Source organism: Bos grunniens, chromosome 4 (assembly GCF_055505025.1).
Source record: "Bos grunniens cultivar Pamir isolate PY7600 chromosome 4, Bosgru_T2T1.0, whole genome shotgun sequence".
NCBI classification, from domain to species: Eukaryota; Metazoa; Chordata; class Mammalia; order Artiodactyla; family Bovidae; genus Bos; species Bos grunniens.
The window spans coordinates 20,397,929-20,661,649 of NC_141168.1; the positions used below are offsets into that span (position 1 = coordinate 20,397,929).

The window sequence follows — 263,721 nt, forward strand, 5'->3', positions numbered from 1 at the left end:
GAAGAGTTCCTTGAGGGCAGGAATTGTTTTATGCCACTCTTTTTTTTTTTTTAATCTCCTTGAAAGAAAAGTTATGAGCAACCTAGACAGCATATTATTAAAAAGCAGAGACATTAATTTGCCACCAAAGTCCATCTAGTCAATGCTATGGTTTTTCCAGTGGTCATGTATGGATGTGAGAGTTGGACCATAAAGAAAGCTGAGTGCATAAGAATCGATGTTTTTGAACTGCGGTGTTGGAGAAGACTCTTGAGAGTCCCTTGGACTGCAAGGAGATCCAACCAGTCCATCCTAAAGGAAATCAGTCCTCAATATTCATTGGAAGGACTAATGCTGAAGCTTAAACTCCAATACTTCGGCCACCTGATGCGAAGAACTGACTCATTTTAAAAAAACACTTATGCTGGAAAAGATTGAAGGCAGGAGGAGAAGGGGACGACAGAGGATGAGATGGCTGGATGGCATCACCGACTCAATGGACATTTTGAGTTTGAATAAGCTCCCGGAGTTGGTGATGGACAGGGAGGCCTGGCGTGCTGCAGTCCATGGAGTCGCAAAGAGTCCGACGCGACTGAGCAACTGAACTGAAGCTTTTTTTTTAAAGTATATTCTCTGTGCCCAGCAGAGCCTGACATGTAGTAGGAGCCCAAGGATGCTCGATAGTGGAGGAAGGAAAGGAAAGATCAAGGAAGGGAAGGAAGGAGGGAAGAAGGGAAAAGAAAAGGGAAGGAATTCAATTTCTATTGAACACTTAGAAAGTGAGCAGGGTGCGCTCCGACATTATGAGTTGTTTCTTTAAGTTTTTCCCATTCATGCTGCGCAGTTCCTCCACTAGCGCTATGGCCCTTCTCGACCTCCAGACCCAGTCGTCTGGTCTCCTAGACACGCCCACTACTCCCCGACTCGCGTTCGCCCGGCGGCTCAGTCACTGCGTCTGCGCACGCGGAGCGCTCCGCCGCGCGCCTTCGGGGCGGGGTCCCGAGCAGGGCGTTCCGCCGCGGGGAAGAGGAAGAGGAAGTTGGGGGACGGTCCTAGCCGGGAGTGAACCGGAAGTGCAAGCGCTGCTGCTTCTCCTCGGCCAGGCGGAACCTGCTCTGCTGGGCCCGGTGGCCGCAAAAAAAAAAAAAAAAAAACAACACTTTTCTTTCTCCCGCCCTAACGGTCGCCGCGGCCAACTGCCTCGCCCGCCTGGCCGCCTACCCCGCCTTCTCTTCTGTGCGGCTACCGCGCGGCCCTGTGTCCCTCTCGCCCGGCGGTATCCGCTTGCCGCTGCCACCGCCTCCTCGTCTTGCTGTCCGGCCAGCTGGCCCGCCCCGCTGCAGTGATGTGCGACAAGGAATTCATGTGGGCCCTGAAAAACGGAGACCTAGATGAGGTGAAAGACTATGTGGCCAAGGTACGTGGGGGAATGAGTGGAGTCGGCGAGAGCACGGAGGTGGGATGGAGAGGAGGCTGAGGAAGCGGGGGCGACCTCCTGGGTGGAGGTGGCGCGGAGAGAGTGGGAGGCTGGGAGCGTCTAAAGCCGAAAACTGGGTCCACAGAAAACGGTCGCGTTCTGGGTCAGATAACTGCCGTGGTGACACAGGGTCTTGCCTTCCTGGCTTCTCGGGGGAGGGGAGAGTGGGTGACCAGCTCTTCTAGAGTCGCTTATGAGCACTGAGGACTTGAGTTTGGCCCTGTTCGACGCCAGCATTACTTCCAATCTTTCTTTGGATGAGGTAATTCTCCATCTTGGACCTGCCCACTACTGAACGAAGTAACAAGTGATTAGAATCAGGGTAACGTTTTCTATTTAACTTTGGGCATGTTATGAATTTTTAAAGTATTCCTTGACCGTGGAAAAAAAAAGAGTACCGAAAATAGCAGTAGTTAAAATTCTGAAACTTGGTGTCACTTCACTGTGAACTCTTAACTTTGGGTGTGGCCTCTTTCCTCTCCCCCGCTGCAAAGAATAACTTAATTTGCTTCCAGTGGTCAAGTTGTCAGTTAGCATCTGGGAGTGTTTAAGATACTTGAGTTTTCAAACCAGCGGGTTAACTTCAGTTATTCCATCTTTCTCCTAGATTCCATCAGAAGTGCTTACATGTGTAATAAAAAGTAATGTAGTTTAGTCACAGTACATTTAGGGGGAAAATCATGATGAAGAAAGCTAATCTCAAACCTAAACCCAAGTGTGAATCCACGTTGTGATGGAGTGGTAAACTTAAAATTCCAGTGGCCTGCCTTTGGACCCTGAAATGACGCCTTTGTAATTATGAGAGAACTTATATGTGATTCTAATATGGTGATGATCTAAAAAATCTTCCAAAACAAAATAGGACTTTATTACATAAATATGGAGCACATGTTGTTTCTAAAATGTATAACTTTGTGACATGATCATGGAGGGCATCTTGCTCAACGTCTAAAAGCTTGAGAATCTGATCCAGCTTCTAGTTCTTCAAAGGCTGTGACCACTGGTATATGATGCTGTGTTTCTGCTTCACAGTGGAGTGTTAGAAGCAAGTAAGCAAAAGCAGAGTTTCTTAAAGCTTACAGGATTGTGCGGGGCAAGCTACTGTTAGTTTTTACTCTATTTAATACCATTGCAATCTAGACATTCCGCATGCAGATTATCTTCTTAGTCCTTTGAGATGGATTTTTAGGATACTGTTAACTGCCTTCAGCTAGTGGGAGTCTGAAACCAGTCTTTTTTGGATCTTTCAATGTAAGGTTAAAGGAAAGAAGTTACTGGGAACTTTTCATGGTATGATTCCAGTGGTGAGACACTGCATGCAGTACTCTGGAAGTGAGTGGGCTTTTGTTTTTCTGCTAATGGTGGCACCTAGTTTATTTTATGTTCTTGAGATTTGAAAAGTTAAGGACTGAGCTTGCAGCTACAAAAATAACATGCTTTACATAGTGTCTTCCTGTTACATTATCCTTGTGCATCTTGTGAAGTAAATCTTTCTATTGGTCCCATTTTACAGATAAGATTACTGAGATACAGGGTGCATATGGAGGGGGGGGGGGAAATCTAGTTACAGAGATAACAAAAGGAAGGCAGAACTAAACTGCTGACTCCCAGACTTAGACTCCTTCACTGCTCCACAGTCTCACAATCTAAACTGTAATTGTGAAAGTTTATGATACCAAGATCTCTAGCAGGACATTTCCAGGGTCCACGTCCAGGCAGATTATGCACAGTTTTCAGTCTCACAAAAACATTTGTGTAAAAATAAGTGCTAGTAACAATGGATTGATTTGTTTTCGGTTTTTAAATTAGGTCATTCTATTCTGTTTAATTTTGATTTTTCCCTAATACTACCATACTGCCTACACTCATTAACAAAAAAGATGTGCATAAGAGGGAAATAGACATCAAAAGAAAGTATTAAGAACTGATTTATGCAAAAAAAGTAATTCTTTGAACAGATCATGGAGCTTTTTCTTTTCTTAGTTTTTATCGAGTAAAAACTAAGAGACTGTTGAGTCTCTTAAAATACCTTTTGCTTTGTTAATGAAAAATGATAAAAAACAAAACAGCCAAAAACTAGCCCTCCATTTTTCACTGACTGAGCTCTCCTATTGTGCCTTTTTATATTTCAAGTCCTCCTAACATGGTTTCTTCTGCCCAGCCTCCATCTTCCCTGCTTATTCATAGATTCACCTTTTTCATCTGGTGGGCAGTCATTATTATTTTCTAAGTTTTTGTTGTGTACAAAGAAAGTACATAAAGAAACATGTCTTGTTATGTAGTTTTCCTTCTAAGGGGTGAGAATCTTTAAAATAGTCTCCTGAGTACACCTGTGAAGATCTCTCACATTGTTAACATATAAGAATGGACCTGTAGGTGAAGCAGTTTAGTATTTTTCCTTAAAATTAATGTTTTAAAAAGCAATAATTGTACTTTTCTACTGACTTCTGTACAGAAGTCTGGAGTATGGATAGGCATAAATTGTTGGCTTGGGGGGAATTCTTGAATTCTGAAAAATAAATTCAAAGTTCCAAAACCATTGAAAATTATATGTTCCTAAATGAAAAAAGCAACATATAAAGAAAAACAGATTATTCCATGTTACATGCTTATCTGATTCATCATTAAAACAGTATCTGAAGCAGTTTGGTTTCTTGACTATAAGAAACTAAATATAAAGACTATATTAATTCTTCCATTTTTATTGGGCACCATTCAGGCCCCCAACACTTTGCTAATCTTGGCATGATAGTGATGCTCAGAAAACTTAAACATTAATGTTCAGCTGACCTCTGGAAAAAGCATTCATACTGATAAGGTAGCATGTAGATTAAAAGTAACATCTCACATATGACAATTTGTTCAATTGGAAAACAAGCGAAAGACACAAAGTAGGATATTCATCAGCAATGGTGGTAGTAGTCACCGTCTTCAGTCTGTGTGATTCATCTGAATGCCTTATTTTTGCCTTCCATTTCTGCCTTTATGTTAATTTCTCCCATTGGAGTTAATTCGGCTTTCATTTGAGCTCCAGACATAGTAAATAACTGCATTCAGATAAATCCTGAATGTTTCTATTTTTCTTGTCCACCTTCTAATGACTTCATGACCCACCCATTTGCCCAAACTAGAAATTGGGGAATTTCCCCAACTTTTTGAGTGGTATCAAGACTACCTTATTTCTTAGTTCCTTTCTCTTAACATCACTACTTTAAATTAATTGCTGCTTAACCACCTGGACTATATTTTCCTTGACTGTAGTTTCTCTCTCGTCCCTGGTCAGCTGGAACATCTCAGCTGGAGGAATCTCTGTGTAATAGGAATCTGAGCGTCTTTTTCAGCCAACCTCCTTCATTACCCTTATACTTTTGTGATTCCCCATTACTTATTTTTAAAAGGGCCAACTCCTCCTTGGTTTGGCATCCCAGATCATGAAGATCTGGCCTATGCTGGCCTTTTTAAACTCTCTTCTCTACATGTGCTCTGTTCCAGACCTCACCAAGCTCTTTCTTACTTGTGTATTTTCTTCACCTGTGATCTTTCATCCTTCTTGACCAAGTCAGCTCACCGCAGTCCCTAAGTCCTACCTGGTGAGCTGTTTATCCTCTTAGCTTAACTATCACCTCCTCCAGAAAGGCATTTTGACTTCACATGGGGTGCTGCTGCTTCTACTGTTTCACTTACCAAATTGCTATGATTTTGTTTGTGTGTCTGTCTTTAATTAAAGGCTGTGAGCCTCTCGAGGATAGATACATATATCCTTTTTCATCTTTGTATCTCCAGTATGGTGCCAAGGAATCTCACACATTAAAAGCATATGTTCCAAATAAATCCTTTATATTCTTAAGTTCACTGTAGTTTTAACATCCTGCATTAGTTATGTAATAATAATTATCATTGACAGGATGACTTATTTTGGCAGGTACTGGAAAGTACTCTGTAAGAGTTTTACCTCAATTTTTATTTGCCTTTTACCAAAGCATTTCAGTATAGGTAATTGCATTCCCATTTTAAAGATGAGGAAATTGAAGCTAAAGAGAAGTTAAGTAATTTAACAAGATCACAAAATAAGTAGCATACCTGGGATTTAAACACAGAGCTGTCTCTACAGCCCATATATTTTTCACCGGATCGGTCTGCCATGAAATGGTTATCTGGCTTCTTAGCTCACAGTAACTTACTTAGCGTGAGCACCTTAAGAAGATGAGAAACGGGCTTGCAAGAGGCAAGCACTGCTGCTGCTGCTAAGTCGCTTCAGTAGTGTCCGACTCTGTGCGACCCCATAGACGGCAGCCCACCAGGCTCCGCCGTCCCTGGGATTCTCCAGGCAAGAACACTGGAGTGGGAAGAGGCAAGCACAAGTTACTTGATTGTGAATAAGGCGATGGCACCCCACTCCAGTACTCTTGCCTGGAAAATCCCATGGACGGAGGAGCCTGGTAGGCTGCAGTCCATGGGGTCGCTAGAGTCGGACACGACTGAGCGACTTCACTTTCACTTTTCACTTTCATGCATTGGAGGAGGAAATGGCAACCCACTCCAGTGTTCTTGCCTGGAGAATCCCAGGGATGGCGGAGCCTGGTGGGCTGCTGTCTATGGGGTCGCACAGAGTCGGACATGACTGAAACGACTTAGCAGCAGCAGCAAGGATATAGTAAAATGGCTATAGTTTTTTTAAATTTTAACTGTTTACTTTTAAAATTGTTACATTTGGAAATAATTAGCATGGAGACTTCTCTGTAAACTTTAAGTCTTGTCAGGTGCTATCTTTCTCAAAGTGTTCCTAAAGAAACTGATCGATGGCTTGTGGAAACGTGTGTGCATGCACGTGCGCACGTTCAGTTGTGTCCGACTTTGCGACCCCATGGACTGTAGCCCGCCAGGCTCCTCTATCCATGGAATTTTCCAGACAAGAATACTGGAGTAGGTTGCCATTTCCTGCTCCAGGGGATTTTCCTGACCAGGGATCTAACCTGCGTCTCTTGGATTTCCCGCATTGGCAGGCGGATTCTTTACTGCTGTGTCACCTGTGAAGCCCTCATAGTCATACGTAATCTTATCATTTGTATTAATAATTATCCTATAGAAAAGTTAAGTTGTGTCTGTTTGCTTTAAGAAGAAGCAAAAGTTAACTGAGGCATTGCGATTTCTATTCAGAATGGTTTAAACAAATGGCACTTTTTTCAAAAAGTATGTTCTTAAAACTTTATTTGAATACTGTGAAGCCACGTAGAAGTGTAACTGCTTTTATTTATCACATCAACCCATGAACATAGTTAATTTGTTAACCTAATATTAGAGATTTTAGAGATGAAGAAACAAAGCCAAAGGTTAAACAACTTGCCCAAAGTCCTAGAGTTCTTGAGTAACAAAGCTGAGATTTTAAGTCAGTCTCTCTGACGTCAGAGCTCTTATTACTTAAGCATAACATTGACTTTAATTTTTCAATACTGGTAGATACCTCAGGGATGCTATATTATTGAGTATAAGTATTAAAAATAATCACAGCAAGATGGTAATTATCCATTGAGACTACTTAGAGGTGAGCTTTGTGTTTAGTTTTGAGACTCCAGCTCTCAGGTGAACGCTTGTGAGTTGTATGGATAAGTAGTTACCTTAGAATCTCCAGCAGGTCTGATATATGTACTCTTGTTTACGTGTGCTTCTGTTTCACTTGCTGTGAAACACTAGACATCAGGTCTCTCTCTAACTTCTCTTTCTCTGTGGTTTTCTTTCCCACTCCAGCCCCTTTCTAGTTACACCTGCCTTTGACATTCTGATAGGTTGAAAAGCAACAATTGTTCATCTTGTGAAAGAAAAGGATCTCTTGAACCTGAGGAAAAGTATCAGCTCTAATCTTAAGAAATTGCATGACTTATTGGGATCACTTTTCACTTTCCTAATAAAATAGGCAATTGAAAAGAGGTCCTGATTCAAACTATCTTGCATATATCAGTTTTACATAATTTCCTCTTTTTTGTTTCTTTTTTACATTACCAGTTTCTTTCTTATAAAAATTTGTCACTGTGTTTAGGCCCTTTCTGCAGCAGGGCTTGTGACCCAGTCAGAAAGCCAGTAGGTCAGCTTGTGTAAAAAGGTGCCCTCAGTAGATACAGAATAGTTTAGATACTTTTCTCTGTTTCTTACTTTGAACTTAAAATGAGAAGATCTTTTTTACATTGCAGGAGGAGTGTTTACTCATATGTACATCAGCTATTTGTCATGTTTTGCTTTGAGATTCTAAACATAAAAAACTAGGGCAAACAAGTAAAAGTGTAATAAAGATGATTTAAATTTTAAAGTAACATACTTATTATTTAAGGGATAAAGCTGTATTGATAGAATCATCAGTTCAGTTGCTCAGTCATGTCTGACTCTTTGCGACCCCATGGACTGCAGCACACCAGGCCTTCCTGTTAATAAAATTCGACAAAGTACCCCTTGCCCATTATCCCTACTAGTGTTTTTTTATTTAAAATACAGATTTTATTAGGTTTTTTTAAGACAGAAAAGTATAAAAAAAGACAAAATTTGGTCTGTAATTCTGCTCTCTAGATAATTACTGTTACCTTTAACAAGTGAAATTAACTCAGGTACAGACTAGAAAGGAGAAGGCAATGGCACCCCATTCCAGTACTTTTGCCTAGAAAATCCCATGGACGGAAGAGCCTGGTAGGCTGCAGTCCATGGGGTCGCTAGGAGTCGGACACGACTGAGCGACTTCCCTTTCACTTTTCACTTTCATGCATTGGAGAAGGAAATGGCAACCCACTCCAGTGTTCTTGCCTGGAGAATCCCAGGGACGGGGGAGCCTGGTGGGCTGCCGTCTATGGGGTCACACAGAGTCGGACACGACTGAAGTGACTTGGCAGCAGCACAGACTAGAAAATACAGCACCTGTGGCTCTCTGTGCCAGTACCTCTGAACAGAGTTAGCCATTCTTAACACGGTCACGTAAGTAATTCCAGAAAAACATTGGAAAACCCACTTACTCATCCATTTCCCCACTTTAAAAAATTATGTACACTTCTGCACTTTCCTTTTTTTTAATTCCTTAATAGTTTATCTTAGGTTCCACATTACATTTATTCATCCCTCCTTTTTAAATGGTGCATATTATTCCATTTTATGTATATACCATAATTTAACTAATTGCTCCATAATAAACATCTTTTTTCTGGCTCACATTATTGTGATTACCTTTATATATATATAGATATGTTTATGTGTATACACACCTTGACAGTTTCTGAGGCCATAGCTCTATGACCCTCCTGATGAGTTTTATCAACTTAGACACAAGTCAGCAGCACAAGACCATCCCTAATGACGTTGCGTTTTTTGCTCTCTGAATAGGTGATTTGCATTTCTTTAATGAGGAAATGAAACATCAGAACTTTTAGCATTTGTATTCATTTCCTCAGATTTCTTGTTTATACCTTTCATTTTTCTAGTAGGTAATTGGTCTGGTTTTTTAAATTGATTTGTATGAGCCCTTTATAAATTAATTTTTTATCATACATTTTGCAAGTCTTTTTCCCGGTTTGTCTCTTGGCTTTATCTTTTTTTGTTGTTTTCAGTTCAGTTCAGTCGCTCAGTCATGTCCGACTCTTTGCGACCCCATCAATCACAGCACACCAGGCCTCCCTATCCATCACCAACTCCCAGAGTTCACTCAGACTCATGTCCATCGAGTCAGTGATGCCATCCAGCCATCTCATCCCCTTCTCCTCCTCCCCTCAATCCCTTCTAGCATCAGGGTCTTTTCCAATGAGTCAACTCTTTGCATGAAGTGGCCAAAGTACTGGAGTTTCAGCTTCAGCATCAGTCCTTCCAGTGAACACCCAGGACTGATGCTGTTGTTTTACAGCAGTCTTTACTTTTTATGTGATTGAATTTGTCACTTTTTCCCCTTTTGTGACTTGGATTTTGTGTACTATTTGAAGAGACTGTTTCTTCTCTATCAGATTATGAGTAAAGTTGGTCTTTTTTTTTTTTTCCAGAACTTCTGGTTTTCTTTTTCTTTTTTTTTTTTTCTGTTTTAGGCATTTGATCATTTTGTTAATTATTTTGTGGGAAGGTATGAAATAGTAATATAGTTTATTTTTTTAGACAGTTTCCACATTTATTGTAATTCCTCTTTGCCTGCTGATCTGAACTATTTTCTTTGTCCTAAAGAAAATTCCAATATGTTTCTTGCTCTTTTTCAATCCATACTAAGCAATTTTAATGGTAGCTTCATAATATGTTTTAGTATGGGATAGAGCCACTTTCTCTCTTATATTCCCTTTAGAATTTCTGCAATAGAGTTTCTTTAAGAATTCTTCCTTTTTTTCTGTCATTTTAAGGAAACTGAGCATTTTGGGAACCAACCTTACCTTTAACCCATATGTCTTCATAAACATTGCATTTTCTTTTTCCTGGAATGCTTGCAGCATGTGATCTGAAGACATGCTGCTTTAGATTTTAATTCTTTATGAAATATCTCAGAGTGGGAAGGTATGATACAGTATGGCAGTATTCTGTATCAAAGTATTTGGAACAGCAGAGTTCTGTTTAGGTAATCAAATCACAGCTGAATTGATAATTAAGAATTACTTTATGGTACTATATCCAGGCCACCTTGTAATGAGAAATGTGAGTGAAAGTAGTTTTTATGCAACTGACTTATTTTTTTAGTCTGCAAAACACTAATACGGGTGTAGAGGACCTGTGGTCAATGAAATCAACGAGAGAAGAAACAAAAATGTAAGCTGACCTGAGAGAATGAAGAGACAGAGTCACATTACCTTCAAGTTCCCCAGACCTGTACAATAACTACTGTATGTAAATATAACCTTGAGCTTCAGGAGAAGTTTAAAAGATTTGATCTACTTTTATCTCTTATTTAAAAGTCAGAGACAAGTGTGGTATATTTTGGAAAGATTTCTGTTTGACCATATAAAATAATGAGTATTTTGATACTTGGGTCTAAATTATTAGCCATCTGAAAAATTTAGATATCAGAAAAAGATAGATAATGTTTTTCCCATTGTATAATAAATGCTGTAATAGCAAAGTCCTTGTCCTGAGGGAATTTGGAATATTGTTATTGGTTTAACATGATTGAGTGTATTGACTTTGGAATTAAATCCTCCAGTTCTGGCTAGCTTATTAACCTGATCACTTTCAATGAGTTAGTTAACTGCTTAGAGTTTGAATTTCCTGAATTGGAGAAAATGGGGATAATGATACCTACTTAATATAATGTAAACTGTATACTATTTTCCCTGGAATATAGTGAGTGCCGATAAATGTTAACCATTGTTATTAATAACAACCCAACATTTGTTTAGAAGTAAAACTACTTAAAGATCATCTAGTCTACCTTCCTCATTTTGTAAATGAGGAAAAATTAGATATGAAAGGATTTGACTCAGATTATACTGCTAATTAGGATTAGGACTTCAGTTCACTTTTTCTGACTTGAACAGGTGCCTTTTCACTGCATTGCACTGTTTTCTAATGAAGTGCTTTATATAGCTATTACCACTGTCGTACTCTTTTTTTGTTCCACTCTATTTGCTTGGTAAATTTCTGCTTATTTTTGAAGTTTCTGTTTTGCATAACATTTCCTGTGTTATTAATCTCTCTTTTAAGCCAGTGTAGTATGCTGATAATATAGAGCTTTCTTGTTGTATTATGTTTTAGTGTAGAGTTGCTTAAACTTAAGACTTACAGGCTTTTGGCTTGACTAACAAGTCATTGGATTTGAGTTTGAAAAACTGTGTGTGGCTTAAGAAACTCTTTCTGTGGAATATATCTCTTAAGTTTTGAATGTTCCAAGAGTTTTGTCTTAATGAATGGTTAAAAAAGCACAGGTGCCAGGTATAGGAGTGTATCACTTGTTATTATTTAAGTATTTGACTAAAGCTTTTCAAACTGAGAACACAGAGACTCCTCAAAATATTTCTGCAAGTCTCGATTTAATTTACAGTGTTTGTAGACAGGCATTTGTTTTCTTGGGGGTGGACCTCGCAGCCTTTGAGCCCCTTCCTTTTTTTGAAGAGTTCCCTGCTATATATATGGCTTCCCTAGTGGCTCAGAGGGTAAAGCAGTCTGCCTGCAATGTGGGAGACCTGGGTTCAGTCCCTGAGTCGGGAAGATCTCCTGGAGAAAGAAACGGCAACCCACTCCAGTATTCTTGCCTGGAATCCCATGGACAGAGGAGCCTGGTGTAGACCACAGTCCACGGGGTCACAGAGTCAGACACAACTGAGCGACTTCACTTTCTTTTCTGCTATTTATATATAGTATGAATCTTGGTCAAATGCAAGGCCCAGCTCCCACTGCACAAGCAGAAAAGGACAAATAAATTGCTTTCTTTTGCCCAAAGTTTAGGAAATGGGCCATAACCCAAACATGGCTAATTGGGTGCTTTTATCTGGAGCCGATACTCAGGCACAGGAAAAGATGAAGTGTCTGCAATAAAGCATCCAGTTTCCAAAAGGAGAAGTAATGTCTGTTGTGGCATCTTTTCTCTACCCAGGTGGTTCATGTCACAAATTTTGATTTTGATTTCTTGCCTTTAAGCTTCCTCACTTGATTCCTGCCCATTTACTGAGTGTGGTTCTTCAAATGTCTCAGCAATTCTGAGAGCTGCTTTTAATATCTGTACGTTTCTGTTCATCACTGTAAATTGGTTTCTGTTGCTTGCAGTTAAGAACCCCATATTAATTTTTACCTGCCTGTCTGCCCTGTTGTGCTATATAGTTTTTGAAGTTAGACCTTATCTTTGTATTTCCAGTATTTATCACATTATCTCTTACCCACCTGTAGTTTAGTTAAATTTGAGTTGAAGTATCTCCAACAGTTGACCCTTCCTTCATTTTTTCCAAAGCTTTTTTTTTTTTTTACCATATTCCTCTTTAAAACATATGTTCGTAGTATAAATAATATTTCTTCATTTCCTCACTTAAAGCTCAGTTTCAAACTACTCTGTTCACCTTTTCCTTATTACTGTAATAGTTGTGAAAAACAATAGTAATGATAGCAGGTATAAAACTAACTTCCACTTATAACCTCTTAATGACAATCATTTTAGAATTTCAGTTAAGTATTTTCAAATTCTTAATTTTGTTACAGCATTATTTACAATAGACAAGATACGGAAGCAGCCTAAGCATCCATCAGTAGATGAATGAAGCATGTGCCATGTGTATATATGATGGAATATTACTCAGCCATAAAAAGAGAATGAAATAATATCATTTGCAGCAACATAGATTGACCTAGAGATTATCATATTAAGTGAAGTAAGTCAGAGAAAGACAAATACTGTATAGTTTCACTTATATGTGGAATCTAAAAAGCAAAATAAGTGAACAGAACATAACAAAACAGATGCATAGATAAGAGAACAAATAGGTGGTGGCCAGATGGGAGGAGAGTGGGAGAGTTGAGTGAAATAGGAGATGAAGAGTTATAATCTTCCAGTTACAAAATAAATGTGTCACAGGAATGAAATGTACAGTGTAGTGAATATAGTTAATATGGTAATAACTTTCTATGGTGACAGATGGTAACTATACTTATCATGGAGATTATTTTGAAATGTTTAGAAGTGTGATATCACTATGTTGTGCACCTGGAACTAATGTAGTGTTGTATGTAGGTCATTTATATTTCAGTTAAAAAATAAGATTACATATGTGATAAAAGCTTTTAGTAACAGCATTTGAAAATATTACCAAGAAAAACACTCAAATATGTAAATAAGTCTTAAATGTGTTTCCGTGTTCAGTTCAGTCGCTCAGTCGTATCTGACTCTTTTCGACCCCATGGACTTCAGCACACCAGGCCTCCCTGTCCATCACCAACTCCTGGAGTTTACTCAAACTCATGTCCATTGACTCGGTGACGCCATCCAACCATCTCATTCTCTTTCGTCTCCTTCTGCTCCCACCTTCAGTCTTTCCCAGCATCAGAGTCTTTTCAAATGAGTCAGTTCTTTGCATCAGGTGGCTAAAGCGTTGGAGTTTCAGCTTCAGCATCAGTCCTTCCCGTGACTCTTCAGGACTGATTTCCTTTATGATGCACTGATTGGATCTCCTTGCAGTCCAAGGGACTCTCAGGAGTCTTCTCCAGCACCACAGTTCAAAAGCATCAATTCTTCGGTGCTCAGCTTTCTTTATGATCCAACTCTCACATCCATACATGACTACTGGAAAAACCATACCCTTGACTACACCAACCTTTGTTGGCAAAGTAATATCTCTGGTTTTTAATATGCTGTCTAGGTTGGTCATAACTTCTTCCAAGGAACAAGTGTCTTTTAATTTCATGACTGCAGTCACCATCTGCAGTGGTTTTGGAGCCCCCCAAAATAAAGTCTGACACTGTTTCCACCGTTCCCCATCTATTTCCCATGAAGTGATCGGACCAGATGCCATGATCTTAGTTTTCTGAATGTTGAGTTTTAAGCCAACTTTTTCACTCTCCTCTTTTATTTTTATCAAGAGGCTCTTTAGTTCCTCTTCACTTTCTGCCATAAGGGTGGTGTCATCTACATATCTGAGGTTATTGATATTTCTCCCGGCAATCTTGATTCCAGCTTGTGCTTCATCTAGCCCAGCGTTTCTCATGATGTACTCTTCATATAAGTTAAATAAGCAGGGTGACATTATACAGCCTTGACATATTCCTTTCCCTATTTGGAACCAATCTGTTGTTCCATGTCCAGTTCTAACTGTTGCATCCTGACCTGCATACAGGTTTCTCAAGAGGCAAGTCAGGTGGTCTGGTATTCCCATCTCTTGAAGAATTTTCCACAGTTTATTGTGATCCACACAGTCAAAGGCTTTGGCATAGTCAGTAAAGCAGAAATAGATGTTTTTCTGGAACTCTCTTGCTTTTTCGATGATCTAGTGGATGTTGGCAATTTGATCTCTGGTTCCTCTGCCTTTTCTAAATCCAGCTTGAACATCTGCAAGTTCACGTATTGCTGAAGCCTGGCTTGGAGAACTTGGAGCATTGCTTTACTAGCGTTGTGAGATGAGTGTAATTGTGCAGTAGTTTGAGCATTCTTTGGCATTGCCTTTCTTTGGGATTGGAATGAAAACTGACCTTTTCCAGTCCTGTGGTCACTGCTGAGTTTTCCAAATTTGCTGGCATATTGAGTGCAGCACTTTCACAGCATCATCTTTTAGAATTTAAAATAGCTCCAGTGGAATTCCATCACATCCACTAGCTTTGTTCATAGTGATGCTTTCTAAGGCCCACTTGACTTAACGTTCTAGGATGTCTGTCTCTAGGTGAGTGAGCACACCATCATGATTATCTGGGTCATGAAGATCGTTTTTGTACAGTTCTCCTGTGTATTCTTGCCACCTCTTCTTAATGTCTTCTGCTTCTATTAGGTCCATACCATTTCTGTCCTTTATCGAGCCCATCTTTACATGAAATGTTTCCTTGGTATCTCTGATTTTCTTGAAGAGATCTCTAGTCTTTCCCAGTCTATTGTTTTCCTCTATTTCCCTGCACTGATTACTGAGGAAGGCTTTCTTATCTCTGCTTGATATTCTTTAGAACTCTGCATTTAAATGGGTATATCTTTCGTTTTCTCCTTTGATTTTCACTTCTCTTCTTTTCACAACTATATGTAAGGCCTCCTCAGACAGCCATTTTGGTTTTTTGCATTTCTTTTCCATGGGGATGGTCTTGATCCCTGTCTCCTGTACAGTGTCACAAACCTCAGTCCATAGTTCATCAGGCACTCTATCAGATCTAGTCCCTTCAATCTTTTTCTCACTTCCACTGTATAATAGTAAGGGATTTGATTTAGGTCATACCTGAATGGTCTAGTGGTTTTCCCCACTCTTAAATTTAAGTCTGAATTTGGCAATAAGGAGTTCATGATCTGAGCCACAGTCAGCTCCCAGTCTTGTTTTTGCTGACTGTATAGAGCTTCTCCATTTTTGGCTGCAAAGAATATAATCAATCTGAAATCGGTTTTGGCCATCTGGTGATGTCCATGTGTAGAGTCTTCTCTTGTGTTGTTGGAAGAGGGTGTTGCTACGACCAGTGTGTTCTCTTGGCAAAACTCTATTAGCCTTTGCCCTGCAATATTCTGTACTCCAAGGGCAAATTCGCCTGTTACCCAAGGTGTTTCTTGACTTCCAACTTTTGCATTCCAGTCCCTTATAATGAAAAGGACATCTTTTTTGGGTGTTAGTTCTAGAAGGTCTTGTGGTGTTCTTAGAACAGCTTGTTTAGCATTACTGGTCGGGGCATAGACTTTGTATTACCGTGATATTGAATGGTTTGCCTTGGAAACAAACAGAGATCATTCTGTTGTTTTTGAGATTTCATCCAAGTGCTGCATTTTGGACTCTGTACTGTGATGGCTACTCCATTTCTTCAAAGAGATTCTTGTGCACAGTAGTAGATATAATGGTCATCTGAGTTAAATTCACCCATTCCAGTCCATTTTAGTTCACTGAGTCCTAAAATGTTGACGTTCACTCTTGCCATCTCCTGTTTGACCACTTCCAATTTGCCTTGGTTCGTGGACCTAACATTCCAGGTTCCTATGCAATATTGCTCTTTACAGCATCGGACCTTGCTTCTATCACCAGTCACATCCACAACTGGGTGTTGTTTTTGCTTTGGCTCCATCTCTTCATTCTTTCTGTAGTTAGTTCTCCACTGATCTCCAACAGCATATTGGGCACCTACCAACCTGGGGAGTTCATCTTTCAGTGTCCTATCTTTTTGCCTTTTCATACTGTTCATGGGGTTCTCAAGGCAAGAATACTGAAGTGGTTTGCCATTCCCTTCTCCAGTGGACATTTTGTCAGAACTCTCCACCATGACCTGTCCATCTTAGGTGGCCCTACAGGGCATGGCTCATAGTTTCCCTGAGTTAGACAGGGCTGTGGTCCATGTGATTAGATTGGGCCATTTTCTGTGATTGCGGTTTTAAGTCTGTCTGCCCTCTGGTGGAGAAGGATTAAGAGGCTTATGGAAGCTTCCTGATGGGAGAGACTGATTGAGGGGGAAACTATTCTTGTTCTGATGGGCGTGGCCATGCTCAGTAAATCTTTAATCCAGTTTTCTGTTGATGGGAGGGGCTCTGATCCCTCCCTGCTATTTACCTGGGGCCAAACTATGGTTGTTCCAACAACACAAGAGAAGACTCTATGCATGGACATCACCAGATGGTCAACACTGAAATCAGATTGATTATATTCTTTGCAGCCAAAGGTGGAGAAGCTCTATACAGTCAACAAAACAAGACCAGGAGCTGACTGTGGCTCAGATCATGAACTCCTTAGTGCCAAATTCAGACTGAAATTGAAGAAAGTAGGGAAAATCACTGGACCATTCAGGTATGACCTAAATCAAATCCCTTATGATTATACAGTGGAAGTGAGAAATAGATTTAAGGGACTAGATCTGATAGACAGAGTGCCTGATGAACTATGGACTGAGGTTCGTGACATTGTACAGGAAACAGGGATCAAGACCATCCCCATGGAAAAGAAATGCAAAAAAGCAAAATGGCTGTCTGGGGAGGCCTTACAAATAGCTGTGAAAGGAAGAGAAGCAAAAAGCAAAGAAAAGGAAAGATATAAGCATCTGAATGCAGAGTTCCAGACAATAGCAAGGAGAGATAAGAAAGCCTTCTTCAGCAATCAATGCAAAGAAATAGAGGAGAACAACAGAATGGGAAAGACTAGAGATCTCTTCAAGAAAATCAGAGATACCAAGGAAACATTTCATGTAAAGATGGGCTCGATAAAGGACAGAAATGGTATGGACATAACAGAAGCAGAAGATATTAAGAGGTGGCAAGGATACACAGAAGAACTGTACAAAAAATATCTTCACGACCCAGATAATCACGATGGTGTGGTCACTCACCTAGAGCCAGGCATCCTGGAATGTGAAGTCAAGTGGGCCTTGGAAAGCATCACTATGAACAAAGCTAGTGGAGGTGATGGCATTCCAGTTGAGCTATTTCAAATCCTGAAAGATGATTCTGTGAAAGTGCTGCCATCAATATGCCAGCAAATTTGGAAAACTCAGCAGTGGCCACAGGACTGGAAAAGGTCAGTTTTCACACGCTAGTAAAGTAATGCTCAAAATTCTCCAAGCCAGGCTTCAGCAATACATGAACTGTGAACTTCCAAAAGTTCAAGCTGGTTTTAGAAAAGGCAGAGGAACCAGAGACCAAATTGCCGACATCTGCTGGATCATCGAAAAAGCAAGAGACTTCCATAAAAACATGTATTTCTGCTTTATTGACTATGCCAAAGCCTTTGACTGTGTGGATCACAATAAACTGTGGAAAATTCTTCAAGAGATGGGAATACCAGACCACCTGACCTGGCTCTTGAGAAATTTGTATGCAGGTCAGGAAGCAACAGTTAGAACTGGACATGAAACAACAGATTGGTTCCAAATAGGAAAAGGAGTACGTCAAGGCTGTATATTGTCACCCTGCTTATTTAACTTATATTCAGAGTCCATCATGAGAAACGCTTGGCTGGAAGAAGCACAAGCTGGAATCAAGATTGCTGGGAGAAATATCAATAACCTCAGATATGCAGATGACACCACCCTTATGGCAGAAAGTGAAGAAGAACTAAAGAGCCGCCTGATGAAAGTGAAAGAGGAGAGTGGAAAAGTTGGCTTAAAGCTCAACATTCAGAAAACGAAGATCATGGCATCTGGTCCCATCACTTCATGGGAAATAGATGGGGAAACAGTAGAAACAGTGTCAGACTTTATTTTGGGGAGCTCCAAAATCACTGCAGATGGTGACTGCAGCCATGAAATTAAAAGATGCTTACTCCTTGGAAGAAAAGTTATGACCAACCTAGATAGCATATTGAAAAGCAGGGACATTACTTTGCCAACAAAGGTCCGTCTAGTCAAGGCTATAGTTTTTCCAGTGGTCATGTATGGATGTGAGAGTTGGACTGTGAAGAAAGCTGAGCACCGAAGAATTGATGCTTTTGAACTGTGGTGTTGGAGAAGACTCTTGCGAGTCCCTTGGACTGCAAGGAGATCCAACCAGTCCATTCTGAAGGAGATCAGCCCTGGGATTTCTTTGAAAGGAATGATGCTAAAGCTGAAACTCCAGTACTTTGGCCACCTGATGAGAAGAGTTGACTCATCGGAAAAGACTCTGATGCTGGGAGGGATTGGGGGCAGGAGTAGAAGGGGACGACAGAGGATGAGATGGCTGGATGGCATCACTGACTCTATGGACGTGAGTCTGAGTGAACTCTGGGAGTTGGTGATGGACAGGGAGGCCTGGTGTGCTGCGATTCATGGGGTTGCAAAGAGTCGGACACGACTGAGCAACTGAACTGAACTGAAACTATGGTGAAGGAATGAAGATAACGGAGACCTCCTTCAGAAGGTCCCATGCATGTACTCCTGCACTCAGTGCCCCCAAGCCTGCAGCAGGCCACCACAACCCACACCTCTGCAGAGACTCCTAGACACTCCCCGACAAGTCTGGGTCAGTCTTTTGTGGGGTCCCTGCTCTTTTCTCCTGCGTCCTGGTGCACACAGGGTTCTGTTTGTGCCCTCCAAGAGCCTATTTCTCAGACCTGTGTAAGTTCTGGAAGCTCTGTGGTGGGGTTAATGATGACCTTCTCCAAGAGGGCTTATGCCATTACCAGGTCTGCTGCACCCAGAGCCCCTGGCCCTGTGGCAGTCCACTGCTGACCTGTACCTCTACAGGAGACACTCAAACACAGTTCTGTCTCAGTCTCTTGGGGTTCCCTGGGTCCTGGTGCGCACAAGGTTTGTTTGAGCCCTCTGAGCGTCTCTGGCGGGAATGGGGTTTGATTCTAAATGTGAATCCGTCCCTCCTACCATCTTGCTGGGGCTTCTCCTTTGCCCTTGAGCGTGGGATATCTCACAGCCGCTCCAGCGCCTGCCGTCTTACTGGGGTTTCTCTGACCTTGGACATGGGGTGTATCTCCTCACAGCCACTGCTCCTGACCTTGGATGTGGGGTATCTCCATTTTATTTACTATGTATTTATTAATAATTGATTTAAATTGTCATTTAATCCCAGTATAACTTGTTTTAAAGAAATTAGTAAAAAAAATTAAAAAAAAATTTAAAAACCATACAGTCTCAGTAAAAGTAAAGATAGTTTTTATGCTCATTTCCTTGTGAAAAATAAAAACCATTTCTCTTTCATTGGTATTAGTGGACAAGAATTAAAATCTATACTTAATTCCATACATACATACTAAGTAGTACATACTACTACTACTCTTATACATACTACTACTTATAAGTAGTAGTACTTACATACTACTTACAATATAAAAGCATGTGGACCATCAAACCAATAAAGTTGAACGCTTTCTAGCCACAGACTAAGTCCTTAGAAAACACCTTTAGTGTTATTTTTAAAACCCCCTGAAGAAGAGTAATTATTCTTCTGCTCTTGTTTCCAGTAGACCTAGGTTTGACTCCTGGTCCGCCTGTTTACTTTGACCAGACTATTTAGTTTCATCAGACCTCAGCTTTCCCATCTGAAAACAGGAATTATAATAGTACCCAATTCATATGTTTTAACCGTAAATTTTATGCAAAAATTTTACCCAATTTTTAAAGGAGATAGTTAAGGTAAAATTTAACAAAGCAATGCCTAACATACTGTAACTGTATAGTAAATGTATGCTGTTTTTGTTGTTTTTAGACCCTTTTCTTAGTGTCTCTTTTGGCTTAGGTTTTGTAAGCCTTACAGTCTCTTATCACAGCTTTTCATCTCTGCTATTGTTCAAAAGCAGCTATTGATGATATGTAAACAAATGAGCGTGTCCAATAAAATCTTATTTACAAAAATAGGCAGCAGACTAGATTTGGCACATGGGACATAGTTTCTTCACTCCTGTGTAACACTCAAGTTCCAAAAACTAGGTTGTCCAATAAACTAAATTTCATTTTTTCCCCTTGAGTTTTTGAGAACTAAAATAATTAAAATATATGATCAAATATAAAACTTATTTTGGGGATCAGCCTTTCCAAAAAAATTATCTTTATGGTTTAGATACTGAACTATAAGGAAAAGCAAGTCATGGAAAGCCATGTGTAGATTGGGATAAGGGAAGAGAGGCTGAATTAAATTCTCTAAAAGTATTGAGCTTTTATCATAAATTTGAACTTTAGGCAAGAGACCTAAAATTACTCTGAAAATTAGGAATCGTTACTTATAAACATGCAAACATGCTGATTTAAATCATAAAACTGAAAGGTAATTTTACAAAGTCTTTTTGGCTATCAAAGGTCATCCATCCTCAAAAATGTGCCAGAATTCTTCTTTCCAGCATTAGTGCCAGTCACATGACCTGGCTTGATTTCCAACTCTAGAAGTGAAAAAGAAGGCTAGTTAGCACAGTTCTCACTGGTTCATTCAGCCAGTATCATTTGAGACCTGCAATGTTGGCCAGTGTATTCAGTAACTCTTTTGAGGATGCGTTTTCTTGGGTAGGTTCTGATAAGAGGGTGTATGAAAGGGAAAGTCACTCAGTTGTGTCCGACTCTTTACGACCCGGTGGACTGTTTAGTCCATGGAATTATCCAGGTCAGAATACTGGAGTGGGTAGCTGTTCCCTTCTCCAGGGGATGTTCCTGACCCAGGAGTCGAACCGGGGTCTCCTATATTGCAGGTGGATTCTTTACCCGCTGAGCTACCAGGAAAGAACAAAAAGGGTGTTTAGGACCAACAACAAATAAGGTAGATAGTTATGTAGGTTGAGTTATTTCCCTGTTTAATACATGATCTATGAATAAAACTTAGCAACTGTAAAAACGCTTTAAGAAAACATACAACTGTATAAAAAGAATAAACAGCCTTAAAAGCCAAGAAGTTATGTTTGGTTGCAATATAGAGGAGAATGAATGCTATAGAACATCAGATTCAGAATGGAAGATAGTGAGAATATATGCCTTCTCTTTGAGTACTTAGGCCAGTCCCAGATAATTAATGAACATACAGATGTGTATGAAATTTAATCCTTCCATCTACCATGTAGGTCTTGTCTCCATTTTATGGTTAGGAAAATGGAAAGTAAGTAAATTGCCTGCAGTTCTACAACTGATAAGTGGAAGGATTGGATTTGGTCTGACTCATTCCAGCAGAGTATTCTTTCTGCATCATTTGCATTGAAATATTTCAGAACCACATTTGAAATACATAGGTGGAAAAAATTGAACATTGAGTGTTACAGTAAATAAAGCATTGTAACCAGCTTTTGCTGGTTAGGGAAGAACGCATAAGTTTGAACTGATTGATAGAGATACAAGTTTTCAGAAAAAAGACCCCAGATTGGAAATAAGAGGGTCCTTGTATTTCTGTTTAAAATTAATAAGCCCAAATGAGGAACAAGATAGATGATGCTGGCTAAAATGATTAACTGAACTTTGTTTTTTTCTTTTTTTAGTCTGTAAGCTTCTGGGCAAAATAACATTAATTCCTAAGGGGTTAAGTGAAATAAGCAATTCTGTCAGGATTAAAAGATGCAAAGAAATATATTTAAGCTGTCATTCACATATGATGGTGACAAAAAGAAAACAATCTTAAGAAAGTATATACCCCCTCTTCTCACTCAACAAATTTCTACAGAGACCATGCCTGAAATTTTAGAGAGAGAATTTTTCTTTTTCCTCTCTTGCCCCCCTCCTTTCTGTCTTTTCTCCATCTCTCTTCTTATCATAGGATTATTTACAGATATTGTCTTTTAAGAAGGTAGACCTTTAGAGCAGAACACAGGGTCTTTCCCTGGCTCCATAAGAGTTTGGGAATATATTCCAATTAGAGAGCCATGAATTAGTTTATTGAAAATGAAGCTACTTTTTAATCATACTAATCTTTTTTCCAGATTCAGTTACTGCTATAATATTTTGGATGGACTTTATTAATTGTGGTAGTTTTTATTTTTATAGAAATACGTATTTTGTTAAGAATTTTATACCACCAATTCGGTTCAGTTGCTTAGTTGTGTCCGACTCTTTGCGACCCCATGAACCACAGCACACCAGGCCTCCCTGTCCATCACCAACTGCCGGAGTTCACCCAAACCCATGTCCATTGAGTTGGTGATGCCATCCAACTATTTCATCCTCTCTTGTCCCCTTATCCTCCTGCCCTCAGTCTTTCCCAGCATCAGGGTCTTTTCAAATGAGTTAGCTCTTCTCATCAGGTGGCCAAAGTATTGGAGTTTTAGGTTCAACATCAGTCCTTCCAATGAACACCCAGGACCGATCTTTAGGATGGACTGGTTGGATCTCCTTGCAGTCCAAGGGGCTCTCAAGAGTCTTCTCCAACACCACAGTTCAAAAGCATCAATTCTTTGATGCTCAGCGTTCTTTATAGTCCAACTCTCACATCCATACATGACTACTGGAAAAACCATAGTCACCAGTAAAAAAGATTCTAATACTTCACATTTTCAGTTATGCTATCCAACCATCTCATCCTCTGTCACCCCCTTCTCCTCCTGCCCTCAGTCTTTCCCAGCATCAGGGTCTTTTCCAGTGAGTCGGCTCTTTGCATCAGGTGGCCAAAGTATTGGGGCTTGAGCATCAGTCCTTCCAGTGACTATTCGGGGTTGATTTCCTTTAGGCTTGACTGGTTTGATCTCCTTGCAGTCCAAGGGACTCACAAGAGTGTTCTCCAGCACCGCAATTTGAAAGCGTATTTTATATTTATTTTAGACTAGGGAAATGATTTTAAAGCAAATTCGAGTGATTTTTCTTACTCGAGTTCAAAATGAGTTGTAAAGCTGCAGAGATAACACCCAACATCAACAACTCATTTGGCTTAGGAACTGCTAATGAATGTACAGTGCAGTGGTGGTTCAAGGAGACGAGCCTTGAAGATGAGGAAACGCAGTGATGGGCCATCAGAAGTTGACAACAACCAGTTGAGAGGATCATTGAAGCTGATCCTCTTACGGCTACAGGAGAAGTTGCAGAAGAATTCAGCATTGACCCCTGTGCAATCATTCAGCATTTGAAGCAAATTGGAAAGGTAAAAAAGCTCAATAAGTTGGTGCTTCATGAGCTGACCGCAAAAAAAAAAAGTCGTCGTTTTGAAGTGTCATCTTCTCTTATTCCGTGCAAGAAGAACGAAACATATTGATCAGATTGTGACCTGCAACCAAAAGTGGATTTTATACAACTGGCAACTCACTGGTTGGAGTGAGAAGCTCCAAAGCACTTCACAAAACCAAATTTGCACCAAAGTAGGTCTTCATCACTGGTGGTCTGCTGCCCATCTGATCCACTACAGCTTTCTGAATCCCAGTGAAACCATTACATTTGAGAAGTCTGCTCAGCAAATTGATGAGATGTATTGAAAACTGAAACACCTGCAGCCGGCATTGGTCAACAGAAAGGGCCCAGTTCTCCACGACAGCACCCGATGACTGCATGTTGCACAACCAACGTTTCAAAAGTTGAATGAATTGGACTACAAGGTTTTGCCTCATCCATTATATTCACCTGACCTCTCGCCACTAACTATTACTTCTTCAAGTATCTCGACAACTTTTTTGCAGGGAAAATTTTTCGACAACCAGCAGGAGGCAGAAAATGCTTTACAAGAGTTCGTTGAAGTCCAAAGCACGGATTTTTATGCTCCAGAAATAAACAGACTTACTTCTCATTGGCAAAAATGTGTTGATTGTAATGGTTCCTATTTTGACTAACAAAGATGCGTTTGAGCCTGCTGCTGCTAAGTCACTTCAGTTGTGTCCAACTCTGTGCGACCCCATAGACGGCAGCCCACCAGGCTCCCCTGTCCCTGGGATTCTCCAGGCAAGAACACTGGAGTGGGTTGCCATTTCCTTCTCCAGTGCATGAAAGTGAAAAGTGAAAGTGAAGTCACTCAGTTGTGTCCGACTCTTTTCGACCCCATGGACTGTATAGTCCCTGGAATTCTCCAGGCCAGAATACTGAAGTGGGTAGCCGTTCCTTTCTCCAGGGGATCTTCCCAACCCAGGGATCGAACCCAGGTCGCCTGCATTGCAGGCGGATTCTTTACCAGTTGAGCCACAAGGGAAGTCCAAAACTGAACTACTCTTTTCACCAGCTTAATAGAAACTACCCAACTGTAACCTATTGCTTTTAAACCTTTTCTTCTTTCAAAGAAGAAAAGTGTGCTTTTAATAAGTAAATCAGTTATATAAAACTAATTTAAATGCCTGAAGTAGCATTTTGAAAAGAAAAGAAAATTTGAAGATTCTGTATCGGTATATAGATGGTATGGGAACATATGGTAAAGATTTGAGGCCTTAAATTATTGCAGGATTCCACTTTAAAGTGTTTGTTGTTTTTTTTTTTTGGTTGGAAAGATAGATGCTTAACACTTTAACTGATTAAAAATACTTGAAAAGACTCACACATTTGCACTTAACATGTTTTCTGGCACACATTTTATTGATATCTCTTTGCCTTCTCTTAGTTCCATGTAATGCTAATAAGTAAATTAATGAACATAAAGCCTGTAATTTGAATATATACTTTCAGAACCTTGAATAGTCCTAGGTTAAGAATCCCAGAGATGGAGATACATAATTATTTGCAAAACTGTGTTAAAAACACAGGACTTATTTTGTAGTTCTCTGATTCTTAAACAAGGAATATGTGTTTTGTTTTTTACTGTGAACAGTTTTGTTTTTTCTTTTTGGCCAGATTCTCAGCCATTGCTGCCATTGCACTGTGTCCACTACAAGTGAACTACAAGTGGTAGTACCTCTACGAGTATTAGTAATTTTGTCAGTGAAAATAACCCTCAATTGGGAACATGTCTGAGGTGACTGATCCATTGGATTTTAGAAGGTGATCACTTTCATCAGGATCAGCCTAGTATGGATTTGTAGCTAGTAACAAAAAACTATTGTTTAAAACACATTCAAAATGTTTTATGAAACTGTCTTCATATATTACATTTATTAAACAGGTGTTCACTAAATAAATGATTATTTGTTACGGGTGTCATTGTTCATTATTTTGAAATGAATTCATATTTATAATATTGAGAGTTCAATGCATTTGGTGTGCAAGAACTCTATTGTTAACTTTGTAAAAAACTATGTAGAGTAAGGGCAAGTTTATTTTATTTTATACTTCTCAGACTTTCTACCTTTTTGTTGTGCCATCTGTTTTTCTTGTATCATAAAGTTCCATATAAAGTATTTAAAGTACTGATATTATACATTTGAATTCATGGCTATGTTGTAATTTATAACTCTGGTACTGTTTTACCCACTAATGTCACCAGTGCAGTAATACATGATTTTTCTTGCAAAGTAATACCCTTAAGTGGGGACTTTTAACCTTGAGTGGCAGGGGAGGGAGGAGGACAGGAGATTCATAGGAAAGGAGAATTGATTGCATCCATCTAGTTCTCAAAAGGATCTGTCATCATGACAATACTAAACACTCAGCCTACAGACTTCTGAATTCTAAGTGGGGAAATGTAGGGTTAACTGTAACTGAATTATTGGGGACATTGACTCAACTATATAGGATTTAAATTTAATAGTTTTACTGCATTCTACAATCAGTCAGGTGTCTAGTATTTACATGCTGTACTGCAAAATGGTCACACCTGTGCCTCAGGATACTGATTTTTTATGACAGTACAGTATGTACTTATGCTTTAGAACTCAGTAATGTGTACGTATCTTATAGATCAAAAGAAGATAGTTTCTTTTTACCTGAAGAAAGACCTAAAAAAGAAATCATTCAGGTGAACCGCATGCTGTGTAGTAGAGGCCTGTAAGAAGTACTAGATCTATGGTAAATATCTCCAACCAAACTACACTTTTGAGATGCATTTTAAAAATTTTACCTTTAAGGATAGGAAATCTAAAACTATTAAAAATACATTATTATTCCATATTAAGTCATTTAGAAGAGTGAGGAAAGCAAAGATGGAGACAGACTGGAGGAAATTTAGTGAAAGGAAGTGAAGTGAGTGAAGTTGCTCAGTTGTCTCCAACTCTCTGCGACCCCATGGACGGTAGCCTACCAGGCTCCGCCGTCCGTGGGATTTTCCAGGCAAGAATACTGGAGTGGGCTGCCATTTGTTTCTCCAGTGAAAGGAAGAGTGAGCTCTAAAAAAAACAGAAATACTAGGTAAACTAGACTCTTGTTGATTTACTCTGTATTTGGATTGTGGGTGTTAGAACAATTCTGATCATAAAGCTCCTTGAACTTGCCTTTTCTTCACCAGTGTACCTAAACTGTTGCCCTTTGTTTGCCTAACTCATAGCTGCATTTACAATGAAATAGTAACAGCAGTCCAACAGGAGAAATTTTTCTCTCTGGACCATATGTGATTAGAATAGTAAACCAAACCAGAGGCCTAATTTTTTAATTGAAATATAGTTGATTTAAAATGTGTTAGTTTCAGGTATACAGCTGAGTGATTCAGTCTTATATATATTTATTATTGCTCAGTCACTCAGTTGTGTCTGACTCTTTGCAACCCCATGGACTACAGCACGCCAGGCTTCCCTGTCCTTCACCATCTCCTGGAGCTTGCTCAAACTCACGTCCATTGAGTCAATGATGCCATTCAACCATCTCGTCCTTTTTCTTTTCCATTATAGGTTATTATGAGATATTGAATATAGTTCCCTATGCTATACAGTAAATCCTGTTGTTTTATGTATGGTAGAGAAAGTCAGTGTTAGTTGCTCAGTCGTGTCTGACTCTGTGATCTCGTGGCCTGTGGCCTGCCAGGCTTCTCCATCATGGAATTCTCTAGGTAGGAATACTGGAGTGGGTAGCCATTCCCTTCTCCAGGTATCTTCCCAGCCCAGGGATTGAACCCAGGTCTCTCTCATTGCAGGCAGATTCTTTACTGTCTAAACCACCAGGGAAGCCCATGTATGGTAGTACGTACCTGTATTCTGTATTGTGATTATTGTTATTTCATAGCACAGGGCAAAACTTAGGTCTCTAGTCATAGAAAACAAACCAAAAAGGGGAGAGAAGGGGGTAAGGGATAAACTAAGAGTATGGGATTAACAGGTACCTGGACTGGAGGTTGTGGTCCCTGTTTAATGTGAGGTTGTTTAGTGCTTACGTTTTTGTGTCAGAAAATTTTGTTTCAAAAAAACCATTAAAGATTGTTTTTGCAGATGAGATGAATGAGACTTGGAGAAATTCAAGTAACTTGCCTAGGATAACCAAGCTAATAAACGGCAGAGCCAGAACTTGTTTTTGGACCCATTCGATTCTGGAAACCACTCTAATTCCATTACAGGAACATGAGTATTATTATTTTTATTTAAGATTAAGAGGGGAGAGGAGGAATGGAGTTTGAACTTTTGTTTGACTTAGCACAAACCTGTTGACTCATTGGAAAAGCCTGATGCTGGGAGGGATTGGGGGCAAGAGGAGAAGGGGACAACAGAGGATGAGATGGCTGGATGGCATCACTGACTCGATAGACATGAGTCTCAGTGAACTCCGGGAGTTGGTGATGGACAGGGAGGCCTGGTGTGCTGCGATTCATGGGGTCGCAAAGAGTCGGACACGACTGAGTGACTGATCTGATCTGATCTGATTGTCAAAAGAGAAACTGAGAACTTCAGTGACCATAGTCCAGCTCATGCTGAGTAGGTTACAGCCATGACTTGACCTGATGAACTTTGCCTTTTTTGTTCATGTCTGTATTTCTATCACTGAAGATAATGTATAAGCTCATAATGAGAGCTCATAAATATTTGTTGAATGACTGACTAAATAAATGACGGGTAGCTAATAATAAGCTCTTTAAAGTTTCAAGGTCTTAGGGAAGATCTAGAGCTGTGTATACCAGGGTAAGAGGAGTGTGTGTAGAAAGAGCTTGCAGCTCTTCTTTATCCAGAAGGCAGAATGGAGATCAGATTAAGGAATATCAGATCGAGGTGAAAGTCATTGGCAAAATGTGGAGCCTAAATAACAGGGAAAGAGGAGCATCCACAGTATGAATAGGAGAAAGAGCATTAGCAGAGTTCAGAATTGGCAAACTGGCAGATAGGGTGTCTGGATGGGTTGGGATGGGGTGGGGGTGGCATCCTTACAGGATTTGATTCTTGTCAACCAGTTGATTACAAGGTGGGTGGGTTGGGGCAGGGTGGTTCTGAGTTCTTTGATACTTTAACTATTTTTACTCTTCTAAGGTGAAAGTAAACAAAGGACAGGAGATCAAATAAAGATGCCAGACTGCTTTGACTTAATCACATAAAAAAAGTGGTTCAGCATTTCAGGCTTCGTAATTAGATAATAATTTAACTTAAGTCATTGTTTTGGCATAGAATGTTGCTCTTTTTTTTTTCCCCCTAATTTGTATTTCAAGAGAAAACAGTCAAATTGCTACACAGTACCACCAAAGCCAGATATTAGTTTGCAAGTTTTATTTAAAGTGAAATATTAATTCAGCAGCTACTTTGGCCCCAAATATCAATACTTGTATTTTTAAATTATTATTCATCAGTTAGTGCTGTAATTGCTATATGTTGTTCTTAATTGATTTCTTGTTTCTGTTTGCTGCTGTTGCTGCTAAGTCGCTTCAGTCGTGCGACCCCATAGACAGCAGCCCACCAGGCTCCCCTGTCCCTGGGATTCTCCAGGCAAGAACACTGGAGTGGGTTGCCATTTCCTTCTCCAGTGCATGAAAGTGAAAAGTGAAAGTGAAGTCACTCAGTCATGTCCGACTCTTGGCGACCCCACGGACTGCAGCCTACCAGGCTCCTCTGCCCATGGGATTTTCCAGACAAGAGTACTGGAGTGGGGTGCCATTGGCTTCTCTGTGTTTCTGTTTAGAATACTTATTTTTATGAGGATATATTTTGAACAGTGTCAGGTTTGGGAATAATTATTTTAAAGGAAATATTGATGGAATGTATTATTTTTTATGTATGTATAGACATATTTATAAATATATATAAATACTGGGGTTTTTTCTCAAGTATTAAGAACTCTATTTAATGAACTGTTATTAACACTAATTTTCCCAAAACTGGAAGGATAGATCTTTGAAGTCAGATGTTTTTGAGGTTAATTTTCAATTTTCTTAGGAAGGAATATGGATTGAATGATGTTTCTAATCAGACTTTGTTAACGGATTTTTAAATTTGTAAAGATTGTTATTACCTTTCAGTTAATATGAAAAGTTATCACAGTATACTTAAAATTTTGTCAGATTTCCCTAGTGATCCAGCGGTTAAGACTCCATGCGTCCACTGCAGAGTTCACGTGTTAGAGCTCTCGTCAGGGAGGCTCCACATACTGCCCAGTGCAGACCCCTCCCCCCACCAAGATTTAAAAAATGCTTTTAGTTGTTTCAAGACTTAAGCAGAATTAGAAATGTTTCCGAAATCAAATGTGAAATAAAAGAACTGTGACTTCAAATTCATACTTTTGATTTAACCAACCATCTCACAAAAACTCCCTTGGTTTTTTCACAGTCAATTTTGGTTCTGACTATAAGTGATATTCTGTAATACAATTAATATTTTTACCTTTATTTTCAAAAGAGTCTGTAATTCTAGTATTGTGTTCCTTTTTACTCCGTCAGTAATTTAGAATGTTGTGTTTGTTCTTTGTTTTTTGTGTTATTTTTATTCTTTGTTCCCTCAGTTTTTGTTCTGCTTTGTATTTGTGCTAAAGCTTTTGGTATTAATTTTTAGTTTTATTGCATTGTGATTAGGGAATAGGTTCTGTAAGCTTCTGAACTTGGGAATGTATTGAAGTTTTCTTTGGTCTGTGAATTTTAATACTCCATGGAAATAGAAGGTGGTGTTTCCCTAGAGTCCATAGTTTAATATATACTCATGCAGTCTCATTAATTATTAATCAGGCCCTGCTATATTCTTACCTACCAGAGACTCAGATTATTATGATAGACCCTCACTACAGTGCTGTTTTTTTAAATGTATACTTCTTTTTGTTGATTCTTTCATCTTTCTTTAACAGGAGATTGATAGATTTTTTTGAAGTATAGTTGCTGTACAGTGTTATGTAAGTTACAGATATACAATGTAGTGAATCACGGGTTAAAGGTTATGCGCTATAGCTACTGTAAAATATTGGCTCTGTTCCCTAGTTGTGCAGTGTCTTCTGGACGCTTGCTTTATGCCTAATGGTTTGTATCTCTTACTTCCTTACGCTTCCTATACCACGCCTCTCCTGTTTCCTCTCCCCACTAGTAACCATTAGCATGTTCTCTATGTCTGTGAGTCTGCTTCTTTTTTGTTATATTTGCTAATTTGTTGTATTTTTAGATTCTCCATGTAAGTGGTATCATGTAGTATTTGTCTTTCTGTCTGACTTATTTCACTTTATTATAATGCCCTCTAAGTCTGTCCATGTTATTGCAAATGGCAAAATTTCAGTATCTTTAATGGCTGAGTTAATATTCTATTACATACATACACACACACACACACACACGTACATACATACATATATATGAAAGTTGTTCAGTTGTGCCTGACTCTGCAACCCCATGGACTGTAAGCCTGCCAGTCTCCTCTGTCCATGGAATTCTCCAGGCAAGGATACTGGAATGGATAGCTGTTCCCTTCTCCAGGCACCTTCCTGGATCTTACTTCCTTATCCTAGAAGATCTCCAGGGAATCCTCCCAACCCAGGGATCAAACCCAGGTCTCCCGCGTTGCTAGCAGTCTGAGCCACCAGGGAAGATACATACATAAATCGCTTTTTAATCTTTTTTATCCATTCATCTGTCAGTGGACATTTAGGTTGTTTCTATGTCTTGGCAATTGTGAATAGTGCTGCTATATACATGTGTCTTTACAAGTCAGTGTATCTGGTTTTTTGGATACATACCCAGAAGTGGAATTTCTGGGTCATATGGTAGTTTTATTTTTAGTGAGAAACCTCCATACTGTTCTCCATAGTGATTGCACCAATTTACATTCCCACCAACGATGTCCGAGGGTTCCCCTTACTCCACATCCTCGTCCGCATTGGTTGGTTGTGTTCTTTTTGATGATAGCCTTTCTGACAAGTGTGAGGTGCTATCTCATTGTGGTTTTTGATTTGCATTTCCCTGGTGATTAGTGATGCTGAGCATCTTTTCATATTCCTGTTGGCATCCTTATTTCCTCTTTGGAAAAATGTCTGTTCAGTTCTGCCCATTTTTTAATTTTTTTTTTAATGTTGAGTTGTGTGCACTGCTATTTTTGTTAGTTGTTTTATTGATACTTTTCAGATAAAAATTCATGACTACCTTCTACATTTTAAAAAATGTAAAATAAACATCTTTTTCCCATTTACTTTCCTTTGTCTTTAATTCTACTTTGTTGTATATTAATATTAGTCTTAGTTTTTTAGATATATGTGCTGATATGTTTTTGCCCATTCTTTTATATTCTTTCTCATATTACTTTGTTTTTAGTTGTGTTTCTAAAATCAGCTTCTATTGGGTTTTTTGTTTGCTTTTCTTTCTTTTGTAATTTAACAAAATCCAAGATTGATTCTTTTTATCTTCAGTAGAGTAACCTATTCACATTTAAAATTTCTGCTTTTTAGACTTTGTTTTCACTTTGTTTATATTTGCTTTCATTTTTTAGGTGTAGGAATTTACTTCTTTTTCTTCCATGACTTGAAAGTCTACTTAAGTCTACTAAAACTTTAATTTCATCAGAAAAAAAATGCTTAGGTCTAGATTTTGCTAAGCAGCAGCCTTTAGTTTTTCAAAAGAAAAATGTCTATCTTGCTTTGACTAAAAGTAATATGTGCTCATTTTTTAAAATATAATATTACTGAAATACAGAGGTATGAATTTTCTCATAATCTTCTTCTTAAAGATAACTACTAATAAATTTGTTGTATGTATTCTCTGAAATTTTATGATTATATATAATCATCATCTTCTAAGTTTTGAAATAAAGGGGATCATACATCCTTTACTGATTAAATAGCATGGTCATCTCACATTTCAGCAATGTGGAACTTAGATGAGTTACCTTGTCTGTGCCTCAGTTTTCTTGTACAAGAAGAGGAGTACTAACTTCCTAAAGCTTTTGTGCTGATGAAGTGAATTAGGGATTAATACCCAGAAAGTACTTACAATAGTGCCTGGCATGTTGTAAGCTTTCAAGGAGTATGTGCTATTCTCATTTTCATTTTGAATGATTCTGCATAGTATTTCAGGGAGAATATGCTGTATTTATCTAAAAATCTCCCATGTACAGCATTTAGCTCAGTGTGTCACTTAATAAGACCTTGTATCTGACAAAATCTAATAGGCTTTTTATTTTCTACCCATTACTACTTTATATAAATGTGTGATTATTTATACTTGTTACATGGTATATCTTCTCTCTCAAGATTTATTTTTTAATCATATTTGCCTAAATAAAGGCTCACTTAACTTTACTTTTCATTATTCTTTTATGCCAAACTCCCCATTTTTGTGTTCTAATTTTGAATTCCTCTCTTTTGTTTCACTGGATCAGCAGTTCTCAAAGTATTATAGATCTCCTGGGGCCCCAGAGACCTTTCCAAGAGATTCATGAGGTCAAAACTCTTTTCATAATAGTATTAAGACTTTTATTTTCTCTTTTGATTGTGATACTTTTACTGATGGTGCAAAAACAAAAGTAAGTATACCTGCTGTGTGAATCAAGGCAGTGGCATCAAAATGTGTAACTGCCAGTTGTTGTGAACTTTGCCCACACACATGTGTAGTTGAAAAACAGGCCCTTGTTGAAGTACTACTAAAAATTTATTTCTATTAAATGTTTGTTAAAATTTTATATATTTATTTTTTGGCTGAGCTGGGTCTTTGTTGTGTGTGTGGGCTTTCTGTAGTTGCAGCGAGTGGAGGCTACTCTAGTTGCCGTGTTGAGGCTTCACACTGCAGTGGCTTCTCCCTTGTGGAGCGTGGGCTCTAGGTTGTGTTTGCCCAGTAGTTGCAGCGTGTGGGCTCAGTAGTTGTGGCACGTTGGCTTAGTTGCCCTTCAGCATGTGGAATCTGCCTAGACCAGGGATCAAACCCATGTCTCCTGCATTGGTGGGCAAATTCCCAACCCCTGGACTACCAGGGAAGCCAGGCTTTTATTAAATCTTGATTGTGGAGCGCACATCTTTACTATTCTGTGTGAAGATGTCCTACATTTGTTGGACTTGCAACTTAAACTAGCTGCTTTTATATGAAACTTTTAAATATATATATATATTTTATTGAAATAGTGGCTCAGACAGGAAAGAATCTGCCTACGACACAGGAGATTGAACCCAGGGTTCAATCCTGGGGTCGGGAAGATGCCCTGGAGAAGGGAATGGCAACCCACTCCAGTATTCTTGCCTGGAAAGTCCCATGGACAGAGGAGCATGGTGAGCTACAGTCTATGGGGTTACAGAGAGTTGGACACGACTGAGCGACTAATATACACACACACACAGAGTTGACTTACAGTGTTTCAAGTACACAGCAAGATGATTCCGTCGTACATATACACATTATTTTTGAAATTATTTTTCATTTTAGGTTATTGCAAGGTATTGACTGTAGTTCCCTGTGCTATGCAGTAAGTTTTTCCTGCTTGTTGCATATCTGTTTTTTGTTTTAATTAGAAATCTAGCATTCTGTTCATGCTTAGTCAAACAAGTGGAATCAAAATGTCATAAATTTTTTAGTTAGGGAAAAACTCATGTTTTCTAAAATATATATGCTGTTTATATATATAAGTATATAAAAGCTTTTTCCCCTATGCTTGATAAAGGCTTGAGAAAGAACATAAAAAAAAAAAGATGGAAAAATAAGTGAAATGAAATGGGAGCACTGAATATGAAATAGAAAAAGTGAAACAAACTAGATAAAAGTAAAAGATCATCAGATAGTCCAGTTGTTTTTAAACATGGCTGGCTCACTAGAAACATATCTGGAACTTTGGAGGGAAAAAAAGCAATACTTGGGCATTTGTATTTTTCAGAAACTTACAAGATTTTAAAAAGTGATTAAAGGTTTTCCTATTCAATAGTAGTTTTGGTGATACAGAATTCTGTTATTTTTCTGTTGATCAATCATGATTACAGTGGTGGTAAGTGAGTAATAGTTATATAATCACAGTAGTAAAAGATGTTCATCTGTTTTCACAATCAGTAGCCAGACAAAAAATAAAAGATAATTACAGTTGCAAGCCATAATGAGAACATGATTAACCTAACAGTATAAAATAAATGCATACATTTGTGGAGGTGAGGAGTCAAGGAGAGTGATGTGGTAAGTGAAAGAGCATAAATGCATGTTTTCATACAGCCTGTCTTTGTCTTTTGGTTGATGCATTTAAGCCATTTACATTTAAGGTAATTTACAACATATATATGGCTTCCCTGATGGCTCAGATGGTAAAGAATCCACCTGCAATGCAGTAGACCTGGGTTTGATCTTTTGGTTGGGAAGATCCCCTGGAGGAGGGCATGGCAGCCCACTCCAGTATTCTTGCCTGGAGAATGCCCGTGGACAGAAGATCCTGGTAGGCTACAGTCCATGGGGTTGCAAAGAATCAGACATGACTGAGTAACTAAGCACAGCATATTATCCTGTTACCATTTTCTTAATTGTTTAGGGTTTATTGTCTGTCCATCTTTTTCTTCTTTTGTTTCCTGCCTAGAGAAGTTCCTTTAGCACTTGTTGTAAAGCGAGTTTGGTGGGGCTGAATTCTCGTTTGCTTCCTTGGAAAGCTTTTGATTTCTCCATCAAATCTGAATGAGAGTCTTGCTGGGTAGAGTATTCTTATTTGTAGGTTGTTCCTTTTTATCACTTTAAATATATCGTGCCATTCCCTTCTGGCTTGTAGCTTTTCTGTTGAGAAATCAGCTGCTAACCTGATGGGAGTTTCCTTGTTTGATGTTTTTCCCTTATTGGTTTTAATATTTTATCTCTGTCTTTAATTTTTGTCAGTTTGATTACTGTGTGTCTTGGTGTGTTCCTTCTTGGGTTTATCCTGCCTGGGACTCTGTGCTTCCTGGGCTTGGTTGACTATTGCCTTTCCCATGTTAGGGAAGTTTTCAGCTATTAACCTCTTCAAATATTTTCTCAGGTCCTTTTTCTCTCTCTTCTCTTTCTGGGACCCCTATAATGCAAATGTTGGTGAATTTAATGTTGTCCCAGAGGTCTCTTGGGCTTCCCTTGTGGCTCAGCTGGTAAAGAATCCACCTGCAATGCGGGAGACCTGGGTTCAATTCCTGGGTTGGGAGAAGGGAAAGGTTACCCTCTCCAGTATTCTGGCCTAGAGAATTCCGTGGACTGTGTAGTCCATGGGGTCACAAAGAGTCAGACATGACTGAATGACTTTCACTAAAGAGGTCTCTTAGGCAGTCTTTTTTTTTTTTTTTCATTCTTTTTTCTGTATTCTGTTCTGAATCGGTGCTTTCCACCATTCTGTTCTCTCGATCATTTATCCATTCTTCACCTCAGGTATTCTGCTGTTGATTCATTCTGGTGTATTATTCATCTCTGTCTGTTCTTTAGTTCTTGTAGGTCTTTGGTAAACACTTCTTGCATCTTCTCGATTGTTTTCCCGATATCCTGTATCATCTTCACTATCATTATTCTGAATTCTTTCTGCAGGGTTGCCTGTCTCCACTTAATTTTGTTGTTTTTTCTGGGGTTTTATCTTGTCCCTTCATCTGGGGTGTAACTTTCTGCTTTTTCATCCTGATTAACTTTTTGTACTGTGGTTTTCATTTTAGCCACTGTGAAACTGTGATTCTTCTTGCTTCTGTCTGCTCTCTAACGGAGGAGGCTAAGATGCTTGTGTAAGCTTCCTGATGGGAGGGACTGGTCATGGGAAAAACCAGGTCTTGTTCTGGTGGGCAGGGCCTTGCTCAGTTATGCTTTAATCCAGTTTTCTGCTCATGGGTGGGGTTCCCCACCCCACCCCAGTTTGTTGTTTGGCCTGAGGTGACCCAGCCCTGATAGCTCTATGATAGGATTAATGGCAGCCTCCAAGAGGGCTTATGCCAAGGGGGACCTTCCAGGACTGCTGCTGCCAGTGCTCTTGTCTCTGTGGTGAGCTCCCGCTGAGCCCTGCCTCCGCGGGAGACCCTCCGACACTAGCAGGTAGTTTTGGTTCAGTCTCACGTGCGGTCACTGCTCCTTTCCTCTGGGTCTTGGTGAGTGCAAGGTTTTGTGTGTACCCTCCAAGACTCGAGTCTCTTTTTTCCCCCCAGTCCTGTGGAAGTCCTGTAATCAAATCCCACTGGCCTTCACTGTCAGATTCCCTGGGGATTCCCAATCCCTTTGTTGCTTCCCCAGGCTGGGAAGCCTGACTCAACCTTCACAACAGTGGAAGAGCTTCTTTGGTATTATGTTTTCTAGTTTGTGGGTCACCCACCCAGCGGGTATGGGATTTGATTTTATTGTGTTTGCACCCTCCTACCATCTCACTGCGGCGGCTTCTTTGTCTTCAGACATAGGGTATTTTTTTTGGTGGGATTTAGTGTCTTCCTGTTGGTTGTTCAACAGCTAGTTGTGATTTTGGCCCTCTCACAGGAGGAGATAAGCACACGTCCTTCTAGTCCACCATCTTGAACTGGAAGCCCACATCAGTTTTTTTTTTGTTTGGTTGGTTGTTTTGTTTCGTTTTTAACCAACTGATTACATTATGAGTTCAGTTATTCAGATTTGGATATTTGGCAGATACTGTCTTGAGGATGAATTTAATGAGACTCAATTCAAGGAAAACAGGTGATAATTTTTATTGCCAATGACAAAATTCAGATTTTCAGAGAAAACTAAAATTTTGGAACATTTACCTCTGCCGTTCTGAGCTTGACAACTTCCCAGTACTTAAAGACTTTTTCAGTGAGATCTGAGATGATATCAATGAATGTGATGTTTTGCTGTTGTATAAAGAAAGTTGTCAACATCAGGAAGATTTGCATAACTAAATATAAACCAATATATTCTAATATATGGGTAATCCAGTATATTCTAAATGGCCAGTTCAGGAGATTACAGAATCATGCTGCATGGATATTTGTTATAATGTCAAGAAGAATATCCATAATCAACTAAAAAGACTTAAAATTTTTTTTACTTGTTGAAACTGCATATCTTCAGGAGGCCAAATTTTTCTTCATATATTTCAGCCAAAAGAGTATGTCAAAATAAATTGAATGTGGAAGCAGATATGAGAATCAGCTGTCCTCTATTGAAGCAAGCATTTAAAAAATTTACAAAAATAAGATACAGTATCACCCTTCTCAATTTTGGGGTGGGGGAAATATGGTTATTTTTATTAAAATTGCATTTACATTAGCATGTAATGTCATTATTTCTATATGAATTCATCAACATTTAAAAAGCTTTCTAATTTCACATTCAGTAAATACCTACAGATATAATCCCCCTTAAAAAAAAAAAGTTGTTTGGGATCTTGGAACTAAAATGTTGGCAAATACTGCACTAGAAGTCTTAAGATTTTCCTCACCTTTTTCTCCCACTCAGGGGAGCACAGGTGATATATTTTCTGATTTGCTGATTCCCAAGACTGCCTTTACACATGAATATTGATTTGCATAACGTATTCTTTCCAAACTGGAGATCAGAGATTCTCAACCTTCTGCCTACCCTCCAGCACCTCACACATCTCCCATTAGTATTAGTGTCAGTAACTCCTCAGGGGATTGTATCTCGTATCCAAGCCTCCCTTGGGTACCTTTATTGTAGATTGTTCCTCCCTCTTTAAAACTCTGTGTTGTGGAGAGGTCAAAATAAAATCGGGCTAATTTAATTTTCTTTTGTATTAATGTATTTTTCTTTTTTACACGTTTTGTTTTTGCTTTATTCTTATAAAAAATTGAAAAGCTGTATTGATGGAGAGGATATGTTCAGTTTTGTTTGTAATATAATTAGCTTTTATGGTCAGCAGACTCAGGTCTTTCTTGAGCTCAAAAAAACTTACTTTTATGACTGTTTCTGTTCCCTTTGTTCTGTTTCTGTGTTTATAGGTTTGAACTTTTGACATACCAATTATCCTTTTTTTTTTAGTTAATTTTATTTCTTTATCACCTTTATATTCTGGAAGATAAGCTTGTTCCCAATACTTTATTTAATTTTTCTTGAGTAGTGCTGCCCAGTTCTACTGACTTTGGTGCAGATTTTAATTTTGCTATTACAGTTTTCATTTTCTTGCTACATTTTACTTTCTTAGCCAACTTGCTTTTCCAATCAGCTGGCATCTCAGTTTGTTCACTGTGTATGTTTGCCGGTTTTCTTCTTAAAATACCTGTTTCAAAGAAACCATGTCTTTTGGATTCCATTTTGGTCACACTATAAGTGCTTGCTAAAATTAAATTTCTTGAGATTCAACGTGATATTCCTTTTCTTTTGCTAAATGATTAATTTTTATGCATTCCCATATTGTTTTTCTTCTGTTACTTATCTTTTAAAGTGGGAAAGCTGTCCAGTTTCAGGGTACGTGAACAAATAGGATGTGGTGATTGCTTCTGCCTCGTGTGCTAGAATTCTAGTTGGAGGTGACTTTGTTGGCCTGATATGAGATCTTTTATGCTTTATATTGATATTGCCTGCTTCTAATAAACTTCAGAAAAAATTCTTCAGACATGAATGTGCCTTAGGTCTGTGACTCTGTCTCTGCATAAGATGATCCTTTGTGAGTAGAGAAATAGTAGATCACTTTTTCTCTCTCTCATGGGAGCGGGCTCTGCAGCTAAGAATGAATATGCAAGTAGTTTTCTGAACTTTTTTTTGGATTATCCTTTCCTGCTTGTTTTCCCAGAAGTTAGGACAGGCATATCAGAAAATGTTTCCCTCAGAATATGTTACTTATACTGGAGTTCAGTTTACTTTCAAGTCTGTGGACATAATTCAGATAATGTCAGAACTTGTAAACATTTATATTAGCACTGGGGTTTAATGTGTCCTTTTGGGGTTTAACTTTAATCTCTTCATTATGTCAAAATCATAAAATTACTTTCAAGGTATGAAATATTCTCTTCTCTTTTTTGCAGTTCTTGACTGTTAGATAAAGGAAATCTCAAGCATTTCATTGAAACTGTGGATAATAAAATGTTATGCTTGGGGCCATATGGGAAAGGATGATTAGAAAAGAGTGTGACAAACTAGATCTAAGATAGTTTGAATGGTAGTACGCAAATACAATACCTATCTCTTTATGCAGCAAATTGAAGGAAGCTTTCCTGACACTGGTGGGGCTCATTCCCTAGTCTTTTTCTTATTTAATTTTTAAATAAATGTCTTTAGGTGACCATAATGAGGATAGGGGAGATACAACTGGAGGGAGGGGAAGATGAGGACTAACAAAACTCTTTTAATAAAATCTAGAAAGAACTTGGGAGCCTGGAAAAAGAAGGTGACTTTTTTAAGATGCAGTTTAATAGCAGTTTATGTAATGGCCCTCCATGTATACTCAGAAAGTAACTGAAATTCAAGATGACAGCAAATCATATAGAAAAAAAATTTCATTTTAGTACCATGGCTACTAAGCAGTAATCTAATGAAAGGGGGAACTCCTTGTTCCATGTGTCCCCAAAGAACAGGATCAAAACCAGTAAGCAGTGAAATTTACAGCATTTAAAGCAGGGGTAGACTGACTTGTAAGGTCTTGTCTTTCATTAGAGAGATTCATGTGTATGCTGGGCATACACAAGCAAGGATTCAGATGCAATATGAGCGGTTGAATTAGATGACAGAGTCCTTTCCAACAGTGAGATGTGGCTTTCAGACACTCTTACCAGTGGTTTTTAAATACCTCTTTATATTTGTTTTGTATATGTTTTGGTAAGCAAAAGGTTACATAGTGTAACAAACATGGTATAAATGAATATGCTAATTCTTTAAATTGGACTCTTACATACAAGTCACCCATAGACATGGTAGGTAGGCAGTATAAGGCATTGTCCTTTAATGGTGTTATCATCGAAATGGCATACACCTAATGAAATAAAGGTAAATGTAGTAAAAGACATATAAATAAGAACTAGAAGAATTAAACGGAGGAAATTGTTTATCAAGAGTATCAAGGGTGGAAGGCGGGGAAAGTATCAGGTAAAAGTTTCATAGAGAAAATAGATCTTCAGGGGCAGTGGAATTTCAGTAGACCAAGAAGAGCAACAAAGTGAAGTTTCCCAGATACGTTGGGAGCAGTGTGTCTGAGAATAAAAAAGTCCAGAATGGTAAGTTGGTGTTTAAGATGACTTGAGTATCGTGGCAAAGATTTTCTGTTTAACAAAAGGGAGCAGGTGAAATGTTTTTGCATGAGGAAGAGGTGTGACCAGTGTTCTTGTGTTACTCTTCAGGAACATTGATTTACGTTTTTTAAATTGTTGAAAGTGGGAAAATTGATTGGAAAACTATTCAAATGAGAACTATTGAGACCTCTGATAATATTATCAGTTAACATTTATTGAGTGCTTCCTATACCAGATATATTACCTTATTTCAGTGAAGCCTTGCGGCAACAGGGGCTTCTCTGGTAGCTCAGCTGGTAAAGAATCTGCCTGCAGTGCAGGAGACCCCAGTTCAATTCCTGGGTCAGGAAGATCCACTGGAGAAGGGATAGGCTACCCACTCCAGTATTCTTGGGCTTCCCTGGTGGCTCAGATGGTAAAGAATCTGCCTGCAATGCAGGAGACCTGGGTTTGATCCTTTGGTTGGGAAGATCCCCTGGAGAAGGAAAAGGCTACCCACTCCAGTATTCTTATCCATGGACTATATAGTCCATGGGGTCGCAAAGAGTTGGACACGACTGAGTGACTTTCAGTTCAGTTCACAGCAACAGTATATTATAGGTGCTTTCCAAATGAGCACCTGGATTTCCTGTTGGCCTATGAAAATTCCATATAGCATAATATATTATTTAATTTCTCCAGATACCACTCTCTTACATACGTATACATCTGCACTCTCCAAATCAGTAGACACCTTGTTGAATACTGTTATTCCTTAATTTAGCATTTTAGAATACGCTGTTATAATTAGCAGTCAAAACAAATTTTTATTAAAGATTTAAAAGAACCATGTTGAGAATTATGCTACAAATGAAAAAGTATAAGATGTGGTGTCTGACCCCTAAGGCCATTGAATTAACAATACAAGATATAAATAGATGAAAAGTTAAATTGCAGTAAAAGATGAATTGCCAACAAAGTTGTCGAACATTAAGTTCATTAAGGTTCCTCTGTATTTTGTGGTAATTAACTAAATGGCATTCATTTATTTGCATGCTAGCTTCCCAAGAAGGTAGCAAATTCTTTTAATCAGAGTTCAGCCTTCCTATTTTATCCCAAGCAAGTAGCACAGTGCCTAACTTATAGTAGGCGTAGTAAATGTTGAATTAGATGGATTGCAAGTAGTATGTCTTTTTCAAAGACCATATTGCATCTTTTTAAAAACCATTGCCTACTTTTGTTAGCAAAACAACTCTAAGAATAGGTTTGAAAAGAAGTTTTTTACTTTGAAATGTAGATGTATTTTTAACATGATTCGTGTTGTTGTATTAAACCTTCCTGTTTGATCCAGTTTGTGTGGAAAGTTAAATGTACCTATGTAGCAGCCATTTTCTGCTTCCAGTCTCTTAAGCTACTACTTTGTTTTGTGGCCAGAAGTATAGAAACACCTGTTTTCCCTGGTCTCAAATATAAGGGGGGAACAGTTGTAGACTTAAGAGGCCATCTGCTCCAGCTGCAGAGTTTTCCACGGTCTTCCAAGCTTCTTGCTTCCTCATTGTGAGCAGTAGCAGAGGTAACTTAGCACTAAGGGTTTCTGTCTGGTGGTCTTCCCACTGTTTAAATACTACTTCCCATCATAAAGTAGAAAAGTTAAAGGAAAGGGTTCCTAACTTCTCAGGGATCATGGTACCCTTTGAGAATCTGATGAAAAGTGACCTGGGCTCTTTACCTAGAAAATGTATACACACAAAAGAATTTGTAAGCTTTTTGAAAGTCTCTTCACTGATTGTCAAGTAGAATATATCATATATAGAAACAAAATAGCTTCAAAACAGATTTCTTGGTACAGGAAAAATATAGTAAAAAGTATAATTTTAATGTAACAAAAATCTGTTGTATATTTAACAACCAACAGGCTTCACATTGCAATGACGGAAAGGAGAGTAAAATGATACTGGATAAAGTATTCTTGCTAAAAAGGGAAAAGTGAAGCTAAACCAGCCTGGATGTGTTGACAAATTATATTTGTCAGCCTGCTTTACCTGAACTGTATGTGGTAAACAGAAGCTGTGTGCAGTTATTTGTCACCTGCCTGGTTATTTACACACCCATCATGGTGAGAATTTATTGCTGTCCAACTCTATGACACATGATATGATTCTATTACATGATGTTATTGCATGATGTCTTTAAAAACATAAAAACTATCACTGAAGAAGTAATCAAGGTGTATACTATTACTGGACTATAAAGCTAACCAGTTTTTATCAACTGAATTATATATGATAATCAGAATTCATAACCAAGATCTCAAAAATTAGTTTTAAACATCTGCTGCTGCTAAGTCGCTTCAGTCGTGTCCGACTCAGTGCGACCCCACAGACGGCAGCCCACCAGGCTCCCACATCCCTGGGATTCTCCAGGCAAGAACACTGGAGTGGGTTGCCATTTCCTTCTCCAATGCGTGAAAGTGAAAAGTGAAAGTGAAGTCGCTCAGCTGTGTCTGACTCTTAGCGACCCCATGGACTGCAGCCTACCAGGCTCCTCCATGGGATTTTCCAGGCAAGAGTACTGGAGTGGGGTGCCATTGCCTTCTCCAAACGTCTCCTAGAAGTGGACAAATCAGAAGAGGAAACAACAAAGAAATAGAGAGCAGAAGGAAAACTACTATAACGTGGTGTCCCTAAAGCCAGGGGAAGAGAGGGTGCTTTAAGCGGGGAGAAGTGATCCACTTTGTCATGTTGGGACCTCAGTTAAGGTGAGGGCTAAGAGATAACCTTTGCATTTCACAACATGGAGGTCTTTGACGTCAGCAAAAATGGCTATAGTATAATAATGAGGGTGGAAGCCAGATTAGAACAGGAAGTAAGAAACCAGAGATAGCAGATATTCACAATTGTTTTGGCAAGTTTAGCTATGAAAAGGAGGAGAAAGAATAGTAACTAAAAGGTGGATGTCAAGCCTAAGGATAGACTTTATGTTGCTGTTGCTTTTTTAATGGAGTTGTGAGTGGCATATTCTGATGAAAGGGAGCAAGTAGAGCAGGAGAGGTTGAAAACACAGGCAAGAAAAGGGATAACAAAGGAATGAGTTTTTTTGTAAGACAACAAAAAAGGGTGATACCAAAACTTACGTGAGGGATTACCTTTAGATAGGAAAGGATTTGTCAGTTGCAGGAAAATAGAAGTTCAGGAGGGAATTCATGTCTGAAGACCATTTTCTGTTTGGAGAAGAATACAAGGTTATCTGAGAATAAAAAGGAAGGAGGAGGCTTACAAAAAGTGGAAGAGGTTTAAAATAGTCTCTGTGCAAGGTGTAAAAGCAAGAAAAACAGGAACGTGGTAAGATTGCCATGTAATGCTAAGGGACCTGTTGAAATTGTGCATCTCTCACTTCTATCCCCAGAATCTGGGAGACAAAATTAGGGTTAGATTTTTCTCCGTAGCTGGTAACGTTTCATGAAGTTAGAATGAAGGTGAAGAATATTTCTGACATCCTCTCTTCTGATCGCTGATGCCTGCCAAGAGTGAGGAGAAAGGAACTAGATAGAGCACTGCCTACCTTCCCTATTTCACCACCACTACTGAGGTTAACACTCTCCAGCTGCTGGGGAGCTGGTTAAATTGTCATTCCAATCCCTCTGTCAGTAAACATAGCACTGGTCTCACGTTACTGCTGCTATTACTGGGTAAGTAATGCATTATCAGTAGTTGCTTGAAGTAGAAGATCGTGTGTATGACTTACTTCCAAGTCTGTCACTTGAGCAATTTCACATTCATTCAGTATAAAAGCTTCTATTATGTAAAATTTACTATGTATCAGAAACTATCTAGGCATTAGAGCTACAAAACTAACTAATAGTGACATGATGTGTGGCCTGCTTTCATAGAGGATACAGATAGAGGCAGGTTGAGTTGAATGTGAAGCAGGGAAATACATACAAGCTGCTTTGCGCACCCCTGTGAAGGTCATATTACTCAAAGATGACTTTAGAGGAAGTTTGATTAAAGCTTGATTCTAAAGGATTAGTAGGAATTAACTGGGTAAAAGACAGTGGAAAGGAATGGGGTTGGCATAATGGGGCTGAAAGTTGAGGTGCTGAGTAAGATTTTTTTTTTCCAGCAGTGCAGACAATTGTTTTGATACCTGAAGCCCACCCAGCTAGTAGGGGCCATACTGATCTACACTTATTCCACCTTAAAACTTTTCTTCGATCTAGTTTCTTGAGTTATAGAATACAGAGGTCAGGAGCTTTTCATTTAGCATTAACAATGAAATAACTTGACCCCAAGTAGCTTTTCCTTTTAAGTCTCCCATGAAGGTACTGTTAGTCATTACTGCCCCTCTTCTACATCAAATTTTAGTTAGCATCAAGAATAGAGCCACAGAGACTTGATTTAGGAAAATCTATGTTATTGAGGTATAATTTAAATGCAAGAAATTGCAGATATTTAAAGAGTGCAACTGGATAAGTTTTGACATGTATACAATCATGAAACCATCACCACAGTCATAATAATGAATTTGGTGGATTCCATCACCCTCAGGTGCCCTTTCGTAGTCCCTCCCTTCCATAGTACCCCAGTAAGCAACTACTATTCTGCTTTTTTATTAGTATATATTAGTTTCCGTATTTTATATCTTTATGCCAGTACCATACTTTATTGATTACTGCAGTTTTCAATAATTTTTGAAGTCAGATATTGTTAGCTCTCCAGTTTGTTTTTTCTTTTCAAAGTTGTTTTGGCTGTTCTAGATTGTTTTTCCACATGAAATTTAGGGTCAGTTTGTCAAAGTTTTTTTTTTTTAAAGCCTGCTAGGATTTTAATTGGTATTGCGTTGAATCTGTATATCAATCTGTGGAAAATTAACATCTTTGCAATATTCAGTCTCCCCACCCATGAATGTGCTTATCTCTCCATTTATTTATTTAGATCCTCTCTTAATTCCTCTCAACAGTGTTTGGTGATTTTAAGTATATAGGTATTGTATTTTTTGTTAAGACTTATTACCAGATATTTTATAAATTTGTATGCTATTGTAGATAATACTGGTTTTAGTTTTTATTTGTAATTATTAACTGCTGGTGCTATATTAAAATGCAGTTGAGTCAGTATATTGATCTTTTGTTCTTTAACATTGCTAAAATTACTTATTCTAGTAGCTTTTTGGTAGATTCCATTGGACTTTGCTCTACATAGCTATCATCATCTGTAAACAAAGACAGTTCCACTTCTTCCTTTTCAGAATGGGTGAGGTTGGTTTGTTCCCTGGTTGCAGTGCTCAGAACCTCTAGGACAGTGTAGAATATAGGTGATAGAAAAAAGATGTCTTGTCCCGGTTTTAGGAGAAAAGCATTCATTCAATCTGTCACCAGTTAAGTATGATGTTAATTGTACTCTCTCTGTAGAGGCCCTTCATTAGTCCAGAGAAATGTCCTTCTTTTCCTAGTTTGCTGAGCTTTTATCAGTAAAGGATGTTGGATTTTGTCAGATGCTTTTTGAGATGATTGTACGGTTTTTCTTTTTTCAGTTTGTTAAAATGGTGAATTATGTGGACTGTCTTTAAATACTCAACCAACCTTGTATTCCTGGGATAAATACTACTTAATCATGGCCTCTTGTACTTTTATACATTATTTGATTGAATTTGCTAACATTGTTTAGAGTTTGTGTTCATGAGGGACATTATCCTGTGCTGTTCCTGACTTGTAATGTCTTTGTCTCAGAATCAGAGTATGTTGGCCTCAAAGAACACATTTTGGCCTTCCTATTATTTTGGAAGAGTGTGCAGAATTATTATTATTCATTTTTTCTTAAGTGTTTGGTAAAACTTACCAGTGTAGCCATCTGTGACCTGGGAGTTTCTTTGGGGGAAGATGGTCTGTAAAATCTGATATTAGCATTTTCTGTGCTTTTTTCCCCCCTAATCATTCTAGCTAGAGATCTATCAATGGTATTGATCTCAAAGAAATAGCTTTTGATTTCTATTATTTTTCTGTTTTCCATTTCATTGGTTTCTGCTCACTTTGAATTTATTTTTTTTTAATAGACTTTATTTTTTAGAGCATTTTCAGGTTTGCAGCAGGGTACAGAGATTTCCATATGTCTTTTTCCCATGCATTTTCTTACGGTAGAAGGACAAAGATGGTTAATTCGAGACCTTTCTACTTTCCCAATATAGGTATTTAGTACTATAAATTCCTCAAAGGCCTACAGAAGAAGATGCTTTCTTTCCTGTCAGTCACACTAAGCCTTTCCAGTATTGTCATTTTTGTCTGCTAAAATAAGAATTGTAAAGGCAGCATCTGCAGGGATAAAGGGAGTTTAAACTCACAACTGTTCCTTTTCATATGCCTTTTGCACATTTATACCAAGTTGAGAAGGACGGTATCACATATTTTAATTCAGGAACACTACTTTTGACAAAGCTGTCTTACTGACTACTGCAGTTATTTCTTTACTTTGTTCCACTGAAAAGGCCTATCTAGTTAATCCTCTCCAGTTAATAATTAGCATGAATAATGGAAAGGAAGTGAAAGGAAAACTAGTTTTATCTAAATCATTTTAAGCAATACTTCTTTGCCTCAAACAAAGCCTCACATTTCTGCAGTTGTGAATATAGATTAAGCTGGTACTCCAGGTTGGCCTTACTTTTAAATTTGTTTCTGAATATAAAGTATAATAAGTCATATCTTTATATTTCAGCCATTATTCTGAACCTTCATTAACCTAATTTTGGATAGTCTTTTAGAACTAGTGTGAATCAATCCACAGCAATAATACTTAACCTTTATTAAACATACTACCTTGTCTAGTACTGTGTTAGATACTTTGCATGGATTATTTCATTTGATGATACACTAAAATCCAGTGAGGTGTGTTTATAGTCCCATTTTATAGATGGGAGTAAAAATGGGAAGAAAACAAAGATTTCGAAAGTAGTCTTAAGGTCCTACAACTCTGGTAGAATTGGAGCTCTTCCCCAGTCTCCAGTGATATTAAGTATGTTATACACCTTCTTTCTGCTGCTGCTAAGTCACTTCAGTCGTGTCCGGACTCTGTGTGACCCCATAGACGGCAGCCCACCAGGCTCCCCCATCCCTGGGATTCTCCAGGCAAGAACACTGGAGTGGGTTGCCATTTCCTTCTCCAGTGCATGAAAGTGAAGTCGCTCAGTCGTGTCCGACTCTTGGTGACCCCATGGACTGCAGCCTACCAGGTTCCTCCGCCCATGGGATTTTCCAGGCAAGAGTACTGGAGTGGGGTGCCATTGCCTTCTCCCACACCTTCTTTCTACTAATGTGTTAATTTACTGTATAAGGAGCCTTGTTGTTGTTCAGTCGCTCACTTGTGTCAGATTTTGTGACCCCATGGACTGCATCATGCCAGGCTTCCCTGTCCTTCACCATCTCCCAGAGTTTGTTCAGACTCATGTCCCTTGAGTCAGCGATGCCATCCAACCATCTCATCCTCTGTCATCCCCTTCTCCTGCCTTCAATCTTTTCGAGCATCAGGGTCTTTTCCAATGAGTCGGCTCTTCGCATCAGGTGGCCAAAGTATTGTAGCTTCACCTTCAGCATCACAGTCCTTCCAGTGAATATTCAGGGTTGACTTCTTTTAAGGTTGACTGGTTGGATCTCCTTGCAGTCCAAGGGACTCTAAAGAGTCTTCTATAGCACCACAGTTTGAAGGCATCAGTTCTTCGACACTCAGCCTTTTTTATTATCCAGCTCTCACATCCCTACGTGACTACTGGAAAAACTATACAGAACTTTGTAGGCAAAGTAATGTTTCTGCTTTTTAATACACTGTCTAGGTTTGTCATTGTCTTCCAAGGAGCAAGTGTCTTTTAATTTTGTGGTTGCAGTCACCAACCGCAGTGATTTTGGAGCCCAAGAAAATAAAATCTGTCACTGCCATTGTTTCCCCACCTTAATCTTTAGTTCCTCTTCGCATTCTGCCATAAGGGTGGTATCATCTGCATATCTAAGGTTATTGATATTTCTCCCAGCAATCTTGATTTTAGCTTGTGCCTCACCCAGCTCAGCGTTTTCCATGATGTACTCTGCCTGTAAGTTAAATAAACAGGGTGACAGTATTCAGTCTTGACATACTCCTTTCCCAATTTGGAAACAGTTTGTTCGTTGTTCCATGTCTGGTTCTAACTGTTGCTTCTTGACCTGCATACAGGTTTCACAGGAGGCAGGTCAGGTGGTCTGGTATTCCCATCTCTTTCAGAATTTTCCACAGTTTATTGTGATCCACACAGTCAAAGGCTTTGGCATAGTCAATAAAGCAGAAATAGATGTTTTTCTGGAACTCTCTTGCTTTTTCGATGATCTAGTGGATGTTGGCAATTTGAACTCTGGTTCCTCTGGCTTTTCTAAATCCAGCTTGAACATCTGGAAGTTCATGGTTCACGTACTGTTGAAGCCCGCCTTGGAGAATTTTGAGCATTACTTTACTAGCATGTGAGATGAGTGCAACTGTGTGGTAGTTTGAGCATTCTTTGGCATTGCCTTTCTTTGGGATTGGAATGAAAACTGACCTTTTCCAGTCCTGTGGCCACTGCTGAGTTTTCCAAATTTGTTGGCATATTGAGTGTGGCACTTTCACAGCATCATCATTTAGGATTTGAAATAGCTCAACTGGAATTCCATCACCTCCACTAGCTTTGTTCATAGAAAAATGCTTTCTAAGGCCCACTTGACTTTGTCTTTTAGGATGTCTGGCTGTAAGTGATCATACCCTCGTGATTATCTGGGTCGTGAAGATCTTTTTTGTACAGTTCTTCTGTGTGTTCTTGCCACCTCTTCTTAATATCTTCTGCTTCTGTGAGGCCCATTCATTTCTGTCCTTTATTGTGCCCACCTTTGCGTGAAATATTCCCTTGGTATGTCTGATTTTATTGAAGAGATCTCTAGGCTTTCCCATTCTATTGTTTTCTTCTGTTGCTTTGCATTGTTCACTTAAGAAGTCTTTCTCTCTCCTTACTATTCTTTGGCACTCTGCATTCAGATGACTTGAATAAACAATCCATTAGAAGTTACTGCTGTGAATTACTCATATCCTCTTAACTGAAAAAGGTTGTTTTATCATCGAGGAATTAAAAAGGAGGAAAATTATTTTTTATTAAATTCTTGACATAGAGACAATATATTTAAAACATACATCTGGCCTGGAACTCAGAAACACTGTGTGTAATTTAGTTTCCTGACTTAATGCTATGAGGCCTCCACTGATTGTTGTGATAGGCAGGTGGTTTTACCTCTTGGAATGCTTTCTTTTTTTTTTAAAGTACCAGCCCTTGAGAAATAAGATGATAACGCTAATTTTCTGGAGGATGTAAAACCCAGGGGTAAACTTTTTCCTTAAGGGAAAAAAATACCTCTGTATATTTAGTGATTTCAAATTGTTTGAATTTAATGATTTTATTGTTTGTAAAATAGATGCTTTATCTATATAATGACCCTTAACCTTAAAATGAAAATACTGAGTAATGGATTTGACTCAGTATTTAAATAAATATTTATTTACATAGGTAGCTTATAATAATAGCTAATCCTATATCTGTTAATTTTAGCTATACCACCTTATTTTCAGTGCTTTGCATGGATCAGTTACTTTAATTCTCACAACTCCATTAAATGTATGTTTAATCATGTGATTATTAGATTACTATCTGCCTCCCACACTGGGTGGTAAGCTCTGTGGAATCAGAAACCATCTCGGATTTTGTTTACCATTGTTCACTCTGTTCACAGAGCTGACCATACAACAGAGCTTAAATTTGAATGAATGAATGAAATGAATTCTTAATAGCTAATACTGATTACCTTTTGATAGTGATGTCTGCCTCCATCAAAGTAGTGATGCTTTCTCTGAAGTATTAAAATACATGTTATATGATCTGTGTAAAATCTTTATTTAAACTCAACATTTTTTCTTTGCTGGTCACATCTTGACATCATGGTGATTAAAATTCCTTAGAAATAGAGCACAATCATATATTTCATTACATTTAGCTTTTTTTTTTTTTTAATTGTTTTCAGCTTGACTAATGGTTTGAATTGCAGTCATACTGTGTGCTAACCATTGTGCAGAATTTAATTTCAAGTTCTTGGTTGCTTGTTTCACTTTGCAGGTAATGTAATTCTTTGACGAAACCCTTGTAGCTTTAAGAAAGTAAAGCTACCAGGTGCTTCATTTCCCTTCTTCAGTCTACCATCCTTACGAATACTGTTTTCATTTGGCTTCTAAGGGAGAAGATGTCAACCGGACACTAGAAGGTGGAAGAAAGCCTCTTCATTATGCAGCAGATTGTGGACAGCTTGAAATCCTGGAATTTCTGCTGCTGAAAGGAGCAGATATTAATGTATGTAAAGAACATTGTCATTCTAGAAAAAAAATTCCTGTTGCATGCTATTGGGTAGTTGTTTTCAGTAGATTTGTAAAATAGTTACTGGTGGAAATCTCATGTGAAAGTAAGAATATAGTCTGAAATTTTGCTGAATTTCTGTAGCTTAGAAATACATGGTTGTGATTTTTTTTTTAATAAGCAGAACAAGTTTATTTTTTTAAACTGATAAAACTTGGGGGTGGGGGACACAGGATAGATAGATTCATGCTTCCTTTTCATGTTCTAAAGCAGTCTGAGAGTTAGCACTATCTGTAGGTAGCAAATGGCTATCACCCAGTGGAGGATAGGCCCTGTAGTCATACGGAAAATCTAAAAGTGGATTTTTGGACAAGTCAGGCAGCAGTTATCTCTTGATTCTTGCCTTTTGTAGCCTCTGCATTTCAGAGTTTCAGAAAAATGTTTAAGTAACCATAAAGAGCAAGTGAGATGAACTTTTCACATCTCAGGGGCTGCCATGTCACCTGGCCCAATTTTGGGCATCTGTTACCTCTTCATACTGGCGAGCCTACAGTAGTGGGGGGTTGAGGCTCAGAGAGGTTAAGTAACTAGTCACACAGTTAAGTGCCAGAGTCCAGATTTGAGCTGGGGTCAAAGTCCTCCTCCCTCTGTTTCACCAGCTTCTAAGGAGAAACTGCTTGTGGGCCTAGGCCTCTGTCAGCTCTGTAAGAGGCTAAAAATGGGAGAACATTGATTTTCAGTTATTTATAAGCATTCCCTAATGATCTAGAGAGAAGGAAGAAATGAAAAATGGATAAAGTGATCTATATCTCATTCTTTCATAGGCTCCAGATAAACATCATATCACACCTCTTCTGTCTGCCGTCTATGAAGGTCATGTTTCCTGCGTGAAATTGCTTCTGTCAAAGGTGAGGTCAATTGCTGGTTTTTATTGTTTTATAACTGTTCAAGCTAAGTAATTGGTTATTAATTTACTTAAATTTTATGTGGCATCAGGAACAGAAAAATTAGAGGTAACAGCCAAAATTGAAGACTAGAGCAATGTTGCTTGAAAGAGCTGATCCACACGCTGTTACCAGTTCTTACTGGGTAAAGAGCCTGAGCTAGAAAATAAGTCAACACAGTCTCCTTCATCAAGAATATCCTGCAATTTTCTTTTTAAAAGTTAGCTGAACTAGACATTGTACTTAATACAGAAAATGTTGTCCTGTGCTAGTAACAGTTTGCAGACTGCTGCCAGATTCACATACCACACTTTTATAACCTTGCCTTTGAAATTTGTAAACTTCTTTGTCTGTAGTGATCTTTCTGAGCAAGATTATTGAGGATTGCTGTAAGGGGCTCTCCAAGTCATTTGGTTTCTTGATATGATTGAGATCATGGTACATTTGGAGTTTTCCAGTGTTTTGTCTTTGATTACAAGCTCTCAAATGAAGGTCAGAGTCCAGCCTTAAAAATTAACCAGTCAGTTGCAACCATTCTAACTGTATTAGATGGAAACTGCAAATGTTGGAAGACAAGAAATCATCGTAAAATAAGGCACTCAACGTTAATCCCAAAATTATCTTTTCATGGCCATATTCTGGAAAATGTTAATAATGTTTAATTTGGAATTTTCAAATAAGTCCTGCTAAAAGAAGCAAGAAAGAATTAGAAATAAAATGAGTAAATATATATGAAGCATTTTGCACAGTACCTGACACATCATAATAGTCAATAAATGGTAGCTTTTATTATGTTTAAGACTAAAGAGGATTATATGCTTCATAGATTCAGTTTCAGTAGGATTTGGAGAACATTGGGAAAGAAAGTAGTACTTTTGTCCCAACACTTTATTGACAACTTTTCAAAGGTACTATCTGAAAGCAGTTAACCCAGGTCCTTTAAAATTAGGGGGTTTTACCCATACCTTCAGCACAAATACCGGATTTCTTGAAACGTGTGGTGGTGGAACACATTCTTCTTTACCACTGTAATGGATCCAGCATCTTTGGTGGGATGTGGTCATGAAGATTTCCAGCCACTGTATCTTTCTCCTGTCTTCCCGTCCCCCACACTCATGTAAAGATTAAAAAGAACCTTTGAGAACTATGGATAATTTCAGCCTTGGGGGAATGTTTTTGTATTATGTTAAAAACTGGTTGTCGGAGGCTACAAATATTAATTTACAATTCATGAAAGATTTAATTGTAATATTTTATTGGTTAGGACTCTATTGAAAGTAACTAAACCCAGCTTAGACAGGCTCAAGCAGTAAGAGAGATCATGTTGACTCACACAGTTCTAGGTTGAGGCACAGCTTGTCTGTGGGTTTAAGCCACATGACCAGCATCTGATTTCTTTGTCTCTATCTCAGCTTTCTTCCTCAGGGTTGGCTTAATTGGCCCACCTCAATATATCTTCTGAGTGTAGAGCAAAAGAAGCAGCAATACTATATTATATTTGAGAGATGCTCACTCCAGTACTCTTGCCTGGAAAATCCCACGGACAGAGGAGCCTGGAAGCCTGCAGTCCATGGGGTCGTTGAGGGTCGGACACGACTGAGTGACTTCACTTTCACTTTTCACTTTCATGCACTGGAGAAGGAAATGGCAACCCACTCCAATGTTCTTGCCTGGAGAATCCCAGGGACGGGGAAGCCTGGTGGGCTGCCGTCTATGGGGTCGCACAGAGTTGGACACGACTGAAGTGACTTAGCAATAGAGCTTAAAAGTTCTCAGAGGAAAAATTTTAAGCTATGTGAGGTGATTTTTATTTAAACTTATTGGGGTAACCATTTCACAGTACATACACATATCATTTTGTTGTATACCTTAAATTGTAATTATAGTATCAGTTATATCTTAATTACAAATTAATAAGTCAGAATAAAAACAAGAAATGAATGACTCCTCCTCCTCCTTTCTCCCTCTTTCTGTGACCTTTTGTACCTAGCCAAGGCTTTTTGTTCTCTGAAAATAAAAACCTCCAGGGATCCTTTTTTAGCTTAGGGCTCTGGTCATTTACCAAATGAGGTACCCCTAAGCCAGCTCCTTCTTTGTAGCCAGATCTCAAACTGTAGATCAGAAATGTATTTGTTTCTGATAAGCCTTTCTTTCGACCTCAGTTCAGTTCAGTCGTGTCCGACTCTGCGACCCCATGAATTGCAGCACACCAGGCCTCCCTGTAATTCCCGAGGTTCACTCAGACTCACGTCCATTGAGTCAGTATGCCATCCAGCCATCTCATCCTGTGTCATCCCCTTCTCCTCCTGCCCCCAATCCCTCCCAGCATCAGAGTCAACTCTCAGCATGAGGTGCCAAAGTACTGGAGTTTCAGTTTTAGCATCATTCCTTCCAATGAACACCCAGGGCTGATCTCCTTCAGAATGGACTGGTTGGATCTCCTTGCAGTCCGAGGGACTCTCAAGAGTCTTCTCCAACACCACAATTCAAAAGCATCAATTCTTCGGTGCTCAGCTTTCTTCACAGTCCAACTCTCACATCCATACACGACCACTGGAAAAACCATAGCCTTGACTAGACGGACCTTTGTTGGCAAAGTAATATCTCTGCTTTTCAATATACTGTCTAGGTTGGTCATAACTTTCCTTCCAAGGAGTAAGCATCTTTTAATTTCATGGCTGCAGTCACCATCTGCGGTGATTTTGGAGCCCCAAAAAATAAAGTCTGACACTGTTTCCACTGTTTGCCCATCTACTTGCCATGAAGTGATGGGACCAGATGCCATGATCTTCGTTTTCTGAATGTTGAGCTTTAAGCCAACTTTTCCACTCTCCTCTTTCACTTTCATCAAGAAGCTTTTTAGTTCCTCTTCACTTTCTGCCATAAGGGTAGTGTCATCTGCATATCTGGGGTTATTAATATTTCTCCCAGCAATCTTGATTCCAGCTTGTGCTTCTTCCAGCCCAGCGTTTCTCATGATGTACCCTGCATAGAAGTTGAATAAGCAGGGTGACAATACACAGCCTTGACGTACTCCTTTTCCTATTTGGAACCAGTCTGTTGTCCATGTCCAGTTCTAACTGTTGCTTCCTGACCTGCATACAGATTTCTCAAGAGGCAGGTCAGGTGGTCTGATATTCCCATCTCTTGAAGAATTTTCCACAGTTTATTGTGATCCACACAGTCAAAGGCTTTGGCATAGTCAATAAAGCAGAAATAGATGTTTTTCTGGAACTCTCTTGCTTTTTCCATGATCCAGCAGATGTTGGCAATTTGATCTCTGGTTCCTCTGCCTTTTCTAAAACCAGCTATCTGGAAGTTCATGGTTCAGGTATTGCTGAAGCCTGGCTTGGAGAATTTTGAGCATTACTTTACTAGCATGTGAGATGAGTACAATTGTGCAGTAGTTTGACCATTCTTTGGCATTGCCTTTCTTTGGGATTGGAATGAAAACTGACCTTTTCCAGTCCTGTGGCCACTGCTGAGTTTTCCAAATTTGCTGGCATATTGAGTGCAGCACTTTCACAGCATCATCTTTCAGGATTTGAAATAGCTCAACTGGAATTCCATCACCTCCACTAGCTTTGTTCGTAGTGATGCCTTCTAAGGCCCACTTGACTTCACATTCCAGGATGTCTGGCTCTAGGTGAGTGATCACACCATTGTGATTATCTGGGTCATGAAGATCTTTTCTGTACAGTTCTTCTGTGTATTCTTGCCATCTCTTCTTAATATGTTCTGCTTCTGTTAGGTCCATACCATTTCTGTCCTTTATCGAGCTCATTTTTGCGTGAAATGTTTCCTTGGTATCTCTAATTTTTCTTGAAGAGATCTCTAGTCTTTCCCATTCTGTTGTTTTCCTCTATTTCTTTGCATTGATCGCTGAGGAAGGCTTTCTGATCTCTCCTTGCTATTCTTTGGAATTCTGCATTCAGATGCTTTTATCTTTCCTTTGCTCCCTTGCTTTTCGCTTCTCTTCTCTTCACAGCTATTTGTAAGGCCTCCCCAGACAGCCATTTTGCTTTTTTGCATTTCTTTTCCACAGGGATGGTCTTGATCCCTGTCTCCTGTACAATGTCACGAACCTCCGTCCATAGTTCATCAGACACTGTCTATCAGATCTAGTCCATAAATCTATTTTTCACTTGCACTGTATAATCATCAGGGTTTTGATTTAGGTCAAACCTGAATGGTCTAATGGTTTTCCTCACTTTCTTCATTTTAAGTCTGAATTTGGCAATAAAGAGTTCATGATCTGAGCCACAGTCAGCTCCTGGTCTTGTTTTTGCTCACTATATAGAGCTTCTCCATCTTTGGCTGCAAAGAATATAATCAGTCTGATTTCAGTGTTGACCATCTGGTGAGGTCCATGTGTAGAGTCTTCTTTTGTGTTGTTGGAAGACAGTGTCATGACCAGTGTGTTCTCTTGGCAAAACTCTTATTAGCCTTTGCCCTGCTTCATTCTGTACTCCAAGGCCAAATTTGCCTGTTACTCCAGGTGTTTCTTGACTTCCTACTTTTGCATTCCAGTCTCCTATAATGAAAAGGACATCTTTTTTGGGTGTTAGTTCTAAAAGGTCATGTAGGTCTTCATAAAACCATTCAATCTCAGCTTCTTTCCACCTAGGACAAACAAAACAAGAAGTGATTACTCTTCAGATAGCGAGAGCACAGACCATTGTTCCATATTTCTTATTCCCAAAACACTATGCTGTAGGTCATTAAGACCTTAAATCTTCTACTTAAATAAGTTCCTGAAAAGCTGGCTTGATTTGAATATATGATAAGCCATTATATGTTATCCCAGAAGGGTCTTCATAGATATATACTATATTGCTGAATTATCAGTTATAAGTTGAGTTTCCTGACTTTAAAGTAGTTTTTAATTTTATTTGTGCCTGTAATTTTGTCCTTTGATTATATCTGAGCCTTATTTTTGTAGCTAAATAAGTGACATTCAGAGGTGGCTATATTGATGGCAAACCAATTGTAACCATGTAGAGCTGTTATTTTAGATGAAAGAAAGATTTTCTTTTTATCTTTTTGAAAGCAACACATTACCTTTTTAAAGCAATGTAATACAATGTAGTATTGTTTTTTTTTTTTTTTCAAAATTAATTACATTGATTTTATTTTTGCATAAGCTTCTTAATGGATACCCAGTAGTTAACAAAATTTTTAAAGGAGGAAATTGTGCTCTTTCAAAAATCCTTAATTAACTAAAATAAGGCTATTCCATGGTCTAGTGCATTTATTTAAAGTCCACTCAGAGTTTATATTATGTAATCTGGTTTGTCCTGCTTTTTATCAAAGTTAGAATCCTTATCAATTACTATGAATTCATTTGAAAGTACATAGTTTAGAAGTTTTCCAGATTTGTTGACAGCTCTAATATACAACTTGAACAACAAAGGTTTGTATTGAACCAGCACACTTACATGCGGATTTTTTTCAGTAGTAAATGCTGAACATACTGCACGATGCATGGTTGGGTGAATCCACAAATGCGGAGGAACCACAGATACAAAGAGCCAACTATAAGTTACAAATGGATTCTCAGCTACACAACTGTATTATTCCACTGGTACATCATTAGCATAAGGGAAAAGCCAAAATAATATTTTAAAACTCAATATGATCACAAGTAATGATAAAAACAAAAATTACAAAAACAAAAGAGTTGCTAGAATGTATAAAATCAAACCACATGATTTGATTTTATATTTAAATCAAGCTATGCCATTTACTGGACAATTTTAATTTTAATGCAGTGGAAGATGAAGTTATGACACAAGTGGGAATTTAAGATATTTAATTCTTTATTATCCATATAGCAAAAAAGGAAGCTAACATCTATGGAAAATATAACTTTTGTTCATGTAATCTCCAAATACATAAGGTGACAATAAAGGAAGTTAAACAACTTCCTAAAGTCTAACAGAAAGTAATGGAATCAAGATTTTTTCCAAGATATGACTCCACACATGTTCTTTCTCCTTGAGAGTTCATTTTCAGACTTATCATTATGGACAATTATGAGAAATGATTATATTTTTGCAGGTAAAAGCTGTTGGCCTTATTTTTTATTGTTACACTCATGATTGAAAAAAAATGTAGAAATCAACACTTGTGAGCCTTTCACTTCAAGACTGAGGTCTGAACATATGCCAGGGTATCCCCCTTTAGTCCTCTGATAATAGAAAAGAGGTTTTTTAAAATAAATGAATTGACATCTGCTTTAAACCATAAGATGGGATTCATGAGACAATAAATTATCCTTGAGAGACAGAAAGCAGGTGATATAAAGCTGAAGAAGGCATTCCCAAATATAAGCAAGAGAGGACTGTTGCAAGTTAGGAGTCGATCCAAGGCAGCTTGAAGCCCACAAGTGGTCAGCACCCAAGGAATAAGCAAGAAGTTACTATGTGAATAAAAACAAATATTGAAATATAAAATGATCATGAATGTTTAAAAGTATAAGCTAAAACTGTAGAACTACTAAATAATACTAAATAAGATTCAAGGAAAATGAACAAAACTCCTGGTACTCACCAGATCCAGAGTACATGAGAAACAGTGGTTTGGTGAAAGGAGACAGATGAAACAGATTAAAAATTCAGGCTCCAGAAGCATCCTGGGGAATAGAGTAGTCTTAGGGAGTAAGAAGCCCGAGTGAGGGTATGAAACAGAAGTGGCAGCTGACCCGCAGTCACTAAAACGATAACTTCGACCTAATGTTATGAAAGCAAAAACAGACCATGTAAGCACCTGTCATTTTAAATTGTAATTATCTCACAGTTGAATAAGTTTTTTTTTTTTTTTTTGCCTGAAAAAAAAACAGGAAACTTTTGGAATAAAAGATATTTAAAAGATGTATAAAAATACTACTGACTTCCTGACTAAAATCTCAAATGCCTGAATAATAGTAATGTTGCAGGCACACATTATGTAGAAGAGAGTTAATCACAGAATGATACTCTCGAACTATGTTATGGCTGATGGATATTCGTAAGTCTGAAATTCATTTATTTTTCACAGTTATGTATAATTTGGCAGCATCTTAATTTCTATGTGGTTTAAAAAACAGTTCTCTGAGAAGTAATTGTTTGCCTGTAACATTAATACACTTGATCAGGCTAGACATTTCCTCTTAATATTAACATTTTCTCTAATGTAGTATAGTATTTAATATATATCAGATTTCTACATTTATACTTACTAAAATTCTTTATAATTTATGTAATTCTTTTGATAATAAAAGATTTTAAGACATCTCCTTGTTTCCTTAATTCTAAGGAAAACTGTCTCTAAATAATCCACTCTAGGGTATTGTGGGGAAAAGGGAAATACTTAACATCAAAGTAAACATTTATGTTTACTGTCATTTAGAATTCAGACAGACAAGTATTCATTACTCTTGTGTATGTTTATACTCTGTCCCTTATATGCGATATACTACTATTAAAAATGACCACTCAACCTCCTAGTAAATAAGAATTCTTTTAAACAAATAAAAGGCACCCTAGCATGAGAGAATCACAAATCTTATAATATTTAATGAGTTTTTAAAATATAATTACTGTTTTATTCTTACAGAATCAAACTGGCAATATACTTATTATTATAAGTTCATTTGTTGGTAGAGACATTTAGCATACTAAGCTATATCTGAGAGAGAAAAGTCCAAAATAAACTTGGCTTTTTTGTTTTCTGTTATTTCTCTGCTTTACACTGTGTCACAGAATGTACCTCCTTAGGATGTCTCCTGTAACCTTTCAGGAGAAATATGTAACCACTGATGTTTGTGCAACTTTGATGCACAGCTGATTCAGACCACTCTATGTTCATTGTGTGGATAAATGAGTGAAAAACAGATTTACTCAATGGCCTTCCTTTTATAAAAAGGAAGTTAAAATGATTAACATCTTATGTACAACTGCTGTAGAGAATAAAAAGTACTAAAACTGCTAATATTAGAAAAGCATCTTACCTGATAATACTGAAGATTTTGCTCAATATGTTTTCTATTCTATGCTGTACTTGAAAAAACTCAAGCAGCCAGTTGATAATAAAATTTGCATATCCCTCTCAAATACCAGCATTGTCAAAAGAGGTGTCTGTGGTACATTTTCTGTTGCTTGAATTGAGAATCAAGATACAAGGGCTTAGAAGTCCACCCCTTTTCAGCTTAAACAAGTAGATGTATGGTAGGTAGAAACATTTTTTTACTCAAATTACTCACTGTTCCACTCCTGGTAAAATCTAAACAGTTTTGCATATTCTCAAAGCACACATACTATTGATTATTGCTTTAACCCCCAAAGTTCTTTTCCATGTAACATGGGCAAGTTTAGTTTTAAAAAATTTTTAGTTCTAGTGACCTACAAAGAACTGAGCAATACCTTTTCTGAATTGCCTTATTTTAAGAAACTGCATGAGGAAAGAACTAGCAGGCTTGATATAGCTAGAAAAGTGCCCCCAGATGCTGGAGAAACCAGTTGTTATACTGTTTTGATACACCTTACAAATCTCATCCACAAGTATGTCCTTTGTAAGCTTTTTTTTTTTTTTTTTTTTACCTATTTAGCTCTTTCAGACTGGAGTGCGTTGTTATTTTAGATAGTTTCTGTTAGTGACATAAAGTGTGTCCTGTGATGTCACACGCCTCCAAGTTTGGCTTTCAGTTCTTAATAACTTTGTGGCTTTAAATAAATTCCTTATCGTCTCAGCCTGAATGTTCTCTTCTGAGACATGGGGCTAGTACTTACCACATAGAGTTGATGAGAAGGTAAATGAATTAGCTCCTAGTTAAAATAGTACTTATACCTAAGAAATGTCATTTAAGTGCTTTACATATATTGATTCATTTAATCATCACAGTAATCCCATGAAGTGGGTACGATTTTTAATCCCCCATTTTACAGATGGGGAAACCGAGGCACCAAGCATTGGGAAGCTTTCCCAGGATTGCACAGCTCATTAGGAGGAGAATGAGGATTCAAGCTCCACTACTTTGACACCAGAGCTGTAACATAAGAACAAATCCAAGACCATTATATATGCAGCTGAAAATGAGCTGTGGTCACGGTCTCCAAATGAGAAGTACAGCGAAACATAGAATGTGTCTCATTGCTCCGGGGGTGGAGAAGGGGCTTCATTTGTTAGCTTTTGTTATGTAAATAGGTTGGGGTGGCTACTTTTCTCTTGAAGAGTTAATCGAGGTTATAAGAATCAGTTTTTTATTTTTTTCAAACTAAAAGGTTAAAATAGCAACACAGCCTACCACATAAATTAGAAGTCCTCGCAAGTATAGTCGTTCATATTGTCGTTCATTGTCATGCCATTTCCTGTTGCTTGTTTAGCACATTGTTTAGAGAGGCAGACGGGGTGCATGGCCCTGAAGTTAGCAAAGACAGATTTAATACCTGGTCCTATGACTTCCCCGGGTTTGATTCCTGGGTTGGGAAGATCCCCTGGATAAGGAAATGGCAACCCACTCCAGTATTCTTGCCTGGAGAATCCCATGGACAGGGGAGCCTGACAGGCTACAGTCCACAGGATTGTCTGAGTCGAACATGACTTAGCGACTAAACCACCACCTGTGACTTCACACCCAGTAAAGCACAGTTAGCAGATAATTAAAGACTGTGACAAATACTCTTAAGAGAAGTGGAGTTCAACTGTAACAAAACTCCTGCTACAGAGATTTAAACAAGAAAGTGGCTTCCCCTTTTTGTGGCTGAATAATATTTCACTGTTTAACTCATTTTTAAGAGAGATTAACAGAATTTTTGATGAAGGACTTTGTGCAGAGATCATGTAAGCCTTACCATTTTATGTAAAGCAAATAAAACATCGGCAAAGAGGTTAAGGAACTTGCCTAAAGTCACACAGCTACTTTGGGGTAGAATTGGGATTCACAGGTTCAGTATGTCCTTGATCCAGACCACCTGCTTGATTTTTTTTTTTTTTTTTTTGAAGTGTAGCTGTACAATGTTGTATAAGTTACAAGTGTACAGTATATTTTTTTAAATTGAAGTATAGTTGATTTACAATATTGTGTTTCAGGTGTACAGAAAAATGATGTGATTATACATATATATGTGTATATCTGTTCTTTTTAAATTCTTTTCCATTATAGGTTATTATAAGATACTGAATATAAACCCTTGTTTATATATGGTAGTGTGCATCTATTACAGTTTATCCCTCCCCTACCCTTCCACTTTCTATGTCTGTGAATCTGTTTTTGTTTTATATATAAGTTCATTTGTACTGTTTTTCAGATTCCACATGTAAGTGATGCCATATAATGTTTGTCTTTGACTTGCTATATTTAGGATAATCTCTAGGTCCATCCAGTGATTCACAATTTTTTTAAGGTTATATTCCATTTATAGTTATTATAAAATATTGGCTATATTTTATATCCTTTCCATTTGTGACAACATAGAGGGACCTTGAAAGCATTATGCTGAATGAAGTAAGTCAGAGAAAAACACCATATGATCTTACTTAACGTGGAATCTAAAACAAAACTCACAAATACAGAGAACACATGATGTTGATGGTTGCCAGAAAGGTACAGGCTTACAATTATCAGATAAATAAGTCCTGGGGATGTAACATAAAACATGGTAACCATAGTTAACAATACTGTATTATACATCTGAAAGTTATTAAGAGAGTAAATTGTATACTTCTCATCCTAAGGAAAAAACTTTGTACCTCTGTGTAGTGATAGATGTTGACTAGTCTTATTGTGGTATCATTTTGCAGTATATCCATATATCAGATCATCTAGTGTCATGTTCTATGTCAGTTACATCTCAAAGAAAAAGTGGCCTGAAGGTATGACAGTCCAAGGCTGAATGACTGGCTCCCCTTGTCCTTAGCATCTCACACTCTCTTCTCCCCTGTCTCCCCTAGTCCTTACTATCTAAAAACAACTAAGGATTCTCTTGTCCCTGGGGCTTTATGGAGAAAGAAAGCTGTCCACAGGAGAGGCTAGCTCTGTGCCAGAGGGCAGCTTACAGCTTTAAGCGAGTCTGGGGATTCAGTTTCTTCTCTGTAGGGGAGGAAAGTACAGAAAAAAAGGGGACTGTACTAGACTTTAGATAAGCCAGGCTACAGTGTCAGCCTTGAAGTGTGGTCAGCAACATGCCCTTGCATACAGGAGGAGAGAAGCCAAGCCAAGTCACTGTCTGGAAAATTCCAGAAGGGCTTCACAGAGAATAGCAGTTGAATAAGAGTTAGTTGAGTGGTTAAAGGGAGAGGACAAAGAATTGCTTTGTTCCTTTACATTTTAAGAGTCTTGTGGGACATTTAATACCAGATATATTCATTCAGGCATTCATTTTGTATTTGATTCTGACCCGCTTTCTTTCCAAAAGTGAGTTGAATATATCAAACCATGGTTGCTAAGTTGTTATATAGTGGTTATATTCTATCAGTTCAGTTCAGTCGCTCAGTCGTGTCCGACTCTTTGCAACCCCATTAATCACAGCACGGCAGGCCTCCCTGTCTATCACCAACTCCCGGAGTTTACTCAAACTCACGTCCATTGAGTCAGTGATGCCATCCAGCCATCTTATCCTCTGTCGTCCCCTTCTCCTGCCCCCAGTCCCTCCCAGCATCAGAGTCTTTTCCAGTGAGTCAACTTTTCGCATGAGGTGGCCAAAGTACTGGAGTTTCAGCTTTAGCATCATTCCTTCCAAAGAACACCCAGGGCTGATCTCCTTCAGAATGGACTGGTTGGATCTCCTTGCAGTCCAAGGGACTCTCAAGAGTCTTCTCCAACACCACAGTTCAAAAGCATCAATTCTTCGGTGCTCAGCTTTCTTCACAGTCCAACTCTCACATCCATACATGACTACTGGAAAAACCATAGCCTTGACTACATGGACGTTTGTTAACAAAGTAATGTCTCTGCTTTTTAATATGCTCTCTAGGTTGGTCATAACTTTCCTTCCAAGGAGTAAGCATCTTTTAATTTCATGGCTGCAGTCACCATCTGCAGTGACTTGGAGTCCAAAAAAAAAAAAAGTCTGACACTGTTTCCACTGTTTCCCCATCTATTTCCCATGAAGTGATGGGACCAGATGCTATGATCTTCGTTTTCTGAATGTTGAGCTGTAAGCCAACTTTTCCACTCTCCTCTTTCGCTTTCATCAAGAGGCTTTTTAATTCTTCTTCACTTTCTGCCATAAGGGTGGTGTCATCTGCATATCTGAGGTTATTGATATTTCTCCCGGCAATCTTGATTCCAGCTTGTGCTTGCTTCTTCCAGCCCAGTGTTTCTCATGATGTACTCTTCATATAAGTTAAATAAGCAGGGTGACAATATACAGCCTTGACGTACTCCTTTTCCTATTTGGAACCAGTCTGTTGTTCCGTGTCCAGTTCTAACTGTTGCTTCCTGACCTGCATATAGGTTTCTCAAGAGGCAGGTCAGGTGGTCTGGTATTCCCCATCTCTTGAAGAATTTTCCACAGTTTATTGTGATCCACACAGTCAAAGGCTTTGGCATAGTCAATAAAGCAGAAATAGATGTTTTTCTGGAACTCTCTTACTTTTTTGATGATCCAGCGGATGTTGGCAATTTGATCTCTGATTCCTCTGCCTCTTCTAAAACCAGCTTGAACATCTGGAAGTTCACGGTTCACGTATTGCTGAAACCTGGCTTGGAGAATTTTGATTGTATTCTATGATCTGTGGTTATAGTCTAAGGTTGTAAAACAGTGTCTGCTGCTGCTAAGTCACTTCAGTCGTGTCCAACTCTGTGCAACGCAACATACAGAGAAACATCCACCAGTGTTGTGTGTGTATTTGTATCTAAATGCTCATTTTTTAATTAATTTGATAAATTTTTCATTGAAACACAGCTGCTTAGTATTCTAACAGTTAATCAGCATAATTATAATTATCTTTGCCACAAAAGTCTTTTGTCAATATAATATCAGATAACCTCAGTACAAGTTTAAGAATTTCAGTCTTAAAATGTTACTAATCCAGTTTTTTGGCCTATTTGTCCAGATTAAGAACTGGTAGTATAAAGCAGAATTGTAAGAAGTAGATAAAGATATGCTCTTGTTGATTCATGCCAGCATACCTTATCTTTTGGCTACATTGTAAACTATTCTATTGAAGGGCAGAGATAGTATGACTTTAATTTTTTAAAAAACATTTCCTATAGTCTGTGACTTACTGTCAAATAACACCATTTGCAGCAACATGGACATACCTAGACAATGTCATACTGAGTGAAATTTTAAGTCAGGCAGAGGAGGTGAAATAGCATATGATGTCAGTTGTATGTGGAATCTAAAACGAAATGATACAAATGAACTTAACGTACAAAACAGACTCACAGACTTTGAGGACGATCTTATGGTTGCCAGGGCTGGGGCAGTGGAGGGGAGGATGGGGAGAGGGTAGGTTTGGGATGGACATGTATACACTGCTATAATTAAAATGGATAACCAACAAGGACCTACTGAATAGCACAGGGAACTCTGCTCAGTGTTACCCGGCAGCCTGAATGGGAGGCGAGCTTGAGAGAGAATGGATACATGTATATGTATGGCTGAGTCCCTTCCCTGTTCACCTGAACTATCACAGCATTGTTAATCGGCTACACACCAATACAAAATACAGAGTTTAAAAAATAATGCATGATTATCTAAAGCTATAACTACACACCAATACAAAATACAGAGTTTAAAAAATAATGCATGATTATCTAAAGCTATAACTTTTGAAAAAAATTAAGAAATTTCTTGTGAGACCTTAAGGCTTTTTTACTCCCTAGAATGACAAATGACCTCTCTTTCTGCTGAGGCCACTTAACTTGGCCGTAGCATCCTTTTCGTCCTCCAGGAAACTTGATCATGACTTGAATCATGCTGTAAATGTAAGATGAACCTAGTCCTGATCTAGTCTGTTATTACATATAGTAATAGTCTATATCAATTAATTTTAAAAGCATTTACTTTTTATAGTATTTTATTGCCTGTTAGACACTGTGCAAGGCTTTGTGAACTTAGCAACTGTTAAGCTTAGTACTGGTGTCAACATATTTGGTAAAATGTAAAACAAGGGCATTAAAGTGTTTTGATCGCTGTGGCAGGAGTTTATATGTAACCCAGCAGGGATCTAAAGGAAGGAGAGGTCACATGTCCTGGGAGTCAGAGGCCTAGTGTGATATAAATAAGAATGTCATTACAACTTCAGGGACCACAAATGTAGCTTCAAAAAGCAGTTGACACTTGAGTCCTCGAAACTTAGTGTCCAGGAATCGAATAGAGAACTGCATTACCTTTCAAAGCAGAAGCATCAGTGTGAGAAAAGTCACAGAGGCAAGAGAGACCTGACGTGTTAATGCATTAGAGTAAGGGAGATTGTTCAGCACAGCTGCAGCATGGGATTTAACAAGAAATTTAGCAAGAGGTGGGTAGTGAGCAGATTATACCTTATGTATCACATGATTTATCTTGTTTTCTTCTGTGAGGATGCCATTAAAGGCGTTTATGTAGGTGAGTATTACGATCAGACTTGAATTTTACAAAGATCACCCAAACAGATGTATGGAGTCTGAGTTGGAGTAGCAGGAGAATTGAAAAAAGAAACTATTGCATTAGAATTTACATATGAAAATACTGAACTGAGATAGTAGCAAGGACAGGTGGGAAATTTTAAGAACATTATTGTCTAAAGACTTAGTGACTGATTACATGTGAAGTAAGCAAAAAAAAAAAAAAAATGCATAGTATCTCCACATTTAACATGATAGAGAATGTTCCAGATAAAGAAATAAGTTGGTAAAAAAACATTATGGATTCACTTTAGGAAAGGCTCCATTTATAGTATTTCTGGGACTAAAGTAGGTAAGTCTCAGTGTGTGTGAGTGGTGGGGAAAGCTTTAAAGATCAGGGTAGACGTTCAAAATGAATACATAAGTCAGAAGTTAAATCATAACGTGGATGAGATCTGGCAAAAGCATACTGAGCAAGTGGTGAAGATGCCTGCCAAAAATCAGAACCATGGAGAATCCAGCATTTAAATAAAGTTGAGAGAAAGTAAAGGGGAGGAGGGTGGAGTGGAAGGAGTAAGAAGGAGAGGCAGGCTAGACAGAATTTAGAGATAATATTCCAGAGTATTTTCAGGACAGCATAGGTTAGGGTGCAAATTGCCTTTCATGTCCAGTGTTTACTCTTCTTTTAAAAAGAGAACCTTCATGTTTTAACTTGGTGCATAGTGGCGGCCTAGCTAGTACTTGCATCTCAGTTTGTCTTGCAGTGGCTGGGGCTTTGTGTCTAAGTTTGGCCTGATGGGGTGTGCACAGATGTGTGCCATTTCTAGATCACCTAACATATGAGGCCACTTGCTACGGACTTCACGCCCACATCTAGCAGGCTGGAAGCAGATGTGGAGGTGAGCACACTAAGCATTACTGTTCTATGAGAGAGAAATAAGTTAACTTAGTTTAATTCATTGTGCTTTAGCCTCTGTTATAGCAGTTTAGCCAAACAGATAGGATAAAAAGTTGTTATTTGTAAATGAATGAATAGGACTGAGGAAGAACTCAGCTGTGGATCTCCTGACTCTGTCATTTGAGAGGAGTGCACAGGGTTTTGATACTGGAACAGTAGAAACAAAACTAATCATAGTAGTCTGCCAGGTGCCACAGTGAGCAGTGTTTACCCAGAAGTAATTTTTAATTAAATTTAATTGGAGGCTAATTACTGTACAATACTGTGGTGGCTTTTGCCATACATTGACATGAATCAGCCACAGGTGTACATGTATCCCCCATGTCAAACCCACCCCCGTCCGCATCCCATCCCTCTGGGTTGTCCCAGCGCCCTGGCTTTGAGTGCCCTGTTTCATGCATTAACCTTGGACTGGTCATCTGTTTCACATATGGTAATATACATGTTTCAATGCTGTTCTTTCAAATCATCCCACCCTCGCCTTCTCCCACAGAGTCCAAAAGTCTGTTCTTTATATCTGTGTCTCTTTTGCTGTCTCACATGTAGGGTTGCCGTTACCATCTTTCTAAATTCCATGTGTGTGTTAATATACTGTATTGGTGTTTTTCTTTCTGACTTTACTCTGTATAATAGGCCCCAGTTTCATCCACCTCATTAGAACTGATTCAGATGTGTTCTTTTTAATAGCTGAGTAATATTCCGTTGTGTATATGTACTGCAACTTTCTTATTCATTTGTCTGCCAGTGGACATCTAGGTTGCTTCCGTGTCCTAGCTATTGTAAACAGTGCTGCGATGAACATTAGGGTACATGTGTCTCTTTAAGTTCTGGTTTCCTCAGTGTGTATGCCCAGGAGTGGGATTGCTGGGTCATATGGCAGTTCTATTTCCAGTTTTTAAAGGAATCTCCACACTCTTCTCCATAATGGCTGTACTAGTTTGCATTCCCACCAACAATGTAAGAGAGTTCCCTTTTCTCCACACCCTCTCCAGCATTTATTGTTTGTAGACTTTTTGATGGCAGCCATTCTGACCGGCGTGAGATGGTACCTCATAGTGGTTTTGATTTGCATTTCTCTGATAATGAGTGATGTTGAGCATCTTTTCATGTGTTTGTTAGCCATCTGTATGTCTTCTTTGGAGAAATGTCTGTTTAGTTCTTTGGCTCATTTTTTGATTGGATCATTTATTTTTCTGGTATTGAGCTGCATGAGCTGCTTGTGTATTTTTGAGATAATTCTTTGCTTTCAGTTTTTCGCCATTGAAGATAATGTTTGCTGTGGGTTTATCATATATGGCTTTTATTATGTTGAGGTATTTTCCTTCTGTGCCTGCTTTCTGGAGAATTTTTATCATAAATGGGTGTTGAATTTTGTCAAAGGCTTTCTCTGCATCTGTTGAGATAATCATATGGGTTTTTATCTTTCAGTTTGTTAATGTGGTGTATCACATTGATTGATTTGCAAATATTGAATCCTTGCATCCCTGGAATAAAGCCCACTTGGTCATTATGTATGATCTTTTTAGTATGTTGTTGGATTCTGTTTACTAGAATGTTGTTGAGGATTTTTACATCTATGTTCATCAGTGATATTGGCCTGTAGTTTTCTTTTTTCGTGTGGCATCTTTGTCTACCCAGCAGTAATTTAAGCATTGTTTTTATATATTAACTGTAAATTTCTCTCAGTATTCAGGACCAGATAGCTTTACTAGTGAGTTCTACCAAACATTTAAAGAAGAGTTAATATCAGTCCTTCTCAAACTCTTCCCAAAAACATCAGTACAGATGGGACCGCTTCCAGTCTCATTTTACAAGGCCAGCATTTCCTCATCCAAAACCAGACAAGGATGCCACAAGAAAATTGCAGGCCAGTATCCCTGATGAACATAGATACAGAAATCCTCAACAAAATGTCAGCAAACCAAACTCAGCAATACATTAAAAGTTTCATACTCCATGATCAGATTATTCCAGGGACACAAGGACAATTCAGAATCTGCAAATCAATCATTGTGATATAATGCAATAACAAGGATAAAAATCATATGATTATTTCAGTAGATGCAGAAAAAGCATGGACATAATTTAACATTCATTCATAATGAAAACACTCAATAAATCAGATAGAGAGGGAATATACCACAGCATAACAAAGGCTGTATTATGACCACAACCTGTATATCATACTCAACTGCGAAAAACACAGCTTTTCCTCTAAGATAATGAACTAGATGAGGATGCCCACTCACACCACTTATTTAACATAGTACTGGAAATCCCTAGCCAGAGCGGTTAGAGAAGAAAAGAAATAAAAGGTATCCAGTTTGAAAGGGAAGAAGTAAAATGTTCTCTTTTTGCCAATGACACAACATATATTATAGAAAACCCTAAAGACTCCACTAAAATAACTTAGAACTATTCACCTAATTCAGTTAAGTATCAGGATACAAAACCAATATCCAAAAATCTGTTGTGTTTCTATATACTAATTACAAATTATAAGAGAATTTAAGTTCCACTTAAAATAATTGCATCAAAAAGAATGAAATACCTAGGAGTAAATTTAACCGAGAAGGCAGAAGACTCATTCGTATGCTGAAAACTACATTGATGAAATATATTGAAGAAGACACAAATAAATGGAAAGATACTTTGTGCTCATGCATTGGCAGAATTAATATTGTTAAAATGTCCATATTGCCCAAAGAAGCTTTAATGCTGTTCCTATCAGAATTCCAATGGCAATTTTAATAGATTAAACAGTGCTAAAATTTGTATGGAACCACAGCAGATCCTGAATACTCAAAGCAATCTTGAGAAAAAATAACAAAGCTAGCGGTGTCACACTTCCTGATTTCAAACTGTATTACAAATATGTAGGAAGCAAAATTGCTCCCCAGGTGGCCCAGTGGTAATAAATCTCCCTGCTGATGCAGAAGACACAGATGTGAGTTCAATCCCTGAGTTGCGAAGAGTAGGAAATGGCAACCCACTCCAGTGTTCTTGCCTGGGAAATTTCACGGACAGAGGAGCCTGGTGGGCTATGTCCATGGGGTCACAAAGAGTCGGACATGACTGAGCATACATGCACAAGAAGCAAAACAGTACAGTACTGACATAAAACCAGGTACATAGATCAGTGGAACAGAAAATAGAGAACCCCAAAATAAACCCGTGTGTGTGTGTGTGTGTATACACACATGAAATTAAAAGACGCTTGCTCCTTGGAAGAAAAGTTGTGACCAACCTAGACAGCATATTAAAAAGCAGAGACATTACTTTGCCAGCAAAGGTCCATCTAGTCAAAGCTGTGGTTTTTCCAGTAGTCATGTGTGGATTTGAGAGTTGGACTATAAAGAAAGCTGAGCACTGAAGAATTGATACTTTTGAATGTGGTGTTGGAGAAGACTTTTGAGAGTCCCTTGGACTGCACAGAGGTCCAACCAGTCCATCCTAAAGGAAATCAGTCCTGAATATTCATTGGAAGGACCGATGCTCAAGCTGAAGCTCCAATACTTTGGCCACCTGATGCAAAGAACCGACTCATTGGAAAAGACCCTGCTGGAAAAGATTGAAGGCAGGAGGAGAAGGGGATGACAGAGGATGAGATGGTTGGATGGCATCACCCACTCAGTGGACATGAGTTTGAGTAAACTCTGGGAGTTGGTGATGGACAGAGAAGCCTGGTGTGCTGCAGTCCATGGGGTCACAAAGAGTCGGACATGACTGAACGACTGAACTGATACACACACAGTCAACGAATTTACCGTTAAGCAGCTAAGAGTATACAATAGGGAAAGGACAGTGTGGTCCATTAATGATATTGAAAAGTGGACAGGTATATGCAAAAGAATGAAACTGGACCACTATCTTACAACTACACACAAAAATTAACTCAAAATGGATTAAAGACTTTAAAATAAGACCTGAAACCATGGAACTTCAAGGAAAAAAAACATGGATGATAAGCTCCTTGCCATTCATTTTGGTGATAAGTTTTTGAATTTGGCACCAAAAACAAAACCATCAACAAGATGAAAGGGCAACCTATCGAATGGGAGAGAATTATTTGCAAATCATATATATGATAAGGGGTTAATAACCAAAACAGAATATTCACATAACAGGAAAAAAACTCAGTTAAAAAAATCTTATTTTAAAATGGATAGAGGATCTGAATAGACATTTTTTACAAAAGATATTCAGATGGCCAGCAGGTACATTAAAAGGTTCCTCAACATTAGTAATCATCAGGGAAATATAAATCAAAACCACAATGAATTGTCACCTCACGCCTATTAGAATGGCTGTTATCACGGATATAAGAAACAGTAAGTGTTGGCAGGGATGTGAAAAAAAGGGAACCCTTGTGCACTATTGGCTGGAGAAGGCAATGGCACCCCACTCCAGTACTCTTGCCTGGAAAATCCCATGGATGGAGGAGCCTGGTGGGCTGCAGTCCATGGGGTCGCTAGGAATCAGACACGACTGAGCAACTTCACTTTCACTTTTCACTTTCATGCATTGGAGAAGGAAATGGCAACCTACTCCAGTGTTCTTGCCTGGAGAATCCCAGGGACGGGGGAGCATGGTGGGCTGCTGTCTATGGAGTCGCACTGAGTCGGACACGACTGAAGCGACTTAGCAGTAGCAGCAGTGCACTATTTGCAGGGTGTAAGTTGGTGCAGCCTCTGTGGAAAACAGTATGGAGGGGCCTCAGGAATTAAAAATAGGACTACTATATGATCCAGCAGTTCTACTTCTGGGTGTTTATCTGAAGGAAACAGAAATCCTAACTCAAAAAGATATCTGTACCTTGTGTTCACTGCAGCATTATTTACTGTGACCAAGACTTGAAAATAACCTGTGTGAATAAAGAAAATGTGATATATGCGCGTGTGTATATATACACATACACACTGCAATGGAATATTATTCAGCTATTTAAAAAAAGAAAATCCTGCCATTTGTAACAACAGAGAGGCCTTGAGGGCATTGTGCTAAGTGAGATATATTGGACAAAAACAAATACTGTATTATCTCATTCATATGAATCTCAAAACTCATTTGGGGGCAAGGATTGGGTGAAGGTAGAGAAAGTATCTTACAGAGCAGAGATACTGTCAGAATTGATGAAACAAGAAGCACAGGTTTAAATAAACACATCACACATTTACAGAGAAACAAAACTGCTGTTTTTAAGTGTAAGAAATCGGGAGGGTCTGGGGTAGAAGGTGGTAGTGTGCTAGAGCCGCATCTGCGTGGTGGGGAATCAGAAGGTAATATCTAAAGTTAATAACTCCAGTGGCATGAGTGTATTAGAGCCATGGAACGATCCCTGGAACTAATAACAGTTGATTGAAAATGGTTTCCTCGAGGAAGGGTTGAGGCCAGATATTTCTTAAGTTCTCCAGTCAGCTACCAAAAAATCATTTTCTTTTAATATCTTTTTCCACATTGACAGAACTGCTCTATCATTTTTAGAAGAACTGGTTTGAGTTCATTAAATTTATCCCTAACATTTATTTTTGATGCTATCATAAATGGAATTGTTTTCTTGGTTTTATTTGGAAATTTTGGATATTAAGCCTTTTAATAATACAAAATGTCCCTCTTTGTCTCTGGTAATACTTCTTTATCTTAAAGTTTTTTTGTGTGGTGTAAGAGTCACTCTGTTTCTCTTATGCTTACTCATTTATTTTTAAAAGCGATACATGCACATACATATTTAGGACATAGTAGATAGAAACACTAGAATGTTAATGTTGTATCTGGCTTATAGAATAATGAGTATTATGGGGGCTTTTTTGGTGTGTCTTCTGAGTTCTGTGATTAGTTTGTGTTATAATTAGGAAAAAAGAGATGGCATATATAAAATTTTAGATACTTTTATCAGCTAGATTTTTGGGGTTGCAAATAGCAGAATTTGACTCTCACAAGTAGAAGATAATTGGACTAATCATAGAATCAGTTGGCAAGTTGGAGTACTGGGCTGAGAAGAGGCCAGAACTATGCCAGCTGTGTGACTTTAGATAGGAGAGACTTCTCTGCTGCCTTTTCTGGGTGACGCCACAGAAATAAGTGAGCTCTGACTTCTTGTTGCCTTTCTTTTGCTCTCTTCAGTCAAGATTCAAAATCCGGAAGTGAGTGTCCTGCTCTGATGGTTGGCAAGAAAAGTACCTGGCACCTTAAGTTATAGTTTGAGGAGTCCACACAATAGGGACAAATGATTCCCTAGAATGAAATTAGGATGCTGTTATCAAAAGAAGGGAAGTGAACTCTGGCAGCTAAAAAGCAACAGATGTTCACTGTGATATTTGACTTTTTGTTAATGCAGAATTACAGTTTACAGTGCTAGTCATAAAAACAGTTACCAATAAGAATAATTGTTTTGTTAAAAATAGAACCACCATATGATCCACTTCTGGCCTTATAAGCCAGACGAAACTATAATTCTAAAAAAGAGACATGCACCCCTCTGTTCACTGTTTACAGTAGCCAAGACATGGAAACAGCCGAAATGTCCACCAACAGATGAATAAAGATGTGGTGCATATATTACGGTGGAATACTCCTCAGTCATAAAAAGGAATGAAAGTACGCCATTTGCAGCAACATGGATGGGCCTAAAGATTGTCATACTAAGTGAAGTAAATCAAAAAGAGAAAGACAAATACCATATGATATCACTTATATGTAGGGTCTAAAGTATGACACAGATGAACCTGTCTGTGAAACAGAAACAGGGACACAGAACAGACTGGTGGTTGCAAAGGGATAGTGATGTGGAAGAGGGATGGATTGGGAGTTTGGGATTAGCAGATGCAAACTGGCATATATAGAATGGTGAACAATACGGTCCTACGTAAACCATAATGGAAAAGAATATGAAAAAAAATGTATATACGTATAACTGAGTCACTTTACTGTGCAATAGTAATTAACACAACAGTGTCTTTCAGCTAGACTTCGGTAAAAAAAATTTTTAAGAATTTGTTTTGAATACAACTGACCCAATTATTGTCACTTAACCTGTGTTGGCATGCTCGCCACTGAAGTTCTCACTTGCAGATTTCTCTGTCACTTGACTGTAAGTTCCGTGTATCTCATAGTGCAGTTAAAATCACTTAGAAAAGGAGAAAGCAAACCTTTATATTCGTAATGGGGAGGACTTTGTGATAATTTAACACTTGCTAGAATTTCTGTCATCTCCTTCCTGGCTCACCTAATCAGCTTGTACTTACTCATCAAGACCCAGCTCAAGCATTACCTCATCCAGAAAGACTCTTGCACACTCCTACCTCATCCCATTCTAGTTTATGGGCCACTCACCACTGTGCATAGTGCTCTTTTTGTTCTCATCCCATTGTATCATAATTGTTCATTTGTTTGTCTCTCACACGAGCCAGACTGGCAGAGTGTATCTTGTTTTTCCTTTGATTCTCCAGCCCCTACGCCTAGGAAGTCCCATCGAGAGAGGAGTCTGATTGGCTACCATCCCTGAGGTCACAAGAGTCGGACACGACTTAGTGACTGAATCACCACAAGCCCCTTACACAGTGTCTATACATCAGTCAGTCAGTAAATATTTGTTGAATGATTGAATGGGTTTCCCAGAGAAAGGGGGCAGGGCATTCCCTATGGAACCCAGCAATGTAAAGGTATGGAATGGTTTAGGAATGGTGAGACATTCTAGAGGATTAGCACATTGAACGATGAATGGGAGGAGAGACTGGTGAATTTGACTGACTTTGATTTCTACATGACGGTGTACTCCAAGTTTAGACAGTTCTGTAGGCCTCAGGAAGAGGAGAGACTTGGCGATGGAGGAGGACAGGACACTAGAGGTTATTTGATGAATACATCCTGGTTGGGCTGGAGCTCTCAGAGCACCCTCAGATGGTGGAGTGTTGCTGGCACGGGGAGTTAGAGAGTTCAGACACAGTTTGGGAGCAAATTCACCTCCCGTGCACCAGGCACTTGTTTAAATACTGGGGACACAGTAGTGGATAATATGAATAAGATTTCTACTTCCCATTGAGTTTTTATTCTAATAAGGGAAGATGGATAAGAACAACAGACACTAACCAAAGCATATGTACACATTCTCAAAACTGCAGTGCCATGTTGGAAGTAAAATGTCCAGAACAGCACTCTCCTCCTGAAGCACAAGGGAGCAAACTGGAGAGACTCTCTCTGGAGTGTAGCAGGGACCCTCCCTTCCTGGCTTACATTCCAGTCCTTTACTGCTCAGTTTTTGGAAGTATAATGACCAGTGTCATACATGTTCTTTAGGAATTTATCTAAAAGATTTGTAAGTTCTAGATTTTAAAAATATGTGTGTAATATTTATACACTCTCCAAAAAATGTTGCAAAGAAGAAAGTGTTGTCACAGTAATGCTTTTTTTAGCAAAAGTGTTCTCTCCCCACCCTCATTATATACTACACACAGGGATCTTCCTGTTTAAAACTTAATTAGTTAGGTATTATAAGTAATACCTAACCAGAAGGCCATGGCACCCCACTCCGGTACTATTGCCTAGAAAATGCCATGGATGGAGGAGCCTGGTAGGCTGCAGTCCATGGGGTCGCTAAGAGTTGGACATGACTGAGTGACTTCACTTTTCACTTTCATGCATTGGAGAAGGAAATGGCAACCCACTCCAGTATTCTTGCCTAGAGAATCCCATGGACGGAGAAGCCCGGTAGGCTGCAGTCCATGGGGTCGCACAGAGTCGGACACGACTGAAGCGACTTAGTAGTAGTAGTAGTAATTATAAATAAAAACCAGTCATTGCCTATGTTATTGGCAAGTTGTGTTTGTAGTTTGTATATTTCTAGTGCAATATAGTGAAAAATAATCTGATATTTTTACAGCTTAATCTGTATCCTTGACAACTGTTTGGGGGTTTTCCTTCAGTGGAACAGATTCCAGGAGCAAAGAAGTTTTGCATGTGCCAACTAATCTAGCCTTTCATTCTCTTCTCTTGGTTGTAGGCTTGTTTAATGATAAAGGCTCTTTCCTTTGTTTTCCAGGGTGCCGATAAGACTGTGAAAGGTCCTGATGGACTGACTGCCTTTGAAGCCACTGACAACCAGGCAATCAAAGCCCTTCTTCAGTGATGGACGGATGGGCTAACAGCTCTGGAAGAATGACTCTCCTGTGGCCTCACACTGCTGCCTGTCTGTCTGTTACTCTCTATCTGCCAGCTTCTTCAGCTAAAATACTTTTAGAGGGGTGAGGGGAGAGAGAAATTCATAACAAATCAGACTACCAGGAACAAAATAAACAATGTTTGGGAGGAGAGGGAAAAAACAAGATCAGGCTTTTACTAGGATTCCTGATCAGGTCAGCCTCTTTTCCATTTCCAGTTTAAAAAAAAAAAACTGATACCCATGGGAGAGCAAAGACAAAACATACCGTTAATATTTGACCTTTTCAGCTCCCTGGCTAATTTATTAGATTGTGTTGAGGGTCTGATTATACCAAGGCCAACTATATATTTGGTAGCCCTATCTGTGTGAGCAGTAGTGGCTGCTGTGACGAAACTTAGGGTGCTGAGACAAGCAATTAGCTCTAGCCTTCTGCCTTAAGATGCACTCTAGTGGGGATTTCCCAGCGTAGTTACGAGCGCTGCCTGAGGTTGGTGACCAAATCTCCCCTGGTGACTTCCAGCTTTACATGAGAGCTCGGTTAAGGCGAGGGGGCGCACACTCCTCCGCTGCTGGACGGCTGGACTTTGGGTTTCCTCTCCCCCTTCACATGGATTTCATGTCTCTTTAGGTAAAACTGACTAGTTTTATTTATAAAATCTCAAATTTTGGAAGTCTAAAGGAGAAATCATTCCAGTCTGCTTTTTTTTTTCCCTTCCTCTAGATTCAGACATAGAACATTGAAACACTTTCCAACTCTCGCTGGTAGTAAAAGGGGATTTAAACATAGAATCATAGCCATAAGCCTGTTAGATACAGAGAGAACAGTTGTCTTAGTACCTATGGGTTTTCTTCATTTGCTGTTTGAATAGATTGGCCTCACTTCTGTTCGAAGAATCAAGGAACGTTCTTTTGGAATGCCTCTCTCAGACCCACCTTGGATGCTGATTACTTACTGCACCAAAGCTCTCACTGGGGTGAGATTTACTGTTCGGACCAGTTTAACCCCATCTCTTAAAAATACGCATGTCACCAGGTTGCCCAGAGCTGTTGATAGGCTTCTGCTGAATGTATGCCAGCCCACCTGCCTAATATATTTTTGTTTCTTTTCTCTTTTATGCACTGCATAAAATGGGACACCTTCAAATTATATTCTGTATTTTTAAAAATACAGTGCCCTAAAATGGTGTTCTGACCTGCAGAAAATAGACACATTTTCTAATGTTTATTTTTGAGCAGTACAGCTGATTAAAACATACATATACCCTTAAATTTGCTGTCCTGCATATAAAATAAGATTCATTTGACTTGCCATCCATATATGCTTACTAAAAATACTAGCATTTTTCCTTAGCCATGTCATGCAATAATTGAATGTACCTCAAATTTTTAAAAGTGGGGGGAGGGTGGGTTAGGGACTTGTATTCAGATTGTGGTTAATAAAGAATTAATGACAATTTTTTAAGGCCATGTAGCATCCTACAACAGGGTTAAACTAGTACCAAGAATAGTCAGCCTGGCCAATAACAAATCTTACCAGTTGCTGATTGGTTGGTTGATGTGTGGGTTTGTTTGTGTGTATTTTTCCCTGGTGAACCCTTTTTTTATCCTGTGGCTTTTTCACTTAAAACTAGCCTAACCCTGGAATTTTCCTGCGTCCAAGAAAACAATCACAGAATACTGGTTTAAATACTTTGATACCTGTGGCTAATTCTGCTGTCTTGATGCAGGCTATTAGAGTTGGATTAGAAGTCAGTAATTAGTGCTTTATGCCATCACTGAACTGAAACACAGTGATCCTCGCTGAAGATGGAGGGCACTCTGTCAGCGTGTACTGTCAGCGTACAAGGTGTTCTGGTATCTTTGTTTTCGCTTCTTGGCATACTGCTGTTTAAAAGGCTCGACTTTTACTCTCTACACAGTTTTCACCTTTACTTTCCGAGTGTTTTCTGTAGTGGGCTACTGTAGAGAGTGTGCTGTTCTATCATTCCTAAATCTGGTCTGCTTCCTCCAGTCACTGGTCCAGAGACCATGTGATTCTTTGTACAGTTTATCCTGGTGTTCCCTGTAATGCAGTAGAGGCTACTTTGCCTTCCCTCTTCTTTCTCAGCCATTTTGTAAACCCCGTAATTATGAAGCGGTTGCTTGAGAAAATAACAGATAAACATAGAATAGACTGACCAAGATGGTTTAGAGTTTGTTTTTTTTTTTAACTAGGTTATTTATAATGTATTTCTGAACCACTTGGCAGAGAAATTTACAACACTTAATGTTCATATTTTGAGTAAAGAAAGCTAAAACCTTGTCTGCTTTTTTGGTACTACATGCATTAGTAAAAGGTTAAGTTTTGTTCTCCACTGCAGTAATATTTAACATCTCAGAAAAAAATCTTGCATGTTCTGTAGTTTTGTATTAAGTCAGTCTTTTCATATGCACTATTTCAAGTGAAAACAGGTGGTTTGCCTGTCTACATTAGTATCCTAACAGGTTCCCCCTGGCAGCTTCAGACTGGCGTCTGTAGACTTACAGTTCAGCTAACGGCACCGGAATCGACCCAGTAGTTCTCTGCATAGCTAACCTTCTAAACCCAGTGGGGCCTGAAGGAGAAGTAGGTGGATGCCATGGGTGGAAGCTGCCAGCAAGCAGGCCCTTCATTCATTGATTTCCTTCCCCCAGATAATGGATTTCAAGTCTATATGTACCTATTTGATTTTTTTCCCCTAAAACTTCAACTGAGCTGCTGTTTTCTTCCATGCAATATTGTATACTCGATTGTGTATAGAAGAAGCTGGTGAAGTGCCCTCCTACATAAGCAATTGCAGTGTTTGCATGCAAAATTCTAAAAAATTTAAATTGTCCTGATTCTATTTTGTAAATGGAGAAACAATCATATCTTTCTAAGCAGTAATGGAGGAAGACTAGTGCTTTGTGCATTTTGATATATTTGAGTTCATTTTTTCCACAGTGTAATACATTTGACACAGTTGGGGTTCTCATTATCCTAGTTCATGTACATCAGAATGCTAAATAATACTGTGTTTAAGTTTTGTGTTGCAAGAACAAATGGAATAAACTTGAATTGTGCTACAGCCAACGTGTCAGGGTTTTTCATTTTTCTCTTCCCTTGGTTACTTTGGGTTATTATCACCTTCCTCCTCTGGTCTTCTTTATAACTGTATTGGTACTTTGCCTTAAACTTTAATCTGAATTTTCCCCCATTTATTCCACTTCTAGAAAGAAAATAAGACTAGGAAAGATTTAATTGAAATAAACTGTACTACTCATCTTATTGAGAGGTTCTGCTCATCTGTGTCAGTTTCCGAGTACACACTGTTTCTAATAAATGAGGAGGAGTTTCTATGAGCAGGCTGTAACTGGGAAACTTTGAAGCGTCAGGATCTTAATAGGTGTTAGAATAGCATCAAGCTAAACCTCTTTAATCCTTTCATACACTTATTTAAGCTATCACAGAACTTTCACAATATATCAGACTGTTAGATTTTGTCCTCTCCTAGACTAGCAACTGTAACCTGGGAACGTGATAGAAATGCCCCCCCCCACCCCCCCACCTGGGCCCAGCAGTCTGTTACAGTGAGCCCTCCAGGTGAATCTAATACACATGAGTTTGTACAAGACAATAAAGAGAAAAACAATAAGCCTGTAAACAAGGTGTCATCAAGGGTGGCTAAACTTCAGTTATGTTCCGGGTAAAAAGAGTAAGATAGAACAGCGGTTCCAGAGATGTAATGCTGGTAAGAATGGTGTGTATTCACGTAGTTGTGGCCAGCTCTGCGGCTTTATGCATGATAGCCATGGGGATTCTCCAGACAATACTGGAGTAGGTTGCCATGCCCACCTCTGGGGGATCTTCCCAACCCAGGGACTGCACCCAGGTCTCCTGCATTACACACAGATTTTACCATCTGAGCCACCAGGGAAGCCTATCCCTTCTCCAGGGGATCTTCCCGACCTAGGAATTGAACTAGGATCTCCTGCACTGCAGGCTGATTCTTTACCAGCTGAACTATGACCCTTCATTATTAGGATTTTTCCCTGAAGGATGTCCCATCAATTGCTGTGGACAGTATTTCCATGGTCTCCAGCAGCAACTCATGGTTACAGTCCTCATAGCTGAATTGCTGAGGCTTGAACCTTGTCCAAGCTCTTTCTTTGAATTCCTGAGTGAGGGGAACATGCAAGTAATTTGGGGAGATATGTCATAAATATCATGCTTATGTCACAGGTCACGGGGATTCCTCTAGTCCAGCCGTGTCCCTGCTGGCTTCTGCCTGGCAGTCTCCTACATACAGCAGGAGAGCCCTCTGGGAGACAAGATGGCTTTTCAACTCTGCTGTCCTATGGAGGCATCAGTGCTTTGGAAATGGATTCTCTACTGCAGTGGGTGTACCACCAACTCAGAAACAGCCACCCTTGTGCCAACAAACCATCTCCTGTTTTAGATCCACCGTCTTTCCCCAGACACTTAAGGAGATCATCACACATCAGCCATAGGATATTTTTCTAGAGTCAGACACGACTGAAGCAACTTAGCACACCCAGTAGAATTTATCAGCAGTTTTAGGAACACCAGATACATAGCAGACATTCACTGTATTTGATCTGAACCACTAACGTCAAATTATACAGTCAAATGCAAGATAAACTTTGTTTTAGTAAATCCTAGCTAAAGGATTACTGGCTACTGGGATCGTGGGGCTACACCTAGGTGTCATTGTACTCAAATATTGGCCAAGCAGCCTCAAAAGTACCACTGAACTTACAGACCCAAATCAATTATACGCTGAAGAAATGCTGGCCATGGGGTCAAATGCAGTTCACTGAGCTATTTATAGCCCATACTAAAACACAGCTGTAAATAGAGTAGCAACACAAAGGATGGTCTGGCCACCCTAGCAACTTCTATGCATTCAGCAGCTGCAGCAGAGCAGCCTTATTCACATCATTTGGATAGAACGATGGGTCACAGGTCTGGCAGTGTTGACAGGCCACAGCATCTTATCACACAAAGAAAAATAATGCATAGACAATTCTTAGCCACTGGATGCTGATTTTGAAGACACTACTAGATAACTCTCTTAAAAAGAAGCTGTGTTTGTCTAAGTTTTTCTTTAACAAATCTAAGGCTGTATCCGATATCTGTGTATCTTCCTGATATCTAATAATGTCCTATATGTTTATGCACACCCACCAAGTCTAGCCATGTACCACTGTTGGTGAATTGTGAGTCCAATTTCAGTAGGCTTGAAAGTACTCGATCTAATTTATATTAATTTTACTAGTAAAATTTTAATAATATTTATTGTATTTCAGCTAAGAGTTGTGCTGAGAACTTTTTACCTTGGTGGTGGTTTAGTTGCTCAGTCGTGGCCACTGTTTGCGACCCCATGGACTGTTACCCCTGCAGGCTCCTCTGTCCATGGGATTTCCCAGGCAAGAATACTAGAGTGAGTTGCCCTTTTCTTCTCCAGGGGATCTTCCCAGCCCAGGGATTGAACCTGGGTCTCCTGCATTGTGGGCGGACTCTTTACTGACTGAGCCAGCAAGGAAACCACCTTTTTATATTATCTTATTCAATTTTCATAATAATCATATGTTTAAAATATCATAAGCAAAAGAGAATATAAGATTAAATATAACTTGCTCACAGCCAATAGTTCTGTTTGATTTTAGAGCCCACACTCCTTCAAATTAAATGAAGAGGAAAAACTATTCTCTTCCAAAACCAGAGCTTATACCTGCTCCCTTGCAGAAAGTTCAAGGAAGCCCAGCAGCCCTGGTACCTCTTTTTCTTAATAATAGATCTCCAGAACTTATTTTGCATAACAGAAACTTCATGGGAGAGGGAAGGGCTGGGAGTTCCGGATTAGCAGGGGCAAGCTCTCATATATATGATGGGTAAACAACAGGTCTTGCTGTGTAGCATTGGGAAATATGTTCCATGTCCTGTGATAAACCATAATCGAAAAGAGTGTGAAAAAAAGAATGTCTACATCAAACCAGGCAATCCTAAAGGAAATCAACTTTGAGTATTCATTGCAAGGACTGACGCTGAAGTTCCAATGCTTTGACCACCCAATGTGAAGAGCCAACTCATTGGAAAAGACCCTGATGCTGGGAAAGATCGAGGGCAGGAGGAAAAGGGGGCAAAAGAGGATGAGATGGTTGGATGGCATCATTGACTCAATGGACATGAGTCTGAGCAAGTTCCGGGAGATACTGAAAGACAGGGAAGCCTGGCGTGCTGTTCAGTCCATAGGGTCACAGAGTCTGAGATGACTGTATAACTCAGTCACTTTGCTGTACAGTAAAGGCTGGCACAACACTAAATCAACTATACTTCAGTAAAAAGATAAAATTGTAAAAAGCAGATCTGCATAACTTACTTATTTTGCACAACATAAACTTTGTAACCTTTAGCCAACACCTCCCCACTTTCCCCTCCCCTAGCGGTTGGCAGTCTCCATTCTGTCTCTTCTTCCGTGAATTTGAATACTTTTGATACCACACACAACTAGTTCCTGACTTATTTCACTTAGTGTAACACCCTCAAAGTCCATCTACGTTGCTGCAAATGGCAGAATTTCCTTTTTCCAGGGCTAAATAATATTACACCTATATCACATTTCCTTTGTCCATTTGTATAGCAACAGATATTTAAGTTGTTTCCATGTCTTGGCTATCATGAATAATGCTGCAAGGAATGTGGGAGTGCATTCAACTATCAACTATCTCTTCAAGATCTTGGTTTTACTTTCATTGGCTATATACCCAGGAATGGAATCACTGAATCAAATGGTAATTCTATTTTTAATATTTTAAGGAACCTCAATATTGTTTTCCATAATAGTTGCATGAATTTACGCTCTCACAAACAATAAGGGTTCCCTTTTCTCCATATCCTTGCCAACATTTGTCCTTTGTGAGGTTTTGTTTTGATAACAGCCATCCCAACTGATATTAAGGTGATATCTCATTGTGGTTTTGATTTGCAGTTCCTTGATTAGGGGTGACTTCCCTGGTGGCTCAGACGGTAAAGCGTCTATCTACAATGTGGGAGACTTGGGTTTGATCCCTGGGTTGGGAAGTTCCCTGGAGAAGGAAATGGCAACCCACTCCAGTCTAGAAAATCCCATGGACAGAGGAGCCTGGTGTCCTGATTAGGGATGCTTCCCAGGTGGCTTAGTTGTAAAGAATGTGCCTGCCAATGCAAGAGACTCAAGAGACACAGGTTCAATCCCTGGGTCAGGAGGATCCCCTGGAGTAGGCAATGGCAATTCACTCCAGTATTCTTCCATAGGAAATCTCATGAACAGAGAAGCTTTGCAGGCTACAATCTATGGGGTCACAAAGGAGTTGGATACAACTTAGCGACTAAACAACAAAAATGATGATTAGTGACCTTGAGCTCTTTTTCATATATATGGTGACCATTTGTATGTCTTCTTTGGAAAAAATGTCTATTCAGACATTCTGAAGTTAAAATTTAAAATTTAAATCAAATTTTTAAATCAAATTATTTGGGAATTTGCCTATTTTTAAAATCAAATTATTTGGGTTTTTCTTTTTTTTTTTTTTTTGCTATTGAGTTATAGAAAGAAAGTGAAGTCACTCAGTCATATCCTACTCTTTGCGACCCCATGGACTGTAGCCTGCCAGGCTCCTCCATCCATGGCGTTTTCCAGGCAAGAGTACTGGAGTAGGTTGCCATTTCCTTCTCCAGGGAACCTTCCTGACCCAGGGATTGAACCCGGGTCTACCCACATTAAAGGCAGACGCTTTACTGTCTGAGCCACCAGGGAAGATCCCATTGAATTATATAGTTCCTTATATATTTGAATATTAACCCCTTATCAGCTATATGGTCTGCAAATATTTTCTCCTATTACATAGGTTGACCTTTCATTTTGTTGATGGTTTCTTTTGCTGTGCAGAAGCTTTTTAGTTTGATGTAGTCCCACTTAATCTTGTTTTGCTTTTGTTGCCTGTGCTTTTGATACTATATCAAAGAAACCATTTCAGAAACCAATGTTAGAAGCTCTTTCCCTATATTTTCTAGGAGTCTTATTGCATTGGGGCTTTAAGTCTTTAATCCATTTTGAGTTGAGTTTTGTATATAGTGTGAGATGGGAATTCAATTTTATTCTTTTACACATGGATATCTAGTTTTCCCAACACTATTTATTGAAGACTGTCTTTTCCACATTGAGTCTTCTTGGCTCCTCTGTCAAATATTAGTTGAGCATATGAATATGCCAGAGTTTATTTCTAATTTCTTTTATTCTGTTCCACAGTCTGTCTAAATGTCTGTTTTTATGCCAGTACTATACTGTTTTGATTATGGTAACTTCGCAACATGTTTTAAAAATCAGGGAGCTTTGTTCTTCTTGCTCAAAACTGCTTTGGCTATTAAGGGTCTTTTATGGTTCCAAATGAATTTTAAGATTGTTTTGCTCTTCCTGTAAAAATGTATTTTGGATTTTAATAAGAATTACATTAAATCCATAGATCACTTTGGTAAATATGGACATTTCAACAATATTAATTTTTCCAGTCTGTGAATGTGGGACATCTTTCCATCTGTATTTCTTTTATCAGTGATTTGTAGTTTTTAGTGTACAACCTTTCACCACTTTGGTTGTTAAATTTATTCCTAAATATCCTATTCTTTTTTACACTATTGCAAATGGAATTGTTTTCTTAATTTCCTCTTTGTTTTTGGCTACACTTCACAGCTTGTAGGATCCTATTTCTCTGACCCAGGATTGAACCTGGGCCTTCAGCAGTAAGAGCACAGATTCCTAACCACTGGACCACATTAGAATTCCATTTTCTTTTTTGGATAGTTGTTTGTATATAGAAATGTGACTCATTTTTGTAGATTGATTTTTGTATCCTCTGACTTTACTGAACTTGCCTATTATTTCTAATAAAGTTAAAATTAAGTTTTTGAAACTAAACACTATGAACCTGGAAATCCTATCATGTACCCATGCTTATCAAAAATTACTATTTAAGGGAATTAGAATTTTACGACATTTTGATGTTTGTTTCACATTTTAACTGAGCATCTATTATGGTCTGGGCATTATGCTAACTATTTCCTATGAACTAACTCATTTACACTTAATAAAACTATAAGGTAGAACTATTTTCAAATGAGAAAACTAAAGCTCAGAGAAGTCAGGTAACTTGTATATACTCAACTGCCATATACTAGTGGTAGGCTGTGCTTTCTACATAAATTGCCTCTCCAACTCTCACTGAACCAACTTATGACATTTTATTCAGTAAATACACATTTTCCAAGTTCTTAAACATTTTATGATTCTATAAGAAAACATTTTATGAGTTTGTTTATGATGTTAAGCAATTAGATGAAAAGTATCAGGTAACATGCCTTGATCAATCACTTCTCATGACAAAATCAAATTCTGCAGAGATGACATTTAATTTTTCATTTGAAAAATAGCACTACTTGAATGTACTGTTTTTCTGGCATCTAGAATTAATATATAGATCAAGACTCAGCACACTGTGTCCCACAGACCTAACCTGCCCCACCACCTGTTTTTTTATAAATACAGTTTTTTATTGGAACACAGTTTTACATCCATTCACTTACTTTTTTTTTTTTTTTTTTGATTTATGGCCTCTTGCACACTTCAAAAGGAGAGGTGAGTAGTTGTAACAGAGACTTGATAGCTCACAAGGAAGGAAAGCCTAAAATATTTACTCTCTGGCCCTTCACAAAAAAAGCTTGCCAACTCCTGATATACTTGTTTAGTTCAGATAAGTTAAAGAAAACTCTGTAGGATTGACCAGGACCTAGTTAGAGAGTGATCAGCAAGTCATTGGAGAATGTAATGTGTTAAATGAAACAAATTATTAATAAAAGCCAAGCCTATAAATGGGCTTCGCTGATAGCTCAGTTGGTAAAGAACCCGTGTGCAATGCAGGAGACCCTGGTTCAATTCCTGGGTCAGGAAGATCCACTGGAGAAGGGATAGGCTACCCACTCCAGTATTCTTGGGCTTCCCTTGTGACTCAGCTGGTAAAGAATCCTCCTGCAATGTGGGAGACCTGGGTTCAATCCTTGGGTTGGGAAGATCCCCTGGAGAAGGGAAAGGCTACCCACTCCAGTATTCTTGCCTGGAGAATTCCATGTATAGTCCATGGAGTCACAAAGAGTCGGACATGACTGAGCAACTTTCACTTTACTTCAAGCCTATAAATAATGCACCTCTCTTCATACCTAGAGTAGATTATTACAGTAATGGTCTCCAGTGAGTCATGTCTGGGTATGTAGGATTTGGGGCAACCCTTTCCCACACTGACACTCGGGCTTGGCCATGTGACATATTGGGGCCAGATGGGACATCGAACATGAAACCAGGAGAAGAACACAGGTGTTGCCTTGCTGGGGCTTGCCTCCTTAGAGCTTAGCAATCTCAGCATGGAAAGTAACCCAGAGTTATACCTCAGGAGAGACCACATGAGGAGCTGAGGTATCCTAGTCCACAGATGAGTGAGACAGATGAGTGAGACAGATGAGTGAGACCATCTTGGACTATCCCACCCCATTTGGGCCCCCAGAGGACTGTAGCCATGAGTGACCTCAGGTGAGATCAGAAGAAACACCAACTGGACCTAGCTCAAACTGCAGAATTAAAAACAAATATATATGGTTGTTTTAAGCCACTAGGGTTTTGGGTTTTTTTGTTTTCTTATGCAGCAAGAGACAATGACACCCCACCCTAGATGGAGGAATCTGCTGATGAAACATCAGGAGCATCACCTGGAGGCAAGAAGATATGTCTCATTAAAAGGAAAGCATCATCCTTTTAATCATGACCAGATCACGACCTCCTTATTGCAAAATTCAGATTTAAATTGAAGGAAATAGGGAAAACCACTAGGTCATTCAGGTATGACCTAAATCAAATCCCTTATGATTATACAGTGGAGGGGATAAATAGATTCAAGGGACTAGATCAGATAGACTGAGTGCCTGAAGAACTATGGATGGAGGTTTTAATATTGTACCAGAGGCAATGACCAAAACCATCCACAAGAAAAAGAAATACGAGAAGGCAAAAAGCTTGTCTGAGGAGGCCTTACAAATAGCTGAGAAAAGGAGAGAAGCAAAGGCAAAGGAGAAAGGAAAAGATGCACCCATCTGAATGCAGAGTTCCAAAGAACAGCAAGGAGAGAGAAGGTATTCTTCAGTGAACAATGCAAAGAAATAGAGGAAAACAATAGAATGGGAAAGACTAGAGATCACTTTAAGAAAATTAGAGATACCAAGGGAATATTTCATTAAAGGATAGACACAATAAAGGACAGAAATTGTATGGACCTAACAGAATCAGAAAAGGTTAAGAAGAGATGGCAAGAATACTCAGAAGAACTATGCAAAAAAGTTCTTAATGATCTGGATAACCATGATGGTGTGGTCACTCACCTAGAGCCAGATATCCTGGAGTGTGAAGTCAAGTGGGCCTTAGGAAGCATTACTATAAACAAAGATAGTGGAGGTAATGGAATTCCAGTTGAGCTATTTCAAATCCTAAAAGATGATGCTGTGAAATTGCTGTACTCAAATATGCCAGCAAATTTGGAAAACTCAGCAGTGGCCACAGGACTAGAAAAGGTTGATTTTCATTCCAATCCCAAAGAAGGGAAATACCAAAAAATGTTCCAACTATTACACAATTGCACTCATTTCACATGCTGGCAAGGTAATTCTCAAATTCGTTCAAGGTAGGCTTCAACAGTATGTGAACCAAAAACTTAAGAGATACACGGGCTGGATTTAGAAGAGGCAGAGGAATCAGAGATCAAACTGCCAATATCTGTTGGATCATAGGGTTTCAGAGGTGGCACTAGTGATAAAGAGCCTGCCTGCCAACATAGGAGACATAAGAGACAAGTGTTCAATCGGGAAGATCCTCTGGAGGGGGGCATGGCAACCCACTCCAGTAGTCCTGCCTGGAGAATCCCAAGGACAGAGGAGCCTGGGGGGCTACAGTCCATGGGTCACAGAGTCAACACAACTGAAGTGACTTAGTACACACAGTACACACACTGGATCATAGAAAGAGCAAGAAAGCTCCAGAAAAACCTACTTCTGCTTCACTGACTACACCTTTGACTATGTGGATCACAACAAACTGTGGAAAATTCTTGAAGAGATGGGAATACTAAACCAACTTACCTGCCTCCTGAGAAATCTGTAGGTAGGTCAAAATGCAACAGTTAGAACCAGACATGGAACAATGGACTGGTTCAAAATTGGGAAAGGAGTACATCAAGGCTGAATACTGTCACCCTGCTTATTTAACTTACATGCAGAGTACATCATGCAAAACGCTGGGCTGGATGAAGCCCAAGCTGGAATCAAGACTGCTAGGAGAAATATCAATAACCTCAGATACGCAGATGACACCACCCTAATGGCAAAAAGCAAAGAGGAACTAAAGATACTCTTGATGAAGGTGAAAGAGGAGAGTGAAAAAGCTGGCTTAAAACTCAACATTCAAAAAACAAAGGTCATGCCATCCAATCCCATCACTTTGTGGCAAATAGATGGAAAAACAATGAAAACAGTGACAGACTTTATTTTCTTGGGCTCTAAATCACTGCAGATGGTGACTGCAGCCATGAAATTAAAAGACACTTGCTCCTTGGAAGAAAAACTATGACAAACCTAGACAGCATATTAAAAAGCAGAGACATCACCTTGCTGACAAACGTACATCTAGTCAAAACTATGGTTTTTCCAGTAGTCATGTACAGATGTGAGAGTTGGACTATAAGGAAGACTGAGCACCAAAGAACTGATGTTTTCGAACTGTGGTGCTCGAGGAGACACTTGACAGTCCCTTGGAAAGCAGAGATCAAACCAGTCAATCCTAAAGGAAATTAACCATGAATATTTATTGGAAGGACTGATGCTGAAGCTGAAGCTCCAGTACTTTGACCACCTGATGTGAAGAGCTGACTCACTGGAAAAAAACCCTGATGCTGGGAATGACTGAGGGCAGGAGGAGAAGGGGGCAACAGAGGATGAGATGGTTGGATGGCATCACAGACTCAATGTACATGAGTTTGAGCAAACTCCAGGGGATACTGAAGGACAGAGAAGCCTGGTGTGCTACAGTCCATGGGGTCACAGAGTCAGACAAGACTGAGTGAACAACAACCATTAAGGGTCCAGCATTTCCTTTTCTTTCAACTCTTGAAGAAAAGAAAAAATAGACTAAAAGCAAAATACTTTGGTTTTCTGTCTAAAAAAGGTTGATGCTGCTGCTGCTAAGTTGCTTCAGTCGTGTCCGACTCTGTGCAAACCCACAGACGGCAGCCCACCAGGCTCCCCATCCCTGGAATTCTCAAGGCAAGAACATTGGAGTGGGTTGCCATTTCTTTCTCCAATGCACGAAAGTGAAAAGTGAAAGTGAAGTCGCTCAGTCGTGCTGGACTCTTAGCTACCCCATGGATTGCAGCTTACCAGACTCCTCCGTCCATGGGATTTTCCAGGCAAAAGAGTACTGGAGTGGGGTGCCATTGCCTTCTCTAAGAAAGGTTAGGTGCTATAAATAATAAACTCTTTATTTCTGAAGGTTTCTGAAGAATCCTCTTTATCCCTTTCTATCTGCCCAGACAGAAAGTGTCTCTCACATTCTTGTAGGTTTTTCTTTTTTGCCTCTTGGAGGAGTTAAAAGCTAGTGAGGATTCGCTGGTACGAGTCAAAATATCCATGCCAAACTAGTGGCGTTATGGTAAAATACTATAATAGCTTAAGTAGTATGGGGAGGGGGGATGGAAAAAGGGGACAGCACCGAATAAAGAAGAGCCACCAGGGTTAAGCTTCCCTCCTGCCATTCCCACACTAACTGCCAAGTGAGCCTACGCTGACCATCCCTCTGTGTCGGGTGGCACTGACGCAGGCTAAGACGTGGGAGGAAGGTGGTGGGTGGCAACAGCGTTGAGACCAGACAAGACATTGAGCAGACCCTGCGGAGGATCGCCTGGCACCCGGCAAACGACCCTGCCTCCAGGGCAGGCCGGGCAGTGACGTCCCAAGGCCATTTCTCTGCACTGTGCATGCTCACTGGTCAAGAGCAGCAGCAGCAGGGCCCCACCCAGCCTAACCAGACTGTCCTAATGGGACCATGCGGGAGCCAGCAGCTCAGAGCTGTCAATTCAGTTCTGTCGCTCAGTCGTGTCTGACTTCTCGACCCCACGGACAGCAGCACGCCAGGCCTCCCTGTCCATCAGGGAAGAGCTCTCTGCAGGGAGCCGCTAATGCTTCCTCGTCCAGGGAGAGGTCAACCAGTGCTTGGCTTGCTTTACCAAACAGGAGTGAGGTCCCAGGCTTTGTCGCCCCGAGGAGGATGTGCCTTCTAGATACCTACTCCTCACACTCAGCACAAAACACTAGAGAGTGGCTTGCCATCTTTTTCTTACTCTCCCTTTTCTTTTTGAATGCACCATTACATCAGTCCTGAGTTCGTCTCATTTCAGTAGCTGTGAGTTTAAATCTTGGTTTCACGTCTTTATTAGCAATTCTTTTCATGATGATGAGAATCAATACAAACCCCAATTAAAACCTGGACATCTGCCACCCAGTTGCCACAGGCAACGGAGCCCTTTACTCAGGAGGTATGGCCGAGGTTTGACGATGTGGAAGACAGAAGGGAATTCTCCCTGAGGATAGCCGAGCCGGAAACATTTATTTTGATTGTGTGACCCAGTGGATTCTGTTTTAAAAGTTTAAACTCCCTCATTTAAAAGAGAGATGTGTGTTTTAAAAGGAGGTCTTATAAAGAACAGACTTGTGGGGGCGAGGCAGGAGGGGTGAAGGGGAGGGATGGAATGGGAGGCTGGGGTTAGCAGACGTAGGCTATTATATATGGAATGGATAAATCACAAGGCCTACTGAAGTAGCCCCCAGCCTTTTCGGCACAAGGGACCAGTTCCATGGAAGACAATTTTTCCCCGGACCTGGGGGGCTGGGGGGGTGGGGTGGGGACAGGGATGGTTTGGGGATGATTCAAGCACATTAGAGCATCACGTGCTTTATTATTATTACATCAGCTCCACCTCAGATCTCAGGCATTAGATCCTGATGGCTGGGGACCCCTGTATAGCACAGAAAATGATATTCAGTATCCTATGATAAACCACAATGGAAAAGAATATTTTTTTAAAGGAATGTACATATAGATATAACTGAATCACTTTGCTGTACAGAAATTGACATTGTAAATCAACTATGCCAAATAAATAAATAAATATTAGGGAGTTTAAAAAAATCTACCACCTCTGGCTCAGAATGTTTTCATTTAGTTCAATTTCCTTTTTTTCTGAGATAGTCATTATCTTTTTTTTTTTTTAACTATCTTATTATAATATAGAGTCAAGCACACCACTTAATGTGCCTTCCAAACTGTGGAGCGTTGAACAAAAAGAAAATATCTTTATGACAATGTTTCTCCTGCCACAGTTATTTGAGTTATTCTGCCTTGTACTTCCCGAAATATTTTAGGAAAGAATTATGTTCAATGCCTTGCCATGCCTGTGTGTGTGCTAAGCTGCTTCAGTCGTGTCTGACTCTTTGCCACCCCATGGACTGTAGCCCGCCAGGCTCCCATGTTCATGGGATTCTTCAGGCAAGAATACTGGAGAGGGTTGCCATAAGTTCCTCCAGGGGATTTTCCCAACCCAGGGATCGGACCCTCATCTCTTGTGTCTCCTGCATTGGCAGGTGGGTTCTTTACCACCATGTCATGAGTTAACTTGACAATCTTTTTTGCCAAAAATCACATCCACACTTTTAGCCCTACTCTTTCTCTTTGAGGTTGTTGTCTCCTTGTTAAGAAGGAAAAAAATAGGGGCTTCCCTGGTGGCTCAGTGGTAAAGAATCCGCCTGTCAGTGTAGGAGACAGGGGTTTGTTCCCTGGTCCACGAAGATCCCACATGCCTCAGAGCAACTACTGGGCATGAGCTTTAAAGCCCGGGAGCTGCAGACACTGAAGCCTGTGCACCCTAGAGCCCGTGCTCCGCAGAGAAGCCAGCACAGTGAGAAGCTGGTGATCGTTTACAGTGAAAAATGTCGGATTCGTGATCTCCGAAGATTTAGCTTCGGGACCAGGGACCAGGCTAAATTAGCATGAAAAGACATAGAGAAAGCTTCTGACATAGACAATCGCAGGGGGAGAGTCCCCAGCCCCCGCCCCATCCCCACCCCCCTACCCCCCCACAGCTAGTCTTAGCAAAGCCTTCTATACTTTTATCAGACTCACTCCCACAACAGACATCTTAAGATAACAGGATTAGTAAGATGGTTTTTGTTAAGGAGAAACATATCCTCAAGCAAGATACATTGTTAAATTGGCTAAGACAAAGCAATGTAGAAAAAAATGTTTGTCCTTTTCTCCTCAAGAGCCCTGGACCCCTTTCTCCTTCTCGGGGACTGCCTAGGAATTAACTCTCTCACCAGCATACTGCAACCAGAGAGTAGCCCCTGCTGACTGCACCTAGAGAAAAGCCCACGCAGCATGGAAGACTCAACACAAGCAAAAATAAATCAATTAAACTTTTCAAAAAGAAGAAGGAAAAAGTATATGCTTCCATAAGCTTATGGGCTAACATGTGAAAGGGGAGGACATGGAAGCCGATTCCAGGTGGAGGAACATGGGGCTGCCCGAGGCTGACCTCAAGCAGAAGTCTGCAGACGAGCACTACCTTTGTTCATGCTGTGTTCTGTCCTTTCGTGCACACAGTGACACTTAACATGCAGATGAACTTGCATCCTAGACGAACCTGTCCAGGTGGTCACACCTGGCTGATTCCCAGGAGCTCAGACACAGTCCTGACACCAAGGACAAACCAGGTTCCTCATGTCCAAAAGTAAATCCATCCAACCAAATTTGAATTAAGAGGTCCTCATTGCCCAATCCTGCTTCCTCCCTTAAGGATGCTTAATGGGTCTAATTAAGTTTCATTAGGACCACCCAGGCCTCCAGGGAATAAAGTAAACAGCTGACGAGCAGTACTGGTCAGCCAGGTTTAAACTGGATGACTAATGGAGGCAAACACGTGGGTAATCAGGCAAGAAGAAAGCGCTGAGCACCCTGCTGATTCTGCAGCACAAGATGGTCACGAAATGATTCAAGGTGTTTAAAGACGGTGTATTTTGAGAAAACAGTTGTGCCAGGTTTCAGGAAATCTGAAGACATCCTGTTTCCAGTCACAACAGGGAGGGTTCCAGGACTGTGGGGGCATGAACAAGCACATCCTGGAGATAAGTTTCAAGCCAACTTGATAGAGTCCTTCTGCATCCTAACTCCTAAAGCACTTTTAATCTCGTCTCATCCTCAAGGAGACACCCCACAAAAAGCCTATCACACCATCAACCCAGGAAACCAGGGCTCATTTGTTATGACAGGAGTCCCCACCCTGCTGGAGAGAAAAGTTGTACAGGACTAAAAGTTCCTTGCACAGATGTTTAATATCAACCCAAGAGACAGCAACCCCAAAGCCAGTTCAGGGATACAGACAATAACTTAAGAGCTCCAGGAGCCACCCCCCTCCACCAAAAAGACTCCCAGATTTATATCTTTCTTGAAATCTCACCCAAGCTTTGGGCCTGGACCTCCAACTACCTTCAACATCCACAACTAAACCTATGATCCTCACTGCCACCCACTCACAAAAAGAAAATATTTTAATCCTGCTAGGAATATTTATGAAAATCCATTAATTGAATATATACCACAATATCATTTTTAAAATCATAATGATCCAAAACTTCATCAAAATTGCTTGATTATACACCCTCAGTTTCAGCTTCTCTCGTAGTCATTTCTTCCTTAAAAACCCTCCATGGTCAGAGTCTTCCCTAGTGGGTCCAGTGACTAAGATCTGAACTCCCAATGCAGGGGACCTAGGATTGATTCCTGGTCAGGGAACTAGATCCTACTTGCCATAACTAAAGATCCTGGGTGCCACAGCTAACACCTGGCACAGCCAAGGAAATAAATAAGTAAAAATAAATACTAAAAAAAAAAAACTTGGCCAAGCTTAACACTCCATTCACACTCGTGCAGGTTGGATACTGTCACAACCCCCAGCAGAAAGGCCCTCTCACTCCAATCAATCAACACACTCCATTTAGGCTAACCTTATCATTATCTTACTCTTCACCGATTCACCCCCGTTGTGAGTTGAATTGTGTCTCCCCAAAAGGTAGAAGTTGAAGTCCTGACCTCCGTACCTCCTAAGGTGAATTTCTCTGGCAATAGGGTTACAGGTGTAATTAAGATGAGGTCATACTGGAGTAGGTGGTCCCTTCGTCCAGCGTAACTGGTGTTCCTACAAGAGGTTTAGCTATGAGAGGAAGATGCCACGTGAAGACACAGGCAGAGACTGGACTGAGACAGCCGCAAGCCACAGAAGTTAGGAAGGGACCAAGAAGGATGCTACCCAGACCCAGAGTCTCAGAGGGAGTAGAGCCCTGCTGACAGCCTTGATTCCTAACCAGAACCATGAGACAAAAAATTTCTGTTGTGTTAAGTAATCCAGTTTGGGCTACTCTGTGATGGCAACCCTAGGAAACAAATACAAGCCCTGTTCCCTTCTAAAACCTTCATTGATTCCTATTCCTTCATTATATCAAGTTCTATTCATTGGCCTGGCTCCTGAGGCCCTTTCCCACGTCGCTCTCCCTGAACAAATATATCTCCCACCATGTCTTCAGCACTTTTTCTAAACTTCAATCTACACTGACCTCTCCCTTCTTCAAAGTCTTGCTGCCTATCGTCCCACTAAAATATCCTTTCACTCTACCAGGTATATTTATTTTTGCCTTTCCTATCAATTCATAAGCACCTTGAGAAATGGACTATGATTTTTTTTTAATCTCCCCAAGTACTGTTGCTGTTGAGTCGCTAAGTTGTGTCTGACTCTTTTATGACCCAACGGACTGTAGCTCGTCAGGCTCTTCTGTCCACAGGATTTCCCAGGCAAGAACACTGGAGTGCATGGCCATTTCCTTCTCCAAGGGATCTTCCCAACCCAGGGATTGAACCTGCATCTCCTGCATTGGCAGACAGATTCTTTACCACTGCACCACCAGGGAAGCCCCCCAGAGGATCAGATACTCTATAAGTACTCATAGATTAATTAATCTAGTAGCCTTTACACATGCTTTGCCCTTGACCTGAAATACCCAAGTAGGCTGTGAGCTACATGCCAGGGACCATTGTTTTAATCTTTGTGTCCCCAAAGTCTCACACCATATCTGGCATTTCATAAACTTTCAATAAATATTTTTACTTAATTCATTTAAAAAACCCTGTCTCCAGGTATATCTGTTTTGGGAGTCATATCTGCCTGCTTTTAAAGAAATGACTAATGAGATTCCACTTCTCCCATGGCCTCATATGGAGTCATTAGTTGGGCCCCTGCCTGGAGCTTCAGGGAGCCTTATTAGTCCCCTGCGACCCATCCAAAAGGGGAGTCTTCCTCCCCGTTATCAGGCTTCCTGTTTAACAATACATGACAGGGTTTGTTCTTCTACCCCATTGTTACCTGTGTTTCCAAAAGCCCTTTGAAAGCATAAATAAATGATTGTTGACTGATCTCCTTTCCCCGGGATTTTGCCAATGCTGAGAATCCTGAAAGCTTTCCAAGGCGTGATTTGTCACTGAAAATGCCAAGTGGGGGAGTTGTTGTCCTCTCTACTCATAGGGGTGCTTGATAATTCAAAGTCCCTGTTTCTTCCCACAGAGTCGGGCAGACTAATGTGCTGTCACAAATTCTCCAGTGATAGAGCTGTGCAGGGGGCTTTCCAAACAGCGTAAGCCTCTGCAAGGTCAGGGAGACCTCTGCTGGGCGAGGAAGTCATCCAGACTTCCAAGATGCTGCATCCAGAAAGCCTGCAGGGGCCACCCTGTGACTCTGAGGGTCAGAGTCAGGGAAGGGCCCAGAGGAAGAATACAGCTGTTCCAACGCTGTCAGCCTACCAATGCCCCTCCCCTGCCACCTTTCTACCCACTTTCTCTAAAGCATATGAATTAGCCTCCCTAACAGACAGTATATTAAAAGGCAGAGACATTACTTTGCCAACAAAGTCTGTCTAGTCAAGGCTATGGTTTTTCATGTATGGATGTGAGAGTTGGACTATAAGAAAAGCTGAGGGCTGAAGAATTGATGCTTTTGAACTGTGGTGTTGGAGAAGACTCTTGAGAGTCCCTTGGACTGCAAGGAGATCCAATCAGTCCATCCTAAAGGAGATCAGTCCTGAATATTCATTGGAAGGACTGATGATGAAGCTGAAACTCCAATACTTTGGCCACCTGATGCAAAGAGCTGACTCATTGGAAAAGACCCTGATGCAGGGAAAGATTGAGGGCAGGAGAAGGGGACAATAGAGGATGAGATGGTTGGATGGCATCACCGACTCAATGGACATAAGTTTGGGTAAACTCCGGGAGTTGGTGATGGACAGGGAGGCCTGGTGTGCTACAGTCCATGGGGTTGCAAAGAGTCAGACACGACTGAGTGACTGAACTGAACTGAACAGACAGCTAAATATTTTCTTGGTCATGACTCTCAGAATACAAAACCTCTGACCATCCACTGGATATTTACAAGGTTAGATCAGGGGAGGAGAGGTGTAGTGTGGAAGGTTGAAGAAGCCAAAGAAGAAAGAGGGGAATTTCCAGTTTCCAGGTCTATATGTAAGGAGTTTAAAGTCACCACTCCCCCTTGAGAAATGGAATGTGTGTGCTTGCTCACTAAGTCCTTGCAATCCTATGGGCTGTAGCCCACCAGGCTCCTCTGTCAAAGGGGATTCTCCAGGCAAGAATACTGGAGTGGGTAGCCACGCGCTCCTCTAGACAAATGGAGTATGCCTGCCGTATCAGTAAACAGAGGATGTCACCATCATCAGCAATTGCTGCCCTCCAAAATGAGCCAGTGAGCTCTGAGGAAACTCAGGATGTGAAAACAGGATACTGGCTCCATTTACTGAGGTGCCTATCAAAGGAATGGTTTCAGTGAGCCCAGACTCTTGCCTCTTCCCATATATAGAAAAGCACTAAATTCCTTAACTTGGGAGATCTGGTTTTCTTTAATTAACAACAATCTTTCGATGTTCAAACTACCTGCCCTTTGTTGCGAAACTTTTATCTAACCTGGCTCATCCCCTTGCCTCCTCCGAGCAGTTCTCTCAGGGTTACTTGAGATGCTGTCTCCCAGGCTTGAAGTCCTAAAAATTCCTGGTCAAATAAAACATAACTCCCAATTTATAAGGTTGTGAATATTTTTTGAAAAGACAATCCTGGCCACCTGATGTGAAGAGGTGACTCATTTGAAAAGACCCTGATGCTGGGAAAGATTGAAGGCAGGAGGAGAAGGGGACAACAGAGGATGAGATGGTTGGATGGTATCAGTGACTCAATGGACATGGGTTTGGGTGGACTCCGGGAGTTGGTGATGGACAGGGAGGCCTGGTGTGCTGCGGTTCATGGGGTCGCAAAGAGTCAGACACGACTGAGCTGAATTGAACTGAGCAACAAGTAGAAAGCTGAACAGACTGAAAAATCAACAATACTTCTTGAATCTTGCTGGAAAGCGGAGAACACAGGGCAAACCACTGCCCTTAGGTTAGAGAGACAGGAGAATATAGGAGTCACAACTTACCTGAGCAGAGACTTGGGAGAAGAAACAGCAGCAACCAGGGCTCAGCTAGGAAACGTGTATTGTTGGAGGCTCAGTGTGGACAACTCTAATGGTTAAAAAACTACAGAGTGACCAAGTCATGGCCAGCCAGCAACACACTGAGATTTCCCTCTTGGAGAGGGGCAGCAAAGGAAACATTTTTAAGTTGACCACAGCTGCTGATCATCTCAGTGAGGCCTGCTCTCAGGTGAAACCAGTTAACCAGAGCCTGACCCACTGGTATATTATTATCAGAATCTAACTGACCTGGGGAAGGGGGATACCCAGCTCCAACTGGCTCTCCATGGGAGAAAAGATATACCCAGCCCCAGCTGACTCTAGCCTTCATCCCACCTCAGAAGGGAGCAGAAAACTGAGAAAAACTCATGAAGTTCACAATCCAGAGGCACATGCTCCCCAAAACATGGAGACCTACTTATGGGACAGAGAACGCCTCCTCTCCCCGTACCCATCACCACCACATTGCTGTCATTGTTTAGTCGTTAAGTTGCGTCCAAGTCTTTCGAGACCCCATGGACTGTAGCCTGCCAGGCTCCTCTGGCCGTGGGATTTCCCAAGCAAGAATACTGGAGTGGGTTGCTATTTCCTTCTCCAGGGGATCTTCCCGACCCAGGGATCGAACCCACATCTGCGTTGGCAGGTGGATTCTTTACCGCTGAGCCACCAGGAAAGATAAGCCTATTACCAGGACTTCCTTTCACCTGGTGTATCATGCTCAGCTAGCAAGAAAACATTACAAGGCATACCAAAAGGTAAAAACACAATTTGAAGAGACAGGATAAACCACAGAATCAGATATGCAGGGGTGTTGGAATTATCAGGCCAGGAATTTAAAACAACTCTAATTATTACACTAAAGGACCTTCATAGATCAAGCAGACAGCATTCAAGAACAGATGGGCAATGTAAGCAGAGAGATGGAAATCCTAAGGAAGAACCAAAAAGAGATAGGAGAGAGAAAAAAACCTCTGTAACAGAAATGCAGAATGCCTTTGATGGGCTCATTAGTACATTGGACACAGCTGAGAAGAGAATCTGAGCTCGAGCCTGCTATCAACAGAATTCTCAAACCAGAAAGCAAGAGAATAAAGACTGGAAAAAAAAAAAAACAGAATATCCAAGGGTATGGGACATTTATAAGGGTATGATATACACATAATGGGAATATCGGAAGGAGAAAGGAACAGAAGACATATTTGAAACAATAATGACTGAGAATTTCCCCAAATTATTAAACACCAATAGTAGTATCAAAATTAATATCAGACATCAAACCACTGATCCAGGAAGCTCAGAGAACAGACACCAAGCAGGATAAATGCAAATAATAGCAACAACAACAAAGGCTACACCTGTGTGTGTGTGTGCACACACTGTGTGTGTGCTTAGTTGCTCAGTGGTGTCTGACTCTTTGTGACCCCACGGATTATAAGCTTGCCAGGCTTCTCTGTCCATGGGATTCTCCAGGCAAGAATACTAGAGTGGGTTTCCATGCCCATCAAATTGAAGAAAATCAAAGATAAAGAAAAAATTCTGAAAGGAGCCTTTTTTTTTCTTTGCTTTGCTCAATGGCTTCAGTCGTGTCCACTTTTTGTGACCCTATAGACTGTAGCCCACCAGGTTTCTCTGTCCATGGAATTTTCTAAGCAAGAATACTGGAGTGGGTTGCCATGCCCTCCTCCAGGGGATCTTCCCTAGGATCGAAACCATGTCTCCTGCATTACAGGAGGATTCTTTACCCACTGAGCCACCTGTGAAACCCAAAAGAAGCTAGAGGGTGGGGAGCAGGGTGTAGAATAGCTTCTCTATAGAGGAACAAGATACCCTGGAGAATACTCCAGTATTCTTGCCTGGAGAATCCTATGGACAGAGGAGCCTGGTGGGCTATACATTCCAGGGGGTCGCAAAAGAGTCGGACACGACTTAGCAACTAAAACAACAACATAGAGGAAAGAGATAAGTTTTAAGGGTTATCAAAGGATTCCCGAGATATTTTTGCCAGTTCTCAGCAACTTTCTGACCCCAAATACTCAAAATACTTAGCACATTCCCAAAATAGAGTTTAGGAATGTGAAAAGGTGGGATAAAGCATGGATGTGGCTTTCCAGAAATGCGTGAGTAAGCTGCAATGACTGAAGGAGAACACCCACTTCCTCTTCAATATCCATCTTATGCCCCTGGTGTCCTCGGGAGTGGGCACTCCTGGGCCTCCTTCACAAGGAACCTGCTTTTACCTAGCGTAGATTATCACATCATCCTGTAACCCAGGAATGTTTGCATTTTAACCGAGGACTGAAGAACTTTCCAGATGCAACAGTTCATTCCTAAGGTAGCTGTAATATGGCAGGATGGCTTATTTTCAGTCACACAGGTTTCCAGAAGACTAAGAATTCTAGGCACTATGGCAGATGGAAACAAAGACAAACATTTTTATAAGGAAAAAAATCTCTCTTTATCATTGGCACCCCAGTAGCAGACATACACCCAGCACCAGATCTTGGTTCCAAAATACAGTTCTCCAATGAAAGGAACCAGGGCTCCTTGAAGAAGTAGCTGATTCTAGGTCTGGGCAAGAACAACATGAGATGATCTTGGAGCGTCTTGTGGTACCAGAAAGAAAGAATGTGCTCAGAAAGGATGAAAGAGCATAGAAACCACCATGAACGTGTTCCCAATGGCCAAGGCTAGAACATTCTGAACAATAAAATAATGATATTTAATTGTAATCCACAGACTAAAGTAAACATACATGAGTTTATCCTCAAATTTTAAAATAATTGAATAAGTAAATTGGCAATGAGGTATAGATCTTTCTTACAAAAAATTCCAATTAAGAAAAGTGGAAGGAAAGAAGGAAATATAAAACCACCATTTGTAATAATTATTGCAGGCAAAAAAATCACCACTGCATGCTTAAAATTAGTGGCAGAAACTTAAGAAAAAAAATTGCATATATTAATTTCAAAAGGAAACACAGTAACTTTAGAGTGGAAACATTCTTCAGACACACCTTAATCCAGTGATCGAGGAAAAAACACTACTAATAAAATGTATTACGATCATGTCACCCTGGCATCAAGTTAAGGACTCACCCCTCTGACCTCTTTTATAAACTTAGTTATCTCCTAAAGGCCTTGTCTCCAAACAGTTACAGTGAGTGTGGCTTCAACATGAATTTGAAGGGGAAACAATTCCGACCAAAGCATTTCCCAAAAATATATAGCAATCTATCCATGAAAAAGCATCCCAAGTTGTCTATGGGACAACTGATTAGTACTCTTCAAACACTTCAAGGTCAGGAAAGACAAAGAAAAACTGAAGACCTGCCACAGGTTGAAGGATTCGAGGCCCTTTCAGTGCAGCATGGCATCTGGGATTGAATCCTATAACAGAACAAAGACAATAATGGGGGAACAGGTTCAACCTGAATAAAGTTGATAGTTATGTTGTTTGTTTTGTAATTATGTAATTAATGTTCATGTCGTGCTTTTAATCATGGTCCTATGGCTGGATAAGAAAGTGTGTCTGAAATGTTTTGGGCTATCTTTGCAACTGTTCTCTAAGTCTAATATTATTTCAAAATAAAAATCTTCTCTGGGACTTTCCCAGGAATTCCATGGTTAAGACTCTGTGCTTCCAATGCATGGGGTGTGGGTTCAATCCCTGGTCAGGGAACTAATATCTCCCCTGCAGTTTGGTGCAGCAAAAAAAAAAAAAAAAATTTAATCTTGAAAATTTTTCTTTTTCTCTAAATGTCCTTTATATCCCATTCTTTGCAATAGGGGTGAGAATAGAGAACTAAATCATCGACCATGTTTTCTCTGGGGGTGGCAGAGGGGACCATGCTGCAGAAGGACTCCCTGCACAGTTCCTCCACCCCACAGGAAGAGAGGGAGCCAGGAGCTGGACAGTTTCAAAAACGGAAGACAGATTTTAAAAGCTAATTTCATGGAGACTCATGTGGAACACAGAATCTGCAATAAGGGAGATGAGCGTTGGCCTACTTCCAGGTGCCTGGCACAGAGACAGACCAGGCGCCTTCATTTGAAGACTGTCAGCTGTTTGTGTCCACAAAAGAGAGAGGACTCGGCTTCCACGTGAGCAGCCCAGGGCCACCCTCCCCTCCAGCTAGTCAATTCTGTGGCTCCGAGGGCTTCGAGCCTGATTATTGTGGGGATTAGCACCTGACAGTCTGGGAGGCCTAGATAATTCTGCTTATTTAGGGCAATCCCCCATAAAGTGGAAGGCCAACACCCTCCCCCACCACCCAGCCATCTTCCAACTCTGTGGTTTTAAGTGTTTCTGTTGATGCTGTTCTTCATTTTACAAAAGCTCCCTTTCGAGTACCTCCCCTGATGAAGGCATAAATAAGTCCCGAAGACAGAAAATACCTCTTGAACAAGAACGAAGCACTAAGACATAGTAGGCTCTCAATACAAAATTTGCTGGATGGACTAGAGAGCCCTCAGTGGGCAACACCCAGAAAGATGATCTATTGAAACTGCGGTGTTTCTGGCCCTTAATCTCTGATACACAGTTATGAGCCAGACTATAATGTAAATTGCGGAGCCGAGGAGTAGCTGCAAACATTTCTAAAGATGCAATCCTTAATGGAGTGACTCCTTTGTACAAGATGCACCATGAACTCTAGATTCAAAGTAAAAACAGTAATAATAATAACAGCTTATATTGAATGTTTACTGGGTGCCATGTACATAAACCTCCCAAGAACCCTATGAAGCAAGAACTATTATAGCTCCTGGTTGGCAGATGGCTAGTAACTGGTACAGCCTAGAGGCAACCCAGGTACTTGGAATGGAGCCCATGCTTTCAATTTTTTTTTTTTAATTTTATTTTATTTTTAAACTTTACAAATTGTATTAGTTTTGCCAAATATCAAAATGAATCCGCCACAGGTATACATGTGTTCCCCATCCTGAACCCTCTTCCCTCCTCCCTCCCCATACCATCCGGCTGGGTCGTCCCAGTGCACTAGCCCCAAGCATCCAGTATCGTGCATCGAACCTGGACAGGCAACTTGTTTCATACATGATATTATACATGTTTCAAAGCCATTCTCCCAAATCTTCCCACCCTCTCCCTCTGCAACAGAGTCCATAAGACTGTTCTATACATCAGTGTCTCTTTCGCTGTCTCGTACACAGGGTTATTGTTAGCATCTTTCTAAATTCCATATATATGCGTTAGTATACTGTATTGGTGTTTTTCTTTCTGGCTTACTTCACTCTGTATAATAGGCTCCAGTTTCATCCACCTCATTAGAACTGATTCAAATGTATTCTTCTTAATGGCTGAGTAATACTCCATTGTGTATATGTACCACCGCTTTCTTATCCATTCATCTGCTGATGGGCATCTAGGTTGCTCCCATGTCCTGGCTATTATAAACAGTGCTGCGATGAACACTGGGGTACACGTGTCTCTTTCCCTTCTGGTTTCCTCAGTGTGTATGCCCAGCAGTGGGATTGCTGGATCATAAGGCAGTTCTATTTCCAGTTTTTTAAGGAATCTCCACACTGTTCTCCATTGTGGCTGTACTAGTTTGCATTCCCACCAACAGTGTAAGAGGGTTCCCTTTTCTCCACACCCTCTCCAGCATTTATTGCTTGTAGACTTTTGGATCGCAGCCATTCTGACTGGTGTGAAATGGTACCTCATAGTGGTTTTGATTTGCATTTCTCTGATAATGAGTGATGTTGAGCATCTTTTCATGTGTTTGTTAGCCATCTGTATGTCTTCTTTGGAGAAATGTCTATTTAGTTCTTTGGCCCATTTTTTGATTGGGTCATTTATTTTTCTGGAGTTGAGCTATAGGAGTTGCTTGTATATTTTGGAGATTAGTTGTTTGTCCGTTGCTTCATTTGCTATTATTTTCTCCCATTCTGAAGGCTGCCTTTTCACCTTGCTAATAGTTTCCTTTGATGTGCAGAAGCTTTTAAGTTTAATTAGGTCCCATTTGTTTATTTTTGCTTTTATTTCCAATATTCTGGGAGGTGGGTCATAGAGGATCCTGCTGTGATGTATGTCAGAGAGTGTTTTGCCTATGTTCTCCTCTAGGAGTTTTATAGTTTCTGGTCTTACGTTTAGATCTTTAATCCATTTTGAGTTTATTTTTGTGTATGGTGTTAGAAAGTGTTCTAGTTTCATTCTTTTACAAGTGGTTGACCAGATTTCCCAGCACCACTTGTTAAAGAGATTGTCTTTAATCCATTGTATATTCTTGCCTCCTTTGTCAAAGATAAGGTGTCCATATGTGTGTGGATTTATCTCTGGGTTTTCTATTTTGTTCCATTGATCTATATTTCTGTCTTTGTGCCAGTACCGTACTGTCTTGATAACTGTGGCTTTGTAGTAGACCCTGAAGTCAGGTAGGTTGGTTCCTCCAGTTCCCTTCTTCTTTCTCAAGATAGCTTTGGCTATTGGAGGTTTTTTGTATTTCCATACAAATTGTGAAATTATTTGTTCTAGCTCTGTGAAGAATACCGTTGGTAGCTTGATAGGGATTGCATTGAATCTATAAATTGCTTTGGGTAGTATACTCATTTTCACTATATTGATTCTTCCAATCCATGAACATGGTATATTTCTCCATCTATTAGTGTCCTCTTTGATTTCTTTCACCAGTGTTTTATAGTTTTCTATGTATAGGTCTTTAGTTTCTCTAGGTAGATATATTCCTAAATATTTTATTCTTTCCGTTGCAATGGTGAATGGAATTGTTTCCTTAATTTCTCTTTCTGTTTTCTCATTATTAGTGTATACGAATGCAAGGGATTTCTGTGTGTTGATTTTATATCCTGCAACTTTACTATAATCATTGATTAGTTCTAGTAATTTTCTGGTGGAGTCTTTAGGGTTTTCTATGTAGAGGATCATGTCATCTGCAAATAGTGAGAGTTTTACTTCTTCATTTCCAATTTGGATTCCTTTTATTTCTTTTTCTGCTCTGATTGCTGTGGCCAAAACTTCCAAAACTATGTTGAATAGTAATGGTGAAAGTGGGCACCCGTGTCTTGTTCCTGACTTTAGAGGGAATGCTTTCAATTTTTCACCATTGAGGATAATGTTTGCTGTGGGTTTGTCATATATAGCTTTTATTATGTTGAGGTATGTTCCTTCTATTCCTGCTTTCTGGAGAGTTTTTATCATAAATGGATGTTGAATTTTGTCAAAGGCTTTCTCTGCATCTATTGAGATAATCATATGGTTTTTATTTTTCAATTTGTTAATGTGGTGTATTACATTGATTGATTTGCGGATATTGAAGAATCCTTGCATCCCTGGGATAAAGCCCACTTGGTCATGGTGTATGATCTTTTTAATGTGTTGTTGGATTCTAATTGCTAGAATTTTGCTAAGGATTTTTGCATCTATGTTCATCAGTGATATTGGCCTGTAGTTTTCTTTTTTTGTGGGATCTTTGTCAGGTTTTGGTATTAGGGTGATGGTGGCCTCATAGAATGAGTTTGGAAGTTTACCTTCCTCTGCAATTTTCTGGAAGAGTTTGAGTAGGATAGGTGTTAGCTCTTCTCTAAATTTTTGGTAGAATTCAGCTGTGAAGCCGTCTGGACCTGGGCTTTTGTTTGCTGGAAGATTTTTGATTACAGTTTCAATTTCCGTGCTGTGATGGGTCTGTTAAGATTTTCTATTTCTTTCTGGTCCAGTTTTGGAAGTTGTACTTTTCTAAGAATTTGTCCATTTCTTCGACGTTGTCCATTTTATTGGCGTATAATTGCTGATAGTAGTCTCTTATGATCCTTTGTATTTCTGTGTTGTCTGTTGTGATCTCTCCATTTTCATTTCTAATTTTATGGATTTGATTTTTCTCCCTTTGTTTCTTGATGAGTCTGGCTAGTGGTTTGTCAATTTTATTTATCCTTTCAAAGAACCAGCTTTTGGCTTTGTTGATTTTTGCTATGGTCTCTTTTGTTTCTTTTGCATTTATTTCTGCCCTAATTTTTAAGATTTCTTTCCTTCTACTAACCCTGGGGTTCTTCATTTCTTCCTTTTCTAGTTGCTTTAGGTGTAGAGTTAGGTTATTTATTTGACTTTTTTCTTGTTTCTTGAGGTGTGCCTGTATTGCTATGAACTTTCCCCTTAGGACTGCTTTTACAGTGTCCCACAGGTTTTGGGTTGTTGTGTTTTCATTTTCATTTGTTTCTATGCAAATTTTGATTTCTTTTTTGATTTCTTCTGTGATTTGTTGGTTATTCAGCAGCGTGTTGTTCAGGCTCCATATGTTGGAATTTTTAATAGTTTTTCTCCTTTAATTGAGATCTAATCTTACTGCATTGTGGTCAGAAAAGATGCTTGGAATGATTTCTATTTTTTTGAATTTACCAAGGCTAGATTTATGGCCCAGGATGTGATCTATCCTGGAGGAGGTTCCGTGTGCGCCTGAGAAAAAGGTGAAATTCATTGTTTGGGGATGAAATGTCCTATAGATATCAATTAGGTCCAACTGGTCTATTGTATCGTTTAACGTTTGTGTTTCCTTGTTAATTTTCTGTTTAGTTGATCTATCCATAGGTGTGAGTGGGGTATTAAAGTCTCCCACTATTATTGTGTGATTGTTAATTTCTCCTTTCATACTTGTTAGCATTTGTCTTACATACTGTGGTGCTCCTGTGTTGGGTGCATATATATTTATAATTGTTATATCTTCTTCTTGGATTGATCCTTTCATCATTATGTAGTGACCATCTTTGTCTCTTTTCACAGCCTTTGTTTTAAAGTCTACTTTATCTGATATAAGTATTGCTACTCCTGCTTTCTTTTGGTCCCTATTTGCATGGAAAATCTTTTTCCAGCCCTTCACTTTCAGTCTGTATGTGTCCCCTGTTTTGAGGTGGGTCTCTTGTAGACAACATATGTAGGGGTCTTGTTTTTGTATCCATTTAGCCAGTCTTTGTCTTTTGGTTGGGGCATTCAACCCATTTACGTTTAAGGTAATTACTGATAAGTATGATCCCGTTGCCATTTACTTTATTGTTTTGGGTTCGAATTTATACACCGTTTTTGTGTTTCCTGTCTAGAGAATATCCTTTAGTATTTGTTGGAGAGCTGGTTTGGTGGTGCAGAATTCTCTCAGCTTTTGCTTGTCTGAAGAGCTTTTAATTTCTCCTTCATACTTGAATGAGATCCTTGCTGGGTACAATAATCTGGGCTGTAGGTTATTTTCTTTCATCATTTTAAGTATGTCTTGCCATTCCCTCCTGACTTGAAGAGTTTCTATTGAAAGATCAGCTGTTATCCTTATGGGAATTCCCTTGTGTGTTATTTGTTGTTTTTCCCTTGCTGCTTTTAATATTTGTTCTTTGTGTTTGATCTTTGTTAGTTTGATTAATATGTGTCTTGGGGTGTTTCGCCTTAGGTTTATCCTGTTTGGGATTCTCTGGGTTTCTTGGAATTGGGTGATTATTTCCTTCCCCTAAAATGGGGGGGAAGTTTTCAACTATTATCGCAAGTATTTTCTCATGGTCTTTCTTTTTGTCTTCTTCTTCTGGGACCCCTATGATTCGAATGTTGTAGCGTTTAATATTGTCCTGGAGGTCTCTGAGATTGTCCTCATTTAATTCGTTTTTCTTTTATCCTCTCTGATTCATTTATTTCTGCCATTCTGTCTTCTAATTCACTAATCCTATCTTCTGCCTCTGTTATTCTACTATTTGTTGCCTCCAGAGTGTTTTTAATTTCATTTATTGCATTATTCATTATATATTGACTCTTTTTTATTTCTTCTAGGTCCTTGTTAAACCTTTCTTGCATCTTCTCAATCCTTGTCTCCAGGTTATTTATCTGTGATTCCATTTTGATTTCAAGATTTTGGATCAATTTCACTATCATTATTTGGAATTCTTTATCAGGTAGATTCCCTAACTCTTCCTCTTTTGTTTGGTTTGGTGGGCATTTATCCTGTTCCTTTATCTGCTGGGTATTCCTCTGTCTCTTCATCTTGTTTAAATTGCTGATTTTGGGGGGGTCCTTTCTGTATTCTGGCAGTTTGTGGAGTTCTCTTTATTGTGGCATTTCCTCGCTGTGTGTGGGTTTGTACAGGTGGCTTGTCAAGGTTTCCTGGTTAGGGAAGCTTGTGTTGGTGTTCTGGTGGGTGGAGCTGGATTTCTTCTCTCTGGAGTGCAATGAAGTGTCCAGTAATGAGTTATGAGATGTCTATGGTTTTGGGGTGACTTTGGGCAGCCTGTATCTTGAAGCTCAGGGCTGTGTTCCTTTGTTGCTGGAGAATTTGCTTGGTATGTCTTGCCCTGGAACTTGTTGGCCCTTGTGTGGTGCTTGGTTTCAGTGTAGGTATGGAGGCGTTTGATGAGCTCCTGTCAACTAATGTTCCTTGGAGTCAGGAGTTCCCTGGAGTCAGGGTTTGGATTTAAGCCTCCTGCTTCCAGTTATTGGTCTTATTTTTACAGTAGTTTCAAAACTTCTCCTTCTATACAGCACTATTGATAAAACATCTACATTAAAGATGAAAAGTTTCTCTACCGTGAGGGTCACCCAGAGAGGTTCACAGTGTTACATGGAGAAGAGAAGAGGGAGGAGGGAGTTAGAGGTGACCCGAATGAGATGAGGTGGAATCAATAGTGGAGAGAGTGGGCTAGCCAATAATCACTTCCTTATGTGCACTCCACAACTGGACTGCTCAGAGATGTTCACGGAGTTATACAGAGAAGAGAAGAGGGAGGAAGGAGACAGAGGTGGCCAGAAGGATAAAAGGGGGGAATGAAAAGGAGGGAGACATATCCAGCCAGTAATCAGTTCCCTAATTGTTTTCCACTGTCTGGAACACACAGAAATTCACAGAGTTGGGTAGAGTAGAGAGGGGTTAGGGAGGAGACACAGGCGACCTGGTGGAGAAAAAGGAGAGTCCAAAGGGAGAGAGAGCAATTAAGCCAGTAATCTCATTCCCTAGTGAAAAATGGGTACTGAAGATTGGGTTCTTAAAGGTACAAAATTGGTAACAAATACATAAAAGCAAAAATTAAAAATCTAGAGTAGAGTTTGGAATTTCAAAAATACAGTGTTAAAAAAAAAAGAAGGAAAAGAAAGAGAGAAAAAACGAACAAACAAAAACAAGGTCGTGAAAATTATAAAGAAAATATAGGTACAAAATTGATAACTAATACCAAAAAGCAAAAGTTAAAAATCTAGAGTAGAGTTTGGAATTTCAAAAATACAATGTTAAAAAAAAGAAGAAAAAGAAAGAGAGAAAACAAACAAACAAAAACAAACAATGTCGCAAAAATTATAAAGAAAATACAGGTACAAAATTGATACCAAATACCAAAAAGCATAAATTAAAAATCTAGAGTAGAGTTAGGAATTTCAGATATACAATGTTATATAAAAGAAGAAGAGAAAGAAACAGAGAGAAAAAAAAGTCACAGAAATTATTAAAAAACTATATGTACAAAATTGATAACAAATACCAAAAAGCTAAAATTAAAAATCTAGAGTAGAGTTTGGAATTTCAAAAATACAATGTTAAAGAAAAGAAGAAAAAAAAATAACAAGGTCAAAAAATAATAAAAAAATATATATGTGAAGTTTGCTGAAGAAAAAAAAATAGGATTTTTTTTTTTTTTGCAAAGTAATAGGTTATAAAAGTGAAAATTAAAGGAATAATAGAGGACTTAAAATTTTTTTAAAAAATTAAAAAACAAAGAAAGAAAGAATGATCGTAAAAACAGTAAAAATATATTGAGGACTTTCTCTGGTTTTGTTGTGAGTATTGTGGGTTCAGCTCATTTTTGGCTAGATCCTTGGTCCGACTTTTATTTCTCAAGATCTATAGGCCCCTTCCTATGTAGTAGGTAGTAACCACAGGGTTTTAATCTATTGCCTGTAGCTTCCAAGGCGGTTCCCTCTGTTATAGCTTCTTCTGTTTGCTGGACTCTTCAGTGTCTGGTTTCCGCCCTGACACAAAAGGGACGGTGGAGGACACTTTTTTTTTTTTTTTTTTTTCTTTTTAGGCTCACTTGTTCAATCGCGCTGTGGGGAGGGAGGGAGGGATGCTGCAAACAAGTAACACTGGCGTGTGCTCGCAGTGCCTCAGCCACACTGGGTCTGCCCCTGCTCACGGCGCGTGTAGCCTCCCTGCCCACACTGCTCAGGCTCTAGGTTGTTCCGCCAGGAACCATCTGTGGCCAGCCCTGGGCTGCCTGCACCTCCCAGGTCCAAGCCACTCAGGTTCAGGCACTTGGGTAGTCCTCAGAGGCGCAGACTCGGTTGGACCTGCGTTTTGTGCCCTTCCCAGGTCCAAGCAGCTCAAGTGATGAGGTGTTTAACGAGTGCGATTACTGCGACTTATCGCCTCCCCGCCACTCGGTTATCTAGGTGTACAACCGGCGCACCTTCTCAGGCAGATGTTGACCGTCCAGACCCCCAAGAAGTTTTAGTTAGCAAAGAAGCCCGCTTACAGTTTTATAGATAATGTCTCTCTGGGGCTGCGATTGCCCCCTTCCGGCTCTGGCTGCATGTCACCGGAGGGGGAAGGTCTGCAGCCGGCTATCTCTGTTCAGTCCTTTGTTCTGTGCTCAGGCCTGCCGGTGTCTTAGGTTAGGGCTGGCTTTTCGCATGATAGATATCCCACAGTCTGGTTTGCTAGCCCAGATTATTTCGCTCAGATAGCACTCAGGGTATTCAGGCCAGGTCCTTACTCTAAGTGATGCAGCCCGCGCCGCGCCTCCCTGCCCAGCCCCCGCTTGCTAATGGCGTGTGCAGGCTTCTGTGCTGCTTCTCCGCTGGGGGAGTTACCTTGGGCTCGCAATCTGCGAGTTTTAATTGTTTATTTATTTTTTCTCCCTGTTATGTTGCCCTCTGTGCTTCCAAAGCTCGGCACAGATTCGGCAGCGAGAAAGTTTCCTGATGTTTGGAAACTTCTCTCTTTTTAAGACTCCCTTCCCGGGACAGAACTCCGTCCCTCCCTCTTTTGTCTCTTTTTTTTGTCTTTTATGTTTTTTCCTACCTCCTTTTGAAGACTTGGGTTGCTTTTCTGGGTGCCTGATGTCCTCTGCCGGCATTCAGAAATTGTTTTGTGGAATTTACTCGGCTTTTAAATGCTCTTTTGATGAATTTGTCAGGGAGAAAGTGTTCTCCCCGTCCTACTCCTCCGCCATCTTGGCTCCTCCGCCCATGCTTTCAATTCCTATGCTGCCATTTTTCACATTTCTCAGTTCTGGTCCAATTTGAATGAGGAACTCTGGGCAAGTATTTAAAATTCTGTGGGGCCCCAATGATCTGCTTATAAGAAAGTGGGTAATAATTCCATCTTGCCTACATCAAAGGATCTACTACACAAGATAATATTTACTAAAGTTGACCATATAGTAGGTCACAAAGAAGTTCCCTAAAATTTCAGGGACTCTATAGAGCGACCATATCTTCAGCCATAAAACCATCATTTACAGTTTTGGCCATCTTTGGCAATTAAACCCAATTAAACCCAAAATCAGACCCCCAAAAGATAGTTGAAACTTATTTTAAACCTGTGTGTGTGTTAAGTCGCTGCAGTAGTGTACGACTTTTTGTGGCCCTATGGTCTGTAGCCTGCCAGGCTCGTTTGTCCATGCGATTTTCCAGGCAAGAATACTAGAATGGGTTGACATGCCTTCTTCCAGGGGAATCTTCCTGACCCAGGGATTGAACACATGTCTCTTATGTCTCCCGCACTGGCAAGTGGGTTCTTACCACTAACACCACCTGGGAAGCCCAATTTTAAATCTGCGTGCACTCATAAATAAGTCATGGGTTTAAAAAAGTTGTCTCATTAAAACAAGCTGATTATATATTTATCTACAAAATCTAATTCCTAAGCTGCAGTGGGGAAAAATTGAGAAGCAGCCTATTTTAGACTTCAGGACTCCCAAAAGATCTAGACATTACAGGAACCAGGAAGCTCTGAAATCGAGGATGGGGGAAGGTCTGAAAACATGAGGACTGACTGGAAATCGGCTTAGGAAGCACGTGGCCCTCAGGGTGCCTTCCACTCTGCACAGCCAGTGACCGTCTCTCCCATCTCCTCCTGCCCAGACAACCCAGGGGAACAGCAACGTGCATTTTCTGGAGACAGTAAATTGCAGGTCTCTGGCCCAGGGAACACCAGGCATGGTTGACAGTTTTGATACTGAAATACAGTGCAGTGGCATTAGATTTTGACATTCAGTCAAGACTTACACTGAATACCGACACCCTCTCATCTCAGCCTCAGCTGCTTTCCCTCATTCTCGCCCAGAATGCCAGCAGCCAGGTTTGTAGGCTTTAGGCAAGACCTTGAAAGAGGCTTCACTGGGGAATCTCAATCTAAGGTTCTGAAATACAGGTTCCCCCAGGAATTGGCCTGGCCAGAACTCCTGACAGTCAATAAGCTCCAGTGAGCTCAGGGCTGCCAATCATCTTTTATTTTTCTCATGGTGGTAAATCACATTTTATATAAAATGTGCCATTGTAACCATTTGTGAGTTTACACTGCAGTGGCATTAAGTACATTTGCAGTGTTGTGCAATTACCCCCACTATCTATTTCCACAATTTTCATCACTCCAAACAGAAGTTCTGTGCTCATTAAGCAATAATTCCCACTCGTTCCTCCCCCTCAGCCCCTAGTAACCTCTACTCTACTTTCTGTCTTGATGAATTTGCCTATTCTCAAAATTTCATATAAGTGTAATCATACAATATTATATGTCCTTTTGTTTCTGGCTCATTTCCCTCGGTATGTTTTCAAGTTACATTCATGTTGTAGCATGTATCAGAATTTCATTCCTTTGATGGCTGAATAATGTTCCATTGCATGTACATACCCCACTTTGTAATTCCATTAATGTGTGAATGGGCACTTAGGCTGTTTCCACTTTTTGGCTATTATGAATAGTAATACTACAATGAACACTGGCATACAAGCATCTGAGACCATCTTTTCAATTCTTTTGGGTATTCTAATCTTTTTTTTTGGGGGGGGGGGTGCTGCGTAGCATGTGGAATCTTAGCTTCCAAACCAGAGATTGAACCTGTGCCCCCTGCATTGGAAATACAGAGTCTTAACCATTGGACCACCAGAGAAGTCCCTCCAGTCAATTTTTAATGCCTCATGAGGTGACTACCAAGGATCACCAGACATTTGAGGGAAGAATTTATAATGAAAAACAAAACATAAACAGGAAAAAAAGAAACCTGGAGGAAACAAAGACTATCTAGAGAAAAGAAATCAAAGCAAAAACGTATGAATATCCTAAGATGAAAGGAAAATACTGCAACTATAAAATAAAAATCAGTTCAGTTCAGTCGCTCAGTCGTGTCTGAATCTTCGCGACCCCATGAATCATAGCACGCCAGGCCTCCCTATCCATCACCATCTCCCGGAGTTCACTCAGACTCACGTCCATCGAGTCAGTGATGCCATCCAGCCATCTCATCCTCTGGCGTCCCCTTCTCCTCCTGCCCCCAATCCCTCCCAGCATCAGAGTCTTTTCCAATGAGTCAACTCTTTGCATGAGGTGGCCAAAGTACTGGAGTTTCAGCTTTAGCATCATTCCTTCCAAAGAAATCCCAGGGCTGATCTCCTTCAGAATGGACTGGTTGGATCTCCTTGCAGTCCAAGGGACTCTCAAGAGTCTTCTCCAACACCACAGTTCAAAAGCATCAATTCTTCAACGCTCAGCCTTCTTCACAGTCCAACTCTCACATCCATACATGACCACTGGGAAAAACCATAGCCTTGACTAGACGGACCTTTGTTGGCAAAGGTATGTCTCTGCTTTTCAATATGCTATCTGGGTTGGTCATAACATTTCTTCCAAGGAGTAAGCATCTTTTAATTTCATGGCTGCAGTCACCATCTGAAGTGATTTTGGAGCCCCCCCAAAAATAAAGTCTGACACTGTTTCCACTGTTTCCCCACCTATTTCCCATGAAGTGATGGGACCACAGCCTTGTCTAATTAAATGAAACTAAGCCATGCCCTGTGGGGCCACACAAGATGGGTGGGCATGGTGGAGAGGTCTGACACAATGTGGTCCACTGGAGAAGGGAATGGCAAACCCCTTCAGTATTCTTGCCTTGAGAACCCCATGAACAGTATGAAAAGGCAAAATGATAGGATACTGAAAGAGGAACTCCCCAGGTCAGTAGGTGCCCAATGTGCTACTGGAGATCAGTGGAAAAATAACTCCAGAAAGAATGAAGGGATGGAGCCAAAGCAAAAACAATACCCAGTTGTGGATGTGACTGGTGATAGAAGCAAGGTCTGGTGCTGTAAAGAGCAATATTGCATAGGAACCTGGAATTTCAGGTCCATGAATCAAGGCAAATTGGAAGTGGTCAAACAGGAGACGGCAAGAGTGAATATCAACATTCTAGGAATCAGCGAACTAAAATGTACTGGAATGGGTGAATTTAACTCAGATGACCATTGTATCTACTACTGCGGGCAGGAATCCCTTAGAAGACATGGAGTAGCCATGATGGTCAACAAAAGAGTCCGAAATGCAGTACTTGGATGCAGTCTCAAAAACGACAGAATGATCTCTGTTCGTTTCCAAGGCAAACCATTCAGTATCACAGTAATCCATGTCTATGCCCCAACCAGTAACGCTGAAGAAGCTGAAGCTGAATGGTTCTATGAAGACCTACAAGACCTTTTAGAACTAACACCCAAAAAAGATGTCCTTTTCATTATAGGGGACTGGAATAGTAGGAAGTCAAGAAACACCTGGAGTAACAGGCAAATTTGGCCTTGGAATACGGAATGATGCAGGGCAAAGACTAATAGAGTTTTGCCAAGAGAACACACTGGTCATAGCAAACACCCTCTTCCAACAACACAAGAGAAGACTCTACACAGGGACATTACCAGATGCTCAACACCGAAATCAGATTGATTATATTCTTTGCAGCCAAAGATGGAGAAGCTCCATACAGTCAACAAAAACAAGACCAGGAGCTGACTGTGGCTCAGATCATGAACTCCTTATTGCCAAATTCAGACTGCAAGTGAAGAAAGTTGGGAAAACCACTAGACCATTCAGGTATGACCTAAATCAAATCCCTTATGATTATACAGTGGAAGTGAGAAATAGATTTAAGGGCCTAGATCTGATAGATAGAGTGCCTAATGAACTATGGACTGAGGTTCGTGACATTGTACAGGAGACAGGGATCAAGACCATCCCCATGGAAAAGAAATGCAAAAAAGCAAAATGGCTGTCTGGGGAGGCCTTACAAATAGCTGTGAAAAGAAGAGAAGCAAAAAGCAAAGGAGAAAAGGAAAGATATAAGCATCTGAATGCAGAGTTCCAAACAATAGCAAGAAGAGATAAGAAAGCCTTCCTCAGCAATCAATGCAAAGAAATAGAGGAAAACAACAGAATGGGAAAGATTAGAGATCTCTTCAAGAAAATCAGAGATACCAAAGGAAAATTTCATGCAAAGATGGGCTCGATAAAGGACAGAAATGGTATGGACCTAACAGAAGCAGTAGATATTAAGAAGAGATGGCAAGAATACACAGAAGAACTGTACAAAAAAGATCTTCATGACCCAGATAATCACAATGGTGTGATCACTCACCTAGAGCCAGACATCCTGGAATATGAAGTCAAGTGGGCCTTAGAAGGCATCACTACAAACAAAGCTAGTGGAGGTGATGGAATTCCAGTTGAGCTATTTCAAATCCTGAAAGATGATGCTGTGAAAGTGCTGCACTCAATATGCCAGCAAATTTGGAAAACTCAGCAGTGGCCACAGGACTGTAAAAGGTCAGTTTTCATTCCAATCTCAAAGAAAGGCAATGCCAAAGAATGCTCAAACTACTGCACAATTGCACTCATCCATCTCACACACTAGTAAAGTAATGCTCAAAATTCTCCGAGCCAGGCTTCAGCAATACGTGAACCGTGAACTTCCTGATGTTCAAACTGGTTTTAGAAAAGGCAGAGGAACCAGAGATCAAATTGCCAACATCTGCTGGATCATGGAAAAAGCAAGAGAGTTCCAGAAAAACATCTATTTCTGCTTTATTGACTATGCCAAAGCCTTTGACTGTGTGGATCACAATAAACTGTGGAAAATTCTGAAAGAGATGGGAATACCAGACTACCTGCCTCTTGAGAAACCTGTATGCAGGTCAGGAAGCAACAGTTAGAACTGGACATGGAACAACAGATTGGTTCCAAATAGGAAAAGGAGCACGTCAAGGCTGTATATTGTCACCTTGCTTGTTTAACTTCTATGCAGAAAACATCATGAGAAATGCTGGGCTGGAAGAAGCACAAGCTGGAATCAAGATTGCTGGGAGAAATATCAGTAACCTCAGATATGCAGATGACACCACCCTTATGGCAGAAAGTGAAGAGGAACTAAAAAGCCTCTTGATGAAAGTGAAAGTGGAGAGTGAAAAAGTTGGCTTAAAGCTCAAAATAAGAATAGTATGCTCTAAAAATGGAAATTTCAGAGAGAACAAAACAGTTCTTAGGAAATAGATGTATAAGAACAGAAATACAAAGCTCAGTCAGTAAACATGTTATAAGTTGGGGAATTTGCCCAGAAAATAGAAAGGCAAAGAGATGAAAACAGGGAGGAAAGAGAATAAAAATAGAAACTCTGAAAAGGAGAGGTAGAATCTGAGCATACAGAAGCTCTATAGTTGACAGAGGAAACAGAAAATAAAATAACAAAATATTAATAAAATAACATAAATAGTAATATTACAGAAAATAAATTACTATTATTATTATAATCAAGAAAATTTCCCAGTACAACATTGTAAATCAACTATACATCAATAAAAACAGAAAAGAAAATTTCCCAGAATCTTTGCACATGGTTGGTAAGATTATAAACTGGTTCAGCAACCATGAAGCACCATATGGAAGTTCCTCAAAAAACTAAAAATAAAACTTTCATATGATCCAGCAATCCCACTTCTGGGTATATATTCAAAGGAAATGAAAACAGATTACCCAAGAGACACGTATGCACTCCTATGTTATTGTAGCATAATTCACAACAGCCAAGATATGGAAATAGCCTAAGTGCCCATCAGTGGATGAGCGGATAAAGATGACATGGTTTGTATACACAGATGTATAGATACACACACACGCACACACACATACACAATGGAATGTTGTCCAACCATAAGAAAGAAGAAAATCCTGCCATTTGCAACACATATGGACCTAGAGGATATTATGTCATGTGAGGTAAATCAGAGAAAGACAACTACTCTATGATATTTTTAAGACGTGAAATCTAAAAAAATCTAAAATCATAAAAGCAGAAAGGAAAATAGTGGTTGCTGGGGGCTATGGGAAGGAGCAGGAAATGGGAGAGCTGCTCTTTAGGGTACATACTTGTAACTGGTATCTCTGGGATTTATTTATCCCAGAGATTTTACGCAAATGGTCCCCAACTTACGATGATTTGACTCACAATTTTCTGACTTAATGATGGTGCAAAAGCAACATGCATTCAGTAGAAACTGTACTTCAATTTTCAATTTTGATCTTTTTGCAAGTCAGTGATATTGTATGATGCTCTCTTGTGATGCTGGATCATGGCAGGGAGCCACACCTCCCAGGGAGCCATGTGAATGCAAAAGTAGACAACCAAGACACTTATAACCATTCTGTACCCAGACAACATTCCATTTTTCACTTTCAGACCAGTATTCAATCATTTACATGAGATTTTCAACACATTATTATAAAATAGCCTGTGTATTAGATGATTTTGCCCAAATGTCAGCTCATGTAAGTGTTCTGAGCACATTTAAAGTAGGCTAGACTAAGCTATGCTGCTTAGTATGTAAGGAAGTAAGCATTAATTGCTCAGTTGTGTCTGACTCTTTGCGACCCCATGGACTATAGCCACCAGGCTCCTCTGTCCATAGAATTCTCCAGGTAAGAATATTGGAGTGGGTTGTTATTCCCTTCTCCAGGGGATCTTCCTGACCCAGGGAATGAATCTGGATCTCCTGCATTGCAGGCAGATTCTTTACCATCTGTGCCACCAGGGAAGCCCATCTAATCCGTTTAGAAGGTTAGATAAATTAAATTATTAATAATTTTTGACATGATATTTTCAATTTACTATGGGTTTATCAGAATATAACCTTATCATAAGTCTAGGAATATCTGTACACAATATAGTGATTAGAGACAACAAAACTATACTAAAATCATTACGCTTGCTAACAGACCAGATCTTAATTGTTCCCAACAGTAGAAAAAATGATAATTATGTGATGCAACAGTGGTGTTGGCTAACGTTACAGTGGCAATCACACTGCAATCTAAATGTATCAAATCAATATGTTTTACACCTTCAACTTACATGATGTTGTAGACTAAATACATCTCAATTTTTAAAAAGTAAAGAAAATACCCCAGTGCTAACACAGATGAGATGGGTTCATACCAAGGAACATCACCATGGAACTTCAGAGCACAGAAGACTAAGGGAAGATCCTACGATTTCCAGAGGCAAGACCAAAATCACACACATAGCATCTGGAGTCAAGGTGACTTCTGACTTCTCCCCAGCAACTCTGGAACCCAGTGGACAATGGAATAACCTCTTCAAAATAGTTACGGACAGTGATCTCTGACCTAAAAATCTTTTCTGGTATTAAAGGCACTTGTACTCCATACACCCAAGTGTGAGATTTCACTGTGGCAGTATTCCACCCCCTCCCACCAAATTCAGTCATTCACACACTACCTTCATGATTTTTGCCATAACCACAGTCTGTATACTTTTTTATTAATTTTCCTTAAATTAAGTCACTTTTTTTAACTTTTATTATTTGTGATAAGTAAAAGACAAGTATGAAAATAATATCTGCCTGAAATGCAGGAGACCTGGGTTTGATCCCTGGGTCAGAAAGATCCCCTGGAGAAGGGAACGGCAACCCACTCCGGGAATCTTACCTGGAGAATTCATTCCATGGACAGAGGAGCCTGGCACAGGCTACAGTCTGTGGGGCCGCAGAGAGTTGGACACAACTGAGCAACTAACACTTTCACTTTTATATAGACACAGGCCCCCTTGTCATTCCTGAGACTTGCTAGTGAGTGGGACACAGTCTCTGTGTCCTTTCAGTGCAGCATTTCTAAGAAAAAACTTTTAGAATGGTTGGGGGCTGGGGTGGAGGGTGGGAGGTGGTACACTGAGGGGATGTTGTATAACCTTGACTCATAGTGACAATTAATCCTTTCAAATCTCTTTCAATCTTCTGGATTACATCAAAAAAGTTATGGTGTGGGTCTTTAACACCTCTCTATCTTTGCTAATCTTCCTTTTTCACAAACAGAAAGGCTCCAGGATCAGAACCTTGGGAGGCCAAAAGGAGCCATTCAGAACTTGAAATCATTGCTTTCATTTTTTTTAATGTAGTTTATTTTCATATTTGCCTTTTGTGTGCTGTGCTTAGTCGCTCAGTCATGTTGGACTCTTTGTGACTGCATGGACTGCAGCCCACCAGGCCCCTCTGTTCATGGAACTCTGCAGGCAAGATGACCGGAGTGGGTTGTCATGCCCTTCTCCAGGGGATCTTCCCGACCCAGGGATCAAACATAGATCTCCTGTATTTCAGGCAGATTATTTTCCGTCTGAGCAACAAACAAAAGCACTAAAGGGCCCCACCAGGCTCAACAGCTAAAACCAGACAAGAACACTAAACCCTGTTTTGGTTTTTTAAAAAATCTGCTTGTTTCTGTTCTTCAAAGCTCTGAAACCAGAGGAGGCCCTGCTGCACAAGGGCAAGTTTCCTCTTGGGGACCAAAATAAGAGCTCACTGCAACCAACCCCCCACCCCCACCCCCCGACCTGCATCTCCAAATTGACCAGTCATCTCAGTTTGCCACTTCAGAGTGGCTTCTGCAGGCCTCTCCCTGCAGGGCTGGGCCACATGTAAATGGTGGCCTCATGGGGCCTCTAGCAACACTTGTGGTTTCCCTCTGTTAACACAAGCACTGGGCTGGTCTCCAGAGGCTTTAAGACTCACTAGTCCCTGACTGAGATGGGCGACTTCATAACTAATCCTGTTCAGAACACTCTCTGGCAAAGCTAAGCCATGTCTCAGACTGCCCTCCATGGCCCACTCCAGCCAGGAGACAGGTCTGAGCAAGGTCTGCTAGTCAAGAGACCAAGGACAGCTTCTAGGAGTTGCGGTTGTATTAAGTCCACAAGAAAATTTTTAAAAATTCGGTTCAGTTCAGTCCCTCAGTCGTGTCAGATTCTTTGTGACCCCATGGACTGCAGCATGCCAGGCCTCCCTGTCCATCACCAACTCCCACAGTTTACTCAAACTCATGTTCACTGAGTCAGTGATGCCATCCAACCATCTCATCCTCTGTTATCCCCTTCTCCCACCTTCAATCTTTCCCAGCATCAGGGTCTTTTCAAATGAGTCAGTTCTTTGCATCAGGTGGCCAAAGTATTGGAGTTTCAGCTTCAACATCAGTCCTTCCAATGAATATTCAGGACTGATTTCCTTTAGGATGGACTGGTTGGATCTCCTTGCAGTCCAAGGGACTCTCAAGAGTCTTCCCCAACACCACAGTTCAAAAGCATCAATTCTTCGGCGCTCTGCTTTCTTTATTGTCCAACTCTCACATCCATACAGGACTACTGGAAAAATCATAGCTTGGACTAGACAAACCTTTGTTGGCAAAGTAATGTCTATGATTTTTAATATCACTGTTCTGAACAGAATTAGTTATGAGGTCGCCCATGTCAGTCAGGGACTAGTGAGTCTTCAAGCCTCTGGAACTCTCTTGCTTTTTCAACAATGCAACGAGTGTTGGCAATTTGATTTCTGGTTCCTCTGCCTTTTCTAAAACCAGCTTGAACATCTGTAAGTTCACTGTTCACATACTGTTGAAGTCTGGCTTGGAGAATTTTGAGCATTACTTTACCAGCATGTGAGATGAGTGAAATTTGAATGCAGTTTGAGCATTATTTGGCATTGTATTTCTTTGGGCAATTTAAAAAATTACTAATTTTAAAAATTACTCTTGGCCTAATAACAATTACTGCTCACCTAAAGCATATAACTTGGAGAGTCCAAAGGAATATGGCCCCTAAAGGCCTCTTTCATATGGATTGTTTTCTATAAATGTTGGTGAACCCTGGAGTTCACCTTTAGACAATCTCTCATCTTTTCCATTTATGCCCTGTCCCTTATCAGATTATCCAGTCTTATGGTTTAAATGGTTATAGAGCTTGTTCAAGGTCATATTACCTAGGAAATGGTCAAGTATTCAACAGGAGTCCATTTGTTGTCAAAGGCTGTGTTTTTAACCACTATTCCTGAAAGATGACTATTTTGGGGTCTCACATCAATTCAAAATAGTCACCCTCTTGGGCTGTCCTTGGCTATTCTGCTCTGATGGGCTCTTTTGTCCTTTCCAACCCAACAAACAGAAAATCCATTTGAGCTTCAGCTCCAGAGAGGCAGTCTCCCACTTTTTCCTACATGCCAGCCTCTGTACACTGGGCTCCTGGGCAGGCTTATGCAGCACTGAGGCTGCCAGTCCTTATCCACCAGCAGGGGAGGGCTAGCGAGCTCTGTTGAAAAGTGTAGAAGTGCCATCTTGTCCCCAGGGTGTGCAAGTGCTCAGGGCCAAAACAGGGCCCTGGTGGACACTGACCAAGGGCCAGGAATAGATAATTTTCACAGGGGCTTTTGGGGAGGAGGCTCCACACTTATTTTGAAACAACCTTTGGTAATATCTGTGGTTAAACCCAAGTATCATGGTGAAGGGTGCCAGTCACCCACAATATGTGTTACTTTTTAGAGCTGGTGAGATCTGTTGTTTGACACCTTCTGGTATTGAGAATGAGTCATGACTGAGGACAGGAAGCAGTGCAGGAGCGCCAAGTGTGCATCTCCTCTCTGTTGACACTTACAACACCCAAGGAGCCGGTGTTTAATGAGAGCCTACTATATGACTGGAAAAGGTCAGTTTTCATTCCAATCCCAAAGAAAGGAAATGCCAAGAATGCTCAAACTACCACACAATTGCACTCATCTCACACGCTAGTAAAGTAATACTCAAAATTCTCCAAGCCAGGCTTCAGCAATACATGAACCGTGAACTTCCAGATGCTCAAGCTGGTTTTAGAAAAGGCAGAGGAAGCAGAGACCAAATTGCCAACATCTGCTGGATTATTGAAAAAGCAAGAGAGTTCCAGAAAAACATCTATTTCTGCTTTATTGACTATGCCAAAGCCTTTGACTGTGTGGATCACAATAAACTGTGGAAAATTCTGAAAGAGATGGGAATACCAGGCCACCTGACCTGCCTCTTGAGAAATCTGTATGCAGGTCAGGAAGCAACAGTTAGAACTGGACATGGAACAACAGACTTGTTCCAAATAGGAAAAGGAGTACGTCAGGGCTGTATATTGTCACCCTGCTTATTTAACTTATATGCAGAGTACATCATGAGAAATGCTGGGCTGGAAGAAGCATAAGCTGGAATCAAGATTGCCAGGAGGAATCTCAATAACCTCAGATATGCAGATGACACCACCCTTATGGCAGAAAGTGAAGAACTAAAACCCTCTTGTTGAAAGTGACAGTGGAGAGTGAAAAAGTTGGCTTAAAACTCAACATTCAGAAAATGAAGATCATGGCATCTGGTCCCATCACTTCATGGGAAATAGATGGGGAAACAGTGGAAACAGTGTCAGACTTTATTTTTTGGGGCTCCAAAATCACTGCAGATGGTGACTGCAGCCATGAAATTAAAAGACACTTACTCCTTGGAAGAAAGTTATGACCAACCCAGATAGCATATTGAAAAGCAGAGACATAACTTTGCCAACAAAGGTCCGTCTAGTCAAGGCTATGGTTTTCCCAGTGGTCATGTATGGATGTGAGAGTTGGACCGTGAAGAAAGCTGAGCACCGAAGAACTGATGTTTTTGAACTGTGGTGTTGGAGAAGACTCTTGAGAGTCCCTTGGACTGCAAGGAGATCCAACCAGTCCATTCTGAAGGAGATCAGCCCTGGGATTTCTTTGGAAGGAATGATGCTAAAGCTGAAGCTCCAGTACTTTGGCCACCTCATGCAAAGAGTTGACTCATTGGAAAAGACTCTGATGCTGGGAGGGATTGGGGGCAGGAGGAGAAGGGGAGACAACAGAGGATGAGATGGCTGGATGGCATCACTGACTCGATGGATGTGAGTCTGAGTGAACTCCAGGAGTTGGTGATGGACAGGGAGGCCTGGCGTGCTGCGATTCATGGGGTCGCAAAGAGTCGGACACAACTGAGTGACTGAACTGAACTGACCTATATGACAGGCATTTTATCCACGCATTTCATCTCTACAGCCCTGTAGAGTAATGATGTAAGTAGTGATATCCTTGCTTTAAAAATGGTAAAGCTGAGACTCTGAGAGCTTGCAAGTGGTGAGGCCTAGCTTCAAATCGAGTCTGCCTATACCCTAAGCTCATGAACTTTGTCACACAAATGTGCCTAACGGGAAGACAAGCACCCTTTAACTAAGGAAACTTTCTATCTCAGGAAAATAACATGTTTCTAACCAGTTATGTCCATAGTACTAGCCAAGTTACCAAAACAACAACAAAACAACTTCCTATCTGGATGGACTTTATTTATACTGGGGAGTGCTGAACTCGGAGCAGATGAATGGCCTAAGTTGTGGCATCTGGGAGGAGGGGGATGGGGGTGGAAGGATGGCTTACAGAGGTGGCACCCCCACTGTGGTGGGAAAAAAAAAAACAAAAAACCTTTACCACCCTAGAAAGCGGCTCCTAATATCTTTCCCTGCCTCCAAGAGGTATTCCTTTATGTTGTTTAAAAGGTTTATGACTGCAAGTGTCTCTGCAAATTTCTCATGTTAAACTTACCTGGGGGAGGGATTGATCAATCTGGGTTCCTCAAGGCTGTGATGCTGGGAAGACTTAAATCAGGTACAGGAATGGGGCATGCAGCTTGAGCAGTTCTAAAGCAATCATCAAAGTTGATCTTTCCCTAATTTATAAATTTTTCTGTTGATAGCTCTGCCATCAGTTCACTGAGTCACATCTGCACCTCAGTTAACACTACATATCAGGACCTCCATCTGTGCAATGGGGATAACGTAAGACTCTCCAGATGGAAGAATCCTCCAGCAGCAATCTGGTTTAGCCCCTGCTCCAGGGACTGCACAAATTCTCCCCACAAAGTGAAGGAGGAATTCCACTCTTTAAGGTATTTCTCAGCTCTCCTATAAGCACTTGCCAAGGTCTAACCATTCCACAGAGAAATTCTCCCTTATATCTGATTTCAAATTCTCCAGGGAAATTTCAGCTCATTTTTTTTTTCTCTATCAAGACAGAAAATCCTTCTCACAAGAGATTTAAGTATATTCAATAACATTCAATAACATTACAAAATCAGGAAAGACAAGTTTGTAAAAGATATAATCTTCCCAGCCCTCCTTCCTTGTCATTTTTCTGCATCCTCTTCCAATGTTTATCCACATGTATAAATATTTGAAATTATTATTTGCTAACACAGGCACCTGGTGGCTCAGACAGTAAAGAATCTGTCTGCAATGCAAGAGGTGCGGGTTTGATTCCTGGGTTTTGAAGACCCCCTGGAGAAGGAAATGGCAACCCACTCCAGTATTCTTGCCTGGAGAATTTCATGGCCAAAGGAGTCTGGCAGGCTACAGTCCACGGGGCAGCAAAGAATTGGACACAACTGAGCAACTAACACTTTCACTTTTCAACACAGGCACCACTTTGTAGATTCCCTGTCTCACTGAAATACTTTTTCATACACAAGCTTATTTTCTTCTCTTTCAGGTAAATCCTCGGTAATGTACTGTCCTTCCTGCACAGTTTATTCCAAGTCCTCATCCATAGTCTGGAAAAGATATAAAGAGTTCTTTGTTTGAGGGGTGTGTGTCTCTCCAGTAAGTAGATGGGACTCATTGAGCCAGTTTATCTTATCTTGCCATATCTTCCTTGCACCCAAGAACATTCAAGTATAACATGGATGGTTGAGGTTACATCAAAGTTTTCTCATTTTCAGATTAGGGTTCCTGTCCCTTGCCTCTTAATCAACCTTGATATGGATACATAATTCATCTGCTTAGTTTTCAGGATACCTTGACCATGAACCCTAATGGTTGCTTCATGCTGTCCTGGGAAGGGAACAAAAAAACCACAGGGCTAAGCATGAAACCAGATGTCCTGCCCAGACACTCACATCAGTTTTTGGTATCTGCAAACTGAGCTCTATCTTGACATTACAGGTCTGCTAAGCTCTGGTTTGCTGGGGAGAGGGTTCTGTCTGACAGTGGGGTCCCCATTAGTTATCAGAGTATGAATGGACACTCTTTCTACTTCAAGTTCTTACAGTTAAACATCACACAGCCCATAGCCATTGAACAAGATTGTTCTCAGTATAACTCACTGGCTGCTGAATTGGAAAAAAGACCTCCATTATGCTTTCAGTTACAGTTAAATAAGAGGGAAATATGAGGCCCTCCCTGAGCATACCCTGGGAAATAATTTTTTTTAACACAGACAGTAATATTTGAGCACCAGCCCTTAGAAATAGCAACAAGAAAAGAATGCATATCTATAGGAAAATAAATGCCAATCCAGAATAAAAAGTTGATTTCAGTTATGAGCATAAGACTAAAGATGAGAAACACCAAAGATCATAATATTGAGCCCCACCTGACTCCCAGACTTTCTTCCACCTGACACTTGGGAAAAAAGTGAGTCTCTCAACTTGGTACAGTTCTTATTGGCAATCCAATTTCTGAGTGTCACTGTGCGCCCTTCTACAAGCATCAAGACACGATGACTTCTGGCAGGAGGCCCCAGGAGAGTTGTCAGACATCCTGATAAATAGGAACAAACCCTATTTCACTGTTTGGCCACACATTTGATGTCAATCTTCCACAATTTTCTGATGTCCACACCGACTTTTCCCCATAGCCTGGCGTAGAGCCAACACAATGAGTGCGCCTCTGCCCCTTCTGTCTAAGTCCTGCTCCTCTCAGAATAAGGGACTGGGAGTCTTCTTCGCAATGGTGTGCAGCTCCTAATAGCTGACTATTAAATTTTCAAGAATTCTGCGAGCAGGCTGCTACCATCTTGGTAGCTGGAAATCAACCATGAGAAGGTGATTTACGCCCAGAGGCTGGCAGGTACGACAAATCAGTACCAGTTTTTAAACACTCACCCGCACATCACAGCTTATTACTGAATCCTTGGGATTTGACAGACATTCAGAAAGGGTTTGCGCTTGAGCTATTTCAAGTTTTAATTCTCTCCAGAAAAGACCAGCAAAGATAGAAACAGAGAGCCCTAAAATGTCCAGATTAGAAGGGATGCTAGAGGTCACCCAGTGAAAATACTGTGGCCAAGAGAGGTGACAGGAATGTCTTACTGCCCGTTCCAGACAAACAGGACGAGACCCAGACCTCCCATCTCCAGGTCACCGTTCTCTGCAACATTCCACACAGATTCCAAAAAGACAAGCAAAAGACAGTCATTGCTCCCCCAGCCCCTATACTGCTGAGGAGATAAGGTCCCTGTCTCTTCTACAAGTTGACCTAACACAAGTATCCTCCGGCCACCATGCTGGGGGCCTCGGAAGAATGTCAGAATTCCTGCCTGTGAGGGCCCTAAATCTCCACCACCCTGAGGACTTGGGGAGCTGGGTAGGCAATGAACTGTGACTCCCATTTTGTGGCTTGTGGAAGAGGAAGTACAGCAACTTTTCCAAGTCTATAAGAAAGCCAAGGCAAAATTGGAAACTTCTGACCTTCTGGATTTACTTAGCCTGGAAAATAATTGAAAGCAGCTCAAAGAATAACAGTGAAGTGTTAACGAGCTAATTAGCACTTGTGTGTTGTTTGGTAATAGTTCATATGGGACCAAAGTACTTGCCTTTGGTACTTAGAAGTTTGTTCTCCACACTTAATTAAATAGGGTGCTAACTATTCAAAGGGAAAAGTTAGGTGTTAGATTATATGGGTGACTTCACAAAAAGATTACAGAATATTTTATAAGAAAAGTACATTTGAGTCACTCCAGTCTGAAATGGAATTGATACTCTAGTTCCTCTGCTTGAAGTAAATGTAACCACAGGTCCTAAGTTACTATAAACATACATCACCAGCCATAAGGTGAAAGACATTTTCAATATATCCCCAGCACCTAGTAGGGTTTAATCCACCTCGTTGATGCTAACTGTGTGACTTGGATCTATTTCAGGGAAAGGAAAGCATAGTTGTTCTTTGAGGACTCTGACTGGATCACTGGTTCCATTAAGTTCAGCGTTCAGTGAGTGCCTCCTATCTCCAAGAAACAGCCAGCTTCTCAAACTGTAAGCTACGTGTGAGTTCCCTGGGGATCTCCCTGCGAAAACGCAGATTCAGACAGGCTTCCAGGTGATCCTGATGCTACAGGTCCAAGGACCAAACTTCAAGTAGCAAAGAGCTGACAACAGAAATAAAATGATCAACGAAGTCTTTGCACCTTAGGATTATAGACAAGCACACTGAATTTTCAATACAATGTTGGTGCTGCAATAGACACACCAAATGCCCAGACACTGGGTCATCAAGAAGAGACACCTAACAGCTAGGGAGGGAGGGATTCCAAGGAAGACTCCTGGAGAGGAAAAGGGGGAACAAACCAGGGATGGCTTTGTATCTCTGGCTACAGTGTTTAGCATTTGTCTGATAAATAGCAAGGAGACCCTGAGGGTTATTGCACTGTGGAAGACATACGGCTTCAGCTGTGTTTAGAAAATCACTCTGGAGCTGCTGATGGAGGTTGCAGGAGAGATCCTTGATTTTTTCAAGTCCTATTGATTCTGCATCCAAATTATATTTCAATTCCATCCACTTCTTTTCATCACCTTTCCATTCCCTTAGGCCAGCCATCATTTCTTACCTGGAATAATGCAACCACTACTAACTACTTCTAATTATGTACCTATAACCTATTTCCAAGCAGCAACTAGAGTAATCTGCTTTGAAAGCAAATCAGATCAGGTTACTCTCCTGATGAAAATCCTCTAATGGCTCCCCCTAAGTCCCTAAACCCATTCCATGACCTATAAAGGCAATCCTTACAGGTCCTACCTATAGGACTACAATCCTACCTCATCCTAAACTGTTCTTGCCTTCACCTGACATCTTCCAGCCACACCAAACATGGACCTGCCTCAGAGCCCTTCTACTCTGCTCTCCCAGCCCAGAACCCTCATTCTTTAGATATTCCAGAGACAGACTCTCTCTCATTATTTGGTTCTCTGCTCAGATGTTACCCACTCAGACAAGACTACTCTGAATACCCACATTTAATTCACCATCAGTTAGCTTATATTCTATTTTCTTGTCTTTGGAGCACTTACTATTTGAATTATTATATTTAATGTAGATTTATTTAATGTGGGTTTAATTATAGAGTAACGTGTATCATACTGACACACGCTCTATGCTGTTTACCAGTAACTGCCCAGCCACAATAGTGCATATGCCAGGTGTTCTATAAATACATGGATTTGTTGGAAGTAAGATGGGTGCCAAAGGGACCTATTAAAAAGCTTTTGGAATCATCCAGGCAAGAGTAAAGGAAGTCAAAAGTAAGGTATTGGTAATAGATATGAAGAGATAAAAAGCTGAAAAATATTTAGGAAGCAGGATGAATAGAACTTGCTGATTGAAGGGAGATGTAACATATGAATAAAGGAAAACAAAGATGACTTGATGATTTCTATCTTACGAATCTAGTGAGTGGCAGTGCCATTAAATGAGGTAGAGAATCCTGGAGCTAGAAAATGATGAGTTCAGTTATGATGAGTTTGAGGTTCTTCTGGAACATCTAGATGGAGATGAATATATGGGTCTGGAACTTCGGAGAGATGTCCATGCTGCAGATATAAATCAGGGATTTATCAGCATCCAGATAGTGGTTAGACTGCTCAGAGAGAATATATATATAAGAAGAAGATGAATGCACAACAGATAAAATCTTAGATTACACCAACAGTTAGATGGTGGTGAAGAAAGTGGAGCCCACAAAGGAATAGTCAAATAGAGATGATGAGAACCAGGACATTTTTCTTTGAGAACATAAAAGTTTCCAGGAAGCAGTAGTGATTGATTAACAGTGTTAGATTTAGCAGAGAGGTCAAGGAAGATGATGAATGGAAAGTACCCACTGGATTTGTCAATTAGGTACTCGAAGGCTCCTAACATTCAATAGAATGTGTGGGTAGAAGTCAAATTGCAGTGTAATGAAGATCGAATTGGAGAGGAGATCATTAAAGAAATAAGTCTTTCAAGAAGTTTGAAAGAGACCAGAAGGAGAAAGAACAGCAGCTAAAGAGGTCACAGGAAAGTTTTGCTTGAGCATGTTTTTAATAATGGGAAAGACTTGAACACATTATGTTTATGTGCTATGGGTAAAAATTCAGAAAAGACAGGAAGCTTGAATATAGGAGAAGTGAGCTAAGTGATGGAGCAAGAGCCTAGAGAAGGAAGGGGAGGGTTAGAGGGGAGGATCTAGGACACAGGTGGGAGCATTGACCTCTGATAGAAAGAGGGACATTTTGTTCTCTGACTGAAGAGAGGTGAAAAGGTGGAGAGGACTCAAGAAAGGAAAGGGGGAGCCAGATAAGTAAATGAGATTAAGAAAATATCATGGCCTCAACTTTTACAGTAAAATAGGAAATAGACATTAGATGGTTTAACACAAGCAGCACCATAAGAAAGTAGAAGCCTAGAAGTCATGCCTCGGCAACCTGTGCGTAATTTACTGGAGCCAGGGAGACCCAGGAGGAGGTCATTTTAAACCAGCATAAACAGCAGCAAATTAAACCAAGAAGACTGACAATGCTGTGTGGGTGGCAGAGTGCAGCTCCACAACACACCATCCCATCGGGGCATGCACTCCCTGATATCACGGAGACCTGAAATTTATATAAGACACAAAATGAGTGTTGTTTTTATGTCCTGTGTTGTCACTCTTAAGTGAAGGAAGACCCTTACTTATTCAAATATCTTGGAGTGAGAATATGTGTAGAAAACAATGAACACATCAAACCTGAGACTACTAACCTTAGAAAGTTCTGCTTACAAAGTTGGCCTCTGGGAACTAGACACTCAAATGGTTCCCTAAATGATAAGGCTGGTTTATAGTGCCTGGACTATTTGTGCAAACAATGTGGTTTATGCTGAACACCTGCTTTCCTTCTGGGAGCCTGGAAGTTTCTTAAATTGAAGCATTGCTTATTAACAGTGTTGGGTTAGCCTGGAATTATGTATGTGCTATGCAGTCCGTGCCTATGTGCCCAGCACCAGAGAAAAACCTTGGGCATTGAGTCTCTGGTGGAATTCCCTAGGCAGGGATCACACATATATTGCTGCATTTCACTGATGGGGGAAGAATGAGCATTTTGTGACCCCTTCTACACAGGGATTCCTGTAGATGGATTCCTCTAGACTCTTCATCTTTTCCCCTTATGATTAGGTGTGTACCCTTATTATATCACTGTAATAAATCTTAGCAATGAGTACATTCATATGCCAAGTCTCATGAGAGCTTCTAACATATACGTGAACATGGGAGACTTGGGGACCCCTGCCATATGGTCTATGCTATGCTATGCTAAGTCATTTCAGTCGTGTCTGACTCTCTGCGACCCCATAGACGGCAGCCCGCCAGGTTCCCCTGTCCCTGGGATTCTCCAGGCAAGAACACTGGAGTGGGTTGCCATTTCCTTCTCCAATGCATGAAAGTGAAAAGTGAAAGTGAAGTCGCTCAGTCGTGTCTGATTCCTAGCAACCCCATGGACTGCAGCCTACCAGGCTCCTCCGTCCATGGGATTTTCCAGGCAAGAGTACTGGAGTGGGGTGCCATTGCCTTCTCCGAGGCTGCTCCTATTTTGGTGTTACCTCGCATTTACTCTACTACCAAATGCAACCCAGTGGCAATCCATCCCATTCCACTGAAAAAGCACATTTCTAACAAACCACACACATGAGTTGTAGGAGTCAGGTCAGTCCCAGCAGGGTTTTCCAACCATCTGCAACATGTACATTCATGTATGATTCAAAATGTATTTCAAGAAGTTTCTTCAGAAAACCAGATGGCCCTTACTGAATATCAGTTTCGTTACCTAAAAGCTACAGTGTAACTTCCATGATGGGTTCAAACCCTAGAGCAGGAGTCAGTAAGCTTGTAGACCAAATTCAACCCAATGCTGGTTCTTATAAATAAAGTTTTATTGGAACACAGGGGTTTGTTTCCATAGTGTCAATGGCTGCTTTGGCATGACAGCTGCAGGGCAAAGTACTTTCAAAAGAGACTCAATTGCCCAGAAAGTGTAACTTATTTACTACCAAATTGTTTACAAAAAATCCTTGCGGACTCCTGCCTTAGATGAATAAAGTTCTGCAGGATAAGACACAGAAGAGGATGGAAGTTAGGGGAAATTTCCCATTTATGTGTTTGCCTCAGCCTGGATTGTGAGCCTTATTCCTAAATTTTCTGGATTATATGTCTCACAGAATATAACCTTAAACAAAAGAGGAAGTCACAAAACATTGGGAGAAGATTTTTGCTTTGCCTGAGAAAGAAGTCTTGGTCAAACAGTAGAAACAGCCATATTCAGGTGTATTCATTCAGTAAATGTCAACAGAGCAGCAACAGCATATGAGGCTCTGAGCTGAGACTCTGTCAAGGCGGAGATAAACCAGACCCAACCCCTGTCCTACAGGGGCTCCCTGTGCAGGTTGTGAACCCTTCAAGGGCAGCACCCATGCCTACTCACCTTGTATTTCTGATGCAGAATTCTCAGCGCGCCCACGCTGAGTAGGTCCACAGTAGCTGGGTGCTGCTCCACTGACGGAATGGGGAGACAAAGGCAGCAGGGGCTCCAGTGTCTGGTCTTGACTCAGGTCCAAAGAGTTATTCAAAACTCACGTGTGCACCAAACAGTATCTGTAGATGGAATACGATATCTTATACACTGTTTGTAAACAATGTAACTGACAAGGGCCTAATTTCCAAAATACACAAACAGCTCATGCAACACGACGACAACAAAAACAAAGAACCCAACCGATAAACGGGCAGAAGACCTAAACAGACGTTTCTTCAAAAAAGAATAGATGAAGAGATGCTCAGTATCACTCATTATTAGAGAAATGCAAATCAAAACTATAAGGTACCACCCCATGCCAGTCAGAATGGCCATCATTAAAAAGTGTACAAATAACAAACGCTGGAGAGGGTGTGGAGAAAAGGGAACCCTCCTATACTGTTGGTGGGAATGAAAGTTGGTGCAGCCATGTGGAAAAAATATGTGGAAAAAAGTTTTCCTCAGAAAACTAAAAATAGAATTACCACATGATCCAGTAATACCACTCCTGGGCTATTACCCAGACGAAACTATAATTCAGAAAGTCACACGCACCCCATGTGCACAGCAGCAATATTCACAAAAGACAAGACATGCAAATAACTGAAATGTCCGTTTACAGAAGAATGAGGGAAGAATGTCCATTGACTTCTTAGATACACCCATCGTTTAAAAATGGACATTTAATTTCCAAGTACATGGGATTTTGTTTAAAGTATCTTTAATATTTATTTCTCATTTGATCCTAATTTCTCATTTAAATGCTTTCTTCTCTGTGATCACGCTCTGTCTTTTCAGTCTAACTTTATCAAGGCATTCAGTGGCTAAGTCAAAGATCTCTCTTGGTAAATGTCACATCGCACTTGAAAACACGTGGGTTACTTTCAAATATTTTTTGATATTTGAAAATGATAGTGAAGAAGAGAACAGGCTCTGTATGATTTCAACACCTTCAAATCATGGAATTTTTGTACCTTGCTATATGTCCCTAGGTATGTTAAAGGGTCTCCTAGTTTAGGCTATAGGAACTTGAATAGAACTTGTATCTTACTGCTGTGTGAAAATTCTATAAATCTTAATTATGTTGAATTGGTTCATAGTGTTTTTCAGGTCTACTATATCCTTCTACCTCTCTGTGTATTCATTCTATTAATTTTTGAGAATCGGATACCGAAACTCCAACTAAAAATCTACTAAAAAATAATTATAATATAGTGGAACTATATGTAACCTTGTTCTGTATTTTCCAAGTCTCTTATAATTATGTTATCATACTTTCATAATTTAAAAAAGTAAAAATTAAAATAAAAAAAGAATGTCCAATGTCAGATGAATGGATAAAGAATATGCAGGATATACAATGGAATCCTACTCAGCCATAAAGAGGAATGAAATAATGTCATTTGCAGCAACATGGATAGACCTAGAGATTATCATACTAAGTAAAGTAAGTTAGAAAGAGAAAAATAAATGCCATATGGTATCACTTATATGTGAATCTAAAAGAAGACACAAATGAACCTATCTATGAAACAGAAACAGACACAGGGAACAGACTGGTGGTTGCCAAAGGGAAGGGGGTTGCCAAGGTCCTACTACATAGCACAGAGAACTATATTCAATATGCTGTGATAAACAATAATGGAAAAATAATTTAAAAAATATATATATGTATAACTGAACATCACTTTACTATGTAGCAGTAATTAAAACAATTATAAATCAACAATTAAAACAATTATAAATCAACCATAGTTCAATTAAAAAACAAAGCTATTATGGACATTTGTGTACAAGTCTTTGGGTGGACATATGCTTTCATCACACTTGAATAAATATCTAGGAGTAAAAAGAACTATTGCTATTGCTAAGTCACTTCAGTCGTGTCTGACTCTGTGCGACCCCATAGACGGCAGCCCACCAGGTCCCCCCGTCCCTGGGATTCTCCAGGCAAGAACACTCGAGTGTGCTGCCATTTCCTTCTCCAATGCATGAAAGCGAAATGTGAAAGTGAAGTTGCTCAGTCAATGTCCGACTTAGTGACCTCATGGACTGCAGCCTACCAGGCTGCTCCATCCATGGGATCTTCCAGGCAAGAGTACTGGAGTGGGGTGCCATTGCCTTCTCCCAAAAAGAACTATATGGCTATGTATTTTGGTAGATGTGTTTAACTTTTTAAGAAACTGCTAAACTGTTTTCCAAACTGGCTATACTATTTTCCATTGCCTCCAGCAATGTATGAGTTTTAACTGTTCCATATCTCACCAACATCAGGCATATTCAGCCTTTTTAATTTTAACCATGCTAGAGGGTATATAAGGGAATCTCCTTGTGATTTGAATTTGCATTCCCATAGTAACTAAATATGTTGTCTTTTCTTGTGCTTGTTTGCATCCATACATCTTCTTTCATGAAGAGTCTACTTAAACTTTTTGTCTATTTTAAAATTGGGTCACTTGCCTCTTCATTATTGATTTGTAAAATATATATACTCTTCATATAAGTTTTGCAAATACCTCCCTATATATGATGAGCCTTTTTATTTTCACAAAGGTCTTTTGAAAAATAAACATATCGTGGGCTTCTCTGGTGGCTCAGATGATAAAGAATCTGTCTGCAATGCAGGAGACCCAGGTTCGATCCTTGGGTTGGGAAGATCCTCTGGAGAAGGGAATTCAAGAATCCAGAATTCTTGCCTGAAGAATTCCATGGACAGACAGTCCGTGGGATCGCAAAGAGTCAGACACTACTGAGCAACTAACACTTTGACTTTTCACTTAAATATGTCCAATTCATTGATTTCTTTACGTGTGTCCTATTAAGAAATCTTTGCCAAACTCAAAGTCACTAAGATTTTCACATATGTTTTCTTCTGGAAATGTTATCATTTCATTTCTTATATTAGGGTTTATGATGACTGTCAAGTTACTTTTTACAGGCTGTGTCAGGTAGGGGTTAAGGTGCTTTTTGATTGTTTGGTTTGGTTTTCTGCATATGGGTATCCAATTTTTCTAGCACTATTTGTTGGAAAGATTACTCTTTCCCAATTGAATTGTCTTGGCACCTTTGCTGAAAATCAATTGACCATATGGTATTGACATATGTGTGGGTCTATTTCTGTATTCTTGATTCTGTTGCATTGGTCTGCTTGTCTATTTTACGCCAATTCCATACAGTATTACGATACTTGAAAGTCTGAAATCAGGTAAGTCCTCCAGCTTTGTTCTTCTTTATGAAAGTTGTTTTGACTACTCCATATTCTTTGACTTTCCTTATGATTGTTAGAATTGCCTTGTCACTTTCTACCCAAAAAAAAAGCCTGCTGGGATTTTAATTAGGTTTGCTTTGGATTTCTAAATCAATTTTGGGAGAGTCAACATCTTAACTATATTGGTCCTTCTAATTCATAAACATGACATCTCTCTTATATGACATCTCTGTTTTAATTAGAGTTTTCAGTGTATAGGCCTTTCACATCTTCTGTCAAATTTGCTCTTAAATATTTTATACTTTTGATGCTATTATTAATGACATTAAAAAATTTTTCAATATCCAACTGCTGGTATATAGAAATACAATTACCCTTTTTATCAGTCTTCTGACCTGCAAATACAAGATATTGGTTCTAGTAGCTTTTTTTTTTTTTTTTTTTTAGATTCTTGGGTTTTCCTACATAAAAGATCACATTTCCTGGGAGTAAATACTATTTTACTTCTTTATCTAATCAGTCTGCCTTTTATTTCTTTTACTTTCCTTACGGCACCAACTAGGACCTCTGCTGCTGCTGCTAAGTTGCTTCAGTCGTGTCCGACTCTGTGCGACCCCATAGACGGCAGCCCACCAGGCTTCCCTGTCCCTGGGATTCTCCAGGCAAGAACACTGGAGTGGGTTGCCATTTCCTTCTCCAATGCATGAAAGTGAAAAGTGAAAGTGAAGTCGCTCAGTTGTGTCCGGCTCTAGCGACCCCATGGACTGCAGCCTACTGGGCTCCTCCGTCCATGGGATTTTCCAGGCAAGAGTACTGGAGTGGGGTGCCATTGCCTTCTCCAACTAGGACCTCTAGTAGGTTATTAAACAGAAATGGTGAGAGCAGACAGACATCAGCCTGGTTCCTTATCTTAAGAAGAAAGCATTTGGTCTTTTATCAATTAAGTATAGGCTTTTTAGTAGAGGAATATACAGGTTTTTATTAGGTAGTAGAAGTTCCTTTCTATTCCTGGCTTGCTAAGAGCTTTCATGATGAGGAATATTGATTTCATGCATCTGTTGTTTTACCCTTATGTATTCTCAATTTCCATTAGTAAATCACCATAAAAATTTATTAGGAAGAATTTCTGCTACTTGCAAAATATATTTAATTTTCAGTATTGTTGGTACTATTTATAGGATTGGGGATAGCAGAAATGTCAAGTGGGAATTTTAACTGTAACGACATCCATATGTTTGATTTTATGTGATTTTACGTGACGTATTGTCTGGTTTATTTGAGTCATAAGCACTTCATGCGTGCATGCTCAGTCACTAAGTCATGTCCTATTCTTTGCGAATCCATGGACTGTAGCCTGCCAGGTTCTTCTGTCCATGGGATTTCCCAGACAAGAATACTGGAGTGGATTGCCATTTCCTTCTCCAGGGGATCTTCCTGACCCAGGGATTGAACCCAGGTCTCCTGCATTGGCAGGCAGATTCTTTACCACTGAGCCATCAGGAAAGCCCCATGAGCACTTTAGAAAGCTTAATTCTGGTAAATAATGTATAAATTTCAATTTCAAGTCTTGAAAGAAATCTCTAACAAGAAAGAAGTAGGAAAAGAACACAATTGTTTATATGGAGCTTGAAATATTGCCCATAAAACAACACTGACTTCTAAGTTTCTGGACTGTGAGAGTCCCAAGTGCATATCAAGTACTGTTTTCTCTCATTTCTTGCTAGTTTATAGAAAATTTAATTCTCAAAGCTGTACTATACCTACAGACTCACCTGAGTAAGACTGACTCAGGTTTGCATAAGATCCAAAGAACCTTGAATACCTTATATAAACCTTTCAGATTAGGTTTCTTTGGAAGAGAGAGCTTGTCTGGGGTCAAAAGTAAAAATAACTTAACCCTCAAAAAATTTAAATTTATTCCATCACTTAAACAGCACTTCTAGATTTGGCAAGATGCCTCCTTATCTTGCTAGAGACTAAGTCCACAGAGATGAAATAAAAATGATTCATACTCATAAACATTTGGGAGTCTACAGAGTTGCCACCACAACAAATAAATGAAATGTCCATTTCCCACAGCTGGGTTGTTATGTGAATGTGGTGAATAAATAATCCTTGCCCCTGGCAGTCACTTCTTTTCCCTCTTCTAGTTAAGACCAGCCCTGTTCAAGGCTCAGCCTTGCACTTGCCTAGAGTAAATGATGTAAATCCCTGGGAATCTTCCCTACTCCAAAAATGTACACCACCCACAGGCTTATCTCCAGGATTGCACTCATGGAGAGCTTTTGACAGTTTGGGCTGGAAAAGCCAGGAAGGAGAATGGATCAGATTACTCATGTGGGCTGGAACCTCCTTGAAAGCTCCTCCTTCTCGCAGTCCCTTGCACCTCTGGGCTCTCTGATTCAAAGAACAACCATCTTCTCACTGGGGAAAAAAAAAATCTTCCTATACATTTCACCCAAGGGTCCTAGCCCTGCCTCTTGGCAATATGTTATTGAACTAGTCTATCTTTCACAGGAGCAGGCAGCAGTTCTCAGGCCTTGTCGAATCTCTTTTTACTCTTCATTGATCCAAATGTATCCCATTATGTCTAGTGTTTCTTACAGCAAGGAATCTAAGACCATATGTAACAACTCTAAGGGAAGTCTGATCCCAAAGGAGTCAGACTGGGATTTACACCTCTTCCAATTTTACACTGTGTTCCTATTAATGCAGCCTTCTTAAAGCAATCACATCATACTAATTCTTTTTACGATTAGTACGGAATAGCCCAGTGAAATGTATCATTCCATTAAGAAGCGGGTCTTTAAAAATGCAAATGCCTCTGGAAGAGCTTACAAATAACACCATAGAAAGAAACCTAGTTGCGAATTGATTTCTCAGATCTACCTCCTCTGTGGCAAGTAGAACAATTGGGTACCGAGAGAGACAGAGAAGTTACTCAGTTTGAGGGAAGAAGAGGTAAATTTTGTGAGAAGCGAGGAAACCAGGCCTATTGGGGTACCACGGAGTACAGCACAAGGGGGAGGGGGGATGGTCACAAACAGAGGAGAGGGGATCATGTCAAGGACCGAGTCCATCTTTTCTGGGTTTAGACTTGCCAGAACAGCAAGCCACGCACCACCACCCCCACCCCCAACCTCCCAGTTAATTCTGTAAGAGCAGAAACTCACTTGCTCAGTCAGCCTGCTCACGTGGAGAAGGGTTGTTCCCATTGTTCAGCAATTTCAAGTTTCACACCCTCTCCCGACAGGTTCTGACCCAATCCCCTTTTCCCTTTGAGCCTTTTTTAACTTATTTCTTCCTTTCTCCTAATTAATATTGTCATAAATAACTGCATGGCTCCTTAGCCACGGAATTAATGAAGGGAGGATGGGGACAAACCAGACAAACCACCCATGCAAGCTGAATAAGAGCTGTCAGGTGGCAGCCAGGGTGTTATGCAAACAGAGGGCATCACTGCAGTCAAGCTGCTGGGTTCACATGCATGCACCGACACCCGGAAAGATGAGGTAAGGGCAACGGGATGACTGTGCTGAGGTCTGGAGTGTAGCCACTGAAGGACCAGGGGAGGAGAGGAAGAAAAGTATTAATAACATACCTTGAGCATCCCAGGCACAAGCTGGGTGCTTGACATACATTTAACACTCACACTAATCTTGCAAAGTGTGTAGTATAAGGCCCATGTTACAAGTGAACTCACAGAGGTTAAGCTCACAGACCTTGTCCAAGGCTACACAGCTAATGGATGGACAAATAAGACTTGAGCAACGTCAAAGACCATCACATTTCCACCTTCTTACACAGCCCCCTGGGACTCAAAAGACTCGCATCTGAAGCCACTAGTTCCATTTGATTCTTGGTTGTCCAACTCTAAAGCCACATGCTAGAAATCACAGACACGACTATGTAGTTCAATATTGCTGAGAAAGAAAGAAGGTAACGTGAAGACAAAGCTCCAGTTCTGCTTTAAGCCTGAAAGGCAGAATCACAAATGACTGCAGGGCCTCAAGTAACAGTCTGCACCGACAAGCTAAGCACCACCAATGGGTGAGCAGAGCGAGGGGACCAACAGTTACATGTCGTGTCCAGGCTCACGTGCCCTACATGGACCACATCAGTAACATCATCTCGCACTTCAAAGGCAGTGATGTTAACTAAACACACGTACACACAGACATCACATCCACAAACAGTACTTCACTATCACTTTGTTTTTCAACTGGCCTCTCATTTCGGTACATAAAGATGCCACTTTGCCACTTCTGCTTGGGAGGGTGGAGCTTGGAGTTGGTGGTGATGTGGGAAGAGACACACAAAGAGCTGGAGTGAGCTGTGGTTGGAGAGACGCCTTGACGAACAGACTGGTAGGTGAAGAAAGGGGAAGGAATGGCTGAGAGCCATCCCCCTGGATGATCTGGAAAATACAGGTCCATAATGAACCTTGACTGTTCAGTCGCTATGAAGGCATAACTAGTTGATTCCAAACACTTGTGCCCATAAGAGAAAAAAAGAGCAATGTAGTCAGGCCACTGACCCTTACTAATTTCTAGGGCAAAATGAAATGGCACATCTGTTTCCTTGTGATTCTTTCTTACTAGAACACATGAAGGATCTTTTTTAAAAACTAGTATACATATATATTTTAAAACATTCATTTATTTGGCTGAGTCAGGTCTTAGCTGTGTCACATGGGATCTTTGGTTGTGGTGCACAGATCTTAGTTGGAATCCCAGTTGCTCCATGGCATGAGGGATTTTAGTTCCCTGACCAGGGATCAAACTCATATCCCCTGCATTGGAAGGTGGATTCTTAACCACTGGGCCACTACGGAAGTCCCCACAAGAAGGATCTTAAACAGTATGTCCATACTCTGAGCTCACCTCACAGTAGATAAAATATATGAAACAAACAAAAAAACCTGCAAGTCATAGTTGGACTCAAAAATAAGCATCTCCGTGGAGCAGTTCAGGCAAAACGATCAGGACTAAAGAAAGGATACAGGCTACTGAGCCACAAAGCAGGCAGGGGCAGTAAATGGTTTGGTCACTCTGAAGGAAGGTGTGTCAGCTTGTCTAGGCTCCATAACAAAGTACCAGAGACTGGGCAGCTTGAACAACAGAAGGCCACATTGTTCTAGAGGCTGGAAGTCCCACATCAAAATCCAATAGGGGTTCAGTTGCTGCTGAGAATTCTCTTCCTGCCTTGAATTCAGCCACCTTCTCACGTGTCCTCACAGGGCCCCTCCTCTGTGCAAGCAGAGAGAGGGAAAGAGACGGGGCGTTTCCTCTTATAAGGGCTCCACCTCTAGGACCTCACTTAACCTGCTACTTGGAGGGCACATCTCCAAGAAAGCCACACTGGGGGCTACACTTCAACATAGGACTTTGGCGAGGGGCACAAACGTTCAGGCCATAGCAGAAGGGGCTGGCCTCACATTCACTGTTGGAACCAGGACTGGGGAAGGGACCTGGGGACGGAAGAGATGAGGGTTTACTGCCTGTGAAAAGAAGCCGAGAAACAATGTCATCGACCTGCTGCCTGAGACAAAGCCAGAACCTCATGACTGGGAATTAAGCTGTTTTATCTGTATAATCTCCAACATTTCTATGGAGCAGGAACCCCAAAATACCATCATAAGACTTGATTCTGGATAGGAACCTGATAGATCAGATGGAAGCATCAGCAATAATCATAAAACTAGATGAGAAGGCAGCACGAAAATAAACAAACATGAATCTTCCTTGAAAATGACCCTACAGATACCTTTAGTGAATATTGGTATTTGTTACCACCATTGCGGCTTTCAACTTCTGGAGGTGGCTGATACAGCTTATTACTTCTTAGGCTTCTTTTTAAAACGGGCGTTTCAGTGCTAGAAACTCTCCTTAAAGCAAGGCTTTAGCTGCATCCACAAGTTTTGATCTGCCATACTTTCATTAAGACCCAGTTCAAAGTGTTTTTAAATTTTTACTCTGATTTTTTTGTATGCATGAATTATTCGGGAGAGTGTTCTTGATTTCCAAATATAAAGGATTTTAAGTCCTTTTTTGCTATTGTTTTTGTAGTTGATTTTTAGCTTAATTACATTGGTCAGGAAAGCATGCTGTATGTAATCTCAAGACTCCTATATGTTCTGAGACTTCTTTCAAGGCCCAAAATATAGTTTTTAAAAAATTACAGCTCTTATGTTTTAAAACTTAAAATGTACTCTTAAACCATGCATAGATTACACATAGAATTATCAATGAAACAGTAAAATATTTTGACCTGAACTGCAATGAAAATCATTCATATTAAAAGCTCTGGGTACAGTTTAGGTTGTCCTTAGAGGGCAATTTAGAGCTTTAAATAAATTAATTAGTCAAAATTTAAAATTAACAAGATTTAAAAGTTAAAAAAAATAAAAAAAATTTAAGAAAATAAAAATTAAAAATTGAAAATAAAAACCCTTAAAGTCATAAAGTCCATTTAGTCAGGAATTGCACAATGATTCCATTATCACATCTGTCATTCAATACTGACTGTAGGTTCTAGCTAATGCAAGAAGGCATCCTTAAAAGATATTCTTGAAAGAAACAAAAAGAATAAGAACTGGAAAGGAAGAAAAAAACTATCTTTGTTTACAGATTTTAAGATTGTTAAGAAAATAAAATAGAATCTATGTATGCTGCTAAGTCGCTTCAGTCATGTCCGACTCTGTACGACCCCATAGATGGTAGCCCACCAGGCTCCACTGTCCCTGGGATTCTCCAGGCAAGAACGCTGGAGTGGGTTGCCATTTCCTTTTCCAATGCATGAAAGTGAAACGTGAAAGTGAAGTCGCTCAGTCGTGTCCGACTCTTAGTGACCCCATGGACTGCAGCTTACCAGGCTCCTCTGTCCATGGATTCTCCAGGCAAGAACACTGGAGTGGGTTGCCATATACTCAATGAAATTTAGTGAGAAAATTCAATTTAATATTGGACACAAGATCAATGGCTTTCCGATAGATACACCAGTAACAAATTAGAAAATATTCATCTGAAATACGATTTCATGCAAGCAGTCATAAAAATGGTAAGATCCTTAGAGGGAAGACATATAACAAAATATACATGAAATGCTCTAGGAAAAAAATCATGATGTATAGTCGGCAAACAAAATCCCTAATTACAGAGATATATTAACCATGCCTATTAATGGACTCAGTATCTTAAAGGTGTCAATTCGATGCAACACAGTTCAATCAAAGTCAAATAGGCTTTTTCACAGAATTAGAGAAGTTCTTTCTAAAATTCACAAGAAAATACAATGGGCCAGTATAGTTAGGATTGATTTGAAAAAAACAGTAGGAAAGATTTACTCTATCAGATATCAGACTTATAAAATTATAGTAATTAAAACAGTGAGATATGAGCTAGACCAACAGAACAAGTAGAAGTACAGACACAGACCTGACACGTGATAGGCCTGGCTCTTCCGATCCACGGGGATAAAATGGACTAACCAGTAGGAATTGGGACAACTAGTCGTCTAAAGTCACTTTTGTGACTATTCACAAAAGTCAACTTCAGATGGATTTAAAGACCTACCTGTGAAAAACAAACCATTAAAACTTTCAGAAGAAAATATAACATCATGGCTTGAGGACTTGGAGGGAAACAAGACAAAATAAATCATGAAGAAAAACATTCACAGATTTTACATTAGAATGCAATGAACTTGTTCAAATAAAAACAAAATACAGTGAAAAGATAGACTATACCTTGGAAAAACATCTGCAATATGAGTAACAAGTATACACAATATACAAAGAGTTTCTAAGCATCAATAAGTAATAGAAAACAGACTTTCAGAACTTGGAATAAGCTAAAACAACAGAATAATCTATAGTAGTTAAAATGAATCCATTAGAGCTCCATCTGTCAACATAGATAAATCTCAAAAGCAATGTTGGATGAACAAAGCAAATTGCCATGTGATACTCACAGCATATAATTTATATAAAGTTTTTAAATAGGTAAAATAACAGCATATATTATTTATGGTTATACACCTATAATTATGGTTTAGAAACAAGCATTAGATGTATAAATACCAGTGAAGATAGTGGCTACCACTGATGAGAGAGAAGGGTTAGGAAGGGTTATCTACACGGACTATTTCTTATGTTTTCCGTATTTTATTTCTTAAAGATAATTTCCTATTTATCTAAAATTACATATATATTCTATTTATCTGTACATAAAGAGAAGGCAATGGCAACCCACTCCAGTACTCTTGCTTGGAAAATCCCATGGACGGAGGAGCCTGGTAGGCTGCAGTCCATGGGGTCGCTAAGAGTCGGACACGACTGAGCGACTTCCCTTTCACTTTTCACTTTCATGCATTGGAGAAGGAAATGGCAACCCACTCCAGGGTTCTTGCCTGGAGAATCCCAGGGACGGGGGAGCCTGGTGGGCTGCCGTCTATGGGGTCACACAGAGTCGGACACGACTGAAGTGACTTAGCATAGCATAGCACAAACAGATATTGGAAAGGAAGTTGACCCAAATTGATAGTGGATTTGGGGTGAGTTTTGAATCTTCTTTATAGCTGCTTGTTCTCCTTGAAATTTCTTCAGGAGTAAAATTGTACACAAAGTATGAATCATATTGCCATATTTTGAGTAATCTCTCAAAAGCTTATCAATACATGGGAAGACGTGGTACCTACCCTGGTTGCTCAAATTCTATTATTGGTAATGTAAACTGGTGCAACTTTTCTGGGGAGCAATCTAGTAATATGTATAATATTTGAAAACGTAAAAACCCTTTGACCTATTCATTTCATTTCTGGAATTTGTCATAAGGAAATAAATAAAGAAATAAGTACAAACAGATGCATATACAATAATGTTTGTTGCAGGATATCTATAAAAGCCAAAATAGTAACTTTTAGTCCCTAGATAATAAATTCAGAATTGACAGCTGAAAACTTTCAATTTAGTTCCACAAGTTGTGGTACATCTATGTAGGGAACACCATGCTGCCATTACACACGAATCTTTGACTTGACATTTATTGACTTTGGAAAATGCCTATAACACGTTAGTAAGTGCAAAATGTTACAGAGCAGCCAATATGATGTTGTATTTATTAAATTTCTTCAGGTTGTAAGCAAGAGGAGCTGATTCTAGCAGCATAAGCTGAGAGACAGAAAAAGGAAGGGAAGGGGAAGTGATGGGAGGAGGGGTGATGAGGGAGAAGGGAATTTACTGGAAATATGCAGGGCTATTTCATGGATAAAGAACGAATAAGACAAGTGAAAACAAAGAAAGGTCAGAAACCCACATAGTTTAGGAGACCTAAGCAGAAAAAAAATTCCAAATTTTTAAAGTTGGTCTAGATTGGCTGAGATGCCTGTATAAAAACCACTCAGCTTTGGTTCATCAAATAACATAAACATGTTATTTTAGGTTTATATGAGACTCACTCAACACTGATTATTGGGATGTTCCCAGCATAAGAAAAATTATCATACACATATGCAAGCATGTACCCAAGTGGTGTCTATTACCAGTATGATTCCATTTTTATAATATGTGTGGGTATGGTATGTGTATGTCTCTTGGCAACAGAATAAGAAATGATATTTGTTTTCTTTATACCTCTCTTTGTCTTTTTTTTTTCAAGAACATGGGTTATTTTTTACAATATAAAAAAAGCAATTTTCCTTTGAGTGGAAAAACTGTTACTTCAGAATTTGCTAACCTATTTTATGAGGACTTGGACAGACATGACAGCCAGAGGGTGCAAAGCTTTCATCAAATACTCTTAAGAAAGGAAAGGAACCACCAGTTTCTTTCCTATCCTTGCCTTTCTGCTGTCTGCCCACCTTGGCTTCCCTGTCACTCACCCAAATACAAGTCCTTAATACAAAACAAAGAGGAGGCGATTATCTTGTAGGGTATAAGGTAAAAGTAAGGACAATAGACTCAAACCATCCAAATAGAAGGAAACAGTTCTCAACTGTCAGTTCTGAAACCATCATCTGGCAATTTGATTCTTTTCAAAATCTGGAGCCTTTGAGTCTATGTCTTTCCCTGCTACTGATTCACAGAATATAGTTTTTAGCTGCTGTTTTCTCTCCCTTTCCTTTATACACACATTGCAGGAGGAAAAAATCCAGATATTCTTTTAAAATCTTTTAAGCACCTCTTGTGTACCCTGGTCCCATCACTTCATGGGAAATAGATGGGGAAACAGTGGAAACAGTGTCAGACTCTATTTTTGGGGGCTCCAAAATCACTACAGATGGTGATTGCAGCCATGAAATTAAAAGACGCTTACTCCTTGGAAGGAAAGTTATGACCAACCCAGATAGCATATTGAAAAGCAGAGACATTACTTTGCCAACAAAGGTCCGTCTGGTCAAGGCTATGGTTTTTCCAGTGGTCATGTATGGATGTGAGAGTTGGACTGTGAAGGAAGCTGAGTGCCAAAGAATTGATGCTTTTGAACTGTGGTGTTGGAGAAGACTCTTGAGAGTCCCTTGGACTGCAAGGAGATCCAACCAGTCCATCCTAAAGGAGATCAGCCCTGGGATTTCTTTGGAAGGAATGATGCTAAAGCTGAAACTGCAATACTTTGGCCACCTCATGCGAAGAGTTGACTCATTGGAAAAGACTCTGATGCTGGGAGGGATTGGGGGTAGGAGGAGAAGGGGATGACAGAGGATGAGATGGCTGGATGGCATCACCAACTCGATGGACATGAGTTTGAGTGAATTCCGGCAGTTGGTGATGGACAGGGAGGCCTGGTGTGCTGTGATTCATGCGGTCGCAAAGAGTTGGACATGACTGAGTGACTGAACTGAACTGAACTGTGTACCCTGCTCTGCCTGTTCTGGAAATATTCACATACATCCCACGAATGAATATTCATTTGACAAACATTGACCATCAACTCTGTTAAGACAGACCAGCTCAGACTTTGGCATCAAAATGTCCTGGGCTTGAATTCTGGTTTTGCTTTTACTACTGGTATGTCTGAAAGAAATCACGTGACTGCTAAAAGCTTTTGTTTTGCAATCTATAAAAAGGTTATTGAGTGGAGCAACTGAGAAGGCAGATGGGTAGAACAGCCTTAAACTCATACACACACAAATTGTTATTCTACCTTACCCTCCAGATCATTAGCAAATTAAGGGAAGGAATTACAGCTTCTTCATCTTTGTATCCTCAAGCCTAGCACAGGGCATGGAGATGATGATGGGAATACGGGGAGGAGTATAGAAATAAGAACCACCATTTGTTGAGCTGCAGCAGCCACTATTCAAAACATATACTCTCATCACATCTTTTTACTTGTCTACATTCCCAACTGTACCTTAGCCATGTTTAAACAATTCTCTATCTTTTGTGTCTAGAAGGATGCTAGGTACATAGTAAGAGGTCCATCATTATTTGTAGTTAATACATGCAGTCGGCCAGGCACGAAAGTGAAAGCATTAGTCCCTGAGTCACATCCAACTCTTTGTGATCCCCATGGACTGTAGCCCGCCAGGCTCCTCTGTCCTTGGAATTCTCTAGGCAAGAATACTGGAGTCAGTAGCCAATTTCCTTCCACAGGGGATCTTCCTGACCCAGGGACTGAACCTGGGTCTCCTGCACTGCAGCAAGTTCTTTACCATCTAAGCCACCAGGAAACCCTACATACACTCTTATATTTAATCAGCATCCCCTACTCTTGTATCAAAGGTACTGTTCTTAACAGAGACAAAAGGTGGTTAAGAAGTTGGATGTTGATGCTGAACCACTGGAGAAACTGAGGCACAAAGCTATTGATTGGCTCATATTTGGCCACCCTCAAGTCAATGAGACAATGTCATTCAGTGTACTCATATCCATTCCCTATCCAGTTTAACCACTGTACAATTGTGCTTATTTCACATGCTAGCAAGGTAATGCTCAAAATCCTTCCCTGATAGCTCAGTTGGTAAAGAATCCGCCTGCAATACAAGCGATCTTCCTGGGCTGGGAAGATCCGCTAGAGAAGGGATAGGCAACCCACTCCAGTATTCTTGGGCTTCCCTCGTGGCTCAGCTGGTAAAGAATCTGCCTGCAATGCCGGAGACATGCATTCAATCCCTGGGTTGGGAAGATCCCCTGGAGAAGGGAATGGCTACCCACTCTAGTATTCTGGCCTGGAGAATTCCATGGACTATATAGTCCATGGGGTTGCAAAGAGTCGGACACGACTGAGTGATTTTTACTTTCAGGCTTCAACAATACGTGAACCAAGAACTTCCAGGTGTACAAGATGGGCTTAGAAAAAGCAGAGGAACCAGAGACCAAATTGCTAACATTCATTGGATCATAGAGAAAGCAATGAAATTCCAGAAAAACATCTACTTCTGCTTCATTGACTATGCTAAAGCTTTTGACTATGTGGATCACAATAAACTGTGGAAAATTCTTAAAGAGATGGGAATACCAGACCACCTCATCTGCTTCCTGAGAAACCTGTATGCAGGTCAAGAAGCAATAGTTTAGAACCAGACATGAAACAACAGACTGTTTCAAAATTGGGAAAGGAGTATGTCAAGGCTGTATGTTGTCACCCTGCTTATTTAACTTGTATGCACAGCACATCATGTGAAATGCCAAGCTAGATTAATCACAAGCTGGAATCAAGATTGCTAGGAGAAATATCAATAACTTCACATATGTAGATTGCATTATTCTAATGGCAAAAAGCTAAGAGAAACTAAAGAGCCTCATGATGAAAATGAAAGAGAAGAGTAAAAAAGCAGGCTTAGAGCTCAACATTCAAAAAACTAAGATTACGGCATCCAATCCCATCACTTCCTGGCCAATAGACGGGAAAAAAAAATAAATGGAAACAGTGACAGACTCCAGGAGATCATGAAGGACAGGGAAGGCTGGCATGTGGCAGTCCATAGGGGTTGTGAAGAGTCAGACACAGCTTAGCACCTGAACAACCCCCACCATCCAGTTTTCAACCAAGTGAGAGACACAGAGAAAGCCACTGGGTGGGAGATGAGGAGTAAGCAAGCCTGGGCATGAGCACAGGACAAAGGAGACCGTCCACCAGCCTTCATGAAGCACACTGAGGGGATAAGGGACCTCTTAAAATGGGATGGAAACCGCTACCTGGAAACCCCACATTTACTCTAATAAGTCAAACAGCCAAAGAGTGAGTTGCGCTGTTGGGAAGAACTCCCAAGAAGCAAATGGTGAGCACCTGTCTGGAGCTTCCTAAAGCGCCATCTGTTCCCAGGGGACTCAGGGATCATGGGCATCAGTGAGCACGTCCACGTTCCTCTCGGGCATGATGAAAAGAGCCATTTTTTTTCTCAGATAAACTTTTCTTTCTGTAATTCCAGAATGTGCTTGGGCCATCCAATGGTGTTGTGCCAGAACACAGGTCATGTTTTATTCTGGGGAGAGGCTGCTCTTTTTACCAGTAATGGAAGCAAAACAAAACAACTGGAGGAATCTAGAAAAAATGATACAAATGAACTTATTTATAAAACAGACTCAGAGACTTGGAAAACAAATACATGGTTACCAGGGGAGGAAGGGCTGGTGGCGGGGGGAGGGATAGATTGGGAGTTTGGGACTGACATGTACGCACCGCTATATTTAATAGATAACCAACCACATCCTACTATACAGCATAAGGAACTGCTCAACACTCTGTAATAACCTAACTGGGAAAAGAATTTGAAAAAGAATAGATACAGATATAACTGAATGTTGAACTGAATCACTTTGCTGTGTACCTGAAACTAACACAACATTGGAAATTATTGGTAATTAACTATACTTCTATATAAAACAAACTTTTTAACAAAAAAATAAAAAGATTGGAGAAAGTGATCAAAACATTGTCGGTATATTTAATGAAAGAGAAACTCACTTGAAAAGATAAGAAAACCACGGGGACCATGTAGAATTAAGTGCCGCTAATGAAATTTAGGATCAGGAGTGCCAGCGGGCACAATTCCTGCTCAGAACAATTAGGATCCCATCTAGTGGAATGATATCTCTTTGTCACAGACCGCACCCCAATGCTGGCCAACCTTCACAGATCTATGCCAGTGTTGCAAGGTAACAGCTGGGTCTATGTTACCTGGTCTCACAGCCAGAAAAACAACCCAAAGCACCATCTTCCCAAATAAGGGCAAAACAATAAATGACAGGCCGGCCAAGGGTCCTTCCACAGTTCTGGAAAAGAGCTCTTGGCTCCGTTCAGTGCCATGGATGAATAACTGGGAATTAGGATTGCGTTTCTAGGGCCAGGACTAGACTGAAACAAGTCCTGAAAAATTCTGTACTTCAGATAAATAAAATTCTAATGCAATATTTTTAAAAAAAATGAAATTCATGCAAAATCTACTGTAGGAATAATTTAGTGGTTCATGAAAAAATTAAACATAGAATTACTATATCATTCAGTAATTCCACTTCTGGGTATATATACAAAAGGAATTAAAACAGAGACTTGAATACTCATATCCCCATATTCCTCACAGCACTGTTCACAATAGCTGAGGTAGAAACAACCCAAATGGATGAATGAATAATAAAAATGTGGTATATACACAAAATGGAATATTATTAAGCCTTTAAAATGAAGGGAATTCTGGGACTTCCCTGGTGGTCCAATGATTAAAAATCCGCCTGCCAATGCAGGGGACAATGGGTTTGATCTCTGGTCCAGGAAGATACCACATGCCACAGGGCTACTAAGCCCATGCAGCACAAATACTGAGCCCATGTGCCTAGAGCCTGTGCTATCACAGTTCGAAGCCCAACAGTGCACCTAGAGAGTAGCCCCCGCCAGCCACAACTAGAGAAAACCTATGCACACCAGTGAAGACACAGTGCAGCCAAACATAAATTAATTTTAAAAATGTTTCTAAGGAAGGAAACTCTGACACAGAGTACACAGAAGAACTATACAAAAAAGATCTTCATGACCCAGATAATCACGATGGTGTGATCATCAATCTAGAGCCAGACTTCTTGGAATGCAAAGTCAAGTGGGCCTTAGAAGGCATCACTACAAACAAAGCTAGTGGAGGTGATGGAATTCCAGTTGAGCTATTTCAAATCCTAAAAGATGATGCTGTGAAGGTACTTCACTCAATATGCCAGCAAATTTGGAAAACTCAGCAGTGGCCACAGGACTGGAAAAGGTCAGTTTTCATTCCAATCCCAAAGAAAGGCAATGTCAAAGAATGCTCAAACTACCACACAATTGCGCTCATCTCAAATGCTAGTAAAGTAATGCTCAAAATTCTCCAAGCCAGGTTTCAACAGTACGTGAACCATGAACTTCCAGATGTTCAAGCTGGATTTAGAAAAGCCAGAGGAACCAGAGATCAAATTGCCAACATCCATTGGATCATTGAAAAAGCAAGAGAGTTCCAGAAAAACATCTATTTCTGCTTTACTGACTATGCAGATCACAATAAACTGTGGAAAAGTCTTCAAGAGATGGGAATATCAGACCACCTTACCTGCCTCTTGAGAAATCTGTATGCAGGTCAGGAAGCAACAGTTAGAACTGGACATGGAAAAACAGACTGGTTCCAAATCAGGAAAGGAGTACATCAAAGCTGAATATTGTTATCCTGCTTATTTAATTTATATGCAGAGTACATCATGAGAAACTCTGGGCTGGAGGAAGCACAAGCTGGAATCAAGATTGCCCGGAGAAATATCAATAACCTCAGATATGCAGATGACACCACCCTTATGGCAGAAAGCGAAGAACTAAGAGCCTCTTGATGAAAGTGAAAAAGGAGAATGAAAAAGTTGGCTTAAAACTCAACATTCAGAAAACTAAGATCATGGCATTTGGTCTCATCACTTCATGGGAAATAGATGGCGAAACAGTGTCAGACTATTTTTCTGGGCTCCAAAATCACTGCAGATGGTGACTGCAGCCATGAAATTAAAAGACGCTTACTCCTTGGAAGGAAAGTTATGACCAACCTAGACAGCATATTAAAAAGCAGAGACATTACTTTTCCAAAAAAGGTCCATCTAGTCAAAGCTATGGTTTTTCCAGGAGTCATGTATGGATGTGAGAGTTGGACTATAAAGAAAGCTGAGTGCCAAAGAATTGATGCTTTTGAACTGTGATGTTGGAGAAGACTCTTGAGAGTCCCTTGGACTGCAAGGAGATCCAACCAGTCCATCCTAAAGGAGACGGACCAGTCCTGGGTGTTCATTGGAAGGACTGATGCTAAAACTGAAACTCCAATACTTTGGCCACCTCATGCGAAGAGTTGACTCATTGGAAAAGACCCTGATGCTGGGAGGGATTGGGGGCAGGAGGAGAAGGGGACAAAAAAGGATGAGATGGTTGGATGGTATCACTGACTCAGTGGACATGGGTTTGAGTGAACTCCAGGAGTTGGCGATGGACAGGGAGGCCTGGCGTGCTGCAGTCCATGGGGTCGCAAAGTGTCAGACACAACTGAGCGACTGAACTGAACTGAATTCTGACACTTGCTACAACATGGATGAACCTTGAGAACATTATGCTAAATAAAATAAGCTAGTCATAAAAGACATATACTGTGGGATTCCACTGAAGGAGTCCAGGAGCAGTCTAGTGCTAGAGACAGAAAGCAGAACAGTGGTTGCAAGGGGAGGAGGATGGGGAATTAGTGTTTATGATACAGAATTTCAGTTTGGGAAAATGAAAAATGTTCTAGAGATCACAGTGGTTGCATTCACAGTGAATGCACTCAATACCACTGAACTGTACACATGAAAATGGTTTAAATGGTACATTTTGTGTTATATATGCTTCATCAAAACAAAAAAAAAATGGAAAATGCAAAAAAAAAAAATACATGGACAAAATGGCAAAATTTCAAAGACAGGACCAATATTATTGATTTGTCCTTCTTCCTAAGACTCCAACATGCTCCATACAGCACTGTTACTGTCCAGCCTTTCTTTAAAATTTTGGTATTTTGTTCACCACAGATTGTATCTGCATTAATTTTGATTTTTGTAAATCAAAATATTACCTTGAAATATTGTTCATCTTGAGTTCTGAGACTCAGGGCTCCTTAAATTTTGGGACCGGGGGAAGTGCCCCAGTGTCTTCTCTTGCCTGTCCCTGGTCCCCTCTGTCTTTCTACTGCTCCCCTTTGGGAGTCCAAACTCCTCCAGTCTCTCCTTTGCTGTGTCTGGACAGACAGATGAGACCCCAAAGCTGGTGCCTCTCAGTCATCAGTCTTGCTTCCGTCTGTGAACCTTCCTGACTTGCCCTGGGCCCATCACTACTGTATCTTGGGCTTGTTTCACATGCCAGTTCCCTCTCACCCACCCCGGCATCACCTGGAATCTTCCAGCCTGTGACCCCGTGTTACCTTCAGCAAAGGGCCCTGCAGGGTTCCTGTGCCAGCTGTTTTTTTCCTCTTCTAGAGGAATTGATTCTTTGTGATCCTCTGAGCTGTAACCTCATCAGGCTGAAATAACTTGACACTCCCATTTGTCTGACACAGAAGTCATTTGTCTCCCAAACCTCAGGGTCAGGGTGGTTGTGAATTCCTCCCCCTGGCCTCCTCTTGGAGGGTTGTGACCACTTCATCAAATGCTCTTGCCTTGCCTCTGAGAGGTTCCACGACCAGCAGGGAAGGAGAGATATCCCGGGTAGAGAGTGAGTGAGAAAGCTATAGGCCAGGTGGGGCTGGAAATCAATCCAGGACTGTTCTTGCTGAGAGCTCCTTGCCACCTTCAGGGGATCCAGACTCACGCAATCTGGCTCAAAAGGCAAGACAGAGTTCTGCAGCGGTCTGCTAACCCAGAGGGGGCAGGACTAGCCAGCAAGGATCCTGGCTCTTGGGTAATTGGCTTCATCATAGCAGCACTGCCATTGTCATCAGGTATGACCACACTACCGCAATGCTGTCCACAGAGCAGCAAGTGAGGCATAAGGAAAACTGGGGCCAAGTCCAACCCTGCCCCTCAGTAGCCCTTTGGGCCTCAGTGGCTTGACTCCTTGATGGGGATAATCATAGCTATTTCAGGGGGCAGGTCAGCCAATAAAATGAGTTCATCATCATGAAAATGGAATTCTCCAGGCAAGAGTACTAGAGTGGGTTACCATTCCCTTCTCCAGGGGATCTTCCTGACCCATGGATTGAACCTGGGTCTCCTGAGTTGCAGGCAGATTCTTTACTGTCCAAGCCACCATGGAAGCCCCAAAAGTGTGTTCTGTTAGTCATTCAGTTGTGTCTGACTCTTTGTGACCCCATGGACTGTAGCCCACCAGGCTCCTCTGCCCATGGGATTCTCCAGGCAAGAATATTGGAGTCAGTAGCCAATTCCCTTCTCCAGGGGATCTTCCTGACCCAAGGATCGAACCTAGGTCTCTGGCATTGCAGGTGGATTCTTAATTGTCTGAGCAACCAGGGAACTAAACAGACCTTTCTCGGCAAAGTAATGTCTCTTCTTTTTAATACTCTGTCTAGGTTTGTCATAGCTTTTTACATCAAGGAGTAAGTGTCTTTTAACTTCATGGCTGCAGTCACCATCTGCAGTGATTTTGGAGCCCAAGAAAACAGACCCTCTATAGGCTGAGTGATGGGGCAGGGGAAGCATGGTGACCCAGAACAGCATGGAGGGGGGGGGGGTAGTGCTGTCCCAAGATGGACAAGAGAGTACTCAACAGAAAAAGGATTGCACCAACATCTCTTCCAGACTCACCCTTGAGCATACGGAAGAGGACAAGGGGATCTCAGGCCATCCTGCTTAAAGAGGAGGCACAGTACATAGTGGTCCCATGAAGCAAAAGATGAGCACATTCCAGGGGACACATGAGAGCATATAAACATGCAGAGCATGTGGCCAAGAGTCATGGACATCTGATTTTCCTTGTTTGGCTACCCAGCAGCCAATCCCTGCCCTCTGTCGATAGCACATTCGCCTTGTGCTTTCCAGAAAAGAGCAGAGCTTTCTTCTCACCACAGATCCTGAAAAAAAGCCAAATAACTTTTTCCCCCAGGCTCCCTTGCAACTCAGTAAAGACAAGGGGCCTAGACTCCCACATGCTCTGAGTCATGCCTAAGTACCACATAACAAAAAGAGTTTCCAGGGGCAAACTGGTACCAGTGCCCTGGGCCAGCAGCAGAGCTGGTCCAAGCAGAGATGCCCAGTGTTCAGTGATGGCAAAAAGCAGTTGCAGGGGCTTCACCAGCCTGTAGTTTGGAATGTGACTGGGGTTGAGGTCCTAGCTAAAACCTAGTCTCTTGTTCAAGCCTGCTTTTCAAACTTGGTTCTGAAGGGTCTTAATCTGTATAGTAAGTCTCTCTAGCCTTCACATTGGAGAAGGCAATGGCACCCCACTCCAGTACTCTTGCCTGGAAAATCCCATGGACAGAGGAGCCCAGTAGGCTGCAGTCCATGGGGTCGCTAAGAGTTGGACACGACTGAGCGACTTCACTTTCACTTTTCACTTTCATGTGTTAGAGAAGGAAATGGCAACCCACTCCAGTGTTCTTGCCTGGAGAATCCCAGGGACAGGGGAGCCTGGTGGGCCACCGTCTATGGGGTCGTACAGAGTTGGACATGACTGAAGCGACTTAGCAGCAGCAGCAGCAGCTAACCTTCACATAAACAGAAGTAGTAGCTCTTGATTGCCTTGATGAATTCTGGGTGACATACCAAGTAAAAGGCATATCACAAGCTCCTCTGCCCCAACCCCAGATACATGCCCAGGGGCAGCCCTGACACCTACCATTCACTCCGGCCCTTGAATTGCCAGCCCACTTCTCGGAGGCCCTGAAGCATTGACTTGGGGTATTAATGCAAGGAACATGCGCTTCTGCTCAAGTCACATGGGGCGAGATGAAAATCTCCCTCAGGTGGGGAACAAAATGACAACAGTTCACGTCGAAAGTTTAAAGATGTTGCATATTTTGGATCTTCTGTTTCCATGGGCTTTCTCTTAATAAAAGAATTCTTCTGCACAGTGACTTTGGCCAGAATCTGGATTAACAGGGAGAACTTTTAAAAGTTAGAATGTATTCCTGGCACACACCACCTTAGAGTGAATAAATGAGGACTTGGCTTGCTAATTCAGAAGGGTTGCCAACCCCTGAGTTAGGAAAATGCCAGAAACTTCTGGCCGTTGAACAGAAAGAAGGTTCAGCAGAAAGGGCCTGCCTCCAAGCCAGCCTGCTCCCCAGCACCCGGCCTATTTCCCCATCTTAGTCAACACAGAGGTCCAGGTGAAGGCACTCTTCAGCCTCAGGTTTACTCCTTGGTAAAGGAACCAAACAGCATCTTATCCCCACTGCATGGAAAGGGGACTAATGAAAATGGCAGGATTTCTTTTGAGATAACCGCATAAACTTAAGGTATTGTCACAGAATTCTGAAGCTAGAGATGGTGGTGTGTAGGTAAATACTTAAAAAACTGCTCTCCAAAAAAAAGTGAATCTATAAGTGTATAATCTTATACACACATAAGGCTATTGTAAATTTTACCGATATACATCATGTATATTTATAATACACGATTTACAGATAGTGATGAAATACACAACTGTCTTTACTACAGACCCTATACAGTTGATTTTTCCTCCCAGGACGCTCTTGAATCTGTAGTCAAACCACAGTTGCATTTGAGCCATGACCTGACAAATGGAGTTGCATTTCAGTCTGCTCCTTCCCCCAGTACATGTATTGTCATTACATATAACATCCACTGATAAATTCACTCTTGTACAAACTGTGTTCTTTGGGCTAAATCCTCTTCACCTTCACCTCTAGTCATTTCAGACTTTAAAGTTTAATCTGCATTATTAATATTTTCTCCTTGACTTTCTTAAATCTAGACAAGCAACAAAACAATAAATCATGCACTGATTCATAGCACTCGCCAGTTTCCTTGGCATACATATTCCTGATGTGGACAATTTCAAGCTACCAACATGACACCACCAGCCGCCAAGTAGAGGAGAAACACAGTGAGCTATTACATAGTATTTCCACTGTGGCGAGATAATGAAATAAAATTCGTATTTGATAGCAAGACAAGAAAAAGTGAAACATAAAAGTTTTCTTTGCCTGTTTGGGCCTCCTCCTTCCTCTTTACTATCTGCATTAACCAGACCTCCCTAGGAGACAACATTGTTTCTTAATCTCATAAGCCTCACAACTCCTCAGCAGATAACCTTCCTTTTAAATCTTGTGAAGAGTCATGATGACCCATGACTCACTACGTGCTTTGTCTCATAAATCTGGACTGTGCAAACTGTCAATAATCAGTCATTTAATATACCTAGGGCACTCTGTCTCAAAAAGTTATAGAACTGTGCTTTAGCCTTTTAGCAAGTGAAACTGTTCTGAGTTTTCTGAGAGGCTGTTCCCAGGTTATAATCCTGTTTGGCTTGAACAAAATTTTCCATTTCTTTCTTAGATAAATCAACTATTGATTAATTTTTTTGTCAACAGATACAATCACCTTAAAAAACTCAAAAGCACAAATAAAATGTGTGTAATAATTAGGCAGTCATGTGTTTTGAGTATCACCTTTGTTTTTAATACACTTACTTATACACTTACGTAATTTTTAATAATGGCTATATTTAACAAGCAGCCCACAAAATTCCTAAAAACTTAACAGCTAGCTCTCAAATTCTGATATGATCTGATCCCCCTGCCCCTCTCTCACACACACACTACTGATGGGAGAAGATCTGAGAGGGTTACCTCTAGTTCTCCACATATATATAGAATATGTGGAGATGAGAGGTGGGGATGGTATACGTTGGGATCAGGAAATCCAACTGTCCCACAAGCATGCCCCACGCACCCACATATAGTTCTGGATGTTAAAAAACAAGCCTGAACCCTGGTATGACTGCCTTGGCAGGAAGCTCTGTGGCTCCTCACTGCCTTTGTGGATCTGACCTATTTTCAGAGCAAAAAAAAAAAAGCTGATTTACTCTCCAGTTGCCAACTCTGGCTACCAGTTGCACAGACCTCCCTCTACCCCTTCAGACACACCCCTAGGCTTTGACAGCATTTCCCAAAACTCTGCAGGTCTGGAAAGAATGACACAGCTGGAGATCATTTTGAAGACAATTAAAGCTAATGAGCTGACTCAGCAAAAGAGGCAGGAAATGGCTCTGGCGAGAGGATAGCTTTGCCTGGTAGCCGGAAAGAGACCACTAAGGAAGTAAAATGGAGAAGATCTGACTTACGAGCAAAAATTAAAATTTGCTTAACCAAGCCTTGACCATAGCTGAATTGCAGGAGGCCCTTGTGGCACTTTTCTGTACTGATGCTGTCGTTCAGTTGCTCAGTCGTGTCTGACTCTTTTCAACCCCATGGACTGCAGCATGCCAGGCTTCCCTGTCCTTCACCATCTCCCAGAGCTTGCTCAAACGCTTGTCCATTGACTCATGTACTGATGGGAGCAGTGTAAATTGGTTCAGCCTTGGCTTCCCTGATGGCTCAGTGGGTAAAGAATCTGCCTATAATGCAGGAGACACAGAAGATGCAAGTTTGATCCCTGGGTCAGGAAGATCCCCTGGAGAAGTAAATGGCTACCTACTCCAGTATTCTTCCCTAGAGAATTCTGTGAGGGGAGGAGCATGGAGGACCACAGTCCATGGGGTCACAAAGAGTCAGACGTGACAGAGCAACCAACACTTCATTGTTTTAAATGCACATTCCCTTTGACCCAGACATTTGAGGATATTCATTGCAGCATTATTTGTATTAATAATGGCACTTAATTAGAAGCAAACTGAAAGCCTATTAATAGGTGGCTTGATACATTTATAAAAGACAATAAATCCAGATGAAGGAATACTATACAACCCCTAAAAGAGTGTGGCAGCTGTTACCTATTGAAGAACAATCTCAAATCTGTTAAGTAAGAAAAGCAAGGTAAAGAACACAATATGCTACCATTTGGATGTTTCACATGATACATTTATGCCCTTAAATGTGCATAAAATACCTTTGAAAGTATACACAAAGAAACTGGCCACAACTGCCTCTGAAAAGAAAACTGACAGAGGTCAAGAGTGGGAAAGACTAACTTAGCAACATACCCCTTTAAAATGTTTTAATTTTCCATTACAGACTCTCTCTTTTTTATGGAGGAGGAGGAAAGAATGACTTTACTACTTTCCCAGGCAAAGGCAGAACACAGTCGGCTAGCACCTCGAGAACTGTGCCCCATCCCTGATGATCAAGGGGAGGTCAGACTCTCATTTTTTAATAAAAAAAATTAAGTATGTGGCTATTTTTAAAATGGTAACAAAAATTACACCTCCATGATTATTAACCACAGCCCTGAACCTGCTCAAGCATTTCTCTAGTTAAATTTTAAAGGTGTTCCTCCACTCTGGTTTGCCTGGAACTGTCCAGCTTTTAGCACTGAAAGTCCCAAGTCCTGGGAAACCCTTCAGTTTGGGCAAACTGGGAGGGCTGGACAGGCTCTTCACTTCTCCAGACTGACTGGTGCTCTCAGGCCAGCCCACCACACATTCATCCACAGGCTCCTTTCTGTCTCCCAAACCCAGCCAGAAGACAGAGAGTAGGATGCTCCAGCGGTGGGCTAAGCAGGTTAGCCTCCTGGGCACTGAGCTGGGGGAAAGGATGGGGAGGGGTCCTGGCGGGGCCCAGCCTCTTACAGAGGCCTCACTCCATGGCCTGGGAACAAGGGGCAGGGATTGTGATCCCAGGCTCTAGCCTCATCTCTGCCCTGAGTGACCTTCAGTCAGCCCTCTTACTTTCCTTGGCCTCAGTTATCTCATTTGTAAATGAAACGGAGAAGCAGGTGCCCATCACAGGCCCAAGGGCACATCTCCTCCTCTCTCAGACCCTTGAGCACAGGGCCACTGCCCATCAAGCAGCAAGGCGAGGGCTCCCATGCACGCTTGGCGCTCTCCAAGGGAACAACCAGAAACCTCTTGGCTCTAGTTCAGAGACATTTCACAGGTAAAGAACCAGAAGTTTCTACCCAGAAAGCTCCTACTGAGGACCCAATTGAAAGCTTCCTTCTCTTAAAGCAGCATTTCTCAACATAGGGAATGAGTTCAAAATGTCAATCCAGGGCCCCACAACAGAGATTCTGATTCAGTAAGTCTTGTAGGAATTCAAGGTAGGTCCCCTGTCCACTTCACCCACCCCCATCACCAGCACCACACTTTGAAACCCACTGTTTTAAAGAACAAAGCCGCATCAGACTGTAAGCGTTTTAAAGTTCATTACCTCTTCAGTGAAAACAAGCTATTACTCGATAACAGTTATCTTTTAAAAACAACAAGAGTTTGGAGATATGCACTGCAGTCTGGAACGGCGCACGGAATAGTAAGATTGCGTTTCAAAACATGACCCAACGTCAGCCTCATCAGCCAGGTGTTAGACTCAATCACAAGCCTCAAAACACACAATCAAGTATCAGTAAGCAGGTGTTTGAAGGGAAGATTGAGATAAACAGTTGCTTTTGTGGTTATTTAAGAGGTTTTGAAATATTAAAATGGAGTACCTCACGCTCAAGCTGGCAAACTTGAGGGGCTTCGCGGCTGAATACATCCCGGCAGTAATTAGCACCGGAGAGTTTAACAGGATTGCAATCAAAAAGCTTTGATCCTTATTGAGGAAATCTGTGTCCTTTCCTTTATTTCCACTATCTTTAAAGAGTTGCCCTTATGAGTGGCAATGCTTTGAAGAATCCCTAGAACACACTTCACTGTGTTCAGTTTGAAGATTCTGATTTCTTTAGAGAAAATCACACGCTGATGATGTGCCTACACTCAGTGCAATAGTGCCAGGGACCCACCCCACCTGTCTCCCCAGGGTGACAAGTCTGGAATAGGGAGTTCCAAAGAAAAAGCAAAGTTCCACTTTAAATATTAATTTTTGGTTTCATACCCTTTTCAAATGGCTTCTTGGTGGCCCAATTGCCCCATGAAAATACCTGGAAGGTCTGGGAACAATTTAGAGTGGATACTCTCAGGGATCCCCTGGTGGCTCAGATTGTAAAGAAACCGCCTGCAATGCAGGACACCTGGGTTCAATCCCTGGGTTGGGAAGATCCCCTGGTCAAGGGAATAAAGGGAAAGGCTACCCACTCCAGTATTCTGGCCTGGAGAATTCCCATGGACTTTGTAGTCCATGGGGTCACAAAGAGTTGGACACGACTGAGCAACTTTCACTCTCAGTAGAAGCCTCCCCTTTGAAGACCTATTATTAATAAGACTAGCGCATCACTTAGACTTAATAGCACTTGCCCTTGTGACTTATTTTAGGATATATTGCCAAAGGGTCCCTACTTAAATTTTTAGCTTGTTAATCTCTATTAATTCCCCTTAATTGTAAGTAGCCATTTAGTTTTGAGAAAATACTCTATGCTTCACTTTCTATTTCTCTTCTCCTCTTCCCCTGGCCTTGGATTACCACCAAAACATTAGTTTCAGTTCTTATAATTGTACCTCCTACAGTTAAAGGTGCTGTTAGAGCATTTGGTCATATGTGATACCAACTTAATAATAAAACCCCAAGCACCTTCACCATCCAACAGAGATAAAGGTGTTTGAGACATGAAAAAGTTTCACTGCCAATCATGGATATCAACATACTCCTCTGAAACAAAATCAAGAGAGTCTACCAAGTTTGAACAAATCAACTGTACTGAGGCTCAAAAAGCCTGAAGGGCTTCATCCATTCCCCACTGTAGTCAGTAATTATGGACCACACCATGACTGCTCTTTCATACCACCTTCCTCTTTTGAGCTAGAGGATTCCAGGGGCGTGCTGGTTAGTGAATAGTTGGCGCTTTTGTGACTCAGGACATTCAAACCTAAACTCTGAGTCTATTTGCAAAGATAAAAGTTCCTCTCTAATCCAGGGAGGATTGCTATCTTTGGGCTTTTCTGGTCTTCCTTCATCATGTAATACTCTACTTCCTTTGGTATTTGTACTCTCTAATCTGTCCTCTCTTGTAGGAAAGCCACAGAGACAGCCCAGCCAGGAAGCATTAACCTCGACTTCTTGTGTGTGTATGTGTGTGTGTGTGTGTGTGTGTGTGTGTGTTAGTCACTCAGTCATGTCCAACTCTTTGCCACCCTATGGACTGTAGCCTGCCAGGCTCCTCTGTCTGTGGGATTCTCCAGGCAAGAATACTGGAGTAGGTTGCCATTTCCTCCTCCATGACTTCTCCTTACACAGGAGGAATTCAGCAGCCCTTTCAGCAGCCCAGGCTGTAGTAGGGGGTTTCACAACTTCACGTTGGACTGGAAATTCCTGAGGAATTCCATCATACAATTTATTCAGACTGATTCAGTCATTTTTTCCCCTTCATTATGCTTCTGGCTCAGATCATGAACTTCTTATGGCCAAATTCAGACTTAAATTGAAGAAAGTAGGGAAAACCACTAGACCATTCAGGTATGACCTAAATCAAATCCCTTACGATTATACAGTGGAAGTGACAAATAGATTCAAGGGATTAGATCTGATAGACAGGGTGCCTAATGAACTATGGACGGAGGTTTGTGACATTGTACAGGAGACAGGGATCAAGACCATTCCCAAGAAAAAGAAATGCAAAAAAGCAAACTGGCTGTCTGGGGAGGCCTTACAAATAGCTGTGAAAAGAAGAGAAGTGAAAAGGAGAAAAGGAGAGATATACCAATTTGAATACAGAGTCCCAAAGAATAGCAAGGATCTTTGCAGCAATCAATGCAAAGAAAGAGAGAAAAACAATAGAATGGGAAAGACTAGAGATCTCTTTGAGAAAATTAGAGATACCAAGGGAACATTCATGCAAAGATGGGCTCAGTAAAGGGCAGAAATGGTATGGACCTAACAGAAGCAGAGGATATTAAGAAGAGGTGGCAAGAAAACACAGAACTATACAAAAAAGATCTTCATGACCCAGATAATCATGATGGTGTGATCACTCACCTAGAGCCAGATCCTGGAATGTGAAGTCAAGTGGGCCTTAGAAAGCATCACTATGAACAAAGCTAGTGGAGGTGATGGAATTCCAGTTGAGCTATTCCAAATCCTAAAAGATGATGCTGTAAAAGTGCTACACTCAATGCCAGCTAATTTGGAAAACTTTTTCATTCCAAAATGAAAAAAAATTTTCATTCCAATCCCAAAGAAAGGCAATGCCAAAGAATGCTCAAACTACTGCACAATTGCACTCATCTCATGAGCTAGTAAAGTAATGCTCAAAACTCTGAAAGCTAGGTTTTAGCAATACATGAACCATGAACTTCCAGATGTTCAAGCTGGATTTAGAAAAGGCAGAGGAACCAGAGATCAAATTGCCAACATCTGTTGGATCATCAAAAAAGCAAGAAAGTTCCAGAAAAACATCTATTTCTGCTTTATTGACTATGCCAAAGCCTTTGACTGTGTGGATCACAATAAACTGTGGAAAATTCTGAAAGAGATTGGAATACCAGGCCACCTGACCTGCCTCTTGAGAAACCTGTATGCAGGTCAGGAAGCAACAGTTAGAACTGGACATAGAACAACAGACTGGTTCCAAATTGGGAAAGGAGTCCGTCAAGGCTGTATATTGTCACCCTGCTTATTTAACTTCTATGCAGAGTACATCATGAGAAACACTGGGCTGGAGGAAGCACAAGCTGGAATCAAGATTGCTGGGAGAAATATCAATAATCTCAGATATGCAGATGACACCACCCTTATGGCAGAAAGTGAAGAAGACCTAAAAAGCTTCTTGATGAAAGTGAAAGAGGAGAGTGAAAAAGTTGGCTTAAAGCTCAACATTCAGAAAACGAAGATCATGGCATCTGGTCCCATCACTTCATGGGAAATAGATGGGGAAATGGTAGAAACAGTGTCAGACTTTCTTTTTTTGGGCTCCAAAATCACTGCAGATGGTGACTGCAGCCATAAATTAAAAGACACTTACTCCTTAGAAGAAAAGTTATGACCAACCTAGATGGCATATTAAAAAGTAGGGACATTACTTTGCTAACAAAGGTCCATCTAGTCAAGGCTATGGTTTTCCCAGTGGTTATGTATGGATGTGAGAGTTGGACTGTGAAGAAAGCTGAGCACTGAAGAATTGATGCTTTTGAACTGTGGTGTTGGAGAAGACTCTTGAGAGTCCCTTGGACTGCAAAGAGATCCAAGTAGTCCATCCTAAAGGAAATTGGTCCTGAATATTCATTGGAAGGACTGATGTTGAAGCTGAAACTCCAATACTTTGGCCAACTGATGAGAAGAACTGACTCATTTGAAAAGACCCTGATGCTGGGAAAGATTAAAGGTGGGAGGTGAAGGGGACGACAGAAAATGAGATGGTTAGATGGCATCAGCAACTCAATGGACATGAGTCTGAGTAAACTCTGGGAGTTGGTGATGGACAAGGAGACCTGGCGTGCTGCAGTCCATAGGGTCGCAAAGAGTCAGACATGACTGAGCGAATGAACTGAACTGATGCTTCTATAAATCTCTGCTCTCCTGCTTCATGGAGAAAATAGAAGTCATCACAGGGAAGTTCTATTAACTCCTTGCCTGCCTCCATTAATCTAAGAGTGCCTTCTTCCTTCCCTTACAAGGGAAAAAGACCCTCTTCCCCCAGACCAATTTCCCACCAAAGTTTTGGACCCCAATTCCATTGGCCCCTCTTTTGCATCTTCAGCTTCTCCGTCTGTATTAGCTGTGGCTCATCATTATTTGTACATAACAAAATGTTACATTAGAAGGTGGGACTGTGGGACTTCCCTGGCGGTCCGGGGGTTGAGACTTGGTGCTTCCAGTGCAGGGGGCGAAAGTTCAATCCCTGGTCAGGGAATGGAGATCCCACATAGGACACAGCCAAAAAAAAAAAAAATACAAAACTAATTAATTAAAAAAAAGAAGTTGGGACTGTGAATTACCAAAATATAACCAAATCTACATTCCAAAGGATGTGCTAGGATGTATACAAAATCTCAAAGTAGAATAACCAAGAACCAGTATTATGACTTTTAAATCCCCTCATTCAGCAGACAAATGAAGAGTCAATGGAATGGGGTTTCGAGTGGAGTCTTAAGTACAGCATTAGAATGCTGTGGGTCTCAGACCCCAAGGATGTAGAGGATCTCTGCCTTCTCCTCAAGCCTAGTGAGTATGCTTGAAGGGAACAGCATGGGAAGATGAATGCATGTTCTCTGCACTTGGACACTGGGAAGACTGGGACCTACTCATGCCTGAGAAGGTCAGGGAAGGAGGGTAGAAGACTGGGTCTGGGAAGTAACTCACTCCTGGAGACCAAACTAAGATTTCTGCTCAGAAGAGGCTCCCCAAAAAGAAGACCCCAGAAGTAAGAGACTCTGAGCAGTACTGGAAGGTGGAGGTGGGTTTGGGAGATGGAACAAGGCCAGCTGAAGAGGTACAAGGGGAAGGCCCCACCAGGAGAGAAGCACTGGGTGTGCTGGGGAGAGAAGCACAGTTGGCAAGCAGGGAATGAAGGGAACGTGTGGATGTGGCAGGGAGAGGGGAAGAGGAGGGTTATGCCTGCCCCCACCATCAAAGCAAGGGGCCAGCTTGCTGTGAGGGCAGCGGGGAGAAGACTGAACAATAAAGCAGCTTCAGAGTGTTGACTTGTATCTTGGAGCAGACATTCTAAATGAATTGAGACTGAGACTGTGACCTACCATGATTCAGAATTTTAAGTAAGAGAAACTAAAGAAATGACCAGTCCCTGCAGCAGATTTAAAGGAACAATGAAAAACAAGAATAAGTCTGCTTTTAAGAAAACCTGCCATGAGCACTGATATCCCATGGACAGATAGACATGCTTAGGCAAGCGGCAGAAATCTCCCCTTGACTCTTCGATTTCCAGCTTCTCTCTTGTATCTTCAGCTTCTCCCTCTTGACTTTATCTTCTTTCCCTCACTTGAGATTATTAAAGATTACTTCACACTCCCTGCCTCTATTCCATCTTCTCCCACAGCCATCTAGCTTCTGTCCAATCATTACTGACCAGAAGCATCTCTGGACAAGGTCACCATTGACATAGTTTTTCTTCCTTTTTTCTCAAAATAATTTCATATTTATAAAGCAAATACGCTCATTTGGACTGTAAAGAAGGCTGAGTGCCAAAGAATTGACGCTTTCAAACTGTGATGCTGGAGAAAATTCCTGAGAGTCCCTTAGACAGCTAGGAGATCAAACCAGTCAATCCTAAAGGAAATCAATCCTGAATATTCATGAGAAGAACTGATGCTAAAGCTTCAATACTTTGACCACCTGATGAGAACTGACTCATTGGAAAAGACCCTGATGCTGGGAAAGACTGAAGTCAGAAGAAGAGGATGGCAGAGCATGAGATGGTTCAGTTCAGTTCAGTCACTCAGTCGTGTTCAACTCTTTGCGACTCCATGAATCGCAGCACACCAGGCCTCCCTGTCCATCACCAACTCCCAGAGTTCGCTCAGACTCACGTCCATTGAGTCAGTGATGCCATCCAGCCATCTCATCCTCTGTCATCCCCTTCTCCTCCTGCCTCCAATCCTTCCCAGCATCAGAGTCTTTTCCAATGAGTCAACTCTTCGCATGAGGTGGCCAAAGTACTGGAGTTTCAGCTTTAGCATCATTCCTTCCAAAGAAATCCCAGGGCTGATCTCCTTCAGAATGGACTGGTTGGATCTCCTTGCAGTCCAAGGGACTCTCAAGAGTCTTCTCCAATAGATAGCATCGTTAACTCTATGGATATGAATTTGAGCAAACTCCAGAAGATTGTGAAGGTCAAGGAAGCCTGGCATGCTGCAGTCCATGGGGTTGCAAAGAGTCAGACACAACTTACTGACTGAATAGCAACAACAATGCTCATTACAGAACAATTAGAAACTTCAAGCAACTAAAATGAACATTAAAAAATAAAATCCATAAACCCAGCCACACCAAGCCAACCGCTGTCAGTAGATTGACATAGATCCTAGATTACCTTCTGTGCATATGTTCATGTATAGATGCAGAGCTATATACAGATAATATACACACATATAAATATGAGTTATCAAGTTTTTCATTATTACAAAAAGCTAATTTAAATAACCTTGAATTCATATTATATTTATACTACTTAATATGTGTGTATATGTACAAATTATATATGAATTTTCACAAGTACTTTGGAGGTTTAATTAGAATGTTTACCAAAAACATCAAACAAATAAGAACAAGATAACAGGAGTTGGCAATAGCTACAGGTATATTCCTTACTCGGAACTGCCTTCTCTCACACAGCGAACTTGTAAAACATCATCGTCCACAGTCCCTGCTTTGTTTCCTTTGCTCAATCTTTCTGCTGTTTTATCTTTGCATATCTTACATACATCAAAACTAGTTTATGCATCCTGCTGCTTCTACATTATCCAGAGATTTATAAAAGTGTTGGCTTCTGTTATTAAAGAAGGGACTCTGTGACAACTTGACACATCTATTTACATGTCAGAAAACAGTGGGAGCCAAAGGATGTGATATTTGCTTAACAGTTTATCAACAGTAAGATGTTATTTCATTTATTTTCTAATTACATATATTGTGATGTTAAGATAGGAAAGGACGACGCTGGAAGTCCTAGGCAGATGATTTTGACGTAAGGAACATATTTTGCACTCATAATTATGTTAAATCCATCTTTACCAATATGTCAATATACCAACCATATGTAGACATACGTCACTACATTAAAAATAAACACACAATAGAGAAAAGTAAAAAAAAATAGGAGCTAAATATTTGACTCTCTGGAAAAGACAACACTGAATAAATCTGTGTAAGCCTTTCAGAACTTTTCCTAATCATTTATAACCATATCTACCAATGCATTTTATTTACTTATTTTCATAAGATGAGACCATGCCAATTAAACTGCTCTGGAACTTGCTTTTATCACATAATAATATCATGAACAGTTTTCCAAAACAGGACCTACAGCTTGACTCATTTAAACAGATGAATATCGCTTTATCACTTATGAAGGCCCATAATTTGTTGGATCATCTCCTTGTTAAGAAACATTTGAGGTATTTCAAAGTTTTTATTATCACCACTGAGGTCTACACATCTTACATCTATATCCTTTAATAGTTGTCCAATTCATGTAGGCTAAAGAGCCAAAAGTAGATTTGCTTGGTCAAAAAATACGCACATTTACATTTTGATGGTACCAGATTACACTCTAAAAAGACTGTACTGGGCACTCTCATTCACCCTCTCCCAAAATGGATGTCAATCTTTCAAATTTTTTTTTATTTTATTTTTAACTTTATAATATTGTATTGGTTTTGCCATATATCAACATGAGTCTGCCACAGGTATACACGTGTTCCCCATCCTGAACCCTCCTCCCTCCTCCCTCCCCATACCCTCCCTCTGGGTCGTCCCAGTGCACCAGCCCCAAGCATCCAGTATCATGCATCGAACCTGGACTGGCGACTCGTTTCATATATGATATTATACATGTTTCAATGCCATTCTCCCAAATCATCCCACCCTCTCCCTCTCCCACAGAGTCCAAAAGACTGTTCTATACATCAGTGTCTCTTTTGCTGTCTCGAACACAGGGTTATTGTTAGCATCGTTCTAAATTCCATATATATGCATTAGTATGCTGTATTGGTGTTTTTCTTTCTGGCTTACTTCACTCTGGATAATAGGCTCCAGTTTCATCCACCTCATTAGAACTGATTCAAATGTATTCTTTTTAATAGCTGAGTAATACTCCATTGTGTATATGTACCACAGCTTTCTTATCCATTCATCTGCTGATGGACATCTAGGTTGCTTCCATGTCCTGGCTATTATAAACAGTGCTGCGATGAACATTGGGTTTTTGCCAACCTGATACATTAAAAAATAAACTTGTTTCAATTAGCATTTTGTTCATAGGGAGACTGAATTCCTCACAGGCTGATTGGCCATTTCATTTATTGTTCTAGGAATTGCCTACCCATCTTTGTCCATTTTTTTGTTGGGCTATCTGTCTTTTCTATAACATCAGTTTATAAAACTTCTTTAGCTAATAGAGATACTAACTCTGTCATGCAGATTGCAAATAATTTTTCCTAGATTTTCTTTTTTCTTTACTTTGTCTATGGATTTCCCCCAAGAGTTTTAACTTTTTATATAGTCAAATATATCCATCTTTTCCTCATGATTTCTTATTTTAATATTATAGTATGCAAGGTTTCACCACTGTATGATTATAAAAATATCCACCCTTATTTTCTTCTATTATTTTTATAATTTTACTTCTACACTTAAACTGAGACTTCATGCAGTACATATTTTGGTATAAAAAGTGAAATAAGGACTTGCCTGATGGTCCAGTGGTTAAGACTCCACATTTCCACTGCAGGGGGCATGGGTTCGATAACTGGTCATAGAAGTTCTGCATGCAGGCCACTGCAGTGCTGCCAAAAAAAAAAGTGAAATAAGAATCCAATACTATCATACTCTACATACTATTTTACAATAATTTCTTTCACTTACTGCATTGTGACCATATTTTCACATGAGTAGAAATATTCTATGTTATATTGGTTGCATAATTTATTTAATTAATCTTCTATAACTGGACAATTAGGTTGTTTGCAACTATTTCAAAAAACACTGTGGTTTTTCCTGTGGTCATGTATGGATGTGAGAGTTGGACTGTGAAGAAAGCTGAGCGCCCAAGAATTGATGCTTTTGAACTGTGGTGTTGGAAAAGACTCTTGAGAGTCCCTTGGATAGCAAGAAGATCCAACCAGTCCATTCTGAAGGAGATCAGCCCTGGGATTTCTTTGGAAGGAATGATGCTAAAGCTGAAATTCCAGTACTTTGGCCACCTCATGTGAAGAGTTGACTCATTGGAAAAGACTCTGATGCTGGGAGGGATTGGGGGCAAGAGGAGAAGGGGACGACAGAGGATGAGATGGCTAGATGGCATCACTGACTCGATGGATGTGAGTCTCAGGGAACTCTGGGAGTTGGTGATGGACAGGGAGGCCTGGTGTGCTACGATTCATGGGGTCGCAAAGAGTCAGACACGACTGAGTGACTGATCTGATCTGATCTGATGAGCAATAAACCCTCATTACCTTGCCAATCTCCTCAGCACACACTTCAGACTATTTGTATCTTTTCTATTATAATCCTTGCCCTGTCTTCTCATCACATCTCATTCCCATCCTACTGTCCAATTCAAAATCTTAGAAGTAATTTTTGATTCCTCACTTTCCCTCAACCTTCAATCCTAATCCATCAGAAAAATTCCATCAGCTCTAGCTAGTCATCTACTTATATTCCATTCTCCTCACCTAGATGGCATGGCCTCTGTTTCCACTCTTGCCCACTGCAATCCTGTCTCTACAGCAGCCAGACTATCATTTCAAAATATAAATCAGATCAGATCACTTCACTGCTGACAATCCTCTAACGGTTTCCCATTGCACTTTCAGAAGTAAAATAAACATCCCTTACCTAACCCCTCTTCCAAGGCCTCTATGACTTGGTCCTATCCACATCTCTAACTCAAGACCCCTGTTTCCCAGATGTTGAACTCTTTTCTAGTCTCCTCAAATGAACCAAATTTGTTCCTAATTTAAGGCAGGATTTCTCATCCTTAGCACTAACGACATTTCAGTTCAGTTCAGTCGCTCAGTCGTGTCCAAATCTTTCAGTCAGTCAGTTCAGTCACTAAGTCTTGTCCAGTTCTTTGAAACCCCATGAACTGCAGCACACCAGGCCTCCCTGTCCATCACAAACTCCCAGAGCCCACCCAAACTCATATCCATTGAGTCGGTGATGCCATCCAGCCATTTCATCATCCCTTCTCCTCCTGCCCTCAATCTTTCCCAGCATCAGGGTCTTTTCAAATGAGTCAGCTCTTCGTATCAGGTAGCCAAAGTATTGGAGTTTCAGCTTCAACTTCAACATCAGTCCTTCCAATGAACACCCAGGACTGATCTCCTTTAGGATGGACTGGTTGGATCTCCTTGCAGTCTAAGGGACTCTCAAGAGTCTTCTCCAACACCACAGTTCAAAAGCGTCAATTCTTCAGCACTCTGCTTTCTTCACAGTCCAACTCTCACATCCATACATGACCACTGGAAAAACCATAGCCTTGACTAGACGGATCTTTGTTGACAAAGTAAGATCTCTGCTTTTGAATATGCTATCTAGGTTGGTCATAACTTTCCTTCCAAGGAATGTTTTTTAAGTTCATGGCTGTAATCACCATCTGCTGTGATTTTGGAGCTCAAAAAAATAAAGTCAGCCGTTGTTTCCACTGCTTCCCCATCTATTTACCCTGATGTGATGGGACCGGATGCCATGCTGGATAATTCTCTGTTGTGGGGCCTGTCCTGTGAATTGTAGGATGTTTACCAGCATCCCTGGCCTCTACCCCCTAGATGTCAGTAACACTCCTTCCCCTTCCAGTGGTGTTTGTCTCCAGACATAGCAAATGTCCTCTAGGGAGAAAATTAACCCAGCTTGAGAACCACTGGTTTAGAGTCTTTGCACAAGCTACTCCCTCTACCTGGAATGTTCTGCCTCTTGGATCTTAATGCAAACATTTCTTAATCAAGACTTAGGTCAAATGTTACCTCCTCAAACAGGCCTTCCCTGTCCACCCAGTCTAAATAAGCACCCTGCCCATGACCAAATGCCACATCACCCGGCTTTGCTTTTTTTTTTTCCAATTGAAGTATAAATTTCCCTTCATGAATCACAGCCTTCTCATGGTGAAGGGGCTTGTATAACTCAGTGAAGCTACGAGCCATGCAATGCAGGGCCACCCAAGATGGATGGGTCATAGTGGAGAGTTCTGACAAACGTGGTCCATGAGAGGAGGGAATGGCAAACCACACCAGTATTGTTGCGAGAACCCCATGAACAGTATGAAAAGGCAAAAAGATATGACACCAGAAGATGACACCCCCAGGTTGGTAGGTGTCCAATATGCTAGTGGGGAAGAGTGGAGGAAAATTACTAATAGCTCCAGAAAGAATGAAGTGGCTGGCCAAAGCAGAAATGACATTCATTTGTGGATGTGAATGGTGGTGAAAGTAAAGTCTGATGCTGTAAAAAATAATACTGCATAGGAACCTGCAATGTTAGGTCCATGAATCAAGGTAAAGTAGACTGTTGAAGCTAAAATTCCAATATTTTGGCCACCTGATGTGAAGAGCTGACTCATTTGAAAAGACCCTGAAGTTGGGAAAGATTGAAGGCAGGAGGGGAAGCGGATGACAGAGGATGAGATGTTTAGATGGCACCACTGACTCGATGGACATGAGTTTGGGTAAACTGTGGGAGTTGGTGATGAATAGGGAGGCCTGGCATGCTGCAGTTCATGGGGTCACAAAGAGTTGGACACGACTGAGCAACTGAACTGATTGACTGAGAAATAGTCAAGCAGGAGATGCCAAGTGTGGACATCGACATTTTAGGAATCAGTGAATTAAACTGGACAGGAATAGGTGAATTTAGTTCAGATGACCATTATATCTACTATTGTGGACAAGAATCCCTTAGAAGAATGATATGAAAGTCTCTCAGTCGTGTCTGACTCTTTGCGACCCCATGGACTATACAGTCCATGGAATTCTCTAGGCCAAAATAATGGAGTGGGCAGCCTTTCCCTTCTCCAGGGGATCTTCCCAACCCAGGGATTGAACCCAGGTCTCCTGCATTGCAGGCAGATTCTTTACCAGCTGAGTCAGCCACAAGGGAAGCCCGTAGAAGAATGAAGTAGACCTCATACTCAACAAGAGAGTCCAAAATGCAATACTTAGGTGTAATCTCAAAAACAACAGAATGATCTCAGTTCATTTAAAAGGCAAACCATTCAACATCACAGTAATCCAAGTGTATGCCCCAACCACTAATGCTGAAGAAGCTGAAGTTGAATGGTTCTATGAAGACCTACAAGACCTTCTAGGACTACCACCAAGAAAGAAGTCCTTTTCATCCTAGGGGATTGGAATACAAAAGTAGGAAGTTAAGAGACACCTGGAGTAATAGGCAAGTTTGGCCTTGGAGTACAAAATGAAGCAGGGCAAAGGCTAACAGAGTTTTGTCAAGGGAGCACACTGATCATAGCAAACACCCTCGTCCAACAACACAAGAGACGACTCTACATTTAGACATCACCAAATGGTCAATACCAAAATCAGATTAATTATATTCTTTGCAGCCTAAGATGGAGAAGCTCTATACAGTCAGCAAAATCAAGACCTGGAGCTGACTGTCACTCAAATTATCGGCTCCTGATTACAAAATTCAGACTTAAATTTAAGAAAGTAGGGAAAACCACTAGGTCATTCAGGTGTGACCCAAACCAAATCTCTTATGTTTATACAGTGGAGGTGACAAATAGATTCAAGGGATTAGATCTGGTAGACAGATTACCTGTAGAACTATGGACAGAGGTTCATAATATAATATATGAGGCAACGACCAAAAAAATACCAAAGAAAAAGAAATGCAAGAAGGCAAAGTGGTTGCCTGAGGAGGCTTTAGAAATAGCTGAGGAAAGAAGAGATGTGAAAAGCAAAGGAGAAAGGGAAAGGTATACAAACTGGATAAAGAGTTCCAGAGAATAGCAAGGAGAAATAAGGTTTTCTTCAATGAACAAAGAAATAGAGGAAAACAATAGAATAGGAAAGACTAGAGATCTCAAGAAAATTGGAGATATCAAGGGAAAATTTCATGCAAGGATGGGCATGATAAAGGCCAGAAACGGCAAGGACCTAATAGAGGCAGAAGAGATTAAGAAGAGGTGGCAAGAATACACAAAAGAGCTAGACAAAAACAAAGTCTTAATGACTGGGATAACCACAATGATGTAATCGCTCACCTAGAGCCACTCATCCTGCAGTGCGAAATTAAGTGGGCCTTAGGAAGCATTACTACAAATAAAGCTAGTGGAGGTGACAGAATTCCAGCTGAGCTATTTCAAGTCCTAGAAAATGATTCTGTTAAAGTGCTGCACTCAGTATGTCAGCAAATTTGGAAAACTCAGCACTGGCCACAGGACTGGAAAAGTCAGTTTTCATTCCAGTGCCAAAGAATGTTCAAACTACCTCACAATTGCACTCATTTCACATGCTAACAAGGTAATGCTCAAAATCCTTCAAGCTAGGCTTCAACAGTACGTGAACTGAGAACTTCCAAGTGTACAACCTGGATTTAGAAAAGGCAGAGGAACCAGAGATCAAATTGCCAACATCCAGTGGATTATAGAAAAAGCAAGGCAATTCCAGAAAAACATCTACTTCTGCTTCACTGACTATGCTAAAGCCTTTGCCTGTGTGAATCACAACCAATTATGGAAAATTCTTTAAGAGAGGGGAATACCAGATCATCTCACCTGCCTTCTGAGAAACTTGTATGCAGGACAAGAAACAACAGTTTGAACTGGACATGGAACAGTGGACTGGTTCAAAATCAGTAAAGGAGTATGACAAGGCTGTATGTTGTCACCATTTACTTCAACTACATGGAGAGTACATCATGCAAAATGCCAGGCTGGATCAATCACAAGCTGGAATCAAGACTGCCAAGAGAACATCAACAACCTCAGATATGCAGATGGTACCACTCTAGTGGCAGGAAGTGAAGAGGAACTAAAGAGCCTCTTGATGAGAGTGAAAGAAGAGAGTGAAAAATCTGGCATAAAACTTAACATTAAACAAACCAAGATCATGGCATCTAGTCTGATCACTTTATGGCAAATAAAAGGGAAAAAAAGTAGAAGCAGTGACAGATTTTATTTCCCTGGGGTCCAAAATCATTGTGGATGGTGACTATAGTCATGAAATCAAAAGACACTTGCTCCTTGGAAGAAAAGCTATGACAAACCTAGACAGCGTATAAAAAGCAGAGATATCACTTTGCCGACAAAGGTCCATGTAGTCAGAACTATTATTTTTTCCAGTAGTCATGCATGGATATGAGAGTTGGACCATAAAAAAGACTGAGCACTGAAGAATTGATGCTTTTGTATTGTGGTGCTGAAGAAGATTGTAGTGATTTCCCTTGACTGCAAGGAGATCAATTAGTCAATTTTAAAGGAAATCCATCCTGAGTATTCATGGGAAGGACTGATGCTGAAGCTGAAGTTCCAATACTTTGGCCACCTAATGCAAAGAGCCAACTCATTGGAAAAGATCCTGATTCTAGGAAAGATTGAAGGCAAAAGAGAAGAGGGTGGCAGAGGATGAAATGGTTAGATAGCATCACCAACTCAATGGCCATGAATTTGAGCAAACTCCAGGAGACGGCAAAGGACAGGGAAGCCAGGTGTGCTGCAGACCATAGGGTTGCAAAGAGTCGGATACAACTGAGCAACTGAACAACAAATAGTTGATATACAATGTTAATTTCTGTTGTACAACAAAGTGACTCCGTTTCATATATATATATATGTATGTATACATATATATACATGTTTATATAACATATATATATATATAACATATATATATATAAAATATATATATATATGTTTCCCAGGTGGTGCTAGTGGTAAAGAACCAACAAGCCAATGCAGAAGATGTAAGAGACATGGAATCCATCCCTGGGTTGGGAAGATCCCCTGGAGAGGGGCATGGCAACCCACTCCAGTTTTCTTACCTGAAGAATCCCATGGACAGAGGAGCCTGGTAGGCTACGATCCATAGGATCACAAAGAGTCAGACACAACTGAAGCAACTTAGCACATATACACATACATTCTTTTTATAGTCTTTCCCATTATGGTTTATCATGGGGTATTGGTTATAATTCCCTTTGCTATAAGTAAGACTTTGTTATTTATCCTTTCTATAATAGCTCTTATCATTGAATGAAATAGCCTTCCCCCGTTACTGGCTTACTTCTTGGTTGCTTATCTCTTCTACCAAAATGTAAATTTCAAACCAAGAGCAGTACCTGGCATGAATGAGCAGATGTTCAGGAAATACTTGTTAATTGAAAAAAATGAACCCCACTAAGTGGAGACCAACTCCAATAGATAAAGTTCTTATATGAATTCTCTCCAACTCTGACATTCATGATAACCTGCTCTTTCTTCACATTATCACTTCCCTCGGTTTCTGTGACCCTGTGTTTAAACCCTGGTCTCAGGGACTCTCCCTGCCAGTTCCCCTCAGGGCTCCTCTTCCTTGGCCCATCCCCAACATACTGCTCTTCAGGGAGTCCCATCCTAGTCCCTCTTCTCCCATCCCATGTCATCTAGTGAGGTGACCTCTACCACTCCTATGCTTCATCAATGACCATCTATTTTCTCATGATTCCCAAATCTGTACCTCTACCCCAGATGCAAGCAGCCACCGGGAAGTCCCACAGGCCCCTCCAGTTGAATATTTCCAACCTGAACTCATCACATCCAACAACCCCAAGCCACATCTTCGACAACCGCTCTCAGGAGATGCACGTGAGACTCCGGCTGCTGAAGCTCCTAGTTTCTATGGTGGAGTTATTCTTCTGGATTATTGTAGCATTGGATCACTATACCCTCTAATGGCCTCCATGAAACCCTGGCTCCCAAATAACACATGTGACTCACTCCTCCGCTTGAAGCTCTCAGTGGCTTCCCATTGTCCTAAGTTCAAGATCCAAATTCTTCTCCCACCCCACGCCTTCAAGATCCTTCATGACCAGTTCCTTTCACATACCAGCCATCCCAACTGTGTTCTCCCCCAACCCGGGGACCATGGATGTGCTTCTCTCATGTTGTAACTACCCTTGCCTCCCACCTCTCTTTACCAGGATTCAGACAGTATTTGTAAAAGCAACAAGTGAATGGAGAAACTTTCTTGGTGTTTCCAGTACCCTTGCTCTTGAGTCACTGTTTATTTGGTCTTGCTGTCATAAGGCTTTGAACCTTCTTTTAAAAGAGGCTTCTAGTCTCCTTCAGGGGCTTCTCTGGTGACTCAGACAGTAAAGAATCTGCCTGCAATGCAGGAGACCTGAAGTCGATCCCTGGGTCAGGAAGATCTCCTGGAGAAGGGACTGGCTACCCACTCCAGTATTCTTGCCTGGAGAATTCCATGGGCAGAGAAGACTGGCAGGCTACAGTTCATGAGGTTGCAAAGAGTTGGACACAACTAAGCAACTAACACTACATTATTCTCTTTCTTCCATTGCCAGTACTCAAATAGTCTTTGCTTCCAATGCAACTGGAGATCCCTCTTTGAAACGATCAGTGGGGTTTTTAATATCCTACCCATCTTTCTTCTCAGGCCCTAATCCTAATTTTTATATTCCTTTTTTCAATGCTGCATCACAAATCAACATCCTAACAAGTTTTGGAGGATCTGGGTTGATGGGTAATTAGAATTTGCATCTCCCAACTAAGAATTTAGCTCAATATTTACACTGTGCCACCACTGTGTAACACTGACTTAGCGTCTTGGCAGCTCTCAAACTGTACAAAAGAGAGTCAGACATAACATAATAGATCAAGAATAACTGATGAACAAGCAATTTATTATAAATAAGATGTAAATTAATGAGTTTTGGATTAAAACAAGGGCTTCCCAGGTGGCGCTAGTGGTAAAGAACCTGCCTGCCAATGCAGGAGACATAAGAGACACAAGCTCAATCCCTGGGTCAGGAAGATCCCCTGGAGGAGAGCAGGGCAACCCACTCCAGTATTCTTGCCCAGAGAACCCCATGGACAGAAGAGCCTGGTGGGCTACAGTCCATGGGATCACCAAGAGGTGGACGTGACTGAAGCGACTTAGCATGCACATATTAAAACAAGCATTCAAGAGTTACAATAAAACTGCTGTCTGCTCCAGAACTGTGACCGTTCAGCCTCTGTAGTCTGTCCCCAGCTCCGCAGTCACTGCCTTGCCAGTTCCTTGGTGTGCTGGACAGATTACGTGAATGCACTCCCTGCTAAACCAACTCAGGAGTAGAACTGAGAGAATCCACTCCTGGCTGTCGATCCACCCAGCTTCCCAGTCAGGCAGCCTCGGAGGCACTTTCAAATGACATGCCCCTCAAAGGGTCACGCCCCTGCTACCTTCCCGCACGTGTTGCTATTCGGGCTGCTGGTGACCCTGGGAGCCAACAAGCTGGTGGATGTGGCCGATGGTCTGTGCTGTTTTCTCCAACTGAACAGACCTAGGGAACAGCGTCAGCAAAGGACGACCCTGTGACCATCTCACAGTGTCCTTGCCAGGCTCCCTCAGGGAGTGGTACAGCCAAGGGAAAGGGCAGGAAACCCATTACGTAGATGAATGGTGCTCACAGGGGCTCATGGGGGCAAAGCTCAGCCCCGACAGGCAGCTTCCACTGACCCTGAATCGCAGTTTTGAGAATGCAGAGCCAGGCACCCCCGCATCACCTCACTCTTCTGGCCTCAGGGACACGGGATTCTATCGGTGGTTGGAGCCTGTTGTGGCCAGTTTCTCAAGGCCATGCCACAGAAAGACCTTGAGAGCCTCATCTGAGTCTCCTAATGACCGTGGAAGCCACAGAGCAACAGGTTTCCAAGGCTTGGGAAGGAGTCTCCTGACAATTAACAGCCACAAAATGTACATACATTGCAAAGTGTTAAACAGACTGGCCCTGGTGCTCAGCCGGGCACTCGGCGCTAGGTGGGAATTTTCAAAGGAAAACCCCTGCACTGGAGGCAGCTGTGACCTAGTTTAGGAAGAAAGACCTCTGCATAGAAAATGATACCTTGTGCTGGAGGTCTTGGCCCACTGCCCCACGCCACCCAAGCCACGCTCAGCTGCTGGGAGGGTCAGCACAGGCAGGCTGCATCTGGGGGCCACAATGGGCATGGTGCCCAGGGCCTGCGATAGGTTAGGGGGCCTGAAAATGTTTTAACTCCTTTTAAAACCAGAAAGACTGATGCTGAAGCTCCAATACTTTGGCCATCTGATGTGAAGAGCCAACTCATTAGACAAGACCCTGAGGCTGGGAAAGATTGAAGGCGGTAAGAGAAGGGGATGACAGAGGACTAGATGGTTGGATGGCATCACCAACTCAATGGACATGAGTTTGAGCAAGCTTCAGGAGATGGTGAGGGACAGGAAAGCCTGGCATGCTGCAGTTTATGGCGTTACAAAGAGTCAGACACAACTGAGCAACTGAACAACAGCAACAAAATTCAGGAGGAAAAGAGTATAATCCAATCTGACTTGCACTCACCTGTCTAGCAACGCAAGTGCAAAGTGTTTTAAAAAAAAATTTTTTTAATGCAAGAGGAGGCCCAAGAAAGGCAAAACTTTCTGAGAACTCCAGAAATTATAATACAGCCCTAACCAAACCAAAGGCAAACTGAACCAGCAGCTGCACGAAATGCCCAATTCCTATTCCCCCCTCGCATGGGCAGCTGCCAGCTGCACGAGAAACATGCAAACCCCAAGAGTCCTGGAGCCAGTCCTGAGGAGCTGCTTTGCTCACAGGCATGTGAGCACTGCCCTGGACCTGAAAATGAAGAGCTGATAGGAGTGATTATGGTGACAATCATTGCAACCATTTAATGAGTACTTCAGGGTGCATCAGATTCAGTACTGGAAGCTTTACATGCTTGATCTTAATCACTTACTTAAATGTTATTACCTGCATTTTAGAGATGGAGAAACCACAGCTCGAAGAATTTACCTAACGAGCCCTGGCCTCAGAGCCCTACATTGGCAACTGCAGGGGGCACCAGCCACGGTATATTCCCTGATACTGATCCCCAGAATCACATGACATGACAATGCTGGCTGGGCTCACCTTATGTTTTGCATCTTCACTCCTTTGCCTCTATAATGATAGATTTTTCCCAAGCAAGAGCACACGCCCCGCCGGACAAGAGGGAGTACACAAGAAGAGGGTCCCAAATTCCCTAAACCTAAAAGTCCAAGTTTTCCTTAAAGGACCACATACCTCAGATCACAGGACAAGGGCTCCTCATGGCTGCTTCCCTGTCACTGCTGCTGGGGGAGCCTGTGTACAGCTGCCTGGGGGAGGGCAGTGCGGGTGGATTTCCTGCTTTCTTCAGGCTTTCTCCTCTCTCTAGCATTATTGTTGAGCATGTCTTTGCCAGTTTTTCTTAGATGCTCTTTGTAAGCATGTCTGGATGAAAGAGATAAACTTAACTGCTAATTTTTGTCTGTGTATTTCCCATAAACCATCTTATATCTTCTATGGGCCAAGCTGAGTATAAACACTAAGTGATAAATTGTGTTGTCACTTTTTAGTCACTCAGTCATGTCCAACTCTTTTGCGACCCCATGAACTATAGCCCACCAGGCTCCTCTGTCCATGGGATTTCCCAGGCAAAAGTACAGGAGTGGGTTGCCATTTCCTTCTCCAGGGATCTTCCCAACCCAGGGAATCAAACCCACATCTCCTGTGTTGGCAGGCAGATTCTTTACCACTGAGCCACCTGGGAAGCCCCGTAAGTTGTGTAGTATTTCGCTATTCAAAGTATGGTCCCTGGACCAGCAGCATTTGGAACTTGCTAGAAAGGCAGAACTCAGGCCCTGCGGATGCCTTGTTGACTTGTGTGAGTCTTGAGGCTTGAGAGGTGTCAGGGCGATATGGAAGAAGGGAATCACTAAGATTGTCAAATCTGACTCTACACTGAATTACCAGGAGCTTTAAAAATTACTAATGCACGAATCCTATGCCAGAGACTCTTATATGACTGGTATAGGGAGTAGTCTGTGCATTTAGGATTTTTTAAAGCCCCCAGAGTGATTCTAACATGCAGAAAAGTCTAAGAACCCCTTGACTAAGTGGTGTGAAATGATGAGGTTTCTAAAGAACTTGGAAAGGAGGGTGTGTGGTGTGTGGAGGTCGGTGTGACATGTATGTTCATGGGGTAGTGAGAAGGCCCATCTGGAGAGAGAAAGCAGAGGTCCTGTAGAGGCCAGCTGGGATAAGGGTTTGGGGAGCAAGCTATGGTCACAGGATTCAGACTTGAAGTAGTAAGAATAGGTGCTGCAGGAGATAATAGACCGCTCTTAGCAAAGCTCACTCTGACAAAGGTTTGCTGGACAGGATGGAGAGTGGGGAGCCTGGGTCAGAGAGACCAGCTGTTCATAGGAGCCCACATAAGAGTTGATGAGCTCGGAAAGGCAGAATGAGTCTCAGAAGAAATGTAAATGAGGACAGGCATGCTGGGTTCATTTGCCGGGGCTGCTGCAAAAGCATCGCAAACTGGGCAACACAGAGAGCAGACATTTATCGTCACACAGTCCTGAGGCCAGAAGTCTACATTCAGGGTGTCAGTGGGTCTTGTTCCTCCTGAGGGCTGTAGAAAAGAATCTGGCCCCCTCCTCTCCCCTTGCTTCTTGTGGTTTGCTGGCAATCTTTAGGGTTTCTTAGCTTACAGAAGCATCATCCCTATCTTTTCCTTCTTGTTCTATGGTGGTCTCCCTGCACATGTCTGTGACCAGATCTCCCCTTTTCATGAGGATATTAGGCTTCCCTGGTGGCTCAGATGGTAAAGAATCCACCTGCAATTTGGGACACCTGGGTTCAATTCCTGGGTCAGGAAGATCCCCTGGAGAAGGAAACAGCTACCCACTCCAGTATTCTTTCTTGGAGAATTCCATGGACAGAGGACTCTGACGGGCTATAGTCCATGGGATCGCAAAGAGTCAGACAAAGCACCTCAGTTTACATAGGGGCTGTAAAGCCCCTATGCCCAAATACAGTCACATTCTGAGCTACTTGCTTTAGGACTTCAACAGATGAATGTGTGGGGCACACATTCAACCAGTAAGACACACCAAAAGAAAACAATCTATAAGAGATCAGTTTTTCTACCTCACAACACAAACAACTGAAGTCAGCTGGATGGAATCTCCATTCATAATCTTCTGAGGTTGATAAGGATCTCGTTTATCTGGAGGCAGATGCAATAAAAATGAAACTAAAGGGGACTTTCTTTGGCAGGAAAGCCAGCCAAAAAGCTTTAATAATTCAATTTTTCTTGCATAATACCCATGACAGTTGGTTTAAACGTAGCCACTTACAGAGCTGGGATTTACAGTTCCAGGTGTAATATGAAAAAGCAAATGATCTTCTGTATATAGAAATAACTGTCACAGCCTAGCAGAGGTATCAGCAGGCCCTGGATGGTTGAACAGAAAAGGAAATAGAAGAGTCTCTAGGTAGGTCCTGGGCTCTAACAATGCAGCCGGTGGACTGTGGGCCAAGGGCTCAAGCCCATGTTCAAGGAGGCAGGAGCTTTCCAGGGTCAAGAGCAAAGGCCACAGAGGTGAAGGAAGCCAAAAGGTGAAGTCATGAAGGTGAGGTTCTTGGCAAGACACACCCAAACCCGCTGGACACCTCTGGTGACTCTGATCTGACGGCAGAGGCAGTGTGTGCTGTGGGAGAGGCAGTAATCTGGGTCTGAACAGCCTAAGGGCCAAATCGTCAGCCAGAGAGGGGTATGACCTTCCACAGCTTCAGCTGTGCCCAACGTGGTTCTGCTGCAACTGAGCAGCAGGAGCACGGGGCTCCATCAGCTTTGTTTTCTTCTCCTAGTAATAGAGACAGGCTTGGAAGGGCAGCCGATCTCAGATGTTATATGCATCAGAACCACTGGAGGGTCTTGTAAAACAGGTTTTCTGGATCCACCCCTAGAATGTTTGATTCGGTAGCCATGAGGCAGGAGTCGAGCATTTGCCTTCTGAACAAGTTTCCAGGTGTGCTGACTGTGGGCCACCCCTTGAGAAGCGCTCTGCAGAGTCAAGCTCTCTCACTGTCTCCCGCTCATGACCAATGACGAATGTTTGAAGAGCAACCGGCCAAGGTGCAGTCTGAGACCATGGGGTGTAATTGTCCTCGTCACTATTTATTGAGGTTCAAGTTCAGATGGTTAGATAGTATCACCAACTCAATGGGTATGAATCTGAGCAAATTCCAGGAGATAGAAGAAGACAAGGGGCCTGGGGTGCTGCTGGGATCACAAAGGGTTGGACACAACCTATCGACTGAACAACAACAAAGTCAGAGTCTCCTCGGCTCACTGGCTTCATGCTCTAACCAACAGAATCAAGTAGCCTCCACTTTTAAATCTTTCAGGATCTAAAGGATCTTGACAAGAAGAGAGCTGTTTGATTTCCATGGGTGATCATTTAACCCAAAAAGTACAACCTCAAGGATGGGAGAGATACCGTCACATGTACACAGAGTCATTCCTCTGTGCAATCACCTACTAGAATAGCCAAAGCTGGAAAAATCTAAAGGGTTAGCCAAAGGAGGATAAATGATGGAATATCCATACTAAATAATGCAACACAGGGATTTAAAAGAATGTACAAACACAAAAACTCTACAAGGTATAATTAGAGGAAAAAAAGAAACTGCAAAACAATACATACTAAATTATCTAGTTCATGATTTTTAAAACCCACAAAAATATGTGTACAAAAGCGTAAAAATAGCCTGGAATGATACACACTACGCTCTTAAGAACAGTTATTTTGAGGAGAGGAGGGAAAATGGGAGAAGGATTATCTCAGTTTCTCATACAAAGAAGATTCTGTCTTTGGCTCTTGCCATAGTGGAAAGTGCTGGGCTCTGCTGAGCCCAAAGCAGTTCTGGGGTCCCCAGTACAACCAAGGTAGAGTCTTGGCATCTAGTCCTATCACTTCATGGCAAATAGAAGGAGAAAAGTGGAAGCAGTGACAGGTTTTATTTTCTTGGGCTCCAAAATCACTGCAGATGGTTGACTGCACCCATGAAATTAAAAGACGCTTGCTCCTTGGGAGGAAAGCTATGACAAACCTAGGCAGCGTATTAAAAAGCAGAGACATCACTTTGCTGCCCAAGTTCCATATAGTCAAAAACTACTAGTTTTTCCAGTGGTCATGTACGGATGTGAGAGTTGGTCCATAAAGAAGGCTGAGCACCAAAGAATCGATGCTTTTGAATTATGGTGTGGGAGAAAACTCTTGAGAGTCCCTTGGACAGCAAGGAGATCAAATCAACCAATCCTAAAGGAAATCAACCCTGAATATTCATTGGGAGGACAGTTGCTAAAGCTCCAATACTTTGGCCACCTGATTTGAAGAGCTGACTCACTGGAAAAGATCCTGATGCTGGGATAGATTGAAGGCAGGAGAAAGGTTGGAAGAGGATGAGATGGTTAGATAGCATCACTGACTCAATGGACATGAATTTGAGCAAACTCTGGAAGATAGCGGAGGACAGAGGAGCCTGGCGTGCTGTAGTCCACGGGGTCACAAAGAGTTAGACACGACTTAGCAACTAAACAAGAACAATATCAACAACCACCTTTGATCAATGAAAGACAGGAGGTAACAGAAAGCTTCCTTGGGTATAACTTGGATGTAACTGGTTTCTTGGCTATGTCCCTCATAACCAAGACCATCTGAATTCTCTTATTTTCCCAGTGAACCTGTGGTCTAGTTGGTAACTCCCACCTTACAGTTACTTTCTGCCTTCCTGGACTCATATCCCTGTTTCTCTCAGTCTCAAGTATTAGCACATTAAGTTTCATCTCCGACTCATTTTTTCCTAGAGAATCTAAACTCAGACAATCTATTTCTGTGTTCCCTGAACTTTATACAATGATAATGTATTCAGCTAATACTTGTAGAAGGATAAAATAAGATTAAGAGGGGAAGGATCATCAGTTTATTATGAAGAACAATATGAATGTCCTGGTGATTCAAGGTGTTTTGCTGGAGGAGGGTGAGGCAGAGGAGGTGCCTGCTTCAGCATTTTTCCAGGTACTCCCAGAGGAGCTTGGAAACCAAAAGCTCCTCTGTCTAACAATGTGATATCTTCATTATTTTTAATTGGGTCCCGCTGCCCCTCCCAGTCAGGTCCACTGGGTCAGACCCTCCAGGAATTATAGTGAAGTGATGTGCAAGTCGCTCAGTCATGTCTGACTCTTTGCTACCCCATGGACTGTACAGTCCATGGAATTCTCCAGGCCAGAAAACTGGAGTGGGTAGCTTTTCCTTCTCCAGGGGATTTTCCCAACCCAGGGATAGAACCCAGGTCTCCCGCATGGCAGGCAGATTCTTTACCAGCTGAGCCATAAGGGAAGCCTAAGAACACTGGAGTGGGTAGCCTATCCCTTCTCCAGCAGATCTTCCCGACCCAGCAATCGAACTGGGGTCTCTTGCATTGCAGGCGGATTCTTTACCAACTGAGCTATCAGGGAATTAATCACCCTCTCCAAAACCTCAGAACCAGTTCCCCTCGCCTCTTCTTTCTTCCTTCCCTGCTTGTGAAAAAGGGGTGGAAGTGTGTATGTGTGTTTTTGGTCATTTCAGATTGATTGAACTGGGGACTCAAAGTCCACAAGAGGGCTACCTACCACATCCTTCTCTTCTTAACATTCAAGAGAATCTTGAGGACTTCCCTGCTAGTCCAGAGGTTAAGAACCCACCTGCCAATGTAGGGGACATGGATTCGATGGATGGTCTGGGGAGACTGCACTTGCTGCCGGGCAACAGCCCATACGCGACAACTACTGAGCCCGAGCACCTGAAGCCTGTGCCCCACAACAGGAGAAGCCACCGCAATGAGAAGCCTGCACACCTCACCTGCAGACTAAGCCCTGCTAGCCACAACGAGAGAAAGCCCACATGCAGCCCTCACCTGCAGACTAAGCCCTGCTAGCCACAACAAGAGAAAGCCCACATGCAGCCCTCACCTGCAGACTAAGCCCTGCTAGCCACAACTAGAGAAAGCCCACACGCAGCCCTCACCTGCAGACTAACCCCCGCTAGCCACAACGAGAGAAAGCCCACACGCAGCAGCAAAGACCCAGTGCTGCCAAAAATAAGTGAGTAATAAAATTTTAAAGAGAGACAGAGAAACTCGAGCCCTTCCTCGGAGGAGACAAAGAAGTGGAAGAGGAGAGGTGGAAAGCTTGACTTGAAGTTTAGCCGAGCGTTAAGGGCCTCCTCCACCTCTTGCCACAGCAAGCACCCCAGAAGCATACCTGTGGCGGATTCATTTTGATATTTGGCAAAACTAATACAATTATGTAAAGTTTAAAAATAAAATAAAAAATAAAACAAACAAAAAAACAAAAGCAACTGAAGGTAAAGCTCTCCAGATTATATATAAGAGAGTGCGAGATACGGAAAGTTGCTGCTGCTGCTGCTAAGTCGCTTCAGTCATGTCCGACTCTTCGCGACCCCATGGACTGCAGCCTACCAGGCTCCTCGGTCCATGGGATTTTCCAGGCAAGAGTACTGCAGTGGGGTGCCATAGTCTCCTCCAGGGAAAGTTACTGGGCGGGGCATGGGGGGGAAATCAGTAAATGAGCAAGTTCATAGATGCAGTCGCCAAAAGAAATTGTGTTTCACAAACAACTTTCAAGTTCAGAAAGGAGCCATAATAATAATACAAAGTCCTGCCCGTTCCTTGCATTCCTTGTACTTTTGCTCCAGAGGATAACAGCTGGGTGCTGACCTAGAAGGGTTGGGCCATCTGGGTTGAGTCTGCCTTGGCTAAGTGTGCTGGGTACAATTAAAGGAGACGTTTGACCTTGAGAGTCCCTTGGACGGCAAGGAGATCCAACCAGTCCATCCTAAAGGAGATCAGTCCTAGGTGTTCACTGGAAGGACTGATGCATGCTGGGAAAGATTGAGAGCAGGAGGAGAAGGGGACAACAGAGGATGAGATGGTTGGATGGCATCACCGACTCAGTGGACGTGGGTTTCGGTAGACTCTGGGAGCTGGTGATGGACAGGGAGGCCTGGCGTGCTGTGGTTCATGGGGTCGCAAAGAGTCAGACACAACTGAGCAACTGAACTGAATTGAACTTGACCTTCAGGGAAGTGTCTGTGGATGCTGCATAAGGAACACAAAAGAGAAGGGAGTCTCTCTCAGGCAGTGTTTGTTTTGTCTCAGAAAATCTCCCTTTATTCTGACTCAGGGATTGTTTGAAAAGACAGAACAAACAAGAGGCTGCGGGTAACAGGGTCCTGGCTTTTAGGTGAGAGAGGATTTGGTCTCTTTTAGACAAGAATCCTGAGAGTCAGATACCCTATAATTGGATAGGCTTGCTCTAGGAACTTCACTGCAGGATTTGTTGAAAGGGAAGGTTTAACCAAAAGAAGTTTAAACAAGAAAAAGCCTGAGGTTTTTGATGTAAAATGATAGAGGTCTGGAACTGAACATCTTTTCTCAAAGCCAGCCCTGATTTCAGATTAAAAATGAAGCAAAGGCCTGAGAGATGCCTTCTCCACCAAGATCAGGCAAAAATCCCACTGGGCCTTCCTCTGTCTGACATGACCCTGCTCCTGCTGGCAACTCTAGCAAATCAAGTTTTCATTTGTCTGGACATGGTCAGGCATGCTAGGAAATCCATTGTTATGGACTCCTCTCCCACCCAAGCAGACCCAAGGAAAATCATTACATCCCTTAAGAGTACTTTGAGAACTTTCCTGCATTTTCTGTGGATTTCTTTGGGAACTTGATAAGCACTCCATCACAGAGTTCTTCCTTAAAATCTCTGGTCTTCACTTTCAAGGTCACCTTTGTCCTGCTGACCCCTGGCTCCCTGCTTCTGCCCCTACTGCTTGGTCCTACCTATAGTGCCTCCCACCTGCAGGCCCAGCCTTACCCAGCCCCTGGCCAGTTCTGACCAAGGCCGGAAAGAAATCCAGAGCCTCAGGTCACTGGCAGATGCGATTTGGAGACAGGTGCTGCTCTGGGAGGCCTGAACCTTCTCATGCCCTCCAGGTCCTCCTGCCAAGTCCTGCCACGCAGCTGGGTTTCCCCTAAATGCACTGAGGCCCTGATACCTGGTACGTTGTCAGTTTCTCTTTGAATGGGCCGGACCCTGCATCCACAGTCAGGGGCTGGGGCTTGCTTTTCACTGAACAATCATCTGCATTCAAAGCTATGGCCTGCGGCCAGGGTTGCCATGATCATGCCTGTGGACAGCCATCCCCAATTCACCTAAGCTCCCTATGGCTTAAAGGTTCTCAAACTTCTGTATGGGGACCTCCCTGGTGGTCCAATGGCTAAGATGCCACACTCCCTATGCAGGGGGCCTGGGTTTGATCCCTTGTCAGGGAACTAGAACCCACATGTGGCAACTGAGAGTTCACACACCACAGGTAAAAGTCTTGCATGCCAGCAACTAAAGATTCTGCATGCCACAACAGACTCAGCACAGCCAAACAAATACATTTTTTTAAGACATTCTTTAAAAGTCACAAAACTTCAGTGTGCATCAGAATTCCTGGGAGCTTGTTAAGAGTGAAGTCCTGTGCCCACCCCTGGAGATTCTGGTCCATCCATCCATCTCAGTGCTGGGTGACTCAAGGGGAAGAGCTCCTGAACCCCATCTCGTACAACCCATAGACCAAGTCCTGTTCAGCTCTGGACGCCTGCCCTGCGCTCCTCCTGACCGCACCTCTTTAATTCCCAGCCTGTTTTGCGGTCACGTCACTCAAGCCATGACAACTATAACACTTTCACATTTGTTCTATTGCGTGTAAAGCAGTCTGCGGTTATGGGACATGAGCCATCTCTTCAACTACATTGCACTCTGGCTTCCCAGCCCAGGGTACACACAGGATTCTTCATACATTGGCCACTTGGTACATTCTATATCTGGTAGTGACAAGAAGCTTATCTGAGGAATGGATATACACTGTTAAAGAGAAATGTGGTGCCGATAATTTCAAGCATGATGAATTTTTAATGAACAGTAGTCACACAGAAACAGATTAACCTAAGAAGGCTAAATAAAATAATCTTATATTTGTCCCATTTGGTCTGTCTGCCTCCTTTTCATGTTGAAGCAGACTACATTTTGATCTGACACCAGAAAGAACTTTCCGCCATTGCTTTATTTCAGAAGAACTTGTGGACCAAGAGCTATTTGCCCAGACACCCTCTTTACAGCATAACCACCCTGAGAGAGCCACTTACTCTCCTCGCTGGGAGGGGTCCAAGCCTTGGGCTCACCTGCCTCCTTCCCTCCCCCTCCAACGACCCCCCTAACCTCCCTTTCCTAGTCTGTCATCTTGATTCACAAGACACAGCATCGGGGGCCTATATTAGCATAGAGAATGGCAGAGAGGAACACAGGGTGGGGGAAAGCCTTCCGCTTTCTCCTTTCTCTGCAATTATCACTCAACTGCTTCAGTAAACAACAAAATTGTTCCCCACACACATCATTACCGTTTACAAGATTAAAATAGGCTGGAGGTCGGGAAAGGGAACACAGGTTAGCATGAGTTTTTGAAATGAACTGCCGTCCCTGGCTAGGCATCCCCCGACCCTTTCTTTCCTGAGGAAAACTGAGGATAAGAGGCCTGGGAGAAGTTAAGGTGCACCTCCCTTCTTGCTCATGGAAAGATGTGAGAGACAAAACGAGGAAAAGACAGAGCTCAGCGCAGGCCCGTGTCTGGGCTTAGGCCTGAGGCTCTCCTGGCGCTCTGAACCCCTTCCTGGGCCGCGGCCACCCTGGTTTCTCCTCCTCAGCACGAGGCCTCTGTTCTACCTGCAGGGCCCACAGCCCAAATCCAAAATGAGTCCCTGGTGAGCAGCTTCAAGCTCATCCGTTCAGATTATAGCTTCCAGTGTGGGTGCCCATCCCCTAAGGGGCAGAAGCTTTTGGCATAACCAGGGCAGAGTAATAATGACCCAACAGGCTAGAGCTGAAAGCTTCTTACAGACCGCCAGGGCTCCCCGCCCACCCCAGGGGCTCCAGGCCCACTGCCCTCTGTGTGAGCCACGCCCTGGAGTTGGGTCACACCACAAAAACCCTAAATGTCAGAGAAGAGAGCTTCCTGGCCTTCTTAGCTGGTGCTCTCTGATAAACAGCAGTCCTTCCAAATAAGGAGATGTTCTCTAGAATCTTAAAACGTGTCCTGAAAGGGTTCATGAGGATCAGTCAAAAAAGAATAGATTTAGTGAGGCAGATGTTTCCACCCTGGCACAAAGTTTATAGGACAAAGGTCAAAGTTTACAGGGCAAAGTGATGTGATAAAGGCCAGGAAGGTAACGTTATGTCAGTCACGACCTAACCAGAGACACACGCCACCTGCAGGTCTTCAAGTTTAAAAACGTGCTGGCCAAAAAAATCCTTCTGAAGACCAGGAGCTACATTCTGGTCTCCAGTTTGCAAATCCTGAACTATCAGGGGGAAAAAAAAGTAAAAGCAAGAGATCAGAATAAACAAGGGCAAAGTATTTTGTTCTACTAACTAGGAGCCCCCATTCTCTCTCTGCCGAGAAAAAAAATGGGTTGACCAAAAAGTTCATTTGGGTTTTTCCATAAGATGGCATAGAAAAACCCAAACCACTTCTTTTGGCCAACCCAATATCATCCAGACTAGGGGAAAAGATCAACATTAAAAGAACACACTCTCCAGGATGTTTTTCTGGTATCAGGATAGGTCCCGCCAACCAGGCCCCCTCTCTGAGGCGGGGCCTGATCTCCTTTGGACCAGGGAACATCTACGGCATCAGAAATGCATCTGTGTCCACAAGATGGAGGGTTTTCTTCCACTGAAACTAATTAGCACTGGCCATAATTAAACCCCCATGTCCTTAATATTATCGGTTTGGTGCTGTGACAACAGCACTGGCTCTCATTGGTGTGGTAATGACAGGAATGAGCAGACACGTGATGATCGCAGCCCTATTGCTCATCTTTGTCTGCGCCAGCCCATTGGCTAACAGCCTCACTACCATTCCACAGCTGAGAAGACGATGAATTAGGGCTCGATTACATCAGCCTAGATTAGAAGTGGGTGGAGCTCCAAGCTCAGGGAGCTTCTGGCTGAAATAATTCCTGCGGCTTCTCCCAACACAGGTATCACTGGTCCGTGGAGACTCCCAGCAGGCTGGTTGAGGACAGATGGGAAAAGAGCTGCCGTGGCAGGGTCGGAAAGCAGAAAGGGAAACAAATGTCAGGCTTTGGGAACTCGGATTATGTATGCGCCCCATGTGGCCTCGTCCCCTTAAGATTAATATCGTGGATGGTTGTGACAACTTGGGATCTAATTAGATTACAGTTAGTTGGTTAAAAACATTTTCTTCCCAAACCACGATGTCAATCGAAGACACTGGTTGGTAACTCGTCCTTATATTTTCCATAAGTAGGGAAAATCCAAGGATATGGGTACAGGAATGATGGTAGCTCCCTACTACATACCTGGTGAGGTTTGGAGAAATCTGTTGGGAAACAGCTGGGAAAGGGACGGCTGCAGAAAGGGAAGAAAAGCTTGGATGTCACCCTTTGGTCCCACACCACCACCTGCCCTGGGTCCCTGGAACCCTGGTTGTGTGCTGTTGGGGCCACCTGGCACCCCCCACACCACCAGCTATCCCAGCATGGTTTCTGCACTCCTGCCTCATTCCCGCAGGTCCCCGTGGTCAAAGCAGGTGCGGGGCTCCATAGATTCAGTGCCCTTCTGACCCCGAGTTGGTGGCTGCCTGGCAGCCAGCCAGCACTCCTCCAGGGACGCCCTCGTGTGGTCATCCATGGGAATTGCAGTCTCTGCCGCTCGATTCAGTTTAGACCAAGTGAGCTACCCTAGCCAAGACACCCCTATCATCGCCCCAGGTAGAAAAAGCCCAGGTTTCAGTGCTAAGCATGTGCTAGAAGCTCCATAAGTACAAGTTAATTTCCTCTCCAGAACACTTGTACTTAACTGAAAATAACTTACTGTACCAAAGAGAATCCCTAGGCGGGAACTCAGGTCCTGCCTAAAATGTAAAAACAAACCCAGGGCACCAGTCAGGCATCCCACTCATTGGATATTAAAGCAGGCTTGAGAAAAATTACATCCGGGCAGCCTAGGGAGGGCACAGGTCACAACATTAGGGCTCCAGTCAGAATAGGTCCGAGGCCAGGAAGGAGCCCCCAGCCTGCCCTCCATCACTGGGGCTGGGGGTCTTGAGCATCCCTCCACACCATGTTTCTTTTTTCATGAAGTGTATTTAATACCCTATCCAGCCTTGGGCTTCCCTGGTGGCTCAGCTAGTAAAGAACCCACCTGCAATGTGAGAGACCGGGGTTAGATCCCTGGGTTGGGAAGATCCCCTGGAGAAGGGAACAGCTATCCACTTCAGTATTCTGGCCTGGAGAATTCCATGGACCATGGGGTCACAAAGAGTTGGACATGACTGAGCAACTTTCACTTTCACTTTCTTTCCAGCCTTGTTCCATTTAAGCCTACAAATAGCAAGGGTGAAGCTTCCACTCTGGGCAGTCTGAGTTGCTGAATGGTCCTTATGGGAAAGGGAGACCCCATGCCTCTACCACAAGAGATCACAGCAACTGAGGTTTTCTCCTTTTGTTATCACGTCCATGGCCACCAGTGAACTGTCAAACAAGGTATTGGCTAGATTTGAGGAGATGATGGAAGCGGGAGTCAGAAACCAGGCAAATACTCAAGAAGCAGAAGAGGTAGCGGTGCCAGAGGATGGGGTGGTGGGAGCAGAAACCCAGAAGGCAGACACAAGACGCCGGAGCAAAGCTGCTTTGAACAAGAGGCAGCTCTTGGGAGAAATTGCTTACCGCTGTCCCGCGGGTTGGAGCTAATCCTCCGGTTAAAGTCCTCTCTGTGAATGAATGAACTGCACCGCCTACTCGGAGGACCAAAACAGTAACAAAGGAGGAGGGCTTCTCTCCTCCCCTCTCACAAATGCAGTTCATCCTGCCTCCAACCTCTCTCTCCTCTTCAGCCTCACTGCTACCTTCCTGATCCAGGCTGCCATTTTGTAGCGCCCAGATCAGTGGTTCCCAATCTTGGCTGCGCCCTGGGAGCTCCACCCCCAGAGATTCTGATGTCACTGGTTCCAGCTGCAGTCAGGGCAAAGCCAGGTGCCTCTTTAGTTTCTCAAGATTGAGAATAACCCAGCCCAGGTGATAGCAGATCTCTTAGCAGGGCTCCTTCCCTCTGGTCTTGTTTCCATTCTCTCCAACCTGTTCTCCATGTGCTAACTGAAGGAAACCAATCAGATAATGCTACACCCTTCTCTGTAAACCTACAAATGGTCTCCCGTTGCACTCAAGGTAAAGTTCAGATTCTATCACAGTGCTTGCAATAGCTTCATCAGCTGTTTCCTGCAAATTTTTCATATTCCCCCATGCTAATAGATGTCTGTGCATTTCTATTCCTGTTCCTCAGAGAAACCAGCTATCTTCCCTGATAGTTCAGTTGGTAAAGAATCCACCTGCTATGCAGGAGACCCTGGTTCGATTCCTGGGTTGGGAAGATCCCCTGGAGAAGGGCACATCATGAGAAATGCTGGACTGGAAGAAACACAAGCTGGAATCAAGATTGCCGGGAGAAATATCAATAACCTCAGATATGCAGATGACACCACCCTTATGGCAGAAAGTGAAGGGGAACTAAAAAGCCTCCTGATGAAGGTGAAAGTGGAGAGTAAAAAAGTTGGCTTAAAGCGCAGCATTCAGAAAATGAAGATCATGGCACCTGGTCTCATCACTTCATGGGAAATAGATGGGGAAACAGTGGAAACAGTGTCAGACTTTATTTTTCTGGGCTCCAAAATCACTGCAGATGGTGACTGCAGCCATGAAATTAAAAGACGCTTACTCCTTAGAAGGAAAGTTATGACCAACCTAGATAGCATATTCAAAAGCAGAGACATTACTTTGCCAACAAAGGTCCATCTAGTCAAGGCTATGGTTTTTCCAGTGGTCATGTATGGATGTGAGAGTTGGACTGTGAAGAAGGCTGAGCGTTGAAGAATTGATGCTTTTGAACTGTGGTGTTGGAGAAGACTCTTGAGAGTCCCTTGGACTGCAAGGAGATCCAACCAGTCCATTCTGAAGGAGATCAGCCCTGGGATTTCTTTGGAAGGAATGATGCTAAAGCTGAAACTCCAGTACTTTGGCCACCTCATGCGAAGAGTTGACTCATTGGAAAAGACTCTGATGCTGGGAGGGATTGGGGGCAGGAGGAGAAGGGGACGACAGAGGATGAGATGGCTGGATGGCATCACTGACTCAAAGGACATGAGTCTGAGTGAACTCTGGGAGTTGGTGATGGACAGGGAGGCCTGGCATGCTGCGATTCATGGGGTCTCAAAGAGTCGGACATGACTGAGCGACTGATCTGATCTGATCTGACCCACTCCAGTATTCTGGCCTGGAGAATTCCATGGACTGTATAGTCCATGGGGTTGCAAAGAATCGGACACGACTGAGTGGACACTTTCACTTTCATACCAGCTTTCCCCTTCCAAACTCTGTGGCTTAGTCACTCAGTCGTGTCCCACTCTTTTTGACTCCATGGACTATAGCCCGCCAGGCTCCTCTGTCCATGGGATTCTCCAGGCAAGAATACCAGAGTGGGTTGCCATGCCCTCCTCCAGGGGATCTTCCCAACCCAGGGATCAACCCAGGTCTCCTGCATTACAGGTAGATTCTTTACCCTCTGCGTCACCAGGGAAGCCCTTCCCTTCCAAGAGCATTATCCAAGAATTTTCCTAGTTTACAAACAACAAAGAACAATAACTTCATTTCATTCAGCATCCCAAAAGAAATATCTCTGGTGACATAGTAATATAAAACATTATTTAAAAAATGCATTAGGATAAGTCAGACTTCTTTACTTTACTGAAAAAAATTCTACCATGTACAAGAGAAAGAAGAATTTCTGACCCACGTCTGGGCCAATCCAATATCAGTGATCAATGAGCTGGTTTTTGTGCTTGAAAATGGCCCATAATTTTTCCTTGTTTGGGAGTACTTGTGGGCAAAAGAAAAGCTGAGCACCAAAGAATTGATGCTTTTGAACTGTGGTATTGGAGAAGACTCTTGAGAGTCCCTTGGACTGCAAAGAGATCCAACCGATCCATCCTAAAGGAAATCAGTCCTGAATATTCATTGAAAGGACTGAAGCTGAAACTCCAGTACTTTGGCCACCTGATGTGAAGAATTGACTCATTGGAAAAGACTCTGATGCTGAGAAAGATTGAAGGCAGGAGGAGAAGGGGACAACAGAGGAGGAGATGGTTGGATGACATCACCAACTTGATGGGCATGAGTTTGAGCAAGCTCCAGGAATTGGTGATGGACAGGGAAGCCTGGTATGCTACAATCCATGGGGTCACAAAGAGTTGGACACGACTGAACTGAACTGTGGACAAAATGTTCAAAAGGATATAAGGTTGCCATTATAAGTTAAACCATAAGTTCTAAGAACCATAATGGAGAGAGATAAAGTCTCTTGAAAGAAATAAAATGACTCCCAAACCTATAAAACAGGACTGAAAGCCATCACATAGATGAAGCAAGAATAGGCCATCAGAAATGGAGTTAGCAACTCCTACCCAAGGTGTGTTCAGGAGTTACGCCCTGCCCATTTCAAGTCCATCAGAGCCAGTGACCATGTATTTTACATATAACTGTGATTGACCAGGTTCTCACAATTTAATTTTATTATATAGCAAAGCCAAAGAAGGCAATGGCACCTCACTCCGGTACTCTTGCCTGGAAAATCCCATGGACGGAGGGGCCTGGTGGGCTGCAGCCCATGGGGTCGCTAGGAGTCGGACACGACTGAGCGACTTCACTTTATTTTCTCACTTTCATGTATTGGAGGAGGAAATGGCAACCCACTCCAGTGTTCTTGCCTGGAGAATCCCAGGGACAGGGGAGCCTGGTGGGCTGCCGTCTATGGGGTCTCACAGAGTTGGACACGACTGAAGCGACTTAGCAGCAGCAGCAGCAGCAGCAGCAAATAGCAAAGCCATCTAACCAGGTCCCTTTGTTCTGATTTCAAACTCACTAAACGATCTACTGTTGACAACTGCCTTAAAGATTGTTCTATAGATAGAGACAGATACAGGCCATTACCACATGTTTTACTTGGACGACAGTTGTGTTTTTCAGTATAAATCAAGGAAATGGCATTCTGAGTTCATTCACAAGCCTGTAGATTTAGCTAGAGCAAATCTTTCCTAAACATCGGATCTTCTCTTGATCCATGCTTTGAGCATATGAGTCTGGAGGCAGACCCTAGACTCTGAGCAGGGTTATCAATACCAACGCCATTTGGGGAAGCCTCTTTGCATCTGCTAACTTTCCTGGATATACCTCACTCTAACCTTCAGTTCACCTCTATAACTTGCACATGAGTTGTTTATTTTCTCGGAGTGTGTAGGGTTCAAAAGCGAAAGTGATAGTCATTCAGTCATGTCTGACTCTTTGCGATCCCATGGACTGTAGCCCACCAGGCACCTCTGTCCGTGGAATTCTCCAGGCAAGAATACTGGAGTGGATTGCTATTCCCTTCTCCAGGGAATCTTCCCCACCCAGGGATTGAAGCTGGGTCTGCTGCATTGCAGGAAATTCTTTATCAGCTGAGCCACCAGGGTTACCTGAGCCCAGAACCAAGGACATAATCTGCAAGATGCCTGACTCTGAATGGTTTTCTAATCAGTCACCTGTTAATCTCTGAAAATTAAACTCACAACCCAGGTTTCTGAGTGCCTATCTCTGGTCAACTGAGTGAAGCACCTCTGATGGAGGCACCATGAACACTCCTGACTTCAAGCATCTTATGTGGAGTTGGGTCCCCAGAGAGACAGTGACAGCTTCCAAAGTTAACAGAGGGGCCGTTGCCCCCTTTGCCCTTTGATCAGATTCTCACAGGCTCCCATTGATGACAAGTTTCCCAAGGATGCCCGCAGGTGCATCCTCTTAGCCTACTCTTCCTGTCAATATTTTAGTGCCCAGGAGAGCCAGACACCTAGCAGGGGCTCAATAGGTGTTTCAGAGACAAATGAATGTGTGAATGAATGAAAGCCTGCAGACAATGTTTTTCTCTCCCTTTCTTCTGCCTCTGAGAACATCGCTATTCAAAGTGATTCTCAGCAGTGTGGGATTGTGGGGAATGGGGAGTCTCAGCCCTGTATCAAAATATCTGAGGCCTTAGGCTTGTTGGTGCCTCCCACACCCACCAGGAGGTCCTTAAACATCCCTGCTGACCTTTGGAAAGACGACTAAAGAAAGCACTTGCTGACGTCCTATGGCTGGACATCTGGTCAATCTTGGACAAAGCCAGGGGCAGTAAAGATGAGAGCATTGGTTCTCCAAGGCTCCAATCCTCCTTCACATCAATCCACATGTCAGCTGGGAGGCTCACTTGCGGCTGGTGTTACCATGTCCCTGTACAGAAAATAATTAAGGTAATTTTTTTTTTCAGAGAAGCAAAATCTCTCCCAAATAGGTGATACCCAGAGAGAAGCCCGGGAACGTGAGTGCTCACCATGGGCTTAAGTGTGGAGCAGCATTTGCTTCTCAACAGAGACGGTCACGAGTGGTTCCCTCCCTTTGGTGGGGGGCCAGCTACCACCTTGCCATATACCTCTCCACACTGGAGGCAGCCACGCCGAACCCCCAGCAGGTGGCACAATGTGAGCCAGAAACTCACTTTGTAATTATGTGCCTGGTGGGCCCACAACTTAGGTCCAGCTTCATGCATGACATAGGTTTGATCAGCAGAGGAAGCACTCCGTAGTTACTGCTGAATGGATGAATGGATGAATAGACAGCAAAACAGGACATGAAGGACTGAGATAAAAGATGGCCCATTTTGAAATGAGGCTCATTGATATGGAATCTGAGAGAAGAATCCAGAGTGCAGAGCTGTGGCCTGAGAAGCGGCCACCTGAGATACAGAATACCTGGAGCAGAAAGTTGTCAAACGTCACACCAGGACCGCAGCACGCACCCGCCCCTGGAGTCTCTGGGGCCCCTCAGTTCTTCCATGCGTGCCAAGAAGAGGATGTGGGTAGTGGCTGGAGATGGTCCCTCACAAGCTCAAGTGGTCCTTTCTCCCACCTGCCACCAGGAAAAAACCAACAGAGCAATGGGCACTGGCCCTGAAAGCATCGTGAAGCCCGAGATGAGGCCGGAGGGGTAGGGAATGAGTGGGGGTGGCTTCAGGTTCCCAGGCATCCCCGGGCTCTGTGGGGGCGGGGCCTGGCTTTTCTAGAGGGACCTGCAGTGATTTGCAGGGAGACTTCAGAGTCAGGCCTCGCTTGGGAGTCTTAGCAGCCTGGTGCGGCTGCTCTGGTTCCAGAGCACCTGCCATGTCAGCCTCGGTCCTGCTCAGAAATGAGAACAAGAAGACCGGGTTCCCAAGCACATCTGACTCCCCAATGGAAGCAGCCTGTGTAGAGCCTTAAATTCACAGGAAGAGCACCCACAAAGTATGACGCACTGGCCTCGCACCAGACCTGGGGCTAAACATTGACGGGGTCCCCTCCTTCCAGGCTGGGGCTTTCGTTATGCCCTGTTTATAAAGCAGACTTGGAAGTGGGGAACCCCTACTCTTAATAATGAGCTTCGCCCCTCTGGCCAGTAGCGTCAGTTTGTGAAAGTAGGACTTGGAAATAAGTCTCTTGTTATAGAAGAGTTTCCTTCCAGACATGAGAATAGGAGACTATCCCCCAACACACACACACACACACACCCCCAACCTCCCACTTCCTCCCTTACTCCATCTGTCTATGAAATAAACATCTCCCGAGAGCCTCCCTGAGCCTGACGCTGACCTGCATTAGCCTCTCCTGGGGTGCTGATGTAGAACATTAGGTTTCCGGACAGGAGCGGTCAGGTGGCCCAGGGCTCCTGACACTGGGCTCCTGGCCTTTGGGAGCAGAGTGAGTGTTTGTTCACTTGCTCCCCTGCCAGACACGTAAGAGACCAGGCTCCCTAAGATGTTTGCTTCATAGGAAGCTCAAAGCCACCCTCCAAACCCAAAGCAAAACTAAAAGGGTATCTGTCTTCAAGGACACCAGGATCCTTTTTATTTTAATAAAAGAGGGGGAAATAAAGGCTTTGCAAAGTGCTGAGAGGACTGAATTATAAAACATCAGAAGGAGAAGAGTATCCGCCGTTGTCCCTGCACTCAGTAGCCTGTTCAGTAGGAGGGACGGTGGAGGGGGGCATGCTGGGGAGGGAGGCCTGAAGGACTTCACCACCGAACTCTGGCGAGGAGCAGCCCCTCCCCCAGAAAACCCAGCCCTTTGCAAGGGTTGAGCCGGGCCTCCTTCACGAAGGTTCTCCAGAGCAGAGGTTCTGAGTGCAGTCCCTGGACTACCAGCAGCAGCATCACCTGGGAGCTGGTTAGAAAAGCAAATTCTCAGTCCCACCCCCAGATCAGAAACTCGGGGTGTGGTGCCGGCTAGTTTGAGGACCTCTCTGAAGGAGGAAGAGAAATCCCAGGTGTTTCTCCTCCCCACCAAGCTGCAGCCCAGTTGCCGAGCCCGTGACCACAAGCCCGGAGGAACCCGTGTAACTGTTGAGCCTTGTGGCCAACTTGGCACACTGAGTTCTGACTTCTGGAGTCATCTCAAAGCTGAGCCTGTTGCTTCCCCAACTGAACTGACACTCTAAACATCCAAAAGCTCCTTTTCTGGCCAGATTCTGCCTCCTGCTCCCACACCAGGTAGATGGAGGCCAGGCTCCCAAAAGGATCAAGGACAATCACAGACAGAATGAAGTCATTCTTCACACAGCGCTCAGACAACGTCTGTACCTTCAAGGCCTCAAAACTGTCGGTTCCTTTTCCTTCTTACTTTTCACATCTCCCCTGTGCTCGGTTCATCCTGATCCAATTCTTCTGATATCAATATGAACCACAGACCCTCCATAAGTACCTAATCCTGCCATAAGTACCACAACCTCCCCCACTGAGAAAAGTCCCAAATTATGCTTTTGTCTAATCATCCATCCCTACAGAGGGCTCAGAAGCCACATCGGGGCCTCACTACTAAAATGTACAATTTGACACTGTTTTAGCACAAAGACAAAGCCGTGCTGGAAAAGCATCAATTTGGTGAATGGCTTGTCAGCACAGACATCGCGATCCCCAGGAAGCCTTGCATTAGAGCAGGAGAAGGGCTATTTTCCATGGGTGATTTGCCTGTTTTCTATTTAAGGGATGAGAGGCAAGTGTGGGCTTAGGGGCCTCCAATTTCAACTTATTCCACCGTTAGACAGGCCTTCAGCAGCCACCGCAGAGGGTGTGAGATCCCGTTCCTCACACAGCCTGCCTAGAAACAGTTACCTGTGATGCCAGGCGGCCAGTGAGGCCAAGAGAGAGCCCTTCAGAGGGCAAGGTGCCCACAGCAGGGCCTGTGAGCATGGCTGATGACCAAGGTCTGTTTGTGGCTGGGATCTGAGGCTCCTGTCTCCTGCCTGGCAGAGGAGGGTTTCACTGGCACGGGGAGGGCACAGGTGTGACTTGTCCTGTCTCACTCCTTCCCCTTCAACCCAAAGCCTCTGCTCATCTGCCTAATTTGGAGGCCTGGTAGCTCAGCTGGTAAAGAATCTGCCTGCAATGCAGGAGACCCCGGTTCCATTCCTGGGTCAGGAAGATCCCCTGGAGAAGGGATAGGCTACCCACTCCAGTATTCTTGGGCTTCTCTGGTGGCTCAGATGGTAAAGAATCTGCCCACAATGCGGGAGACCTGGGTTTGATCAATCCCTGGGTTGGGAAGATCTCCTGGAGAAGAGAACGGCTACCCACTCCAGTATTCTGGCCTGGAGAATTCCATCAACAGAAAAAGTCCATGGGGTCGCAAAGAGTCAGACATGACTGAGTCATTTTCACTTCACTTTATGAATTCTCAGGTGTTAGTTGGCCTGCCCCTCCTCCTCCAGAGGAGAAGCCACAGGGCCTGGAAGCAAACGATCTTTAATGAGCCTAGAAGGATCTCGTCAGAGCCAACCTGTTCTCAGCTGGCCAGACCCCCTCTCCCCACTCCCTGTCCCCAGAGCCACCTCCTTCTGCAGCTCATTTAAAAGGACTGAAAGGCAAACAGGCTTCCCTGGTGGCTGAGACAGTAAAGAATCCGTCTGCAATGCAGGAGACCTGGGTCCTATCCCTGGGTTGGGAAGATCCCCTGGAGAAGGGAATGGCAACCCACTCCAGTATTCTGGCCTGGAGAGTGCCCAGGGACAGAGGGGCCTGGTGGGCTATGGTCCAAGGGGTCGCAAAGAGTCAGATACAACTATGCACAGCACAGAAAGGCAAGCGACTTCCAGACTCTTGTACCTCATAGACTAAGCTCATTAACGGAGATCAAGAGGGACTGAAAAAAAGAAAAATCCCCAGATGCAATCCACACTCTCCAAAAGTGAAATAGGTATTCTTGTGTCTTCTGTTTAATATTCACTCACACGTGGGCATAAGCATTTGGCAAGCTCTGCCAGCCTCCCTGAAAGAACCTCATGGGAAAGAACAATTATTTATTCAGTAAATATTTACAACACACATACGTTAAGCCCCACATTGTGTTAGGTTCTGGAGTTACAATGCTGAGTCAAACTACTGTAGTCCTTCTCTCACCGGACTTCAGTGTAGAAAGCAGACAGCATTCAGCAAGTACACTGACAAACACACATCTAATTAGAATCCATGTTAGGGCCAAGATGAGATGCTCCCAGGGAGTTGCCGGGACTGTGGAGTCCTGCGGGCAGTTTTTGTGGAACATGGTATGATGGAGTTGTTGCTGTTCAGTTGCCAAGTCATGTCCAACTCTAAAACCCTATGGACTGCAACACGCCAGGCTTCCCTATCCTTCACTATCTCCCAGTTTGTTAAAATTCATGTCCATTGATTTGATGATGCCATCCCACCATCTCATCCCCCTTCTCCTCCTGTCTTCAATATTTCCCAGCATCAGGGTCTTTTCCCATGAGTCAGCTTTCCACATCAGGTGGCCAAAGTATCGGAGCTTCAGCTTTAGCATCAGTCCTTCCAGTGAATATTCAGGGTTGATTTCTTTAGGATTGACTGGTTTGACCTTCTTGCTATCCAAGGACTCTCAAGAGTTGGAGTGGCATATGGGAACTTGGATATGTATGAGCAGTGCCATCCAACCACACCTGAAGCTCAAGTTGGCCCCAGAGATAACACCCAGCACGGAGCTAGAGTAATCCTCACCGTCTCCTCTGCCCTGAAACAAACATGGCCACGAAGCCCTGTTCCTCTGCCAGTGCCTGGAGCCTGTCTCCCTTCCTCTCTGAATGCCCCCCACCACCTTCACACCTGGATCCTGTAGGTCCATATACAGAAGAAGGCTTTTAGATGCTTCTCCTGTATTTCTCAAGATAATGAAAAAAATGCCTAATTACATATAAACTGGCCCAAAACAAAATACACACTAATTAGATGGCCAGGCCTGTAATACCACTGGTGTGAGCATGAAGACCCCAGGGGCTTTCCCAGAGCCGTTTCTCAGTGGAAAGAGGAGATGTGGGGCTGGCATGCACACTCTGGGCTCCCCTATTTTCTCCCAGGAAAAACATTAGCAGTGTGGTGGGCACTCTCAGGGCTGTGTGTCTCACTTGTCCCTGTCCCTGCCTCTGGCTACTACACTGGTCCTATCTCACCCACTGTTAGACCCCTGGCAAACTCCTGATTCCTTGCATTGCTTAAAGCCCTTCCTTAACTGTTGGGAGATCAGAGAAGGAACAACGCATGAATTTATTCATTTCCGCCCAGCTCTGCAGATATGGTAGTGGCTTGGTCCCACCCCACAAAAGCTGTTTGGCAAAAATAGATGTTGCTCCCCTGTCAGAATCTTCTTGCTGTCAACCAGTTGGTTCTAAACAACTCCAGACAGAGAAGAAGGGAGAATAAACCTTTCCAAGTAACCTTCTGTCCAAGCGACTCCAACACAGAGGAAAAGGCGTAGGTTTGATGAGAAGTCACTGATACCAACGCCAAGTTAAGAATGTAAGTGCCAACCAAACACAGGAAGTGGCTCTCAGTCACCTGTTCCCTGTCCCATCCGAGATCTGACGGGGCACATGTCCCCACGACTGGCCGATTGCTGCCAGTAGACATCCGAACTGCAGGAGCAAGCCCAGCCAGGAAGTGTCAACTTCACCCATCTGCAGCTGAGAATGAACCACGTAGGCAAGGGAATCTGTGACACCTGTCAGTAGCTGCTAGGGGCAGCCACACTCTGCCCCTACACACTCACACACACTCACACACACACACATTGACTTTCTGCTATGAGTGATGTCAAGGACTCAGCAGTAGTGATGCCTGTCTTTTTGCTGCTTTTCTAGTACACCAAGAGGCTGAGGGCATTTTCTCTGGGTGGTACAAATTCAATTACATGCACTGTGGGTGGGAGGACGCAGAGAGAAAGAGGAGGAGTTACAGGCCACCGGGACACGCAAAGCCCACCGTCGGCCCTGGTGCCCACAAGGCCTCTTACAATGTGAGTGGCTCTCAGTGCTGACGTGGGGGTGATCAACTGCTTGCCGGGGACCTGGGGGTTTCCTGAGACACATAACTGATGGCATGAGAACCAGGACAGTTCTTGGCAAGCTGGATAGTTGGTCCCCCTAAGAGCAGGACTGCTGTGTTGAAAAATCATTCTCTTTGGCAGAGGTTCTCCGTTAAACACTGTGATATTGAATTTGTACTCATCCCTGTATTTTATACGCTGGTCATTACATGCCACATAATTTGGCCCAGGATTTTATACAGATAATAGTTTTACAGTAACACCAGAGATTTTTCAAAGACAGTTTTGAATCTGAGACTTTTACGTTATCTGATGACTTAGGATGACATGTAAGATGCAAGCCCACTGAGGAGGGACTGGGCCACTAAGAGTCCAGAATGAAATCTTCAGGCAGAGAAGAATGCCGTTGTGTGGGACACCGACTGGGCTGTGCACGGCCAAAGCCATCCGTGGCCCCAGGCTCGCCTCAGACACTGCTTTTCCCAGCCAGGGTAATGCACCGGCTACCCACCCCTGCGAGGCTCGGGTGATGCACTGACCCCTCTGTGTTCTCAGCGGCTCCTATCTTTAAGACAGTTGCAAACACCTGACTTCACCCACAGACATTTGACATGAAAGGCTTTTTACAACGTTAACATGATAGCCTTTGGGCTTCCCAGGGGGCCTAGAATCTACCTGCCAACGCAGGAGATGCAAGAGACACGGGTTTGATCTCAGAGTCAGGAAGATCCCCTGGAGGAGAAATGTCAACCCACTCCAGTATTCTTGCCTAGGACATCCCATGGACAGAGGAGCCTGGCAAGCCACAGTCCATGAGGTTGCAGAGTCAGACATGACTCAGGTCACGCACACGCATGCGCACGCACGCACACACACACACACACACACACACACACACACACAATAGCCCTTCAAGAAAGCAAAGCCCCACCCCTCTGCCAGCCACCCCCTCCCCTAAGCAGCCCACACCCAAGTGCTCACCAGTGTGAAGATCAAAGACCTACAGAGGACAGGGAAGAATCAAAGCGTGAAGTAAAGATGAGACCCAGATGGGCAAGCTGGATCTGTTCACAACTCGGAGCTCCTGCACTCTTAGGAGAGGGAGATGGATGAGAAAGCAGAGAGAGTCCAAGGTGTTCACCACCTCTTCTGTGGATCTGAGAAAGCCGTGCCAATACCACGCATGGAGAGGGTGTATCTGAGCTGCATTTTGAAGACTGGGGAGCGCTCGCACCTGGGACCTGAGAGAGGAGGCATATTGGAGACGGGGCAGCAGAGTGACTCACGGCCAGGACAACACACATTTATTAGGCGCCTGCTGTGTGCAAGGTGACTGTACCAGGGGCTGGGGTGACAAACCGGCACAGGTCCGGGCAGGACCTGGGCTGCCCACGCCATCAGCATCCCGGCTGCCAGCCTCCTCCCGCTCTGCTCCATCCTGGCCGCCAGCCTCACCTTCCTTAACTTCAGGCTTCAGCCCATCACAACTGCCTTGAGAATTTCCAGCAACTCCTTTGACTTCCGGGGACCAAGTGCAACATTGTCACACAGCACAGCCCCTGGACAGCCTTCGCCCTCCACGCCTTCTCACACGCCTTCTCACACCCCTCAAACATCATCTACGTGGCTCATTGATGCCTTCACTCCACTTGATGGATGAGGAAGGGGTGGAGAAGTGGTGGGGAAAGGGGTAGGAGGAGAGGGGACACTGAGGGGATGCCCTGGGAATTGCTTTTAGGATTCAGCTGCTGAGCTCTGGGGCCCTGGCTGGTCCCCTCATCTCTTGGGCCCCAGTGCCCTCACCCAGAGTAGGGAGCACGGCTTTCACTGACCACTCGCTCACTCAATTCAAACACTTAGACATACTCCTTCTGCCTCTTCGCTTAATTCTCACAAACATCCAGTGAAGTTAAATATGACTGTGTCTGTCTTACTGCAGACACCAGCAGGTTGAACTATTTCATCTCCCAAAGGTGCTTTCCCTTCTAATATCTGTGACCCATGAAAGTTTAATTCTGAGGCTCGTCAGCAGAAGGAGGACAAGCATGTTCCCTCTATTGGGTTTCTTTTGCTGCATAGCAAGTTACTCCCAAAACTTTGCAGCTTAAAGCAACCAGCGTTAATTATCTCATCCTTTCCACGGGTCAGGAATCGGGGAGGGGCTTAGCTAGGGGTTCTGACTGGGTGAGTCTCTGGGGAGGTTTCTGCTGCTGCAGACTGAGGCCACAGTGATCTGGAGTGAAGGGTCCCCTCCAAGCTCAGTCACACGGTTGTTGGCCGGCCTTGCTTTCTCCCTGGCTGTTGGCTGGAGGCCTCAGTTCCTCACCATGTGGAGCTCTCCAGACAGGGGCTCACAACCCGGCAGGCTGCTTCCCTCAGAGTGAGCAGGCAATCCGAGAAAAGAGAGCAGGCAAGAAGCCCCAGTGCCTTCTGTGACCTAGCTGCTGTCACACATAATCACTTCACCGTATGCTGTTCATTACGAGCAAGACACCAAGCTCAGCCCCAGGCAGAAGGAGGAAAATTAACCTCCACCTCTTCAAGGAAGGAGATCAAAGAAAGTATGGTCATCTACTTAAAATCAGAACAATTGCTTTTCCAAAAAGCAGATGATGAGCAAAGGTAAATCCTTTGGGAGTTTACAGAAACTTCCTAACTGTGGAAGGAAGTAGATCCAGTGTTTGGACACATAGGCCTTGAAATCAAAATACCTTGGTGGCTCAGACAATAAAAAATTCACCTGCAATAAAGGAGACCCTGGGTTCATGGAGAGGGGAATGGCAACCCACTCCAGTATTCTTGCCTAGAGAATTCCATGGGCAGAGAAGCCTGGCGGGCTACAGTCCATGAGGTCGCAAAGAGTCGGACATGAATGAATGACAACACTTTCACTTTCTTTTCCCAGTAACTTAACAAACGTACAACCCAGGGCAAGACCCTCAACCTCTCTGAGCTTTAATGTCAGTGTCCTCATCTGCAAAATGATGGCAATAACCACTCCTTCACGTGGTTATTGTGTTTAGAAAATGAAGTGATGGTTATAAAGCTAATGGACCACAATAAGCATTCATGAAATAATAGCTGTCATCACAAGCAGTTCATCTCACAGTAATCCTTGCCCATCTTTAGCAACAACAGAAAGTTACTGGGTTAGAAGAACATGAGGCAATAGGAGAAATAATGATACACTTAGGACAGGGGTGATGAACCCAGAAAACCGGGGGTTTGATTAGTAATATCGGGCTCACCTGAGTTCAACTTGGGATTAGACATGTACACGCTGCTATATTTGCAATGGATAACGAACAAAGACTTACTGTATAGCACAGGGAGCTCTGCTCAGTGCTATATGGCAGCCTGGATGGGAGGGGGATTTGGGGCAGATGGATGCATGTATATGCATGCCTGAGTCCCTGCACTGTTCCCCTGAAACTGCCACCACATTGTCAATCGACTATACCCCAATACAAAATGAAAAGTGTTTTTTTTTTAAGTACGAAGGAAATACTCTGTATTTTAAAATATGCAATCCTTTATTACATCTGTGAAGTGCCCTTTGCCATGTAACCCAACCTATTCATTCAAAGGTACAGGGATTTTGGGGCCATTATTCAGCCCACCACAGATGCTAAATGGCTTCCCTGAATCATAATAGAACCACCTAGATTGTCAACAGGGTGCAAGAGCCAAGAGAACTTGCCAGAGGAGCTGGCTTCAGGGACAGGACCCCAGACACTGAGAAGCACTGACAAGAACTCTTCAGAGTCCCCGACACAGGATTAGCAGATAAGAGAATCGGACAGAAATTCTAGAATGAGACAATAAGACAGAAACCAGCTCCTGGAAGGGGCACTGCATGGACACATAGTTCCTGGTACAAGGCAGAAACCCAGTTAACTACCCACAAGGTCAAAGCAGCCTGGAGCAAGGCTGGCTAGATGTTGTGTTTTCTGGGCTCCTGAATTGGGGGTCCTTTAGCATTTTCTGAGAGTTGGGTGCCTTCCAGTGTCTTCAGCTGGAAAAAAATAAAATTGACTTGAAAGGAGAGAGCGAGCTAAGTCCTCACAGATCTCTTTCTGCAAGCTCAAAGCAGGAAATATGGCAGGAAGAGGGGGGAATAATTCACAGATAGCTTTATCTTAGCAATACTGCCCGTTTGCGTACATTCAAGTACCAAGAGAGGAAAAATCCTCTAGTTAGTACATAGAGATGCCCATCTGCTTTCCTTGTCCTTGATTCCTACGTCTCCTTGATTTTTACAGCTAGACCAATTCCTTTTATCCTCTGGACCTGGTGAGATGTTAATTACACTATTATATGTTACAAAGCACTTCCCAGGTGTCGCAGGGGTAAAGAATCTGCCTGCCAATGCAGGAGATGCAGGTTCAATCCCTGGGTTGGGAAGATCCTCTGGAGTAGGAAGTTGCAACCTGCTCCAATATTCTTGCCTGGAAAATTCCAAGGACAGAGGAGCCTTGTAGGCTACACTCCAAAGGGCTGTAAAGAGTCAGACACGACTGAACACATACATACACACACCACCACATACGTTACAAAGCTGAAAAACGTCAAGTCCATAATCCACCAGAAATATAAAGGGCAACAGAGCCCTCCATAGTGTATATTGCTTTGGTGTTGTTTTGGGTCACATCACTCAAGACCACAGCAGGTTGGTGGAGGAGGTGATGAGGAGAACCCCAGCCTACGTAGAAAAAGCCACAAAAGAGAAAGCCCGCATCCTAACACTGTCTCCCCTGTCACCGAAGACAGAAGGGAAACAGTTGTCTCAGCTTCCAGAAACATCGGGGCCTGTTCTTTTCCATACTCTCCACTCCTACTCCATTCCTTATCCCTGAGACTACTTTTCCTTCTAGCTTCTCTCCTGTCCCCTAGACGGTTACTGACAGCTGATCCAAATGTGAGCACTGTCTCTGTTTCAATGTTTCTGTGACTATTTAACTAGATTATCCCCAAACAGGAGGACTACAGGTCAGAGGGGGATACCCTTCCAGCCTTGTAGGTCCTATATCCCAGAGGCCTTGGTATGGCTTTTGAACCCCAATGTAAGATGTACTTAGCAGTCATTACAGGTGGCAAATTGTCTCTAACTGCCCGAGTCCAAAAGCCCTTTCTGTGAATTTCCTCAGCTTGACAGCTACAAGAGGTGGAGTTGGGCAGAAATGAAGCCCCAAGTGCGGGAGTGCTGTGGGACCACTGAGCGAGGTTGGTGATATTTTCATAATGGGTTCTGTAACAAATCTCTCTACCGTGCCCCTTCTCAAGAGGAAGTTGCTTGTGGTGGGTAGTCCTTGTCTCTCCCTGGATGCCAGATGCTCCGCTGAGCCCAAGATCCACCTCCAGCTCTGCCAGGACCTCTGTATGACCTCTGGCGCATCACGTCCTCTCTCTGGAATTCAGTGTCTTCGAAGGTAAACACAGGTATTTGGATTAGATAACTCTCCTAGTTCAATGAATTTACAAGTCTGCATTCTTACCTCCAATCCTCAACAAAATGATGGACCGATTAAGGGGCAGGAAAATATCCATAGGTGAAATTCACAGCTAAACACGCACACACAGACACTGTGGAAACACCCACCTCAATCCTGCCCTCTCCATCTTCTTTTCCAACACGGGCTCTCCGTTATTCTTATGAATTTGATAAAACGAAATGCTGCTGAGTGTCTAAAATACCCGTCCCCAACTAGACCGTAAGCTCCTTAAAGGCAATAGCAGGGTGATGATCCTTTTGTATCCCCACGGCACTCAGCGTGGTATAGGGTTGTGGTCCCCTAACTCATCACAAAGAAAGACGCAGATGCCAGGGCTCCATCCCAGACTGACTGAACTGGAGTCTCAACAAGGAAGAAACTGTACTTTATTAAAGCTCCCTGGGTGATCCTAATCACCGAATAAAGCCGGTGTTAGAAATGACTGCCCGAGCAGAGCTTCTTGCAGTAGTTACTCAATTGGGTGAAACCACAATGAAATCCAACCACCCAGGAGACCCGATCAGAAAAAGAAAAATATTGTGCTAAAAGTAAGGGACTTATCCAGCCCACAGGAGGAAAGCCTCATTTGACTGATTTCTGTCTTCCTTGTTATCAGGTTAGTTTTTTCTGCGATGGCTGGATTTGCCTTTTAGAATAATAATCATTATTTATGGAGTGTCAAGCACATTGAACGAAGAACCCAATGGTGCCAAATCTCTCCACCAGCTTTAAGGTACAAGGAAGGGGGCTTGGTTTTTAAAGGTACAAGTCCAGCCTAGGGACAGAAGATAAAGCTACTTGAACCCTTGGGCAACAGAACTTTTATCATACTCGCATTGTAGATTCACGTCAGGTCCAGGATGCAAAGATGTGATGCTGAGGGGAGGATCAGAAGGAAGAGGAGAGGAAAGGACAGAGAAAATTCTTAGGTTCCTTTTTCTACCTTTTTTTTAAGGTTTTTTTTTTTTTTTTAATGGACCATTTTTAAAGTCGTTCTTGAATTTGTTACATTATTATTTCTGTTTTATGTTTTGGTTTTCAGCCATGAGGCACCTGGGAATCTTAGCTCCTGACCAGGGATGGAACCCAAACCCCCTCACTGGAAGATGAAGTCTTAACCACTGGACAGCCAGGGAAACCCCTGTTTCCTCTTTCTAATTGCCCTCTTTCTGAGCTGATACTGGAGAAGAGAGTCCTTGGCGCTTGGCCCTCGACCTGCCATTATGGATAATAGAGCCCTTGATCTGGACGAGGCTCACAGCTCTCGACACAGGCAAGAGATACAATATTGAAGCTACTTTCAGCCTTTTCTCTTTCCATGGCAGACATGTGATGGCTGCAAAAGACAAGGAAGGTGCGGCCGCCAGGTGCAGAGGCAGGGAGGAGGCCAGGAGGGCAGGGCGAGGCCTGGTGGTGATTAAGACATTCTCAATCAGGAGAGTGAAGCAGAAACGTCAGAGCAGCTCCCATCTGAATGGTCTGAAAGGCCACAGCAGCAGCTGACAGGGACTGGTTTGGTGGCAGAGGGAGGTTAGTGGGCCACAGATCAATTCCCAGCCGTCCAGGGTGGCATCTCAGGATGGCCTTCGCCAGGGGAGGGGAGCAACTCTGAACCTCAGCAGGGTGGGAGAGCCAACAGCACGGGTGCTCTTAACACACTCAGTAGTCCTCCAACTTGAGAGCACTTCAGAATCACCTGCAGATCTTGTTTAAAACTCAGATTCCCGGGCCATCAGGTCGTTTTGCCCTGCCAACTGTCGTGACCCAAAGCCCTGGAGTTCCTGTGGATGGAAGCTGGACTCTCCCTTCTGCTCTGTTTACATCCTAGAAAAGGGCACTGAGCCCACCTTTGGGGGCCCTAACAGGCATGCCCGCCAGGGCCAGATTGGTCCCTAACTAACGCTGGGTAGTGGACCCCTCTGCAGGGCATGTGGGTTGCAGTCAAGCTCCACCCACAGAAGCTCCGTTCTTGCACTGAAATGGCCGGCCAGGGACTTCCCTGGTGGTCCAGTGGCTGAGATTCTGTGCTCCCGATGCAGAGGGCACAGGTTCGATCCCTGGTCGGGGAACTAGGATCCCGAATGCCACAGGGTAGGACCTGAAAAGGAAAAAAAAAAAAAAAAAAGACCTGAAATGATCGGGTGGCCTGGGCTAGCCCAGGGGGAAATTCAGGCCTGGGTACGTATCAGGAAGGCTGTCGATATCTGAGAACTCACTGAAAATGTGACCGGGATTGGATTACCCGCTCTGAGCCGGTCAGGTCAGATTTCCAGATGCAAGGAAGGTCTTCTAGGGACACAGCTTCACATCGCCTGCCCATCCTACAGTTCTGCTTCAGACCATCCCCCTGCCCTGCAAACAGAAAAAGAGTGTATGTGTCTGGCTGTGTATATCCAGGAGCAGAGGCATGTGCTAGGATATATGGCAGCTGCATGGATTCCCTGGATGTGCATGGGCAGGACTCTTGGAGATTACTGGAGTTTTTTATCTTCCCTTTTGTCAAGTTTAAAGACCTTTTTACTTCATAAGTATTGACTGAGCAGCTCCTCTGTATTAAGCACCATGGGAGACACAAAGGCCCTTGTACATATCAGAACTTATAGCCTGGCTACAGAATTTTCCCAGAACATAAGTATTTAATGAGAAATAGAGGAGAAATAATGTTCTTTGAAGTTTACACCTCTGATATAGCCATACGATCTATGGGATTTTGAGCTCTTTGAGAGTCAATGATTTCTATTATCTTGGTCCCCACAAACAACTCAGATGTCAGTAATGCTATTAAATGTTTTCTGATGAAAGGGATATTGAAAAGAATTTAAACATATTTGCTCTGCATATATGAACTTCAGAAGATACTAATTTTTCAGTGATGTCTTTTGCATAATTTTTAATCTCTTTGAAAGCAACCTCAGTTTGCTTGCCTTTATAAGGCAAAATTCCCTTTAATGTTTAATGAAAAAAAATATTTTGCAAGATAGGGACACATTTCACTCCATTTCTTTCTAATCCATTTCCAATCAATTTCACTCCACTCACAGAGCCCAGATCACTCCCACACAGCCCTGTATTTACCCGCCCCCTATTACATGCCCAGTACTGTGCCTGGTGCTATGGGGTAAACCAAAGATGCATGATAAATAATCGGAGAGCCAAGTTTATCACTGTTTGTTGTTTAGTTGCCAAGTCGTGCCTGACTCTTTTTCAGCTGCATGGGCTGTCCATGGGATTTTCAGGCGAGAATACTGGAGTGGGTTACATTTCCTTCTCCAGGGGATCTTTCCGAACCAGGAATTGAACCCGCAGCTCCTGCCGCGTCTTCTGCATTGCAGTGAGTTCCTTACTGCTGAGCCGCCAGGGAAGCCTAAGTTTATCCTGCATAAAACTAATTGGAGAAGCACAGGAGACAAGTCTATAATGCCAATAACACAAACATAAGGCAAAGATCTTTCTCCCAAATCACAGTTTTTTTCAAACTAGAGTAATAAATAATCTCCTAAAAGGGAAACCTTTTCAGGGACTTTCCAATTTGACTTAAAATTTTTTATAATGTTACTTGAATATGTATAAACATAAAACTTGGAATAAATTTTTTAAATTTATAAAAACCAAAGCAAATTTATAACTTGCAACCCCTCAAAAGAATTCCTGAAAAATCAATAATAATTAAATTAGCATCAATTTAATGATACTGTTCTGCTATAACCAAATTAGCAGTGTTGGGTGAGAGAGCCTTGGGTCTGGTTCTTTATTGAATCTGCTTGGCTTTGTGGTTTGACTACTATAATACTAATTCAGAGAGGGCCTGCCTATGTAAGAGTGCTAGTCACAATTATATTCATGATGTCAAGGCTCTCTCTGCTTATTCAGAATAATCAGATTTCACACTTAACCAACATTCAGAAAACTAAGATCATGGCATCCGGTCCCATCACTTCATGGCAAATAGATGGGGAAACAGTGGAAACAGTGGCTGACTTTATTTTTTGGGGCTCCAAAATCACTGCAGATGTTGATTGCAGACACAAAATTAAAAGACGCTTATGCCTTGGAAGGAAAGTTATGACCAACCTAGACTGCATATTGAAAAGCAGAGACATTACTTTGCCAACAAAGGTCTGTCTCGTCAAGGCTATGGTTTTTCCAGTAGTCATGTATGGATGTGAGAGTTGGACTATAAATAAAGCTGAGTGCCAAAGAATTGATGCTTTTGAACCGTGGTGTTGGAGAAGACTCTTGAGAGTCCCTTGGACTGCAAGGAGCTCAACCAGTCCATCCTAAGGGAGATCAGTCCTGGGTGTTCATTGGAAGGACTGATGTAGAAGCTGAAACTCCAATACTTTGGCCACCTGATGCAAAGGGCTGACTCATTTGAAAAGACCCTGATGCTGGGAAAGATTGAGGGCAGGAGGAAAAGGGGATGACAGAGGATGAGATTGTTGGATGGCATCACTGACTCAATGGACATGAGCTTGGGTAATCAAGCTCATGAGTTGGGTAATCAAGCTCCAGGAGTTGGTGATGGACAGGGAGGCCTGGTGTGCTCTGGTTCATGGGGTCACAAAGAGTTAGACACAACTTAGCAACTGAACTGACTGACTGACCCTTAACCAAAACTTGCTGCACAAAGTTCTCAAATGCCTTACGATGGCGTGACTGATGCGTCATCTGATAACACTGAGAAGCTGTCTAATCCAGCTGAAGGTTAACATTGCGACACTGTTGAGTCTGCATTAAATTTAAGCTGATTATTGACCATATTAGAATAATTCTGTATTGTGGGCTGCCCAGGTGGGTTTGATCCCTGTGTTGGGAGGATCCCCTGGATTACCTGGAGTAGGAAATGGCAACCCACTCCAGTATTCTTGCCTGGGAAATTCCATGGACAGAAGAGCCTGGTGGGCTACAGTCCTTGGGGTCTCAAAGAGTCAGACATGACTGAGCACACACATTGTAAATTTACTACAATACTTACTTTTAATAACTATAGTACTCAACTCAGCTGAGTCATATAATGTATCTGCTTATACATGGTGATGGTTAATTTCATGTGTCAGCTTGACTGAGCTAAGGGATGTCCAGAGAGCTAGCAAGACATTATTTCTGGGTGTGTCTATGAGGATGTTCCCAGAAAAGATTAGCATTTGAATCAATACACTGAGTAAAAATGATCGTTCTCACCAATACAGGCAGGCCTCTTGCCGTCCATTAAGAGCCTGAATAGACCAAAAAGGCAGATGAAGGGCGAATTTGCTCTCTGCTTGAGCTGGGACATCCACCCTTCTCCTGCCCTCTTGTATCATGCTGCTGACTCTCAGGCACTGGGACTCAGATTGGGACTTACACCATGAGCTCCCCTGGTTCTCAGGTGTGTGGGCTAAAACCATAGGACCAGTTTCCTTGGGCCTCCACCCTGCAGTTGGCAAGTCATGGGACTCCTCAGTCACCATCATCCATGGGGCCCTCCCCTCATAATAAATCTCTCAGTGTATCTGCCCACACGTGATTCTGCTTCTCAGGAGAAGCCTGGTTGATGCATACATGGAGCTGCCATGTGCAGGCGCAGTTCTCTGCCTGCACCACCTGAGCCAGGAGATGACTCAGGCCTCCCACCTTGCTTCTTTATTTGAAGCATCTACAGTCAAAGCTATGGTTTTTCCAGTAGTCATGTATGCATGCAAGAGTTGGACCATAAAGAAGGGTGAGCGCCAAAAAATTGATGCTTTCGAACTGTGGTGCTGGAGGAGATTCTTGAGTCCCTTGGACAGCAAGGAGATCCAACCAGCCCATCCTAAAGGAAATCAACCTTGAATGTTCATTGGAAGGACTGATACTGAAGCTGAAGCTCCAATACTTTGGCCACCTGATGCGAAGAACTGACTCGCTAGAAAAGACCCTGATGCTGGAAAAGGATGAGGGCAGGAGAAGGGGGCAACAGAGGATGAGATGGCTGGATAGCATCACTGCCACAGCGGACATGAGTTTGAGCAAACTCCAGGAGATACAGTGAAGGACAGGGAGGGCTAGTGTGCTGCAGTCCATGGGGTCACAAAGAGATGCGCATGACTGAACAACAACAACACAGTGAAAAACCGACTGTGAAGAAGCCATAACCCTTGAGAAGGCAGAGGTGCACTAGTAACCCTCCATTATGACCTTCTCTGTCCCCTGTGGCCTCAGGCCAGCTGTACAAGGTATGCTCATGAGAATTAGGTCAATGAAAAGAATGAACTAAATGTTGGAGGGGAAGGGATAAAGCTGAGTACTAAATATTGGGCTGGCCAAAAATTTTGTTCAGGTTTTTCTGTAACATCTTATGGAAAAACCCAAATGATTTTTTGGCCAAACCAATAAAGGGGACTTTACTGGGCTCCAAAGGGACAGCATCTGAAATGTTAATACCTCCACATAGGTGACCCTTGGGGTACAAATTTAGCCCCTAACCTGGCTCCCCGGAGTAGAACTCCCATATCTCCCCTCAAAGCACCTCCTTTCATCAAACCTCCCCAGTGGGAATCTCCAATGACCCTTGAGAGAACCCAATCTCTGTGCATCAAAAGGGACCACGATGCCACCACCATCTCCTTTCCCCCACCCCTCCAGTACATTTCTCAGGGCTGAATCACCTAGCCTGGAAAGGGTCCTGGACTTCTCCTAGATTAGCCGACATCCACAGACCCCCAGATCCCACAAGCATCCAGTGGGCATGGTTTTGGGATGCCTGCTTTCCTTTGGGTCCAGAAGGACCTTATGGGTCAGATAACCTTTGTGATCTCGCATCTGAATGGTTACAGGCATGACTGTTTCTTTAGCTGTTGCACCTGTTGAAACAGGTCCACTCACACGCACACACAGAACAAACATTAATTCTCAGAGACAGTAGCTTCTACTTGTAGTTGCTGTTTAGTTGCTAAGTCGTGTCCAACTCTTTGAGACCCCATGGACCAGAGCCTGCCAGGCTCCGCTATCCATGGGATTTCCCCAGCAAGAATACTGGAGTGGGTTGCCATTTCCTTCTCCAGGAGATCTTTCCGATCTAGGAATCGAACCCATGTCTCCTGCACTGGAAGGTGGATTCTTTACTGCTGAGCCACCAGGGAAGCCCCAGCTTCTACTAGGAAGGAATATTTCCTGTTTAATGATCTCCAAGGTGCCATCTCCACCCACAAGATTAGAAAATCCTATTTTTTTTTCCTCCACCATGAATCCTCTGCAGGCTTACAGAATGGGAAACAGAGTATGTGTTCCTTACAGCTTTTCCCTTGGGTGCGACAGAAGCTTTTAATCGACAGTTCTGACGAGGACTCATCTAAATTCTCTGCCATCGCCTTGCCCTCTAGAGACTGGTCACTGAGGGACGGGAAGGCTGTGAGACTCACTTTCAGTTCCAAGTGTTACATGTTCTCACAACACAGAAACATCAGCATTTTCTAGAGATACCAAGGAGGCTTCATGGGTGAGGTGAGGGCTGGGTGGAACCTTGCAGGGTCAGTGGGCTCAGCACAGGTGGAGTGGAGATGAGCAGAAGGGCAGGTGGGCAGGGAGGTGGCAGCGAGAGGCACAGACTGGCAAAGGCCCAGAGCCTGGCCCACACCAGAGTGTGTGGGAAATGGTATTGTTGTTATTGTCCAGCCACTGTCATGTCCGACTCTTTGCAACCCCGTGGACTGCAGCATGCCAAGCTTCCCTGTCCTTCACTGTCTCCCAGAGAGATCTCCCACACTCAAACTCAAGTCCTTCAAGTCGGTGATACCATCCAACCATCTCATCCTCTGTCGCTAGGCTGGTGCAGGTTATAGGGCTACTAAAGGACCAGACCGAGCTGGGCTTAGTCCAAAAGTCCTTGGAGAACCACTGGATTTCCTTGAGTAGAGAGAAGGGAACTTAGAAGTTCCCTTAGAAGTGAAGTGAAGTGTGTTGGGGACAGATAAATCTGGCAGTGGTGGGCAGGATCTGGACTTGAATTTAAGAGTCACTGTAATAATCCGGGTGATGAAGTGTTATTGCTAGGCTTTAGTTCCATATGGAAAGCGCTGTATCACTTGTGATAAACCCAAAGTCCATGCAGGAGTCGTTCCTTTCTTCACCTAAACAGGCTGAATAATGTCTGGTTACCAGGAAGTGTCAATAACAGAGCCCAGGGAAGGATGATAAAGGTCCCTCCCTATATTCAGATAGATAGCACTCCTACATACATCTGGCTCAAAGAACCATGATCCTGTGTGTTCTTTCTTATGAAAATATATCACCAGAATCTCCCAACACTTTCCCAATCTACTCCCAGTAGCTAGAATGACAGAAAGATGAGGGAAGAGGTTCCATCACTCCTAGAATCTCCAGGTGAGAACACCTCTGATGGCGCTCACATTCTATGCCAGGACAACTCTCTATGGCCACAGTATTGTTGCATAAAAACAACCACAAAATCTCAGTGGAGTGCGTACACAGACCTTTCTTTCTGCTCCTGAGCAGATGCATTGCTGGGCCATCCTGTAGGTCAGCTGAGGACTGGTTGGTTTAAGAGGGTCTTGGCTGCTGCTTCAGCTCCATAGCCTCTCATCCTCCAGGAGGCTAGTCCAGGTGTGTTCACGTAAAGAAGTGGGGTTGGAGATGGAGGAGAAAGCGGGCAAGTGTTTCGTACATCTGCACTTTCATCTGGTTTGTTCCTGCCCTGTTGGCCACAGCAAGCTCTGGGTCCCAGAATCAGAGTGCATGGAGGCTACACAGCTTCCCAGCAAAGGGCAGAGATACAGACAGAGCACTCACAGGGGCCAGTCATGCCATCAGTGTCACAAGAAAAAAGGCTGGAAGAGATTGGAATCAAGGGCAGGTGGAGATCTGGATTGAGGAAGGGAACCGCCACAGTAATGTTAGGAAGGAAATGACAGGGCTGGTCCTCAGGACACATGAGCCTTACGTGTCCGGAAGGCTGAGGAGTCTCAAACTGACCCCATGGCCCATTCTTGCCTTCTCTACACCTGTGAGCTGTAAGATCTTGGGTGAAGGATGGCTATTTTGTCTTCACTACAGGCAATCACAAATACTTATGCTTTCCCTACCAACTGGATCCTTCTCTTCAGCATTCAGATCTGATCTGTTCACCTTGAATAAACTCTCCCTTGATTTCATGTGCCTCTCCAGCTACTGGCTGTCTTGAAATAGAAGGACTAGATGGGAAGCAAGGAACACTGGCGACCTTACATGGCAGTTCCCTTCAGATCAGCCTAGTAAGAAAACTTGGAAGCCGAAGGACTTCGTCAGGACCAGGCAGAGAGAGGCAAGGTGGGGTCTTGGTCTATCTATGGCATTGACAAAGGCTGCAGAGGTTAAAACTGTGTACTCTGTACATTTGACTCTGATGTCTGGCATAATCTGACATGCACAGGATGTCGGCAGCCTCCTCAACATTTAACAGAGAGATGAGAGATTCATTTCATGAGATTCCCAAGACTCTGCTTCCCCAGGGTGATTCCTGCTGAGAGGGCGATGCTGAGACCTTTTGGAAGGTGCTTTGTTTGCTGGTGAGGCAGAGGAACAACTTGAGAGGAGCTGGGATAAGCAAAGGGTTTGGGGAACAGGACCAGAAGTGCCCAATGGGCAGGTGAGGAAACTGGGAGCTGAGAGACGGGCAGAACCTCTGGCGAGGACGGTGGGAGCAGGCTCAGCTCAGAGAAGCGAGGAGACCGAGGGGCCGTGTTCAGGAGACAACGCTGGAGGTGACGGCCGGAGGGAACGCTAGCCAGGCCAGCAGGACAAGTGACCTCCAGCAGAGGTGGTCAGGAGCGAGAGCTGGCGTCTGTGAGTGCAACGGGCCAAAGGGCAAAGATGGCCTCAGGCTGGGGGGTTCAGGTCCGGTGGGCTGCCAGGGAGAGGGGGAACTCCAGGGCCTACCAGGGAGGGTCAGTGAGGAGACTACTGACCAGAAAGCTCAAGTGGATGGTCAGGGCTCACATCACATCTGCCCTGTGGTGTACCTCATCTGATCAGCGCCGCTTCCTTCTAAGCCCTGCAGCTCACAGCAGGATTTCATCAAGGCTGTGAACTGGTGATATGCAGAGGGCGGAAGGAGGGACCCCAGAGATGAGGGGAGCAGGAGGGGACCCTGGGTTCTGAAGCATGCTCTCCAGAGATCTCTGACATCTTCTTTACCTTCCATTTGGAGACAGAGGAACCCTCTGGTTCCTTAAGAGAACTAAAGGCTCAGTTAGAATTTCCTCTCCTGGTGGGATGATTTGAGAGAATAGCAGTGAAACACGTATATGACCAGATGTGAAATAGATCACCAGTCCAAGCTGGATGCATGAAACGGGGCACTCAAAGCCGGTGCTCTGCGACAGCCCTGAGGGAGGGGACGGGAGGGAGGTGGGAGGGGTTTTCAGGATGGGGGACACATGTAATGTACACCCATGGCTGATTCATGTCAGTGTATGGCAAAAACCACTACAATATTGTAAAGTAATTAGCCTCCAATTAAAATACATTAATTTTTTTTTTTTTTTAAAGAATTTCCTCTCCTTCGTTGGTGAACATAAGACTCACCAGCCAGGGGCCACACCCCCCACCCCACCTCCACGGCTGGGAGTTTTCTGCTCCTCTTCCTCCAGGGGCAGAAATAATGAACGCGGATTCACAGGATCACAGAGACGGATTTGCAAGGCAGCGGGCCAGTGACTTTAACCTTAGCATTGCTCAGCTCAAACCAATTGCGCTAAGGCGATAGATTACAATGTGCATATGAGCCCAATTCTCCGCGGCTCGTCAGCGGTGAGCATTTGTCTGATAGTTCCCGTCTCTTGAGAAGAGAGCGCCACCTTGTGGGGAAACACTGAAGTTCAGGATATGCCGGCCCATTCTTTTCTTCTATGAAAAGTCGACTTCACCTACTTTCTGTTAGGTCTGTACCCTCCCGTTTCATTTCCAGAGTGCACTGAGATGTCGGGTTATAAGAAACAGTATATTAAGCTATTTCCAGGTTCAAAAGGTAACACGAAAGATGTACCTGGTCCCCGGAGGGTGCCTTTCAAGTGTAGTTTTTAAGACCTGTCACTTGTCTTCCTCAGTTTGGAACTGAGAATCCCATAGACAGAGGAGCCTGGCGGGTGACAATCCATAGGGTCGCACAGAGTCAGACACGACTGGAGCAATTTACCACACACACAGAAGTGGATTGAAGGCGAAAGGAGAAGGGGGCAGCAGTGGACGAGAGGGTTGGATAGTATTACCGACACAATGGACAGGAGTTTGAGCAATCTCTGGGAGATGGTGAAGGACAGGGAAGCCTGGCGTGCTGCAGTCCATGGGGTCGCAAAGAGAGGGACACGACTTTGTGGCTGAACAACAACAGAAGTGGAAAATCTGCCTACCTGAAATTCTCCATTTAGCGCATGTCTGTGAATTAAAGGTTTCCTACAAGCACCTCCACTAAAGTCTGGAAAAGCCTGTTGAGTTTTATCCAGCCCCTGAGTTGCTGTGAGCAGGCCAGTGGGGGGTCGGGAGGCAGCCGACCAGCTGGCAGGGAAAGAGGGGCTGGTCCTAATTTGTAGAATCTGCTCTCTTCCACGCTGCCAAATACTTCTGTGATGGCTGATCTCAAGGTTCAGACCGACAGAGGAGATGCAAACCGTGAGCTCCAGCAGGGGGCGCAAGCCGGCTCCAGCACACCACCAGCTCCTGGACTCGTGTCTCACTGCTCATCTCTGGAGTCCCGCTCACTTCTCCAAGTGAGCTCCAAGGTAATTATCAAAAGGGACAGACGGGCTGATGCAAAAAGACCAGATTTGGGGACCCAAAGATCTGCATAAGTGCCGGGCAATGCCAGAAGCGAGTTGGAAAGCAAAGAATTTTTTTTTTTTTTTTCCATCCTTTGTCAAAGACACAGAATTCTGGTGACAGGGTCTGGGATGCTGTGTCCCAGAAGAGTTGATTTTCACCAGAGCAATAACCCGTGGAGATGCTTCAGACAGTGCCTAACATTCAGGAAGGGCTCAATAAGTTGTCCTTTCTGATGTTCAAATTGCAACTTTTGGAACTTCCCTGGTAGTCTGGTGGCTAATGCTGTGTTCCCAATGCAGGGGTCCTGGGTTCAATCCCTGGTCAGAGAACTAAACTTCACGGGCTGCAACTAAAGTATATATATATACATATATATTAAATCCCACATGCTGCAACTAAGAAATGGCACAACCAAATAAGCATAAATATATATATAGAGAGAATATATATAGAGAATATAAATATATATATATATATATTTTTTTTTTTTTTAAAGATGGCAACTTTCTGGAATGTCCCAGTAGGCCACATATCTTAATTTCTTATTTTCCTCAATTGAGCTTCAAGGGAAATCATTGTATCTTTTTCCTCCTCCAACAGATATATCCTTGCCATTTCTCGAAGGCCCTATTTATTTTCACTTGAAAAGGGGCCAAAAATGAGATTGGCAACCACTCCTTCAATCAGCCAACTCTCCTGGGGAAATAGCATCTATGGAGCACCTAATATATGCCATCTGATCAATATCAGGTCTCATTTCTTTCTCACAGCCATTCTGTAAAGGGGGTGCTATCATATTCCTTTACAAATAAGGAAACTGGAGTCTGAGATGTTATGAGAGTTTTCCAGGACCATTTAATGGGATGATGACAGAAACAAAGGGATTCAAATTGGGATCTTCTGGGCTCAGAGCACATCACCCTCTCCATGCCTCCATATTGCCCTCAAATAAGAGAAGGCAGAGCTCAAAGAAAGCAATTTCATCCGGCAAACCCCATTTTTCATATCACATCACAGTCCATGTGAACAGGACCCTGGATTTGTGCAGTGCACACTCTGTGCACACTACCATGGCTGTATATGTATTTCTCTTCCCTCTTCTTTTTCACTTGTACCATGGGGCCATCTTCTCTTCCCCAGGTTACACCAAAGTGGAAATGAAAGGCCAAAGAAATCACTGACTTCCACTTAAATAAGAGATAAATATTTCCTCCTCAGAGGCCTAGGAGGGGGAGAGAATAGATGGTGGCCACTGAACAGGAGTGGAGGGCGGCCAGGACTCTGGAGGGATGAGGAGCACTCCAAGCAGAAGAAAGACCCTTCTATGAGAGAGGTCCAGAGGGGAGGACGAGCTGCCCCAAGTGGAAAGGCTTCTCCAAGATCACCTGAATGACATCCTGACATAGGTAAGTCCCTCTGATCTGCCGGTGAAGAGCTGGGCTGAGGGAGCCCTTCTGTGGGGCAGAAAGGGATAACTGGGTCCCTGACCAAGGGGTGCCTGAGCAGAATCAGAGGCGGAGTGTCCCCGTGAGCAGGGGCAGCATGGAGCCCCCAGCGACCTTACAAGAACTGCAAACCCCACCATGTGGGCAGGAGACTCACTGTATGGATGGTATAACTGATGCTGGGGATAAAACTATCATCTTAAACAGCTGCCACCACCCCTCTTCAGGAAGAAACTCCTTGTCTGGGAGAGGAAGCTGGTGAGGACTCGGGCTGCATATTGAGCCCGTGAGAGTGGGGGATATAGGGGGTACAAGAGCTTCCAAGGAGGGGAGCCAGGGCTGTCTGCTGGGCGGGGGAGGTGGATGGGGTGTGGGGGAATGGAGGGGAGGAGGGGAGATGGTGAGAAGTCATAAGATGGTAGGAGGCTGTGCAGAGAGGTGAGACGCCCCCTCTCTGCAAGCGCCCAACTCTAGGAACCATTCAACCAGGCTCAGTGGGGCTTTCTGGTCACTGGAGCCGTGGCTGTGGTCATATGTGGGCACCTGAGCTGAGGGCAGGGATACATCCAAAGACTTGGGGGCCTGGAGGCTGCAGTGACCCCGACCGACTACATCATCCCGTCTCCCTCCTGGAATTTGAAGAATTGGGAGATTCCAGCCAAGGGCTGTGGTGTGACACTGGGAAGCCCCAGCAGGCCCCCGCTTCACAGAGGGTTCCATGACAAAGGGAGAAATGTAACTTCCACGTGGGAGGTTCCGAGAGCACGTCCTGGAGCAAGCGTTGACTTAGCATGTGAGCTTCCTTAGGCTACCCACTCCAGTATTCCTGCGAGAAGCCCATGGACAGAGGAGCCTGGCGGGCTACAGTCCGTGGGGTCGCCAAGAGTCGGACATGACTGAGTGACTAACACACACTTCGGGACACACTCTCAGAGGCCCTTCTCCCCACCTCACCAACTGGGTGCCACCCCACCTCTTTCCTGTGGAGATCGGCAGAGAAAGGGAGAGGAAGGCAGCTTTCTCCCTGGTTCTTCAGAAAGTATGGAAGTGCTCAGGGAGAAACGGGGGTGAACAGTAGAGATTATTCTCACACTAAAAGGAAGCCTGGTTGGGTATGTTTGCCTTTAATCAAATGACAAGCTAGAGGGCTGTTTATCTTACCGCTTACAAATGATTGGGGAAATATTTAAATTTTAAAGACTCAGGGATTGAGAATTTACTCCCATGCTGTTGGAATAATTTGACTATTTTGGCAATGTCTACATATAAGCACTTTAAGACACTTGTCCGCCTGAGACTAATATATTCACTGTGGTATAACTAGCACTGGATCCATTAACTCGGAAATGCAACTCCAACCAGTTGGCTGATGGCAAGGTTAGCCCATGGTTGGCACACTCCACACATTTGTGGAGGGAGGGAGTCCCCATGAACTGAGATTGACAGCGATCATCAACTTGGAAGAAAAGTCAAGGGTTTTGAAGGCAGAGGGCACTGTCCCACAGGAGACAGAAGATGGCGCTTGAACAGAGAACTCCTCTGCTTGGCTGAAACTGCTGAAGCTGGAATAAGGGGCTCAGATCCAAGCATCCACAAGGCGCCCAAACCTTCCCAGCCAGCACAATGGTCTTCTTTGGGTCTCTTGTTTGCTTTCCTTTGATTCTGCCCTTCAAAGGAAATAGGGTGTGTTGATGTTCTGGATAAAGAATGTGCCTTCTGGGTGATCTAATTCATCCTGCAGTAGAATGAAAAGGAAATGAAGGGGCAGAAAGAAGCAAGGCTCGTGGAATATATCAGTAGAGTGAAAACCTGTGAGTTTGTTACACTGCTCTGTGCACATGGACAGGTCCTGCGGCTGTGCTTCAGCCCCTAAACCAGGGACAACAAAACAACTGGTGTGAAGAATAAATGTTACATGGGATCTGGATGAGGGGTGAAACAAGAGGGCCTGATGTGCTTGACACAGAAAAGAACTAATACACACCCTATCTCATTTAATCCTCACACCAGCCCAAAGGTAATGGTATGTAAGCAAATAAAAGCAAAACATACCAAAACAGGCTCACAAAGAAAACAGGCTTCACACCACTGAGAAGCATTAGGCTCAAGACTTGGGGGTCTCCTAATGCCAGAGTCCCTTCTCTTTCCACTGACTCCCAAAGCAACAAGCACTCTGAAAATTACAAAGAGCACTGGAAGTCCCCTGTCTATTGACCAGAGGCCAAAGATGCTTACTCCTGAAAATCACCAGCTTAATAGAGGTCTCAGATCTTCAGAAGATGCAGTATAGATGAGATGTTTTCAGCTAGCTACTTCTACTGGTCTACCAGGCTATACTTTTCCAGTTTAGCGATGGACAGGGTGAGTCACGGGATTTTGTTTTTAAGAAGGTTAAATTTCCACAACTAAGTAGCTGTGGTATGTCGGGCTAAGGGAGATGTTTTGCCCAAGAAAGCTGGTTACTGGGGCCATGCAAGTTGATACATGCCTCTGAGTCCAGAAGCTTGAAGTAGACAGGTGCCCGAGAGGCAGGTATTAGATTCTGCCCATCCCCCCACCCCACCCTCCTACCCCCTACCTCTCCACCTCAACCCTGTTCTTATTTTATTCGACTTAATTGGTCTTTAGTCAGCATCTGTGTTGATACAGAAATGCAGACTCTCTGTAGCTTTGACAACAGTCAGCCATTCAACCTTCTCTCCAAATGCCTGTGGTCTCTGCATTTGCTGAGTGGGTCACCTTCATCTAAATATGTGGGTCTCTGTATGTTTAATGAACACAGGTGTTAGGGTTCCCTTAGAGTCAAACATGTGGGTCATAAACCATTGAGGACATGCACGTAGTTGGTTTTTCACTCAGATATTTGACACTGTGTAAAGACTGCTTCCCAGGTGGCGCTAGTGGTAAAGAACTGCTGCTGCTGCTGCTGCTAAGTCGCTTCAGTCGTGTCCGACTCTGTGTGACCCCAGAGACGGCAGCTCACCAGGCTCCCCCGTCCCTGGGATTCTCCAGGCAAGAACACTGCAGTGGGTTGCCATTTCCTTCTCCAATGCATGAAAGTGAAAAGTGAAAGTGAAGTCATTCAGTCGTGTCGGACTCTTAGAGACCCTATCGACTGCAGCCCACCAGGCTCCTCTATCCATGGGATTTTCCAGGCAAGAGTACTGGAGTGGGGTGCCATTGCCTTCTCCGGGGCAAAGAACTAGGAGATGTGAAAAACACGGGTTTGATCTCTGGGTCAGGAAGATCCCCTGGAGGAGGAAATGGCAACCCACTCCAGTATTCTTGCCATGGACAGAGGAGCCTATAATCCATAGGGTCACACAGAGCTGGACATGATTGAAGTGACTTAGCATGCGCACACAAAGACATTTAAGCATATTCCGGTCTTCTTAAGACTGGAAGTGTAAGCAAAGACCTGCTCCACTCAAAACTGCTAGAAAGTTCCTCAAAAAGTAAAACATAGAATTACCATTTAAACCAGCAATTCCATAGCTAGGTATACACCCCCAAAGAACTGAACACTGGAATTCAAACAAATACTTGTACGCAAATGTTCATAGCAGAACTGTTCACAGTCCAGTGCTCACCAGCAAAGGAATGGATGAAGAAAATACGGTGTCTCCACACAATGGATAATGATTTGGCCTTGAAAAGGAATGACATGCTGATACGCGCTTACAACACAGATGAGGTTTGAACACATGCTAAGTGACAGAAGCCAGACACAGAAGGCCATATATTCTAGGGTTCTATTTGTATGAAACATCCAAAATAGGCAAATCTATAGAGACAGAAAGCCAGTCAGTGGTTGCCAGGGACTGGGGGTGCCAGAGAATGGGGAGTGACTGCCTAATGAGTACAGGGTGTCCTTTGGGGTTGGGGGAAATGTTCTAGGACCAAAGACAGGTGATGGCTGCCCAACACTGTGAATATACTAAAAGGCACTAAACTGTACATATTAAAAAGGTTACTTCTGTGCTACGTATGTCTTGCCTTACTTTTTCTTCTAAGTGCTGGGAGCATGGAGTAGGGAGCAGAGAATAAATGGATGAATGGAAGGCATGAGAGAAAACAGCACCATGGTGAGAGAAGCCAGAGACCAAGATACAGATGACAGCAACTTTGCTACAAGCTGTGTGATGGTGGGCAAGTCACCCACCCGCTCAGGGCCTCCCTTCTCTCCTCTGTGAGAAGGAAGAGGCTCAGAACAGCCAGTTCTGAGGACACACTGTGTCTGTGTCGATGTCAGTTAGGGTTGCAAACACACTTGTTAATTTCATGGATATATACATTCTTCTCTAAGGACCTTCTCCTAGATGCATTCTGTTGTTGTTGTTTTTTAAATATACCCTTCTAATCATTTTTTAATTTTGTTTGTTTCATCACTGCTGGATGCAGACTTTCTCTACTTGTAGCCCCACCCCCACCCCACTACTCTCTAGGGCTTCAGTAGCTGTGGCTCATGAGTTTCGTTGCCCCACAGTGGGTGGGATAGTCCTGGACCAGGGATCGAACACATGTCCCTTACATTGGCAGGTGGATTCTTAACCACTGGACCACGGGGGAAGTCCAATCCTGGTTTTTAAATCAGTTCACTCATTCAACCTTCACCAACTTCCAAGAGAAAACTCAGAGAATCCAGAAGAACCTGCTGTGCTGATTTAAAAAAAAAAAAAATTCTGTGTTGAACAGGGGGATGTGAAAGGCAGAGTAGGGCCTGCAGTTAGTGAATACAGGGAACAGATGACATTAATGCTTCTGGCCAAGGCTGTTAAAGAAATATACACTTTCACTTCACCGCCCTGCAAAGTTAAAACTACCCACTATGTGTGATTCACTATGACGCTGCATGTAATCCTGAGGCCATCTACTCCAAGGGAAGATCTGATTTGTAGCCAGGGGAGCATCATGGCTGAGCACACTGGCCGTGATGAAGCCGGTGCCCCACCCCTGCTGGGTGCACCCAAGGTGAAAGCCATGCTGCCAAGGAGGCTGCGGGTCTGTCTTCTCCATGACCACAGTCCAGATGGGAAGGGCTACAGGCACTGGAGGCCCTGCAGGACACAACCCAGGGGGCTGTGATCAGCAGGACATCCCGGGCTGTGGTGTGACACTCTGCTCCACCTTCCAGAGAACAAAGCACCAGTCTCCCCTCTTTTGGGCCACCCATTAAGGGAGGGCCCCAGCTCCCCTGAGCAGCGCTGGCACCAGCAAGCCAGCAGGGCAGGGCAGGCCACAGTTGGATGGGAGGCTCCCCTGGAAAGATGAACCTGCTCCAGGGTGTTACCCACTCTTGGCTGCCAAGAGAGCACTAGCCCTGGGAGCTCCGTGCACAGGGAAGAGAAATGCACAGACTCATTCATCTAGGTGTGTTCCCCTGGACCAGTGGTCCCCTACCTTTTAGCACCAGGAATGGGTTTCATAGAAGACAATTTTTCCATGGACCAGGGTGTGTGGGGAGGAGGGCGGGGGGAGGGGTGATTTCCAGATGATTCAACTATATTACATTTATCGTGTACTTTATTATTATTACATCAGCTCCATGTCAGATCAACAGACACTAGATCCCAGAGGTTGGGGACCCCTGCCCTAGACCCTGTACCTTCTGATGCTGCCTACACAGGCTTTGCCTTGACCAAAGAACTCTCCTATAAGGCAGAAACCCAAGCACAGTCACCTGGGGTTCACGGTGCATTCAGTCTTCTCAGTATGCCAACTCTTATACTGGCAAAAATGATCCGTAGGTGTCCACTTCACAATCAAACACTTATCAGTATGAGCTGTGTTAGCACACTTCTGCTCAGTGCAGCGAGAGGTTCATAATAAACAGAAGGCCAGTTCTCTGCCTTAGGGACTTTAATTTGTTCACTCATTGATTCACTCCATTTTTGAGCCATTCATCAAGTTTCAGGCACTGATTCCGTCTTCAAAGTCAATGGAGAGGAAAACTGCTCACATATAAAACAGCTAGAGAATAATCCCAGACAGACATAGAAAGTGAGAATTTTAGTCGCTCAGTTGTGTCCAACTCTTTTCAACCCCATGGACAGTAGCCTGCCAGACTCCTCTGTCCATGAAATTCTCCAGGCAAGGATACTGGAGTGGGTAGCCATTCCCTTCTCCAGGGGATCTTCCCAACCCAAGGATTGAATGCAGGTCTCCTGCATTGCAGGCAGATTCTTTACTGCCTGAGCCACTAGCTGCTGCTGCTGCTAAGTCACTTCAGTCCTCTGACTCTGTGCAACCCCATAGACGGCAGCCCACCAGACTCCCCCATCCCTGGGATTCTCCAGGCAAGAACACTGGAGTGGGCTGCCACTTCCTTCTCCAATGCAGCAAAGTGAAAAGTGAAAGTGAAGTCACTCAGTTGTGTCCAACCCACCTGAGCCACTAGGGAAGCCCCCAAACAGACATAGCATGGAGGCAAATCATGACAACTGCTGACACTCAGTATAAGTTTAGCCATTCAAGTTTATCCTTATATATGCATCTACTTTCAAGCTAGAAAGAGTCCAAGTCACCACTGGGTCCAATGGCATGGTACCCTACCCAGGGACTGACAGTTCCAGGATCTCCTGGACAGCTTATTAAATGTACAGATTCCTCAGGCCCATCAGGGCTGCAAGGATGTGGAGAAGCTGGGGCTCTAAGGCACTATTGGTGGGAACGTAAAACAGCGCAGCTGCAGGAGAAAACACTTTGACGGTTCCTCAAAAAATTAAAATTACCATGTGATCCAGCAATTTCACTTCTGTGTATGTCCAAAAAAGCTGAAAGTAGGGTCTCAGAGAGATGTATGTACACCCAACTTCATAGCAGCACTATTTACAATAGTCAAAAGGTAGAGGACTTCCCTGGTAGCAGAGTGGATGGAATCTGCCTGCCAAAGCAGGGGACACGAGTTCGATCCCTGGTCTAGGAAGATTCCACACGATGAGGGGCAACTAAGCCAGTCCAAGGCTTACCTTGGACACCTAGAGCCCAAGCTCCAGAGCCCTCAAGCCGCAACCACTGAGCCCATGTGCCACAACCACTGCCTGCGTGCTGAGAGCCCAAGCTCCACAACAAGAGGAGATGCCACAATGAGAAGTCTGAACACTGCAGTTAGAGAGTAGCTCCCACTTGCCACAACTCGAGAAAGCCCATGCAAACCCAGTGCAATGAGAACCCAGCGCAGCCAAAACTAAATAAAAGGTAGAAGCAACCCCAATCCCCACCAACAGATGAAAGAATAAACAAATGTGGTCTATACATAGAGCAGAATGCTGTTCATCCTGAAAGAGGAAGGAAATTCTGACACCTGCTTCATGATAAACCTTGAAGAGCTTATGCTAAGTGAAATAGGCCCAGCATAGACAGACAAATGCCATATGATTCCAGCTATTATGAGAGTAGTCAGAGTCACAGACACAGGTGGTTTCCAGGTGCTGGGGCAGGACAGAATGAGGAGCTGTTGTTTAATAGATACAGGGTTTCAGTTTTCCAAGATGAAAAAGTTCTGGTGATTGGTTGCACAACAATTTGAATATACTTACCATGACTGCACTGAATTAGTAAAAATAGTCCAAATGGTAAAATGTGTGTCATGCATTTCACCCCAATCTTTAAACACACAGGTTCCTGGGCCCTGGGCCCAAAGATTCAGACTCGGCCATCTGGAGAAGGACTCTGGAATCTGTGTTTCTAAGGCTTCCTGGGAGTTGCTGACTTGTGGCCAGTTTGGATACCTCCAATCCAAGTTCTTATTTTAGAGATGAGGAAACTGAAGTCCGGGAAGTAAAGTGATTTGCCAAAGGTCACTCGGCTCCCTGGTGATGCCTTAGGACAAGCCCAGACTGGCACTGCCTAACCCTGGCTGGACATCTGAGTCACTCACCGGGTCCCAACCCAGACCCACTGAACGAGGATGTCTGGGGGAAGCGGCCTGAGCAACCAGAATTTGTAAACGCTCCATCAGTTCTTAAAATTTTGACGTGTGGCCAGAATTGAAGATGCCTGACCCAGTCTTCTGGTTCTTTTTCACTCTCACAGGCTGGACACCAGACGTTGGCTGGAAAGTGGGGACCATGTGTCTGCTGTTTGAGAGGGCTGCTACCGGCAGAACTTTCAGCCAAACTTGGTGGTTTAGCAACAGAAGTTTCTCTCTGTTGTGTGTTTTGCATGTTTCGGGGTCTAGTACATTGACTCTCTCTTCTCAGTGCAGAGGAGAACACAGCCCCCTGGAAAAAACACGTTGAAGAAAAGGCAAAGTGTAACCACGGTGCTTCACTTCACTAGTCAGGGATGCAAAACAAAGTCACGTTTCTTATGAAGTCTCAAGCCCCCAACTGCCCTAGTAAGAAATCAATACCCACTTCCAGAACTTCCTTCCAAAAACCACTCCAAAAAACCCCAGGCTTGCGTATGCAAACCAAAGGGTAGCCCCTCCTACACTTAGCACAGAGTGACAAGACATACACCCTTCCCGCTTCAAGCAGGCCCAGTTCCAAAGGGCCGTGAGTCTAAAATGAAGAAGCCACCTCTGGATTCACTGCCACCAATAGGACTGTGACTCAACCACGCAGAGCCTTAACACCATTTGTGGATGACATGTGTCCTTTGGGGCAGTCTTCTACAGAAGAAGTCATCAAAAAGATAAGAGATAATGAGTGTTGGGAGCCTGTGAAGAAAAGAGAACCTTTGTGCACCTCTGGTGGGAAAGTGAATGGTGCAGCCACCATGGAAAACAGTATGGAGGTTCCTCAGAAAAATTAAACACAGAACTACCATACAATCCAGCAATCTCATTTCTGGGTATACATCCAAAGGACGTTAAAACAGGATCTCAAAGAGGTATCTGTACCCCCCTGTTCACTGCAGCATTATGTACAATAATCAGTACATGGACACAACCCAAATGTCCATCAACAGATGAACAGATAAAGAAGATGTGGTGTACACACACACAACGGAATAGTATTCGGCCATGGAAACAAAGAAATCCTGCTGCTTGCTACAACTTGGGTGAAACTTGAAGGCATTATGCTAAATGAAATAAGTCCAGCAGAGAAAGACAAATGCTATATGATCTCCTTTACATGTGGGATCTAAAAATGCTGAACTCAGAGAAACAGAGAGTGGAATGGTGGTTACCAGGGGCTGGACATGGGGAAAATAGGGAGGTATTGATCAAAAAATACAGACTTCCAGTTATAAAAGTAACAAATTCTAGGGATCTAATACCTAGCATAATGATTATAGTTAATGATACTATAGCATACATCAGATATTGCTGAGAGAGTAGATTCAAATGTTCTCATGACTAAAAAGAAATACTAATTTTGGGGGATGAAAGTATTAGGTAATACTAACATGGTAATTATTTTGCAATATTTAAGTGTATCAAAAGAATACATTGTGCACTTTACCTTTTTTTTTTTTTTAACTTTGAAAGGAACAAGATTTATTATTTACAGGTCCTGGAAATTCCACAGGATGCCTGGGGGCCACACAGCAAGGTTGCAGGTAGAGAGAAGGTGTCATTGTACACATTAAACTTATACGATGTTGTATGTCAATTACATCTTAATAAAGCTAGAAAATAAATACATAGGCCAATATTACCCACACCAAACACCTGTTGAGACAGGTAACCTACTCCCCCCCGCCACCATGATCTCTGCAAGTATCCTAAGAAAATCCTCAGCATCTGTGGTCTTCAGGCCAGTGTGTCTGCAGTCAGCCCCTCAAATTCACTCTGTGATGTGAAGCAGATTGAGCAGGCCTTAAACCTACGGGCCACATGTGGCTTGTGATGGTTCAGCAGCAGCATTTTTTACCACCTATTGGCTTTAAGGTCCTGAACAAACTCCTAGCTCTCATCTGAACCAACGTTAAGCCACAACTTCCGACAATGGTACTCCTCCTTTCATCACAGCAGTAAGTGTCTTTGATTCCATCAGTCACTCTTCTTGCTCTCCTTTGACTTGGCAAATACCTCACGTGTTGCTTGATCTATGCTTTGTCCTTCTAACCGTCCCTACTGTCTAGAAATAATTCACTCTACATACACAAAACACACTAAACAGAAAAACAGCATGGCTGTTATGCAAGGGCCTCGTCTGATCACCTCTCCTGCTACCTGTTGGGGGCAGGCAGAGCTGGTGCACTTCAGTTCTGAAGCAGGGTTCTGCAGGTTGGAGGTTTCTCTGGAGGTGGAGAAGCATCTATGCTCTTCTCAGTCCCCCAATATCCTCATTCTCCATCCTTGATGCCTCTGCTCCTAAAACATGTCATCACCTCCAATACAATGGGCCTGGCGCCCAGAACAGGCCCATTCACCCCAGGAGTCACCAGGGGATGCTGTGAAGGCTACAATCCACAGGAAGAAAGGCAGCCCTAGACACAGCACTCCCTGCAGCTGAGTACTATGGAGGGGTCCCCCAGCCCCCAGCCCCACACCCAGCATCCCACGGAAGGAGCGTAGGAACTTGGACTTCAAATGTTACAGGTCCAATAACCCACTCTTGCCATCTATGCATGTAGGAAGATACACACACATGTACACACGGTTGTTTCTTTCCCCAAAGTCACATTCACGGCTTCGTAAGAGTTAAACCTAGAGGAGTTCCTAAAAAGGCCAAATACTGTAACCTCTCTGAGCCCTAGGCTAGACTCCCTAAACCCTATGTGAGCTTCCTCTCAGAGATGTCTGTTATTCTTCTTGCCATCTAACCTGCTGGGCAACTGAGTTTGTAACTTATAACAACATTGAATTTCCTAAAGAGGGGATTAGGGTCTCAAACCAGTCCCTCCTTAGTAGACACCTGTGCTGCTTATGTAAATATGCCCAGGGGTTCACTGGTGGCTCAGTGGTTAAGAATCTACCTGGCAATGCAGGAGACATGGGTTTGATCTCTGATCTAGGAAGATCCCACATGTCCTGGAGCAACTAGGCCTGTGCACCACAATTACTGAGCCTGTTTTCTAGAGCCCTGAAGCTACTGCAATGAGAAGCCTTCACACCGCAACTGGAGAGTAGCCCCTGCTCACCAAAACCAGAGAAAAAGCCCGTGTAGCAAGAAAGACCCAAAGCAGCCAAAAATAAAATAAATAAATAAAATTTAAATATATATATATATATACACACACACCCAAACTCTCCCCATTACAATAACCTTACTCTGCACAGGTATTGCTGAAGAACCATTCCATTAACTTTCCTATCACAAGACAAAAGAAAGTCTTTTGAGACTTTAAAGAGATATAAAGAGATATAAAAACAATTGGAAAGGAAGAGGAAAACATCACCATTTACAAATTCTATGATGATATACCAGACAACCCCCAAAAAGCCGACAGAGAAACTATCTCAAAACAATAAGAATATTTAGTAATGTAGCAGGCTCCAGAACTAATAAACAATAAACCTCTGAAGATAAAATGGGGAAAACAGGCACCATTTACAATAGGAACTAGAAAGAAAAAAGATAAAATTAACCAAAAATCTCAAGACCTATAGGGAAAAAAACCTTGAAAACAGTTCTGAAAGGAAACAAAAGAGGATCCGAACAAAGAGAAAGGAATACTATGCTGTGATATGTCAACATTCTGTAAAGGAATTCATAAGCTTAATATATCAACATAAATACCAACAAACTTTTTTTTCTGGAGTAAGGCAAGATGATTCTAATGTTCTCAGAGAAAATTCTGGAAAAGGTAATGAGTAGTATTTATATTTGCAGAAGGCAATGGCACCCCACTCCAGCACTCTTGCCTGGAAAATCCCATGGATGGAGGAGCCTGGTGGGCTGCAGTCCATGGGGTCGCTAGGAGTCGGACATGTCTGAGCGATTCACTTTCACTCTTCACTTTCATGCACTGGAGAAGGAAATGGCAACCCACTCCAGTGTTCTTGCCTGGAGCATCCCAGGGACGGGGGAGCCTGGTGGGCGGCCGTCTCTGGGGTCGCACAGAGTCAGACACAACTGAAGTGACTTAGCAGCAGCAGCAGTATTTATATTAGTATTATTAATTATCACAGTAGTATTATTAAACTTCAAAATTTTAATTTAGTAGTACTAGTGAATAAATAAGCAGAAAGACTAGTGAAATGGTAGAAAATCTAGAAATAGTCTGGAGAATACCCAGAAATAGTCTTCCTTCCAATGAAGGAATTTGGTATATCAGAACGCTGGAAAATCTGTGGGGAAAACATGGACTTTTTGAATAAAGGTGTTATTACAACCGGGTAGGCCATCTGGAAACAATTTGTAAACCATACCTTCTGCCAAAAGCCAAGAAAATTTTTAAGTGGGTCAAGATTTAAATGTGATGACAAAAAAAAAAGAAAAAAACATCAAAAAACATGAGAGAAATCTTTCACAACCTTAGAATGGTTAAAGCATTTCTAAAATGATTCAAAATCCAGATGAGAAAAAAAGGTTAAAATTGTTTACTTCATAAAAATTGAAACTTCTGCATGGATAAAAACAAACAGCCAAATGAACCATTATAAAACCAAAGACCAGTGACAAATAGAAAAATATTTTCAGTTCACATTCCACAGATAAAAAAGGCTCTTACAAAATGACAGGTAAAAAGATCAATGGCCCAAAGTTACATGGGTGAAGAATAGCACATAAAAAGGAAATACAAATGTTCTACCTCACTCATAATAAAAGATGTAAATGAAAGACACTGAAATACCATTTTCTTAATTAACAAATGGACAAGAATCCTAAAGTTTAATACGGCAGAAGACTGTAGAGGAAGCAGGATCTCTCACTTATGGCTGGTAGAGGTGTAAATTGATACAATTTGTTTGGAATTAATTTGGTAATATTTCTTAAAGCACAAAAGTATGTTCCCTTTGATCCAACAATTCTACTGTCAGGGATTTATCCCTGAAAAGTTGGATCCCTTTGATCCAACAATCCTACTTTCAGGGATTTATCTCATTCTTTAACACATGCAAAATGAACCTGTGTACAAAATTATTGACTGAAACGTTGCAGGCAACAGTGAAAGATTAAAATCAACTTAGATTGGAATCAACTTGAATCAACATCTAAGTTGATTAAATAAGTTAAATGCAGGAAACGCAGGTTCGATCCCTCAGTTGGGAAGATCCTCTGGAGGAGGAGATGGCAACCCACTCCAGTATTTTTGCCTGGGAAATCCCATGGACAGAGGAGCCTGGTGGGCTACTGTCCATGGGGCCACAAAGAGACGGACATGACTGAGCACATTTATAGGAACTAAAAATACACACATTCACAGTTAAAGCAATTATGAACAATAAGATACAAGAAAGCCACAAGCCAATTGCCACTTCAGAGGTGCTGGGAGCAAAAGCAGGGAACTGCATGTGATCCCTGCGCACAGCACCACCATGAGGGCAAACAGACCACCTAAGCCACCCCTCTCGCCTGACCCACCAATCTGCCTCTACCTTCACCCCACGAACCTGCCCTCCTTGGAGGGCAAGCAAGGGCACCTATTACTTGTTTTCACTACCTCGTGCTACAACACGAGTCCCAGGAAAGCCTTGCCTGAATTTTTCATCTTGCCTCTTATCAATTTCTACTGATGAAAGAGTCTAAGGACCCAAGTCAGTAAGACAGCCACTAAATGGAATATTATACAACTCCAAAATGGAATGGGAAAACTCTTAAGGAACTGCTATGGAAAAGTCTCCTAGAGAAGACATTAAGAGGGAAAATTAAGGTACAGAGTGTAGTGAACACTGTTGGTTGTTTTTAAAATTTTGGAGAGGAAAGCCTATATATTCATATTTGTTTGCACCTGCTTTAATAATACATCTTAAAGAATGTTTGTACCTATTTTAATAATACCTCTTAAAAATACTATGGGACAGCTGCTGGAGGAAGAGAAACTGGCAGGACAAGGGAGAGAATGGGGAAGGAGCCATTTTACTCTATCTATTTAGAGTTTTCATTTTTGAACTATGCAAATGTATCACCTGTTTTTGAAAAACAGTAATTTTTTAAAGAACATGCTGAACAAGGGGGATTAAATGGTATTTCCCTTGATTAACACAGGTTGTTAAAGCCACTCTCATGAAGCTTCCTGCTACAAACATCAATTAGACTACTCTCTGCATAGTGCATAGGGGGCCACTGTGCAATTCCACTCCCAACCTACGGGTTTCAGTCCCCAGGGTGGGGACATTGAATGGTCAGCCAAACCCCAACCATCCCTGAATTGGTGGGAAAAAAAATAAAGAATGCAAAAATAGATAACTTATTCCCCAAACCATACAGTAAATGTTTAATGCTGCTGCTGCTGCTGCTTAGACGCTCAGTCATGTCTGACTCTCTGCAACTCCATGGACTGTAGCCCGCCAGGCTCCTCTGTCCATGGGGATTCTCCAGGCCAGAATACTGGTGTGGGTTGCCATTTCCTTCTCCAGGGGACCTTCCTGACCCAGTAAATGTTTATTGAGTTAACGCAAACTCAATATTCATTGTGGAGATACAACAAAATAATCTGTGATTATATTTTAAGATAAAAATTGCTTTTAGAGGCAAAATACAAAAGAACATACAGCCTAAATGCATCTGACGACACCCACTGGTTCACCATAATTGTTCTTTTATACATGATGGTGTGTGCTAAGTCACTTCAGTCATGTCCAACTCTTTGTGACCCTATGGACTGTAACCTTTCCAGGCTCCTCGGTCCATGGGATTCTCCAGGCAAAGATATGAGAGTGGGTTGCCATTTCCTCCTGCAGGGGATCTTACCAACCCAGGGATCGAATCCATGTCTCTTATGTCTCCTGCACTGGCAGGCAGGTTCTTTTTTACATGTAGCACCTGGAAAGCCATACATGAGGAGGTCGACAATTCTCTCAGAAGCAACATGTCAGGCTCTACTACTTGCCCACTTACTATATGATCTGTTAAGCTCAATTCTTATCTCAGAGACACCATGGGCATAGACAGATTTTTAAATTACTTTCTTTCCACTAGAACTGTGGCTATTTAAGCAACACTATCACTCTCTGAGTTAAAACAAAGAAGTGGGGGCCCTTCCTGCCTGCCCACTGTTGATGTATCTATTCCTCTGACTTGTGCGCAAAGCAAGAACGTGTTTGGAAAGGAGACTTTGCTCTTTTTTCTGGGTGGCTAAGCTCCTGAATACTGCCTATATTCTCAGCCAGACTGGAAGCTGTGCCTTATTTATCTGAATGCTCAAAGAATAAGACGTATAAACTGGCACACAGGAGGTGCTCAGCAAAGATTTGGTAAATGAATGATAAGGTCAGAGAAAGGAAATTGAGCTACCAATGGTTAGAATACAGCAGAGTCCAAGCCTTTCTTCTACTCAGTTCAGTTCAGTTCAGTTCAGTCGCTCAGTCGTGTCTGACTCTTTGCAACCCCATGAATCGTAGCAAATACAGGAGGGTTATTTAGGAAGCCTGAGAATTCTCCAGGGACACGGGCAATCCATGCAATTCAGTCAGAGAAGATGTACCCAGCGTGGGTGAAAGAGCTCAGAAGACTGGGAAGGAAGGTGCTACTAATAGCAAAGATCCCAATGGGAAGCTGAGTCTCAAAGAAAGGAAGTTCAAGGCCTGGATTATTGGAGAATGGAGGGAAAGAAAGGACAGAGGCAAATGGCAGAGTGGGTAGGACAGTCACAGCGGTGGACATGAGCCTCCATTTCCCTACCACCTTCCTTCTCTTTCCCCTGCTCCTCCCTTGAAAAGCTGGGCTGTGAGCTAGAGGGGGATCCTAATGTTGAGAAATAAAGTCCACACAACAGGTAACCACAAAAAAATTAAGATGAACAGGTAGAGCAAGAGCCATCCAAGGAAAATCGGGTGGAGGTGGCAATAAGGAGCTATTATGAGTTCTTGAGTAAGGAGATGACAAAAGTGATGGTTTGATAAAATCAGTTTGACCAGACATGCGAGATTTACTGGGGAGACTGCCAGACTGATCAAGCAGGATCCATGAATCGTTGGTAGAATGCTGAGAGCTGGAGTAAGAGTCAAGGCAAATGTTTCATTTCTAAGGAAGAAGACAGTTGCTGCCTGGAGGATCAGGTGTGAAGTGCAGGGAGATTATCATAGAAGATTCTGAGACATCTGAAAAACAGACAATGAGTTCCCCTGGTAGGAACTGGGTAACTGGGAAAAGAAGCTAGGATTCAGGGTGGGAAGATGATCAGTGAGGTTAACTAACGAGATGAGTAAGATTGTGGGGAGGAGCCCATTGAGGGGATGGCAGAATCATCTTCCTAAATACCCTCATGCAGATCTTCAGCTGGAGGGGGGTGCCCGTCCTGTCTTTGTGGTCCCACGGTACTGGACTTCCCCACATCAGTTCATGTTCTCATATTTCAACTCAATGACAACTTCTATATTCTATGATAAGTCCATTGTCCGTAAGCTCGGGAAAGGCATAAAGGCTGTCACTTGGGAAGTCCCTTTTCTTGAAATCAGGGTCATCGAATTCAGTGAACTTGAGACTTAGAAGACCTAAATGAGCTGCTTTCAGGTGACTCTACTCGCCAATCTGCCAAGGGGTCCATTTCCCTGGTAGCTCTCCCATAATAACTTTGCCTGTCTGAATTTGCACCACTGACAGGACCCAGCCTTTGACTGAATTGGTTTTGAATCAGGTGCTCAGACTTGGTAGAACTCACGAATCTTTCCTTACTGAATGTCTCACTGAAGATAAGTGTTTTCAAGTTGCCTTCCTTGGAAGGAAAAGGCCGCTCAGAATAGAAACACACCACAAATTGTCTTCATCCAGAAATACGCTCCCCTCCCCGAATGAAGTCGACTTGCAGAGGGAGTCCCTGGAAAGCGCAGGGCCCAGGGTGGGACGTGGGTGAGGCGGAGGCTATTTTTGGGCGCTGATGTCGCCTCCTGACGGGCATTAGCGTCAGTGGGCGAAGGAGGGCCGGCCCATTGGACTGCGTCCTGCAGCCCACATCCCAAGAGCTGCTGGCTGACAAAGGTTCTTTTCTGCAAGGAAAAACGTACTGTGCAGATGAATAGTGGGTCTGTCTGAGGACTTGCTGGAGGGTGTTGGTGTGTTTCAAAAGCAGTCCTGGCTCGGGGACTGAAGAGCTTCATTCCCAGGCCAGCCTGGGTCTCCTCCCATTACACTCCCCCGTCTTCCCACCTTCCTGGGCCTCCTTTGCTTCTTTTGTCACCTGTCCTCCTTCCTTCCTCATGCCACCAGACAGCTGCCTTGGCAAGGAGGGAAGGGGCGGTGGTTGGGGGGCGGGGGTGGAGAATGCATTAGCCCCTCACCAGGAGGCAGGAGCAGCTGGGCCCACAGTTTTCAGGATCCCTGCCCAGACATGTGGCCAGAAACTGGGTCTTTCAGGACAGGAAGGACTGGATTTACTGCCTTTCACCCTGCTTGAACCCAGCGTGTTCTGGTGCACCTCTCAGATCATGTCCTAGTTTTTGAAATATAAGGTATGTTGGTATGATGTAGATACAAGATTAAAAAAAAAACACCTGGAATCAGGGGAATTGATTGGAACAAGACTAAATTCATGTCAAGCTATCGAATTTGAGTTTTCCGAGTCCACCCTTCCTTGCCTCAAATAGGCCTCTTCCAACCCCAGAGCCCAGCAGTGAGCTGAGAATGGAGATGGAGACCATCAGCTGGCCTCCCTGTCGGGAAGGCAGAGTTTGGATGGTCAGGAGTTCTTTGTGATGCAGGCAGTCCTGAGGACGCCTGCGCTCCTGACTCAGGGCCCCCTCATGGCTCAGAAAAGCAGGTAAGGGTCCTCTTGTCAAAAATGGTAGGCAGCCGGGGGCCTAGCCTAGCCTATAAAGGTTCATCTGCAAAATATCTCAGCACATATATGTATGCCTGAATGAGACCTGGTTTGGTTTTTGCAAGTCTGCAAACATTATGGAGTCATGTGTTCATTCATGAATGGTTCCTTTCACTCAGTATTGTTGCTGAGGGTTTTTCCCCCAAGTTAATGCATGAGCTGTCGTGCATTCATTTTTTGGTACATATAGCACAGTTTATGCATTCATTTTCTCCTGGGTGGATATTGATGTTGTTTCCAGTTTTTTTCTTTTGTTTTTAGCAAGAGTTCTGCTACAAAGATTCTTGCGCTCCTCTCCTAGAGTTCATATGGAGGAATTTCTTTAAGGGGTACACAGTGGAATTTCTGCGCCATGCAACGTCTTCAGCTTTTCTAGACACAGTACTTTTTCCCCAAAGTACTGATTTACATATCCACCAGTAGGGCTTTGCTCTCATCCATAGTATTGTCTGAATTATTCATTTCTGCCGGTCTGGTAGCATAAAATCATCATCTCCTCGTTTTAATTTGCAGTCCATGTTTAATCATGAAATTAAGCAATTTTTAAAAATACGTTGTTGTCTGTGTTTCCTTTCCTATAATGTTCCTGCTCTCATATCTTTTGTATTTGTATAGTGTGGTTTAGCTGTTTCTTAGTGATTTTTGTAAGTTTTTTGTATTATATATTCTGGATAATAATCTCTTCTGTTTATATGTGTGACAAATACTTTCTCCCTGTTTGGAGCTTTTATTTTCACTCTTTTTATAGTCTTATAGCAGTTCTTAGGCTTCCAGGTGGCACCAGTGGTAAAGAACTTGCCTGCCAATGCAGCAGACGCAAGAGACCTGGGTTCTGTCCGGGGGTCAGGAAGATCCCCTGGAGGAGGACACGGCAACCCACTGCAGTATTCTTGCCTGGAAAAATCCCATGGACAGAGGAGCCTGGCTGGCTACAGTCCGTGGGGTCACAAAGAGTCAAACACGACTGAGCACTTGTCAGCAGCAGCAGCACAGCAGTTCTTAAGGAGGTAGAATTTCCAATCTTTTCCTTGCTGCTTTGCACTTTTATGTAACATTTAAAAACTCCTCCCCCCTACCCTGATGTTCGATGTTTTAAAGATTAAAGATGTTCTATGCTTCTTCTAAAAGAGCTTAACATTTTGCCTTATACCTTTGAGCCCTTAATCACTCTAAAATGATTTTTATACATGGAATGATATAGAGTTCCAATATCATTTACTTTCCATATGGATAATTACTGAAGGAAATTGCAACCCACTCCAGTATTCTTGCCTAGGAAATCCCATGAACAGAGGAGCCTGGCGGGCTACAGTTCATGGGGCCGCAAGAGTCAGACATGACTTAGCAACTAAACAGCAATGAAATTATTGAATGGTGTTAACACTTCCCCGCTTTTCTGTAATGCCCCTTTTGCCAGATCAAATTTCCAAAATTGCTTAGGTCTATGTCTGGGCTGTTTTGTTCCAGTGGTCTTTCTGTCTCTCCCTGAACTAACACCTCACTGTCTTCATTATTATTTTATAATGAAGCTTGACACCTAAGAAGACAAATCCCTTCACTCTGTTCTTTTCCCTTCTAGACAGTGTTGGCTAGTCTCAGACTTTTGCCCTGCCACATAAAAGTCAGAGCCAGCTTGCCAACTTCCATGAAAAACTATGTTGGTATTTTTATTGGAAATGCTTTAAATCTCAAGTTCAAATTTGGAAAAATGCACATACTTTCCTTACACTTGTATTGCTATTATAAATGATAGCTTTATCAAATTAACATTTCCAAATGTTAACTGGTGTATAAAAATGCAATTGCCTTGTTTACACTGTGTTTATTAATTGGCAACCTTGCCAACTTTTATTATTCCAACACACGGTCTATGATTCTATGCAAACAATCACATCATCTGTGAGTAATGACAGTGTGGTTTCTTCCTTTCTAATCCTTTACCTTATAAATCTTCTTTTTCCCCTACTGTACTGGCTAGGAAGTGGTAAAAGCAGAGATTCTTGCTCATTCCTGCTTGCTAAAGGATCTGCTTTTTCAATTTCATCATTAAGTGTGATATTTGCTGTAAGGTTAGTTTTTTTTTTTTTCTTTGTACACTGATGTTCTTTATCCAGTTCAAAAAATTCCATTCTATTCCTGATATGTTGACTCTTTATCCTAAGTTGACGTTGGATTATATCAAACAGTTTTCTGCTTCTACTGAGAGAATTTTTGTGAAAATTCATGTGAGTTTTTTCACTGGATCTGTGAACATGGTAAGTTATATCAGTCTATTTCAAATGTTGAACCAGTCTCGGATTTCTGGGTTAAGTCTTTATTCCAATTTAGTTATGAATTGTTGCCTTATATATTATTCATTCAGTTTGCTAATTTTGTTTAGGATATTTTTATCTGTGTTCACTGAGTAAAATCAGCCTACAGTTTTCCTTTCTTGTATTGTCCTCATCTGCTTTTGGTCTGAAGATTTTTTTATAGCTACATAAATTGAGCTGGGGAGTGTTCTTTCTTTTTCTATTCTAAGAGTTTGTGTAGTATTTTAATAATCTATTTCTTTAAGTCTAGAGAAACCTACCTATAAAAGTAGGGCTGGCATTTCCTAATGGGAAGATTCCCTATTACCAATTCAATTTATTTGATTCAGTGAGTATAGAGCTATTTCATTTTTGTATCACTTTAAAGTCAGTTTCAATATGTTATATATTCCTACTACTTTTGGTATAAATTTGTTCATAACAGTCTCTTACTATCTTTAATCTCTGCTGTATCTGCTACACATTCCCTTTCCTATTCCTCGTATCTGTTTCTATCTTTTTGCTTTGTCTCATCAACCTTTCTGGAAGTTTGTTAATTTAGTCATATCAAAGAACAAACTCTTTGTATTGATCATCATTTTATTCTCTATTTTACTCTATATTTGTTTTACTACTTCATTAATTTCTTCTCATATCTTTGTTGCTTTCTTTATTCAACTTTCTTTGAACTATTTAATGTTCTTTTACTAATTTCTTAAATTGAATGCTCAATTTCTTGATTTTTAGCCATTCTTATTTTGTAACATAAGCATTTAAAGCTATAAATTTCCCTCCAAATACCTCCTTACCTGCATAAACAAATTAAGATACGTAATACTCTCATTAGTTACAAGTCAACGTGTGTACTTCATTTTTCACAAAGCAGCCTATAGTTCAATGATTTTTCTACCAAACAAACACTCAAGTAACCATCAATTAGGTCAAAACATAGAATATTACTTGTATTCCCAGAAACCCCAGTGTTGGTTCCCAGTCACAGCACTATCCCACTCGACCTAGGCTAACCATTATCGTGACTTTTATGGTTATCTTTTTTCCCTAGTTTTAACTCCAAGGTGTTTGCCTCTAAACACAACAGTTTTGTTTTGTCAAACTGTTTGGTTTTTGTTTGTTTTGGTTTGTTTAAGATGGCTTCAGAGACCACATTCTTTTGAATTTGGTTTCTTTCAGTCAACATTAGGCTTGTGAGATGCACCCACTCATTGCTTATAACTGGAGTTTGTTATAATTGCTATACATCTCCATTGTATAAATACATCTCCATTGTATAAATACATCATGGCTAATCATCATTCTACTCTTAATGAATATCTGAGTTATTGCCAGTTTGGGGCCACTATGAATAATGTTGCTATGAATAGCTTTGAAAGTCCCTGAATGAATACATGTCTGTATTTCTGTTAATTATACACTTATCAGTAGAATTATAAACTCAAAGGGGGTGAAGAGCTTCAACAAGAGTAAATAATGACAGTTGTTTCCTAAAAGTGTCATACCCAATTACATTCCCACCAGTAGTGTAACAACTGGTCTATAATAATATATATAATGGGAAGAGGTAATATTTAAGAGATATTAATAGAATTTTTCGAAGAATTGATGAAAACCACAAATCCTGAGAATTAGGAAGCCCTATGAATATCAAGAGATGTAAATTTTAAAAATCCACTTTGAGATTTTTTTTTTAAGTCAAAGAATACTGAAGGAAAAAAAGAAGATCTTAAAAGCAACCAGAGAGAAAATAAAAATTACCTATGACAGAATAACTATTAGATTTATTTGACCTCTTAATAGCAACAAGTGAACCCAGAAGACAGTAGAATATCTTCAAAGACCTAAGAGAGAGTCTTAGAATGTCAACTTAGATAGTATATCCAGTGGTAGTTCCTTTCACGAACAAAAATGAAATAAATGTATTTCAGACCAAAAAAGACTGAAAAAATATGCCAACAGCAGACTCTCACTAAAGCAAAAGACCAGATCACTGGTAAATTGTTGTGGAAGTCATTAAAAAACAGGAAATTCAAAGGAACCAAAATAGAAGCTATTGTAGATAACTTTGAAGTATCAACTCAATCCTCCTCCCCTTTATTCTGAAAACTGAAAAAAATATAATGTTCAAAAAGTTAACAACATGCCTCTCATACAAATACAAAAAAATAAACATATGTCAAGATGTGCCCAATTTGTTTCTCAGGAAATGAACAGGATAGTGAAGCTAGTTCAAAGGAAAAGTCATTAAATACACAGTCATTAAAGAAAGAAAATATTGGAATAAGATTACTAGGTTAGGTACAAAACTAGTTAACATGATTATTATTTTTTTTTATTCAGTGCTATTCTCCCAAATCTTCCCACCCTCTCCCTCTCCCACAGAGTCCATAAGACTGATCTATACATCAGTGTCTCTTTTGCTGTCTCGAACACAGGGTTATTGTTACCATCTTTCTAAATTCCATATATATGCGTTAGTATACTGTATTGGTGTTTTTCTTTCTGGCTTAATTCACTCTGTATAATAGGTTCCAGTTTCATCCACCTCATTAGAACTGATTCAAATGAATTCTTTTTAATGGCTGAGTAATATTCCATTGTGTATATGTACCACAGCTTTCTTATCCATTCATCTGCTGATGGGCATCTAGGTTGCTTCCATGTCCTGGCTATTATAAACAGTGTTGCGATGAACATTGGGGTACACGTGTCTCTTTCCCTTCTGGTTTCCTCAGTGTGTATGCCCAGCAGTGGGATTGCTGGATCATAAGGCAGTTCTATTTCCAGTTTTTTAAGGAATCTCCACAATGTTCTCCATAGTGGCTGTACTAGTTTGCATTCCCACCAACAGTGTAAGAGGGTTCCCTTTTCTCCACACCCTCTCCAGCATTTATTGCTTGTAGACTTATGGATTGCAGCCATTCTGACTGGCGTGAAATGGTACCTCATAGTGGTTTTGATTTGCATTTCTCTGATAATGAGTGATGTTGAGCATCTTTTCATGTGTTTGTTAGCCATCTGTATGTCTTCTTTGGAGAAATGTCTATTTAGTTCTTTGGCCCATTTTTTGATTGGCTCATTTATTTTTCTGGAGTTGAGCTGTAGGAGTTGCTTGTATATTTTGGAGATTAGTTGTTTGTCCGTTGCTTCATTTGCTATTATTTTCTCCCATTCTGAAGGCTGCCTTTTCACCTTGCTAATAGTTTCCTTTGATGTGCAGAAGCTTTTAAGTTTAATTAGGTCCCATTTGTTTATTTTTGCTTTTATTTCCAATATTCTGGGAGGTGGGTCATAGAGGATCCTGCTGTCATGTATGTCGGAGAGTGTTTTGCCTATGTTCTCCTCTAGGAGTTTTATAGTTTCTGGTCTTACGTTGAGATCTTTAATCCATTTTGAGTTTATTTTTGTGTATGGTGTTAGAAAGTGTTCTAGTTTCATTCTTTTACAAGTGGTTGTCCAGTTTCCCCAGCACCACTTGTTAAAGAGATTGTCTTTAATCCATTGTATATTCTTGCCTCCTTTGTCAAAGATAAGGTGTCCATATGTGCGTGGATTTATCTCTGGGCTTTCTATTTTGTTCCATTGATCAATATTTCAGGTGAAAAATTGAAAGCATTTCCTCTAAAGTCAGGAACAAGACAAGGGTGCCCACTTTCACCATTACTATTCAACATAGTTTTGGAAGTTTTGGCCACAGCAATCAGAGCAGAAAAAGAAATAAAAGGAATCCAAATTAGAAAAGAAGAAGTAAAACTCTCACTGTTTGCAGATGACATGATCCTTTACATAGAAAACCCTAAAGACTCCACCAGAAAATTACTAGAACTAATCAATGATTATAGTAAAGTTGCAGGATATAAAATCAACACACAGAAATCCCTTGCATTCCTATACACTAATAATGAGAAAACTGAAAGAGAAATTAAGGAAACAATTCCATTCACCATTGCAACGGAAAGAATAAAATACTTAGGAATATATCTACCTAAAGAAACTAAAGACTTATATATAGAAAACTATAAAACACTGGTGAAAGAAATCAAAGAGGACACTAATAGATGGAGAAATATACCATGTTCATGGATTGGAAGAATCAATATAGTGAAAATGAGTATACTACCCAAAGCAATTTATAGATTCAATGCAATCCCTATCAAGCTACCAATGGTATTCTTCACAGAGCTAGAACAAATAATTTCACAATTTGTATGGAAATACAAAAAACCTCGAATAGCCAAAGCTATCTTGAGAAAGAAGAATGGAACAGGAGGAATCAACCTACCTGACTTCAGGCTCTATTACAAAGCCACAGTTATCAAGACAGTATGGTACTGGCACAAAGATAGTTAACATGATTATGAGCAATAAAGTCATAATCTTTGGTTATAATCTCTACAAGATAAAATTAACTGAATATCTACAGACAAACATTTATCTAAAAGTTTACCATGTAACTGCAGAATCTGGGTCTTGCATCAGTAGTAGAAAGTGAGTCATATAAATATACATTCCTCAAGATAATTAAAGAACCCTAAGGTGGTTAAGGAAGACTCCAATGTGACATTAAAAGGACAAGTTATCTTTCTTTTGCTTTTATTTCCAAATGTGAGATAATTATTCTTAACAGAATAAATCCCCACCTTAGTTAGAGAGTTTGGGATGGGCATGTACACACCGCTATATTTAAAATGGATAATCAGCAAGGACCTACTATACAGCACTATAGTTAAAATATAGCCATTTTGTGGCAGCCATATTTGTCATTCTTATGCCAAAGAAGTATAAGCTGGTCTACAGACACAAAGAAGCATGAATCAGTCTAGAGAAAGAAGCAAAGAGTCCAGCTGGCCACAAGTGTGAGAGAGAAAAGTGAGAATGAAATACCTCCTGGCTTTTGATGGCTTTGCACCCACTTCCTAGTCCCAGGCCTTCATGAAGCTCAAGCTATTGTCTTGGCCTTGGATTCTTGAGATATTCCAATATTCATCCAATAAATTCCCTTTTGTGCTTAAAGTGAGTTTAGGGAGCTTAAAAATACAAGCAAAAACAAAAGAGTAACCCATATTTTGAAAACCCAGAGAATCAAGACAGAGAGCAACAAGAGACTTTGTCCAAGCAGTGCAGATCCACAGATCCTGGTGCAAGACCCCCTTCTTATGTCAAAAGACATCAGTTCTTATGTGTTTCTTGTTAGCCCAGGGTAAGGGTTCTCTGCTATGCGGCTAAGTACCACGCAGTAGACAATTAGTTAGGACTTACCATGAGCCAAGAGCTGCACTGGGCTAAGCCCATGAACATATTTACATGACGTATGTGGCAGATCAAGAAGGACTGTCACATCTCTGTACTTCCCAGCGCCTTATCAGCCAGACAGCTTATAGCTGAAATCTCACAGTCTGTGGCATGTCCTCTCTTGTCTACATTCATATGAAGAAATGCACAAGAAAATCTCCGTAGCTCTTTGGTTTATCAGGTTAACTCAGGGGGTGCAATTATGAAATTAAAATACCAATATCTCCAGTAGGAATTTTCACTTTTATATTGGATTTTTTTTAATATGTTCAAGCATTCAAGCTAATACTAGACACTAAGACCTCTCTAGAAAGATGCAAAGAAAAAGGAGAGAGAGTCACAGGGACCAGAGAAGGCAGGGCAGTGATGAATGGATGGGAAGGTAGCTGCAGTGGGATAGGCCCCTGTGAGAGAGGGAAAGTGGGGCTGAAATGGCAAAAATTAAATCCATTAATCTATGACAAACATGGGAAAACCAGACACTACTAATTGCTTGCTCTGCATAAATCTTTATAAGTTTACCCTGGTGCGTGTGATAGCAAATAAGAACCTAGAGAGGGGCTTTTATGAAAAAGCTTTTCTGAATACGTGAAATAACAAAAGGTCCAGTTCTCCACCTCAGCTCTTTTGTGCAATCACATCAAATAGAAACTCAGCAGGCCCGAGGGCCACTGCTGCTTCTAATTAAGGCCTCAAGGTAAGGCAGCGCTTTAGGGGGTATCTTCCCAGCAAAACAGAAATTCCACCTCTGTCTCTAGCAGCAGAAGGCTATGTTTGTTCTCAGCTTGCATTTAAAGTGGCAGGCTGCACCTGCCTTCCAGATACCCTGCAAGCAAGCTTATTCTAACGCTGATGCTCTTGTTAAAACAACTCAAAGCCCGGGTAACAGATGTTAGATAGAGGAAGAATGAGAAGCAAAGCATTTTTCCTTTTTCTGTGTATTTTTTGTGTGTCTGTGTGTGCTGGGGAGGGGTTTCATACGTGAAAGAATTACTATTGCCTTCCTTGGCAAAACTGATATGCCATCTGTCATAGAGGTGTCAACACTGAAATCCTGGGTGCTGGTGGAAGGACTTATTTCAGTCACCAGTCTCGAGAAGAGGGGTTCTCAAATGTCAGTGATCATTAGAACCACCAGAAGAGCTTATTCAACCACAGGTCAGCAGCCTTACCCTCAGAGTTGTTTTTTTTAATTTTTTTTTAACTTTTTGTTTTATATTGGAATATAGCTGATTAACCATGTGAAAGTTTCAGGTGGACAGCACAGCAGCTCAGCCATGCATATACATGTATCCATTCTCCCTCAAACTTGCCTCCCATCCAGGCTGCCATATAATACTGAGCAGAGTTCCCTGTCCTATACAGTAGGTCCTTGTTGGTTATCTATTTTAAATACAGCAGCGTGTATATGTCCATCCCAAACTTCCTAACTATCTCTTGCCCCCCCCCCGCCTTTCTCCCCTGACTCCTTCACAAGTAATCTTAAATTCATTCTCTAAGTCTGTGAGTCTGTTACCCTGAGAGTTTTTTATTCTGTAGGTCTGGGGTGGTATCCATGAATTAGCATTTCTAACAATTTCCAAGGTAAGGCTGATGTTGCCAGTTCAGGAACCTCACCTTGAGAATCACTGTTCTAGGAGGGCAAAGAGAAAGCGAAAAAGTGAAGAATCATCGGCTATGGCAGTGCAGACCGGACTGATTGGTTTTTTGAGACACAGGTGGTAGACAAAGAGGAGACAGCTGTGTTTGGATCTGAGCCCGTCTGTGAAAGGGCAGGCTGACAGCAGGCAGAAGAGAGTTTTGAAATGATCACCAAGTGTGGAACAGCTCGTGCTGACAAGAGGATACTGAGCCAGAGAGCGGGATACACATTTGTTGTAGGAGGGGGCGGGGGTCTCCTTAACCCCTGCCCCAGCTTCCTAGGCTTCTATCAGGCCGTGGGTGGGGTCTAGCTCTTCTTTTCTCTCTTAGAGAGTGTGGGTGCCTAGGCTCCCCAGGCCCACCCCACCCCACCCCTCCACTTCCCTGTTACTGCCACCACTCTTGAACCTTGTAGGAAAACTGGGCTGGTGAGAAAGGATCCTCCTTAGTTTGGCTCCTAGTGATGGACGGCTGAGAAAGCATCTGGGTTTTGCTGTTTGGGCCTGAGCCACAGGGCACCGTCTGCCTCCAAACTCATGCCCTGCCAAAAGTCCCTCACAGTCAGTCCGGCCCGAGGTGGTCCTTTTGTCAATAGTAGGGGGGTGAGGAAGGGGTCCTGTCTTACAGGGGATGTTAAATGAATTAAACAAGGAGGCTGTTAGATTGAGGAGGCCCTAATGCAGAGGATAGCCTACTTAAGCAAACCAAAGTCTAACCTGTAAATGCCTGAAAGTCAAGACGCTGCTACTGCTGCTTCTGCTGCTAAGTCCCTTCAGTCGTGTCCAACTCTGTGCGACCCCAGAGACGGCAGCCCACCAGGCTCCCCTGTCCCTGGGATTCTCCAGGCAAGAACACTGGAGTGGGTTGCCATTTCCTTCCAATGCATGAAAGTAGAAAGTGAAAGTGAAGTCGCTCAGTCGTGTCCGACTCTTGGCGACCCCATGGACTGCAGCCTACCAGGCTCCTGCGTCCATCGGATTTCCCAGGCAAGAGTACTGGAGTGGGGTGCCATTGCCTTCTCCAGGTCAAGACGCTAAGGACCACCATTCACAAACAGCTAACCAGGCTTCACGCTACAGCCAATTGGCCAACCAGGCTTCACGTTACAGCCAATCAGCCAAGGCTTCGCACTATAGCCAATCACCAACCAGGCTTCAAGTTACAGCCAATCGGCCAACCAGACTTCATGTTACAGCCAATCAAATAGTTTCCTTACTTTTCTTCCTCACTTTCTCTCTCTGTCTCTCCTCAGCTCCTGCAGGTCAGAGGGCTCCTAACCACTTCCAGTTTGGTGCTGCTTGATTCCAGTCGATTTTTATTCAAATAAACTCTTAAGAGTCTTAATGTGCCTCAGTTTATCTTTGAACATGGGAATCAGAAATACAGCATTCATTTTCCCACATGGCTTCCCTTCCTCGCTTTCTTCCTCCCCCCACTCACCACTTTGCATCAGTCCTCAGTGAGACAGCACAGGGCTGTACTAAAGAAACAGCCTCGGCCCCTCGTCTCAACCATGAGGCAGGAGTATGAGTGAGTCACAGCATAGCTGCCTATGTAATTTTCAGGCCCAGTATAAAATGAAAACGCAGATCCTCTTTTTCAAAAGTATTAAGAATTTCAAGATGACGCCAGCAGAGCTTTAAACCAAGCTTGAGGTTCCTCTGTGTACCGGACCTGGTCGTGAATTGTCTGTGGAAGCCTCAGCATGCAGGTAACAAGCTCCAAGCTTTCCCTGCTGCCCCCCACTGGGCTGGAGGGAGCCTCTCCCGTGGAAGGAATGGGAAGGGGAGTGAAGTCAAACAGGAAGCACAGTCCCTGTGACCTCTGAGACTTTGCAGGACCCTGGGAAGGCAGACACCAACTGCTAAAGAATAGATTATTGGAACAACTTCCCATGGCCAACACAATGTGGCTGACCATCTATATATCTGACTCTGCTTGCTGGCATTTTTCCAGCAAGGTTATCCAGGAAAGGTAAACACAGGAAACCCCTCGCTTTCAAGGGCAGGAAAGCAAAACTTAAACTAGGAGGCCCAGGCACTTTCTGTAGGATCACAGGGCATTTTTGACATCAGTTTCTGGATTCCTCTTCCAGTACTCAGAATTTTCATGTGCACATCAGACAGCTGAAGTACCTGGTCTCTAGTCTCTCCCAGTCCTATGAATATGTGCCCAGCCCTCTTTATAACAAGTTCCAAGTATCTAGCAGGGATAACAAACTACCCTAAACTTTGGTGACTTAAAACAACCACTCTGTTACTATCTCACAATTCTGTGGGCTAGAAATTCAGAGAGGGCTCAACCATTCAAGTTTTCTGTTCCACATGGTATCAGTAAAGGACCCAAGGTGGCTACACTCACATGTCTTCATGGGGATGGCTAGAAAGCTGAGCCCAACTTCGACTGTCCTCTGGAGCACCCATATGTGGCCTTTCAAGCCTGGGGAACTCAAGGTAGTGAATTTTTAGATGGCAGTTCCCATGAGCTTCCAGAGCTCAGGGCTCCCAAAAGAGCATTCCAAGGTGCCCAGAAGGGAGTTTCAAGTCTAACCATGGAATTCCCAGAATGTCACTTCCACTGTGTTCTGTAGGTCAAGAAAATCACCAAGGTAAGCTCAGATCCAGGTAGAGGAGAATTGGGCTCCACGCTTCAATGAAGAAGTAGCAAAGGATCTGTGGCCATTATTGATCCATTGTGGATGCTGATTATACAAGAAAGAAAATAGGAAACTCCAATCAGTATCCCCCAGGTCAGAGAGAAAAGTCTAAGTTTAACAATGAAATATTAGTCCTGAGCTGTGCTCAGTTGTGTCCAACTCTTTGCTACCCCATGGACTGTAGCCTGGCAGGCCTCTCTGTCCATGGGATTTTCCAGGCAAGAATACTGGATAGGGTTGCCATTTCCTCCTCCCAGGGTTCCTCCCAACTCAGGGATTGAACCCGCGTCTCTTGAGTCTCCTGCATTGGCAGACAGATTCTTTACCACTGAGCCACCTGGGAAGCCCAAAATGTTAGGGAATGTACATTTTATCTTTTAAATTACAGTGCTTAAGTTACAATGCTTAGGTCCTATTTTTACATTGATTTGTCAACATTTTTATTTTGACCAATTGTATGAAATAAGAATCTCTACTGTAAGTTTCTAGAAATTCAAGAACTTAGCTCCATGACAATTTCTTATTTGTCCTTCAGGATTGAAAGCACAAAGCACAGGGTGTGCTTGCTAATTTAGTGCAAAAACAAGCAAACAAAAAAAACAGGCACCCATTATATTTGCCCTGGAGCCTCCTGCTACAGCCTCCACAGTTAATATTGTGAGGCACCAGTCCCTAGAGCTAAGTTGCCTTTGTTGTCGGCCATCTGCTTGTCTTCTCTCCACTTTATCCTGGCAGAACCTGCCATTTTCCAGAGCACTCTTCAGCCCCATTCCTCTCAAACACAGAGACTCTCTGACTGCTTCTAACTTCAGCTGGGTAACGTGCCTCACTCCAGAATTCCAAGGAAAGCCAACATTTTCCTGAGATTTTGAAATAGCCACCATCTACCAACCCCTCCATGAAATTAAAAGACATTTGCTCCTTGAAAGAAAAGTTATGACCAACCTAGACAGCATACTAAAAAGCAGAGACATTAGTTTGCCGACAAAGATCCATCTAGTCAAAGCTTTGGTTTTTCCAGTAGTCATGTATGGATGTGAGAGTTGGACCATAAAGAAAGTTGAGTGCCAAAGAATTGATGCTTTTGAACTGTGGTGTTGGAAAAGACTCTTGAGAGTCCCTTGGATAGCAAGAAGATCCAACCAGTCCATCCTAAAGGAAATCAATCCTGAATATTCATTGGAAGGACTAATGCTGAAGCTGAAACACTAATACTTTGGCCACCTAATGGGAAGAACTGACTCATTGGAAAAGACCCTGATGCTGTGAATGATTGAAGGCAGGAGGAGAAGGGGACAACAGAGGATGAGATGATTTGATGGCATCACCGACTCAGTGGACATGAGTTTGAGTAAACTCTGGGAGTTGGTGATGGACAGGGAGGCCTGGCGTGCTGCGATTCATGGGGTCACAAAGAGTCGGACACGACTGAGCGACTGAACTGAACTGAACTGAACCAACCCCTCTGGGCTTTCCCGGTGGCAAGTGGTAAAAAAAATCCACCTGCAATGCAGGAGATGCAGGTTCCATCCCTCCCTGGGTCAGGAAAATCCCCTGGAGGAGAGCAGGGTAACCCATGCCAGCATTCTTGCCTGCAGAATCCCATGGACAGAGGAGCCTGGCGGGCTACAATCCATAGTGTCTCAAAGAGTCAGACACGACTGAAGTGGCTGAGCACGCATGCACACCAACCCTGCTCCTGAAGATGTTACTGGTCGGGCCCCTGACAGTCTGGCTAATGATCTCACCCCAGAGGCCATCCCACCCTCAGCTCCTGCTGACCCCATCAATGGTTCATCACGCCCTGCACGCCTCAGAATCCTCGCACCCTCTGTTGCCCTGGTAACCATCTCTGGGCTTCCTCACCCCTTTCCTCACGCCTAGAGTGCCTTCTCCAATAGTCTTTGTAAAATTGTACCTCCACTTTTAGACTATCCTTCCCCATTAAGCCTTTTCCAGTTAGCCTCGTGACTACCCTTGCCTCACTTTAAACCCCAACACTCCTGCCTGTGCTCCATGCCACCTCTCTCCCTATGGCCTGTGTATCCCATGAAGGCTGTTTCTGACTTGTCACACATGACTTGTCATTTCCCTCCAAAATGCAAACACTCTGAGACCAGAGACCACGGTTTGTGTGTGTGTGTGTGTGTGTGTGTGTGTGTGTATGTAGTTTTTATTATTATTATTAATATGCAGTACAGAGAATAGGATCGGGCTTCACAATATATGCTCTAAAGATGCATATCGAAATTAAAATGTCTAAAAAATGTTTTATAAATTGTGCCAGACATGTTATTCAATTCACACATTTAATTCTCATCTATCCCACTCATTAATTCTTCCTCTCAGGTCTAATTTTAACAAAATTCCACCAGAAGGAAAGAATTTGGATGCCCACACAGTTTATTAGAATGGGATTTGGCATCTGGGACAAGTTCGCGAGGCTCAGCACGTCAGATAAAGACATGAACATTGTCAAATAGGTCAGTGGCAGTGGTTGCCTGATATGTGAGCTGCAGTTGCATTAGGAAGAATGGAGAAGGAAACAAAATCGCCTGAGCCATGGGAACCAGGCATTTGTGAGCCCCAAGAAGTCTGTTTCCTGTTCTGGAGGAGGGGAGCTGTCCTGTGGAGGAGTTGTGAAGGAGGAAGTTGTGGAAGTGAGGGGTAGACCTCCAATCCCACACCCTCACAAAGGTCAGACTTTAATTATTTTATTGTATCTTTTACAAAAACTGGAACCAGACAGAATGAGAACAAGCCACAGAAACTCAATCTTGGCTCCTCTCAGGCAACTGAGCCCCAAACCACAACCCTAAAGTCTATTTGCTATTGAACAGGAGATTCAAGGACCAAAAAGCACTGGCACATCGAGTGGGCTCGTTGGCTCAGTTGCCGAATTGGAGACTTGGGGACATTTGCCAACAGCCTGCTCCGGAACACTCTGTCCCTGCCCAAATCAACTGCAGTAATTAGCTTTGGTCATTAGTTTCAAGTAAATAATCTCCTTGTCACAGCTGGGATCCTTTATCAGAATGGCGGACATGAGGGTTTGCAGAAGCAAATGATTTTTCTTCCCCTCTGAATTCCCCGGAACACTAAGTCATGACCCAGAGATCTGAATAAGGCATAGAAACTCCCAAAGATGCCTAAAATTTGGAGGAATAGCTCTGCCTAAAGGGCAGAATCACCGGGTATTAACAACAAATGTAAAACAACAACAAAACTTTTGAAATGGTTATTGATCTTTTCTTCGACTCAAAGCTCAAGTTCAGATCAACAAACTTGCTGAAGTATGTGCTGTATACATGCCAGGAAATGTACTTGCTACATGCCAGGCTCCCAAGGAGCCTAGGAGGAGACTGACAAGGAAACTGGTAATAAATGCACTGGTGATATACTCTGATAGCAGAACGCAGAGAGGGAGGGCACCCTAACCCAGCCTGCTTCTTCAGGGAAGACTTCCTGGACATGTGACTCCAACACTGATTTAAGAAGGGAAGTAGCCATCAGGAGCACTTCTGCAAGACTCACATAGGAGGGAGGCATGGGGTTGATTCTGAGCCTTCTGAAACAACTGGCAAAACACATGTTCTCAACCTTCTATGCCTTGGTATCCCATCATTATGGGGCTTCCCAGATAGTGGGTTAAAAAAAACCTGCTGTCAATGCAAGAGACATAAGAGATTCAGGTTTGATCTCTGGATCAGGAAGATCCCCTGGAGGAGGGCATGGCAACCCATTCCAGTATTCCTGCCTGGAGAATCCCATGGACTGAGGAGCCTGGTGGTCTACAGTCCATGGGGTTGCAGAGTCAGACACGACTGAAATGACTTAGCAAGCACACATGCATGCATCCCATCATTATGCCCATTTCAGAGAAGGAGGAAGTGAAAAGAGACTTCAGCTCTGTCCTTGGATTGCCTGTGGGGATGGAGTTAGAGGCACAGTGCTGGTCGGACCCCCACCAGCCTCAGGAGTGCCCATGGTGGCAGAATGGCTGGTCCCTGAAACTTTAAGTTCTGTCCCCACCCCCAAGCACTGCCAGGGGCATATGCTGCACCCTTAGTGCCAGGGGTATGGTCATTGCCAAAGAGAGGGCCAGACAGCTTAATACCTCAAAGCCTGCCTGGGCGACTTCCCTGGTGGTCCAGTGGCTAAGACTCCACACTCTCAGTGCAAGGGGCTTGGGTTTAATCCCTGATCAGAGAACTAGATCCCACATGCTGCAACTAAGACCCGGCACCGCCAAATAAATAAACATTTTTTTAAAAATAAAAAGGACATTTAAAAAAAAAAACCTCCCTGGGCCAGAGCACAACACCAAAGCCCAGTCTCCTTTCAGTGCAGCATAGGCTCACTGTGGGATTCAGCCCAGGGCTGCACGACAGAAGAAAAGAGACATGGATAGTTAGAGGGCAAAAGGGACGAGTGGTCTCTTATGTTGATTGGAAATCACAAGTTGGGGAAAAAAGGCAAAGAGGTTAGTAATTCCATGGTGGTTAAGAGTATGGGTTTTGCAATCAGACAGCTCTGAATTTAAGCCCCAGCCCTGCTACTTCCTGGTCTTCCCCGGTGGCTCAGCAATAAAGAACTCATCTGCAATGCAGGAGACACAAATTCAATCCCTGGGTCAGGAAGAGTCACGACTGACTCGTAGCGACCCCATGGACTGTAGCCCACCAGGCTCCTCCATCCATGGGATTTTCTAGGCAAAAGTACTGGAGTGGCTTGCCATTGCCTTCTCCGGGAGAAGGGAATGGCAACCCACTATTCTAACTTTGGAAATCCCATGGTCGGAGGAGCCTGACAGGCTACAGTCCGTGGAGTCACAAAAGAGTTGAACACAACTCAGCAACTAAAACAACAAGCTGTAGGGATACATCCCCCCCATCTCCCTGCACCTCGTTTCCTTATCTGCAAAGTGGTGCAATAGTAGTTACCCAAGTGGGTTGATGTGAAAGTTAAATGCAGTAACACATGTAAACACTTCATGCAATGTCTGGAACATAGTAGCTACTCAGTAAATACTAACCATTGCTTATTCTATCCATTTTCATTCCCCACGACAACACACAGGATGCCTGAGTTCACTAAGTTTTTTACCAGAATCATCTGGATGATTGCCTTCTTTTGATAAATTTGGAGACAACCAAAGATATTTCACACTAACATATTTTTTTGTAATAAAAAAATGAAAAATTACTTTCTAGTAGCAAAGAAGTTGGATGTCATCACCGACTCAATGGACATGAGTTTGAGCAAGCTCAAGGAGATGGGGAAGAACAGGGAAGCCTGGCGTGCTGAAGTCCATGGGGTTGCAAAGAGTTGTGCATGACTGAGTGACTGAACAACAACAAGCAAAGAAGAGTTCCTGGAGAAGATCAGAGCTAGAACAAAGGTATCCAACCAGGAAGTGGTTCTCATGTCCTTTGAGGCAGAAAGGACTCCTTCAATTGGACTGTGCCTTACTGGTGGCCAGCCCTGGCTCACAGGCACATTTAGTGATGTGTAATGTCTTAGAACAGATAACCTCTTTGAAGAGTATGGCTGGACCACAGCAATCCTAGTCCTGGGGTGAGATGAAACAGGGCAAAAAAGACATTTGCCATTTGTTCATCTGAACTAATTCATATCACTTTTACTTTGATTAGCACCTGCTCCATTCAAGGCACTGCTTCAGAAACCACTGTTTGGTCAGGGACAATCAGGGGTCAAGCTGCCAAATGGACTGTCCCTTGATTATGAAATTAACCCTCTACATCCACAGTTGTGATCACAGTCAGCAATCTATACTTATTTAAGGCTGTGTAATAGGTCAGCACTTGAAATTCCCATTCATATCCACAACCCTCCTATGAGAGCAACAACTCAGGATTTTTATCCCTCTCTCTTACAGAGGAGGAAACAGTCTGAGAGCTTAAGTACCTATCCGGTTCTGTCCACCTAGCTACTGCTACTAAGTTGCTTCAGTCATGTCCGACTCTGTGCAACCCCATAGACTGCAGCCCACCAGGCTCCCCCATCCCTGGGGTTCTCCAGGCAAGAACACTGGAGTGGGTTGCCATTTCCTTCTCCAATGCATAAAAGTGAAAAGTGAAAGTGAAGTTGCTCAGTTGTGTCTGACCCTCAGTGACCCCATGGACTGCAGCCTACCAGGCTCTTCCATCCATGGGATTTTCCAGGCAAGAGTACTGGAGTGGGGTGCCATTGCCTTCTCTGAGGTGGAGAAACCAGGGCTTTACATCCTGGCCTCCTGATTCCAAAACTTATTGTCACTAAGTCAGGCAGCTTTTGCCACATAGAAGGGACATGCTACCCATTCTTTATCCTTTGGAACCCAAAGGACACATTTCTAGGACAGCTGGCTCTGATCAGAATGTAGGCTATGACCCTGGAGCCATTCATCCCCATTTATGTCATACTCTGGCCATCCACAGAGAGAATTTTGCAACTGGCTTTATCACAGTCCAAATTCTGTGGTTATCAGAATGATAAATTTTATTCTTTCAGCAGCCAAGACTGAGGAGAGGGCAACCTTGGGGATTTACAGACCTGCTCGGGAGAGGAGGAATGTTCATTCCCAATGGAAAATTGCATGCACTGCTCCAGCTAGCCCAAGCTCTCTGACCTTCAAGACATACACTGTATCTTTTCTCAGGCTCTAGTTATGACCAACCTAGATAGCATATTCAAAAGCAGAGACATTACTTTGCCAACCAAGGTCTGTCTAGTCAAGGCTATGGTTTTTCCTGTGGTCATGTATGGATGTGAGAGTTGGGCTGTGAAGAAGGCTGAGCACCGAAGAATTGATGTTTTTGAACTGTGGTGTTGGAGAAGACTCTTGAGAGTCCCTTGGGCTGCAAGGAGATCCAACCAGTCCATTCTGAAAGAGATCAGCCCTGGGATTTCTTTGGAAGGAATGATGCTAAAGCTGAAACTCCAGTACTTTGGCCACCTCATGCGAAAAGTTGACTCATTGGAAAAGACTCTGATGCTGGGAGGGATTGGAGGCAGGAGGAGAAGGGGACGACAGAGGATGAGATGGCTGGATGGCATCACTGACTCGATGGACGTGAGTCTGAGTGAACTCCAGGAGTTGGTGATGGACAGGGAGGCCTGGCGTGCTGCGATTCATGGGGTTGCAAAGAGTTGGACACGACTGAGCAACTGAACTGAACTGAACTGAGTCTTCAGGAATGAAATGGAATGGTGGCAAAAGACTTCTTTGGATAGAGGAGGCAAAGTTGTAAGCATTGCTCTTCTGGAAAGTAGGTTTTGGATGGAAAGCTGAGGGAAAAAAAAAAAATCATCCTGTGTCCAGACAGTCTACGGAGATCCCTGCACCCAACTGGCCCCTGCAGTGTTCTTGAAGCGAAATGAAAGTCGCTCAGTCGTGTCCAACTCTTTGCGACCCCATGGACTTCTCCAGTCCATGGAATTCTCCAGGCCAGAGTACTGGAGTGGGTAGCCTTTCTCTTCTCTAGGAGATTTTCCCAACCCAGGGATCTATCCCAGGTCTCCTGCATTGCAGGTGGATTCTTTACCAACTGAGCTATCAGGGAAGCCTAGTGTTCTTGGCACCCTCCAAAATAGAAGGGAAGACACAGGGGGTGCCTAGATGGGGTCAAATATCTGTGGGGGAAATGAAACATTCAACCACTCATTGAGATGAATGGTACTGGATGGAACTTCCCTGGTGGTCCAGTGGTTAAGAATCTACCTGCCAATGCAGGGGTCATGGGTTTGATCCCTGGTCCGGGAAGATCCCACATACCCCAGGGCAAATAAGCCTGTGAGCCCCAACTACTGAAGCCCTCAAGCCCAGAGCCCATGCTCCACAACAAGAGAAGACATCACAGTGAGAAGCCTGTGCACTGAAGCTAGAGAGTAGGCCCCACTTGCTGCAACTGGAGAAAGCCCTACTCAGCATCAAAGACCCAGCACAGCCAAAAAATTTTTTAAAAATAAAGATGAATGGTGCTGGGAAGCACAATCTCGGGATGGTGAGCTTGTCTCCAGGTGGCAAAGAGAAAGGCCCAGAATGCCAGGGCTACTTGCATATCTGCCAGGGATTTTCTTCTAGGCCACTGCAGCTCACTGAACACCAAGCCCCATGCCATCTTCGACCACAGGCTGACAGATGTAGTCCATGTCCTCGGTGACATGCTCAAGCTTCACGTCAGCCCATAGTGACTACTCGGACTTGCTGTCACATGAGAAAAAGAAACCCCATTAAGGTTCAATCCACTGGATATGAGCTTTCCTTTCCCTGCAGCCTAATGCACTCCTCCAGGCTATAGCCAGACAGAAACTTCCCTCTCTGTGCTTTCATTTGTCTCCTGGCATTTGGGAGGAATGGGTAAGAAAATCAAATAGAACTGACTGACTCTGACTCACACAGAGCAGCAAGACAGGAACTCAGGGTCCTGACCTCAGCCATGCCCAACCCAAATTTGTCTGGGATGCTTCTATCCATGGAGCCCCAGTCAATATGGCAGCAAGTAAAGTGGGTAGTTTCACCCCATCCTCTCCTCGGTCTCTCCTGTCTCTTGTTCCTCCCCTCCCCACCTTCCCCAGTCCTCCTGAACTGCCCAGTCCCTTAATTTCTAGGTTTTTGTCATAATCTCCCTCTGTGGATCAACCTCTCTTATCTCTTAGGCCCCCAAAGAATTGCCTGGCCTAGAATCCAACAACACTAAGACCCTGCTCTCAGCCAAATGTGGGTTTAGGAAGACTCTAGGGAACTAATTCAATGAGAAATAAGTTTCCCTTGTTTATAAGCTTTAAAAAAAAAAATGGGGTCAATTCATTCCAAGAGGATGTTTTGATTCACAGAGAAATACGCATTTTTTATGGTCAAGGTCATTAACCTTAAGACTTACGGCTGACCTTTGGGCATTAAGACAGCCAGTGGGGAAAGATTTGCAGCAGGTTTTGCAGCAGGGTCTTGTCACCACAGGGGGCTCCCAGGTGTGGTGACTCTCCCTGCCCCCTCTGTCCAACATGACCAGCCCCAGGTCACCCATTTTCGTCAGAAATCAGAATGTCCTCATCCAGCTGCTGGGAAAAGAGAACAAAACTGCCAACTGATTATTATTCAGGAACAAAGCAGGCCATTTATTTTAGCAGGGCGAGAGCCATTATCTCCCCAGGACACATGCTCCAGAGTGCAGTAGCTTTATCCAGTCACATTTCCTTCTGTCCACAAATCCTTAAAAGACTGAGCTGTTCCTCTTGCTGGAGCAAGACAAAAGGGAACTGGAGAAAGAACTTTATGGTAGCAATGACCTACAAATGCTGTTCTGTCCTTCCTTTACTGCCTGGACATCTACAAGCCAAGAGGACTTCCTGGCTTATCTAGAAACCCCAGGTGAATGGGAAAAGGCGTGAGAGAAGGGGACCTGGGCAGCCATCTTCCATCTGATACAGAAGCATCACAATGCCCTCAACATCATTACCATCATCAAGGATCCCGGCTTCTTGGCTGCTGAGAGTCCCAAGAAAGGGTCCCAGATAAAACACAGGAAGCTTAGTTATATTTGAATTTCAGATGAACAGTGAATAATGTTTTAAGTATATAAGTATATCCCATGCACTATAGGGGATATGACTACCCTGGTGGCTCAGACGGTAAAACGTTTGCCTGAAATACAGGAAATCCAGGTTCAATCCCTGGGTTGGGAAGATCCCCTGGAGAAGGAAATGGCACCCCACTCCAGTATTCTTGCCTGGAAAATCGCATGGACAGAGGAGCCTGGTAGGCTACTGTCCATTGGGTCGCAAAGAGTCGGACATGACTGAGTGACTTAACTTTCACTTTCACGGGGGATATACTTATACTTAAAAAAAAAAAAGGCATTTTTTATCTGAAATTCAAGTTTAACTGGGCGTTCTGTGTTTTTATGCATTAAGTCTGACAACCTGATCACATCATCCCTCCCCACCTCATCTGCTGTACCCTCCCCACAGCTGGCTCTGGCTACCACAGACTTTTAAACTGCTGTTGTTCAGTCACTAAGTTGTGTCCAACTCTTCGCAACCCCATGGACTGCAGCACACCAGGCTTCCCTGTCCTTCGTTATCTTTCGGAATTTGCTCAAACTCGTGTCCATTGAGTTGGTGATGCTATCTAACCATCTCATCCTCTGCTGACCCCTTCCCCTTTTGCCTTCCATCTTTCCCAGGGTCAGGGTCTTTTCCAATGAGCTGGCTCTTTGTATCAGGTGACCAAAGGATTGGAGCTTCACATTTAGTCCTTTCAGTGAATATTCAGAGTTGGTTTCTTTTAGGATTGACTGGTTTGGACTGGTCACCTGGAAAGGAGCAACTATGTGCATACACACCAGAAGCATACAACATGATATGGGTCTACGTTCAGCACTGAGAAGCATCAGAGATAAATCTCCCTGGGAACATTTCATGTCTGACTGCTTCAGACTTGTTTGCCTAAGGTCATGTGCTGTACTGTGCTTAGTCGCTCAGTCATGTCTGACTCTTTGCAACCCCATGGACTGTGGCCCAACAAACTCCTCTGAGCAAGAATACTGGAATGGGTTGCCATATCCTCCTCCAGGGAATCTTCCCAACCAAGGGATCGAACCCAGGTCTCCTACATTGCAGGCAGATTCTTTACCAACTGAGCTATCAGGGAAGCCTATATATGTATATATAACTGAGTCACTTTCCTGTACAGCAGAAATTAAACGCAGCATTGTAAATCAACTATATGTCAATAATTTTTTTTTTAATTAACAGTCATATCCCTGATAAAATTTAGGCTGAAGAGCTATCATATAAACACTAACAGCATGTAGCCAGACATGATGGTTCTATGGTCCTGGATGCACTTCAGCAACTTCGTAAAACCCACCTTTAAAATCATCTTAGGCCAATAGCACCCAATCATTCTAACAAAATCATTCTTCCCTCTCACTGCCACTTCTTTATTTCCCTTTCTGTTTTTATTTCTGTTTGTATCCTCTTTCACCATTTACATTCAAGTCAATTTGTCCATTTGAATTAATTTCCCAGGAAAATCTTTGGAAAGGTCAGTCTTTTTTAATTAATTCCCCTATAAGATCCATGTAACCCACAGCTTGTTTTTTCTGTTACTTCCATTTTTATTCTGCCCAAAGTAAACCATAAAACATAAAGTTCCAGTCACAAGAATCCAGTGACTCTTAAAAATGACTGGAATTTATACTTTATGACTTTGAATATAAGGTCTTCTGAAAGCTTTTTTTTTTTTTTTTTTTCCATCTTACCAAAAAGAACTCTACCCTCTCAAGTAATTAATTATTTGGAAAACAGGCACACAAGAGTCCAGTCACTTGCCCAAACACAACATCGGTGAAAATTTCTGGGATTTTAAGAGAAACAGTAGGAGTTTCCTCTTAACTTTAGAAACAGTAGCAATGTTTCCTCTTAAACTTTACATATGAATTTTCCCAATGTCAGAATTTCATGACTCCATAGTATTTAGGGACTTCTGGGTTCCAAATGTGAGAATCTGGGGCCTAACATTCCAGAATTCTGGCTTAACCCCCAGTGAGAAAAGTCTCTATGATACAGTATCCATTTCTATTGTTTTGAAAGAATGAAAAGAAGCCACATAATTAAGCCTGGAGCAAAAGGAAAGGAGCTCAAGGAGAAGACACTTCTGTGGGGCCAGGACCATGGATGACAAAGCAAATGACGAACAGGAGGCCCCCCCTTCCCGCTGATGGAAGGTCATGCATGTCACTGTCCTGCCCCTCCTCTCCCCTCTGCCTGGCTGATGCTTAACATAATACAAGATATCCAGGGAGTGGAAGTTTATATTTCAGGGTCTCCCAGGGAGTTGGTTCATTCACTCATTCAAAACCCTTGATTGCCTGTCTCTCACCTGCCAGGTACTGTCTCAAGACACAGGAAACATCAAGGTAAATCAGACCCTGTCTGTGCCCTCTAAGAACTTACAGACTAATACCCAAACAGCTTTACAAAAAAGTAAGTGGACCACAGTGCATCTTTGCGTGTTTCCGTTGCACTGCTTCTCGTTGTTGTCCAGTTGCTAAGTCGTTGCTTCAGTTGCTAAGTCCAATTCTTTGTGACCCCCATGGACTGCAGCACGCCAGGCTTCCCTGTCCTTCACTATCTCCCAGAGTTTGCTCAATCTCACGTCCACTGAGTCGGTGATACCATCCAACCATCTCATCCTTGGCCGTCCCCTTCTCCTCCTGCCTTCAGTCTTTCCCAGCATCAGGGTCTTTCCAACGAGTTGGTTCTTCACATCAGGTGGCCAAAGTATCGGAGTTTCAGGTTCAGCATCAGTCCTTCCAATGATTATTTGAGGTTGATTTCCTTTAGGATGGACTGGTTGGATCTCCTTGCAGTCCAAGGGACTCTCAAGGGTCTTCTCCAACACCACAGTTCAAAAGGATCAATTCTTCGATGCTCAGCTTTCTTTATGATCCAACTGTCTCATCTGTACATGACTACCAGAAAAACCATAGCTTTGACTCTATGGACCTTCGTC

General features: G+C 42.3%; 1 protein-coding gene and 2 long non-coding RNA genes across 20 annotated transcripts; 2 read left to right on the forward strand and 1 right to left on the reverse strand.

The window, feature by feature from the left end:
- Positions 1 to 1,037: 1,037 nt before the first annotated feature.
- On the forward strand, positions 1,038 to 79,718 carry MTPN (myotrophin). Of its 5 annotated transcripts, none has more exons than XM_086395418.1 (4): positions 1,038 to 1,396; positions 50,924 to 51,037; positions 51,865 to 51,948; positions 76,513 to 79,718. In XM_086395418.1, the coding sequence occupies exons 1-4, from the start codon at positions 1,325 to 1,327 to the stop codon at positions 76,597 to 76,599; spliced, it is 357 nt and encodes a 118-aa protein (XP_086251544.1). In that variant the 5' UTR covers positions 1,038 to 1,324; the 3' UTR covers positions 76,600 to 79,718. The 5 variants fall into 5 exon arrangements, with proteins under 5 accessions (XP_086251544.1, XP_086251543.1, XP_086251546.1 ...); XM_086395417.1 differs by having other exon boundaries at positions 60,909 to 76,528; XM_086395420.1 differs by lacking the exon at positions 76,513 to 79,718 and adding an exon at positions 57,440 to 59,512.
- Positions 2,085 to 43,819, forward strand: LOC147373739 (uncharacterized). The gene is made up of 2 exons (XR_015162033.1): positions 2,085 to 16,824; positions 25,166 to 43,819. It is a non-coding gene; the product is annotated as an uncharacterized LOC147373739 (long non-coding RNA).
- On the reverse strand, positions 55,139 to 192,420 carry LOC147373740 (uncharacterized). 14 transcript variants are annotated; one of them, XR_015162019.1, is made up of 5 exons: positions 192,048 to 192,270; positions 168,879 to 168,973; positions 132,248 to 132,417; positions 58,537 to 58,715; positions 55,140 to 56,607 (listed from the first exon to the last, which is right to left on the reverse strand). It is a non-coding gene; the product is annotated as an uncharacterized LOC147373740 (long non-coding RNA). The 14 variants fall into 14 exon arrangements; XR_015162026.1 differs by lacking the exon at positions 55,140 to 56,607 and adding an exon at positions 57,986 to 58,405 and having other exon boundaries at positions 192,048 to 192,279; XR_015162022.1 differs by lacking the exons at positions 55,140 to 56,607; positions 58,537 to 58,715 and adding exons at positions 123,811 to 125,588; positions 126,130 to 126,296 and having other exon boundaries at positions 192,048 to 192,271.
- Positions 192,421 to 263,721: the final 71,301 nt, after the last annotated feature.

Excerpts from the sequence above, each read along its gene's own strand:
- MTPN (XM_086395416.1), top strand. The coding sequence starts at position 1,325 with ATGTGCGACAAGGAATTCATGTGGGCCCTGAAAAACGGAGACCTAGAT. Across the intron at positions 1,397-50,923 it reads TGAAAGACTATGTGGCCAAG|GGAGAAGATGTCAACCGGAC; the intron begins GTACGTGGGGGA and ends TTGGCTTCTAAG. Across the intron at positions 51,038-51,864 it reads TGAAAGGAGCAGATATTAAT|GCTCCAGATAAACATCATAT; the intron begins GTATGTAAAGAA and ends ATTCTTTCATAG.